The 247,772-nt window shown below is 52.8% G+C and overlaps 1 protein-coding gene across 17 annotated transcripts; it reads left to right on the top strand.

The window, feature by feature from the left end:
- The first annotated feature begins 34,230 nt into the window (after positions 1-34,230).
- Positions 34,231-228,768, top strand: CACNA1A (calcium voltage-gated channel subunit alpha1 A). Of its 17 annotated transcripts, none has more exons than XM_078849577.1 (49): positions 34,251-34,538; positions 47,757-48,062; positions 78,721-79,017; positions 111,873-111,978; positions 114,484-114,623; positions 136,823-136,914; positions 137,730-137,882; positions 139,735-139,922; positions 146,441-146,544; positions 147,286-147,401; positions 148,322-148,378; positions 148,767-148,865; positions 150,179-150,388; positions 151,027-151,139; positions 151,775-151,887; positions 153,190-153,321; positions 153,655-153,727; positions 154,337-154,454; positions 155,148-155,215; positions 157,475-157,581; positions 158,778-159,623; positions 160,391-160,848; positions 162,398-162,536; positions 163,012-163,141; positions 165,089-165,148; positions 167,537-167,643; positions 174,679-174,778; positions 175,287-175,447; positions 176,798-176,938; positions 177,613-177,814; positions 178,838-179,002; positions 179,391-179,501; positions 181,024-181,107; positions 188,182-188,298; positions 189,014-189,079; positions 189,338-189,438; positions 189,870-190,020; positions 191,050-191,177; positions 193,625-193,721; positions 202,582-202,687; positions 202,980-203,087; positions 203,793-203,893; positions 204,229-204,338; positions 204,664-204,802; positions 206,335-206,448; positions 212,766-212,801; positions 219,049-219,244; positions 220,412-220,659; positions 226,959-227,044. In XM_078849577.1, exons 1-49 carry the CDS (start codon positions 34,528-34,530, stop codon positions 226,959-226,961), a joined length of 7,128 nt encoding a protein of 2,375 aa, XP_078705703.1. In that variant the 5' UTR covers positions 34,251-34,527; the 3' UTR covers positions 226,962-227,044. The 17 variants fall into 17 exon arrangements, with proteins under 17 accessions (XP_078705707.1, XP_078705708.1, XP_078705704.1 ...); XM_078849570.1 differs by having other exon boundaries at positions 34,255-34,538; positions 148,325-148,378; positions 148,770-148,865; positions 226,954-228,768; XM_078849569.1 differs by having other exon boundaries at positions 34,255-34,538; positions 148,325-148,378; positions 226,954-228,768.
- The last annotated feature ends 19,004 nt before the right edge of the window (positions 228,769-247,772 follow it).

The following is a 247,772-nucleotide window of genomic DNA, read 5'->3' as shown; positions in this document are numbered from 1 at the left end:
CACAACAACCAGAGGTCACTCAATGAAATTAATAGTCATCAGGTTTAAAACAAACATACCGAAGTACTTCTTCACATAACACACAATCAATCTGTGGAACTCATTGCCAGGGGATGTTGTGAAGGCCAAAAGTATAACTGGGTTCAGAAAAGAATTAGATAAGTTCATGGAGGATAGATCCAACAATGGCTATTAGTGAAGATGGTCAGGAACGAAACCGCATGCTCTGGCTGTCCCTAAAACTCTGACTTCTAGAAGTAGGGACTGGACTGGTGCTAGATCACTTGATAAATCACCCTGTTCTGTTCATTCCCTCTGAAGCATCTGGCTCTGGCCACTGTTGGAAGACAGGATACTGGGCTAGATGGACCATTGGTCTGACTCACTGTGGCCATTCTTATGCTCTTATGAATGATGGCATCTGCTATACAATGCATTTGGTGTTGGTGTGGTAAAAGTTCCATCAAAACCTGGAAATGATAGCTCTGCCTCTAGCAGTGATGGTGGGGATGCTGTACCGGAACAGGACATGATAGGGTTTCCTGCCTCAAACAGCAATGGCATTGTCTCAAACACACTGTAAGCAATGGTATCGCCTGAACGGAGCCACGTCCATGGTCTCCATTTGGCCCATACTTTCTAAAATTGCACTCCTTTGCCTCTCCTTCCAGTCGCAGTCTCATTGCTGGTCACACGGTGGTGCCACAGACCAAAGAACCCGAGTGGCATCAAATGCAGAGGACCATTCCATTGGCTGTACTCCCAGCTCCTTTGCATTTACATTTAGTTCTAAGTTAATTCTGACGCTCTGGGGGTATGTCTACACTACGAAATTAGGTCGAATTTATAGAAGTCGGTTCTGTAGAAAGCGTTTTTATACAGTCGATTGTGTGTGTCCCCACACAAATGCTCGAAGTGCATGTAGTCGGCGGAGTGTGTTCACAGTACCGAGGCAACCGTCGACTTCTGGAGTGTGCACTGTGGGTAGCTATCCCACAGTTCCCGCAGTCTCTGCCGCCCATTTGAATTCTGGGTAGAAATCCCAGTGCCTGATGGGGCTAAAACATTGTCGCAGGTGGTTCTGGGTACATATCGTCAGGCTCCCCTTCCCTCCCTCCTTCCGGGAAAGCAAGGGCAGACAATCATTATGCACCTTTTTTCTTGAGTTACCTGTGCAGACGCCATACCACCCGCAAGCATGGAGCCCGCTCAGCTAACCGTCACCGTATGTCTCCTGGGTGCTGGCACACGTGGAACTGCATTGCTACACAGCAGCAGTTTATTGCCTTTTGGCAGCAGACAGTGCAGTATGACTGGTAGCCATCGTCGATGTAGTCCTGGGTGCTCTTTTAACCAACCTCAATGAGGTTAGGGGCGCCTGGGCAAGCATGGGAGTGACTCAGCCAGGTCATTTCCCTTTTAAGTTTCATCTCATGGCAATTGAGTCCTACCGGCAGTGCACTGTCTTTTAATCAGCACCCCGCAGAAGATGATGGCCAGCAGTCATAGAATCATAGAATATCAGGGTTGGAAGGGACCTCAGGAGGTCATCTAGTCCAACCCCCTGCTCAAAGCAGGACCGATCCCCAATTAAATCATCCCAGCCAGGGCTTTGTCAAGCCTGACCTTAAAAACTTCTAAGGAAGGAGATTCCACCACCTCTCTAAGTAACGCATTCCAGTGTTTCACCACCCTCCTAGTGAAAAAGTTTTTCCTAATATCCAACCTAAATCTCCCCCACTGCAACTTGAGACCATTACTCCTCGTTCTGTCATCTGCTATCACTGACAACAGTCTAGAGCCATCCTCTTTGGAACTCCCTTTCAGGAAGTTGAAAGCAGCTATCAAATCCCCCCTCATTCTTCTCTTCCGTAGACTAAACATCCCCAGTTCCCTCAGCCTCTCCTCATAACTTATGTGTTCCAGTCCCCTAATCATTTTTGTTGCCCTCCGCTGGACTCTTTCCAATTTTTCCACATCCTTCTTGTAGTGTGGGGCCCAAAACTGGACACAGTACTCCAGATGAGGCCTCACCAGTGTCGAATAGAGGGGAACGATCACGTCCCTCAATCTGCTGGCAATGCCCCTACTTATACATCCCAAAATGCCATTGGCCTTCTTGGCAACAAGGGCACACTGTTGACTCATATCCAGCTTCTCGTCCACTGTAACCCCTAGGTCCTTTTCTGCAGAACTGCTGCTGAGCCATTCGGTCCCTAGTCTGTAGCGGTGCATTGGATTCTTCCGTCCTAAGTGCAGGGCTCTGCACTTGTCCTTGTTGAACCTCATCAGATTTCTTTTGGCCCAATCCTCCAATTTGTCTACTGCACCATCTTCTGCCGAGCACCCAGGAGATGACGAGCACCCAGGAGATGACGATGGCTAGCAGTCGTACTACACAGTCTGCTACCAGCAAGATGTATAAAGATAGATGAAGTGGCTCAAAACAAGAAATAGACTAGATTTGTTTTGTATTCATTTTCTCCTCCATCCCTCCATGAAGTCAACGGCCTACTAAACCCAGTTTTGAGTTCTATCCTTGAGATTTTGAGTTCTATCCTTGAGGGAGCCATTCAGTTTCTCGCAAAGCCACCCCCTTTGTTGATTTTAATTCCCTGTAAGCCAGTCCTGTAAGCTATGTCATCAGTTGCCCCTCCCTCTGTCAGGGCAACGGCAGACAATTGTTCCGCGCCTTTTTTCTGTGCAGACGCCATACCACGGCAAGCATGGAGCCTGCTCAGATCACTTTGGCAATCAGGAGCACATTAAACACCACACGCATTATCCAGCAGTATATGCAGCACCAGAACCTGGCAAAGCGAAACCGGGCGAGTAGGCAACGTCAACGAGGTGACGAGAGTGATGAGGACATGGATACAGACTTATCTCAAAGCACGGGCCCTGGCAATGTGGGCATCATGGTGCTAATGGGGCAGGTTCATGCAGTGGAACGCCGATTCTGGGCTTGGGAAACAAGCAGAAACTGGTGGGACCGTATAGTGTTGCAGGTCTGGGACGATTCCCAGTGGCTGCGAAACTTTCGCATGCATAAGGGCACTTTCATGGAACTTTGTGACTTGCTTTCCCCTGCCCTGAGGCGCAATAATACCAAGATGAGAGCAGCCCTCACCGTTGAGAAGTGAGTGGCAATAGCCCTGTGGAAACTTGCAACACCAGACAGCTACCGGTCAGTCGGGAATCAATTTGGAGTGGGCAAATCTACTGTGGGGGCTGCTGTGATGCAAGTAGCCAACACAATCAAAGATCTGCTGATATCAAGGGTAGTGACCCTGGGAAATGTGCAGGTCATAGTGGATGGCTTTGCTGCAATGGGATTCCCTAACTGTGGTGGGGCCATAGACGGAACCCATATCCCTATCTTGGCACCAGAGCACCAAGCTGGCGAGTACATAAACCGCAAGGGGTACTTTTCAATAGTGCTGCAAGCACTGGTGGATCACAAGGGATGTTTCACCAACATCAACGTGGGATGGCCGGGAAAGGTACATGATGCTCTCATCTTCAGGAACTCTGGTCTATTTCAAAAGCTGCAGGAAGGGACTTTATTCCCAGACCAGAAAATAACCGTTGGGGATGTTGAAATGCCTATAGTTATCCTTGGGGACCCAGCCTATCCCTTAATGCCATGGCTCATGAAGCCATACACAGGCAGCCTGGACAGTAGTCAGGAGCTGTTCAACTACAGGCTGAGCAAGTGCGGAATGGTGGTAGAATGTGCATTTGGATGTTTAAAAGCGCGCTGGTGCAGTTTACTTACTCGGTTAGACCTCAGCGAAACCAATGTTCCCACTGTTATTACTGCTTGCTGTGCGCCCCACAATATCTGTGAGAGTAAGGGGGAGACGTTTATGGTGGGGTGGGAGGTTGAGGCAAATCGCCTGGCTGCTGGTTACGCACGGCCAGATACCAGGGTGGTTAGAAGAGCACTGGAAGGTTCGGTGCGCATCAGAGAAGCTTTGAAAACCAGTTTCATGACTGGCCAGGCTACGGTGTGAAAGTTCTGTTTGTTTCTCCTTGATGAAACCCCCCGCCCCTTGGTTCACTCTACTTCCCTGTAAGCTAACCACCCTCCCCTCCTCCCTTCGATCACCACTTGCAGAGGCAATAAAGTCATTGTTGCTTCACATTCATGCATTCTTTATTAATTCATCACACAAATAGGGGGATAATTACCAAGGTAGCCCAGGAGGGGTGGTGGAGGAGGGAAGGACAAGGCCACACAGCACTTTAAAAGTTTACAACTTTAAAACATATTGAATGCCAGCCTTCTGTTGCTTGGGCAATCCTCTGGGGTGGAGTGGCTGGGTGGCCGGAGGCCCCCACACCACATTCTTGGGCGTCTGGGTGAGGAGGCTATGGAACTTGGGGAGGAGGGCGGTTGGTTACACAGGGGCTGTAGCGGGGGTCTGTGCTCCTGCTGCCTATCCTGCAGCTCAACCATACGCTGGAGCATATTAGTTTGATCCTCCAGCAGCCTCAGCATTGAATCCTGCCTCCTCTCATCATGCTGCTGCCACCTTTCAGCTTCAGCCCTCTCTTCAGCCCTCCACTTACTCTCTTCAGCCCGCCACCTCTCCTCCCGGTCATTTTGTGCTTTCCTGCACTCTGACATTGTCTGCCTCCACGCATTCGTCTGTGCACTGTCAGTGTGGGAGGACAGCATGAGCTCAGAGAACATTTCATCTCGAGTGCGTTTTTTTCGCCTTCTAATCTTCGCTAGCCTCTGGGAAGGAGAAGATCCTGTGATCCTTGAAACACATGCAGTTGGTGGAGAAAAAAAAAGGGACAGTGGTATTTAAAAAGATACATTTTATAGAACAATGGATACACTCTTTCATGGTAAACCTTGCTGTTAACATTACATACATAGCACATGTGCTTTCATTCCAAGGTTGCATTTTGCCTCCCCCCAGTGCATGGCTAGCCCCTTCCCCTCCCCCCTCCCCGTGGCTAACTGCGGGGAACATTTCTGTTCTGCCACAGGCAAACAGCCCAGCAGGAATGGGCACCTCTGAATGTCCCCTTAAGAAAAGCACCCTATTTCAACCAGGTGACCATGAATGATATCACTCTCCTGAGGATAACACAGAGAGATAAAGAACGGATTTTGTTTGAACGCCAGCAAATGTACACTGCAATGTTTTGTTCTACAATGATTCCCGAGTGCGTGCTACTGGCCTGGAGTGGTAAAGTGTCCTACCATGGTGGATGGAATAAGGCTGCCCTCCCCAGAAACCTTTTGCAAAGGCTTTGGGAGTACATCCAGGAGAGCCGCGAATGCCAGGGCAAATTAATCATTAAACATGCTTGCTTTTAAACCATGTATAGTATTTTAAAAGGTACACTCACCAGAGGTCCTTTCTCCGCCCAGTGGGTCCGGGAGGCAGCCCTGGGTGGGTTCGGGGAGTACTGTCTCCAGGTCCAGGGTGAGAAACATTTCCTGGCTGCCAGGAAAACCGGTTTCTCCGCTTGCTTGCTGTGAGAGGCAAGATGAGCCCACCACCTTGAGTTCCCTCAGCGCCAGCTCTACTGCTGGGAAGGGCTGTATAACACCTGACCGAGAGTGTTTCATTTATGCTGAGCCAGCCCAAGAGGATCCCATGCATTTAGCAAAAACTCCCAAACCCTTAAATGCCAGTTGGCCTGTCAGCTCTTCTTTCCGCCAGCAGAACAGAGGCTTTGAGAAACAGATGCACTGGAGACCAGCATCCTTCAACCAAAGTTTCTACACACTTCTCTATAGCACCTCCTGCCAGGACAGTCTGGGACTGGGGCAGCTGGGAGTCTGCCCCCTGCACTCAGTGCACATGCCTCACTCCCTATAGCACCTTCTGCTGGGACAGTCGGACTGAAGTAGCTGGAAGCTCCTGTCACATCCACAGCCTGTGCTTATGTACCGTTCCTCACAGCTCTTTCTGCCATGAGGCCCTGGAACTGGATATCCTGGAGCTCCTGCCCTAAATTCCCTACCCATCCTCATCTAGCAGTGCCCAGAAACCCCCCCTGCTCCCTGCTACAGCACCTCCAAGTGATTAGCCAGTGCCAGCCCTGAGAATTAGCTATATTCCTAAGGGTTAAATACACATACAGACTTTGTGCTGCTCCAAATCCTGAGCTAGCCCCAGGTGGTACTCTGAATGGGGTGCAAAGGGTGGCTCCCAGGGGTGTCGAGAATGCTAGCTGGAGCTGCTCCAGTTATCACTACTCTGTGTAATCCAACCGAGGAGGAGAGAAACACAGTGTGAACCCAGCAGAGCTCTCACATGCATGCTGCCTCACCTCCCTGCACACACATACACCTCCCCACTGTCAGATACACAACCACGCACTCTCATGCATGCACACACACACACGTGCTTTCTCATCCCCCCCTTACACTAACAGCACAGGCTGCTGGAATAGCCCCGTGGTTAGGGCACTTCCCTGGGAATAAGGATGAACCCATTAAAGATTCTGAGGGCCTCAGATACTACAGCAATGGGGGTGAGATAAATATCATTGCACACAAACAGCTGTCACAGCTATACACCCAAATTGGCCCTTCTTATGTGCACTTGCAGATCATGCACTGTCACATCACACACCTGTTGCACGAAGCACACACACTTACTTTGTCTGATGCCCCCATGATTACCATCGTGTGCACATGCAGACAGGCTGCAAGCACAGCATCTCACACGTGCATTCATAAACTGCCTCTCTCAGACGCAGACATCCCCTCTCTTTTAGTCATATCCCAGAGGGTTTCTTTTCCGCATGTCGTTCTGTTTTCCTCAACACTCCCACGCTGTCCTTGTGTGAACCAACAATTAGAGGAAACGGCTGTGCCGCACACACACAGCTCCGTCATCCTGTGGGATGGAGGTGTTACACACTAGAGTGGAGGAGAATGGGGCTGGGAATTGCTGGAGAATCCCCCTTAAAGCAGGGACTCCTCCTCCTTAATCACACGCTGCACCCCAAAGACAAAGAAGTCCAGGCCTCTGCATGAACATCTTGGTGGAGTGGGGCCTCAGCACTAGCCATCACCACTGCTCTCTTTTGGCAGAGCGGGGGGCTTTCCTCCAGCTGCACTGAGATCCAAAAGCCTCTACCCAGTGGGAAATGGACCGCACAAATCCAGGGAACCAGGGAAATCTGAGGGGTTTCCTACTCCTGTGGGGCTCCTCGCTTGTCTTACTTGCCCATATACCTGCCACTGATTCTGACTTTTCCCTCACTGACACTTTCTCTGATTCCTCACTGGCCTCATTTGCTTTCACATCATTTGATCCCTCCTTTACTCATTTCCTCCCTCCGATTTCCCCTCATTACCTACTGTCCCCTAGGGTCTGGCCATCCTCACTTGTTCCCTCCCCCCTTTATCACCCCCCTTTGCTTCCCCGCTTATGTCTGTTGCCCTCCACAGCCTTTAGTTATCCTCTGCCTCCTTTTGCATCACTCATTATGAGTGCATTTCCTCTCTCTCCCATTACCCTAGGAAGCTCTGTTAATAGTAACATGACAAGCCTCAATTCCTTTGGCTAGGACTGGAGATTTTGCTGGGCTTGGCAAAACCCTGCCCCTGGCAGTTTGGCTCCCCAGGATCCCCAGGAAACTGCATTGAATTTTCACAGCTCAGCTGCACGCATTTAGCTTGGAGGAAATTCACTGTTAGAGAAAGATGCAAAGCCCCAGTTTGGCTGTTTTCTTTGCTCAGATAAACTCCCAAACAAATCATGAAAATTTCTTCTCTTTTATTTTTGAAACCTTAGCATATTTGCCAAACCCAGACTGGACTGGGAGGAAGCAGGGACCAAAGAGGCAGATAGAAGAACCTGCAACTGCCAGCACAAAGCAAGGGAAATGGAGACATCCGTTCTCTTTCAGCGATCTTAGAATGGGAAGATCAGGTCAGTCAAACTAGGTAGGTGCAAAAGGAGAGAACACAGGACTCTTGGGTTCTATTCTCAGCCCTGCCACTAACTTACTTTGGGCAAGTCACTTCCTGTCTCTTTGCCTTAATTAGCGTATCTGTAAAATGGGGCTAGGGAAACAGTTTGTGATATTTAATGGCTTGCCCCTGTTGCATTTTGAGATCACTGAACGCAAGTTGCTACAGACACACTCATAGACTTTAAGGCCAGAAGGGACCATCATGATCATCTAGTCTGACCTGCACATCCCAGGCCACAGAACCTTGCCCACCCACTCCTGCAGGAGGCCCATAACCTCTGGTTGTTACTGAAGTCCTCAAATCTTGATGTAAAAAACTTCACGTTACAGAGAATCCACCCTTTACTCTAGTTCAAACCAGCAGGTGACCCATGCATCATGCTGCAGAGGAAGGAAAACACCCCCGCCCCCCCGGGTCTCTGCTTATTCTCAATTGGAACATTTAGAATTGAATGGAGGCATCTTTGACCCCAGCTCTCTGCTGACTACTAGACAACACTCCCTCCCAGAGCTGCAAAGCAAACTGAGGAGTCCTGACTACCCAGCTCATTGCTCTAAACCTTAGACCTCTGTGATGCTTGTGTATGTCTCTTCCCCTGCTGAGGCTTGCTGTGACCTCTGAGCATAGTGACCTCTGAGCATTCACCATGTAGCAAAAAAGAAATTACATGGCAGTGGAACAGAAGAGGGAAGAAAACAACATATGCCCTAGAAAGTCAAGGACCGTACACAAGGTCATGGTACCCTAGAGACCCCATCAGAAGCAGGGCCAGCTGCTATGCAAATGAGACCACACCTTCTATTCAAATGAGACCACACTTTTAAAAGGGACACAGTCATTAAAAAAAAAATACACCTTTTTTAACTCAAATGTTCAACTTATTTTACTCCCAGCAGCTGAGATTGTTGAAAGTGAAAGAACTTTTCAATCTCGTCCTTTTCACTGCTGATGCTGTTTGTTTCACTCAGCTTGTGGGGAGAGATAAGTTCAGCCTTGGTCTCCTGAGTGTGAACTAAAGCCATAATGGAAAGTTCCATGCTATGCAGTGCATGGACTCAGGCCAAAGAGATCACTACCTCAAACTTCATGGGATTCAATCCGTCTCAGGAGGGTGATAAACTGGAAGTGAATGAAAGCCAGAGAGGGATTTATATACCTCCCTTTACTCCAGCCATTCAACCCATGATGGAGCCTTGAGCACATGGTTCCTTTCTCTCCTCCTCTTTCCTGTCTCCCTTCTCATTACAGCAATAGCCGCAGGGGGAAAGTTTGTCTTACATCTTCAGCCTATGTTCCTTCCCCTCAGGCAATCAAGTTAAGCTGCAGTGTCTCAGCAGTCAGCACTCAGTTAATTAGAGACGATGGACTGCGATCACTGCAAGCACCTGGCCGGCCAGCCTTCCTATTCAATGTAGGACTGCTGTGCCCACTTCAAGTGAACGAGCACCACTCCCCTGGGAGAGTAGCTCTCAGCTCCTCTTGTCTCTGCTGTGTGGCGGCAGTGGGCATCACTAATATATGACATAAGGAGCCTTTGGAATGCCATGCCCTGAAAAGAGGGTGGTGGGGAGGCTTATGGCGTCGGGATCCAGATGGCAGGGCCCAATACAGCAGCTGGGGAAGGACAGCAATGGGTATTTGATGACAGCTGCATCACTTTAATAATAGCTAGGTATTAGCTGGTGGTGTTCATCAGGAGCTCCCAAAGTGCTTTACAAAGGACATCAGTATCATTATCTTCATTTTACAGATGGGGAAACTGAGGCATGGGGTGATGATATGACTTGTCCAGCATCACCCAGATGGACTGTGGCAGGTCTCAAAATGGAACTCAGGTCTCCTGAGTCCCACTTCAGTTCTCTGTGTTCTCAGACACACTGCCTTCTTCTTTAGAGACCATGGGCCGGTCTAGCAGAAGACTAGGGGTCAAGAGTTCCTAAGATTTAGCCCTGGTGCTGTCACTGACTTATGCAGTAAGCTGGAATGAGTTTCTGCATCTCCTGTCTACAAGAGTGACAAATCCATGGCGAGCTGGAAACTTCATGAGCGTCACTTGACTGTATAGAGTAGCTATGTCCTGCAGCAGCAGGCATAGACCTCAACTCCTCCGGGACAGCACCATTTTGGCTTGAAACACTGACCTCCAGAGCTGAAACATGAGCATTTATTGCTTGAACTAAAGAGCCAGTCTCTACAGCTGAGAGCTGTAACAGATTCACGTTCTCTGTGGATTGGACACAGAGGGGAGACATAGCACACATTGAGCAGTGCATTCCCCCTTCAGCCTTCAAGGTAAAAGGAGAATCTCTGTGAGCACTATAGGGCTTGTGACACACAGCTGAGCAGTTCTGATTCCACCCAACAGGTGAGGCAGCAATGCCACTTTCATACATTAGCCACTTCATAGCAGCCAGAATCCAGGGTCTCAGCTCCCAAGAGCAGGGCAGGCTTTTCACAGATTCTCCTGCCTTCCTAGGCTCTATGTTCGGGGTGTTTCTCTAGCAGATCCTCTCCACTAGACCCTTTTGGCTACTTTAGTGCTGCAGCCAGACTCTAATTTAGCCACATCCAAAGTGACTAGTGTCTGGTGTTAGGGAAGGGAGAGGGCCACTGCTTGAGAAGGAGCCAGGCTTTGTGGGGACCAAGCTGGGGAGGGAAAACCACTAGGACCTCAGGGAAATAGCCCCTTAGCCTCATTGAGTAAGGAGGAGCAGTGACACTTGCAGGGCAGAAAAAGGGGACAAAGCCCCAAGTCCTTTAAGGGCTCTGAATTATAGCCACCACTGAGCAGCGGGCTCCTGCTTTTTTCTGGGAAAAGGCTGGATACAGAATCAATGTGGCAGAAACACGTGAAGAAGATATTTAAGTCCCATTCGTAACCAATGCTGGCACTATGCTGAGGCAGTGATTCATTACTGACTCAGAGCCCCTCTGCAGAATCACCAGCACCACTCCTGCAGCAACCTCCCTCCCTGCCCTCATCTTAGTAACCTGCTGGGCCACTGGGTTCAGCACTGACTGAGACAGAGAGAAAGGAGAGTCCCACCTGGGTGCCCTCCACTCTTCAGATCTGGATGTGTTTTGACAGTGACATGACAGATCAGCCACTTGCCAAGAAGGGGAAGAGCAGTGTAAACAGTGCAGTGTGTTCGAAACCATGGCACACCAAGACCTGGAATGTGTCAGCAGACTGGAAGTTTTCAGAGGGAGCCTCTGGGGAGGCAAGTCACTAGCAGAGACGATAAATGGTTTTGCTAGTAAATAAGGCGGCTGCTAAATGATTAAACGGGAGATGCCTTTAGGATCTTCCAGTCCCACTCCCCCTTCACCTTCTCTCCCCAACCTTCTCCTCATATCGCTCGCTGCTTCTGCTTGCAGGTTAAAGTGTTGGAGAATGACTAGTTTTCCACAGGTCCCCCAGTTCTCCCCTCACCTCACTGGAGATGTGAACTAAAGACTATTGTGAGTGTTGCCATGATGGCCAGAGAGAGCTTAATTAATCCCTTCCCTCCATTTAAAATCAGAGGTGTGGGAACATCATTCCTGCACATTCTCGCCCCACTACCTTACTGTACAAGAGCTAGGTGTTGCTACTATTATTTTGCAGATGGGAACACTGCAGCACGGACAGGCAGTGAGACGGGTCCCACAACAAGGTGGTGGTAGATCTGGGAATCAAATCCAGGAGCCCCAATTCCAAGTCCTGTGCTTTAACATAATCTCCTCGTCTTACGGCAGCAATAAGATACATAAACAGGGGTGAAAGGTGTGGTTTGAGCACAAGATTGGAAACCAGGAACTGAGTCCAGCTTAAACAATAACTCTGTGACTTGACATAAGTCCCTTCCTCTTCCTGTGCCTCAGTTTCTCTAAGTGACCTACCTGCTAAGAAGTGATCAGTTAGGTAATAAAACCCTTTGCAAATGAACAGCTCTGTGTAATGCTAAGTCATGGTATGATTGTCAGTAGTGAGGAATGGGCGCTGTGGCTCAAAATCTCAGTTTCCCCTAATAAGTGACAGCAAGGAATGCTATTATGCCATCGGTCTGTAAACAGGGGGTTCAGAGACCACAGTGCAGACACTCAGCTCCCTCACATCATACCACCACCACTGCTTAAAATCCATTTGGACCAAAATGAAGCTGAATCATCCCAGAGCTGGCATTTTCCAGACATTTACCATCCAGCAGGGCAGGGAGGCAGCCTTCCCACCCACGTGTTCTGTTCTCAGGTACACTGTTGAAGGGCTGGCGCTGCCTACGCAACCCATTTACAACACAGTTCCCTCTGTGCAGCCCTGTTCTGTATTCCAGTCAGGGCCTCCTATTCCAGGAACCTGTAGGAAGCAGCAAGCGTGGAACGTTATGGGATTGTTTTAGGTTTGATTTCTCTCTCAGGCTCAAAAGCCGCCAGGGCCCTGCGCAGGTTGTGGATACGGTGGTTATTATTATTCGTTGTATTACGGTCGTGCGTAGGAAGCCCAGTCATGGATCAGGTCCTCGTTGTGCTGGGTGCAGTACATTATTTGTTAGGTGTATTATGGTAGAATTTAGGAGCCCCAATTATGGACCAGAACCCCAGGGTGTTAGGTGTTGCACAGACACAGAACAAAAAGACGGACCCTGCCCCAAGGAACTCAAGCAGCGACGTACCTGGTCTCTTCAGTTCACCTATGTTGCAGGGAGAGCCTTGCAGCTCACCACTGATGCCCACTGTGGATGTTAGATTTTGACCAATGGGTCTCTTCAGATTTTGCAAGATAGGAAGGGCCAGGCGGGGTCACTACCTGGATGAGAGACCTCTATGGTCCACTTGGTCCTGAAGGAATCATGGTTCGTGACTCAGTGTGGGGGACGGGACTTCCTCCTCTGAGTCAGTACTTACCCCAGTGCACGATTAGGGGCCACTGTGCTGCAGGGAGCGGTGTGGGAGAATCTCCCCCTTCTAGTCAGCTCTGAATTCAGTGCCAGAGTGCTCCTGGAGGTACTGTCTTTTAGATGAGACACAAAATGAGAAGCCCTCATCTCTTGTGGCGGTTAAAGACCCCCTGGCACTTTTTGAGTGTCAAAAAAAATATCAACCCCCGCTCCTAATTCTATGAGATAAGGTCCACTAGGGCACTGAATTTCCTGCCTGTCGGTGAGCTGCAGTCCTGGTAGGTGCATTGGGCCTGATTTTCAAATCCCTTGAGCATCCACAACTCCCACTGACTTCAACCTGCAGCGGCATGTTCCAGCACCTCTGAAAATCAGGCCTGTTGTCAGTGCAGCTCTAGCAGGTGGGGCTGAGATTCCCTCAAAATCCTGCAATCTGAAATGGTTTCCTTCCTTGAACAGGATTTAGCAAGGGAAATGTATGGGACAGAACATCATGCAGGACATGCAAAGAGCAGCCCAAGATAGATAATGATGGTGGGGCCTTGTTCGTGCCCTAAGTGATAGCTGGCGGGGTGGGAAGAGTTCAGAAATTATTCTGAAACTTCCCAGCTGCAGTGAGGATTTGGAGGGGGACAGAATGTTTTCGCCAAAGCAGCAATTGGGCTAGGAACCAGAATCTTAGTGGACTGGTGCTGGGAAGAATAATCTGACTGGGACCTTGATTCTACAAATCATCATCCCCCAGTGCTGGAGAATCAGTGTTGATTCAGAAGAACAAGTGTCCCCCCGTGACTCACTAACACTGCTTTCCACAGCACAGCACAGCACCACTCTGGAGCCAGTACTGGTCACAGACTCTTCTCACTGCAGCTGGGCTTTTCTTGGAGGTCTCCCTATCTACCAACAGAACTGCCCGACCCTGCTTAGCTTAGGAGTGTGGCTAAACACACATCTTAAGAACTGCTTTAGGCCCTTGTTACAGAACCCATTTCTGGCCCCTGTGAAACTGCTCATTGAAGAGGAAACTGACCACTGTCACTTCCTTGTCATTAAAACCCCTGGGATTGTTTACCCAGCCCTTGGCCTTATGCCTGCTGGCAGGCAGTTCCTTTTGTTACGGGGCGGGAATATGAATCTATGGCCCAACAGGCCAAAGTGACATCCCTGGAGCCTGTTTAATTACCTGATCACAATAGACACTTGGCTGTTAGTTGTCGAGAGACAGTGAAGGTGACACGAGTTTCATGAGACGGTGTTGCTGGAGCACAGCTTAGTGTGTATGCAGGTGTTTAGCCAGCTCTCCTCGCTACGTGCATCTGCCTGGTAACTCCTGCCATGGGGAATGGCCATTCATGATTTCCCTGAGCCTGACCAAGGTAAACTGGGCTTGTTAGCAAAGCCTGAGCTTGGATCAACTGGGGCTGCTTGGTTCAGTAACGCTCTCAGGCGAGCGGCATTCACTGCTACGGGTTTGTGTTGGATGGGAAGGAGGGCTCCCTCTGCCTAAGATCCAGGGGCAGCTTGCTCCATCAGGAAGAGATTACCCTGCAAAACTCACAGGGCCTAGTTTTATAATAGGCACGCACCTGGAAATTGGCTTGTTGCCCCCCGACTCGCTCCATACAGGTTGCTGAGGAGCTGTTGGATGGAGGAGACCAGCTGGCATAGCTGAGAGAATCATGCCTATCCTCAGGGGGTGCTGCCGACTGGGTGAGTCTCTTTCCTTGTACAATATCTTCCTAGATCTGTAGAGCATGTCTCAATTGCCTCTGTAACACCCCCCCAAGCCCCAGGACCCACCTACCCCCAGAGAGGAGCTTTGTGAGCAGCAGCCCACATGCTGTGTATGTTCCCCCTCCTTGGGTGTTCCTGTTCCAGGGACCAATAATGCGCAAGCCTGTGAGTCACAGTGCAGGCGACTCCAGTCCAGTGCTCCCAAGGCTGGGAATCGCTGCAATATCCGTAGGTGCTGTCTTTCAAATGCAACTGCTATAATAAGGAACAAGCACAAAGCCACGCTCTTCCTCTCTCTGGAGTGACAGCACCTTGGGGAGAAGGAGGACCAGTGCCTGCCCTATTTGGAATCAGATACATGAAGAGCTTAACCTACTGCTGCTCTCTACAAATACATTGTGGGGAACACCTCAGGGACGGAGAAGAGCTATTGAAGTTAAAGGACAATGTTGGCAAAAGAACAAATGGGGAGAAATTGGTCATGCATAAGTATAGGCTGGAAATTAGAAGGTGGTTTCTAAACATCAGAGGATGTTCTGGAATAGCTTCCCAGTAAGAGCAAATAACCTAACTAGTGTGATGATGGAGCGTGATAAGTTTATGAACGGGATGATATGGCGGGGTAGCCTGAGAAAGGAGGGGACTGGATCTGATGACCCAGGAATCCTTTCAGTCCTATGTTCCTGAATGGCTCTCAATGGCACTTCTACTACCCATGTTCTGATCTTACTAGTCTCCACTGCTTCTTTGCATTGCTCCTCTCACTCGGAGCTAGGGCGTCCGGGTTCTAGTCTTGGCTCCAGGAGGGAGTGTTACCTAGTGGTGAGAACTGGGTGTCAGGACTCTTGGTTCTATTCCTGGCTCTGGGAGGGAATGTTGCCTAGTGGTTAGAACAGAGAAATGGGAGTCAGGACTCCTCGGTTTTATTCCTGGCTCTTCTACTGCCTTGCTGTGTGACCTTAGTCAAGGCTCTTCCCCTCTGGATGCTTGTTTCCCCCATCTGTAAAACAGAGCTAATATATTATCTATCTCATAGAGGAACTGAAGCTTAATTAATGAGGGGTGGTAGGCTCTGAGGATGCATGTAAAACACATCAAGATTCTCTGCGCTGCCTTATAATTGCAAGGTGCTGTTGCCACTGCTCTCGGTCACTGGAGGGAGGTTGACCCCCTTTGAGACGCTCCCAGTGGGGGGATATTTATAAGCAGTATGTCTCTCTTGCCATCCACCCACCCTCCACGATCCTTCCGTATCCATTATGGAACACCTCGACAGTTCCTGGGAACACTCTGTGGCTGAAAAAACATGCAGCCCATCTGCCTTAGAAGACAGACGCTGGTGTGTGTGTGTTCTCCTTGCAGTCTGTCTCTGGGGTATTTATTACTCTTAATGTGTTATAAAGTCAACAGATCTGGGAGACCTGCTTGTATATCATGCATGAAACAAACAGATCTCATGGGGGGTGTGGGTGTCTCTCTCTCTTTAACCCTCCTCTGTCCCTATGTCCAAGAGCCATGCAAGAAAAGGAGAACAATACAGAATTTTAACCATATTCCCTTTGGTTTGATTTTCCCTTTAAAGAAAGCGGCTCAATTTTGAATTTGAATCTGAAATCCAGCATGCATGGTGGCAAACCAGCGGCACTCCACCGTTGTCACTCACTGCACAGCTCAGCTCAGTTCAGCTCAGCTGTTCACAGCAAGGGCAGCAACAGAAATCAGACAGTCTGTGCTTTTTGCAGCAAGAGTGTGTCACTTGCACTAAGCAGGAATCTCTGTTAGTGATATAAAGCTTATGGCATATGGTGAAGCAGTCCTGATTCCATCCAGGGGAAGCAGAAGTGTGTACGTGTACACATGGATCAGTTCAAACTAGCATTGCTCTCTGTGCATGTGTGTGTACACGCTGCCCAACTCAATTCATCCCAGCATTGTGTAACGCCGACAAACCCCGGTCCCCAGAGGGCGGGATCGAACCAGGGACCCCTGGAGCTTGGTGCATGAGCCTCTACAGCATGAACTAAAAGCCAACTGGCTGTTAGCTAAGGCTGTAGAGCAGACTCATTTAACTCTCTCTAGTCTCGGTGCCACTAGATGGGACAGAACACCACACCCAGAAGGTGTGTGGGTTACAATTGCACACACTGACCAATTAATTTCAGCATTGCTGTCCTTCTCCATGACAGTCTCACATTAGCCTGGGATTTGCCAAAGCACCTTTGTGAATCAGGAGTACAAGTCCCGTTGACTTTTGATAGGACTCGCTTAGGTGCTTTTGAAAACTCTGTCTTATATGCTCTACCAGATACTAAAAAACCTGCCAGCCCAAACTCATGCTGGAGTTACGCAATCAGGGAGAGCACCTCCTTCAGGCATTTAGAAATGGATCCGTTCACCCATTCATTCCCCCATGGGAAACAAGTTTGGTGGCTCTCCGTCCAGTTCCTAGAGGGACAGGTATCCCCATCACAAAACCACCATTGCAGTAGTCACTGATTGCCCTGTCTCGCTGCAAGTCATAGTGAAGAGGTCAAGAATGTTGCAGCCTGAGGACCGAACTCCCTCTCCCTTGAGCACAGAACTAAGGGTAGGTCTACACTACAGACACTGCCGTGCCAGCAGAGCTCCATTGTACAGACGCAGCCCATACCTACAGAAGGAGTTTTTCTGTCAATGTAAGAACACCCCCCCGCAAACAAAGGGCTTGTCGAGAGGCCATGCTGTAGAAGACACTACCTATGCTGACGGACGGGGTTCTCCCATTGGCGTAGGTACTCCACCTCCCCGAGAGGCAGTAGCTAGGTTGACAGGAGAATTCTCCCATTGATCGAGTGCTGTCTACATGGGGTGGTTTAACTGCATTGCTCAGGGATGTGGATTTTTCACACTGCTGCATGACATAGCTATACTGACCTAATTTACGAGTGTAGATTAGGCCAAAGTTAACTACCTCCATTGACATAGCTGTGTCGAAACTGGGGGGTTTGTTTGCATTGCTATGTCGGTCAGGGGGTGTGATTTTTCACACCCCTGATCGATGTGCCTCTGCTGATATAATTTTTCAGCGTAGACCAAGCCTAGGGCCTCATCTACACTTAAAATTTAGATCAACCTAGCTGTCTCGCCCAGAGTGTGAAAAATTCACCCCCTGAGCGACGTAATTGAGCCATCCCCGACGCTGATGTGAGTAGGTCAAAGGAATTCTTCTGTCAATCGAGCTACTGCCTCTCGGCGAGGTGGTTTAACTACGGAGACAGAGAAAACCCTTCAGTCGCTGTAGGAAGCTTCTACACCATGACACTTCAACGCAGTAGCTGTGCCATGGTAGCACCTGCTATGTCTACAGCTAAAATGTAGGTCAACCCAGCCGCATCCTCCAGCGGTGGGAAAAACTGACACCCCTGCGAGGGTCTGACAGAAGAATTCTGATTTGGCTGCCACTTCTCGAGGATGTTGATTTACTACAGTGATGGAAAAACCCCTTCCATGCTAGAGCAAGTGTCCGAACAACAGCTCTCCAGCAGCATACCTGCAGCAAGCACTTGAAGTGTACACTTGGCCTAAGTGCCAGTGACGATGGGAAGCAAGCCCTGCCTGGGCACATGCTGCCCCCGTAATCAGGACTTGCTATCCAGCCCATCTCATGCCAATCCGCTGCAGGTTTCAAAAGTGGCTCAATTTAACCGTCCGGGCTACCAAGGACACTTCAGGGTGTGAACTGAATGTCTGTCCCATTAGGCTGTTCGGCTCAGACTTTGGGAGCCCACCCAAAGTCCTTGCACAGAAGGCCAAATGGAATGAGCCGTGAGGCACAAAACTCAAAGGAGGTGGGGGGCGGAAAGCGAAAGGAGAAGGCCCGGCGCATGCTAGGGCTCCACTTGCTGCTGCTGCTGATGCCTGTACCGCGAGGAGAAGATAGTCGGGGAGTGCAGCCTTCAAAGTGCTCTTGGATGCCGGGTGCTCAAAGCAGAGGTCTCCGGAGACAAGGCTTAGAAACAAAACGGAAGAAAGGAGAGAGTGAATCACAGCAAGCGGCAGACAGAAAAGAATAAATAAAAGGGACAAACGCTTCAGTAAGATGCTTTCCACCGGCTAGCGGGGCATGCTGCTCTTTTCTTTAATGTGGGTTCCAGGTGATGGATAGAACGAGCTGGAGCATGTATCTCACAGCAGGTCTCAACTGGGCAGGGCAAACCTCCAAACAATCCAAAATGCATCCATGCTGTCTGCGCACCACCTTGCCAAAGTGCCTGTGACCAGTCCTGGAGGGACCCCTTTCTAGCTAGCCTCAAACAATCCACCTCCCCGTTCCTGGGCTGGAGGCAAGAAATGTGTTGATGATGAAGGGCTGGGACTGGACCCTGTGGGGGCCACTCCCAGACCATTCTGTGCTCTTCAGGGAACACAGCCAGCGAGAGACACGCCCAGGGCTGGAGGAGGCCGATGAGGAGCATGCTAGTGGCAGTTGTGTGGAGTGGCCCCATTTTGACTCCTGAAGGCGATCAGGTTCCAGTACCCCCCCATGCTGTCTTGGCCCCACCAGTGGATAAAAGCCTGCGATTTGGGTACTACCATCACCGCCTCCTACCTCTCAGGTGGTTGCTAATCCCAGAGAAATTATGCAGCATCTCAAATGTTCACTCTGTGGCCAGGAGTCCTGAGCTGAAACTAGCTCTGGTTGTCAGCTCTATCAGCTCCGCACCAGGTAATCCCCTCTCTAATCCTTTTTTCACCAGTGGCTGCAGTTCTCCCTTTGAGCAGAGGCACTGTCCATCCTCCCAGAAATGCTCCCACATCACCCACAGGCCTTTGCCTCATAAATATCACAAATGAAATCCTCTGGCAGTAATAACACCCCTCTCTGGAAGCTCCTGTCCAAGGATTGCTAAGCACTTTACATATATAACTGTGCTGTTCATACATCCCCAAAAGGCGGCCATAGAATTCCAGTCCATGCATCTTTTATTGTAGATTAAGGAAAATGGCAAAACAACGGAACAGAAATAAAGTCTCCGTGAGGGAGAGAGTCCAGTGTGTGGGTCTCCCCTCTGGAGCATCCGCCCTCAGCTCTGCCTCACAACATGGCAGAAACTTTAAGGCGTAGCACATATAAGCATAAGTCACATAGCTATAATTACAGGGAAATTTATGGATGGGAAAGTCTTCTAACTCTTTCTAGTGTAATCATTGGTTTCAGAGTAACAGCCGTGTTAGTCTGTATTCGCAAAAAGAACAGGAGGACTTGTGGCATCGTAGAGACCAACCAATTTATTTGAGCATGAGCTTTCGTGAGCTACAGCTCACTTCATCGGATGCATACTGTGGAAAGTGTAGAAGATCTTTTCATACACACAATGCATGAAAAAATGGGTGTTTACCACTACAAAAGATTTTCTCTCCCCCCACCCCACTCTCCTGCTGGTAAGAAAACCTTTTGTAGTGGTGTCACGGAGTCCCTGGGCGATGCTCTGGAACTGCTCCCCATGAAGCCAGTCAGGACTCTGGGGCAGTCGCCTTTCTGTGAGCAGCCTGTCTTCAGGACACACAGCTCACACAGCTTCCACCTTCCTGGGTCTGACCTCGGAGCATTCAGCATCCTCTGCCCCTCCGTGCGCTTCCCCCCAGCGAGTCCACTCAGGTGGGGCTCCTGGGGAAGCCAGAGGGTCCTGCACCCCAACTCCGCAGTCAGACGTGACTCTCAGCCAGCCAGTAAAACAGAAGGTTTATTAGATGACAGGAACATGGTCTAAAACAGAGCTTGGAGGTGCAGAGAACGGGACCCCTCAGCTGGGTCCATTTTGGGGGGCAGTGAGCCAGACAACCACGTCTGCACTTCACTCCATGTCCCAGCCAGCCCCAAACTGAAACTCCCTCCAGCCCCTCCTCCTCTGGGCTTTGTTCCTTTCCCGGGCCAGGAGATCACCTGATTCCTTTGTTCTCCAACCCTTTAGCTCTCACCTTGCAAAGGGGAAGGGCCCAGGCCATCAGTGGCCAGGAAACAGGGTGTCGGCCATTGTCTGTGTCCAGACCCCTGCACACACCTGCCCTCTAGGGCTCTGCAATGATCATACACCCTTACCCCACCCCCTAGATACTTAAGAACTGCCTAGGGGAAACTGAGGCACCCCCACACTATTCAGAGGAAACATTAAGAACAGTCCCACTTCGTCACATCTCTCCCCCCTTCGAGATCGAACTGAGCGGGGTCACTTTACCCGGTGACCTGGGGAAGTTCGAAGCCACCAACGTTCTCATGGATGCCCCAGCATCTCTCCCATTCCTTGGTAGGAGTTACACCAGGCCCTTCCAGTTTCACGCCCTCCCTTAGGTCGGGGGTGGTCGATAGCACTCGCAGGCCGCATGTGGGAAGGTTTCTGCGGCCCGTGCCCTTTGGCCACCCCAAAACCCCAGGGGGTCAAACTGGGATTGGGTCTTCTCCCCAACAAGCTGGCCAAACACAGCCACTTGGTTAGAGGACTGTTTAACTTTCTTAACAGCTTTCACTTCATCTGAGACCTTCTCAAAGCTATCCACACTGGGTCTTTCGACAGGACAGGAGAGCTGGCTGTATTTCAAGGAATCCCTGTTGAGGTTACAGGGACAAACCATCCCGATGAGTCGAAAGAATAGTAAATATGGCAGGCGACCAACTTGGCTTAATGGTGAAATCCTAGCGGATCTTAAACATAAAAAAGAAGCTTACAAGAAGTGGAAGGTTGGACATATGACCAGGGAAGAGTATAAAAATATTGCTCGGGCATGTAGGAATGTTATCAGGAGGGCCAAATCGCACCTGGAGCTGCAGCTAGCCAGAGATGTCAAGAGTAACAAGAAGGGTTTCTTCAGGTATGTTGGCAACAAGAAGAAAGCCAAGGAATGTGTGGGCCCCTTACTGAATGAGGGAGGCAACCTAGTGACAGAGGATGTGGAAAAAGCTAATGTACTCAATGCTTTTTTTGCCTCTGTTTTCACTAACAAGGTCAGCTCCCAGACTGCTGCGCTGGGCATCACAAAATGCGGAAGAGATGGCCAGCCCTCTGTGGAGATAGAGGCGGTTAGGGACTATTTAGAAAAGCTGGACGTGCACAAGTCCCTGGGGCCGGACGAGTTGCATCCGAGAGTGCTGAAGGAATTGGCGGCTGTGATTGCAGAGCCACTGGCCATTATCTTTGAAAACTCGTGGCGAACCGGGGAAGTCCCGGATGACTGGAAAAAGGCTAATGTAGTGCCAATCTTTAAAAAAGGGAAGAAGGAAGATCCTGGGAACTACAGGCCAGTCAGCCTCACCTCAGTCCCTGGAAAAATCATGGAGCAGGTCCTCAAAGAATCAATCCTGAAGCACTTGCATGAGAGGAAAGTGATCAGGAACAGCCAGCATGGATTCACCAAGGGAAGGTCATGCCTGACTAATCTAATCGCCTTTTATGATGAGATTACTGGTTCTGTGGATGAAGGGAAAGCAGTGGATGTATTGTTTCTTGACTTTAGCAAAGCTTTTGACACGGTCTCCCATAGTATTCTTGTCAGCAAGTTAAGGAAGTATGGGCTGGATGAATGCACTATAAGGTGGGTAGAAAGCTGGCTAAATTGTCGGGCTCAACGGGTAGTGATCAATGGCTCCATGTCTAGTTGGCAGCCGGTATCAAGTGGAGTGCCCCAAGGGTCGGTCCTGGGGCCGGTTTTATTCAATATCTTCATAAATGATCTGGAAGATGGTGTGGATTGCACTCTCAGCAAATTTGCGGATGATACTAAACTGGGAGGAGTGGTAGATACGCTGGAGGGGAGGGATAGGATACAGAAGGACCTAGACCAATTGGAAGATTGGGCCAAAAGGAATCTGATGAGGTTCAATAAGGATAAGTGCAGGGTCCTGCACTTAGGACGGAAGAACCCAATGCACAGCTACAGACTAGGGACCGAATGGCTAGGCAGCAGTTCTGCAGAAAAGGACCTAGGGGTGACAGTGGACGAGAAGCTGGATATGAGTCAGCAGTGTGCCCTTGTTGCCAAGAAGGCCAATGGCATTTTGGGATGTATAAGTAGGGGCATAGCGAGCAGATCGAGGGACATGATCGTTCCCCTCTATTCGACATTGGTGAGGCCTCATCTGGAGTACTGTGTCCAGTTTTGGGCCCCACACTTCAAGAAGGATGTGGATAAATTGGAGAGAGTCCAGCGAAGGGCAACAAAAATGATTAGGGGACTGGAACACATGAGTTATGAGGAGAGGCTGAGGGAGCTGGGATTGTTTAGCCTGCAGAAGAGAAGAATGAGGGGGGATTTGATAGCTGCTTTCAACTACCTGAAAGGGGGTTCCAAAGAGGATGGCTCTAGACTGTTCTCAATGGTAGCAGATGACAGAACGAGGAGTAATGGTCTCAAGTTGCAGTGGGGGAGGTTTAGATTGGATATTAGGAAAAACTTTTTCACTAAGAGGGTGGTGAAACACTGGAATGCGTTACCTAGGGAGGTGGTAGAATCTCCTTCCTTAGAGGTTTTTAAGGTCAGGCTTGACAAAGCCCTGGCTGGGATGATTTAACTGGGAATTGGCCCTGCTTTGAGCAGGGGGTTGGACTAGATGACCTTCTGGGGTCCCTTCCAACCCTGATATTCTATGATTCTATGATTCTATGACAGTGAGTGGATCCATTCACAACAGAAAATGTCTGGCTGTTAGGAACTGAAACTTTCTTGATTAAATCACTTTCACACCCTTCAGTTGCAGTAAACTGCTGGCAAAGACTCCATGAGGATTCCTTTCCCTAGGGCTTTTCCAACAATTCACTCCTCACAGAAATTCTGCTCTTACTCTCTTCACCTAGGGCTTGCTCTAGGGGAACACTTTCCTGAGCAACAACAGACTCTTTCTGGGTCTCCCTTACATCCAGAATCACTTCTGGCCCATCCGGCGGATTCCTACACAATCCCCTTTCAGGCAAACTCACAGACTTCCTAGATAAAAGGTCAGAAGCATTCTCCTTCCCTTTGCCACACACAAGTTCAGGAATCTTTTCCTTCTTGCTACAGGTTTCCACACCCTCAATAGGTAACACAATCAAATCACCTTCATGCTCTCCTTGTGCCCTGGCTAGGATCTCACCCTGATTAGACAGAGTTGCTACACCCTTTCCAACAACACACTAGCAACAGGCAAAATACAAGCACCAGAATTGTCTGGGCTCTGGGATTTTACATAGACACTGACTGGATGCAACCTAGTTACAGGGCCATTCTCCCGCGCAGACCCAAACTTAGGACCGTTCCCTTCCTGGGCTTTAGCTGAATCCAGAACCAGCTCTGAGACAACTGCACGACCCTCAACCATCACAGGCTGAAAGGCCCCTTCTGTCTGCTTCCCAGACCAAGAAGAGCCGGACACACTTTCTCCTTTACCAGACACCCAGCTTGGGATCTCATTCCCCTTGTCCCAGCACACAAGGCTGGTCACAGACAACTGCTTGGAGATCAGGGTAGCTCCCTCCATAGGCAAGTCAATACCCCAGACACACACAGACACGTTTCCTTCACTGTCCCAATTCTCCACCCAGCTAACAGGTAAGGTCCAGGGACACTCATCTTCCACTCTCCTCGCCTTCCCACCCTGCTGCCTAGACACAGCCATCAGCTCACAAGGCTGCCTAGGCTCATCCAAACTTTCCTTACCAAGCACCTTGCCACTCCCCACAGATCCCCTGCCCTGCCTGTGTCTCCCCCGACTCGGCTGGGGTCTTATCTGCCCCCTTGCTCAGCACTGCCCTTGCTGTCCCACTGCGGGTAGGCAGGGAGCTCACTGCTTTCCTCACAGCATCAGAGCCAGCGTGAGCCCCCTCTCCAGTCTCTTCGGGGGCATGGGTTCGGATCCCACCTCTGCCACCAGTTGTCACGGAGTCCCTGGGCGATGCTCTGGAACTGCTCCCCATGAAGCCAGTCAGGACTCTGGGGCAGTCGCCTTTCTGTGAGCAGCCTGTCTTCAGGACACACAGCTCACACAGCTTCCACCTTCCTGGGTCTGACCTCGGAGCATTCAGCATCCTCTGCCCCTCCGTGCGCTTCCCCCCAGCGAGTCCACTCAGGTGGGGCTCCTGGGGAAGCCAGAGGGTCCTGCACCCCAACTCCGCAGTCAGACGTGACTCTCAGCCAGCCAGTAAAACAGAAGGTTTATTAGATGACAGGAACATGGTCTAAAACAGAGCTTGGAGGTGCAGAGAACGGGACCCCTCAGCTGGGTCCATTTTGGGGGGCAGTGAGCCAGACAACCACGTCTGCACTTCACTCCATGTCCCAGCCAGCCCCAAACTGAAACTCCCTCCAGCCCCTCCTCCTCTGGGCTTTGTTCCTTTCCCGGGCCAGGAGATCACCTGATTCCTTTGTTCTCCAACCCTTTAGCTCTCACCTTGCAAAGGGGAAGGGCCCAGGCCATCAGTGGCCAGGAAACAGGGTGTCGGCCATTGTCTGTGTCCAGACCCCTGCACACACCTGCCCTCTAGGGCTCTGCAATGATCATACACCCTTACCCCACCCCCTAGATACTTAAGAACTGCCTAGGGGAAACTGAGGCACCCCCACACTATTCAGAGGAAACATTAAGAACAGTCCCACTTCGTCACAAGTGGTAAACACCCATTTTTTCATGCTTTGTGTGTGTAAAAAGATCTTCTACACTTTCCACGGCATGCATCCGATGAAGTGAGCTGTAGCTCACGAAAGCTTCTGCTCAAATAAATTGGTTAGTCTCTAAGGTGCCACAAGTCCTCCTGTTCTTTTAGTGTAATCATTGGCTCCTGACTTCTGCAGCCAGAGTTTTTGTTCTGCTCTGTTATTTGGGGAGCTGAGACAGTTCCCAGTCCAGACCTTTTGCCTTTGTGGGGTTAAAGATTGGAGGAGATGCATGAGCTACAAGTGCCACAGCTATTCATAAAGAAACAGGCAGAAAAGAACCGGCAATGGAGACCCCATCAAAGTGCAACCGTGTTGAAGGAGCTGTCACTTCCCTTCCATGGGCTGGTTTGGAGGTGGAAATTGCCAGTTCCCTTTCTCAGTTTTGACCCAGCCAGTACAAAAAAGAGTTGTAATAACTCGGCTGAATCCTTAGCAGTAACATTCATCGTCTGGTGAAGTTTTCCTTCCTAATATGCTTATCAGCCTCTGCTGAGAACATGGTTAACTTCATGGCATAGGTGATGAGCAGACATGTATGAAACTCAGTAATCTGAATCCTTCAGGGCCTGCACCCTCCGTGTGTAAACAGACCCCAAACTCAAAGCAATTTAATCAAATCCACAGTTTTGGCCTTTACAGAGGAGCTGTGAGAAAATGCAAGTTTTGAATGTGATACACTGAGGTTAGTTTGAAACTAGACTCTGGGATGGAACAGGGCAGGATTGAGGGGTGGAGCTGTCTGAGTGGGGAGCCTGTGGCTGACATAGCAAGGGGCTGTGGATGAGGAATGGGGGGCATCAGCAGAGCTCTGCGTGTGGGGAGCCCAGTGCTGGAATAACAGAGGAAAGGAGCTGGTGGAGGCAATGAGATGGGATTGCTGCAGAGTGTGGGAGCAGGGCTAGCTGGAGTTGCCACAGGTCAGCTTTTGAGGGGCAAGGCCCTAAGACTGGACGTTGCTCTGGGTGCTGATGAATGGGATGGAGGTGCCTTGGCTGAGCAGTGCATGAAAGCTTGCATAGTCCCTGCCTCTACACCAAGGGGCTACAGACAGAGCTATGGCAGGGGCCCCGGGCCCCTGACTGGGAGCATGCTTTAACTCTGCCTTTATGGTTCATGTAGATGCAGCTGGACGAAAGCCACCAGCACAGGGATCTCCTCCTGCTTATCTTTCATTGTAACTCTGTTTAGGGGATGCTCACTGGGTGATTTAATTAAAGTAGTTAATTATTTTCTAGTCTGTTTAATTTTCTCCCTTTATTATTCTCAGACATGCCACATCTAGGATGCAGCATGTAAGCAGATGTGACTCTGGCATGCTGGGAACATTGATAAATCCAGCTCACCTGGAGCTGGGCATGTATCAGCCCTGCTGTGAGGGCTTTGCTCCCTGTGGGTCCTAAGCTGGGCCGGTACTTGGATGGTGAAATCACTAAGAAAGCAGAGGCATGCTGCTGGAAGTAGTGACTCAGCGGGAGGTGCTCTTCCCTTGGAGTCCCTAGTTTGCCAGCTCCTAGGGGCACTAACCTCTGTGCCATCCTTCCTCTTCTTACCTGCTAAAATCAGATGGAGCATGGGCGAGTGGTTTGTGCAGGGACAGAAAGTTAGGTTCTGTGCGACAAAATGAGGTCCCCTGGCTGCAGCAGAGTATTGGGGGTCAGGACTCCTGGGTTCTAATACAGGCTCTTCACCAATTCATTCTTTGGCCCAGGGCACGTCCCCTTGGTGTGCCTCAGTTTCCCAATCTGTAAAATGGAGATAATGGTTCTGACCCACCTCCCAGGGGACTTGTGAAACATAACTATCATAGAATATCAGGGTTAGAAGGGACCTCAGGAGACCACCTAGTCTAACCCCCTGCTCAAAGCCAATTTTTGCTCCAGATCCCTAAATGGCCCCCTCAAAGATTGAACTCATAACCCTGGGTTTAGCAGGGCAATGCTCAAACCACCGAGCTATCTCTCTCCACCCCATTAATGTCTGTAAAGTGCTTTGAACTTGGATGGAAGGCTTTGAAGAATTGTTATTCATGTCTCATGTGGCAAGGAGCTGAGCCTGCTCCAGAAGGCAACCTCTAGAAACTGGCTGGTTTGGGGCACCACAGCAGTGGCTCAATGTATCCCCATCCCCTCCACAGTGCTGAGTCACCACTGTGCTCCCTGCCCCATTGACACAGCATCTGCTGGGGCCTATTGGCCAGCACTGACAAAAGGGCAACTGGTCAGTTGTGATTAATTTCCTGCTTTTGTGCAGCTCCTTCTCTGCTTAATGAACTCCCTGATGCAACATCCACAGCAAAGATGGGAGCAAAGGCATGCCCCAAATTCAATCAGCCCCAGATAGCTGACCAGGGGTTGGGGGGACCTCAAGATTCAGTTCTAAGCTTTCCCTCTGCTGCTGCTATCACAGACGTAATCCCACTCCCCAATTCCAAACACCCACTGCATGCTGAGGAGCTTTGTATTCTGTCTGTGCGGTTCACACCCCTAGTGTGCAAACTCTTGCACAATCCTGGGTCAATTTATGGTGGTTTCAGCCGAGTTTTGGGGTTCAGTTGAACTGGAAGTGAATCCTCTCCACTTGGTTCTTACACCACGTTATCCAGCCACTGCCAGTTTCCCACCCTTAACCTGAAGCTGCCACCTTCATCTTAGCTGTAGCTGTGCAATCCGTGCCCCCAAAAGTCTCCATCTTAGGCACATCCATCAGCCCCAGTGCATCTTCCTGGCCCAGGCTACATGGGAGCATCCAGCTTGTTTTCTTCAAACCTCAACAACGTTAAATTGATCTGCTCCTTCCCAGTCTAAACATATTGACTAAAGAACTCCCCTAAACTAATCTGAGCTATGATACGTGCAGGTGCTGGCACTCCTGCTCTGCCTGGCTAACTCCACTAGACAAATGACTAGTGACAAGCCCGACACATCCCAGCCCTAACATTTAATTTACCTTTTTTTTTAGAGCAGTTATCAGTCTATTTGCAGACAGATTCTGGTCATTCCAGAGGCACTTTTTACCTTACCGCTCATTCTTGGTATTTGTAAAACACTGGGATTTGAACCCAGGACTTCCCACACAGACCTCTACCACTTGAGTAACTCCATTCACTGGTAGCAGTATTAGATTGTTAGGGACTATGTGGATCAGCCATTAGAGAGGGGACACAGCACATGTACAGCTGTAACAGGCTGGCTTTTTTATAGTGCTTGTGTATAGACCACTTTTTGTGTAAGATGTGGATCCACCCCCATCTTCCCTCCTTTTCTCTATCCCTCTCCAGTCCCTCTTCTATCCCCCTAGACTTCCTATCCACCCTTCTCCCAGTGCTCCTCCTTTCTTCCTGCCTGCTTTTATCCAGTATGAATCACCAGGGATGAGAATAAGAAGTCATTCAGAGATGCAGTTAACCTTCCCACTCTATGAATGAGTGCATCATCTATCAAAGAGCATCATCACAGTGCATCTAAAGTCTGACTAAGTACTTAGCTGTCGTTCATCACTGGGCTGTCCAGGCACCTTACCGACACTCATGAGTTTATCCTTGCAACAACCCAATCAGGTAGGGAAGTATTATCCCTATTTTCCTGGTGGGGAAACTGAAACACAGAAATTAAGGCCCAGATCCTCAAAGGTATTTAGGATCCTAACTTCCATTGAAATCAATGGAAATTAGGAGCCTAAATTTCTTTGAGGATCTGGTCCTAAGTGATTTGCCGAAGATCACACATGGCTAGGAATTGAATCCTGATCTCCTAAGGCCCAATCCAGCGCCTTTCCCACATGATCATTCCCCTGTATTTATGATTTGACTGGAGAATGGACTCCTAGAGTAAACATCTGGGTTATACTTTATTGCATCAACTCCCTTCCCCCCACACATTAAAAGCAAACTCAAAAGCTAGTAAATGCCAGAATTAAAGGTTGTTGTGTTTGTTGGTTCATGATCATGTAAAGACTGTCATAATGCACATGCACAAGGGGTCTCATAGGGTTTCTGGCCTGACCACCCAGCCCAGGAAGGACTAACACCAGGCCCAAAGTCGTTTCAAGTCCTTTGTTCAGGGCAGAGTTTGTTCTTCAAACACAATAAAGCAGTTCAACATAAATTCCACATATAAACCTGGCCTTTCCCTGCCCTGCCCCAGTGTCTCCCGCAGGGTCCTTTCCCCTTGCATCTTTCTCCCCCTTGCACTACAGCCTCCCATAGGCACCAGCCTCCCTTCTGCAGACCTCCATTAGGTGAGCTTTTTCCTCCAGGACCCCCAGCCCTTTAGGGGGCAGAGCACCCTGTTCCGGGGTTGAAACAACCTTAATTCTGGAATTCCCTAACTCTTGAGCGTGCTTGAATTTGCAATCATGTTTTGTAGGTTTTTAAAAAATTTTTATTTGTAGTGAAGTATCACCTAAATGTTTTATATGTAAATCAGTTCTGGAGTCCTTTTACACTCCTAAACACTGGAACTTCTGCAGCTGGTCCTGATGGAGATAATTGTACTGAGCTAGACTTGTGTACTGGATTTGCTTAACAAGATTTAGGCATTAACTGTAAATACAATGAAAAGAAACTTGACTCTAAAGCCCAGTCCTGCAGTGAGCCACCATTGATTCATATTAAGGACACAGAGATTTGGGGCTCGCAGTCAATCCAGGATGCTTTTGGCTTCAAACCCTTACCTGGTGGCAGTCAATACACGCTGAGCGCAGATCTGAGCAGCTGGGATCCATTTCTGAACAACAGATGGAGCTGTAGGTCATCTTTCTGGGGCTGAGATTGAGTCACTGCTGCCCCCCACTCCAGTGATGCCTTTCCACAGGCCACTGTCTCAAGGGACAGGATCTCCCTCCAAGCTGAATGCATCTGCAACAGGCTGATCTGGGTGGAAAATGCCTCCTAGTGTGTTTCAGAGTCTCTCCTTCTCTCTCTCTCTCGGATTAGTTTCTTTCCACCACTCCTGCCCCCCAGCTGAAGGGCTCAAGGACCTGGACTGGAACTGGTCAAACAAGGGGTGTTTGGAAATGGCTTATATGATGAAGACACGTGACCCTCTAGGGCCTGGCTGAGACCCACCAAACTCATTACATACCATCAATGGGAACAACCACCATGCTTAGGATGTGTTTGTATGGCACCGTGGCCCCTGATCTGCACTCTGGGGACTACAGTGGTACAAATAAATGCAAAGCAGCAAAAGGCCATGCCATTCCCACTTGCCTGAGGCAATTCGTCTGCAGTAGTGAGATCCAGACACACTCCCCCTACAAAGAAGAATCAAATCCACATGGTAAACAGACCCACTGGAAGACAGAATCCCTTTATCTCCCTCAGAAAGGCTCCAGTTTGGATGTTTACTGCTCCCAATAGAATTAGGTCAAGTTGGACGCAAAATGGAGGCAGCAGGAGGATTTTAAATGCAGATGTTAGAGAAGGTAGACATGGACGCAAAGAGAGGAAGAGAGAGGGATGACGGGGGAAACACCAAGAGAATGGATGGGAGACATCAGCTGCTGGAATTATGAACCACAATGTCACTGGATTTCTGTGACCTGAAAAGCCTGGGAGGGTCTTGGAGGAACCTGAAGAGCCCCTCACATTCTCCAGTCCTCCCTCTTGAGTCGCTCATACCACTCAGGGCAGCACAGCGCCTCCTAGTACCGCACTGGGGTGTTGGGCCAGCACCGACTCCTTTGGGGGAGGACCCCCTACTGAGTCACTCACACCTCTCCCTGCAGCTCATGCGCCGTGGTGTCACCCTGGAGCATTGGCGCTCAGATATTGTGGTGAGGAGCAGAGCATGGAAACCGGTATAGAAGAGAATGGCATCAGGGTCAGCTTCGATTCAGAGGGGAGAGCGCCCTCTGCTGAGTCACACTGCTTTTCGCAACGCCCCAAGTGTACCTTGAGGGTCTCCCAGACAAATTCTGACTCGGGGTGACTAAATGCAGTGTTATAGTTGTGTTGGTCCCAGGATACTTGAGAGACAAGGTGGCTGAGGTAATATCATTTATTGGATCGACTTCTGTTGGTGAGAGAGACAAACTTTCGAGCTACACAGAGCTCTTCTTGTCTCTCTCACCAACATAAATTGGTCCAATAAACGATATTCCCTCACCCACCTTGTCTCTCATGGTTATTATCGCTTTCCTATTTTTTTGCAGCTGTCTCTGGCTCCTTCCCCGCAAGTCTGGGAGGCAGACTGCTGGCAGTATAATGATGCACCATACATCTGGATGTAATTGCTTACCTACCTTTGCAATGATTATTTCTGTGGGATGTTCTAGGGTGCAGACACCTACATAATCTGTAAACCTGGCTATGAATTCATGAATCTGTTATTTCTAAGCTGAGAGGGGCTGAAGATTGTGCAAAAGTAGTAGGGAGTCTGGACTGAGTGAGAATTTCAGGTCCTATTCCTGCAAACACTTAAGCATCTGAGTAACTTTATGCAGCCATTGAAATCAACAGCAGTATTCATATGCCTTAGTGAGTATTTCTCTTTTAATAAATCTGATCTTCTAATTATTGGAAATTTAAATATGGGATAAAAGGTGATTTTTTTTTAAAAAAAATGCTCTTTTTTGTTTCTTTATAATGTGTTTAAAAGGCCACAATTTTTTTTCTAATTTCTTTTTCCTGCCTGTTTTATATCTCAGAACTTTGGGTCTTTTCTACCCCAAGCCCTATGGCTAACTGGAGCGCTACTAGGGTTATGAGCTCAAAGAAAAACACGTGGAGTGAAACACATTGAGAGAGAAGTGATTTTTATTATTATTCTATTTTTGTTAATTCCCATTTAAGTCAAACACTTGTGCACGGCCTAGTGGGTAAAGTACTGGATGTGGCCTCAACTGCCTCTACCATTCACCTGTGCATGACCCTGTGCAAGTCACTTCCTCCCTTGGTCTGTCTTGCCAATTTAGTCTGTAAACTCTTCAGTAGAGCTCCTGTGTCTCTCAACGTATTGTACAGCACCTTGCACAAGGGGCCCTGATCTCCGAAGTATCTAACGTGGGTTAAACAAAAGGTTAACATGTTTTAAAATGGCACGGCCCAAATCACCCCCAAAGCAACCAGCACTCTGTAAGAGATCTCATCAAAATTAGAACTCCCCCTACCGGCTCTGAGCCTAGGCCCCTCCAAAGAGATGCTGTGAGACACATACAACAAAGCATCATGGCCAGATTATTGAAAAGTGGCCACCGATTTGGGACGCTTCCATTTTTTGGATGCCTTGGGTCTGATTTTTGTGCGTTCAAAGCAGCTGCAGCAGGAATGGTGAGCCGTCAGCAGCTCTGAAGAATGGGGGTTTCAAAAGCCCCACAAGTGGCATCTGTTATTGGGCTCAGTGCAGGGAGTAACTGGGTGGAATTCTGTTCCCTGTGAAATACAGGAGATCAGACTAGATGATCTAATATCTCTCCTGGCCTTAAAAGCTCAGGGTATGTCTACACTTTGAGTGGGGTGTGTGATTCCTTGCTCCAGGAAACTTATTCACACTAGCGCTGCTCGAGTTAAAGTAGAGCAATAGTAAAGTAGTAAAGTAGAGTAAAGCGGCGCTTGCAGACAGAGGGACTAGCTCTCCGATGTATGGGTCTCTGGCCTCTGATGTGTGTGTGCTCAGGGAGGCTGGCCCTACCCACTGCTTGAACTGCCAAAGCTGCTCTCTATTTTTAGTGTGCCAGCTGAAGGCCTTGTTGTGCTGTACATACATCTAGTGAAAAGACGGTCCTTGCCCCAAAGAGCTTCCAATCCAGGTATAAAATGGGAGACGACAGCTGGGTAAAACAAACAGAAAACCGGAGGCCAAGCTAATAGCGAGGCAATGGTGATGAACATATAGCAGGAGCAGATCACAGCCTTATGGCAAGACTAGCATGCCCCTTAACATGCAGCATGTAATCTCTTTGGGCCAGGGATGGTCCTGTTCTTAAATGTGAATGCAGCTCCCTGGTTCTGGCCACTAGGCACTACTGCAATACAAGTGATATTAATAATTTAGCAGGGACTTTCTTTTGCAAAGCATAAGACAAACCCACATCAATCCTTTCGAGAGGTCGGTCAGTGTCGTCATCTCCCTTTTACAGATGGGGAAGTGACCTATCCAAGGTCATGCAGGGAGGCAGATTAGAGCTCTGGTCTCTCTTCGAGTGTGTCCTGTGACCCCATTAGGGATTGCAATCACAGAGACTTCCCCCATGCCACCTCTTGAGCCTCTGATCTTGGTGTCAGCCAGACTCTGCTGGAGCTGAAAAGAAACAGCTCCTGATGCTCTGAATCCTAAAGCAGGGGGGTTTCCCCAGATGCAACACTGTTCATTCACTACCCAGGAGAAAAACCCTTCGGTGTGGTGGTTTGTTTTGTTCAGCACAATCCCTCTCACTGATGATTTTAAAAAAGGCAGGAAAAGGCTGCCAGAGTCAACTCATTCTGTGTAACCAGAAGCAGCCTGAGGGGTTTAAGCAGCTGTAGTTTAATTACCGGTTTTTTTCGGTTAGCATAAATAATTTAAATTGGGTTCCTGTCATGAATTGTTTTATGTACTTAATAACCACACGGCCAAGCAAGGACAACAACTCAATAGAGGGGAATCAGGAAGGAAATCACATACTGTGCAGACAGTAGGCTGGAAAAGAAAAATAACAAATTCCCTCCCCTCCCCTTCTTCCCCAGAGAAAAAAGAATAGATGGTGTCAATCTTTTTATTGAGAGGTGTAATAAAGATGGGACTTACCTGGGAGAGGCAGAGCAGAGAGATGGTTTAACAGACTGATCGCCCAGAGAACTACATCCTTGTGTGGAGTCCAGTCCAAGACAGAGAGGGCTCTGTGGCCACATGCAAAGTGACTGGGGAGAGAGGAGCTGGGTACAAGCTCCCCCCCCAATTTAAAGCAGTGCTTTCCCCCCACCCCTTCTTGTTAGTACAGAACTGATGACAAGGCAAAGCAAGCTGATTAATTTCTCCTCCCTATCTCCGATCCCCTCCCTCTTACTCTTCCCTCATCATCAGGGAAATCTACCCTCCCCCTTCTCCCAGCGGCTGGGACTGTCAGCTGGCACTGGTTGTCTTCCAAGCTGGCTGTTCCGGAGTGGGGGGAAAGCACCATGCCCTGAGCTTGGCTGGGATCCGTACTTCACCCATCTACCCTCCCTCTTTTCCCCCACCTCATCCCACATCCTCTGGCTGCAGGCGTTCTGGGAGATGAATTATTTTTCTTCAGATGAAGAGATGGGATGCCGGGCACAGCTGGCTGCATTAACCCTTTGCTGGCTGCAGGCAGCTCTTGTTCTTTCCTGAGGATCCGATGAGATACAGGTGAGTAGCACATGCCGGATATCAGGGTGGGAGGAGAGGAGTCTCTGGGGATGACAATAGCCATCTCTCTCAGATTTGTGTCCCCTTTGCATGCTGCCAAACCCACTTTCACAGATACAAATATGAGACAGGGCAATGAAGCCACAAAATTTGGGTCCAGACACCAGACTCCCTCAAAGCTGGTGGCATTCATGGTTGTTTGGCATTGGGGCATTAGTTCAGCCTTTTATAAAGGCAGGGGCCACTTGTGAAAATTCATCATTGGGGCTCAAATTTCAAGCACCCCCCACTCCGCAAAGTTCTCAAGGTGGTGGTTCACGCTCATCCTAGAGTATAAGCGATTGAAAGGAAGGAGCAGCAAGATGTGATCAAGTCAATTTCAACTCCTCTGTTTGGTGGTCTTAACCAGAACCCCAGTACCCTCCTTCCACATTGAAGTCAGTGTCTATCTCACCACTCCTTTTAACTCCTTCACTTGAGCTTTGTCAGCATTCCCAATTCAGAGTTCTGAGAGTCTGACCCAGAGCTAGAATCTATCTGTCTAGGATATTTCTAGGTGCCTGAGATGTAGCACCCAAGCTCTGGGTCCATGGGACATCTCTCTCATCTCTGGTTTTCAGGAGCATTGTTTTTGATCCCCTGAGCCTTTGCTCTGTTTGGGGGTGGGGGAGGGGGGATTGAGGGAGTGAGAGAAAGAGTGCGCTGTTACAAAAAGAGAGGCAGATGGGAGTTGGAGTTGCTGAGGTGATGATAAGAACTCTGCAAACCCTTTCCTCTCCATTATATTTCATACGTTCACCTCTTCCCCTCTCCGTTTCCATTCCTGGCCTTTCTCCCCGCAGTTAAAGAGTAATTTGGAGTTTCCCCATCTTCTCTGCCCAAAATCTACCGGGGATTGTTCCCTGCCTGCTTTTGTCCTTCTCTGTATAACCCCTCAAAAGACTGAACGAGAGAGAGGGAGAGATTGATTCTGGAGACAACAGTATTATTTTTGTCTCCTCCTCCTCGTCTGCTCCACAGAACAGATGCTTCCGGCAGGCATGAAGTGTACAGTCTCAAACTGCCTCTTTCAGTCCCTTTCTGCTTTTCACGCAGTACCCTGGCTAGCATGACCGGAGCTATTGAGATCTCCAGAGCAGAGCTAAAGGCGAGGGAGCTGTCAGCTCAGAAGGGTCAAAAGGGTCAGCTCAGAGCCTCCAGCTTAGCACTTCTCAGCCATTGCTCAGCCTGTGTGGCTTGGAGACGAGTTGATGTCTGCTGTCTAGCCTTTGGGAGGCTGCAGCTGGAAGTGTCTTTAGCTGGACTAAGAACAGACATTGCTGGAGATGCAGAGGGACTTTGGAGGGAAGGGCTGGTGATTCAGTTGAGTGAGCACTGGAGCAGTTTTCTTGCAGGCCAAAATCAGCTTGGGTCAGCGGTGGCCAGAAGTTGTCCCCATCTGACAGCTGTGTAATGGCTTAAGCATGGAATGAGTCAGATGGGGCTCAGCCCAGCTTCTGGTAGGACGAGGTCCCCATCACAAAGACACCACCATGCCTGGTCTTCTTTTAGCCATGTGGCAGCTGTTTGGAGGCCCCTGTGTGAAAGAAGTTGGTGGATTCTCAGTGCAGTTCCCAGCCTGGCAAGGATTCAGCTTCGCAAAGTGGCTGTGATAATGAGCCCCTGTTGGCTGTCTCCACAGACAGGCCAAGGACAGAGCAAGCCAGGAGACCCTCCCTAGAGGAGGCCCCTCCATGGCAAGGTGAGGCATACTAGGGTGTGTGGGAAGGGGTGGAGAGTGCTGCCCTGACTGTACCTTTATGGAAGATTCAGTTTCTGGGTCTGTCAAGCCAGCCCTTGATAAAAGTCTTCAGATTCCACTGGTCTGGGCAAAAGGATTCTGCAAAGGGGGATCATTCCCCCTACGGAGATTAACTGGAAACCATTCAGTGCGGGTTTCTAATGATCAGAGAATGAGCCCTTCTGTCCTCCACACCTCACTCCCGTCACAGCCAGCTGTCTGTGCTATGCAGGGAAACGCCAATTTACCGTCTTGTGCCTCCATTTCTCCATTGGTGAAGTATAATACTACTGAGATTAGAAGCCCTTTGGGGGCAGAGGCTGACTCTTTGTTCTGTGTCTGTACAGCCCCGAGCCCAATGGGGGCCTGGACCATGGCTGGGGCTCCTAGGTGCTGCTGTAATATACCTAATAAATACTGTACAGTGCCCAGTATGATGGAGTCCTGGTCTGTTACTGGGGCTCCTAGGCGGTACTGTAATGCACCTAATAAACAGGGTACAGCAGCTAGCACAATGAGGTCCTCGGTCATGACTGGGGCTCCCGGGCACTACCGTGATACACCTAATAAATAATAATAACGTATTTCTTACAACAGTCCCTATATCCGACTATTACTAAGACTTACCTCAGTGGTGCTGTGCAGTGTAGAGTCCACCAGGTGCTTTGAGATCCAAGTGGTACAGCTGTGTAAAGCATTACAACTATCATTTGGTCATTATTATTAAGATTATTGATAGGTTTTTAGGGAGCACATGACCTGGGGAAAACCCCACCAGGAAGTGTGCTGCATAGGGAAGCAGCTTGTGCTGTAGCTGCTGGGAGACGCTCGCACGGCAGATCCATCTGTAGAGATGCAAAAACATTCTGTTTCCGGCAGAGAGCTGGATCTGGGTGACAGACAGGTGGGCAGTGAGAAGAAAATCCTTCAGGTCTGAAATCTCTGCCTGTTCTTGTTATCTGTCGTGCATCAGGGAAGACAATGTAGTTTAATGGTTAAAAGCAGACAGTCAGGTCTGAGTATGAGCTGTGGGGGTGAGGAAAGTATCTGAGAGACCTGGGTTCTATTCCTAGCTTTGGAAGGAATTATTGTAAGGTGGCTAGCGCAGATGATGGGGGCTCAGGACTTCTGTTTCTGTGGGGGGGAGAGAGAGTGTGGTCTAGTGGTTAAAGCAACAGAATTAGGTTTTGAGACTCCTGGGTCTAGTGGTTAGAACCAGGATGTACTATATTGATTGGCACTACAGAAAATCCATATATTGATAGATATTAAGGGAGTCAGGACTCCTGGGTTTTATTCCTGGCACTTGCCCTGCAAGTGGTAACTCTTTGCACTCTTTCAGGATGGGAGCAGGATTCTAGGGGCCACAGCCTGTGTCAGGAGAAACAGTAATGATCACTGCTTTTGGCTGTAGGTTTCTTGGCATGTGGCCTCTTCTGGCTGAATCCCTGCAAACACTCCTCCCTCCGTTTCTGATCTGTGTGGGGCTCCTCTGCTCACACTTCAGATGCTAAACTGGGTCAGGCTGAATCAGCACCTGGCTGGTCAGCTAAGGAAAATCCAGGTGTCGTGCGAAGTGGGGTTGATGATTCATTATTAGGGGGCATCCTTCCACTTAAGGCAGTACTAAATCAGCTTGGTGCTAGCAGGCACTGAACTGCAAGAAAAGTCACACGCAGACCTGGGGCCTGGCCATTTGTGCTCCTTAAAGGTCTCCTGGTAGTTTGCTCAAGAAATGGGAGATTAGCACTGATGCCTTGAGCAAATCCCAGTTTAGGTAATTTTATTCTTCATCCCTAAATCGCCCAGTGGTTTCAACTGGAAATGGCATTATCCTTCACTTCCTGTCTCAAACTGTTGGGCGGCGTTGCTGTTCACTCTTAAACAACTGGTGTGACCCCTGGTGGGTGAAATGACCTCTACGCAGATCCTGTACTCTGTACTTGGGGATGAAAGGTGCTAGACAGCTTTAAGCCATGAAAGGGTGACACACTTTAACTCTTTTTCTGCTGGTTCATCTTTCAGCATCTTCAGTGGTAGTGGTGTGAAGTGCCATCAGAAGAAGCCTGGGCAAAGGAGCTGGCTTGTTTGCACTGTGAATTTTAAGGAACTCTTGGCCTAGCATGGTCCACGTGACATATGTCAGTGGCTGCTCTATGATAACGGAGCTTCTTCAGTGCTAGCGGCTCCCTCAGCTCCTCAGTGATGACACAGCCAGCGTGGGGTGGGATTTTGGCCCCCACATGCTGGCTAGGTACATGGGACCAGGCATCTGAAGGGGATATTTGTGCTCTTATGTATCCAGCAGAGCTGGGCAAATTTGAATGGGTTAAGAGTACAGTCTTTATTTCCCCTCACCTCGTTGACTGCATATGAGGAGACTAAGGTTGGCTACCACGATCTGGGTCATCAGAGAATGAAATGTCAGCATGAGAGCACCTTATGTGGTGGTTACGGTACCACGCACAGCAGTCCAGCCGTCCCCTTTGCTGAGTCTCCACAGGCATTCGCTGTGCGCTTGTGCGTGTTTTAATCATGGAGACATTAACCTAATGGCTTCGGTGGGAAGTCACTGGCCCATTGCAGCAGAAAATTGTTAATGAGTGATGGGAATTGCTCACCCAGCTGTGCCCACGGCTATTCCATTCTCGCCACGGGTCCTGGGCAGTGATCACAAAGCCTTGGCAACAGCAGCAGTGTGAGAGGAGCTGGGGGAATGGCTAATGCTTTGCTGCTGCTATCCTATAGGCTAGGGCTGCCTAGCCCTTAGGTCTTTCTACTTAACTCTTTCTGCCCAAACAACTAAACCTCACAGCCTCGCTCCCCTGGGAGATAGGTATTAGCCCCATTGTATTAGGATTAGAGCTGAGCAAAAATTTCCAGATGAATAGTTTATTTGATGAAAAATGCCATTTTGGTCAACCTGAAATGATTGGAGAATTTGACACAAGGAGTTTTGGCCATTCACAAAATGGGCAGAGGAGGGGAGAAAGGGGAGGTGGAGAGGTACGGCTACTGCTGTAACCCCCTTTTTCTTCCCCCCGCACCTCCCCCCCCGCAAGCCCTTTAGCTCAGTGGCTCAGGCCCTCACCTGGGACATAAGCAACTCAGGTTGGAATCCCCACTCTAGAAAAAGGTCCAACATGGACTTTCTTGATTCACTGAAAATTCTCCCCCAAACCCCCCGCAGATTTACGTCAACCTGAGCTATTTTTTTTTTCAAATTTTTGGAACTGCCACCAACCCAAAAAATCAGCTGTTTGCCCACCTCTTTATGTTTGCAGCTCCGTTGCTGTGCACAGCACTGTACAGACATTGAGGAATCATAGAATCACAGAATATCAGGGTTGGAAGGGACCTCAGGAGGTATCTAGTCCATCCCCCTGCTCAAAGCAGGACCAACCCCAACTAAATCATCCCAGCCAGGGCTTTGTCAAGCCGGGCCTTAAAAACCTCTAAGGATGGAGAGTGCACCACCTCCCTAGGGAACCTGTTCCAGTGCTTCACCACCCTCCTCGTGAAAGTGTGTTTCTAATGTCCATCCTAGACCTCCCCCACTGCAACTTGAGACCATTGCTCCTCGTTCTGTCATCTGCCACCCCTGAGAACAGCTGAGCTTCATCCTCTTTGGAACCCCGCTTCAGGTAGGTGAAGGCAGCTATCAAATTCCCGTTCATTCTTCTCTTCTGCAGACTAAACAAGCCCAGTTTCCTCAGCCTCTCCTCGTAAGTCATGTAAGTCCCAGCCCCGATCCTGTTCGTTGCCCTCTGCTAGACTCTCTCCAATTTGTCCACAGCCTTTCTGTAGTGGGGGGCCCAAAACTGAACGCAATACTCCAGATGTGGCCTCACCAGTGACAAATAGAGGAGAATAATCACTTCCCTCAATCTGCTGGCAATGCTCCTACTAATGCAGCCCAATATGCCGTTAGCCTTCTTGGCAACAAGGGTACACTGCTGATTCATATCCAGCTTCTTATCCACTGTAATCCCAAGGTCCTTTCCTGCAGAACTGCTGCTTAGCCAGTTGGTCCCCAGCCTGTAGCAGCGCATGGGATTCTTCTGTCCTAAGTGCAGGACTCTGCACTTGTCCTTGTTGAACCTCATCAGATTTCATTTGGTCCAATCCTCCAATTTGTCTAGGTCACTCTGGACCCTATCCCTATCCTCCAGCGTATCTACCACTCCCCCCAGCTTAGTGTCATCTGTGAACTTGCTGGGGGTGCAATCCATCCCATCATCCACATCATTAATAAAGATGTTGAACAAAACCGGCCCCAGGACTGACCCCTTGGGTTCTCTGCTTGATGCCAGCTGCCAACTAGACATCAAGCCATTGATCACTACCTGTTGAGCCCGACAAGCTAGCCAGCTTTCTATCCACTTTATAGTCCAGTCATCCAATCCATACTTTTTTAACTTGCTGGCAATAATACTGTGGGAGACTGTCCCTGCTAGGAAGAGCTTACAGACTAAAGCTGTGATTTTCAAAGGTGCCCAAATCCCACTGAAATTTGACTCCCTCAGATCAGACTCCTTTGAAAATCTCAGACTGAATTTTAGGGAGGGGTAATCTGAGGCACGAGAGGTGACATGACTAGTTGGAAGTCTCGCAAGCTGTCTGTTCTCACCAATAGACCACAGTCCCTTCCCAGAACAAAGACTAGAACCAGAGAGGTGGAGATGAAAGGCTCTCGATCTCAATCCAGTATCCCCAACTCAGTGGGTTCTTGCCCATCCTTGATACCTCTGGTCCTACCTCTCAGCCGTCTATTAAATCTATTTGCTGTAAATTTGCAAACAGATCAGCATCCTCCCCACCTTACTCCTGTGTAAATATACCCCTCCCCCATGCTTTCTGCTAAGGTTTTTTTTAAACAATAGACACACATGTGCCACGGAAGCCATGGCAGGTTTGTTTTGTGTACATGCCAGGCGCTCATGCCTTCTGCTGCAGCTGGGGCTCCAGAGAGCAATGTTTGCTGAGTTCTCATCAAAGCTCACTCTGTCTCTCTTACCTCTTCTCTGCAGCCTGGCAGCAGCAGCTGTCCTGTTCTGCCTGTTTCTGGGCTGTGATAGGTGCCACCCCGACCATTCCCTGTCCCAGTTTGTACTGAGACAGGGAAGCTGGCCTCAGGTCAAGGGGACAGGCTGGCTCAGGGCTGAGGAATGGCACCCAGGGCCTTTCCCCTCTAGGGGTGACAGCTTCATTGTGGTCCCAGGTTGGTAGGACTGAGGGTGGGAATCAGTGATGGGCTAAGGGGCCTTTTACTTCTAGGGCACCGTTTCCAATTCAGCCTTAGGTTCATAGTGATCAGATATCTGCCCCACTCATGCTGGCTGAATGTGTTTGCACCAGTGCACTCTGGAGACTAGTGGCTCTGCTAGGGTTGCCAACTTTCTACTCGCACAAAACTGAATACCCATTCCCTGCCCCTCCTCTGACGCCTCGCCAATGTCTCATCCCTTTTTAAGCCCCCGCCCCCACTCACTCCATCCCCCCCTCCCTCTGTCGCTTGCTCTCCCCACCCTCACTCACTCACTCATTTTCACCGGGCTGGTTCAGGGGGCTGGGGTGCTGGAGGGAGTGAGGGCTCTGGCTGGGTGTACAGGTTCCGTGGTGGGGCCAGAAATGAGGGGTTCAGGTTGTGGGACGGGTTCCGGGCTGGGGCAGGAGGTTGGGGCATGGGTGGGGGGAAAGGGCTCCAGCTGGGTTTGTGGGCTCTGAGGTGGGGCTGGGGATGAGGGGTTTGGGGGTGCTCCAAGCTGGGACTGAGGGGTTCAGAGGATGGGAGGGGGATCAGGGCTGGGGCAGGGGGTTGGGGCCCAGGAAGGGGTCAGGGGTGCAGGCTCCAGGCGGCACTTACCTCAAGCAGCTCCTGGAAGCAACAGCATGTCCCCACTCCGGCTCTCTTACACAGAGGCGCAGCCAGGCAGCTCTGCACGCTGCCCTGTCTGCAGGCGCTGCCCCTGCACTCCTTTTGGCCATGGTTCCCAGCCACTGGCAGCTGTGGTGGTGGTGCTTGGGGCGGGGGCAGCGTGCGGAGCCCCCTGGCTACCTCTACACGTAGGAGCTGGAGGGGGGACATGCCGGCTGCTTCCCAGGAGCTGTGCGGTGCGGAGGCTAGCGGGGAGCCTGCCAGCCCCGCTGCGTGGCACTGCCAACTGGACAGTCAACAGTCCAGTCAGCAGTGCCGACCAGAGCTGCCAGGATCCCTTTTCGACCGGGTGTTCTGGTCGAAAACCGGACACACCTGGTCACCCTAGCTCGGCAGGCAATAGTTATTCAGAGAAACACATGAGGTGATTCACTGGAGTGTCCTACTAGAGCTCTGTGGAAGGAGGTGCAGTGCAGTCAGTTACACAGGCATGTTAGAGGAGATGCCCTAAAAAATACCTAACCCATGCACTGAGAGAAAGACTGTTAACTTCCCCAGTTACTAAGAGCGTATCGGCTGTGTGGTGTATGGACAGAATCCCTTTCCATGCCGCTAACTGGTGACAAACTCAGCTAACAACTGTATTGGAGACTGGGCCCTAAAGAAGTGGCAAACCCCAGCAGCCACCAATCTGCACTGAGTCAGGGCCGGAACTCCTTGCTGGGCGACAGGCTGAGCCTCAAGATATGTCTAGACCCCGGCAAAAGCGTGCTTGCAGCTCGGGTGGACATGCCCGTTCTAGCTGGTGTGGGGAGTGGGGGCAGCTTCAGTGCACACTCCTGCCCCACTACCGGCCTACCATGGACCCCGGCTATGTGCTTGGATTGCTGGCCCATGCCGGGGTCATCGAATCATAGAATATCGGGGTTGGAAGGGACCTCAGGAGACATCTGGTCCAACCCCCTGCTCAAAGCAGGACCGATCCCCAGTTTTTGCCCCAGATCCCTAAATGGCCCCCTCAAGGATTGAACTCACAACCCTGGGGTTTAGCAGGCCAATGCTCAAACCACTGAGCGATCCCTGCCCCGTGTCCATGCTGCTCTTCACTGCTCTTGTTACCTACGCCAGCTAGATTGAAGCTAGCATGGGCAGCCCTCCCTGCTTTGCAATCACTTCTCCATTTGCAGTGTAGATGTACCTTCAGCCTCTTTTTGTGCAAACTCACTTGGTCTCAGCTCATCTCTGCAGGAAGAGGAGGGCTAGTTTAGCCGAAATAGACAAGAAACTTTGTTGCAGAGAAATAGAGGAGAAGGGATGACAGGTTCCCATCTTGTTTGGAGTTTCCTGTGTGAAGGAGCCCCTGCCCCCCACATGCCTGAGGAGCTCATTCTGCTATAGGAGTACAGCTACAGGGCCACTGAAGTCCTTCAGCGTGGACACTACAGTGAGACAGGTGGGCTTCTCCACCTCCCCGAGAGGTGGTATCTCAGTTGACAGAAGAATTCTTCCGTCAGCATGGTGCTGTCTACACTGGGACTTAGGTTGGCTTAACTGTATCGCTAGGGATGTAGATTTTTCACACCCCTGAATGACGTATTTGGGTCGATCTAATTTTCTAGTGTAAACCAGCCCTCAGCTAATGTTTGTACAGCACTTTGAAGACTAAAAGCACCCTGTGCTAAGTATTACCAGGGAGAGAGAGCATGGTCTTGTGATCATTCAGAATCTAAATCCTCCCCATGTCATCAGATGTCACTTAGGGCATAAACAAGGCTCTGCCAGGCCTGCCTATCATGTTGTTTGCCAGAATGGCTGCAGCGTTGTGTTTCTATAACTCCACTTTTTCACGAGGATCAGTTGTTGGCCTATTATTCAACCCCCCATCTGGAGAGCCACTTGGCAGCTTTTCTTCTGGTTCCTAACTTTTGACCTGCCTGACTTGGGTGGCTATCCCAGGAGCTGAAACTCCCACCAGCATTGGAACACACAGGCCTTCCCACCACATCACGATTCAGGGAAAGCTCGTGTTGATTCTTATTTATATTGAAGCAGCATCAACATGAATCGATCAAGAGGCTTCAGCCAGGTCAGAGTCTCATGGGACTAAGTACAGTAGGAACATGTAGTGTATGACAGTCTCTACCCCAGAGAGCTTTCAGGCTTTAAGGGTGAGTTTTATGAGAGGGAAACAGGATTCCTGGCTTCTGTGCCAGCTCTGCCACTGACTTGTGTGACCTTGGGAAGTCGCTTCCTCTCTCTGTGCCTCAGCTTTTCCATCTGGAAAATGGACATAATACTGTAACGAACTGATGCGTGCATGTGTGAGAGCGTGAGACCACTGCCTCTACAGGACGGAATTGGTGTATTATAGGCCCTACACAGCTAATGGTGATCCCTTTCACTTGTACTGACTGCAGTTAGATTGTAGGTGCTGCAGGCTGCTTTTGAAAATGTGGGCCTTTGCCCCTCTAATTAGGGCTGGTTAGAAAACAGAGGAGGAAAAGTTCATGCTAAACCTTTTGAATTTTCGCCTTTGCTTTTTTGTGGATATTTGAAATTTTGGAATTCAGGAAACTTTGCCCAGCTCTGCTGGTAATCGCTTCTCTCAAGTCCCACAGCAAATTGCAGTGAGTGAGTCCAACTGTTAGGGAAATGCCTTTTCTTTCTGCAAGCCGGCAGTTTTAACCAGGCCACATGCTCCATATGATGATGCTTAATTGTTTCATGCATTTATAAATGCAAGATCTCATGCGTTTAGGTCAGGCTTGACTAATGACCTAGCTAGGCCTGCCCTGAACTCAAGTAGATGCAAGCTAACATTCTGGCTCTGTTTTAACAGGCCTAAATTAATTTAAGGCAGTTAACTTGCGTCTTCACAAGAGCGCAGATTATCCCTCTTGGACCTTCAGCTGAAGGATCTGACGCTGGCCATCGTCAGAGACAGGATACTGGGCTGCTGGGCTGACCCGATATGGCTATCCTTATGTTCCTAAGCATATTTTTCTTGATTTTTTAAAAAAATAGTTCCATTTTAACAAATTAATTCTCTGCCAGAATGTTTCCAGCATCTCTCAGGGTGCTCAGAGCTCCCCCTGGTGGCCAATTTAACACACGGACATTTTTAAATGATCCATTTGGTGCTCGCCGCGAGGGCTGTTTTTATTTTTGCTCCTCTGTACCAAGCTGTGGATTCAAAAACTCATGTTGGGCTGGTGTTTACGTTAGAAATCCTCAGAGGTGGCTCTTTATCTTTTATTTATATTTTTTAATGTCTGAAATGTGCCTAATTTGTAAAATCTCCAAGGTGCCAGAACAAAATTTGAAAGAGCAAGTGTATTTCTTAGAGCTTTAAACACCAGTTTGAAGTAAGATGGATTGATAGAGAAGGATTGGAATTGGACTCCCAGAGCCAAACCTCCCTGAAGCGCCGATCCAGCTTCAAAATGTGTCTAAGGAGACGCACATACATAGACACTGCTCTTGCTCTCTGTTTGTCCCTGAGACACGTAATTGTTGTTTTTCCTTACATCTAAAAGCCACCTGGATGGCAAGTCAGTGCTGGCTCCATGTGTATGGAAGAAGTAACCGCTTCTTCTACATCCATCTCCGCATCACTTTCCAGTTCACCCCCTCCGCATGGAGCGCCCTCCCTGTTCTGTTGCGCCCAGTCTTCATTGCAGCCTCGCCCGGAGACGTGCTCCTGAGGAGGGATTCAACTGTAATATTTATTCTTATAAAAGTAAAACTATTTCCCCATGTTTATTCCCCCCCTCCACACCCCACTGTTCCTCAGATGTTCTTGTCAGCTGCTGGAAATGCCCCACCTTGATTATCACTACAAAAGGTTCCCCCCCAACTCCTGCTGGTAATAGCTCACCTTAAGTGATCATTCTCTTGTTACAGTGTGTATGGTAACACCCATTGTTTCATGTTCTCTATGTATATAAATCTCCCCACTGTATTTTCCACTGAATGCATCCGATGAAGTGAGCTGTAGCTCACGAAAGCTTCTGCTCAAATAAATGTGTTAGTCTCTAAGGTGCCACAAGTCCTCCTGTTCTTTTTAAAAGAATTCCACTTGCTCTAGCAAGATGTGCCCAACCCCAGCCTCACTAATGGCATGATCCTGTCACCGTCCTCATCTGCTCCCTTCTGTTTGTCACCCCCATTCGTCACATCCTGTCTATGATTAGATTGGGAGCTCTTCAGGCAGCAAGCACATCTGATTCATACACCCCTTGCTCTAGCCACCTCACTTCCTCCCAAACCCAAGGACAAAACCCTGGTGTCCTAAATCTCAATACCTTGCTCCTACCACTAAGCCATGTTTTCCTCCCAGAATCAGGAAGTCAACTCAGCAGCCCTGACATCCAATCTTCTGCTCTAACTACTGGACCCAGTCCTATCCGAGAGTAATAGATAGAAGTCCTGGAGTCCTAACCTTACGATGCCCATTGTGCAAGGCAATATTGTCTCATTGTTTTCTTATACTCCCTTGTCTGTCTATATCCATCTGTTGTCTGATACTTAGATTATAAGCTCCTTGGGGAAGAGACTGTCTTTGCTCTTTGTACAGTGCCTAGCACAATGAGATCCTGGCATATAACTAGGGTCCCTAGAAGTGAAGGTAATACAAATAATAAATAATAATAATATCACGTCTTCCCATCCCACACCCATATAACTGCAGGGCAATATTTCACTGAATGACATCTGAAAGAATATCTGAAAAAAACTCTTAACCCTCCTCAAGATACCTCTCCAGCTCTTGCTAAATTCAACTCAGATGTGAACCTTGGAGAAAATGGAGGGTGTTAGAACCATGACATTTCCAATAATTCTCCATCGGACCCATTTACTGTACCCGGCCCTCCTCCTCCCGCACGTATCAAATCTGCATAGTGGGTGCTCTGCTTAATGATCATACCAGAAGGAGGGACAGCTAGGCCTGTGTGTTTCTTGAGACAGCAGAACGCAGTGCGAATTCAGGACGTGTGTGTGTGTGAGAGAGAGAGAGAGAAAAGGGGGACACTATGGTGGAGGCAGTGCTGTTCGCTCAGCAGAGGGGTGCAAGCCACTCTCAAACAACGGATGTGGACTGTTTTGGCAATGTGTGAAAGGATTCCTCCCTTTGCCTTTCCTCTATCTAAAAGGACCCCCCACACACACCTCCCGTGTTTTGCCTCCGTCAATATTAAAGGTTTTAAAAGCTCTAACACTAAACCACATAATTCTCTGTGGATGATGGTCTCAGAGCTGCAGTTAGAACCCAGGAGTCCCAGCGCTACCATTTGACCAACATTCTCTCTTAGAGGTGGGACTAGAACCCAGAAGTCCTGACCTACAGTTGCCAGCTATAATCACTGGACCCCTCTCTCCTCCTGTGTACAGGAATCTCTGTACTTCTCTCCTACTCCATCACGGCACTGGTTCTGTCTCTCCCCCTCTCAGTCCTGCCTCACACCAGGGAAGGAGGGGTGTGTTTCTGCCCTCTCCCCCATCCCATTCTTTTCACAGAATTGATCTCCTCCTGACCCCCTTATGTGTCCTGTCTCCACAGCTTTCCATTCACAGCCATCTGGAAAGACCCATGGATGGCGAAACATACCGTGGTCCACACTTCCATGCTGTCGCCTCCCAGCTACTATGACGCCGTGCACGAGGGCCGTGGGCCAGCCACCCCGGACTACCCCTTCCACGGTGGCTTCCCCAGCTTCCAGGACATGCAGTACCACCAGATGAGCCCCAGCCAGGAGGCCCCCTCATTCAAGAGGCGCGGTGGTGTGGTGGACCACCGTGATGTCATCATGGCACATCAAGCCCACAAGATCCACAGCACCCCCCAGGCACGGCGCAAGGAGTGGGAGTAAGTAGAAGGCCAGTTCCATGCAGTAGGGCTGGCAGTTCTGTCAACCAGGTCACAGGGGGTCAGATCAGTCACTGCGTGCCATTTTGTTTTCCATGAAAGACCATGCCCTGGGGAAACCAAGGCTTGCTTCTTGCTCTTTTGACTTCCCCATCACTGGAGGCCTCCATCTATGAGCTCCCACTCCTCTAGCTACTCCACAGTTCCAGGCAACTTAGAGGATACCTGAAAACATGGTACCGATATGGATTCCCCCAGGGGCCCCTACTACAGACCACTGATCCAGCACAGCGGGGCGGGGCGGGGCGGGGCGGGGGATACCAAGCTAGAGGAGCCATCAGTCTGATATATGGACCAGTGGTCTGTCCCAGTGTTCCAGGGTAGGAGGGGCTACTGCAGTGGTTCTCAAGCTGGGGTCTCCAGACCCCTGGGGGTTTGCAGACTATCTCTAAGATTTCCAGTGGGGTCCGCACCTCCATTTGAAATTTTTTCAGGGTCTGCAAATGGAAGAAGGTTGAGAACCACTGGGCTACCAGGCTACAGTGTGATCTCGTGTGGTAGGGAAGGGGAGGGTACCTACTTAGTGGGCCCCATTAGGCTGATCCAATGCAGCAGGAATGGAGGGGTAGGGATACTGGGGCTAGATGATCCCATTGGGCTCATCCAGTGCATCTGATATGGGAGGGTACTGAGATAGATAGGCCCATTGGTCCAATCCAGTCCAGCAGCGAGTTGGGGGACACTGGGCTAGATGGTCCCATTGGTCTGATCTGGAACTGCAAATCCTCTTGTATATTCAAATCCTTCCCTTCTGACGTCATTTTGCACCGTGCTTTGGATCTAATCCCTAGGTCCTGTGTCAGCAGTCTGCTGACATCTGGTGGCTGCTCAGGCCCCCAGACTTTGTGAATTAATCTCATTTCGGAAGAACTCCACATTTGCGTTAATGGTTAACACTGATTTTGATGTACCTGGCCACCTCCTTCCCCCTCCCTCCTGGTCCCTCAGACTCACTTCCCTCGCTTTCCAACCTGTTATCTTTCTTTCTGGTTTTAAGAAATCCCAGCTTGTTGCCTTGGAAATGCTGCTATATCCACCAGAGGATCATGGTGTTACTACAGGCTGAGGGAGGCCCCTGATGGGAGGGGTTGGGGTGAAGGGGATACCCTGATGCCAGGGAATAGCAGGGAGTGTGAAAAATAGTCCCGCTATAATGTGATTGCTAAATGCAGCTGACATGGGTAGTAGCTACGGGAGCTGCAGCTGAGCCATCCTGTGCTGTGGTACAGTAAGCTCTTACCAGCGAAGCAGGTGTAGGCTTGCTCAGTGTACAGAGAAGAAAACTGAGTGATGCTGGTGATCTAGTGTAGGGTGCTCTCCTCTGTGCCATGGATGGTGTCTTTGGGTGCTCTCGTCTCTGGCTCAGTGCTGACGCCAGCCTTGTAAAGGGTGTTATGCTGCTAGAGGCACCCATGTTCAAATTAGCTGTCATAACGAGACTTGTGGTCATTAAAGATCATGTGGCACTTTTTGCAGGAGTCCCAGTGTTAGCTCAAGATGATTGGCCTAATTCCAAGCTAGATAATTCTAGTCTGCGGCCCTGAATTCTCCTTGCAGTTTCAACTGGATACAGAATTCCCTTTCACTTCCGGTCCTAATGTGATAAGCAGCCTTGCTATGGGCTTTTAAATGCACAGTCCTATCCCAGAGGTGGCTGAGTTTCAGTGGGTGGGTGAGTGGTTTCTGTGTGCAAAGTTTGTACTGTTTGTTTGGAAAGCACAACAGGCCGATTTAGAAGAATGACGCTATAGATCTGATAGAGCTTTGAATGTGCCTATCACTTGGTATCAAGCTGCTGATGACTCATCTCCCCCGTCCCAACAATATTCCCTTTGGTAAAAAGAAAAGGAGTACTTGTGGCACCTTAGAGACTAGCCAATTTATTTGACAGGTTTCAGAGTAGCAGCCATGTTAGTCTGTATTCGCAAAAAGAAAAGGAGTACTTGTGGCACCTTAGAGACTAACCAATTTATTTGAGCATAAGCTTCCGGGAGCTACAGCTCACTTCATCGGATGCATACTGTGGAAAGTGTAGAAGATCTTTTTAAACACAAAAAGCATGAAAAAATACCTCCCCCCACCCCACTCTCCTGCTGGTAATAGCTTATCTAAAGTGATCACTCTCCTTACAATGTGTATGATAATCAAGTTGGGCCATTTCCAGCACAAATCCAGGTTTTCTCTCCCCCCACCCCCACAAACCCACTCCCCTGTTGGTAATAGCTTATCTAAAGTGACCACTTACATATACAACACACACTTTGCTTCTCTACAAAAGAAAAAGGACACTAAACTTTCTAAACTACTACATGCCACAAGGGGCCACAGCAATGGTTCCCTCAACCCACCCAGCAATATTATTAACCTATCCAACTATTCTCTTAGCCCAGCAGAAGCAGCTATCCTATCTCGGGGCCTCTCCTTCTGCCCCTCCACCCCCACGAACATGATACAGTTCTGTGGTGACCTAGAATCCTATTTTCAACGTCTCAGACTCAAGGAATATTTCCAACATACCTCTGAACAACATACTAATCCACAGAGACCTCCCTACCAACGCTACAAAAAGAAGGATTCTGGATGGACTCCTCCTGAAGGTCGAAACAACAGACTGGATTTCTACATAGAGTGCTTCCGCCGACGTGCACGGGCTGAAATTGTGGAAAAGCAGCATCACTTGCCCCATAACCTCAGCCGTGCAGAACACAATGCCATCCACAGCCTCAGAAACAATTCTGACATCATAATCAAAAAGGCTGACAGAGGAGGTGCTGTTGCCATCATGAATAGGTCAGAATATGAACAAGAGGCTGCTCGGCAGCTCTCCAACACCACTTTTTACAAGCCATTACCCTCTGATCCCACTGAGAGTTACCAAAAGAAACTCCACTATCTGCTTAAGAAACTCCCTGAAAAAGCACAAGATCAAATCCGCACAGACACACCCCTGGAACCCTGACCTGGAATATTCTATCTGCTACCCAAGATCCATAAACCTGGAAATCCTGGGCGCCCCATTATCTCAGGCATTGGCACCCTGACAGCAGGATTGTCTGGCTATGTAGACTCCCTCCTCAGGCCCTACGCGACCAGCACTCCCAACTACCTTCGAGACACCACTGACTTCCTGAGGAAACTACAATCCGTCGGTGATCTTCCTGATAACACCATCCTGGCCACTATGGATGTAGAAGCCCTCTACACCAACATTCCACACAAAGATGGACTACAAGCTGTCAGGAACACTATCCCCGATAACATCACGGCTAACCTGGTGGCTGAACTTTGTGACTTTGTCCTCACCCATAACTATTTTACATTTGGGGACAATGTATACCTTCAGATCAGCGGCACTGCTATGGGTACCCACATGGTCCCACAGTATGCCAACATTTTTATGGCTGACTTAGAACAACGCTTCCTCAGCTCTCGTCCCCTAACGCCCCTACTCTACTTGCGCTATATTGATGACATCTTCATCATCTGGACCCATGGAAAAGAAGCCCTTGAGGAATTCCACCATGATTTCAACAATTTCCATCCCACCATCAACCTCAGCCTGGTCCAGTCCACACAAAAGATCCACTTCCTGGACACTACAGTGCTAATAAACGATGGTCACATAAACACCACCCTATACTGGAAGCCTACTGACCGCTATTCCCACCTACATGCCTCCAGCTTTCACCCTGACCACACCACATGATCTATTGTCTACAGCCAAGCTCTGTGATACAACCACATTTGCTCCAACCCATCTGACAGAGACAAACACCTACAAGATCTCTATCAAGCATTCTTACAACTACAATACCCACCTGCAGAAGTGAAGAAACAGATTGATAGAGCCAGAAGAGTTCCCAGAAGTCACCTACTACAGGACAGGCCTGACAAAGAAAATAACAGAACGCCACTAGCCGTCACCTTCAGCCCCCAACTAAAACCCCTCTGTCAAGGTTCCTCCCCCACTCTGAACTCTAGGGTACAGATGTGGGGACCTGCATGAAAAACCTCCTAAGCTTATCTTTACCAGCTTAGGTAAAAACTTCCCCAAGGTACAAAATTTTCCACCCGTTGTCTTTGGACTGGCCGCTACCACCACCAAACTAATACTGGTTACTGGGGGAAGAGCTGTTTGGACGCGTCCTTCCCCCCAAAATACTTCCCAAAACCTTGCACCCCACTTCCTGGACAAGGTTTGGTAAAAAGCCTCACCAATTTGCCTAGGTGACTACAGACCCAGACCCTTGGATCTTAAGAACAATGAACAATCCTCCCAACACTTGCACCCCCCCTTTCCTGGGAAATGTTGGATAAAAAGCCTCACCAATTTGCATAGGTGACCACAGACCCAAACCCTTGGATCTGAGAACAATGAAAAAGCATTCAGTTTCTTACAAGAAGACTTTTAATAAAAATAGAAGTAAATAGAAATGAAGAAATCCCCCCTGTAAAATCAGGATGGTAGATATCTTACTGGGTAATTAGATTCAAAAACATAGAGAACCCCTCTAGGCAAAACCTTAAGTTACAAAAAAGATACACAGACAGAAATAGTTATTCTATTCAGCACAATTCTTTTCTCAGCCATTTAAAGAACTCATAATCTAACACATACCTAGATAGATTACTTACTAAAAGTTCTAAGACTCCATTCCTGGTCTATCCCCGACAAAGACAGACTATAGACAGACACACAGACCCTTTGTTTCTCTCCCTCCTCCCAGCTTTTGAAAGTATCTTGTCTCCTCATTGGTCATTTTGGTCAGGTGCCAGCGAGGTTACCTTTAGCTTCTTAACCCTTTACAGGTGAGAGGAGCTTTCCCCTGGCCAGGAGGGATTTCAAAGGGGTTTACCCTTCCCTTTATATTTATGACACCCTCCAACACATTATTAAGGATCTACAACCTATCATGAAGGATGACCCAACACTCTCACAAATCTTGGGAGACAGGCCAGTCCTTGCCTACAGACAGCCCCCCAACCTAAAGCGAATACTCACCAGCAACCACATACCACACAACAGAACCACTAACCCAGGAACCTATCCTTGCAACAAAGCCCGTTGCCAACTGTGCCCACATATCTATTCAGGGGACACCATCACAGGGCCTAAGAACATCAGCCACACTATCAGAGGCTCGTTCACCTGCACATCCACCAATGTGATATATGCCATCATGTGCCAGCAATGCCCCTCTGCCATTTACATTGGTCAAACTGGACAGTCTCTACGTAAAAGAATAAATGGACACAAATCAGATGTCAAGAATTATAACATTCATAAACCAGTCGGAGAACTCTTCAATCTCTCTGGTCACGTGATTACAGACATGAAAGTTGCGATATTATAACAAAAAAACTCCAAATCCAGACTCCAGCGAGAGACTGCTGAATTGGAATTCATTTGCAAATTGGATACAATAAATTTAGGCTTGAATAGAGACTGGGAGTGGCTAAGTCATTATGCAAGGTAACCTATTTCCCCTTGTTTTTTCTTACCTCCCCACCCCAGACGTTCTTGTTAAACCCTGGATTTGTGCTGGAAATGGCCCACCTTGATTATTATAAACATTGTAAGGAGAGTGGTCACTTTAGATAAGCTATTACCAACAGAAGAGTGGGTTTGTGGGGGGGGGTGGGTGGGAGAGAAAACCTGGATTTGTGCTGGAAATGGCCCAACTTGATTATCATACACATTGTAAGGAGAGTGATCACTTTAGATAAGCTATTACCAGCAGGAGAGTGGGGTGGGGGGGAGGTATTTTTTCATGCTTTTTGTGTATAAAAAGATCTTCTACACTTTCCAAAGTATGCATCCGATGAAGTGAGCTGTAGCTCACGAAAGCTTATGCTCAAATAAATTGGTTAGTCTCTAAGGTGCCACAAGTATTCCTTTTCTTTTTGCGAATACAGACTAACACGGCTGTTACTCTGAAACCATTCCCTTTGGTGTTTCCATTTCTGTGGGACCTTATTTCTTGCTCCTGCACAATCCCCTTCGAGCACACCAGGTGGCGATGTTGGACTCCCAAAGGCTGCCCAAGCTGGGAAGAGATTCCAGTGGCTGGGAATGAAGGGGAGGCAAATAAAATGTCCCATTTGAATCATTGCCAAGCATAGTCATTCTCTTCATGGCTCCTTCTTATCTCTGGTGCTGGGAATTGGGACTCCTGCATTCTATTCCTGGCTCCAGGATGGTGGAGTGTGATCTAGTCATTAGACTAGGGGGGATTGGGAGTCAGGACTCTCTCTCCCTAGTTCTGAGGGGGCAGCGGTGGGCTAAGAGTTAGAGGAGGTGACAGCATCTAGACTCCACTTGTCAGCTTTACCATGGACATGCTGAGTAAGCCTACGCAGGTCGCTTCTCTGTGCCTCCGTTTCCCCCCCATACAACGGGGATGATAGAAGCCTCCCTAGGTGCGAGGACCGCTCAGTTTGTTTAGCACACTGAGGTCCTTTGGATGAAAGTGCAGAATTGTGCAAAAACAGACCAGGGAAGCTCAGGCCTGGTGGGGTTTGACTGAGCTTTGATTTGGATTTAGGGGTTATCGGGCCCTGAACTTCCAGGACAGTGCGTATCCCTGGGAACTACAAGTGGAAAATGGGTTCATGCCAACCTCACTGAGGGCCCCCGCCTTTGCTCTGAGCCTTGATGTGAACCGCGGTCCTTTTCTGTGCTCCCAGAAACCCTTGCAATGCTTCATATAGCTCAGGAGTTACTCTTCCATCGTCATTTCTGTTTAACACTCATGTATGGCCTTAGGGGCACGCCCCTTGCTACATGCAGCTGCGTGATTCACAGGAGGGCTACACTTTCCCTATCCTCACCCCCTCCCAAAGCAAGGGCTAAGCCCCTCACCTCCTACTCCATCCAGGACAGGGCTCTTCTGAGGAGGAGCCCCTGGAGTTCCCTGCATCTGTTGGCCAAGTGGTGAGTGTCCAAGGAGTGTATGTGTGTGTGTGTGTGAGAGGGGGTGGCTCTGTGTGTGGGTTTCCCTGGTGAATGGAAATGTGTGGGCAAAGACCCATGTGTCTTACTCCTGCACCGCCTTGTAGCAGCAGAATCCGCAGTGTGCCCTCAAAAGCCTCCGCCCAGCCGCGGTGTGCATCTAGCTTTCTCCTGCTCAGCTTTAATTATAGCAACACATTGGTCATTCAAAGAGGGAGATTTATTACTGTCACAGGGGCCTGATTAATAGACCTCCTGCTTCTCATTTCCTAAAGCTCCTCTCTCTCTGGCCTTCTGCTTGTCTCCCCCTCACTGTTGTTCCATCTGTGTGACCAGAATGTAATGAGAGCTGCAGGTTTGACTGTAAAGGGAAGCTCCCTCAGCTCAGCATTTATCGCCCACAGGTGCCCGCAGATAGGGCACTCCTTGCCAGCTTGCACTGGGGTGATAAAGCTCTAATCCTTCTAAAGGAGCCCCTATATCAGACCTGCCAGTTACCTCCAACAAGGCCAGCTAGCTACACACTTCCGCCCTCACTCACTTCAGTTGCCTGTCTGAAATCCTGCAAGTCCTTTCTGAGCAGTACATCCAGTCCTCTCTGGAAAACCAGCAGCCGCCAGGCCAAGGCTCCGGGTGTTATTGTCATTATTCATTTCTATTTCGGTAGCGCCTAGGAGACCGTCATGGACCAAGACCTCATTGTGCTGGGTGCTGTACATTATCTATTTGGTGTATTACGGTAGCGCCTAGAAGCCCCCATCATGGACCAGAACCCCACTGTGCCAGGCACTGTACAAATGGAGAACAAAAAGACAGTCCCTGCACAAATGATTGCACAAGGTGCGAGGCTAGGGAGGTTCAGGCCCCCCGCCCAGGACTCTGTACTGGCCTGATGCAATGTCACCCTCTCGCACTAATGGGAGCAGTGGCAACATACACAGTTTGCCTGGGAAACCGAGAAAGGAGCTTTATTTAAATTAGCGAGGGAGAAGAGAAACAAAGCTGTAGAGTAAACAATCCAACCCCCGCAACCCAGCCTCCCCCGCACAACCTGCTAGTTCTGGTGTAGCTAAGAACTGCTGTAGGATGCAGTTCATATCCATTTGCTTGCTCCTAGGTAATTCTGAGGAGGGCAGGGTCAGGTAACACCTCTGTCCTGATAAGGGTCCTTCTTCTCTCCTCTCTGGCCTGAAGTTTTCCCTGACTCCCTCATTGGCAATTCAAAGGGGTCTTGGGTTCCACCTGTCAGCAGCAGAGTCTGCCTGACAGTGCCACGAGCAGCAGTTGACTTTAGGAGCTGCGACTGAGACCTCTGCCCCCCTGCAGCTCCCCTGACTGATTCCCTAACTTCTGAGCTGCCTCAGTTGCAAGCAGGGTCTGTATTTGCAGCGAAAGACCAGAGGGGCTCTTAAATAAACAAGAAACCGTGAAAGGGGGATACATGCATATATAGGACATTCACAGTTGCCTCTTGCAGGGATAGAAGCCAGATCCTTATCTCCTAAAGAACAGGCCTTGAGCTAAAAAGGATACTCTCCAGGATCTGTTACAGGGCCTATGACACACAACTGAGCTGTTCTGAGTCCATCCAGCAGAGGACAGTGGTGCTCATATACTGGCCAGATCAATATTATGCATGTGTGTTGGTTCACAGGGTCTGATGAATGCTGTGGAAGATCCCTCCTAAATCCCCCTTTAGTCTGGGTTAGATATTAGAGATGCATAAGAGGTGGCTGCCTGGCTCTTCATTATACCCTCTGTTGTGTGCTCTCTCTAGTTGTCTAAGGGTCTGTCTACAGTACAAGTAAAGACCCACTCGGGCTCCCAGGGTTCGGGCTAAGGGGCTGGTGAATTGCAGTGTAGACATTTGGGCTCAGACTGGAGTCGGGGTTCTGAGACCCTGCGAGACGGGATGCTCCCAGAGCTCATGCTCCAGCCCCAGCCGAAACATCTATACCGCAGTTAAACAGCCCCTTAATCCGAACCCCACAAGCCCAAGTCTGCTGGCTTGGACCGGCTGTGGATTTCTAACTGCGGTGTAGACATATCCTGAGTGTCCCTGTGCATCTAAAGACCCTGTTTTCCCTTCCTCTGCAGCAGGTGACCAGGACTGGGTAGATCTTCCCCGGGTTTTATACCAGGGCCTGAGTAATTGTGCAGGATCCCCAAGTCTCTGCTTCGTTTTTCCCTCTGTGGCTGCTCCCCTCCCCTGGCCAAGGGCCGGCAGCCAGCACTGCCTTCCCCCTCCCCCGGATCAGCTGCCTCCCAATGCCCTGAAATTTGAAAGTGCTGAGACCAGGAGTCTGTTAAGTGCAGCAGAGCGACCTGCTGGGAAATCCATTAACCCCTTCACGCTCTGGGAAGCAGGCGGCAGCAGGCCACAATAGGAGCTCTCAAGCAAAAGGCCCATTTCAGTTAAGTGCCTGAGAGGAAAGAGAATGGGCATCCCCCACCCTACAGTGCACACCAGAGACAGCAAGCCAGGGCCGGAGCAAACAGCAAGGCGGTGGAGGCTTCATTTTTGGTTATTACAGACCACATGGTGAGAATGGAAGTCATGGCTGCACTTTGGCCATGTGCTTTCTTGGAGAACTACCCCCTAAGAGTATCCACGATATAGAGAGGGGCATGGCATATTCCTGTTCCCCACTCTGGGAGGAGGAGGAGATGAATAGGAGGCAGTGTAGTCTAGAGGACAGAGCACTGGTTTGGACTGGGTTCTATTCCCAGCTCTGCTGCTGGGTGACCTTAGGCAAGTCATGTCCCCTCTCTGTGCCTCAGTTTCCCCATCTCAAAAATGGGGACGATGATGCTGACTTCTTGTGTAAAACACTTTGAGGCTACTGATGAAAAGCCCTAGATAACAGCTAGGTATCATTATTAATGAGGTCTAGTGTTTAGATGAGGGTAGTGGGAGTAAGATCACCTAGGTTCTTTTCTCAGATCTTGGAGAGAATGAGGTCAGTGAAAATCTACTGGTCAGAACCTGGGACTGGGAATTAGGAGTCTTGGGAGTGGAATTCAGGATCGCCATAGCTGGGAAAAGAACCAGGAGTCCTGACTTTCAGTCCTGTGCCTTAACCATCTCGTCATTCCCGCCCCGCCCTGTAATAATGAGTCAACGTTGGTGACAGAGGCACTTTGAAGTACCGGCATTTAGAGTTCAGAAAAGCACCAAAGACCGTCCGCAAAGCTGGTCTCAAAATCGCAGGCATCCAGGCTCTTTGGGGGTATTTCTGCTCCCAGCTGGTGAATGCAAGTAACTCATCCGAACTAGGGATCTTTGCATGTGGGATTGGGATCCACTTTGTGATTCACAGCAGGGCCTCCCAAGGGGGTGGGAGGGCATAAGGGATAGTTTTCCCCGCCCCCTTCAAGAGGGCCCCCAAACTGAATGGACTTGGGACTTGGCACACGGGGTCACGTGCCACTCATGTTTGGCCTGGCTGCCTCTCCATCATGATGCCAGGCCAAACCTGAGTGGCCTGCAACTCCATGTGCCAGATTGCAACACCTGGAGCAGGGAGCTGGAGCAGGGAGCTGGGCCCAGCCCCATAGGGCAGGAGCCGCCACTGCAGGGGTACTGGGGAGCAGGCTTGCTCTCCAATCCCTTGTCCCTGGGGCCTCCCTCTGGTAATTTTTTTGAAAGGTGGGTAGCCTTCCTTTCAGATTTTGCCCAGGGCCCTGAAAATCTCTGTTCAGCCCTGACTCACAGGTATCTTCCTACTGAGTTTCCTGCCTCCAAACCTTGGATGAGTTTGGCCAGCCTCTGCGCCTTCCAAAATATTTGGGCCTCGAGTTCTTCAGATGAAGCTTTGCCTGGGAGCAGGAAGAGGTGAGGTTTTTGCTTTTCTCCAAAGCGATTTGGCCACAGCCATGGCCATGTGACAGCAAAAGGAAGATAAAGTGACTTCCTGGTTGGAAGGACAGTTGGAAGAAATGGATTTCATCAGCAATGTGACCGTGACTTGTGACATGGATCAGAAGAGGAAAGTGGGTGAAGGTGGCATGAGAGAAGGGACCATGGGTAGTTTACAGGGAGAAAACCCTCTAGCCAGCAAAATGTTCCAACTGGACTCTATAGCCTAAGTGAAATGTAATGGACCCTACGTGCAGGCCTCAGCTTCATCAAACCTGCCTCTAATGCCCTCCCCACCGCTTTCTCCCACACAGCGGCCGCGGTAGGGTTGAATGTCAGCATGTAAAAAAGCCCCCAGGGTGGCAATGTGAATAATCAACAAGACAAGCATGTCAGATCCCTCTCGTCACTCTGTGAAGCACAGTCTCCTCTCTCCCCCTGTCAGTCGCTGCTTTGCAAGAGTGAAATTTCAGATGTTTGGGTACAGAAAGGAAATAGGAGACCTGAAAAAGCCACTTTTCTGTCCTTGTGTCTTGAAGTTCATTTCTTTTGCTTCCTCCTGGTCTTCCTCTCATTTTTCCTTTCCTGCCTTGTGATTTCCATGCCTCTAATCCCACCATCCACCAACGAGTCCCCAGCAGCCGGGATCAAGGTGGCTGATTATAAGCATTCACTACACAGTTTGAGTAAGCTGAAGCTGTGACCGAGGTGACAGTGGGTCAAACAGATCTTTCTACCCGAACAGATTACAGAACTGCAAGCAGTATTGTCTAGTGGCTAGAGCCAGGGGAACTGGGGGCCAGGTCTCAGGGGTTCTATTCCCAGTTCTTTCATTAACTCATTCTGTTGCCTCAAGGAAGGCATTTCTCCTCTATGTGTCTTACCCCACCCACCCTTTTCAAAGCCCTTTGAGATTCCTGTACACAGAGGCGCTACTCACATGAAGTAGTATAATGAACTGGCTGTCGTACCACTGTCCTGTGGGCTCAGAAGTACTCCACCGTATGTCCTAGGCCCTTTACTGCAAGAGGAGAGATTGTCCTCTGGCTCAGATGGCAGGGGCCTATGGTATTAGGGCAGGAGACTATGAAGCCCAGCGCTGCTGTGAGATTCTGAGGGGCCCTTGCGCACCATAGTGACACCTGGGAAGATATGCTGCTGTTGTCTTGGAGAGGTGAGCAGAAATTGGTTGTTGGTTGACCTCACCCAACACAAAAAGCCTCCAGTTGATCAGCTTAGTCCTTAGCCAGGGGCTGCTTTTGAGGACCCGCAGTTTGGCCTGTGGGGCACATTAGGACCCTAATGTTCTGGGGGCCTAATTTTCAGAGGCATCGAGCACCTGTAACCCTCACTGAAACCAATGGGAAGCTATGGATACTCAACGTCTCTGAAGATCAGTCCTGGAGGGGGGTACAGGGAAGAAGCATCTGTATGGAGTGAAGGGGGTGGGTGAGTCTGAGGGGGCAGTGTGGGAGTGACCCCACTTTGCCACTCTCCTTCAGGGTGGAAATTCTGTTGCTGCTGTGATTTTTTTTTCTGCTGGTTCAATTCTCTCTGTGATTTCCCTCTGCCGCCTGCTCCAGCAGCTGCTGTGACAATAAGGAATCAGATCAGAAAAGGAATTTAGCATGCCCAGGGCTTGGGGGGAGTATGCTAAGGAGTAGGTAGGGAGGAGGGTATGCATCCTTCTCTGTGTCTCTCCTCTGCCACCGTGGCATTGCAGGAGAAGGGCTGCACAGGCCGGGGGTGGGGGGCAGGAGCAATGGCTGGCCCAGCTCCGATGTACCAGACACAGACATGTGTCATGCAGGTTCCACCCACGCCCTTGTCCACCTCACCGCAGGGTCCCTGTGCTACCTTCCTGCTCACCTTGGCAGCAGAAGATGTGCCGAGTGCCTCCGCTCTCCTGCTAAATGCGCCTGTGGCTTTAAAGGAATCCAGCGCTGGGAAAAGTGGCTGCATCGCAGCCTTGCAGCCTGAATCTTCTGCGTATTCCCAAAGCAGGGCAAGCTTCCCCCACCACTGTCCCAGAGGGACGCACTTTCTCAGGGGAGACGGGAGTTCGGTCCCTGTGCCCATTCAATCCTCAGTCTCTTTGCTGGGGCTGCTGATTCTAGTAATACGCACACCTTTGTGAGACCCACCAAACTCATTTCACGTGGGCCAGTGTGCTCAGTGACGTGTGGTCGCTACAGACCTTGCAGGTCTGAAAGGTTCTGTAGTTTGTTACTGAGCCACCTAAGATGTCTAGGTTGCTGCTGCTCCTGGCGAGAGCTCGTGCTGCAGCTGGGATTTGCAGTCTGGTGCTGGGGTTTAGAGACATCCATGGGTGCAACAGAACTTGTTGTGTTACTTCTAAGAAACTTGTGAAGCTGCCAGCTACAAAGCGAGTCTGTCCATTAACCATTTCAGTGCTGCTTCGCCATGTAGACAGAATGCATCTGCTGCTGCCACTAAGGTGCCAGAGCGTCTTACAATGCCAGTGCTGTGAGAATCTGGCTGAAGTTACACCAGGTTGCCCCATGCTGGCACCTAGACACCGCAGTGATGGTGCCCTAGGCATACATGGATGGGTGTTCTGATGGCTAGGGACTGGGAGTGTCAGTAGTCCCCATGCCCTATAGTGGGGATGTGGGTACCAGAGATGCATCTCATTGGACAGTCTCTGAGTTAAACCCAGCCCAGAGCCTCAGCCAAAGGTCCCATGGACATTCGGTCGTGTTTTTCCCTTATACCAGTGTTGGAATCACCTTTATTGAAAGGAAATACTGCAGTGATATCCCACAAACGATGCAGCTCATGACAGGATACTGCAACAGGTGCGGCAATTACTGTAGAATACTGTGTTTTTGTGGGGTTTTTTTAAATAGAGGCCCTCACTGTTGGAGAAGGGGATGCAGAGAAAAGACATTGTGAGGCACAGAGTTACAGGATTCCCGGGTTCTACTCTTGGCTCTGGGAGTTGGGGTGTTCTCGTGATTGGAACAACGGGGTCTAAGAGTCAGGACTCCTGGCTCTGGGAGGGAGTGCGATCTAGAAGACACAGCAGGGGACTAGGAGCAAGGGCTTGTGGGGCCTGTTCCCAGCGCTGGGAGGGAGTGTGGTATATGTGGTTACTGCTGGGGGTTGAAGCTCTGCAGTTGCTGGACTGACTCCAAAATTGGCCTCTTTGCTTTGCTAGTGCAGCCTTGGGCACGCTCATCACCTTGGCACGTGCCAAGTACAGTCACTTCCGGCCCTGGCTCTCCTCCGGGAAAATGGACGGGAGTTTGAATACCGCAGACAGCAGTGCTGCTAGGTCTGCTACTCCATCCCCACTGCGCTCCTGAGTCACTTCCAGGCAAGGACTTCCTACTCTGACAGCAGCACTGACCTGTGGCCGGTGATCCTTGCCTTGGCTGTCTCTTCCATTCCCATTCTCACTGGCATGCTCTCAAAAGCTGGCACACTGGGGGAGGTAGTGCGGCATACACGTGCCTGTGCATGGAGAAGGAGCACCACTGTTTTCACAAGCATCACCGTGACCGACCTGATCACTAGTACCTGCTGGCACAGTCATTACTGACACGGTTAGTATTGCATGATCACTATTGGCACAATCACTTCTGACACTACTACAATTGCATAGATGCTGCTGAAACCACGCTTGATACATTTGCTGTCTACATTCTTCATGTCCCCTAGTCCCACTGCGACCTGAAAAATCTCACCTGCCACTGAAATGCAGCCACCTCTGGGGTGGAAAACACCAGTTGTTTAACAGTGCACAACAGAAATATGTAGTGGTTCAGGACAGGCTGTGAAGATGAATCCTGTGCCTGTCTGAAGTTTCAGAAGTGGAGAATTAGGGAGCCAGTTATGGTAAAGAGAGAAAGTATAGTCTCATTGTTAGCACACTTAGCTGGTACTCAGTAGCTTTGGGTTCAATTCCTGGCTCTGTCACTGACTCCCTGTGGAACCCTGTGCCTTGGTTTTCCCTTCTATAAAACGGGGATGAAAATACTTCCTTTCCCTCCATCCTTTGTCAATTTAGATGCAAGCTCTTAGGGGCAGGGACTGTCACTTACTATGTGTTTGTATAGCACCTTGCACAACAGGGATCTGATCTCCCCACAGATATGGTACAGAACTATTGCTATTTTATCCCATATATGACAATTCTACGGTGTGGCTTTCTCACAGGCCCAAAAAACAGTGCTCAAATTTATTATCAATATGCCATGACAAACAACTATCCGTCCCATACGGCTCTTTATTACTAATAATCTTCTAGGAAGTACTTTACAAGACTGTTTGTTTATACTTCTTCCATTTTGGAATCTTTTGTCTTCCAGAACAATACGCTGGAAGATTTAATGACAGCCCAATTGGATTAGTGTGTGTGATTTACAGTTTATTTGCATAGTTAAGTCCACATAGAAAAGGGCAAAACTCATGTGAAAGATCTAAGGGCTAAGAACATTTTATAAAAAAATTAGTGCATTGACTAATTAACTCTCATTAGCTATGTAAAATAGGAGAAACGGCAATAAATAAACAGAATCAGACAAATCAATTACAAGAATAAGGATTATAACCTTCACAAAGGCACTTGCTTTTTCAAACTCTTGTGATGCAGCACTGAGCAAGACGGGTTAATAGGGTAAGTAAAATAGCTTTATCTCTAGCTGTGTCTAATGCATTTGTCAGATTCAAACCCAGTTCAAGTCAAACTGGTTCACATCCCATCAGAGAAGGGCCATAAGGAGAAAGGGCCGTGCAGTAGTTAGGGAGTTTTCTAAAGTCTGGAGTTCACTTCCCGACTCTGCCTCAGGCTTCTTGTGTGATCTTGAGCAAATTGCTGCATCTCTGTGCCTCTGTCCCCACCTGTGAAAGGGAGATAATAACGCTGTCCTACCTCACACTGGTGTGTGAGACTACCTGTAACAAAGAGTATGGGTGATAAGTACCAAAGATGGATGAGAATTGCCACATTATATCAGATTAATGGTCCACATAGTCCAGTATCTTGTGGTCAGCACTCGCTGCTTCACAGATGGATAATTAGACCCCAAACACGTATTCACTTGTCTTCACCACGAGTCATCCCACTGACTTTGTTTGCAGAATTGGGGCCTTATGGGTTTCTTCTTAACCTCCTTCCATTAGAGTTTGGCTTATGCCCTGAAGCGTTGGAGTTTATAGGTTAGATTGTTGCACAAAATGCTTGAATTTTAAATTCTTAAATTGGGTCAGAGCATAACATTAAGTGCGGATTTAAAGGGAAACTGTCAGGTCAAATTTGGACCAAAATTTCGGTTTACTTAAAGAATGAAATAAAGCCTCCCAAAGCTAAAAACAGTGGAAATGTTTCAGTGAATTACGAGAACAAACACCAATCCAATGGAAATACACCTCCTCTTGCAGAGTTTGAATACATGGCCGCTATGGGTCAATGCATGAGAAAGGGAAGTTGATTAGAAACAAAAAGTGCATGTGATAAATCCCTTTACCTTGCAGAGAAAGGCAAGCAAGTGAAGGAGCAGTATAACTAGTCCAAAGTATTGTTTTCAGAAAGTCCTTTCAGTTTGAATAATCCAAGGCAGTATGTCTCATCCAGGGGATCACAACCCCCAGGGGGGGTCACCAAAGCCAATCGGGGGCCGTGAGGGCGTTGAAAAATGTTATTACAATCTCAAGCAAAGGAAATGTTGAACCCCATTTCCTGCACACCCTTGCTCTTCAAGATCCAGTATTCTCTGAGAACCATCACATACACGTACAACTTACATAGGCTTAACATTGATGTCGTGATGCATTTTTTACTTTTAATTTTATAACGTATGCAAGGGGTGTTGTGAACATTTTTGACTTTGAATCTAGGGTTGCCATCTTGAAAAAGGTTGAGGAAAACTAACCTAATGGTTTATTTCCTGTGTAGGGTTTTACACTTCGGGTTGTTATCCCCATAAAAAGATCGTGTATTACGTGCATTTAGCTCCTTTCATCCAAAGGCATTTTTACAAGCTTTTACAGTTTTATGTCATATACATACACACACTGTATGTCATATTGGACATACACACATGCATACTTTGTGACCTTGCCTTGAAGGTTGACCTTGTTTATGCCTGTAAGTAGTACAGTGGAGATCTGAGGGACTACTCGCTCGCATAAAGTTGCTCCTGTGCTTAAGGCTTTGCAGGACAGGGCTCTTGATGTGTAGTCATAGGGTCTGTTGCATGCTGGGAGTTGTAGTTTTTTGTGTGCAGCACATTTGCAATGAGGAGTAGGAGAGTTTTAATCTGCTCTTTATTATCTGCCATCTGTTCCCGGTAGATTAGATGTGGTCCTCCAGTTTCCACCTTGATTATCATACACATTGTGAAGAGAGTTGTCACTTTGGATGGGCTATTACCAGCAGGAGAGTGAGTTTGTGTGGGGGGGGTGGAGGGTGAGAAAACCTGGATTTGTGCTGGAAATGGCCCAACTTGATGATCACTTTAGATAAGCTATTACCAGCAGGACAGTGGGGTGGGAGGAGGTATTGTTTCATGATCTCTGTGTGTATATAATGTCTGCTGCAGTTTCCACGGTATGCATCCGATGAAGTGAGCTGTAGCTCACAAAAGCTCATGCTCAAATAAATTGGTTAGTCTCTAAGGTGCCACAAGTACTCCTTTTCAGTTTCCAGTGAGTTACTAATACAGCCCTCTGCTGGCTGATAAGATCCACCCAAGAAATTCTCTCCCTTTTTTGTGTAGTCTTTGTCACTAAATAATTATTTATGCACGGTGATACATTTGCAGCCAGCTAGGACTTCTTGGCTGTTGTGATGCAGAGCAATGTGGCCATTTGGAACTTCATAGTGGTGGCATGGATAGAATTTGAATGCTACTGCTCCAAATCCACAGGCTGAGCTAAGGAGAAGCTAAGGAGAAGTGCTTCTACCTGTTATCAGTATAGGGCCAATGACATATAGGTGAACTTTCTGATTCCAGCCAGAAGAGGACAGAGGTGTCACTGCCCAGTTCATTACAGCTCACCATGGGGAGTCCCATCTCCATGGCCCATTCAAGCCTTTGCCCCCAGGCCATTCTAGCAACAGGCAAGCTAGGCAGCTGCCTAGGGTGACAGATTTCCGGGCAGCTACCTAGTGTTGCCGATTCGTAGATTCCAAGGCCAGGAGCGACCATTCTGACCATCTAGTCTGACCTGCTGTATAACACAGGCCACAGAAGGTTCCAAAAATAATTCTTAGAGCAGCTCTTTTAGAAGAACATCCAACCTTGATTTAAAAAGCGTCTGTGATAGCGAATCCACCACACATTTTGGTGAATTGTTCCAAGGGGTAATTACTCTCACCCTTAAAAACGTACGCCTTATTTTCAATCTGAATTTGTCTAGCTTCAATTTCCAGCCATTGGACCATGTTACACTTTTCTTTGCTAGACTGAAGAGCCCATTATTAAATATTTGTTCCCCATGTAGATACTCCTAGACTGTGACCAAGTTACCCGTTAACCCTTTCTTTGTTAAGCTAAATAGGTTGAGTGCTTTGAGTCTGTCCCTGTAAGGAATGTCACGACAGAAGGGCAGCTGGGCCAAAGTTGAGTGGCGCTGCAGCCCTGTGGACCAGGTCACAGCCCCTCTGTCATATTTGGCCCAGCTGCCCCTCTGTCACGACGGAGCACATTTGAGTGGCAGCACGCAGAAGTGTTGCCTAGGGCAGTACAATGTGTTGAGGGGCTTCTGCCTTTGCCTCTTGTAGAAGGAACTAACAAGGGGCCCAGTTAGTGCCCAATATGAGAGTGGGTTTTGCAACAGTGATGCCTGCCGGCTAGGGGCTCACCAGGATCAAACGCATTTCACGTACGGTGGCTGCAGAACTGTCACCAGGCAGCAGGGACTCTCCGCCTCTGCCAACCTTGGCTGGCTATGAACCAGCATATTCGAGATGCAGAGCTCTGCAGCTGCTTTGCCCAATCTGTCCAGGCTCCTGCAGTGGTCCTAATTCTCTGCTGCACCCAGAGCAGCAGGGCAGGGTACAAAGGAGCCTGTTGCTTCCTGAATCTGGGGCCTGTTCTACACCGTTCCCAACTCCAGTGTAGTTTGGAGAAGCAAGTCCAATCAGTGCTAGCGACTGTGGGACCACAGCGTATTATGACCACCGTGCTCTGTGGGTACTTGCCCCTGTGCTGGAGTGTGCAGGGAGGAGGCGTAGGCCTGGGTGCACTGGCTGGCTGGGGGAAATCCTCAGCTAGGCAGATTCAACCAGCTTACAGCTCCTGTGTGCCCCTGGAGCAGCACGGCTCCCACCCACCTTCAGGACCCAAGCCGGTGGTACAGACCCCTTCCATCTGTCTCCATTACCCGCCTCTCAGCCTGATCAGGGATGCTACTGAACTCTGCGCTGCTGCCAGCATTTCATCCAACACTCAGAAAATAATTTTTTTTTTAAATAGCCGCTCCAAAGAAAAGAGAAAAAAAAAGGTGAATTTCACTAATGCTTTCTCCAATTTGTTTTTTTCCTCTACAAACCACCTTTTAGCCTAATTAAAAAACCCTCCTAGGAAGGGGGACTCAGCAGCCATCTCGGAAATTACAAATTGCTGTGCTTGTTTTCTCAATCCAGGATCCTATTAGACAGGCACTTTAGACCAGTTCTTAAGACAGTGCCTTAAGGACTATATTTAGGTGGTTACAGATCTGCTGGCATGGGACAAAAGCACTATCTTGAACAAAGGGTACTGGTGACGTCAGGGCAAGTCGGAATGAAAGAGAACAGAAAATAGGGTAGGTCCTCTATCAAATCAACCCATTATGCCTTGTACAGAGAATGGCAGCAGCTCTCTCTCTCTCTCTCTCTAGTTCTATGTACATATTTAAATTGATACACGCTTAAAAAAGGAGTTTCTGCCCTTTTACCATGTGTTGCTTTATTCTTTGGGCTATTTTCTCCCCTCAATCCTCAAAATGCGCCCCCCCCCCCCCACATCCACCATCATCCATTAATGTACATTTGGGATTAAAGGAATGTTAGGAAGTGTGGCTGGTGATGGGAGTACATGGTTTGTTTGACCATGAACATTCATAGATTTTTAGAATTCAAGGCCAGAAGGGACCACTGTGATCATCTAGTCTGCCCTTGTGTGTAACACAGGCCAGAGAACTGCCCCAAACTAATTCCAGAGCAGAGCTTTTTGGAAAACATCAAATCTTGATTTAAAAACCTTTGGTAAATTGTTCCAATGTATAATTACTCTCACCATTAAAAAATTATGCCTATTTCCAGTCTGAATTTTTCTAGCTTCAACTTCCAGCCATTGGATCATGTTAGACCTTTCTCTGCTAGACTGAAGATCCCATTATTAAATGTTTGTTCCCCATGTAGGTACTTATAGACTGTGATCATGTCACCTCTCAACCTTCTCTTTGTTAAGCTATATAGATTTGAGCTCTTTGAGTCTATCATTATCAGGCAGGTTTTCTCATTCTTTCATCGTTCTCGTGGCTCTTCTTTGACTCCTCCAATTTATCAACATCCTTCTTGAATTATGGGCACCAGAGCTGGACAAAGTATTCCAGGAGTGATCACATTAGTGCCAAATAGGTAAAATAACCTCTCTACTCTTAAGATTACCCTATTTATGCATCCCAGGATGGCATTATCTCTTTTGGCCCCAGCATCACACTGGGAGCTCATGTTCAGCTGATTATCCACCACAACCGCCAAATCTTTTCCTGAGTCACTCCTTCCCAGGATAGAATCCCCCATCCTATAAGTATGGCCTACATTTTTTGTTCCTAGATGGATACATTTACATGTAAGTGTATTAAAATGCATAGTGTTTTCTTGCACCCAGTTTACCAAGTGATCTGGATTGCTCTGTATCAGAGACCTGTCCTCTTCCTTATCTACCACTCCCCTGATTTTTGTGTCATCTGCAAACTTTAGCAGTGATCATTTTATGTTTTCTCCCAGGTCATTGATAGAAATGTTGAATAGCGAACAGCCAAGAACCAATTCCTGTGGAATCACTCTCCAGATGTCTCGATTCAATCATTCTCCAGATGTCTCCCTAGCAGGGATCACTCTTATCACTCTCTAGACATACTTCTGAAGAGTGATGTAAATAGTTAACTCTTTGGGAAGAACTAAGAAAATATTCATACATATGCAAACAGAGTTTGTGTGCAGGTGTGCGTATGCATGCATGGTGTGTATGGTGGGTACACACACACACATACAGTCATTCATGTGTATTTTATCGTGACATTTTGGCCTTCATCTATCTCTTCAATAATTGGAAAAGTTTTAACTCTCTCCATGCCGCTTCTTTTATTCATCTTCATCCTTCTTTCCCCCTTCTTCTTGCTTCACTCATCTTCTTGTTTCTGTCCATCACCACTAGGGTGCAGTAGCAGACACAGAGCATCTGCTAGGGAAGAAGGTCCCCTCCCCTCCACCAAGGAGTCCCCAGCCAAGTGATTTGGGCTATGTGCTGGGCGTGAGATTTTGGCCGAATTCTGGACTATATTGTCTACTTCTCTAGTATCTTTCAGCCACAAAGGTCTCAAGGTGCCTTGTAGATTCTCTGCAGAAAGATCACTTGACCCATTGCAGAAATGTGAGGGGGTGGGGCACAAAAGCTGGGGCATGTAGCAATGCCACACCATGGATTAGGACAGGAAATAAAAAAGACCCTATATCCAATGGAAATGGCAGACCAAATTTGGATGAATACTCCGACACTTGCCACAGTGCCATGGGACCTTTAATGTCCACAAGCGATCAGGACCTCAGTTCTTCCTCCCATTGAGAGAATGCCAACAGCAATCTAGCAGCCCTTAGCACTGTACTGGAACACTGAGGTCAGTGCCGGCTCCAAGGGGAAAGTACTAGTGAATCACCAGAATAGCACCCTGCAGTGCCTGGCTGCAGCATTTGGTTGCCATGGAATTAAATACTTCCCCTACTGACCCACACCGTTGCCTGCATGGCCTGGGTGCTCCTAGCAAGCCTCCCATCCAATGAGGGACCTAGCCTGATCAAGCTAGCCCCAAGGTGGCCCTTTCACTGGAGTACTAAAGCTAAAATATGGCAAGAAGACCTTAGGGCTGGCTTTGAGACAGGCCAGCTGCTTCCGAACCCATAAGAACTCACCTGATTCTTCTCTCCAGTCCCTGGAACTTCTGAGGTTCCCGTCTGTTATTAGTAGTTCAGGGTGAAAGTCTTCTTTGCGTCCCTTAACCCCCTTCCCCAAAACAGGGCTGTACTCCTGGAGAGGCAGCCCCTGTGCACAGTGGAGGGGACCCCACAGAAGCCAGAGAGGGACATGCCTAGTTATAGATTGTGGGGATCTGTGAATCCACTGATCCAAATGGCCTGTGCAAGAGGTGTGGAGTAGCACTGGCCGATTGGCTGAGGGCATGACTGGCTGAGCTGCAAGCTCACATTTCAGGCCTGGCTTAGGGGCTAAATTTGCCCCCTCAACCCCTTATCCAGTTTCACTCCCAAAAACGGAAATGCCCCAGGGCAGGATCTGGAAGGGGATTGGGGAGAAGGCTGACACAGTTTTACCCAGAGATGTCAGCCCGTACAGGTACGTTGTCAAGAAGCAGAGAAACCCAACATTAATCAGGGGTTTTGTCAAGACATCCACACAAGTGTCATTAGGGGCCTGGAGAGTACATGCCTGTACACTCCGCCTTCCCTCTCCTCACCCCTTATGTTTGTCTCAGCCGGGATCCCTTTGCTGCTGCCACTATCTTCTGCTCCCATTCACAGCTCTTGTCTTCCCCTTCCCGCACACTGACTCCTGCCCTTGTCTTTACTCAGCAGGTGCCCTGTCTTCTTCTTCTTCTAATCCCTCCCCTCCCTGAACTCTCACCTTGCACCTTGCCTTATGTTGGTCTTGTGTAGATGCAGGCTACACAGGGTAAAGCTACATGAGACCTGGCCGAGCTAGTGTGCATGGGAGGGGCTATCTGATCTGTCTGAGACCCTATGCAAGCACTCAGGTGGCTAGCCCCTCCTGTGCACTAGCTCGCTCAGAGTTAGTGTGGGTCTGTCTACTCGAGATGGAATTTATACCTCCAGCTCCCGTGTAGACAAACCCATCATTTCAGAGTTTAAGGCCAGAAGGGACCATTAGCTCCTCTAGTCCTACCTCCTAATGCAATACTTTTCACCCAGATACTCCTATGCTAAGCCCAAAGCATTTCACACCTATGAGCCTTGTCGCATGGGAGGTGGGGCGCTCAGTTCCTTGCAGGACTGAGCCTCCACTCCACTCCCTTTTAAACTGGGGGCAAAGCTCCTGCCAACTTCAACCAGAGCAGTAAAGAGCAGTGTAACTTTCCCAGGCTGTATAAATATTTTACAGTACAATAAAGGAGGCTGGGGGTGGGAGGCAAGATTCATCCCTGGTTTACACCAGACATGAATGCGGCTTGTTATTTTAAGGCATGGAGCAGGGTCTGTGGGTGGCGAGCGCCATGTGATAAATTGCATTTGTCACACACCTTTCGCCTTCACTCTGCCCACTGTTCCATCCCTGCTGGCACTTATTCTGATGTACCAAGCCCTATCATGGCTTCAAACAGCCACCCATAGTAAAATGAAATCCATGCATCTCCTAGTTGAATGTTTCCTTCTTCCACTCCTTCCCTCCATGCCAAAAGGTGGGATTTCTTCCCTGATCAGAACCAGGTTGAAAGTCCCTTCTCTTTAGGGTGACCAGATGTCCTGATTTTAGAGGGACAGTCCTGATTTTTGGGTATTTTCCTTATATAGGCTCCTATTACTCCCCACCCACTGTCCTGGTTTTTCACACTTGCTGTCTGGTCACCCAACTTCTCTTGCCACTTTACAGTGCTAGAAACAGGAGGTGAATCTTGGCCCCATTGAAGTCAATGGGAATTTTGTCATTGACTTCAAAGGGGCCAGGATTTCACACAGGAGCTTTATTGTCTCTTTGGAACAGAGTGATTCCCACCTTCACAATGGGACAGAACTTGGCAACTAGCCCTAAAAGGTCCCCAGCTGTCACATGACCACCTGTCGAGTAGGAACTGGGCTAACTCAACCAACATGTGTAACACACCGTTCAGCAGTTCGCCAGTGCTAACAACTGCTGGTCGCTGTGGCTTTGGATCTGGCCTACCCTGGACTCATCAATTGCAAGCCCATTTGGCCTCCCTATATTCTGAATATCTAACATATCTAGGGTGCTCTTCATGCCAGTAAGAACAGGAGGACTTGTGGCACCTTAGAGACTAACAAATGTTTTTGAGTGTCTCAGAGGACTTCACACAGACGGGTCAGTAGTGCTATTTCTGTTTTACTGAGGGGAATTTACGGAACAGAAAGGAGCTGCAACTTGTCCAGGGTCACCTAGCAGGCGAGTGGCAGAGCTAGGAATAGAACCCAAGTCTCCAGATTCCTCGTCCAGCAGTCTAGCCACTGGACCAGGCTAGAGGCCCCCTTTGTCAGTCTGATTGAATTACTTCTATAAATGTTTTAGGAGCAAAATATGATTGAGGGTTATTGTAGTCATCCCTTCTAATAAGGAGCTCTGGTAAATTAAATCAAACAATCTGAGAAGGATTGTAATGTTGTTGGGTTTTTTTCCCCTTTCTATATGCTAATCTTACTTGTGAAATCAGGGACTGGCTGGGAAATTAAATCCCCAGTTAACAGATTAGAACAAATATCACAATCCGTTTGCTGCAGGCTGGTTGGTGAGCTGGCTAGGAATGCCTGATTCCACCAGCCAGATTCCAATAGGAAACCAGATCTTGCTGCTTGATGACGAGAGAGGAAGCATGGTCCAAAGTATTAGCATGGGGCTCAGCAGACCCAAATTCAGTTTCCTGTATGACTTTGGGCAAGTCAGTCTCTCTTTGCCTCAGTTTCCCATCTGTACAATGGAGCTAATAGCACTGCCCTGCCTCGCAAAGGGGTTGTGAGGATGAGTACAAGAGGTGCTCCAGTGCTATGGTAATAGGAGGAAATATAAGTACCCTAGATAGTAGAACGACCTAGACCGGTGCCTGCTGAGTCGTCAATTCAGGAGACACTCAAGCTCGTTGTAAAGGTGCAGAGAAGTCTCTGAGCACCATCTTGCCACTCAGTGTGGCCCACCTGTGAATTCCCCAAGTCGGGCTGCAACAGACCCCAGTTTCACGGCCAGGGGCAAGGAGAAGCCACCATCCATTAACCAGAGGTGGTGTCCCTTTGAATTAGCCCAGAAATTGCAAGCAATCAGGTCAGGAGCTATTGTGACAGCCATTGTATCAGGGTTCCCAAACCTTACAGTCCACACCCAACTCTTGGAAACAGGTTAGGGTTGTGTCCAGGTACCTCAGGTACGTCTACACTTCAAAAAACACCACTACAGCAATGAGCCTCAGAGCCCAGGGCAACTGAGGTTAAAAATAGCACTGTAGACATTGTCTCTCACGCTGGAGCCCCAGCTCTGAGAACCACTCCCCCCTCAGGTGTCAGAGCCTGGGCTCCAGCCCAAGCAGGAACACCTACACTGCTATTTTTAGCCCCGTAGCACAAACCCCGTGAGCTCAAGTCAGTGGACCTGGACGCTGAGACTTGCTACCACCGGGTGTTTTTTTTCCCCACGGTAAATGTGGAACTGCCATCCACTGCCGCCTTCCCAGCTTCTCCACTGCACCCTCCTGTCTTCTACACCCTGCTCTCTGCTTCCCAGGGGAGCTGGAACAAGAGCCATTGAACCAAACTGTAAACCCAACAAGAGGGGGTGCTGAAAGCCATTGCACCAAACTGTAAACCCTGTATATAATGGAAACCGCTTCAAGCCAGGGGATGTGGTAGCACCCCCAGCACCCCTAGTTCCAGCGCCTAAGCTGCTTCCTGTTCCTGTTCCATATCCTCATATCCACCTTTCTGCGTGACCTTGGGCGGCTCCCTCACTTGCTGTGCCTCAGTTTCTCCATCTGTAGAACAGGGAGGGGAAGGGCCTTGTTGATTAAGCCTTGGTTATCCTTTTCTCATGTGCTCTTTGACACCCCTGCTTAAATCTGTCCGTGTTTAGGAAAGCAAAGTTGTAACCAGGTCAGATTTCTTAAGTCAAGTAGATCCTACTTAGTGGGAGACCTCAAGGGAAAAGCTGGGTGACACTGGAAATAGCACTGATGATTCAGTCAGTCAGTAATGTTCCAGTGTCTCATTGTGCTGGTGGGGGATGCCGTGCTGCTGAAGACATCTTTCAGGCGGTAGGTAGAACCAATGTCCTGGGCATTTGTCATTAAATATTCCCCCATCTTTTTCAGTACAGGTGTCCTGGTCAACTTCCATTTCGCCTAATTCTGTTCTGCCTCTCTAAATTCCCCCTGCAGTTTCAACTGGATAACAGATGCATCTGCACTTCCTGTCCTAAACTGTTGTGTGGTGCTGCTGAGTGCTGTGAAACAGCTGCCCCTTGTTCAGGCAGCAAACTGTGTCGAGGGCCTTAGGTTCCGAGAGCACTGCGTCAACAAAAGGTCCTTGGCCTTCACGCTAGGTGGAGTAGTGGTTAAAGCAGAAGGCTGGAAATCTGGTCTGCTAGGTTCTTTTGCTAACTCTATGATTCGTTTGTTATATGACCTTGAGCAGCTCATTTAGCTGCCCCGTGCCTCAGTGTCCCTCTCTGTAAAATGGGGATAATACTGACTTAGTGGACCACTGAGGGGAGTTAATGTGCTTTGAGATCCTTTGGGAATGTCTACAACACAATCAGAGGTGTGATCGCGGGACATGTAGCTCCAGCTAGCTCGAATAACAATAGTAGCGATCCTTTGACAGCGCAGGCCAGATGGCCAGAGTCTCAAGCGGGCTTGCAGAGCCCGTGCTGCAGCCCCACCTTCACCGCTATTGTTATTCGAGGCAGCCAGGTCAAAGCTCGCTCAGTACATCTTCACCTGTGCAGTCACATCTCCGATTGCAGTGTAGACAGAGCCTTTGGTGAAAGGTCTAAAGTATAAATCCTTTATGGTACACTCAGCACTGCTCATAATAATATTGTAATAAGCATATCACTGCCCCGCTATTGGATAGTCAGAACCACTCACTGCTGTGTCATGCGCCCTGTACTGCTCATAGCTGTCAGGGATTCCCCTTCAGCTAAAATGACATCCATCATCCTTCAGTCCCTTCTAACCACCCATGGCATCAAGACAGAAACCTGCAGTGTCCACTTACTCTGCAGACTGTGCAATCTGCTTTGCTTATAACAGTGTAGTTTGTCTTGTTAGTATAGTTAGGACAGTGTAGATAGTATAGATCCGTTTTTAATACCCACTGGCAAATATCTCTGTTGATATATAGCTATTAGGGCTTGTCTATATGGGGAGGTTAGTGAGCACTAAGCTAGGGTGTGAATGTAAAGCACCCTAGCTACTCACACTAACTCCCCGTGTGGACACTTCTACTGTGCACTAACAGGGCCTCCAGGTGGTTTAGCTTAGTGCACTTCCAAAATGTATCAAGCTAAGGTGTACAAAGGCATGTTATTGTGCAGTGTCTACATGGGGGGGTTAGTGAGGAGCACCTAGCGTGTACCAGCTACTGCAGGTTCTTCCCGCGTCTAGACAAGCCCTTTGGTAAATTTTAATCTAGACTCTCCACCCCTGCTGAGTGTAATTAACACTGAGGGTAATTAATCATTGGCACAATTTACCCAGGGTCATGGTGGACTCATCACTGGCAAATTTTAAATCAAGATGGGATGTGTTTCTGAAAGATCTGCTCTAGGAAGGATTTTGGGGAGACCTCCGGCCTGTGCCATACAGGTGTTAACAATGGTCCCTTCCGGCCTTGGAATCTGGAATCTGGGCGTATGCACCAAGAGTGGAATCTGTGAACAGGATGACATTATCTTGAAGAAGCGCAGTTGCTTTAGGGTCAATATCTGTTCTTTCTATCCCCGTTCGCCATGTGGCGCCATCTGCTTCTGCACATGGACACCTGCGGAGTTGGAAGCTCCCAGAAATTTGTTACTATCCCAATAACGATTCTCAGTGAGGAGAACACACTCCTCACTTGGCCAGAACTCCCATTGCCTTCAGTGGGAATTCCACTTCACTAAAGGAGGGCAGGGGAAGGCCCTCAGTGGGGCTGATTCATGTTCAGCGAAGTCTTTAATGCCAGAAAATAATCCACTGCCCCCCGGACCATGCAAATTTCATGGCAACTAAATGGCCCCTTGAGCAAGTCAAGGGAAGATCTGTTAACACAAGCCATGCCCCCAGCTTAACTTTCTCATTGCAGCTGGATAAATATTGCCACCTCTGTCTCAGGATTTAACCCCACAGGGCCCAATCCTGTGAGGTGCTCAGCACTCTCAACTCTTACGGGGGTCAGTGGGAGTTAAGAGTGCCCAGTCCTACGCAGGAAACAGCAAAATAACTGGAGATGAGATTCTGCTCTGCTCTGGAGTTTGTGTCTGGAGTGACTTTGTCTACTTCATTTTAGGAGTGACTATGGTCTGGTGTAGCTGGGAGCAGGATGTGACCCACTGGCTGTAGTAGGAGACTGCACAGTGGTAACTTGGAAAATTATATTAGAAATACCCCACCAAGCCATTTCATTTAAAATCTGAACAGAGGGGGGCACAACCTTACTCTGAGACAACTCACTTCTTACTCAGGCCAAGCACCCACTGAAGGGAGGGAAAGTGAATTTGCCCAAATAAAGATGGAAAAAGGCGAGTCAGAAACGCCTCAGGATCTGGCCAGTGGAGTTGCTCTGGATTTACACCAATGTAACTGAGATCACAGAATCCTCCCAGCTCTTTTTCTTTCAAGGAATGTGTCGGTTTCGTTTAGAGTTTGCACAGATTGCTTAGCTTCTCATTGCATTACATCCCACATACACACGCGCACTCTGGCTCTCCTCTCGCTCAGTACCCTTGTAAATCAGGAGTAATTCCTAGTTACACTGTCGTAAAACTGGTGTAAATTCAGAGGAGAATCAGGGCCAACTCACTCCTTTTCTCTGCTTGCCCCCCAAAGAAACATGAGACCTGCACTGAACTCAGAAGCTAGCCATGGAGCCCCAGGAAGAGACTCTGATCTCTATTACCCCAGTGTGAATCCTCAGTCACTCCAGCGAAATCATATGAGATTCACTTTGGATTTACACTAGCGTAACTGAGATCAGAATCCAGCTGGGGGAATACTTAGGGAAAACTGCAATTTGTTTCTAGGTTTTCCAAACTGGAGGTGGATGGGGAGGAGAAAAATCTGCCTCAACCTGCCTTTCCTCTCTCTCAATCTCTCTCTTTCTCCCAGAAACTCCACTGGGTTAGGCTGGGCAGTGGCAACTGATTGGTCCCAGGCCATCATGTGCTAAGCGTTGCTGAGGTTTTGGGATGGTCTGAGCTTGCATTAAATTGATCAGTTCCTGCACATTATAGCTCAACCTGCCCCTGAATCAGATCTTTTTTTTTTTCATTTTTTTCTCTCTCTCTCCCAGTCCCTCCCTCCCTAACACCAGTCTTATTTTAGCTATAACCCAGAAGGAGGAGGAGGAGGAGGAAGCCAGGGCAGAAAAAAAGACTAGCCATTGCAGCATCCAGGAAACCCTTATGAGTAGATGGTGGATGGGACCTGCTCCTTCTCTCTTCTTTTTCGTTTTTGGATTTTACAGGATTTCTTTGCTGCATTCAACTCCAAGATGATGCAAAATTGACATTCAGGCGCTCACACCAAAATCATAATAAGGCAGGAAGCAGAGACCGCCGGTGAACTTGCAACAGGAAAAAACCAACCAAACAAAAAATCCAGCCTACATCTTAAGACGCTTAGCAAGACCCCAATAGCCTTTTATTCCTCTCCAGATCTTGCAAGGTTTTGAAGACGGCAGGATGATGCACAAGTGAAAGCAGAGACCTTGGGGGGGGTCTTTTTTTTTTTTTTTTTGCTTTTTTAAACATTATTGTTATTTTCTTCCCTGATGCTAACATTTTGGGGGGCGAGGCTGAGGGGAACGCACTGATTTTAAAAACAAATGTTAGGGTACATTTGTTTTCAAGCGTGCAAAGCTGAACAGGACAGAGGAAGGGTTGCATTCTTTATTTTTTAATTTCTTTTTTTTTTTTTGCCAAAAATTGCATTGCAAATATATAGTTGCGGGCCCGTTTTATTTATTTGTAGCGCACTTCCCCACCCCCCGGGCTTGAAGTGAGGAGCTGGTGCATTCAGGGGTTTTAAATTGAATGTCGGGAGGGAGGGAGGGAGGGAGGAGGCGCTGCACTTGCTATATTTGATCGTAATTATTTGTATTTCGTTACTTTGCTGGGAGTGAGACATTTTTTTAAATTGCTTTTTTTTGGGGGGGGGGTTGGGCTGGCGGCGACTTGCGGTTTTTGGGTTGCCATTCTGTTTTGTGGGTGGCTCTTTAATTATTCTTTTTAGCGCTGGCAACCCTCGGGCGAGGTTGGCGCATCGATGAGTTGTTATTTTTAATTGCAGAGCACCATTTGTCGAGGGTGGTGCGTTCGTTTTTTTCATTGCAATTTTCTTTGGGGGGGGGGCTGTGCGCGCGCGCGCGTGTGGCTGTGCGCGGGGGTCGCATCGGTGCCTTCCCTGAGCGGGGCGGAGAGAGGCTTGAGGAAGGATGGCCAGGGTCTCTGGTGCTTTCGCCGGCCGTGCTCCTGCCTGAACGTCCCCCTCCGTCGGCTGCCAGCCCCCCGAGCAGCCGCCGCCGCAGCAGCCGATGGGATGTGACCAGCTTCTCTTCTCCGGCAGCGTCCTCAGCATCGTAACCCCCGGCCCTTTGCTCTTTGCAGGATGGCTCGCTTCGGAGACGAGGTGCCGGCCCGCTACGGGGCTGGCGGCTCCGGGGGCGCTGGCTCCGGGGGCGCGGCGGGCGGTGGAGGCGGCCGGGGTGCAGGGGGCAGCCGGCAGGGCGGACCGCCCGGGGCCCAGAGGATGTACAAGCAGTCGATGGCCCAGCGAGCCCGCACCATGGCTCTCTACAACCCCATCCCCGTCCGGCAGAACTGCCTGACTGTCAACCGGTCCCTGTTCCTCTTCAGCGAGGACAATGTGGTGAGGAAATACGCCAAAAAGATCACCGAATGGCCATATCCTTTCTGTTGGGGACCCCCGCACTCGAGCATCCCTCCCCAGCCAGGCAGCTGCACCCCCTAAGGCATGCACCCCCAGATCCAGGCATATGCACCCCCTAAGGCATGCACCCCCAGATCCAGGCATCTGCACCCCCTAAGGCATGCAACCCCCACCCAAGCAGCTGCCCCCCGGGATGCATCTAACCCCCACCGAAGCATCTGCCTCCTCCACATATGCATCCGCACCCCCTAACTCATTCATCTCCCGGCCATGAATCTTCCCCGACTGAGGCCCCTGCACCCTGTCATGTATGCGTCCCCCCCACTCACACATCTCCACCTCTTAATACATATACACCCCACCCATGCCTCTGCACCCCCTAACTCATGAATCTGCCTACCTGGTTTTCTGCACCCCAGTCCATTAATCCTCTTCAGCCTAGGCACCTGCACCCCATCATGCACGCTTCCCACCACTCACACATCTGCACAGCACCCATGCATAGGCACCCTTCTCCATGGATCCCCTTCTCCCAGGCATTTGCACCCCAACTTGTGCATGTGGGCCTCCCACCCTAACCCATGTACCTTCACCCCAGCCCATTCGTCTCCACCTCTCAACTCACCCGATCCCCTCCATCCGCACTTCACCTCCCCCCGCTGTACCTCTGCACCCCACTCCCCACCTTCCACTGCATGCCACGACCTCAGTCCAGTCACCTGCACCCCCAGCACAGGTAGCTAACGATCTTGCCCATGATATCTGCCTCCCTAGGGCGCAGCCTGCCTGGCACACCCTGGCCAGTCCCTACCCCTCGGGGAAGGGGTTTAGGGGCAGTTCATGGTCAGACAGCTTTTCCCCAGGTTGCGGGGTTCAGGGTGTGGATTACAGAACAGGCAGGACATGCAGAGGCCAGTCTGGGAGTGGGGCCTCCACCCGAGCCAGTTCGTGGGCAGGGGGTCTTGGGACTTCCCTTGCAACATGGGTCTGTCAGATGGGTAAATGCCCAGCATCCATCATGTCCATGGACCTTCCAGTGGGAGGCAGTGCAGGGGTTTGCGTGTTCCCCAACAACACTGCCCATCCATGTGGAATGGAAGGGGGAGCAGTGAGCCGGGGTCTTTGCCATCTTTGTGGGTGTCTGGAAGCCATTTCACGAGAAACAGAAACAGGGGTTCCCCAGCGAACCCCTTGTTGGTCCAGAGAAAGGAGATCAGTAATCTATGGTCTCTAACGCTGCTTCCTTGCTAGAAGAAGAGGAGCAAACAGCACAGAGTCCTCACTGCTGAAATGTGGCCCAAAGGGAGGGGCACGGAAAAGGGTGCGTGTGGAGGTCTCATTAGCAGTGGGGATATGAGACAGGATGTTGGGTAATTGGAGGGTAGGAAGCTTGGGTCCTCACTGCTACTGTCCAAAGTCTCGGGTGGATGGTGCATATTTGCATTACATAGAAATTAGACCTATCAATACACAGGGCCGAACTCTGCTCTCGCTTACACCAGTGTCAGTCCGGAGTCACACCATCAAAATCAGTGAGGTTACTCAGGCTTTAGACAGGTGTAACTGAGAGCAGAATTTGGCCCTCAGAGAGATAGCATTGCCCCGTGTTTATTATGCCTGGCTGCCCAGAGAGAGAAAAACTGTGTTTTATTTGTGCACCCTATGTGCAGAATTACAGGACAAGGGACGTCGGGGTCACTTCCCTCTGCTACATGGGCGGAGCTCCCATGGAAGCTGGCAGACAGATGCCCATGTATTTGGGTGCAGAATCAGGCCCTGGGACCACACATTGCATTGGCAGAATAGCACAGGAATTGCCCCAGCCACCTTTCATCTGCCCCTGGATGTATAATTAATTTCACAAGTGAGGAGGGGTTGGGGGTGAGAAGATAGATTTAGGAGCCACTTCTGGCCACATCTGCGGACTCTTTCCATTGAAAGTGGTTTCCCAAGCTGGGCGGAGAAACTGAGAAATTGCTGTCTCTGCATCTGATGCTTCAACTTTGGTATGTAAATACCTTATTCTCTATTGTGATTTTTTACTTATTTGCCGTTGTCTAGAGGGAAAGCCAGCAAACCACATAACCCCCTCCCCTTTCAAAATATGGCTGAGGAAAGCCACCCTGTGTATCTCAGAAAGTATGGTTTTAAAAGAAACATTTTCTATGCATAATATCGTTGATAAAGGTCTTGCATCTGTTGAAAGCTTGGTGTAGTTTTGGCAGTGAGCAAGATGCTTTGGTGCCTGGATGGGCGAAGGTAGTTCTATACAGCATTGCGAGTTATCTGGATGTTAAACCCATACTGGTGTATTCGCCTGAAATCTGATGCGCATGTTGTTATCTGATACCTTTATGTTAAAACTATGTCTTGAAAAATTATCTAAATGGGGCCGTCTTAAGGTTTTTTGGTAGTAAGTCTCTTTCTAGGAGCCGTTTCTAGCATGTGTTTCCCCTCAGCTTGGTTTCAAAACTGAAATACGGCACCCACATTTTAGCGCCAGGTTCTAATTTTGGTTACCCCGGTGTAAATCCGGAGCAGTTTCTTTCAAGCCTGTGGCATTATGCCTGTGCAACTCAGATCAGAATCTGCCCCTCAATTCCTGACACATACCCAAGCCTTGCAAATACTAATTTTAAATTAGAAACAGTTTCCAGTAGATATTCACCCCCCAGATAGCTGGCTAACTGAGCATGTGCACTGCAGGGCTTAGATACTCTGCTGATGAATGCTGTAGGAAACAGTAGGATGGATGGGCAGATAGATCTCTGCTAAGATCCTTTTTTCCATACTGTTTTGGGGGCACTGGGTTTGTGAGAGATGCAAATTATTCTAACCTATAATTGTCTGGTGCATAAATCTTCCTTTACCTCAGGGAGAATTTGGGGGACCAATCAAAAGACAGTTTTTTTGCTGTGTTGTGTCTGGACCCACAGAAGTTAGAGATTGCAAAGGTTGTTTGGTTCCATATAGGCCATATTACTGGTGATCAGTGCAGGATTGTTCCCGACAGTCTGTTTGCTAATGCTTACTCTTACTGCCCTACTATTCAGCAAACTGGTGTACGCATGCCAATAGCCTGCTTGGTATTTCAGCACATCTTCTGTATGATTAGATTATGTACTATCTACCGATATGATCCCTCCACTCCTCATTCCCCTAGAAGGGGAATCTGTGCACAGCATTGCAAAGTCCGAAAACCCCAGGGGAATGAAATGGGCAAGGTTGCTCACAGAATGTCTTGGAACTGCCTGAAATTGACAATAGGTGAGAAATTTGGAGGCTAACTCTGTCTTTCTCAACTCACCCTCTTTTGTGCCTACATTTTGCAGTTTAGATGTTATCTCAGAACAGATGACTAGACAAGGCTAAGCCTGCTTCCAAAGAGCAACAATACCTCATCATAGCTGGGTAAAACAAGGACAGAGGGAGAGATTCAGAACTCAGTTATGCTGGTGTGAATCTGCATTGCACTGAAAAAAGTGGAAGTAACTCCAGTTTCACCATGCAGTAAGTGAGATCAGGATCAGGTGTTGAGTGCCTAAGTGAGAATTTTTGTGGCATGGTGGAATTATGTTAGATGTTTAAGCTACTATTAACACTTCTTTGTTAATGTTCTGTGTAACAGGATTTGAGTGTATTTTGGAGCTGCCATTAAAGACAGAGGCATAAGAGGTGTGTAGTGGACAAATTATGCACTCTGTGCATGCAGTACAGACATCCAGAGTCACTGACCAGTACATGTTTAATCAGCAGAATAAGGTCTTTGTGTGGATGTCCGCACCCTGTTGTTATAAGCAATAACCCTGGTATGAATTAGGTGGCTATTGAAAATATTCATTTAGTGCATGCATTACTAAATTTGGGGGTTAAAAAATGTGTTTGCACTATGTGAATAGGGATCTTTCCCAGGTGAGTGCTCTCAGCTTCTAGAAATCTAAGTTTCCATGTAAGAAACAGTGCCCTGTCCTTCGGGTAGGGAAGAAGGCCTTGCAGTTTTGGACTAAGTGTAACCTGACAGACTGCTGTTTTCCTTAGCCTGCAGAGACTGAACCGGTGCCTCTGTTGCAGCTGCTCAGAGCTCTGCCATGTAGAAACTGGGTGAGAGTCTTGTGAGTTTCACTTCTGGTATTGTAAATCCTATGGGTAGAAATGAAACTCAAGGGAATCTGGTCATTTTCAATCTGCTGCTGCTGCTCCTTGGGAAGGCTCTGAGGAGCTGCTGGGGGAACGCTCTGGTGCCTTGGGAGGAGAACAAAAAAAGGTAGATGGTCTGATTCTCCTCTCACTTACACCATTGATTTTAGATGACAGTCATTCCTGATTTACACCCGGGCGAGAGGAAAATCAGGTCCAGAATTTGTGGAAGGGTAGAAGAGAGGAGACCGCCTACTATCCCTCTCCCTCATGCAGAAGGCAGGAGCATCTAGAGGTGGGAAAACAGAAAGAACCTCTCCTTTCTAGTAGCAGATGGGTTGTGAGGAGATGGAGGCAGACACCTGCTGGCCAGAGATTGATACCAAACATGGAGCCCCTGAGTAGGATCCCAGGAATGTACCCTGGTGGGAATCCCAGAAAACCTTTCCCTTTCATAGCAGTTCAGTAGGGAGGGTTGGCTTCTCACCTGGATACTGCCACTTTTAGATTGGTCTGTGACTAGTACATTTACTCCTCTGCTATCTGGTATCTAGTCAAATTTCCAACCCCTTCTTGGTGGGTCAGTGGGGGCCTGTGAGATTGGGTGGGTGAGAAAGTAGAAGAGATGAATGGGATAGGTGAGAAGAGAGAAGTGCAGTGTACGTAGATTGGAAGTACCAGCTTTAGTTCTGTGGCTGCACAACACCCAGCAAAGTTGGGTCCTGGTCTGTGCTACAATAATACACCTAATAAATAAGGTAAGTGCCCAGCACTGTGGGGTCATGGGCCATGGCTAGAGCGACTAGGTGCTATTGCAGTCCAAAGAATACTAATAAACAAGGTGTGAGTGAGAGTGTATGTGACCATGGGAAAGAGAGAAAGTATAAAAGGAGAAGAACAAAATGTAGAGAAAGAAAAATAGAGAGACACAGTAGGGGGAAGGAGTGAGAAGGAAAAGAGGACAGAGACACTGAAGACTACTCAGGAAGAGACACACTGCGATCTATGGTAGGAAAGAAGAAGTGGAGTGAAGGCAGGGAGGAAAAGATGGTAACAAAAGCCTGATGGAGCAGTGGTATCAGCGGGACTGGATGAAGAGTATTTGCCAGGGATATTGTTTGACGGATTTCACTAGGGTTGGTTTACAGATCCTTGTTTGGGTGGTCAGTAGCTGATCAAATACCCTTCAGTGACAAAACTATTCTGCCAATGCTGGTGAAATCTGTGGACTAACATAGTCAACAGATCGTGATTCCTGTAACTTGTCCTGCCGTAGCAATTAACTTACATTTTAAAATATGTATTAACACTCAACTGGAAGAGGGTGGCCTTATGGTTAAGGCGCTGGGCTAGGGCTCAGAAGTTGACCTTGGACAATTTACTTCATCTTTCCGTGCCTCAGTTTCACCAGCTGTGAAATGGGGGCGATGCTTTCCTTCCCCTACCTTTTGTCTGTCTAGACCCTGATGCTGCAGACACATGCATGCCTGACTTTACTACTGGGACTACCCCGGTAGTAAAGTTAAATGTGTGTTAATGTTTGCAGGATCAGGGCCTTTTTCATAAGTGTGTTGGACGCCATCTTAGCTGACACACCGGGGGCTGAGCCAGGGACTTCCAGAGCTAAACTGCTACAGCTCCCTGACTGGGGCAATGAGACACTCATCCCCCCTGGGGATTAGGCACCCTCTGGGGATTAGGCTGTAGCACACCCTTGCCCGTGGGTTACTTAACTTTTTCGGAGGAGGGGCTGGGTTGAACTCCTTCAGCATACAGTGCCTAGCTTGGGGAGGCTCAAGTCTGGGTGGAGGCCTTTAGACCGTGCTGTAGTACAAGTAAGATCAATAAGGAGAAAGTTGATTGTCGATATGGTACAATTAAATGAACTACAGTAAGTGCGTGCAGCTGATTTATTCCTTTGAATTGCAACGGGGGTTGCTCTGAGGGGCAGGGTGGGGGTTTGGCGACACAATTACTTTCACCCTGGCTAGTTGGCTTAGTTTTCGGGCTGGTAATTATTGGGCAGGTTTTTCAAATGAATTTGGAATGAGGTCTGAATTCAGAGCCCACTCAGGTCAGTGCAAAGTCTCTCTTGACTTCAACACGCTTTGAATTTAGGCCTTCAGTTTTGGAACGGCTTAGACAGTGAAAGATTGCAGACCAGGATCCATTGCAGTGTGTGTGTGTGCTGTGAGCATTTAATATGTCCATCACAGTAGCCCCCAAAGGCCCCAGTCAGAATTGGGGCCCTGTTACGCTAGGTACTGTACAAAACCATAGGAGTAAACAGTCACTGCCCAGAGGAACCAACAGGCTAAAGAAGACAGGATAAATAGGGACAGATAAAAGGTCAGGGAGAGAAATAGAATCACATTCAAATCTGTAAATGTTAGACACAGTGGAATGGTTAATTTTTTTAATACAAATAAAGTAGGAATCAGCTATGCCCATCTCCCCCTCCATCTAACCTCTGTCCATTGGCTCGCTTCATAGAGGCGATGCAACTGAGTTGAGTCTCAAGGAGAGATCGGGGTCGTATATGTGTCGCCTGGTAGCGTCTCCGCCTGGGAGCGCTTCCAATGAAGTTTTAGTCTGGATTTCCTGTTAGTACCTCGTTTTGCAAGGACTTAGAACTCTGCCATAAACAAATTTGCTCCTGGCTAAAATGCATCCGGGAAGATCTCAGCCCAGGAGCATATACCAGCTGAAGGATTAATGTCTAGCTATTCCACCTGGAAGCAGGCGGGGCACACCCTGACTGTTTCCTAGGAGCAATGCACACATTGCTCTATCCAAGGACAAGGGCTAGATATGAACCCTGAGAACTTGATTGTTTGGACAGCAACTGTGGGAGGTTTCTTTAGCCTGGGCTCAAGGCCTGAGAACCAGGATTGTAGTAGATAGAGGATGGTAACTAAGCATATGAATCAACGTCATACATTCCTTTGTGTAGCAGTGTGTAATGCTTAGGGGGAGAAATATAATAAAAGGAGAAGGTGGAAGGCAGGGGGGGCAGAACAGCCCATCTCCGCTGACCAGCCTGTTTGCTTGCATAAAGCTGTGTTCTGTCTCATCACTGAACCGCCACAACCAGCCATACAGTACACATCTGTATCTAGCTTTCCACTTCTGGTTCTAAAAGATACATTGGGCTAGTGAGATGGATCTGTTTCTCGTGTCATTCCATGGAAATCAGGGACGATTACCATGCCAGCCTAGTGACCACGATTAGCTAAGCTGAACTCTAGCAACACCTACAGGCCCTACCACTGATCTCCCACAAGAACTAGCCTGAGTAAAAAGGCCATGCCCTGAAGGTTGACAAACCTTGGTTTTGTTGGATCTACGGAGACGGGAGGAAGAGATCCATCTTCCAGTGAGAACTCCAGGCCTCCATTCCTGCAGCATTCAAACCAAGGGGCTCGCTCCTATTCCCCTTGCTCTTTGAAATCAGACGACTTGTATGAGTGAGGGTTGCAGTTCAGCAAAAACAACGAGCTGCTCTGCGAAAGGACAACCCAAATTCTTAGCCCTTGAGTACTGGTGTCTGTGAGACAGCTCTTACACATTACAAAATTCATCCCCCCTATTGCAGCTGTAAAATTTCCACTGTCTTTTGGTTCTTCTGTTTGCACAGTCAGCTGAGAAAAAATCACGGGCCTGATTCTCCCCTGTACCACAATGTGCATCATTTACATGCATGCAAACTGGGTGCAAAATTCTATCATATCAAAATGGTGTTTTACATCCTCTTTGCGCAAGTGTAAACATGAACGTAGCCTGATTCACCCTTGTCCTAGTGCAGTACCAGTGCAAAATGCTACCATACCAATGAGGTAGCTTTTAACGCCCATTTTGCACTCCCTTCACGTTTATGTACTTGATTACTGAAGGTGCAGGGCAACTAGGAATCAGGACACATATAATTAAAACAACAAAAATTGTCCTTCATCGTGTTACTAACGTCTGAGATTATTAAAATGCAAAGACTGATGAGAATCAGGTCCGGATCTTCAGCTCTTGCAAATACGTAGAAGTGTTGGAGCTAGCCTGATTTACAAGAGCTGAAGATCTGGCCCCCAATGTCCTTGTCACTATTTTTATACCAGATGCAAGTTTTTGTATATTTCACCGACTTTGGAAAAGAGTGAGCTCAGTTTTGATTTGGTTTATAGTCAATTTTCCTGGTTCACACTGCGCCCTAAAGTGTGCCCTGCTAAATGGGAATGTTTATTTTTAATAGCCATTTCTGTTGGAATTACAAAGAACTCGTTCTGATAGAATCTGTGTTCATGCCCAAATCTGAGCAGACAGTGTCCATGGCTGATATTTGTCCTTTTGGGGTATGCTTTTAACTAGCATGTACTGCCCAGGTGTTCCTGATTCTGATCTCATTTATGCTAGTGTGTAGCTGGAGGCATTCCTTTGAAGTCTGTGGGGTAGAAGTCAGATTTATCACCGGTAGCCCCAGGTAGATAAATAAATGTCCAAAATAAATATAGAAAGTCTAATTTTCATCTCGTGCATGCTGCTTTCACAGCATTAGCTCCCCCTGGCCTGACAGGAGTCTCTGGGGTTTATACCAGTGCTAGTGATGGGAGAATCAGGCCCATACAGAATGCGTCTGGCCAATGGAACTAGGCTGTTGGTGGCTAGCTGGAAATCCAGTGTTGCCAGCTCTCTTGTGATAGCTGGTGTTTTGGTTTGAGTTCCAGCTCCTGAAGTCCCAGGATTCCTGAAGTCAAGGAATCTATCCTGAAGCACTTACACGAGAGGAAAGTGATCAGGAACAGTCAGCATGGATTCACCAAGGGAAGGTCATCCCTGACTAATCTAATCGCCTTCTATGATGAGATTACTGGTTCTGTGGATGAAGGGAAAGCAGTGGATGTATTGTTTCTTGACTTTAGCAAAGCTTTTGACACGGTCTCCCACAGTATTCTTGTCAGCAAGTTAAAGAAGTATGGGCTGGATGAATGCACTGTAAGGTGGGCAGAAAGTTGGCTAGATTGTCGGGCTCAACGGGTAGTGATCAATGGCTCCATGTCTAGTTGGCAGCCGGTATTAAGTGGAGTGCCCCAAGGGTCGGTCCTGGGGCTGTTTTTGTTCAATATCTTTATAAATGATCTGGAGGATGGTGTGGATTGCACTCTCAGCAAATTTGCGGATGATACTAAACTAGGAGGAGTGGTAGATACGGTGGCAGGTAGGGATGCAATACAGAGGGACCTAGACAAATTGGAGGATTGGGCCAAAAGAAATCTGATGAGGTTCAACAAGGGTAAGTGCAGGGTCCTGCACTTAGGACGGAAGAATCCAATGCACCGCTACAGACTAGGGACCGAATGGCTAGGCAGCAGTTCTGCGGAAAAGGACCTAGGTTTGACAGTGGACGAGAAGCTGGATATGAGTCAACAGTGTGCCCTTGTTGCCAAGAAGGCCAATGGCATTTTGGGATGTATAAGTAGGGGCATAGCCAGCAGATCGAGGGACGTGATTGTTCCCCTCTATTTGACATTGGTGAGGCCTCATCTGGAGTACTGTGTCCAGTTTTGGGCCCCACACTACAAGAAGGATGTGGATAAATTGGAGAGAGTCCAGCGAAGGGCAACAAAAATGATTAGGGATCTGGAACACATGACTTATGAGGAGAGGCTGAGGGAACTAGGATTGTTTAGTCTGCACAAGAGAAGAATGAGGGGGGATTTGATAGCTGCTTTCAACTACCTGAGAGGTGGTTCCAAAGAGGATGGTTCTAGACTGTTCTCAGTGGTGGAAGATGATAGGACAAGGAGTAATGGTCTCAAGTTGCAGTGGGGGAGGTTTAGGTTGGATATTAGGAAAAACTTTTTCACTAGGAGGGTGGTGAAACACTGGAATGCGTTACCTAGGGAGGTGGTAGAATCTCCTTCCTTAGAAGTTTTTAAGGTCAGGCTTGACAAAGCCCTGGCTGGAATGATTTAATTGGGGATTGGTCCTGCTTTGAGCAGGGGGTTGGACTAGAACCTCCTGAGGTCCCTTCCAACCCTGATATTCTATAATTCTATGATTCTATGATTACATCAGCATCTCAGCTTTTAATTTTTAAACAAAGTACAGTTCTAGTTCTCCTGGTCATGGAGAAGAGCTTGGAAATGTGACTCCTACAGAACAAACACCAGAAGGCAAAGGAAAAGACCCCAAGGATTATTATTTTTAAAAGATCTCATGATTTTTGATGCCGAACTCATGGCCTTTGAACACTGGGTCTCAGGAACACTGTAAGTTGTTCTTGTGCGTTTTAATTCAAGTTGGGCAGTTCAACAGGATTACACCAGGGCATGGATTTGCCCCAGAGCTAGCATGAATGACTCTCACTAATGTCAGTTTATCCTAGCTCAGTGTTACCTGGGGTGACATATCCAGAGAGGGGAAATGACTGCTGAAGTGGAGGCCAGAGTATGATATACCTGAGCAGAAATACATCAAGCTGTGATGTGCCCTGTGTGAAAGGAGGGGAAATCCTTTGGTCAGTTTTGTTGGAAAGTGGGCCTGCAGGGAGATATTGTGTTTAACTGTCATTCCTCTTCTGAGCCCTTGGAACCTCTCTTCACATTTGGAGGTACGTGGGTGTAACCCACTCAACATTGTGTGCCGTGTGCCCAATCCACAGGAAATATGGGTGTGTTACAGCTCCAGCTAAGGAGCTTTAGCTCAAGCTATTGAAACTCATGCTTTTAGCACTGAAGATCCCTGACTCAGTCCCTGGCATGTTGGGTAAGATGGCGGCTGTCACATATGCAGAGCTAGGTGGCTGACTTAGCAAGTAGTATGCACTACTAGGTAAAGCCGTGGTTTTAGGACTCAGGAGAGCCTGGTTCTATTCCTAACTTGGCTGCTGGGTGACTTCAGACAAGTCACTTCCCCTTCCAGTGCCACAGTTTCCCCATCAGTAAAATGGGGATACTGATAGTAACCTTATTTGAGATGCATGGATAGTAAGAGCTAGAAATCATTACTAAAGACACTGTCTGTGGTGTTGTCTCTCTGCTCAAGCTCAATCTCTCCCTGTCACTTTATGCATACTCCCATACCTTCGTGCATACCCTAATAGGGAAGAGATTTGAGCCAGACCCCATAGCTCCCCAAGGAGTAATCGGGCCCCATAACTCTCAAGGGAGTAATTGGTCCCTAAGCCAATGACCCGTCCTTCTGCTGGCTTTTCCAGCAGCTCTTGGGATGTTGGCACATTTGGGTGGGCCACACGCCATTCCCGGTGAGGCAGCAGTGTCCTGCCAATGGGTTGAAATCACACCCCTGCGCCTGACTTCCTGTGAGAGGATGCAGCTTTGTCCTTACCAGCAGCCGCGGGAGGTGGAGCCTCAAAGACATGCAAAAGTGTCTGGATCTTGCTAGCTGCATACAGTCCTCTCAGAGGCTGCTTTCTGCTGAGGTAAACAGCGCCTAGAATTACCTGCCTCTGGAGTTTTCCCTGATTGCAAAAATTAAAACTCCCCTTCACCCCCTCCCCCGAATCCTGATCAGGAAGAGCCGCTGGGGACTGTCCCATCTGGGGTGGAAAGACAGCCGGTGGCAGCTTAGATTTAGTAGGGGCGACGTTTGTCAGGTCATGGGATCCATAGCACCTGCAGGCTATTGTTACCACTCTGAACGAGGGGCTCAGCTTTGCTATTACAAAAGCAGCGCTGGGTAGGACTCAGCAAGGGCAGGTCATCCATTCTAGCCGAAGCGAGGATCGCATCCTCTCGCCCCTGCTGCAGCTTTGCTCTGAGTCTTTGGCTTAAAAGGAGCCCGAAATCTCTGTTGAAAATTCAGTCAAAACAGCATGAAACTGCCCATTTCCAGCATGGTTCAGTGGTTGAAGCAGTGGGCAAGGAGGTGGGAGTCCTGAAGCTAAGCCCTGTGAGGAAGGCAGCGTGTTCTAGCTGTCAGGGGAGCAATCTAGGAGTCAGGATTCCCAGGTTCTCTTTTCTGCTCCAAGGGCGTGTTATTTAGGGGTTATTGTGAGGAACCGAGAGCTAGGTGTCCTGCATTGTATTCCTCCCTCTAGGAGGAAGTGTTACTTAGCAGTTAGAGCAGAGAACTGGGTGACAAGACTCATGGGTTCTGGGCCTACCACTTAAATTAGGGAATGGTGAACCACAGCTTCAGGGCCCTGTGGGCGATTGTTTATAGTGCTTAAGGCAGGGGTCTGAGAGCCAGGGCACCTGGGCTCCTTTAGCAGGCCTGTGAGCTGGTGTTGTCAGTGCTTAAAGCCAGGCATGCTAAGCCAGGACTCTTGGATTCTGTTCCCACCTCTCGGACTGTATCATTGCATGGCCCTAAGTAAGCTCTATCCCCCAGTTTCTCGACCTTTCAAGGTGGCTTAAATCTTTTGTATTTTCAAAGGGCTTTGAGATCCTCAGACTGCAGGTGCGAGGGAGGGCAAAGGATTGTTATTAGTGATGCAGAATGGTTCGCTGGGCCCAGGTTTGCTCAGATGGCCTCTGAGTCTTACAACAAGGCTGATCCAAGTGCTGGGGGTGCAGCTTTTCCTAGGAGTAGGGGAGGTTCATGGGGCCTCAGGTTCCATCAGGAACAACCTGCGCAGCTGTCCCTTTCTCCAAAGTAGAAGATATGGGGGTGGCGGGGGGGCGGATGTAGCTCCAGTGTTTAAAAGTTACCTGTCAAGAGGAGAGAACTCACCATCTCTAGCTACCCCTTTCCCCATCTTTTTCCAGGATGAGCAGGAGATGCAGCCAACTGCTCTAGCCACAGAGTGAGCAGCAGGGTGTGGGCTGGGGAGACGGATGCAACATTTTTGTCACTAGTCCCCCCACTCCCCTCCTTTCAGCCCCCACCCCCGAACGTCCGTACATGGGAGCAGGATTCCTTTACAAAATGGAGACTACGAACCAGCTTTCAGTGCCCCCATTAGCTTTGCTGCTCTAGGGGCTGCGTTGCAATGAAGCTAGCAGGGGTTGCGTCCCTTTTTCCGACACGCTTTTACTTCGGTGGCTTTCTCTCTCTTGCTCTCTTTGTTGTTGTTGGTTTGAAGGTAACAACTCACTCCGTGTCGTTGCATTTCACACGAGTCTCCAGGCATCGTGCATTGCCTTGCCGCAGCTGTTCCAGTCCCTGCAGTGCGAGTGAGGAGTGTCAGTCATGGTTAGTATATTGGCACAGCAAGCCCTGGTGTGGAAGAAGGTGCTTTTCTTCCGGAGGAACTGTGAGTTTGCCTGAGCGCACCCTGATGGGAAGCTGGCCGGAGGGCAGGCTCGCGAAAGGGCAGTACAGGATAGTAGTTTGGACCCTCTGGAAGATGGGCTGATTCCAGGGTGTGTGGATATTTCCCTGAATATTTGCATAGGAATAGAATTGGGGTGATTCTGGTTTGGATCTGGCAAAACCTGAGGGGCTGGTTCTGCAATGACCCAGCAGCACTGTGGCAAGAGGAAGGCTGGTGCTGTGGCTTGGGGCCCCACAGCAGGGTTTGTGAGAGTGGGGTTCAAGTCTCTGTGCTATCTCGGGCATTGTATGTGATCTTGGGCAAGTCACTTAGGTCCATACCCTCAAAGCCATTTTAAGCAGCCAGCTCCCATTTATTTCAGTGAAGCCTAAATATTTTTGAGGATCTGGGCCTTCACCTCTCTGCACCTGATTTCTCCATGGTGGGGGGAGGGGGGAGAGTACTGCCTTACCTCAGGGGGCACTGCGAGGATAAAGGCATTAGAGATTGGGAGGTGCTCGGATAGGATGGTAATAGGGGTTAGGTTCAGGCCTGGGCTCCTTTTTCTCAGATCCTCCAACAACTTGGGAGCTTGAGAAAAATTATTCCAGTTTAGCGCTCCCCCCCTCCCCACTTCCTATATGTTGCCAGCGCTGGCATTAAACCTGATGGGACCCAAGGCGGAAGCCCGAACCCCACCACATGGCCTCAAAGCCCGAGCCCCACTGCCCAGGGCCAAAGCCCAAGCCACATTGCCTGGGGCCAAAGCCAAAGCCTGAGGGCTTCAGCCCTGGATGGCGAGGCTCAGGCTTTGTTTTTAGCCACTCCACCTTGGCAGTGTGGCTTGGGCTTTGTCTCCCCTGCCTGGGGCAGTGGGGCTCGGGCGGGCTCAGGGTTTGGTCCCCGCTCCTGGGGTCATGTAATAATTTTTGTTGTCAGATGTGGGTCGTGGTGCAATGAAGTTTGAGTACTCCTGCTATAGACTGCTGTGGTCGAGTGGTCTGAGCATCTGATTAGAAGTCAGGACTTCTGGGTCCTAGATTTGAAAGAGAGCTTTGCTCCAACTTTTCAGAAGACTGTGGCATGTGAGCTCTCAGCTCGTTAGAAAAAGTAGCCCCTTATTTTGGTGCCGCAGTGGAAGAGGCAAATGTTTGAAATTCTGGCCCTTGATCAGTCTGTACCTCAGTTTCCCCATTTGTAAAATGGGGAAATAATTATACAGATCAGCCTCCCAGGAGCCTAGACAGGATTGATTGGTCAATGTTGGCAAAGCATAAAAATGCTACATAACGGCCAAGAGGCAAGTTGAGCAACCTCAATGTGTTAGCGAGGTCAGGATTAGTCCCTAGGTTCTGTCATGATGTGTCTCCTCCCTTAATTCACTTGTCACATACTGTAATAGAGTCTGTAATATGGACTGAAGGCTGATGAGGCAAGGTTAAGGACAAGCAGTGGTTATGGGGCTGGTGTGCCGTAACTGCTGCTTATTGTGCTAATAATAATTGTCTCATTGTATTACCATGATTATTATTACGGGAGCACCCAGGAGCCTCAGTCATGGGCCAGGACCCCAGGGGGCTGGTGCTGTACGTTATTTATTAGGTGTATTATGGTAGCACCCAGGAGCCTCAGTCATGGGCCAGGACCCCAGGGGGCTGGGCGCTGTATGTTATTTATTAGGTGTATTACGGTAGCACCAAGGAGCCTCAGTCCTGGGCCAGGACCCATTGGGCTGTGTGTTGAACAAACTCAGAACATAATAGTCCTCCCCCCATTGGTTTTCTGCATCCCGTTGCAGTCTCTTCTCTTGTACGTAGATTGCAAGTTCTTAGTGGCAGGGACCCTCTTTCCATTATGCATGTCCAACATCTAGCACAGCAGAGTCGTGATACTTGACTGGGGTCTGTAGTTGCTACTGCAGTATAAATTATCATAAGACCCTGGACGGTGATTCAGGAGATCTGGGTTTCATTCCTGATCCTGCCACTGACTTCCTATGTGACCTCGGTTCTCCCTGCCTCAGTTTCTCCATTTGTAAAATGGGGTTAAAATGTTCCTCTACTTCACAGGGGGTGGGGGTTGTGAGGATAAGTTCATTAAAGTCTGCAAGGTGTTCCGATAAAATGGTGAGCGAGGCCAGATAAGTACATAGCCGGCAGCCTGGCCACACGCCACTGTCCTGACTCCCAAGCCTGTCCCAAATATACTCCCCTCACACCAGTGTGGCTCTGCTTTTGGTAGCATTACTTGAGGTTGACAGGACCACATCTCCTGTGATTTCTGTCACCCTGCTGAGTGGTCGCTTGAGACAGGTTTTGTTGCTTTCTTCTCAAGGATATTTTGTTTCTAAAGTTCAGGGTATCAGTTCCATGAGGTGCTAATTTTGGCATAAAGGTCTTGCCTGCCAGCGGCCTTCAGGGGAGATCCTGGGTTCCATGTGCCATATCCCTTTGGGTCACTGACCTTTAGTCCCGATCCTGAAGTCAGCACAGAATCTATGGGATCAGACGGAGGGTGGTGAGGGCAGCGATTTAAACGGCTGGGTGGACAGCCCTGGTGCTGAATTATCCACAGAAGAGGTAGTGTGGGCATGACAATGCCACCTACACACACACACACACACACACACACACCCGCCCATGTGCGTCAGCTGCGCTCTGGAGTGAGAGGGGAGTTCAGTCGCAACAGCTCATTCACAACCTGGCCTCTTTACTAGGACACCAGACAGGAGCGTTGATGTGGTTACTTTTGTGACATGGAGCATCCCTGTCCCACTGAGAACCGTACTGAGACCCACCATGCTCATTTCACACAGGCTCCCCAGCCCATGTCAGACTCGTGGTCAGCTTCAGGCACTGCTGACCAGGGCTGGATTCACACTGGTACCCTTGTGGCGGAAAGCTCCATCTGCCATTCTCTTGAGCCAGCCAGGCCCTCAGGCTGGAAATCTTTTACGGTCTGTGGATATTGTAGACTAAGGAAAAAGCAAATGGGGCTGTCAGGGCAGAGAGAAGGGAGGTAATAGTAACGGAATGAGACAGTTCTGAGCGGAAGAGAATGGCTGTATGGGTTTGGGTGTTGTTCATTGCTGCACTTTACTCATTCATAATAATAATTAATAATCTCTCTCACATACACAAAGACCACGCAGATTCCCCCCAGGCTAAGTGCTCCGAGAGCAACAGTTCTCCTTTCTCTTCGGCCTCTCTCCCAGGGATCTCAAAGCACTTTCCTAATGAGCTGGTTACACACTCTGGTTAATTAGTGCCTGGCATCTCTTGATTGGCTATCCTGGGATGCTTGCACATGTTGACATGTAGCGCCAGGTATGGGAAGCTGAACTGCTGCCCAGTGTCCTGCACTGGGAAAAAACAGCTTCCCTGCCGCCCCTTTGTCTGCCTTTGGGGCAGGGTTACAACAGAAGGAGTTATGTGAAAGGGTCTGTGCAGTCTGTTTCCGTGTGCCGGTGTATGATGTGGATGTGTGTTATCCTGTGTACGCATATGAAATTTGTGTGTGTCTAGGTGTTTGAGGTGTCTCTGTGTGTAGGTGCATGGGATGCACATGTGTTTAGGATTTTGTGTTTCCATGTCTGGACGCCTAAGGCATATGTGTATCTCTTCTAGGTGCATTGGGGGGGTGTATCTATGGGTGTTTCCATGTCTACGTTTAGGAGGTGTTTCAGTGCCGAGGAATGTGTGCTTCTGGGTCTAGGTGTATGCGGTGGGGCTGGGGCTGGGGGGGGGGGTGTTCTGTCTGTAGCTGTACTGGGCATATGTATATGGGATTTTTCCATATCTAGTGTACGCAGTGTGTCTGGGGCTGTGTAAGTTTTCCTCTGTACGTATATGAGGGTTTTTTTCCAGGTACATATTTCATTTTTTGTTAGCAAAAAGGACACAGATTGGGAGTGTAACAAAATATAAGATACAACAATACCACAGGAACATCTGACCATCAAAGATACTGCATTGTGAAAAGAGCCATCGGGGTGGTGCAGTGGTGACTGTCTGGGAACAGGTCAGTCATAGACATCTGAAACTCAGATCTGCTGTCCCAGCTTGCTTCATTGTACGTGGCATCTATTGAATTCTGAAGGCTGTTTGTTTAGTGTCTACGTGTTTGTGTTTAGTGTCTAGGGGCTCAGTAACCACAACTGGGGCCATATTTTCACACAAGTCCAGCACCCAAGCAGCTCCTGTTGTTATTGTGTGTGTCTGTGTGTGTTCGTTCTCTATTCTCAATGGGAGCTGCTGGGTACTGAGCTCTTTAGAAAACTTGGCACTAGGTTGCATGGGGTTTGTGTGTGTATGTTGTGGTGTATGTTGGGGTATGCAAGAATCTGTGTCTAGAGGCACTTGTGTAAATGTGTACACATTTCCTGGTGTGTATGTGTGTGTGTGTCTATGTTTAGGTGGATTTTCTAGTATGTGCATGTATATATGTCCGTATGTGAGTGTGTGTTTGGGTGTATTTCTTGGTATGCATGTGTCTGTGCCATGTATTTTTTGGTTGGTGTTGACTCTGGGTATGTCTACACTGCAATTAAAAAATGCGGCGGGCCCATGCCAGCTGACTCGGGCTCTTGAGGCTTGGCCTAAGGGGCTGTTTAATTGTGATGTAGGCATTCCGGCTTGGAGTGGATCAACACCCTAAGGTCGGAGGGTCCCAGAGCTCAGGCTGCAGCCTGAGCCCAAACATCTGCACTGCAAGTAAACAGCACCTAAGCCTGGTCCCCGCAAGCCCAAGTCAAAACCCCAAGGCCAGCTGCAGGTATTTAGTTGCAGTGTAGACATACCCTCTGTGTCAAGGTGTAATCTCATGGTGCTCATGTGGTCTGTGTACACACCGCTCAGGTTCCATTTTATGTCAGGCCCACATTTACCCCAGCTGCCCACTAGCCCGGAGTTGTGTTCATCAGTTGTTCCTGACAGTGCGGTAGTTATAAAGATCTGTATTTCACATTTTCTTTAGCTCTGTTTAGGTGAGCCCCCAGGAGGCAGATTGAGAGCTCCCTGTGCATATGTCATAGGTGAACCCATTAGCCTACTTGTTGGCTGCGTAATTGTGAAGGACAGAATTTGTGTGCAGCCTCCTAGGTGTGTTACCGGGCCTGTTGTGTGACTGTGTGGCAGATGTTGAGTACACTGTGGTAACTGTGAGATGTGGGGGGTTGGTTTTGGGTGGAGTATGTTTCTGTCTATAGATTTCTCTAGTGAATGACCATAGTCTGTAGGGGGAAGTGTGTGTGTGTGTGTGTGAAATTCAGTAACACACCTTTGGAGAGGGTGAAGGGAAGAGGAACATGCATATGGATTTCAGTACCTCATTAGTGGTTGTAGGGGCTGATGCATTAGTAGGTGCCTTGGTGTTGTTTGCGCAGTGGATTATCTCCATACCTGTAGTGAGTGGGTGTAGGTTTCCATAGTACCCTCTGGTGTTTAAGGGTGATGGTAGCAAGGAGGGTGTACACAGGTAAGGATATGTATAGATTTCTGGTCACCTGAGGACATGGGAAGAAGAGGCTGCAGACGTCGGTCAGCCATTTTTTTGTGGACAATAAAATGGATTAAAAAGTGAAGCAAGAAGCATTCCACTTAATCCTAGTGCAAATTAACTAGCCAAGTTTGTGTCATGTAATCTTTTGAGGATAACAGCATACTGCTGCCACTAGCTAATGGTACTACTCCCTTGCTCAAGTGGCCTTTGCTACAAGTCTGATTGTTGTAAGTTCAAACGTTGCTGGTGACCCATGTGTCTGGTTAATGACTAGTGGAGCCATCTGTTCTTCTGAGTAAAATCTGGGTCTGAAATACAACCATAAAGATTGGTGCACAGAGCCAGGGCCTTGCCTTGGAAGTGGTTTCTGATTTTCTTAAAGGATTCACTGTTATTACATTTTACACTTTTGCGCAAATTGGTCTGTGGCATTTTTTGCCCTTTTTTTAAGCACTTTGATTTCCAAAGTGAAGTCGATTTGGGATTAGCTCACACTGCGGTCTGATTGGTATACTAGTTAAAATAAAATCCCATAATCTGTAGACTGAGGGCAAAAGTTTCAAAAGCACTTGAAGGATTTAGGAGCCTAAGGCTCACTTTCAAAAATGGTTTAGGCACTTAACAGCCTAAGTTTTTGAAAGTCAATGGGACGTAGGTGCTGAGTGCCTGTCCCTTCTGAAAATGGGACTTGGCCATCTGAATCACTTAGGCCTTGCAATGCTGAACAGAGCAAAAGCTGAATACTGTTTAAACCCTGGGCCTGAGACTCCTAACTGGAGGTAGTTGGGAATTCTTCAACGAAAAGCTTTTCTGCTGGAAAATGCCAGTTCATCAAAACCAAAACATTTTGTGAGAACATATTGGACACTCCAGAATGAAACCACCATCCCAGAATAGCCAGTAGCGAGGGGTTAGGGCACTGGGCAATCCAGCGTCAAATCACTGCTCTGAACCAGTCCCTTTCAGTCTCTCCTGTTGGAGCTGTTCTGCTTTATATAAGTAATTACGTTTTCATTGATAGAGACTGACTGTACAACCTTAGGGTGAGGGTATCATATGGGAGATCTAAGCTCTAGCCTCTGTTCTAAATCAGACAGACTAGGAACTTGAACCATTGTTTCCGTCCCATATAGGTGTTCTAACCACAGAGCTATTGGCTACTGAAGGAAGTGAGCCCCTTTCTCTATGGCTTTTCATGCAAAGTTCGGAAAAGTTCGGAAAGGTCTTGGTTTTGTCCTGACACAGAAGGAAGACAATTTCTGCAACTTGGACATTTTCTCTGAAAGGGAATTCCTGTTTTCTAGCCAGCCCTCTTCTGAAGTCACTTTGGTGCTTTTGTAAATGTTACTCTGTAACTTCTTTGGAACAGGGATTGTCTCATGATGTGTCTCTCACAGTGTGACACTGTGACTGGGGCTTGACACATCCCATAGGTAGACAATAAATAAAGTGCAAAATTGGAATTGATGAGAACCTCTCACACACACAGTCCAAACCCTTCACAGTGCAGTAGGGTTTCTCACGTCCTGTCTCAAACTTCAGTGTTCTGTATGGCTGTTAAACAGCTGCCGTGTCTCAACCCTGAGGTGGCTGAGTGGTCCCTGTGTGAGCACTTGGGGATCCAAGGTGCTAGAGAAACAGAAGGTGTTGTCTTAGCTTTTAAATAGGTAGCTATAGCCACCCTGCTCGGGGACAGTGGTTAGAAACATAACAGACCTGGCCTGTGCAAGTCTAACTCCCCTTGAAGCCAACACCAATGCTGGCCTGGCATTTTTACATATGACGTAATTGCCCTCTCATTTACACTGGTGTAAATCAGGAGAATCCCACTGAAGCCAGTGGGCTAACATGGGGTAAAACTGGGCATGAGGGGAGAATCAGGGTCACAGACCCCAGAGAGAGGCCCCTTCCTGTCTAGTCCAGCTGCTGTAGAATTGCTCCCGCTGGTATACTTGCTAGTGGTTGGTTGAATATTTCAGCCCTGATCTGTGTTTTTAATAAAAGGATCATGGCCCTGGCCGGCATATTCATCTTGCTCTCCAACAATCCCTCTGTGTGTGCTTCCAAGACAAGAGAGCTGGCGCGGTGACTTCTTATGGGAACGGAACAAAAGAACCACCCCCTCCGCAGGCATCGGGGATGCAGATAGCCTCCCTCTTTCTCTGTCCTGTTTGCAGGGTTTGTGTCGCTCTCTTGCTCACTGACGTGAAGGTGCTGTGCACAAATGACCCACCCGGCCTGTGTCCACGTGCCACATCCATGGGTGGATCAACTTCCCTGTAATAGCCATGAATAATTAATCCTTTGCACTTTTGTGGTGCCTTCCTTCTGCGGAGCTGTAGCCTGTTGACCTCAAAACAGGCCTATTTCCACAAACGGCAGCTGATCCTTCCTCCTCACCTGAGCCCAGTTCTACACTTTCTTCTCTCTTCCCGTGATCTCACTGTGATCAGCTGAAGCGGTGGAGCTATGCTTTAAACTGGAGTCAGTTGTGTGTGTGTGTGTGTGTGGGCGGGGGGGTGTTCTCACTGAGGGGTCCCCACTTTTGCAGTTAGTGTGAATTTACTCCCCCCTCACCCTGTCCAGTAGCACTGTTCCCCAATAGTTGAGTGGTAGGGCGGGTAGTTGAATAGGCTACTGTGTGTAGAGTTGGTTAGTTTGGACAGTGGCCCCCATTTTTAACCACCTTGTCTTGCTGTTTCAGTGGGAGAGCTTGTTTGTGGACCCAGGCTCCCGGCTGGACACATTTTAGGGAATCAGAATAAATGCAAAATAAATAAATAAACATGGTTCTAGCTAGAACATCTTGCTACCCCCTCCAGCAGTCCCAGCAGATGTGGTGAGAGTGTAGGCTAGTGGTTAGAGCTGGGCCTAGGGTGTCAGGACCCCTGGTTTATATTTCTGGTTATAAGAGAAGGCTTGGCCTAGTGTTTGGGGCAAGAGGGGATTGGAAATTGGGGGTCTCTCCCCAACTCTGAGAGAGGAGTGGGGGTCTAATGCAGAGACTAGGAGCCAGGATTCCTGGGTTCTGTTCCTGGCTTGTCATTCTATCCTTGTGAAATAATTTTAGGTTCTAGATGATAGAGTCTGTTAAGGTATGAGAGAAGGGAGGGCCTCTTCGAGGCCTTTCAGTTAATATCTTTTCTTAACATTTCAGTGACAAGCCTGATCCAAAGCCCACTGAAGTCAATGGAATGACTCACTTTGGCTTCGGCTGACTTTAGCTCACAACATGTCTTTCGTTCTGAACTCAAACCCCAGCCGCCTAGCATTAGCGCAGGAGAACCAGAGACTGAAATCCACTAAAGACACACACGGTGAAACTCGGCCCCTGAGCGGAGAGACTCGCAGACGCAGTGATAACCAAATGGGCTTGTGCAGATTCTCCTGATGCTAGCAGCCTAGCAGGGTGTTAGCCGCACAGAGAAAGATGTTTTATTTGTGAGTACGTGACTTTTCTCTTGAGAGGTTCTCTTTAGTTTAATCTGAGTAGGAGATGCTGTGATACACACACAAAAATCCAAGCCCAAACCAGCATACCTCTGCATGACAAAGGTCCATTTGTTCTGTGTGTGATCAGGGGTGAAGAATGAACAGCCCCTCAGGACCAGTGGTCTGGGGCACCATTTCCCTCCTTTATCCTCTTTTCAAGAGGCCATCAGGTTTATGTGTTTCCGCATGGGGTGCTTCTCATAAAAGGGGAAATGCTGGCAGCCGGAAGAGAGAGACACAGTGCAGAGGCAGGGGCGGGGGTGGCTCTCTTTGGATAGCTTGGAATCTCGGTTGCAAAGCGCACGGGAGGGCATCTCTGATCCTTTGGGGTTCAGGAGGAGGGTGTCAGCCCTGTGTGCCCAGGGAATAACAGATGTTCCTGAGGAAAAGCTGTGTGGTGATCCTGAGTTAACCTAGAGGGAAAAGGGAGCAGAAATTGGCTTTAATTGAAGCTGTGGGTTGTGTGACACAACTAGATTTTGTCTTGCACTGGGGGGGTGGGGGGTGGAGGGGCTGTCTCTGCCCTTCCCTCTGACTCCCGTGGGGAGGGGTTGTCTCTTGTCACTGTCCTGCTCTCTTTGCCTGTGCCCAGCACCAGTGGCCGGCTAGTCTTCTCTCGCTGTCCCTGATCCATACGTCTCCTTGTCTCTCTGTTGCAGACACATTGGAACATTCCCTGGGATCTAGGACCAGCTCTTACTCCTGAGGTTGCTTAATATGAGCCTGACCTGTCTAGCTAACTACGTGATGCCCATCCCCATGGTATCTAGGCCCCTTCCTATTGTACAGCAGCAGGCCCGTGAACCTTGGTGGCTCGGCCCCCGCCCCCTCCATATGTTACCCCCGTAGGAAAACAAGGCCAGGAATCTCCTGCCGTTGGCCCCTGACCCGCAGGGGACCTGATGACGTGGTTGGTTTCCTCTTTGCGTGGCAGAGGTGTGTGCCCTCGGTTAATCCCAGCAGCGGCTTCTGTGTAACTCTCCCCGGGGTCCCGCTGTAAACGAGGATCTTTGATCTCGGCTGGGTTCCTCCTAGTTAAATATTTCATCACGAAGGAATCCAGGCTGTGATACCGCGGCTTGTTTGATAGTGAAATTAATGAGAGGGAGACAGTTGTAGGCATCACACGTGATCTGGCAGGAGCTTTTTCTCTGCAGCCAGCAGCCATGGGGTGAGCCTTCTTCCTCTTTCCACTACTTTCCTCTCTTCTCCTTCTGCTGTCTCCTCCTCTTGCTTTCTCTCCCTCTCTTCCATCTCTGTTTCCATTCTCTCTCCTCCTCCCCCATTCCCTCTTTCCGTTATGTGCTCCCTCTCTCAATTCTTTTTTCTTTCTTCTATCTTCTCTCTCTCTCTCTCCTGCCTCTTTCTCTTCTCCAGCCCTTTCCCCCATTCTCTCATTTTCTCTCCCCTCACACACTTTTAGGCTGCTTTCGGGGATCTGGTGATTCTCCTACTACAGCCAGCAGCAGCCAAGTTTGCACCGCATCATCCTCTGCAGTCCGTACACCCCGATAAAAGCCACCCATGCAGGTTGATCCAGCCAGGCCTGGCCATTTCCTCACTCCTCCAGTGGGCAGATATTTCCCTCTGTCATTCCCTCTTCTCTCTGATTAAATCTCTTCCTGACCCCACTCCACCTGGAGCCTCAGGACAGCCTCCAAGAAGTTGGAACTAACTGTCCTCATAATAGGCAGCACGACAGCAGTCTTCCCAGCCTTGTGAACACCCAAAGGTGGGAATTAGGCCAACAGGCAGGGGTTGCTGCCTAATCCCATGTGGTCTGCAACCTAAGCAGAGTTGAGTCTACACAATATGTGGATGGGAAACCTCCAAGGTAAACCCAAGTGCTGATGTTTTTTATGTTTCATTAAGGCCTGGTGCTGGAATTCTGTCCGATCCCATGGCACTTACCCCCCTAGAAGAGACAAGGGTGTTATCTCTGGTGTCTTGGGCATTTTGGGTAGTTACCTTCTGCCTGAAATTTCCATGTTGTTTCAGTTGCACATGGGGGATTCTTTTTAATTTCCTGACCTAAATTATTACATAACATTGCTTTGTGACTGTTACAAAGCTGCCATGTCCCATTTCAGAGGTGGCTGCCTCTCAGTGCTGGGCAGATGATCTCTGTGCAGTATTGCTGTGCAGCTGTGAAAAAGGTGCAGCATCCCGGAAGTGGGTGCATGCCAGTGCTGGTTGAACTGCTATATAGGAACAGATCCCCGGCTGGTATAAATCAGTGTAGCTCCATTGACTTAAAAAAAGCTCTGCTGATTTACCCAGTCTGGGGATGTGGCCATAATCTGGAAAGTGCTTTCAGAAGCAAGACGTTATATAAATGTAAATTATTATCATTTATTTATTAATCTGAAGTAAGTGACCTAGCCATGGTGCAGAGACGTTGTATGGTGACTTAATCATAGCATTTGTAAGGCCAGAAACATAGAGAGTGGAATTATGAGGCACAGGCAAGAAAGGAAAGAGGTTTTTTTTCAGATGTCATTTGCACTTAGATGAAGAGCTGATGAGACATGGGTGGGGGGTGATGCTGAGAGCAGGAGCTGCAGAGGGGAAGGCTCTTGCACTGAGATTAGATGGACTGAACAGAGCCCAGTACAAGATAACTGGAGGAAGCGGGGAGGGGAGTAGAGGGAGATTGAAGCAGGCTGTACCAGGCTGTGGGAGCTGTAGAAGAGAAGGCACTGGGGAAGCTGGGTGGAGAAACAGGATAGAGGCTGGGAAGTGAGGGGAGGGTGAGGGTATGTCTTCACAGCAGAGTTAGCCAGGCCAGAGTTAGTCTGAGTGCCCAGGGTAGCCTAGTCTGTGAGTGGCGTTATTTGAGGACGGAGGTGCTGTGGTACCCTGGGGAAGGCAGGCTGAGGAGCTGGAACTAGGGGCATTTGCTTGATAAGCAGCCTGGGATGAGTTATCTGTCATCGGAATGGCACCAAATAATTGCTGAGCACACTGGTTAAAAAAGCCTTCTGCCTGAAAATGTGCAATTGCAGTAATGCCTTGGCTCGAGTGCGTGTTCCATGTTCTCCGCTCCTAGAGCTCATGTGCTGAGCGCTGCGTGATAGGACCTGGCTGCCTCTCTCCCTCCTCTTCGCTGGAGGAGGTTTGGATTCAGCTTCGACGAGCTCGGAAACTGCAGTGCCAGAGAAAAGCAACTGAAATTGTCTTGCCAATTAAAAGTGTGTATGCGGCCGGGGGGAGCATAGAGCCAAAGGACGAGCGCTTAGTGCCACTCAGACCAGCTGCCACGGCTGTCCTCGCAGCCGGGCTGCCCTTGCGAGCTCAGCTGCCCCTGACCACAAAGGGATAAGCAGGAAACAAACCTGCCACCACATCCCAAAGCACCAGGGTTTGGGGTGGCCTTTCCTGCCCCAAATCAGAACAGCCACTTCCAAGGCACCTAAGCTTCTCCATGGACACCCCCAGACCTCCCATGCAGCAGCCGTGAAAGGGAGTGTGATAGGGATGTGCTCTCCCGCTTCGGGAGCCCCCTTTAACACATCTGTCTGTCTATCAGTCTATGTGTCTATCCATCTGTCTTTCCCCATCTCCTCCCCCTCCCTCCCTTGCTCGATAAGAACCTTTCAGTGGAGTAATGGCACGAGCAGGCCTGTGCACAGCTCCTGGCTGTGACGTTAATAGACCTCTTCTCTGGGGATGCATTTGGCGCAAACCTGGACTCACTTCCCTTCCCTCACCCACCTTATTCACTCAGCACCATCCAGGAATCCTGTGACTAGCCCTGGGTCACTCCGCTTGTTCCCCATCTGATCACAGACCTTGTATTTTCCATTCCTTTATGAGGCCTAATAATGAGGCCACTTTCCCCCCCCCCCCCCAGACTGTAATGCTGAAGAAGGAGGCCTGGTTAGTCAGAGCCTGGAAATTCCTGTCCACCTGCAGGAAGGCAGTGGGTTCCAATGGTGAGAGCAGGGAGCTGGGAGGCAGGACCCCTGGGCTCATTTCCTGACTCTGGGAGGGGAGTGTGTTCTGGTGGTGAGAGCAGGGGGATTGGGAGGGAGGACTCCTGTCACTCGACCGGTCTAGTGATTGCAGGTGTGGAACTGGGAGCTGGGGCTTTGTTCTTAGTGATGCTTTGTGTGAAATTGGGGGTGAGTTTCTTCCCTTCTCTGTAGAATGGGGATAATGACGCTGACCCATGTGGCGGGGGGCAGCGATGCTGATGTTAGTAGCTCACTCTGAGATCTGCAGATCAGATTTGGGGTGTGTTTGAATCCTAAACAGCACAGGGCAGCTGATTGGCCACGCTGTGCTTTGGAGGTGGCTGTGGCTTTGATCACCAAAGCCTCCCCGTGAGCATGAGGAAGGAGATCGTCGCGGGGCAGTCTCGGGCCCATTTCCGGAGGCCTGTAGTTCAGGTCACGGAGCTGCTACACATTTGGCACCAGCGGCTGGTTCCATCTCCTCTCCAGGAGCCTGAGTGCCAGCCAGTGCTTGTGCAGGAACTTGGGTTCTTGCCAAATTATTGCTGTGGGGGTTGAAACATACATTTCAGCAGGATCTGTGCGGAGCGGAGAGACATGGTGCTAGACTGCACATTTCAGCACCAGGCAGGCACTCAGCCACAGGGAGGAGAGCAGGAGGGGCCCAGCCCCAGAGGAACAGCCCCTCAGGACCAGTGGTCTGGGGCACCATTTCCCTCCTTTATTCTCTTTTCAAGAGGCCATCAGGTTTATGTGTTTCCTCATGGGGTGCTTCTCATAAAAGGGGAAATGCTGGCAGCCGGAAGAGAGAGACACAGTGCAGAGGCAGGGGCGGGGGTGGCTCTCTTTGGATAGCTTGGAATCTTGGTTGCAAAGCGCACGGGAGGGCATCTCTGATCCTTTGGGGTTCAGGAGGAGGGTGTCAACCCCATGTGCCCAGGGAATAACAGATGTTCCTGAGGAAAAGCTGTGTGGTGATCCTGAGTTAACCTAGAGGAAAAAGGGAGCAGAAATTGGCTTTAATTGTGTGAATCCTAGGAGGGTTGGGAGTAAATGTAGCTACCCATTAACTTGTCTTCTCGTCTCTTCTCATTTTGGAGAACCACGCTCTTTTTGGGCCCAACCCAACCCTGTTGCCAGTGCGGTACTTAACTCAACACCAGGGATGAGGTTGACCCAATATCTCTGGGTCAGAGTAACATTCTCCAATGCAGAAAGACAGACCCAATGCCCCCTCTCCCTCCTACTTGTCTGCCCTCTCCCTCCTGCTCTCTCCTGAGAGACTTCCTGGTTCGGGACAGCTCAGCAGAGGAGGAGGAAGACATCACAGCTTCAGCCTTGCCCAAACTGATGTTAATTTCACCTCTGAGTTCTCTGGTTCCCAGGGGAACTTTGCAGGAAGGTTGGGGATCTCTGAGACAAGTTGCTGGTTCCCTGTCATCCCATCTCCTTGGCCCTATCAGAATCCAATCAAAACCTTGGAAGAGTGACAAATGGCTGTAATGGCAGAGAGCTCCAAGGGGTCACTGTAGCCCTGATCAGGCCACAGGGGCACTTTGATCAATGCAGTGAACCCTCTCATCCCCACAGACCTGGCTTCAAACTGGGGAGCAGCGTGAAATGATCAGCAGTTGCGGAAGACCTGGGTAGAAACTATGGATGGGGTTGTTTGAAGCTAGACTCTGCAGGGTGGTGCTGTCCTATTGATTAAACTCCTGGGACAGCTGCCAGTTGCCTCTAGGATTGAATCAATACCGTTTGCAAAAGTAAAAGCTTCTTGGTGGAGACATAAAATATTTGAGTTTATTTTTTAATGACAAAACTTACAGATGGATCTTCGCTGAGACAACTCTCTCTGCTGCGTGCCAAGGGGATAGGGGGAACAGGGTGGGGAGGGGGCTCCCAAAGCTGTCACCCATGGAACCCCAAAAGGCCTCAAAGAGTTAATTATCCTGACTTTGGAGCCGAAGAACAGCTGGGGAAAAGGAATTCAGAGTCACAAGTGGGGAAGGGGTGGGAGTGTCCAGCAGTGATTTTCAATGAGGCGGAGGTAGAATGATATGTGGGGAGGAGAGGGGGGCTGTTCGCTCTAGTGCTCACAGTGCGGGAGTGCGTTGCGGAGATACAAAATTTGTATCCCGCATCTAATCCGTGATCTGCAAACATGCTTCGTGGATATAAAGTGGATAGCTGCAGATTTCCAGGGCTCTAGAGATGGGTTGGCAGGACAGGGAGGAGGCTGGTGCTGGGTGAGTGGAGAGTGATGGGAAAGGAGGAGAGAGATGCTGTTCCAAATGGCTGGAGCTGCGGAGAAGAAGGTTCCTGCACCAGCAGTGTGCAGTTTGGCTGGAAGGACCCAGCAAAGGGCAGGTACCTGAAGAGGAGGATGGAGAGACTCAAGGTCAGGTGGATGGAGTAAGACCATAGGGTTTGGACTACAACCTTGGTGCTGAAATGAACTGGGACCTGTGGAGCCTCAGAAGGGCTGTATGCTAGGGTGACGCAGGGCGTGAGGCTGGAAGGCTGGGGGTCAGGGAGGCTGGAGAGCAGGGAGCTCAGTCCCAGTGCTTGGGGCGGTGGCAATGGGCACAGGGGGAGCAAGGACCCCAGGAGACATTGTGCAGTTACCAAGCCACGGGGCAATATTCAGCCCTCAGCAGTAGGGCTGGCAACTCTGGAACCTAACAGCACAGTTTGGTGGCAAGGGAGGCTGTGGCAGGCAGGGGCTCTCTGACCTGGGAGGCGAAGCCAGGGATGAAGTTCTGTTTTTCTCCTGATGTTGTAAATTTCTCCCTCTGCCCTCAGAATTAAGACCTTCAGGGTATGTCTATACTGTAATTAGCCACCCACGGCTGGCCCATTTCAGCTGACTCGGGCTCAGGGGCTGTTTAATTGCGGTGTAGATGTTCGGGCTCGGCCTGAAGCCCGGGCTCTAGGATCCAGCAAGGTGGGAGCCTGGCCTGAAAACACATCCAAAGCAAAGCAAAACTCTCCCTTGCAGGGTCACAGGGCCGAGCTGAGCAGAGCAGCTCAGTGAGGAGCTAGCCCTGGTGCTGAAATAGGTTCCTGCACAGAGGAGCTGCCCTCGTTGAATACTGTTACACTGCAGTTTCTCAGGCCGCTCTGCCTGTGGGAACGTTGGCTGCTTGCTCTGTGTTTGCTGTTACAGTTTGGTTTGTGTGTAACATCTCAGCTCTATATTGTCGCAGCAAAAGGAAGTGATTTTCCCAAGTCAGGATAACAGCAAGGAGTCCTGGTTCCAAGTTCCCTGCTCTAACCACGAGAGCCCACTTCGCTCCCAGCTGGGAATGCAGCCCAGGAGTCTTTGCTTCCAGATCCCTGCTCTAACCACTAGTCAAGTGGTTCTCTACTTTTTATATACAGTGGCTCTGTGTTTCAAGAGAAAAAGATTTCAGGGCTCTCCCCCGCAATCCTTTCTCCTAGCCAAAAAGACAGGGAGGATGGTCATGACCCCTCTGAACCTATTAGCAACCACCTGGCTGAAAACCCTAGACCTTGCTGCTGTCTTAACAAGCCACTTGCTGTGCTTGTCAGCTGTTGTACTCCTCATGTCTTCCAGTTAATGTGTCAAATACAATTCAGCGGCTTCATACAGCAGTTTCATTTCTTTTAAAGGCTAAGCTGCTTTGATTTTTTTAATTAAAAATAGAAAAGGAGCTTTGTTTGTGTGTGAGTGTGAGTGAGTGAGAAGACCTGTTCCCCTCACCCATGGGGTGCAACTGGGGTGAATATGTTTTTAAAAATGTATGTGTTTGATATCTGTCTAATGCAGACTTTTAAAAATATGTTGCAAGGGTGACTAGAAGTAACCCCAGAGAGCAATCAGAGCCAATACATGTTGCATGTGGCACAGTCACGTAGAGTGGTGTTGTCACGTGATTAGAATAGGGAGGCAGGACTGCTGGGTTCTAGTCCCAGCTTTAGGAGAGGAGGAGTGTATGAAAGGGGCTGACCAAAACAATCCCTCCAGGAAATGCTACTTAGAGAGGGAAAGCTTATGGGACTTAACAACAGAGAGGACTTGCAAAGTGCGGCCTGGGATAGTTTGTGCCCTAAGTGATGTCTAATGGCACAGGAAGGATTCATTTTGGGGAGTGGGATCTAGTGGTTAGGGTGGGGGGAGGGGGCTGGGAGTCAGGACTCCTGGGTTCTACCGCGGGATCTGGAAGGGAGTGGGTTCTCCTGGCTAGAGCAGAGGAGACTGGGACTTAGGAGTCTGGGGTTCTCTTCCTGGTTCTGCCACGTAGGCAGATCACATCCCTCTCTGTACAATGGTGATAACAACACCAACCCCCCTCTGGAAGGGTTTAGTTAATTCCTAGCTCAGTAAGGTGCATTACTAGACCATTGTGGGATTAACTTTGGTTGTTACTAGCATTCTTCCCACATACCTATCCCCCAGCACCCACCCTCAAAAGCGGACTCATTTTCCCCCAAGACACAGGCCTAATCTTACTTATCCCTCTCCATTGGCCAGTGCAAACCAAGCAATCTGGCTCCCTTTTCCCACGAGCTCCTCCGAACCCCTCCCTGGATGGGGTCCCTCTGCATCATAGACAATGAGGGGCGCGGGGTGTGAAGACTGAAGAGGAGAAGAAATCTGGTGGCACAATTGAGTGACTAACCCATTCTGGGAAGGAGCGTTGCGTGGGAGTGGGGGTGTGCTGTTGGGGAACAGAGCTCAGGGTGTTTGTTTAATGCAAAAGATTTAACTGATCCACAGAACTGGATGGCTCTGACTTTCACCTTCCTTCTCCCTCCCTCTGTCTCTCTTGCCCTGCATGTTCCTAGCCCTCTCTCCTCTGACTTCTCCGGTGTCGGATCTGCTCCCACAGGCCACTGATTCAGGCTTCTTTCCCCCACAAACCAATCGATGAACAGGAAGGGCCTGCAGCGAGCTCCAGTTCTCAGCAGCGGACAGTGCTAGTCCTGGGAGAAGGAGCACACGGAAGTCCAAGCTTCCAGGCCCCCGCCCCGCTGCAAACTGGGCCAGCCTCAGCTGTTCAGCATATTCCAACAGCTCTGCTTTCTTCCCAGTGTTTAGGTCAATTGCTGAGATCAGTTTAACCCCTTTTATGTGGAGCCGCAGCGTTGGATGGGGCTTGAAAGGGGACCTGAGACAGGGAACTAGAGACACATGCGTGCTGCATCCCAAGCATGCTCAGAAGCTTCCCTAGATAAGGTTCTGAACCCCACACCTACCCTCTTGCAGAGGGAGCAAAAATATGTGGGGAGGGGAAGTGGTTTGCTCATGGTCACACAGTGAGTCAGTGGCAGAGCCAGGAATGGAGTTCAGTTCCCTGCTCTGACCCCTAGATTACCCTCCCAGAGTCAGGTACAGACCCCGTCTCCCCTGGGCTTCAGCTGCGAGTTCATGCTTCCTTTAGCGAACATTTAGCCACCCCAGTCCACTCACTGGGCCAGATTCTGACCACACTCTGCCCATATAAATCCCGAATGACGTGGGGCTACTCCAGATTTATATTGGTATAAACTGAAAGCAGAATTTGGCTCATTGCCCATCATTAAGGTGAAGATTTAGTCACGGGTATTTTTAGTAAAAGTCATGGACAGGTCACGGGCGAGCAACAAAAATTCATAGCCCATGACCAGTCCATGACTTTTACTATAAATACCCCGACTAAAACTTAGCAGCGCCTGAGACCCCGGGGTGCCGCGGCTCTGGGGGACTCCAGGACATGCTGCCCTGGGGGACCCCGGGGACTGACAGCTAGCCTCAGTACTGGCAGTGGAGGCTGACTGCCCCCAGCCACCCTCTGCTCAGAGGCCCCAGGGACCGCTGCTCTGATGGCCTTCCAGGTGGCCGTGACCTCTGTGACAGACTCTCAGCCTTACCCATCATGTCTGAAAAGTACTCACCCCTGTCTGCTTTGGCAGCTGAGGCATTATGGGATAGCTGCCTGGTTTGTCCCAGAATGCACTGGTTGTAGGCATGGTTATGCAGTAGGGAAGGTGTGGTTGTGTCAGAAAAATAGGACTCTGGGTGGTGTTAGCAGCATACAACATGGTTGAACTGCATAATGGCTTATTAACAGTATCAGATGCTCTTAACTATGGTGCTTTGCTCTCACACGCACAAAGTTAAACTGACCAACAGCAGAGCTGGGCTTGCCTCCCCTTCCTGGGCTGTCAGCAGGGAGTGGGGGAGTTGTTCCCCCTGCCGCACAGAGTGAGGATCATCAATCAGGGTGAAGCAGGCTGAGTCTTAGGATTAGGACCCTGTGGAGTGGTCCAACAATCTGTCCGTGGGGAGAGTTCATTGGGTTGCATGGAACAGTGAGGTAGGCTAGGGAGAGGTCTGGGGCTGGGTGGATCAGGGCTCTGGAGACTCCATCTGCCCCTGCAGCTGATTCCGGGAATTGGGGAGACATGGGTATTTCTGACTGCAGACACCCTTGGACAGACATGATCCTGCACAGACAGCAGCGCCCTTGAGAGAGCGGGATTCCCGTCATCGAGGCATAGGGGTCCTCCTTGCTCCCAGCACTCACAGGGGGCCACCCCAAGAGCTGAGCTTTCCTTGACTCTGCTGCACTCCTTTTGAATACATGATTTTAGCTACTATCATAGCAAACTGCATTGTTCTTGCTCTGGAGCAGCACCTGCCTGATGAAGACAAGACCCCGATGTCAGAACGACTGGTGAGTGTGGGCCTCTCTTTCTTTCTTATCTGGATTTATCTAAGTTCTCCAATACTTAGTGTGATGTGTTCCCCCGGGATGCTACCTGAAACTGGAGTACCACCAAGCCCCCTGGCCTACCAGCCTGGGCTCCCTCTCACACTGCAGTGCTGTGACAAGCTGCAAAGCCGTCCAGCCTGCACTTTCACCAACATACATACAGGTGAGGACACACCCAGCTGCAATTACATGCAGGCTCTCTGACCACCCCCTGCATAGGAAGGCTACAGCTAAGGCAACTCCCAGCTCCCCAGGTGCGCACCCACTCTGGAGTATATAACCCAAAATTATGCCATCTTGTGCTGCACAGGGAACTGTACAGCATAAGTTCATAAAATTTGCCCCCTCTCTCAATGTGGAGAGGAATATTCAACCTTTGCCCCGATCTATGATTCCCATACACTTCACTCCAACTCACTAGTTTAGATAAAGCAAAAACTAGTTTATTAACTACAAAAGATAGATTTTAAGTGATTATAAGGGATATCAAACAGATGTAAGCAGATTACCTAGCAAATAAACAAAAACGCAAACTAAACTTAATATACTAGATAAATTGGATATGAATAGCAGATTCTCACCCTAAGAGATGATAGAAGCAGGTTGCAGATTCTTAAGGGGCCGGCTGCACTTGCTTTACAGCTTGGAATCCCCAGGTGTTTCATTCACATGCTAGAAATCCCTTTAGCCTGGGTCCAGCTCTTCCCCCAGTTCAGTCTTTGTTCCTCGGCTGTTTCCAGGAGTTTTCCTGTGTAGGGAGTGAAGGCCACCTGATGATGTCACTCCCTGCCTTACATAGCTTTTGCATATGGCAGGAGCCCTTTGTTTCAAAGCTTAGTTTCCAAACCAGTGTGTGGAAAAATACTGACATCCCAAGATGGAGTCCAGCGTTATGTAGTCTGATCACATGTCCTTGTAGAGTTATAGCAACCATTACTCACAGGCTGTTTGGAGTGTTCTCAGGAAGGCTCATCACCAGGTGGGACATAAGCTTCTCCTAAGGCAAGGGTTCTCAAACTGGGGGTCAGGACCCCTCAGGGGATCACGAGCTTATTACATGGGGGGTTGTGAGCTGTCAGCCCCCACCCCAAGCCCTGCTTTGCCTCCAGCATTTATAATGGTGTTAAATATATTAAAAAGTGTTTTTAATTTATAAGGGGGGTCGCACTCAGAGGCTGGCTATGTGAAAGGGGTCACCAGTACCACTGTCCGAAGGCCTATCGTTTTGCCTAATGGCCCATTGCCCTGAATAGGCCCTTCCCCACCCACTATCTAGGCTGAAAGCATCTTCTCTAGTGGGCGTTACCCAGATGTAACTACATTGGAAATACAGATACACAGTCAATATTCATAACTTCAGATACAAAAAAGATATATGCATACAAATAAGATAGTCATATTCAGAAAATCATAAATTTTCCAATGAAACCTCCCATGACCTATCTTGCGTAAAATGCATCATAATTATGTCATAATCATATCCCAACATCACTGTGAAGACTATGGGGTGCAGTGCCATGCGTAGCTCTTATGTATGTTGGGAAATTGACCAGAATAACTCCCCATCTGGACGCTTTTATTCCCGAGTATATTTGTCCACACATGGAGTTATTCCTGAATAGCTATTGCATTTTAAATTCACACCCTATGTTATTCTGGGATAATTTCCTCATGCAGCTGGGCCCTTGGACCGCTGCACCAGAGTGGGCTGCCTTTACATCCCCCTTTCTAGCTGTTCTCTTCATGTCCTGCTTTCTGCCTTTACGCTGGGAGCTGGGACAGTGGCACATGCCTCCCACACAACTGCTTCAGTTCCCTTGTCCCACCGGACCCTGGCTGTGTTATCTCTGCAGCAGCTTGTCCTAGATTCCTCCCTACTCAGGCCATGAAAATCTGAGCCAGCCTGGAATGCCTGGAAAGTGACAACAGTTTCCATTCCACTGGATTTGGGGCTTCTAGGAATCTTGGGGGTGGATTTTTGGTAATCTGTCTGTCTGTCTGTCTATCTCCATTCACCTCTTTCTCTCTCTTTGTACCCCAGACCATGTAGAGCTGAAACAAAACTGTTTTCTTGGAATTATTTTCACGTCCATTCTGACATTCACGCTACCCCCTCTCGGGCAGAACCTCTTCTCTGTGGGAAGAGAGTGTAGTCTAGTAGTCAGAGCACAGAGAACCAGGGACTTCTGGGCTCTGTTTCTGCTCTGGGAAGAAAATGTGATCTAGTGGTTAGAGCCAGGTTCTGAGAGCCAGGACCCCTCTGTTTCCTCCCTGCCACTTCACCATGGTGTGGCCTGAGTCAAGTCCCTTCCCTTCTCTGTGCTTCAGTTTCCCCACATCTCACAGTGGCTTGTGAGGTTTCATGAATGGCCCTCAAGTGCTTTGAGACCCTCTAGAAGCCCCATGGATTGTTACTGTTTTCATTATATTCACTGTCTGCATTTCCCTGCCCCTTCTCTCCCCCAGGATGACACAGAACCATATTTCATCGGAATCTTTTGTTTCGAGGCTGGAATTAAAATCATCGCCTTAGGGTTTGCTTTCCACAAAGGCTCCTATCTGAGGAATGGATGGAATGTGATGGACTTCGTGGTGGTTCTCACAGGGTGAGTAGCTGTTTTTTACCCTCTCCATCTTGCAGACCAGGGTACAAACTTTCTTGAACTGGGGGGAGGTAGCTTGGGCTAGTGGTTGTCTGGTGGCTAAAGCAGTCCGACCAGGAGTCAGGACACCTGGGTTCGATTCTCAGATTAGAAGGAAGTGATTAGAGTGGCCAACAGGCAGTTGGGACTCCTGGGTTCTGTTCTCATCTCTGCCTCCGTCCATATGGCCTTGGGCAGATCTGTGCGTCTCACTTTCCCCAAGCGGTTGTGAGGGTTAATGTGTGGATGGTGTTTTAGAAGCAGGAGAGTGGGACAGACGGGCTCAGTGGCTTTATTAAAGCCTGGGGCTTTGTGCGATGGGCGGAGCCGGCCTGGCTGCCATGCTGCAGATTCACGCTAGTCAGGTCCCCAGTGCTTCGTATCCCTGCTGCTTTGCAACCTGCTTTGGGAGTTCTAGGGCTGTGGAACAATAGCCTCTCTCTGCTGGTGCTGAGACGTTGTTACTGCTGGGGTGGCTGGAGCTAGAGACCTTCCATTCATCGGAGATCCCTGGTCCCTAATGAGTGCTGGGACCCCCTTTCAGCAGGCCTCGTTTGCCAAGAGAACCCCACTGAGAGTTTGCAGAAGTTCTCTGCAGTTTAACTTCCCCATAGCTTCCTGCTTCTGTCCCTCTGTCACTGCTCCTCCGCGGGGGCTGTGGAATTGAAGGCTGATGTGTGTTGGAGTTGTTTCTTCATCTTTGAACCTGTCGTACTTGTTCACTTAGTATTTCTCTGGGTTTATCTGCTGGGCAGGTCTTGTGTTTGGATAACTCCTGGAGAAATAACGTTGTGTTTCCATTGTGTTGGCTTGTGTCATTTTCACTCTCGAGTTCTGCATGATGGTCGCCTGCTGGGAATTTTTTCTTCTCTCCATTCTTGAATATATAAAGTTTCGTGGAGGAGCGGAATATGACAATGTTGCCTACTAGTCAGAGCAGCAGCCTGGGAAGCCACGACTCTTGGGTTCTGTTAGAATCAGGACTCCTGGGTTTTATCCCAGCACTGGGAGGATAGATCTAGTAGTTAAATCAGGATGAGGGCTGGGAGTCAAGACTCCTGGGTCCTGTCTTGCCATTGACTTGCTGTAGGAACTGGGGGTATGTTGCTCCTCCGTCTGTGCTTCCCCTTTCTCTTATCTACTTTGTGTCATGGGAGGAAATGTTGATCAAGCACTTGCAGACACTTGACAGTTGTGATCTGTCTGATGTTCCTGGTGTGGTTTTCTTCTACACGTTTCAGCTGGTGTTGCTCCAGTACGGATGTGCATGGGGTTGCTCTTTGCACAGGTTTGATTGTGTGCCCGGTGCGTCTCTTGTGATGGTCACCATAATTGCTGCCTCAGCAACGTTTGCAGTAACACTTGGAAAACCTTGCTGCCTCTGGCCTTTTGTTGTTACTGTGTGGGTTTTTGCACGTGGTCTGTTCCTTGGCTGTTTATGTTACTTTGGGGGACACAGCAGTCGCTTTCCAGGCAGCAGGAGTCACTTCCTTTATTACTTTATACCCTGGCTGTTGTCCATGCAATATATTTTTAAGCAATAAGTTGAGGCCACAGAGCGAGGGACTTAACTTGCCCAGGAAGCATGAGGTCCCTTACCGTGGCTCTGCCTGGGGTGTGCTGCTGAGGTGCAAAGGGGTTTGTGGAGGGAGATCAGTTAGTAGGAGTTGGATGGCTCAGGGCATCTAGAATGGGTGTCGCGCCTTCCTGCGAGATTGCCAGTTGAAATCCAGCCCTGGTTTGGAGGGGTGAAAGCTGTTACTCTCTGCTTGGTTGCATGACCTGATTTTGAGGGGGCTCTGTCCACAGCCCAGTGGGCAGGAGCTGCTGGCATTGACACTGGCAGCCTCAACAGAAAAGCCATGGAATGAATGAGTCACAGAGATCCCTCTCCCCTGCAAGGGGGGTCCCTCCAGGGCAGGACCCACAAACAGTCAGTGTCCCGGACCTCTCCCTAGCCACAGAATTCACCCAGTGGTCCCACTGCATCCAGCCATTGCATTTGGAATCGCTCCAGGGCTCCTCTTTACCTGGAACACCTGGTGCTTAGTTGCTCCAGCAACAGGGCAAAGAGTTATTACTGGTATGGACCTTATTTGTGCAGCTTTGAGACCCTCTCAAGGGTCCCTTGCTTCTGTGCTGTGCCTGGGGTCATAGGCCTATGCTGTGGACGTGTTATCATCCTTTCGCCATCCCACTGCAATTGTTCATACTGCGTGTCTCCCTGGGGACACATCCCGGTTGTGATGTTTGGGTCATTCCCCTCCCCTGGCATGCTGTGGGATTTTGTCCCTCACAAAGCAGCGAGAGGTAAGAGAGGACACAGAGGGCCAGTTCTTCACCTAGTGTAAACCAGCAGGTCTCCACTGAAGTAAGTGGTGTGATCATAGTTTACATCAGCTGGGGATCTGGCCCCAGATCTGGTCAAAAAGTTGTCCCTAGGAGCCAGCACTGGCCTGCAGACCCTGTCTACACTAGGCATTGCAACAAGATGTTGCTTGAAATGCTTTGATCTTCCAGTGCCTTGCGTCCACACACAACACCTGGACCAGATGTTGTATGGTTGCAGTGGTTGGGGGCAACGTGTGGGGTGGGGGCTGTTCCACTTAGGCCCTGTTGATATGTTCTCAGCAATGTTTCTTCTCAGCATGGACAGGAAGCCTCAAGTTCTGCGGCTGCTACAGGTCATACAGTCTTCCACAGCGCAGTGTGGAACTAACCCCAAGGCCTTGAATCCGCTGGGCACAGAGGTGTTTCAGGAGCTGCGGAGGGCAGTGGCATGACCATGGTGCTGGGCACGGGGGGCACTGCAGCTAGACACGTTCTTCTGTCCTAAGCAGTGTTGCTGGGCGAGGGCTGAACAAGGTCGAGGGCTGGGTGTGGAAACTGGGCTGGGGAAAAAGGCAACCACGTCTGAAGAAACTCACTACTCACTGACAGGCGGGGAGACGCGTCAGATAAACAACTGGCTCCGTCTGAGTCACCCAGCTCTGGGACAAATGCTCCTAGAACTGGGAGATCAGTCACCCGCTGCAGCACGGAGAGGAAGGGCTACCCAAGCCCTCTGGCTGGGCGGTGCTGGACAGCTGGGGCAGGGAGAGAGGGGAAGCTAAGGGCAGTCATCACCCCTCATAATGGGAGATTAGTTTGCGCAGCCAACAAGATGACCAAGGCTGCGCAGTCCCAACCAGAGGCACTTCCAGTTCAGTGGGAACATACCATCTGCCCCTCCTTATCTCTCCTGGGCTCCCACTCGTCCCCTCTCCTTGCTCCCCTCTTCCACTCGTCCCTGGCCTGTCGTTCCAGTGGCGGCCCTCGGGCAGTCGTTCACGCCCTGCTGGCCTGGTCAGCCGTGGTTCACAGCTGTGTGCAAATGGCTGCACAGCGTGCTCGGCAACACGGAATCAGGGCCTTTGTCTGTCTCACTTCCGTCCTCCCCCCGCCCCTGCACTCTCATGCTTTTCCTTGAGCTCCTCTGCACAGAGGCTGATCACTTATTAAACCAGCGGCTGTTTGAGAGCATCTGCATTGAAATGGGAGTGAGTCCCAAGCTGCCGCCCCTGCTTCCGTTTCCACCATCGCTTCTAGTCTAAACACTGGAGGCAGTGTCTGGGTTGAGGAGATCGGACACAGGGTCTTGTCTCTGTCCAGGCGTCATTAATGACCACATGGGAGCATGGTCGTTATGTGTCATCTGAAAGACAGCACGGCCAGCCGCACAGTGCCCCCTTCTGCCCTGCTGGGGCGTTGAAGTCAGCACTGGCTCCAAGGGAGAGCGCCCCCTACTGAGTCACCCATCCCACTCCCTGGGTTTCTCCGTGGGGCATTCACTTTGCCCCTAGTGTTCCTTTGAAGGGGGTGCTTGGAAAGTGAGCTGGGCTCTGGGCAGAATAATAGAGCCACCAGCCACATGCAGACCCTGCTTGAGAGGAACTGCACCCTCCAGGGGTGGGGCACTCGCTGATTATAACAAGCTGCAGCAAGCAGCCTCCTCTGCCTCTGCTTCCCTGGTCACTCGTGGAATGATGGCTGCACACTAGCTCCTGCAGGATGGGAAAACCGATTTCTGGGGTCCCCTTGGGCACGAGGCTCTGGGAAGAGGGGCTGCTCTGGCCCTCTCATTTCCCAGCCTTCCTCGGAGCTGCAGTGAGGGATCCCAGCCCATCTCCCGAGAGAGGCTCCAATTAGTGCTGCTGCAGTTTTGCTATGCTAATGGCTTCTTCCTCACCAGTGTGTGTGTGTGTGTGTGTGTGTAGGGGGGGAGCTGCAGGGGAGACTGGCAGGCAGGCTGAGGAAATCTCAACAGAAGAGAGATAGCTGCTGAGGGAAGCTAGCCTCTGGCTGACGGTCCTGGAGGCTGGAGATGCTGTCCTCAGCCCCAGGGAGTCAGAGAGCATGGGCTGTGGAGGGCTTGGGGTGGCAGAAGAAGGGAGCACATGGGATGGCTCCCAAATCCGAGCTTTCCTTGAGTCTGGGGATCAGAGTGCTGGGGAAGAGCCAACCCTCCAACCCCCTCTTGGTGTGTCTCATGCTCCTTTGTGTGGCTTCAGCTATAAAAGCCCAAACCCGCTAAGGAGTGTGAGAGCGCAGCAACTCATCCGAGTAAAACGTGGGTCCCAGAGCCCGGGGCACAGACTCGGGAGTCCGTCTGTGCGTGGGGCCAGCACGGTCAGGCTGCCATGGGCCAACTGGGGGCACAATTCCCAGTGCCAAGGGTTCCCCACGGCACACTCCCTGCCCCCCCATCCATCCCCAATGGAGCGACTCTAGGGACTGTTGGCAAGAGGTAATCTCAGGTATCGTGACTGAATCACGGGACCCCTATCTAGGCCTGGTGTGAAATGTGAGGAGCTGCCATGATTTGCTGTTCTGTGTGTGTGTGAGTGTGCAGAGGTATCTGTGCATTATGTGTGGGAGTGTACACATGTACATGTATGTTAGTGAGGCAGTTTGATGTATGTGTATGTCCACAGAGTAGTATTTATACAGCCCAAGGGATGCTGGCCCTGCTGGCTCCCCGCCCCAAGGAGTGCACAGTCTAAACATACATGTGTGGTACATGTTTGTACACGGGGTGCATTCAGGCACATGTACTCTCAAACGTGTAAGGTGGTGCGCTGCTCTACACACGTGTGCATGCCCGTAGTGTGCTTGCACGTGCACTGTGTGTGCCCAGGGGCTGGAAGTGCATAGGGAACGTATGTGCACATGTGTGATGTGCTGCCATGAGGGTGTACGCGAGTGTGCTGTGCATCACCCTCCCACACCTCCTGCCCTGACCTCACCAGCGTACGCTGCGCCCTCTTAGCGGGAGCTGTCAGCCAGCTCACATCCACAGCATTCTGCTCCTGCCCCGGCCTCCCCTCCTGCAGTTATGGCGCAGAGCAGGGAAAGCAGGGCCACTCACGAAATCTGCGCCTCTCTCCCCCCGTCCTCGGCAGAGCTGAGCTCATTAGTATGCCAGGCAGCTCGGGCCCTGATTAGGGAGTCTCCCTGTACTAGCTTTGGCTTCTTCTTCTTCACCTCCTTAGAGGTGCTTTCCAGACGTGCCTGGCATGCTGAGGGAGGCGTCTTTGCCTGAATGAAAGAAAGCAGAGCGAGCGGCATGGGAAGGAGGGAGCCAGGAGGATGCAGGGAGGCTCTGGCAGTGGAAGGAGTTATTGATCTTCTGTCTTGTCACTGGGGTCCTTGCCTGCCTTGCCTTCCAGTGGTTACGTGGGCAGCCGGGGGTGCTCAGGCCACAGCTGGAATATTCAGGACCAGGAAGATGCAAGATTTTGGCAGCAGAAGTGCAGTTCTTGGCAGTGTGGGTGCCAATGAGTGCATTTGCTTGTGAATGTATGTGCAGCTGTGTGCACATGATATGCGCGCGTCTGGGTTTGTGAGCCTAAATGGACGGTTATCATCTCCAGCGCGGGATCTGGGCAGTGTTGGAGGCGGCTTAGGGGAGACCTCTGCTCAACGTGCAGCTGCAATCGGAAAATCAAGCAAGATGTTTGGCTGTATGAGGAACAGGACGGAGGAGGATGCAGAGGGGATGTCTACACTGCATTCACAGGGTGTGTACATTAGCTAGCTTGGATACCAGAGCAGAGAATCTGCGGCTTCAGCTTTAGCATGGGCTGTAAAGCATGTCCCGGATACTGGGTAATTCCTTGTGTGGTTAGCTCAGGCTGAAGCTCATGCTGTGACGGCTCCACTCCTCCGCTCCCTGAGCTAGCTTGGCTGCCTCTCCACGGGCTGCCATCACCTCCCCACAAGTGCTGCGTAGACATAGCCGGATAATATTCTAATATCTTTCTATAAACAAATGGCATGGCCTCCTCTGGATTCTGTGTGCTGGCCTCGTCAGCCCCATCTCCAGCAAGACAGTGCAGAATTAGAGGGGTTCAGAGAAGACTGATTGGAAGCCTGGAAAAACTTCCATATGGAGAGAGAATGAAAAGTGTGGGATTGTTGCCTTAGAAACAAGGCTAATAAGAGGGGATGTGATAAACCTCTAAACAGTAGTGACTGGTCATCCCTGTCTCAGAACACAAGAAAAAGGGGACAGTCAATTACATTCAAAGGGACAAATTCAACACTGATTAAAGGAACTAGGTGTAGTTAGTCTGTGGAACTCACTGCCACATGATGTCATTGAGACCGATAATTTAGCAAGATTCAGAGAAGGATTGGATGTTTATATGGAGCCAGAGTCATTACAGTTAATGCTAAGAAAAATGGAAGAAGAGCTTGAAGACCTCTTGCTTCAGGGCTGAAGCTGATCTCTGGCTAGTAGAGACCAGAGTGAGACCCATGTGGGTTGCAGGTTGTCCCAGGCCTGCCTACTGTGCGGTTCTTACATCTGCCTCTGAAGCATCTGCTACAGGCAACTGTTGGGGACAGGAGACTTGGTTAGATGGACCTTCGGTCTGATCTAGTCTGGCAGCTCCTGGATTCCTATGTTGTCTATGTGTGCATATGTGTATGACTGCTATATCACTATGCTTATTTATTTGGTGTATTATGTTAGCGCCTAGGAGCCCTCATTGTGGGCCAGGACTGCGTCGTGTTAGGCCCTGTACATTATTTATTAGGTCTATTACAGTAGCTGTTTGGAGCCCCAGCCACGGGCCAGACCTCCGTCATTCTGGGCGCTGTACAAACACAGAAGAAAAAGATGGTCCCTGCTCGAAAGAACTCCCAGTGTAAGCCTGTTTCTGTAGCCTTGTGTGTGTGGGTCTTCGTCTTCTGAACACATGTAATCTACACTGATGGGTTTGGGCAGCGTGTGTGAGCGTGAGAGAGAGAATCCTTCCTTCAGGGCATATGTGTGCTGTCATTGACTGAACTGTATATAGTGCAAAAAGAAAAGGAGGACTTGTGGCACCTTAGAGACTAACCAATTTATTTGAGCATGAGCTTTCGTGAGCTACAGCTCACTGCATCGGATGCATGCCGTGGAAACTGCAGCAGACTTTATATACACACAGAGAATATGAACCAATACCTCCTCCCACCCCACTGTCCTGCTGGTAATAGCTTATCTAAAGTGATCATCAGGTGCCACAAGTCCTCCTTTTCTTTTTGCGAATACAGACTAACACGGCTGTTACTCTGAAACCTGTATATAGTGCGTGGCCAGGCTATATGAGCAGGGAGTGTATTGGAAAAGGTTGTACAGGGAAGGTTTGTGTGTACTGGGCAAGTGCTTGTGTGTAAGGAGCGGAGGAGCCTGGAGGGACTGCATGTGTGGAGGGAGAATATGTGGCATGTGTGCATGCATACGTGTGGGGAGCATGAGTGTGTGAGGAGTGTGCATATGTGCAGTGTGTGTCCATGCATGTATGTATATGTGAGGAGAGCGCGAGTGTCTAAGGAGCGTGTGTGTGTGTGGCATAGGGGCAGAGCTGAGCCTGTCTTTGATCCCTGGTATCATCAGTTCCTCTGGGAGTCGGGGAAGTCCCCTCCTGGGAAATGCTCTCAATGAGATGTTAATTACCGCCTCGGCCTTTGCTCCATTGTCCTACGTTCCCAGGGCTCTGCGTATGGGGAGCAAGTGCTGTTTAATGCTGTCACAATATTTTATTGCAAAGCTGCCTACTCACTTTCCCCGAAATTGTGTTTCTCCTGCCTCAGTGCTCAGGCCTGCTCATTGAAGACACTCCCTGCTCCAGGGGTGAGACCCAGTGCACTCTCTCTCTCTGCCTCTGGCAGTCCTGTAGCCTGATATCCCCTGCTGTCTGCTGCACCATGCCAGACCCTGCCCCATCAAGTTCATTATCCTGCCCTCAGCAGTGGCCAATACCTCATGCTTCGGAGGAAGGCAACCACTTCTTTTCCAGTGCAGTGGGGCAGGGAGGAGTCCTTCCTGACCCCTGTGGTGATCAGCCCAGGCCTTGTGCCATCAGAGTTGATTACCAAAAAGAACAGGAGGACTTGTGGCACCTTAGAGACTAACCAATTTATTTGAGCATGAGCTTTCGTGAGCTACAGCTCACTTCATCGGATGCTCCCTGCAGAGCCAAAGTTATTAATGGCCACAGAGTTGAATGGTCCTTTAATAGTTCACTCTCAGTGTCTGACCTGAGGATATCTGTCTATCTGATCTGTTTATCTGTTGCCATGTGTACCCACTTCTCTTACTCCATATACCCCACACTGTCTGCCTCTTCATCCATCTCATTGCCTCCCCCTCTCTCACTTGGGTTTCCTGAGGCTGACTACCTGCCATTGGCAAGAGAGTTTCCTTTTATTGGTTCTGTGCTCTAACGTCACCAATCGGTGGAGCAGCAACCACCTTTCCCCATGGTTCCCAGGTAGTGAGAAGGACCCATCAGCACATGTATCTCTTCCCTGTACGAGGTGACTGCTTTCCGTGTTTGCAGCCCCCTGCAGGCAGATCCTGAATCCTGACTACAGCCAAGGGCTAAATTCAGTCCTCGGCTTCAGTGAGGTGCAGCCTGGCTAGCATCGGGGTGTGATGCTGGTGGTCCTGCTTCCCAGGCCTGTCACCCGCTCATGCCTGTGGAGGCTGTAAGCTCTCGTGGTGGGGCAGAGCTAGCATCCCTCTGCTTCACCCCCTGTGAGCATTGGCTGCCCCCTACAATGCAGGCAAGCTGCTGCTGGGTCCCGGGCTAGTCTATCCAGCTAACCCATATCCCCCTGCTAGCTGACACTAAGGAATTAACATTCCCCTAGGAAAGTCATCATAACTGAAGGGGAAACTGAGGCATGGAGTGACTTGCTCACTGTCTGTGACAGAGCCATGAAATTGAACCCCTGCTTGTCTAAATCCCAGCCCAGCACCTTAGCCACAAGCCCACCCCTCCTCCCCAGCACTGAGGCTCTTTGGACTCTGTGAATTCGATTCTTTTCCAGACCAAGCCTTCCGAGGATCCCTGTTGTGTTTCACCCTAAATCCTTATCTGCTGACACAGCCCGTTCCCACGGCTGCTGCTTCCTGAGGGGTTGCCGGGTGCCATTTGTCCAGCATCCTAACCCTGCATTGTCCAGCTCCCAGAGCCCTCACCCCCTCTGCTCACCAGAGCCTTTGATTAGGCCCTGTCTAGATGCTCTAAATGTCAGTCCAGCCCGATCAAAGCTGAACAGAAACCCAGCTCTGGATTCTGCTGATGAATCAAAAGGCTGCTGCATCTAACGACCGTGCGGAAAGCCGCTGTGACCTTTCTCCCTCTCTCCACATTTCGCCTTTCTGTCTTCCCTCTTTTCTCATTGTGATTGCCCGCTCCCCCTTTCCCAGACACTCTTTTTTTTTAATGCATCTCCCTTCTCTCTCTCTCTCTCTCTCTCTCTCAATCTGTTGCAGTGTCTCATATCTTGGCTTCAGTAACGGCTTCATTCACTTAAGGCCCAGATTTGTCTCTGGGCTGCTGCAGTCTAGCCTGGGACCAATGGGAGCTGGCCCTGTGTCTCCCCGTTCTGGAGCTGCTGGGGCTGGTTCAGAGCTGTGTGGGCCTTGCCGCAGCCAGGAAATAGCCAGGGCAGAGGCACGCACCAGCATCACCTCCTCCTGTGCCTGATCCACCCCGATATGTGCCCTGCACTTGATGGTGGTGGTGGGGACCTTATGGCAAAGGGACTGCAAAGGGGGATCAGGCCCTGTCATCTCTCTCTCTCTCTCTCTGTGCCCCAGTCTGCATAGGGTACAGGCAGGCTGGTTGTGCCGTCGCCTGATGATCTGCGAGATCCTGTAGCCACCGCGGGTTGTAGGACTCCTGCCCTCCCCACAGTGTCTGTCCTAGTTCCTCTGTCTGTCTTGGGCTGTGGCTCTCACTTTCTGTCTCTTTGCGTCTCCAGCTGCCCGTCTGATGGTGTCGCTTCCATTCGTCTCTGCTCCTTCCCCTGTTCTGGGTACCCGAGCGGCGCTCACCAGACTCTCCCCACCCCAAAATGACTTTGATCGCCACTTGCCCAGAGCTCTGGACGGCAAGGACCAGGGGTGGGGGCAGTCGAGACCAGGGGGGCACAGGGAGCAGTGACTGTGGAGCAGATGTGCCCTGGGGATGTGCAGGAAGTACCAGGGGGTGTTGGGTGGGGAAGAGGAGTCGGCCAAGTGGGGTTTGAGGACGGTGTGAAGTCCAGAGCTGCAGGGGAGACAGGGACCCCACCAGAGTGCCTCTACCCTGTCCATGGGATCCAGTGGCCCCTGCTTGGGTAGCCTTCACAGAGGCTGAGAACTCCCCCCATAGCAGGGTGTCTCCAGGACACGGCTGGAGCACACTGACAGGGTTAGGGTTAGGGTAAGGGTTAATGGGGGGAATATCTGTCTGCCCAGACTGGGCTGCTCATGAGCGGTGGGTATAAGAGGCCAGGGGAGGCTAAACCTCTCCTAAGCCAAGCCCTGCCCCCCCCCCACACTGCACCCTTTCCCCCAAGCCGGTGCCAGCTCAGCTCCAGCCAGATGCCGGCAGGTGGCTGGGGCCGGCAAGTGGACCGGGGCTGTTTGGCTGGAGCTCCTCCAGCCCCGGGGCAGCTCGGGGCTTGGGCGGGCATTGGGGTGGGGCCCTCTGGTGGCTGGGGCTCGGGCAGAAGGGGTGGGGCCGCGTGGTTAGCCTCCCCGAGGAGGGGGCTCATGCACCACCCAGGGGGCCGTTCCTGCACTGTAGCTGAGAGGATTCTTTCTCCTCCGTAATAGGAGAACCTGACTGTCCCCCTACACCTGGGAGGAACGGGGCTTGGCCAAGTCCCCTTCGCTTTCATCAGCTCCTCTCTCTGCCTCTTCCGAGCCTTGGCAGCCTGCTCCCTTCAGGATCCTCTGCCCTGGGCTAGGGGTGGCAGAGCAGGGACCTGCCCCAGACCTGTCTGTGCCCATCACTCCAGGTGGCTCCCTGTGCCTGCTAACGCCTGGGGGGAGAGATCGTCCAGCAGCGCTGAGCTGCTGTCTGCTGCCATGGGGTTAAGAGGTGAAAGGAAGGGTCACAAAGGCAGTGCCTTTGGGAAATGTACAAGGCTGATGGATCGATTGATTGATCTATCTGTCCTTCCAGCTCCATACACACCCCTCTATCTGTCTTTCTCTCAGCCCTGCAATGGAGGGACCGCCCCTCCTCCCCCCGCCCCCCCAAATGGCAGAGGAAGCTCCATCTCTATGGCCTGTCTGCTGTGTCTGCTGAAGCTGCTGGCAAGGGGGCTGGTTTTCACCAGTGGTGCTGGGGGGTTTTGTGACATGGACATCTGGTCAGGAGCATCTGGGTTGAGACCTGCCCCTTCCCAAACCCCTGGCACACGGGGGCTGGTGGACAAAGCGCTGGGAAATGACTGTACGGATGATTGTCAGAGTCCGCTCCGGCTGTAGGAGTGAGAGAGTTCAAGGCCAGAAGGAACCATCAGCTCCTCTAGTGTGACCTCCTGTCTATCACAGGCCACCCCCAGCACCCGCACACCAAGCCCAACAACTGGGATTAGATGAAAGCATCCCAGCTCTCAAGAGACCAAGCTGCTGTGTGCCACAGGCAGAGAACTGAAGGCACCAAGATGCTGCCAGTGCCCAAGACTCAGCGATGGCAGGAAATGGATATAATGAGATATACTCAGTGCCTGCTCCATGGGGGAGAACTCTGCATCCGCCCAGGGGGTGGACTAGATGAGCACTGGGCAAGGGGGGGCCATGGTGTATGTGGAAGGACAGGCGGGTATGAGGGGCATGAGGCTGTGCTAATGGGATGTATTTGGGGGGAGGCTCCCTGATGGCATCCCCAATCTCGCTGCCCCAGGCGGCTTGCAGGGCTCATTGCTCAGAACTGGTACACCATGGTACATGCAGGTGGGGCCAGGGAGGAGCAGGGACAGCTGCTAGGGGGATTTGGCATCCCCAGCTGGGTGGATCTTGTCCCATTGCCATGCCATGGTTGGGTCGTTCGCCTCTGTCCAGAGCAACACCATTCAGTATGAAACGGCCTGCCTGGAGCTGCTAAGGAGGTCCCCAGGGAAGGGGGCTCTGCTGGAGTACGTGGGGGGTGTCAGGTTCGGGGAGGACATAGGCTGTGCCAGGTGCCCTGTGACTCAGTGCGTGAAGGAGAATAGGAGAGAGAGAGCACAAGGGAGTGAGAGAGAGAGAGAGAAAGGGGGAGTGTGAAAGGAAGGGGGAGGGAGGCCGCAGCTGCGTCTGTATCGTTCTGGTTCTGTTCTCGGCTGTGGATGGAGCTCTGCTGGGAGAAGCAAGAAAGAGGGAATGTGAAATTAGAGAGGGGGAAGGGAGACAGAACAAGGAGGAAAAGGACAGAGTGGATGAGGGAGGAAAGGAGCAATAACCTGCAGAAGGGAAAGGCAGTGCCAGGCAGCGCCCCAGGGCTAACTCCGCCCTTGGCTGCAGGACTCTGGCACAGGGCAGAACTGATCTCCTGCTTCTTACCCCAGCCTCTCACCTTCCTGCCTGCAACAAGGGCATGGAGCAAGGGCAGCCACTCACTCCAGCAGCCTGCACACACAGCTGTGGCCACATGTACAGGCGTACGGAGCTCTCACACGCACAATGGCCTACAGAGTTCCCGCCCGCGCACATTTACTTGTGCACCCCCACGCAGGCACACAGAGCACGTACGTACACACACTCACACGCACAGACACGTGGAGCTCACACATGTGCATACACACTTACACAGGCCCGCACACACGCAGGCAGACCCAGTGCCCGTGCTCATCAGTATTACTGCACGTTCAGTTTGCAGTGGAGCACGGGCTCGCTTACGCGGGGGCATTACGCCAGGTGCTGTCCGAACACACATGGAGCTACAGCTCCTGCCCTGAAGAGCATGCAGTGGGAGATGGTGCCCTGGCTCTGCTCCCATGGAGACAACTTATACGTGGCTCTATCGGGTCCCACCTTGTGCTGGACTGTTTGGCAAACGTAGCTGCATTGGAGCTGCTGGGAGCAGAGCTTTTGAAAATCTGGCAAACTCCCCACATCCAGTCACACCGAGCCCACGCACACAGGTCAGCATGCAGGCTTCCCTCCCCCCACGCTGCCCCTTCCCCAGCGCCCAACGCAGAGGACGACTCTATATGAAAACATGAAGCAACTCCTGGCAGTGACCCTTCATCGCGCTGGGTCCGCACATACCTTTGCGTGCCTGCCACACTGTATGCACACTGGGCACGACACCACCTGCCCTCGCACGCCTTCCACAGTGTGTTTGTACAAGGCACAGTGCCTTCATATTGGGCATGACGTCCCCGCTCCCACCGCATGCCCTACATTCATACGCAATCCCACGCCCACATAGCTTTCCACACCTGCCATCTCCACACTGGGCACAATTCCATGTGCCCTCACACTTGTGCTGCACTGTATTCACATTGGGCACATTGCCCAAATACGCCTGCACACCTGCCTCACTGTATGTACACACCTACACTCCCTTTCATGCCTGCCACTCCACACATTTCTACCTGCATTGGTGCTGTGCACACCTGACATGCGGGGTCACACACACGGGCCAACTTCTGTTCCCCTTTTCGCCCATGAAGGCACCTCAACATCGCAAAGCTGTAACTTGTTTGGTTTCACACAAGGTCCATCCAACAAACCTGTCCTGGATCACATGGACCTGGGGGCTCTGCTCCATGGAGAACATATCCCCCTGACACCAGGCTGAGGGGCTGTCACAGGCCCCCACCCTTACAGAGAGCTGTGCTTCTGAAATGACATCCATGCTGCTCACATGCCCCACCATCCCTCTTAGATAGCTCCAGCAAGACTCCGGTAAGAGCAACCAGGACAGAGCTGGGAGCCTAGACACCCTGACGACATGTGCTATATAAAAATGTAAACTGCAGCGGATTAGAGAGAGAGATTACTACTGCGGGGGGTTGGATGGGTAGGGATGGACAGATAGATAGAGGGGATTTGGGTATGTTGCCTAGAGTCGTATGCAGACTCTAAAGAAGGGACCACTGCTCTGCAGTTGGCCTCTGAACTGCTGTTGCTTTGGGACAGGAAGTGAGGGAGGACCCTGTGCGAAGTAGCACACGGACTTGCGGAGAGACAGAGGGGAACTAGCCAGCCAGGTCCACAGCCAGACACTTGGGAAGCATCTCTAATGACCACAGCTGGTCAGGACTTTGGCGTAGCAGCTTGAGAACACAGAGCTGCCAGCAGCACTGCACCCCTGCGTTGGGAGCGCCCGCGCCCACTACAGAGGGTCCCCTGTGACTCGCTGACCAAAGTAGCAGATCCTTCGTGGCCTCCCCGCCAAGACGTGGCGGCCCTGCCCTGTCCTTAGCTGGGCAGAGGTAGCAGGGGAGTGGCAGCATTGAACTATACCGGCCGTGCTCGCTCTCTCCTCTCCCCCTTCACTCCACCATCTGCCCCTGGGTTCCAGGGAAGCCACATTTTCTGCCACCCATCACACACACAGGCTGCTGATTGTATCAATGAGATGGGGCTTGTCACCAAGGCAACAAGCATGAATGAGCAGGAAGGTAACCCTGGAGACTGTGTGAATGGGAAATGGCCAGTTGCTATGGAGATCTGGTAAATGGGAAGAGACCCTCTGGCGTAACAGTGACAGGATAAGCAGCAGGCAGCATGGCTACTCCCAGCTACCTAAATGAGGGTGCGGGAGAGAATGGGCTCTTGTGGTTAGAGCAGGGACTAGGTGTCGGGACTCCTGGGTTCAGAACTTCTATTTCCAGCTCTGGGAGGAAGTAGGGTATAGAGGTTGGAGATGGGGGGGACTAGGTGTCAGGACTCCTGGGTTCTATTCCCAACTCTGGAAGGGGATAGTGGTTAGAGTAGAGGACAGTGGGTCAAGACTCTTGGGTTCTATTTCTTCCTATGAGAAATCCTGAAGATGCTTATAATGCTTATAATGCTTAGATGCTTAGATGCTTATATATTCTCAGGGCCTCCTCACCCCTCCAGTCAGGCTCTGGGCTTTCACCTGACCTTCTAAGATGCACTGGTTCCCACCCCCCTCGGCTCAGCACGCCTAGCGAGCCCTTGGATCCCTTTGGCCAGAGAGGATCGGGGACAGTGGTGTGTGTGTGGTTAACTTCTGATGGCCCTAAGTGAGAGGAGAATCAGGCTGTGAAGATTTTGGCACCATTCAATCAGCCCAATTGACAAGAACAGACCAAAGTAGCAAAATGGCCACTGTCAGGCTGAAAATCCTTCCCCACCCCCCACCCCCACCCCGCTGCTACAGACACCTTGGATTATAATACATATGATGTTAAGGATCAGATTTACTTCACCCTGGGGTTGGATGTGAATCAGAGAAATGTAGGGATGGAAGGGACCCCAAGAGGTCATGGAGTCCCTCCCCCTGCACTGGCTCAGGTTTAAGAATATCTCGACCATCTCTGACTTGTGCTGGTCTAACCTGTTCTTAAAACCCACACCCCAGATCTAGACCCCACAGCAGGATCCTGCTATGGTGGCTTGAGCCCCATTTCATACATTTGAGGGCCAGAAGGGACCATTCTGATTATCTAGTCTGATTTTCTGCAGAACACAGGCCAGAGAACCCACCCTATGATTCCTGTTTGAACTCGGGGGTATGTTTTAGAAAGACATCCAGTCTTGATTAAAGGTGCTGAGTGATGGAGAACTTGCTGTTTCTAGCCGCTTTTGCATGATGCTGTCTTGTTTGGGTTCCAAAACGGGCAGGACAATGTTTCAGTCGATCCCCTACACCTGTTTTCACTTTTTTTGAATAATAACGCTGTGATACCCCTTTGTGCTGTGACCCTAGCATTGCCTGTGAGCAAAAGAGCATCATGCAGGGTCTGTGGGGTGGATGGGAGACAGCGAAGGGTGAGGCAGGGAGTGATGTGCTCCAGGGGGTTTGACCGCAGTGCTCCGGTGTGTTGCTATCCGTAGAATGAAATGTACCAACCAAGGTCTTGACTATGTGTGTCTATTAAAGCTCCTGATGGAGGTGCTAAATGTGAAGTCCTAGCCAGATCTTGACTCACCAGTAGTTCCACTGTGTCCCACTCCTGCAGTTAGATGTGGTAATCCCATTCATTTCGCAGCCCGATTCGTGATGATGGTCCAATTAGAAATGCTTAGGCAGATTGACAAAACCATTGCGTAACCCAGTTAAATTGTCATGTCGCCTCCCATCCCAGAAGTGGCTGCACTTCATCGTTTGATGAGCAAATCCTTTGTAGTGTTGCTGTGCATTGTCAAACAGCTGTTGTGCCCCACCCCAGAGGTGGCTGCATTTCGGCACTGATATTCCAGTAGCTCATTATTGTGCAGCTTTTAGACAGCTGCTGTGCCCCACCCCAGAGGAGGCTGCATTTCGGCACTGATATTCCCGTAGCTCATTATTGCGCAGCTTTTAAACAGCTGCTGTGCCCCACCCCAGAGGTGGCTACATTTCGGCACTATATTCCAGTAGCTCATTATTGCGCAGCTTTTAGACAGCTGCTGTGCCCCACCCCAGAGGAGGCTGCATTTCGGCACTGATATTCCAGTAGATCATTATTGCACAGCTTTTAAACAGCTGCTGTGCCCCACCCCAGAGGAGGCTGCATTTTGGTGATCCTGGCATATCATTTTTATATCCGATTATGTTCTTTGGGTTGAAAGGATGGTGAGCTAGGATTACCCTGGATCCCTTCTGCAGGGAAGATTTTCATACTTCCCCAGGGTGCCATCAATTTGCTGTCCCCTTTTTTAATGCATCCTGCCACCTTTCCCTTCCCAGCTCCAGGGACGTGAGAGGAGTTTCACCCCCGATGCTTTTATGGGAGAGGCTGTTAACATCAACGTTCAATTCTTCTATAAATACACTCCTGACGATCGTATATAAAGGCATCAAAGGCCATGGTGGCCTTGCTAATTCTGTAATTAAAAATAGCAAAATGCAGAAGCCCGTGGGACGCGCCTGTCAGTTCCTGAATCTAACCCGCCTCTGTCTCCTACTGGCTTGCAGGGCTGAGCCCCTATGGGCAGGCGCCACCGCTTGGTTGGCCAGCCACACAGCAGGCAGCATCTTGCTATTAGAGTTGAAGCTGCAGGGACTGTTGGGTCTGACTCAGCTCGGGTGTAAATCAGGAGCGAGACCATTGAGCTCAGTGGAGTTGCTGCAGAGTCAGAGCCTGGTTAGGGCAGCGCTGGAGTTTCACTGAACTGGGACCCGTGGAAACAAGCGGAACAGAGCTGCCCAAGGCAGGCACACCCACCCCTCAGGCTGCAAGCATCACCCAACAGCACAGCCACCCAAATACGGGGTCCTAGAGCGCGAGCCCCACCCACGCCACCGCCCAAATATGACGTCCTAGAGCGCGAGCGCCACCCACGCCACCGCCCAAATACGGCGTCCTAGAGCCGAGCGCCCGCCACGCCACTGCCCAAATACGGCGTCCTAGAGCGCGAGCCCCACCCACCCCACTGCCCAAATATGGCGTCCTAGAGCGCGAGCCCCACCCACGCCACCGCCCAAACACGGCGTCCTAGAGCCAAGCACCCGCCACGCCACCGCCCAAATACGGCGTCCTAGAGCGCGAGCGCCCGCCACGCCACCGCCCAAATACGGCGTCCTAGAGCGCGAGCGCCCGCCACGCCACCACCCAAATACGGCGTCCTAGAGCACGAGCGCCGGCCACGCCACCGCCCAAATACGGCGTCCTAGAGCGCGAGCGCCCGCCACCCCACCGCCCAAATACGGCGTCCTAGAGCACGAGCGCCCGCCACCCCACCGCCCAAATACGGCGTCCTAGAGCGCGAGCGCCCGCCACACCACCGCCCAAATACGGCGTCCTAGAGCACGAGCGCCCGCCACCCCACCGCCCAAATACGGCGTCCTAGAGCGCGAGCGCCCGCCACCCCACCGCCCAAATACGGCGTCCTAGAGCGCGAGCGCCCGCCACCCCACCGCCCAAATACGGCGTCCTAGAGCCCGAGCGCCCGCCACCCCACCGCCCAAATACGGCGTCGTAGAGCGCGAGCGCCCGCCACACCACCGCCCAAATACGGCGTCCTAGAGCGCGAGCACCCACCACGCCACCGCCCAAATATGGCGTCCTACAGCGCGAGCGCCCGCCACCCCACCGCCCAAATACGGCGTCCTAGAGCGCGAGCCCCACCCACGCCACCGCCCAAATACGGCGTCCTAGAGCGCGAGCGCCCGCCACACCACCGCCCAAATACGGCGTCCTAGAGCGCGAGCACCCACCACGCCACCGCCCAAATACGGCGTCCTAGAGCGCGAGCGCCCGCCACGCCGCCACCCAAATACGGCGTCCTAGAGCGCGAGCACCCGCCACCCCACCGCCCAAATACGGCGTCCTAGAGCGCGAGCGCCCGCCACGCCACCGCCCAAATATGGCATCCTAGAGCCGAGCGCCCGCCACGCCACCACCCAAATACGGCGTCCTAGAGTGCGAGCGCTCGCCACCCCACCGCCCAAATACGGCGTCCTAGAGCACGAGCGCCCGCCACCCCACCGCCCAAATACGGCGTCGTAGAGCGCGAGCGCCCGCCACACCACCGCCCAAATACGGCGTCCTAGAGCGCGAGCACCCACCACGCCACCGCCCAAATATGGCGTCCTACAGCGCGAGCGCCCGCCACCCCACCGCCCAAATATGGCGTCCTAGAGCGCGAGCCCCACCCACGCCACCGCCCAAATACGGCGTCCTAGAGCACGAGCCCCACCCACGCCACCACCCAAATACGGCGTCCTAGAGCGCGAGCGCCGGCCACGCCACCACCCAAATACGGCGTCCTAGAGCGCAAGCCCCGCCCACGCCACCGCCCAAATACGGCGTCCTAGAGCGCGAGCCCCACCCACGCCACCGCCCAAATACGGCGTCCTAGAGCGCGAGTGCCAGCCACCCCACCGCCCAAATACGGCGTCCTAGAGCGCGAGCCCCACCCACGCCACCACCCAAATACGGCGTCCTAGAGCACGAGCGCCGGCCACGCCACCGCCCAAATACGGCGTCCTAGAGCGCGAGCGCCCGCCACCCCACCGCCCAAATACGGCATCCTAGAGCACGAGCGCCCGCCACGCCACCGCCCAAATACGGCGTCCTAGAGCGCGAGCACCCACCACGCCACCGCCCAAATATGGCGTCCTACAGCGCGAGCGCCCGCCACCCCACCGCCCAAATATGGCGTCCTAGAGCGCGAGCCCCACCCACGCCACCGCCCAAATACGGCGTCCTAGAGCACGAGCCCCACCCACGCCACCGCCCAAATACGGCGTCCTAGAGCGCGAGCGCCGGCCACCCCACTGCCCAAATACGGCGTCCTAGAGCGCAAGCCCCGCCCACGCCACCGCCCAAATACGGCGTCCTAGAGCGCGAGCCCCACCCATGCCACCGCCCAAATACGGCGTCCTAGAGCGCGAGCGCCAACCACCCCACCGCCCAAATACGGCGTCCTAGAGCGCGAGCGCCGGCCACGCCACCACCCAAATACGGCATCCTAGAGCGCGAGCCCCACCCACGCCGCCACCCAAATACGGCGTCCTAGAGTGCGAGCACCGGCCACCCCACCGCCCAAATACGGCGTCCTAGACGAGTGATTTTCTCATCTGTGAACCAAATCGTGGACCACACTGCCACTGGAGGCTTGTGACAAAGTTTTAACCTCTCAGGGATATGTTTAAAAGAGGCCAGATTCTAGACATGCGCAAACCTAGAGCTGATCATGATCTGCCTCCCTGAGTATCTGGACCCCAAAGCTTTGCTGGGGAGATATTGGGGGGAACGTCCCCAGTTTAGCCCGCTGGTGTTCCAAACCCTTGGTGAGTGGCAAGGACAGCAAATGTTTCATATCCGGGCAGGTGTTTTCAGGAGCGGCACTAAGGCCCATGAATGATTGATGGACCTCCAGCGACCCCTACAACTGGCGAAGGAGTTGCTGGATTATTGGTTTCCTGGCGATGCTCTGGAGGGGTGAACGTAACCGCAGGAAGGAAGAGACAGGCAGGCAGGGTTTGGATCAGAGGCACTGGGGTGTGACAGGGCAGCAGAGGTGTGTGCTGGGTGTGTAAGAATACAGGGGCATCTGGGACAGGAGCTTGCACCTTGGCAGCAGAGAAGTGTCTGAAATGAGGGCATAACCCCCCAAATGTGCCCCCAAATCCTTTGTAACCCTCATGCCGGGGGTCCCTATCCCAGCATCCCCTTCCCTTCCTACATCCACCAAGGTCTAAAGCTGACAATGGGAGCCCAGGCCGCAGCATCTCTGAGCTATGGTCCTTTGGGGAGAGTGTGTGGATCTATCTGTTTATCACACACGCCCCTCTCACTGGAGTTGTGCCTTTTGCTGATTCATGTCTCGTAGCCAGGAAGAATAAAAGCTTTGTAACCAGAGTTACTTATTGAACCCCTGTGATTCAGCTTTTAATTATCATAAGAAAGAGACAAACACAGGGCTAGATTAACTCCCATTTCCAGAGCCATTTTCATCCCAAGAGATCTAAATATGGAACAATTCACTTTCCTTCGAAGTGCAGCCACTTCTGGGTGGGGTGAAAGTGGCAGCTGTTTAACAGCCTCACAACAACACTGTACTGGGATGGCTCCCCCAGCACGGAAATGCAGAGACTTCTAGGGTAGAAGGTGGCTGCTGATAACACCCACACAGCCACGCTACCCGAGAGTTTAGGTCAGAAGATAATGGAGAATCCTGTATCCCACTGAAAACTGCAGGGAAGCATTTTAAGGAAGCTCTAGATACTGGGCTGATGAAACCAGTTATGAGTCTGATCTGAAATGCTCAGTGCTACAATCTGAACAGGTTTGTGTGTTATAACCGGGCTGGTTATAACCACTGAGGCCATCCACGCTATGATCCTGTCTGAATTCACAGGCTAGGTATATGCAGGCCTGGAAAACCTCCAAGGAAAACCCAGGGGCTGAGATGGGTTCCATAGGGAACGCTCTTCCCAGTCAGCCAGGGCTGCCCCCACTGCCTCAGCATGGTGCCAGGGTTCGCTTTGCTGCAGGCAGTAGAGTGACATTCCCAGTGTGACTGAGGTGACGTTGGATTGGCCCCTTCTTGGATGCCATGAAACCAGGCTCTTGTCAGCTTTTGCTCATGGGATCCTGTGGCACTTTTCCTAAGAGTCGGGATATTAGCTCCAATATCCTGGCCAAATGTCAAGACAGATAATTGAATTCTGCCTCCTTCCACTCCCCCTGGGTTTGCACATGAAGATTGGATCATGCACTTCCAGAACAGCTGTGCGGTATTGCCATGCGCCGTTAACCAGCTGCTGCACCCTCAGTGCTGAGCAAGTTATTCCTGCGTGTTCCTCTGTTGGAGAGCACTGTGGGATCCATGGAAGGAAGTGCGAAAGAAATAAGTAAATGATGATTTTATTTTTCATGAAGCAGGCCCCCTTCACTTTAGCCGGTAACAGCAGGACTCCTGGGTTCTCTCCCTGGCTCGGGGAGAGGAGTGAAAGCTTGCGGTCTGATCAAAGGGAGTTGGGAGTCAGGTCTCCTGGGCTCTGTTCCCAGCTCTGTTGCGGGTAGAATTTGACCCTGAGAGTCTTGGCTGCCCAGTTGCAGTGAGACCCCTTCTTTCCACCAGTTCCTACTGTAGCCCCATCCACACATGCCTTTCTCCCCCCCCTCCCGTGGCAAAATTACAGTGTTCCTCTCAGAGGGGAGCTTTCCCCACGCAGGGCAGGCAGCCTCACTTCCCAGCATGCCCCTTATTTTGTCTCTCTCCCCTTCGTCTCTTGCAGCATCTTGGCAAAAGTCGGCTCTGACTTCGACCTGCGAACGCTGCGGGCAGTTCGTGTGCTCCGGCCACTAAAGCTGGTGTCGGGGATTCCAAGTAAGTGAGTTAGTCCTTGTGCTCCCCATGGGACCTAGGATCCAGCCACAGGTCCCTGCCACCTCCTCACGGGGCCCAGCACCCAACCCTGGGCTTGTTATCCCCCAATGAGACCCGGCACCCAACCCCAGGCCCTGTTACCTCCCTATGGGATCCGGCACCCAGCCCTGGGCTTTGTCATCCCCCAGTGGGACTCAGCTCCCAACAGCTGCCCTGCTACTCTCATACTGAAGCTGGGAACTGGCAGGAGCTGCTGCAGAGAGAGGTTTTAGAAGAGCTTGTCTGACCTTGTGTGTTCAGAGAGTGACTGCTGCTGGTCTCTGAAGCACTTCTCCGTTTGCAAACATTACTCAGGGACCTAGGAGTCCAGAACCAAATGGTCTCACTTGCGGGGGGCGGGAGGTGTCTCCCCAGTGCTGCCTAGAAGAGGATGACCCCTTCTGTGATGCTTGATTATGACAGTGTGTAGGAGCCCTGGTCATGGAGAGGACCCCATTGTGCTGGGTGCTGTACATTTATTAGGTGTATTACGGTAGCACCTAGATGCCCCAGTCAGGGACCAGGCCCCCATTGTGCTGTACAAACACAGAACGCAAAGATAAGCCTGGCCCCCAGAGTTTCTAGTCTAACTAACTGATCTACTGCCCTCCTGGTGTGGAGTCTCATTGCTGAGCACAGGATCCTTGGTGGGGTCCCCACACAGCTGTAAAGTGAGGGACTCTCCCCTCACTGCTCCGGGGCCCCAGAATTCCATGGCCCCGCCTTTGCCGTGGGAGCAGCCGTCTGACACCCTGTCTCCCTCTCTCCCGCCCCAGGTTTACAAGTTGTTCTGAAGTCCATCATGAAGGCTATGATACCTCTGCTACAAATTGGCCTACTCTTGTTTTTTGCAATCCTTATTTTTGCAATCATAGGATTAGAATTTTATATGGGAAAATTTCACACCACCTGCTTTGACTTGGTGACAGGTAGGTCCAGTGCCCGCATCGCCTGTCCCCTGCGTTCGGATCGGGGTCCCGTAGGTGAGTGACGCAGGGAATTGCCAGTCAAGTGGCAGAAAGGAGCCAGCACAAGCTCCCTTTACTTGCCTGCTGGTTCCACATAGGGAGGAATGTTTGTCTAGCAGGGGTCTGGGAGCTAGGACACCTGGGTTCTAATCCCCACTCTTGGAGGGGTTGGGCATAGAGCAGGATGCTTGAGACTTGGAGGTTCTACTCCGAGCTCTTAGAGGAAAAATGGTCTAAGGAGTAGAGCAGCAAACAGGGAGTCAGGACATCTGGGTTCTAGTCCAAGCATTGGCACTGACCTGGTATGTGGCCTCAGGCAAGTCACTTCCCCTCTCTGTGCCTCGGTTTCCCCCCCTACCATGTGGAGGGCATGTTGACATGGATCAAGGCTAGATGAAGGAACATCTGTAAAGGGCTTGAAGAGCCTCAGCTGGAAAATCCCAGTCCTTGTTGTGTGTGAGAGAGGGTGGTATGAACCCAGCTGGCACCGGCCCTGTGAGCAGCAGCCCAGCCAACGAGTGACAGCACCTTCCCTGGCCAAGTGTCCCAGGGTGCGGTGCTGGAATCTGCCTGTCATCCCCACTAGTCTCTTTCCTTCTCTCTCTCCCACTCCTCCCTGGGCCCCTGGCCTGCGCTCAATATGGAATGGCCTAATTATTTCTCTCCCCTGATGGAGATGGTGTTAATTGAGGGAGAGCTATTTCTGCAACGCGGCCATGTCATCGAGAAGGGGGTTGGGGAGGGAAGGAGAGGGGGATGGAGGAAGCACCTGCAGTGTTCCAGGCAATCTGACTCTCCCAGCAGACACGAGAGAAGTGGCTCGAATTAGTATTTGCAAATCCCGGCTACCAATCTGGAGGGAACCAGCACTCAGTGCAGGGCCCCTCCCTGCACCAGGACAGGGTGTCTGGGAGTCAGGGGCTGGAGCTCAGCTCAGGGTCCCAGGAGGGGTCTCCATAAGGCACTGTAGAGAGGAACCATCCCTTCCCTGCTTTGGGAGTAGAAGAAGAGATGCTGGACCAGGACCCAGGAGATGCGGGTCCAGTTCCTGGCTTAACCATGGCCTCCCTGTGTAACTGGGCAAGTCATTTGTGTCTCTGCTCCCCATCTGTGCAATGGGGTAATACCCCAGGGTGGTGGCTGGTAGGTCAAGGAGTGACTTTGAGATGTTCAGATGCTGTGGTGCTGAGGGTCAGAGAAATAGGAGGGGAAGGGTCTGGAACTCAGTGTGGGGATCCCAGTCCCCTTTAGAGAGGGAGTATGTCTGGGATCATGGAGGGCGAAGGGGGGAGGACTTGCCAGTGCTGTACACAGGAGGGCTGCATGGCATGGCATGTGTGGGGATGACCAGGTGCCCCAACGCTTCCTTCCCCAAGGCTCCCATCCCCGAAGAGCACAGGGCCCAGCCCTGCTGCCACTGACTCCAACAGGAGCAGGTTCAGGGCTCCTTCCTGATACCCTCAGACACAGGTTCTGTCCATTCCCCCTCCCTTTGTAGAGACCAGGCTGGCTCTTTGGATGCCAGGCTCCTGAACGTCAACTGCTTTCTCTCTGCACACAATTCCTGTGCCCCGCACTGGGGTCTTCCAGCAAAAGGATCCGGGAAGGGCTTGGTATCGTTACTACCTCAGCTCTCTGACAAGCGGAAGGGGCCATGTAGGGAGAAGCCCTTGGCTTCTGTGGGGTAACCCACCAGTCCTCAGATTAGCTGTCAGATGTAAGGTTACCCGCCAGCCATGGGGGTTACCTGACTTTTGCAGGGCTGCCCACCTGCCATCGGGATATCAGTCCTTTTTCTTTTCCCACCCTGCAGGCGAAATCAAGGTCGATGTTCCATGTGGGACAGAAGAACCAGCCCGCATGTGCCCCAATGGGACAGAATGCCGTGAGTACTGGGAAGGCCCGAATTACGGGATCACGCAGTTCGATAACATCCTGTTTGCTGTGCTGACTGTCTTCCAGTGTATCACCATGGAAGGGTGGACCGAACTCCTTTATTATGTGAGTCCCTGCCTGCAGCAGCCCTGGGCTCTAAGGCCTTCACTGCCTGGCATCTGGGGGGCAGGGCAGGAAACTCATGAGGGGTAGGGGGTTCCCTGCACATATTGCTTTTCATTACTTGGATAAAGAAGCTGTGCTTAGCGGTCTGAGCATAACGCTGAGAATCAGGACTGTTGTGTTCTCTTCCTGAGTCTGCAGCTGATTTATGGTTTGGCCATGGGGGAGTCACTGCTCTGCTGTGCCTCAGTTTTCCCATCTGTAAAATGGGGGTGATGATCTCACAGGGTGAGTTTGTTAATTAATGGTTGTAAAGCATTTTGACCTGCCTGCTACCTGCACTGATTCTGTACTGCAGGGTCACTGCACCCACCTGGCACGGGTGCCGTCTCTGTACTGCAGGGTCACCGCACTCACTTGGCACGGCTGTCATTTCTGTACTGCAGGTCCATTGAATCCACCAAATATGGACATTGGCTCTACTGTGCCTTCCTGGCCCTGGTCCTGCCCTATAGAATCACTGCAGCCCCTAGAGAGAGGCACAAATCTTCTTGGCCAAAACAACCCGTTTCTCAGCTCTGAGTTACATGAGTGAGACCAGAACAGACCTGGCTGTTCACAAGTCCTGAATCTACTGGGGCATATTCTCAGCTGGGCCAATAACCATCAGCCCGAGGCAGCCAGCCCCCTCACAACCCTGACACTGGACCCAAGAGGCATCCTGTGGCTGACATGTGTCCAGACTCCAGAGGGAGGCTCGTGGCTTCCCCTGGACTGCAGTTAAGAAGCTGCCAGGCAGCAGTGCCCAGCCTAAGGGGAGCCTGCTTCCAGGATGCTGACAGCCTGCTTCTCTCTCAGCATTTTGTCCCTGATCCAAAGTGCAATGGGGTCCTCACAACCAAGAGGCCAGGCACGCGGCTGGCCATGCGTGCAGAATTAATGAGCTGGGGCGTTCTGCTGAGCCAGGGAAAAGGATAAAGTGCTCCACAGAGATGTGGGGTGGGGGAGAAGGGGAGAGAGAAGAAGAGAAAAAGAGAGAGGGCGGTGCCTGGCCTGGAGCCCGTAGGCCTCGTGGCAGGCTGGAGAATGGGGGATGAAGCTGGGCCTGCCTGGTGGTGGCATATAGGGGAAAGGTGCGAGAGGGGGCCTTTCAGACAGCTCCCATGCACAGCCAGGGGTCTCTGGATTGCTGGGGAAGGTGACAGGGATGTGTGTGCGAGTGAGAGAGAGACGGTCACTGGCCCTTACAGGGCAAATGGGACCAGCCCTACCTGTGCCATAATTAGTTGCCTTGTAGCCTGAGGGGGTGGAGCTAAGGCGATGGGTTACCTGAGAACACCTGGGTCTCCTAAAAAGGGCTGAGCAAACTGTGTTCCAGGGAATTCTTTTTCAGGGAGACAGGTTAGCCCCAGGAGAAAGCAGGGAGTTCCTTGGTAGGGGAGACAGTAGGAACTTGCGAGGATAAAGGGCCTCCAGGGAGAAAGTCCTGGGAGGTAGGGCTCAGCTAAAAGCACCAGTTTCTCTGTGGGGCAGGGACCGGGGAATGCCAGGACCTGTAGACTGGGAGAGGAGTTCCAGGGGAAGCAGCTGGGGAGTTAGTGCTCTGTGACAGGGTGGGGAATGGTTTCATGGTAGCCCAGAAGGGGCAGAGAAACTGAATCCAGAAAGTGGGCTCCAGAGGGGGAGAAGAACCTGTTGTTTGTTAGGATTTTTAGTTGGACCCTTGTTATCCTGGAAGCATTCAAGTTTATTTAGTGACTAGCTGGAGGGCTGTCATGTGACCAGTGTGGGGAAGGCTGAGGGGACCCACCCTGGAAGGGGAAACTGAGGTAGGGATGCTGCAGAGCTGTCCCATGTCATGAGAGATGCTCTGGAGGGGGTGACCCTGTTCCACTGTGGCTGAGTGTGTTAGCTTGCAAGAGGGGAGTTCATTAGTGAGCATGGCACTGTAGTGTGTGAGTGGCAGGGCAGGACCTTGTGAGAGAACCTGTGAAGGGAGCAGTGTGGAAAAGTAGGTGTGTTAATTTGCAACTGTGTAAGTGCCAGGTTATGGTAGCATGGTTGTAATATGTCTGTGTGTGTTAACACTAAAGTGTGTAGGTGTCTGAGTATGTCTGGTGTGTGCAAGGACAGCCCTGTGGTGCATTAGCATGTAGCTGGGCTGGGGGAGCTTGAGTTTAGCTGTCTGGGTATGAGACTGAATAGGACGAGAGGTGCTTTGAACGGTGACCTGGCCAGTTAGTTCTGGGTGGAGACCAGGAAGGAAAGCCCAGGGTGCAGCAGGAAATTGCCTTGATGATCCAGAAGGGGGCACTTCTCCTATCCCTTAAGGGCTGTTGAGCTCAATGCTTTGCTTGGAAGGGAAGCTGCACGCCCACAGCATCTGCCTTTTGGATAAAACACAACAGTGAGATCACTGGAATCCCGTGGCTCTGTCCCCAAGAGTAGCAGCCTTAGCTCCAGGCTCCTGCTCAAATTCCATTCGGCCTCCCCAACCCCTCCCTTGAAATCTGTGTGTGACACAGGATTCTTCTCGCTTTCTGCCAAAAGCTGCTACGCAGTGTGGGTGTGGGCCGTTACACAGCTGCCGTGCTCCCCCGCAGAGGTAGCTGCATTCTGGTGGTGGGTGGCAGATCCTTCTCTAGAGACCATGAAGCACTTGGGGACGGAAAGCGCAATGTAAACATAAATTATTCCTAGTTCCATGAGCTAATCACACTAATGCAGGAGAGAGACCTCGTGTCCCAGGCCCACCGCAGCGGGAGCAGCACCGCCTGCATCTCTCTCTAGTCCCCAAAGGCTTCCAAGTGGATTAGTAGCAGCCAGCATTGCTCCGTGAGTCAGCTGTTGTCAGCCCCTCCAAACTGGTGGTGGTTTAGGATCTGCTTTGCGCCAGTCCTCTTGGCGAGAGCTGACCTTCCAGAAGCAATGGCAGTCTGCTGCAGGTGGGAGCAGGAGGAGCTCCAGAATGGAGCCCTGCAATAGAACTGGGATCCTGCAGGACCCACTGCCACGATAGCGGGAGCAGGATTGAAGACTAGTCCCATGCAGGGCTCTGCTCCAGCACCTATGCGGGCCTGTGGACAAGGGCTTTGCAAGACACTTCTGCGTGGGTGGGCGTGGGCAACTGTGGAGGAGGGCAGGTGCACAGGGGGTGGGATGCACATCCAGGGCATAGGTTCTACTCAGGTTCCACTTCAGGGGCACTATGGAGCCTTTCCCCTCTTGGAGTCACTGGCTCCAAGCTGGCCCTGGGGCAGGGGCACTGGCTGGCTCAGGAAGGCAGGGAATGTCTCTGGGCCTTTCTCTTCTAGCAGGGTGCACCTCCAAACTGGCCCCATGGCAGTGAGACTGGCTGGCTTGGGGGACTAGGGAATGCTTCACAGGGCCTTACCCAGGTAGATGGTGCCGCTCCAATCTAGTGCCCAGCATGGCTGGCTCAAGAGGCTGGGAGATGGGCTGTTGTGGCCTTTCCCTTCTAGGGCCTTGGTTTGAATTCAGCTCCATTCACTTGTGACTGAGGTGTGCTACCATTGGTCCCTATGTGAAATTAGTTAAGTGGGTCTCAGCCAAGTTCCTAGCAGCTGCGTGCCTATGTCCTCTCTTGCCCCCAAAGCTGGGTTTCCCCAGGAGAGGGCTGAGGCACGTTGATAGGGGCCATGAGCATGGGAGGGAAGATGCTGACCGTGCTCGCCACGCTGTGGATAAACGCAGCAGGCCATCCCCTGGGGCTGCCAGCCTGGTGCTCCCATCCTCCAATGAAATTCACTTTGAGAATGAAAATATTCTCCGGAGGGGAGAGTTAATGAGTTACTGCTCCAGCGAGCTCTCCTGGGTTCTATCCTGAGCACAGACTTCCCCTTGGGGACTGGGAAAATCACACTGCTGCTCTTTGTGCCTCAGTTTCCCCATATTGGTTATGGTCTCCACTTACCTCCCCTGGAGGTGTGTTCATTAATTACTTTACAATTCAAGGCCCTTGGGTGATGATGTACCTTAATTACAATCTCACAAGCCTCCAGCCCACCTTCTGCTTCATGGCAATGACCCAGATGTCCGCAAGCCAGCTCATATGCCTGATAGAGCAACAGTCAGAGGAGTATATGCAACTTCCCCATCAGCTCTGCGCCAATGTGTTTGCCCCTGTGACTAGGGGATAAAACCACCCATTGGGGGGGCCTGAGACCCAGAACCCCCCATGATGCAGCAGTGCAGTTCAGTTGAGCCAATCCATCGGTGGAACAAGCCCTTATGACGCATTCTGTCATCGACAACCCAATTGCTCTGGACCATCCCACGAACTCCCAGCCTTGTGGGTAATTGCTTCCTCTGAACCCTGCTCCCTTTTGTCTTCGTCATGTGCCTTTTCTGCTAGATTTGAAAGGAGCCCTGGATAATTAACCAGCGAGTCATTTCTTTCCAGCCTCTCGCAGAGGAGGAGAGCAGAAAACATGTGTATCGCATACAGTTGTCTTACCACCATCCAGTGCTTGCTGCCCTGTCCAGACTCTACCATGGGGCTGACGTTGGCTGCGAAGCAGCTGTTGCACCCCCCACCCCTCCAGAGACAGCTGCATTTCAGCACAGAGGATTCTGTTGTTGTTTTACAGTGTGAAAAGGGGGGCGGGGACCAGACACTGAACCAGCCGAACCATTGGCAAGAGGCAATGGCAATCTGCCTCTGAGTGGGACCTAAATTGCCAGCCGAATTGGGAAGCAGTGCCTGGGGGCAGGATGGCTCAGAGGGCTTGGGGTGTGACGTGGGGGGTTGTTGCACCTTCTGCTGAGCCTACGTCTACACTGTAAGTCAGGGGTGTGATCCCCAGCTCGTACAGATGCACTCCTGCCACCCCGTGTGCAGATAGCGCATTAGAAGCAGCAGCCACGGACTTGCTGCCCCGAGGATGTTCCCATGGGCCCCAAGTAAGTTTGTGCTCGGGGCAGCTAGCTCATGCTGCCGCTGCCCTGGTGGCTCTACTCAATAACAGCTAGCCCAAGTATGTCTGCGCAAGCTGGGAGTCACCCTCCCCCCCCAGCTCCTAGTGCAGATCCTGAGGCACCCTGGCCATGCCACAGGCCAAGCTGTTGACCAGGCATCTGGCAGGACACAAGCACCTTGCAGAATTCAGGTCCCTTCAGGACGGGAGTGGAGCAGCTGCCCTAACAAGGCTGCCACAGCAGGGGAGCCTGGACCCAGTCTGCCCCTTGCAGTTATGGGGAGATGGTGGGCATGGCAGAGTCTGTAGAGGCCCTGAGGCCCCTTGACATGCTCCCCACTCCCCAGGCACCACTGTCACCAGACCCCTCTGCTGCACTCTGGGCTCTCATTAGGCTGAGCAGCCGGGAGACTGCCGCTCACTTTGTTCCTTGGCCTATATTTAGCAGCGAGAAATGGGGACAAGGAATCTTTAGCAGCTCATGGAGCAGAGGCTCACAAAGCGCCCCATCCCCGCTCCTGCCCCTCCAGCCCCTGGCACTACAAAGGGGAGGACAAAGAAGCCAGTCAGGAGAAGAGTCCATTAGCACCTTCCCTGGAGCAAACCCATGACCTGCTGCTAATGTCTGCTTTCAAGGCACAAAGTGGGGAGCGGCTGGGTTCACTCTGAGCACCTCAGGGCAGTGGCTGTGGGAGGGAACCGGCAGAGTGGCCTATGGTTTGTTTGCAAGCAGCAGTTAGTGCCAGGGTGTTGGCGGGAGGCGTGTAACCTAGCAGGCAGAGCAGGGCTTTGAGAGTCGGGACCCCAGGTTCTAGCCCTGGCTCTGGGAGGAGCGTAGGGACATCAGCTGGGCATGTTCTCCCCATCCCCTGCCAAGGCGCCCCAACCTGAGCAGCAGGACAGGTAATCAGTCCCCGTGGCCTAGTCCGTCTGTGGCTGCCGGGGGCTGTTTGTGCTGACCCCACTGGTGCCAGGGCCCATCCTATGTAGGGTGACCAGACGTCCCGTTTTGGCCGAGACAGCCCCTTTTTTTAAGCCTTGTCCCAGCTGTCCCAAATTTTTTTGGCAAAACTTGGCATTTGTCCCATTTGCACTTGCCAACTGATGCCCAGTTTTGCCCAAAAAATGGCATGCGACGCCTAGCAGGAGATGGAGGAACGTGCAGGGGGTGACGGCTCGGGTGAGTGGTTCTGGCCAGGCCAGCCCTGCATGGGCAAGAGGCGGGGGGTAGCAGCTTGGTTGAGTGGCACAAGCCAAGGGGGGGGGTGAGCATTGCGGGATGGCCCCATGTGGGCCTGGGGGCTGAGCAGCATGGGTGGGTGGTTCAGGCCAGCCCTGCATGGGGGAGGAGTTTGGGCCAGTGGCTGATGCCAGCTTGGCAGGGTTTTCCCTTTTGGGAAATATGGTCACCCTAAGCCTAATGGGGGCTGGGCAGCAGACTCAGCTCTCTTGGAAGTAGGCTAGGAGTGGGCCTGCTGAGCTGGCCGGCTGCTTGGGGTCCGTGGTCACCAGCCCCTCCTTGGAGGGAAGGAACAGCCTGGCCCTGGCAGCCCGCACTGGCTGAGTCACTCCCTTCTCTCCCAGAGCAACGATGCCTCAGGGAACACTTGGAACTGGGTGTACTTCATCCCCCTCATCATCATTGGCTCCTTTTTTATGCTGAACCTTGTGCTGGGGGTGCTGTCTGGGTAAGTGTGTGGCCCCTGCCCTGGATTGCATTCTCGACTGACTTCCAGGGTCCCAGGATGTTCTGTAGGGAATAGGGCATGGGACTGGAAGCCAGGGCACCTGGCTGCTCTTCCCAGCTCTGGGAGGGGAGTGGTCTCTGGTAGTTTGAGCGGGGAAACCTGGAAGTCAGGATTCCTAGGTTCTGCCACTGACTTGCTGCATTAGCTTGGACAAGTCACTTCTGTGCTCTGTGCCTCAGTTACCCCACCTGTAAAGCGGGGAGAGTGACACTGACCCACCTTGTAAAGAGCTGGGAGATCTGCAGAGGAGAAGTCCTAGGTGCGATCCTCCGGGAAGGGGTCAGAGCAAACCCAATGGGCTTTTGCCATGGCTGCTATTGGATTCCCTGGCATACGCCCTGCACCCACAGCCATGCTGCTCACCCACAGACGTGGGCACACGTATATCCGGACACACGTGTAGGTGCACGTCTTACACACTATGTGTACACCCCTGACAGTCCATGTAGATACATGGGCGCACACATACCGCATAGACGGACATGGTCACACATACCAGGCACATGGACACACTTACCCTTCTCACACAGGTAAACACACACACACTCCGCATGCACAGGGTGCCCCAAATAGCACCTTCTCGGGGGAGGAGGTGCATTCTGCCCCCTCCTTGTGATACCCACCTGCTCAGACATGTGCAGGGCAGCCTGGCAGACAGTTTGACTGTTTTGATGCCTGCAGGGAGTTTGCCAAGGAAAGAGAGCGGGTGGAGAACCGGCGGGCGTTTCTCAAGTTGAGACGGCAGCAGCAGATTGAGAGGGAGCTCAACGGCTACATGGAGTGGATCTCCAAAGCGGGTGAGGACTCCTTTCTACCACAATGCCAGCCGGGGATGGGGGGAGCATACTCTTCTCAGTTCTAATGCACTAGGTCCCTGCCCCTCTCTGGGCCTCTGCCCAGCAATGGCAGATGCTATTTCCCTGCCTCTGGGAAGTATGTGTCGGGTCGGTTCGCATCCCCTGCCCTGGCTTTCAGTTTGAGTTGCCAACCCACCCAAAGGCTCAAAGGCCCAGATCACCAAAGGTACTGCGGCACCTTTGAAATCAGTGGGAGTTAGGCACCTAAACACATCTCTGGGGCTGGGCCCAAAGGTGGCATCTGGAACACCAAGATCTCCCCGAAAACTTGGGCCCCTTTCGATGAACCCAGCCTGTCAGTCCACTCAGCAAGGAGCCCCGGAATCTGAGTGAGCTCCATGCAGGCTCCCAAGTGAACATTCCCCCTGGCTCTGATCTTTGGTGCAACATCGTCTGCTCTTCCCCTCTCACCCCTCCAGGGCAGGGTTATGGAGTCACTGACCAGCTGCTAGGACAAGAGATGGGTGTCCTGGTGGGAGTGAAGTGAATGATGCGGACCCCACACCTCTTTCCATATTCCCAGTCACTCCTTTCCACCTGAGCCCTCCTCCCTCCCAGGGCATTCCAGCCTGCCTTCCCCTTGCTAGGGCCCTCCAGCCAGCACGCCACCTCCTGCGTGCCCTGGGGAGGGGTGCCCTGTGGTAGGGGCCCTTTGGCCATGTGGCTTCTTTCTGCATTGGACCTCGATGTGGCACCATGGGGCCCCTCCCCCCTGAAATGTGGTAGCGTAGATGCCCTTCGCTCTGGCCCTTGACTGGAGCGGACTCAACTTGGCCCCATCCCAGCACAGCTTAAGAAGTTTCCCCAGAATTCCAGGGGCGTGTTGTTGCCTAGATTAATTCCCGGTTCTTTTCCCTCAGAAGAAGTGATCCTAGCAGAGGATGAGACGGAGGAAGAGCAGAGGCTCCCGTTTGATGGTAAGCTGTGTGCCCCTGAATGCCGAGTGGCTCCCCGGGGGCTTCCGAACACAGTTGCACTAATGGTGGGCAGTCCAGGGGGCTGGCTTGAGGGCTCAGTATAAACAGGTGCTGTTCATCTGCCCATGTTCCAAAAAGTTCTGGAGATAGGAAAAACAGCAGAGAAATTCTGGTGCAGCCTCGTCTAGCGGGGGGCACTGTAGGGAGTGGGGCAGGAGCACTGGCTGTGTGGGGAGCACCTGGCTTCTCTAGCTCCTCTCAGAAGGGGGCAGGGCAGGGTCACCAAGGGGGTGCTCCTGGCTATTCCAGCCCCTTCCAGCCAGGGCACTGTACAGAGTCTGACTGGGAAACCCAAAGGATAATGTCTGTTTCTCTTGCCATGTTCCTGTTGTTGGAGCTCTGCGGAGAGCCACCATCAAGAAAAGCAAGACAGACCTGCTGAACCCGGAGGAGGCAGATGATCAGCTGGCCGACATCTCCTCAGTGGGTAGGTCCGCAGCCTTGTGTGCAGCCACGGTGGGCACCGTGTGATGCGGGAAAGGACAAACCTGTCTGCCGCTGTGACGCTTCCCAGGGCTGTGAGTCACCTGACCACCCTTGCCCTTAGTGTTAGGGAATTGTATCTGTCCCTGCTGTGGACCAGCTCCCTGAAACCACCAGCCTCTGGCACCGCTCCCCAGGTCCCTGCAGGCCTTGCTCTGTCTGTACAGGCTAGTGATAGGCATTTGCTGAACCCCAGGTCCTCCAAGCGCTCCTGTTCCACTGAACACTCACACAACTCTGAAATTGGCTGTTCCCAAAGGAGTTAGACACACCAGCTTGGTGGATTCTATGCAGGATCACCACTTAGCTTAACACGCTTTGAGATATACAGTGAAAACAAGAAGAGATGGAAGTGATAGCAAGTAAGAATATCGGAAACAAATGGTTATTATATATAAAGCAAAATCGTAACACACTTTCTAGAGACTAACCTTAATGGGCAGGGCACTCCCCTATCTCCTACAAGATACCCCAAGTTCTGTCCCCAGAGTTTTCAACCAGTTTGGTTGAGACCCATTCTCATAAGATCAAGCCCACTCTCCAATTTTCTTCACCAATTAAAGGAATAACTGGGGGTTCACCTAGTTTCAGAAGTTCATTGTCTTACCCATAAACTCCTGCTGGTTTTGTGTTTTCCTCCAGCCCCCGCAATCTGTTAATTTGCATTTTGCTCAGACTGTAAATGGGCGTCTATTGTGTACCAGACAATTTGCAGTTTGCATGTTCCTGGCTAGAGAGAGAAGCATCTCCTTCCCCTGCCTGGCAGGAGTATGTGGGCCACCTTTTGGTGACCTGCCTTAACTCCCAGACCAAGGGAAGATCAGTTTTAGCATATACTCATCGCTCCTCGCATATTCTCCATATGTACCTCTTGCAAAGATTATGAGGATGAGCGTGACACAGGCTTTCAGTAGCCACCTTACATAACCCCTTTTAGTGCACCCAGGGATCCCTGTTCCCCTGTATACTCCTGGGCCCTCTGCCAGTTGGCATCCGGAGGTCCTTGGGTCACACTGCCACACACACTGCAGTTTATTGGATGCAGGATCCTTCTCTTTCTGTCCTACAGGCTGACCCCAGTAAGTGCACTGAGATCCTCGGCCCAGGTGCCATGTTACTCAACTGAGAAGCGGGTGGAGAGTTAGCTATTTCGGGGAATGGGGAAACCCAATAAACTGCCCCCTCTAACACCTGTTCCAGCCATGTTGGGGCCTTTGCCCAGGGGCTGCTCCTAACCTTCCTCTCTTCCCTCTGCAGGTTCACCCTTTGCTCGAGCCAGCATCAAAAGTGCCAAGCTGGAAAACTCCACCTTTTTTCACAAAAGGGAGAGGAGGATGCGTTTCTATATCCGCCGAATGGTCAAAACTCAGGCCTTTTACTGGACAGTCCTCAGTCTGGTAGCACTCAACACCTTGTGTGTTGCTATAGTACACTACAGCCAGCCAGATTGGCTATCCGACTTCCTCTGTGAGTATGGCCGGCGGCCTGAGCACACGCTCCTTTCTTTCTCACATCCCCTCAGATGGTTCACTTGGATTGAGGAGTCCTCCTTTCCTCTCCTCGATGGCATGGCTGTTTAACTTCTGGTGCACCCCAGCCCTACAGGTGGCTGCATTTCACCACTGAGGGCGGTGTCCCTACTATGGACGGTTAAACAGCCGCTGTGCCCCACCCCAGAGCGGGTGACTGCTGTCTGCGCGGCACTGTTCTGTGCTGTTAACCAGCTGCCACACCCCCTGCACCAGAGGATTTTGGTGGGAACGGACAGTCTCCCTATGTGAGTGTCTATCAGATGGCAAAGCACTCCGTGATCCTTTGGGGTGAGGGCGCTCTAGGAATGGAAGGTTTCAGAGTAGCAGCCGTGTTAGTCTGTATTCGCCAAAAGAAAAGGAGGACTTGTGGCACGTAACAAATTTGTTAGTCTCTAAGGTACCACAAGTACTCCTTTTCTTCTAGGAATGGAAGAGATTATTAGTGGGTCATTCAATGGGCAGTTTAATTTCTGGGTTTCTCTTAGTGGAGAGAGCAGCAGGGTGGGAGGGAGCTGGCAGGGAGATCTGGGCAGGTCTGAGTCATCTCTCTCTCTCTCTCTCTCTCTCACACAGACTATGCAGAATTCATTTTCTTAGGACTCTTTATGTCCGAAATGTTTATAAAAATGTACGGGCTCGGAACGCGGCCTTACTTCCACTCCTCCTTCAACTGCTTCGACTGCGCCGTAAGTCCGCACCTCCTTGCCCGCCACGGGGCCTGCAAGGGGTGGCTGGGCTCGCTTGCACCCGTTAAACCAGGAGCAGTTCCGTTGGGCCATATTCTGGTTTCAGTTACACCGGTGTAAATCTGGAGTATCTCCATTGAGCCCAATTTTGGTTTCAGTTACAACTGTGTAAATCTGGAATAGCTCCATTGGATTCTGTGATTTGTTACACCAGTGTAAATTCACAGTAGCTCCCTTGAAGTTGACTTCACTGAAGTTAATCGGGATTTACAGCAGTGCAGCTGTGATCAGAATCTGGCCTTGTGGAGTTCGTGCGGATTTACAGCTGCATGGGGTTGGAGGCAGGATTGTGTCTGTGCGCATTTGTACATGCTAATGGGTAGGTACGGGGGGCAGGGTGGGAGTGCATGCACAGAGGTGAGCATTGGCAGGTGGGTGCGCACATGTGCCTGTGATCATGTGTGTGCCCTTGGGTACAGGTGTTGGAGTCATGTGTGTGAATACACAGCCTGTCCTGAGCATGCTGCCAGCCCCTAGGTGGGAGAGGCTGGGAGGTGTCCGCTCCAAGGGTCCCTGCACAGCCAAGGCCCAGGGTGTTTTCTAGGCCACTAATATGCTTCTTTGCTCTCGGGCAGGTTATCATAGGGAGCATCTTTGAGGTGATCTGGGCTGTCATGAAGCCTGGAACATCCTTTGGAATCAGCGTGTTACGAGCTCTCAGGTTATTGCGTATTTTCAAAATCACAAAGTAAGTTCTCTTGCTTCCAGTGTGTGTATGGGGGGGTGGGGGGGTACGCTTAGGGTTGCCAACAGTCCCTTATTACAAGGGGCGTCCGTTGCTTTTTTATTTCTGTACAACAAGATTGGGAGTTGCTGAGTGATGCAAAAAGCAGCAAGAAATACCCCCCAGAGTACTGCTTATTATTAACAGTAATTATTAATTATAATAACAGTGGGAAGAGGGGTAGGGCAGGGGTGCTAAGAAAACAGTCTCTTATTTTTTCAATGCAATGTTGGCAACCCTAAGTTACAATGTGTGTGTGCTTGAGTGCATGTGTGTGTCCACATGCTCGTGTGTGTGTCCGTTTGTTGGTGTTCACCTTTAACTGTGAGCCCTAGGCTGTGCCATGACCGTATAAACATCTAAAGCAGGGGTGCGCAAACTTTTTTGCCTGAAGGCCACGTCGGGGTTCCGAAACTATATGGAGGGCCGGGTAGGGAAGGGTGTGCCTCCCCAAACAGCCTGGCCCCTGCCCCCTATCCACCCCCTCCCACTTCTCACCCCCGACTGCCCCCCTCAGAATCCCCACCTCATCAAACCCCCCCTGCTCCTTATCCCCTGACCGCCCTCTCCCGGGACCCCCCACCCCAAACCAGCCCCCCCCCAGGACGCCACCCCCTATCCAACCTCCCCCCCCCGCTCCCTGTCCCCTGACTGCCCCAACTCCTATCCACACTTCCGCCCCCTGACAGGTCCCCCAGGACTCCCATGCCTATCCAACCCCCCAATTCCTCATCCCCTGACCGCCCCCACCCCCAGAACCTCCTCCCCATCCAACCACCCCCTGTCCCCTGACTGCCACCCGGGACCCCCTGCCCCTTATCCAATCCCCCCACTACCCGCCCCCTTACTATGCCGCTCAGAGCACCAGGAGCCAGCCACGCTGCCGCGCAGTCTAGAGCACCAGGGCAGGCCGGCGGCTCTCGCAACCACGGTGCCCGGCAGGAGCTTGCAGCCCCGCCGCCCAGAGTGCTGGCGGCAGGGTGAGCTGAGGCTGCGGGGGGACAGCAGGGGAGGGGCCAGTGGCGAGCCTCCCTGGCCAGGAGCTCAAGGCCCGGGCAAGAGTGTCCCATGGGCCACAGTTTGCCCACCTCCGATCTAAAGGCACATTTGAGTTTGTCTCATGCAGCCGGCAAATAACACGGCCACAGACACAAACACCCAATCACACGTGTACATCTGCCCATCGATATGTGTGCACTTGTCTGCCATCACCCGATCACACGCTGCCAGGGGCTCACCTGTGGTTCCTTTGGTCGCTCTCCACAGGTACTGGGCTTCCCTACGGAACCTGGTGGTGTCTCTCCTGAACTCCATGAAGTCCATCATCAGCTTGCTGTTCCTTCTCTTCCTCTTCATCGTCGTCTTTGCCCTTTTGGGGATGCAGCTCTTTGGGGGCCAGTGAGTAATTGGGGGGACCCTCTGAGCCAAGCCCTCAGCCAACCTGTTGCCTTTCCAAGATCCCACCAAGCTCTGGGACCGGACTAATAGTGAGCTGGTCCCAGCCAGTGCCCCTGTATCGCCTCCTGCAGAGAGAGGCTGGGACTGCAGTAGCTGGGAGTGCCTCCCGCAGCCAGCAGTCCTGCCCCGCTCCCCGACAGTGCCATCTGCTGGGAAAGGCTGGGACTGGATCAGACACTCCTGGCTAACTCTTTTCCCTCTGACATGGCAGGCAGGTAAGGGGGGTGTGAGTAATATGCCTGTGTGTGTTGGTTTGGTGTTTCCCCTGTGCAGGTTCAATTTTGACGACGGGACCCCTTCCACCAACTTCGATACTTTCCCAGCAGCAATAATGACAGTATTTCAGGTACGCGCTCCACCACTCGGTCGCTGTCGCAGGCGGTTAGAGCTGGGCAGGGAAACAGGAAGAGACATCACGGCGTGAACTTAGGGGAAAGGCCCACAAAGGGGAAGCGATTGTCATTCACTGTGTTCATAGACTCATAGAATATCAGGGTAGGAAGGGACCTCAGGAGGTCGTCTAGTCCAACCCCCTGCTCAAAGCAGGACCAATCCCCAATTTTTGCCCTGGATCCCTAAATGGCCCCCTCGAGGATTGAACTCACAACCTTGGGTTTAGCAGGCCAATGTTGTGGGCACCCATTGAACTCAAATGCCTGCTGAACCCTTTGGGAGGAAACACACTGGGTTAAAAGATGCCCCACTATTTCCATGATGGGCCAAGAAAGTTCCCAGGCCCCATTTCCAAGATTTCCAGTAAGCCATCCAGCAAAAACAGACTGCACCCACTCCCTCACCCGCCCCCATTTTGATGGTGCGATGTTCACCATGGCTCAAAGAGGGTTGGAGACCTGTCTTCCCATCTCAGGGTTGGTCATGGGGGTGGCGTGGGCCCCTGCGCACTGTCTGAAAGGATTCTCTGCCTCCTGTGGTGCCTTGTTCTTTTCCCTTTCAGATCTTGACTGGCGAAGACTGGAACATGGTAATGTACGATGGTATCAAATCTCAGGGCGGAGTCCATCAGGGGATGGTGTACTCGGTCTATTTCATTGTTCTGACCTTGTTTGGTAACTGTATCCTTTGCTCGGTGGCCCCAGGAGAGAAAGAAAGCAGGCTCTAGAGGGAATCCAACTCCTAGGTTCTAACCCCAGCTCTGGGCGGGGAGTGGGGTCTAGTGCTTAGAGCAGGAGGGGCTGGGAGCCAGGATTCCTAGGTTCTGTTCCCAGTTCTGCCTCTGGCTTATTGTGCAACCACGGACTAGTCAGTTCCTCTCTCTGTGCCTCTGCGTCCCCATCTGTTATATTAGGATAATGGCGACCTTTCCCTCAGTGGCGGGACGTTCCAGGGTTGTGAGGATTAGTGGACACCTGTGTGAAGGAGTGCTTTGGGCTCGTCAGTGAAGGGTGAAGTGGTGTTCTTTGTGGGGCTCAGACGCCCCAGTGATGGGTGCATTAGAAATAGCTAGCTGTCTCGGTAGGCAAAGGGAAGAGAGCGATTCTCTGGATCAGGCCTGGAGCAGCTGGAGCTTGGGGCTGTGAAACTAGTCCTTGGTACACTGGGCCAGTCCTTGGATGGGAGACCTGCAAGGAAACCCCAGGTGCTGCGGGCGCAAGCGAGCTCTGCATGTGCATCACAGACCACGCCCCCTATGCTGAGAGAGCCCTGGGAATATGCTGAAAGCCAGGCGTGGCTTGAGCTGGGGCAAGGATGGTTGCCCTTGGCCTCAGAGGTGTTTGGAGCTGGCTCTGCCTTGACTGGGTGACCAGATACCCTGCTGAACGTGTTTTTGGCTATCGCCGTGGATAACCTGGCTAACGCACAGGAGCTCACCAAGGTGGGAGCAACTTCCCTGGCTTGCCTGGCAGGGCCAGGGCAGGATGATCGGGGAGTGGGGGGTTCAGGAGCCCTGAGATCTCAGAGCAGCCCTAGGGGCCCCTTTGGAAGTCGAACTTCCTTAGGGAGCGTCCTGAGGGCTGAACCGCGAGCAGTGTCCTCGCAGGGGTCGGCAACGTGTCCGTACACAGACACAAGTGTCCATGGTAAAAATGTTGAGGTCCGTGGGGGGTGCTCACGGGCAGCTCCCCACAAGCAGCTCCCCGTCCCTGCTGTTGCAAGTGGAGGCGCAGCCAGGCAGCTCTGCACACTGCCTCTTCCTCCCTCCCCAAGCACTGACTCCGCGGCTCCCAGCCCATTGGCCGGGAACCATGGCCAATGGGAGCTGCAGGGGCGGCACCTGCGGACGGGGCAGTGGACAGAGCCGCCTGGCCACACCTCTGCATAGGAGCTGGACCGGGGACATGCTGCTGCTTCTGGGAGCTGCTTGAGGTAAGCACTGCATCGAGCCTGCACACACAGACCCCTGCGCTCCACTCCCCTTTCCCAGTCCTGATCCCCCTCCCACCCGCTGAACCCCTTGGTCCCAGCCCGGAGCACCCTCCTGCACCCCACCCCCTCATCCCCAGCCCCACCCCAGAGCCTGCACCCCCAGCTGGAGCCCTCACACACACCCGCCCACCAACCCTCTGTCTCAACCCAGAGTCCCCTCCCTCACCCTGAACCCCTCATTTCTGGTCCCACCCCAGAACCCGCACCCCCAGCCCAGAGTCCGTACCCCCTCCCACACCCCAACCCCCTGCCTCAGCCCGGAGCCCCCTCCTGCCCCCCGCCAATGTCCATCACTACGTCCAGTAATTTTGTCAAGTGTCCATTGCGCAACATGGTGGTGCTGCCCCCTTGTTCTAGGTGAGGAGTGGGCTCGTGGCTGAGCTGCTAACACTGCTCTTTCCAGCGCAGGAGTTGCCCCAGCCCCTGGGCTTTCTGGCTAATCTTCCGTCACCTGTTTCCTACCTCTCGCCCCCGGGAGCTTGTTGGACTCCTGGCTTCCTTATGCAATAAGAGAAACACACTCCCTTGTCCGCCCCTCAGCCCCAGCCTCTCCTTTGCCCCAGAGAGACGCAGATCACACACTCCTCCCTGGAGTCCATGGGAGCGGTGGCATCAGGATTCCTCAGCTGTGTGTCCTAGGGCCTACACAGCTAGCAGCTAGGGATGATGTATTCTGAGAGGTTTTCACCTTCCTCTGAAGCAAACGAGACCAGCTACAGCTGGAGACAGGACACTGGTTGGGGTGGGCCCAGTCCTCCGAGGTGGTACAGAGAATCCTGTGTCTAAATGCCAGGCTGGTGAGCCTGGCTCATGTTCTTGGGGTCTACAGATCTGGGGTGGGGAAGGAACTTCCGTTCCAGGTCAGATTGGTAGGACTCTTGTGGTTTTTTCGATTTCCTCTGCAGCGCGGGGTGCCCGCTGGGATCACTTGGGCTCATCTCACCTAATCCGTTCCCTGCCATTGCTGAGGCTCGAGCATTGGCAGAATTTGTTCCTGCCTGTTCTCCGTCCACAGCACACACCAGTTCAGGCTCTTGCGGGCTGGGATACTGCGGTCGAATCCCAGTTGCTGGGCTGGCTGTGCGGGTGCTGGTGGTGCCCTGTGCTAGCCAGGAGCTTACACCAGAGGAGCTGATGGTCCCGTGGTCTGACCTGGGGCTCCTGAATTCTCCCTTAGCTCATGGAGCGGGAGGATGGGCATCCTCGCCTTGCGGCCACACCCGGCTGGGGAGCTGCAAGTATCGCCCTGGATCTTGAAGCAGGAGTCTCCTGGGCTCACAGGCGCCAACTTGGTCCTTTCCCTGGGGGGGCTAGACCCCTATTGCGCCCCAGGTCCCACCCCTGCTCCACCCCTTCCCCCAAGCCCAACCCTGCCTCTTCGCGCCCCCTTCCCCACCCTGACTGCTCCCCCTCCCCTACAGAGCCTCCTGCATGCCAGCTGATCCGCGGCAGGAGGTGTGGGGAGGGAGGGGGAGGTGCTGACAGAGGGGGACCATTTTTTCCCCGGGGGTGCTCCATCCGCGGAGTCAGCACCTATGCCCGAGCGGTTTGCCAAGGCTGCAGCAGGCTTGTCACCCTTTGTGTGGTCTCACACACCAACCCCCCCGAAAGGGGGGGCTGAGTTACACACCAATGGTTCTGTCGCCAAAGGGACAGGGTTGATGGGGATCAAACGCCGCTAAAGCTCACCCGTGTCTGTGCCTATCAGGATGAACAAGAAGAGGAGGAGGTGGCCAACCAAAAACTTGCACTACAGAAAGCCAAGGAGGTGGCGGAAGTGAGCCCCCTGTCTGCAGCCAGCATGTCTATAGCGGTGTAAGTGCCGTAGGTAGCGACACCGGCGGCCAGGGCACATACCGGAGCCCTCAAGCTCTCTTGTTCCGTGACGCTGTGTCTGACCGTGGGCTGCTGAGCCTCGGCACTGGCTCATGTTGCAGGGTCTGTTCTCAGGACAGCTAGAGACAAGGGGAGCAGGGCAGGGCGCTGGCTGTGGGAGGAGCTCCCGGCTACTCCAGTCCCAGCTCCTCCCAGCAGGGGACGCCGTGGGGAGCGGGGCAGGGCACTGGCTATGGGAGGAGCTCCTGGCTACTCCAGTCCCAGCTCCTCGCAGCAGGGGGCGCCTTGGGGAGCGGGGCAGGGCGCTGGCTATGGGAGGAGCTCCCGGCTACTCCAGTCCCAGCTCCTCGCAGCAGGGGGCGCCGTGGGGAGCAGGGCAGGAGCACTGGCTGTGGGAGGAGCTCCCGGCTACTCCAGTCCCAGCTCCTCGCAGCAGAGGGCGCCGTGGGGAGCAGGGCAGAAGCACTAGCTATGGGAGGAGCTCCCGGCTACTCCAGTCCCAGCTCCTCGCAGCAGGGGGCGCCGTGGGGAGCGGGGCAGGGCGCTGGCTATGGGAGGAGCTCCCGGCTACTCCAGTCCCAGCTCCTCGCAGCAGAGGGCGCCGTGGGGAGCAGGGCAGAAGCACTAGCTATGGGAGGAGCTCCCGGCTACTCCAGTCCCAGCTCCTCGCAGCAGGGGGCGCCGTGGGGAGCGGGGCAGGGCGCTGGCTATGGGAGGAGCTCCCGGCTACTCCAGTCCCAGCTCCTCGCAGCAGGGGGCGCCGTGGGGAGCAGGGCAGGAGCACTGGCTGTGGGAGGAGCTCCCGGCTACTCCAGTCCCAGCTCCTCGCAGCAGAGGGCGCCGTGGGGAGCAGGGCAGAAGCACTAGCTATGGGAGGAGCTCCCGGCTACTCCAGTCCCAGCTCCTCGCAGCAGGGGGCGCCGTGGGGAGCGGGGCAGGGCGCTGGCTATGGGAGGAGCTCCCGGCTACTCCAGTCCCAGCTCCTCGCAGCAGGGGGCGCCGTGGGGAGCAGGGCAGGGCGCTGGCTATGGGAGGAGCTCCCGGCTACTCCAGTCCCAGCTCCTCGCAGCAGGGGGCGCCGTGGGGAGCGGGGCAGGAGTGCTGGCTGTGGTGGGGGACGAAAAGCAGCTCAATTCTAATGGTGTTTCAAGAATCTGTCCCTGTTTCGGCTTCAGGAAAGAGCAGCAGAAGAACCAAAAATCCTCCAAGTCTGTCTGGGAACAGAGAACGAGCGAGATGCGGAAGCACAATCTGCTGGCGAGCCGGGAAGCCCTGTACAATGAGATGGACCCCGAGGACCAGTGGAAGGTGACCTATGCCCGAGCCATGCGGCCTGACATCAAGACCCACCTGGACCGGCCGCTGGTGGTTGACCCCCAGGAGAATCGCAACAACAACACCAACAAGACCCGGCCCAGCGAGCCCTCCATGGAGCAGCGCTTCAGCCAGCAGCGGGCCGAGGATTTCCTGCGCAAGCAGGCCCGTTACCACGAGCGCTCGCGGGAGTTTAGCAGCTCCCGCAGCTACGAGCAGCCTGATGCAGAGGGTCTTGAGGCCCGACGGCAGCGCGGCGGGAGCAAGGAGGCTGATCTGAACCAGGACGGCACCTACCGGGACCTGGACTATCCCAGCCAGGCTCACGAGAGCAGCCAGGAGCAGGGTTACCGCGACAGCGCCTCGGAGCGGATCAGAGCTGTCGACCCCCACCGCAGGCACCAGCGCTGTCAAGGGGGCAGCAAAGAGGGCCGCAGCGGGTCGCCCCGGCTGGCCGAGGGCGAGCGGGATCATCGGCGGCACCGGGCTCACCGCCGGATTGGAGAGGAGGGCGGCGGGGGCAGGGACGAGGGCAGCAAGGTGGAGCGGCGACTGCGGCACCGGGAAGGGAGCCGGCCCTCCTGCGGGAACGTGGAGGGTGAGCAGCCCGACGGGGAGAGACGCCGGCGTCACCGGCATGCCGCGCAGTCCACCTACGACACCGGCGGCAAGAGGGACGACAGGGAGAGGCGGCACCGGCGCAGGAAGTGAGTGGGGGCGCCTGGGGGTGGGGTGGGAGGGTCCCCGGGCACGACAGCCGCCAGGGATCGATGAGGCGGGGGGGGGAATGGAGCTGGGGGGAATTGGGAACTCTGCCCCCCGATCTCCTCGCTTCTGTCCAGAGGATTGGAGGTGTACCATGGGGGAGGGGTGCTGTGGTGATCGGAAGCCAGATCAGAGTTATTTCAGAGACAGGACCCCCCATTTTCAGAGTGCAGGGCCCTCGCTCAGCCAGCAGTGGGCACAGGGCTGGGGCTGGAGAAAGGGGCCAAGGAAGGACCAAGGGGCTGGGAAAAGGGAAGCAAGGGGTAGAGCCAGCTGGCTCCCCGCTCAACAGGGGATGTATCAACTATCAAGCCCAGGGCCCTTCGCCTCCCCCTCTCTGCTGGGAGCATTTCAGACAGGCACCAACTTCTTCTTGGCCACATCCTCCTGACGCTTGTCCCTCTGGGAACTGGGCTGAGATCCAAGAACTGGTTCCATACAGGCCAGTGAACGGCCATCACAGATGGAGGTGATTGTCAGTCATTGACCAGCACTGCCCCAGCAGTCAGCCAGTCCCACACCACCACCCTGGGGCCAAATTGGAGCTGGTGCCCCTAGAAGGGAAGGTCCCATGACCCATTCCCTGATCACCTGAGCCAGCAGTTCAGTGGGGTCATAGCAGCAGGCTGTTTAGATTGTTCAGAAGGGAGACAAGGCCTCCTACTCCCTGGCTCTGATCTGGGTCTTTTCCTTTGGGTTGCTGCCGTAGAGAGAACCAAGGCCCCAGCCCAGTGCCCGGCCCGAACCTCTCCACCACGCGGCCGATCCAGCAGGACATGGGGCGCCACGAGCCACAGGTGGCGGAGGACATAGACAACATGAAGAACAACAAACTAGCCACCACGGAGCCCTCGATCCCCCACAATACCAGCCACCTCCAGAGCCCAGCCAAGGTGGGCCACCATGCCAACTGCATGGCCATCCGGGCATCCCACAACCTTCCTGGCACCCTGGGCCAGCCGCCCCCCAGCTCCCAGAATGCTGCCAACCGCCAGGCACCCAGCAACCTGCCCCAGCCAGGGCCCCCGAAAACCCCCGAGAACAGCCTTATAGTCACCAACCCCAGCACCCAGAACAACCCAGCCAAGGCTGCCAAGAAGCCCGAGCACACCACAGTGGATATCCCAGCCACCTTCACACCACCCATCAACAACACCGTCGTGCAAGGTAGGCACTGGGTAGGGGGTAACTCAGGGCAGCACTCGATCCACCCCCAGCATATTCGCCACGGGGCAGCGCTCGATCCGCCCCCAGCGTAGGCCCTAGGGGAAGTGGGACTGCTTAGTGCAGTGGTTTTCAAACATTTTCAAACTTTTTGACCACATCTTGAATACTGCAGGCAGATGTGGTCACCCCAATTCAAAAAAGATCTATTGGACTTGGAAATGGTTCAGAAAAGGGCAACAAAAATTATTAGGGTTATGGAGCGGCTTCCGTATGAGGATAGATTAATAAAACGGGGACTCTTCAGCCTGGAAAAGAGACGACTAAGGAGGGATGTGACGTAGGTCTATAAAATCATTGCTGGTGTGGAGAAAGTAAATAAGGGAGTGTTATTTACTCCTTCTCATAACACAAGAACTAGGGGCCACCAAATGAAATTAATAGGCAGCAGGTTTAAAACAAACAAAAGGAAGTATTTTTTCACACAACGCACAGTCAACCTGTGGAACTCCTTGCCAGAGGATGTTGTGAAGGCCAAGACTATAACAGGGTTCAGAAAAGAACTGGATAAATTCATGGAGGATAGGTCCATCAATGGCTATTAGCCAGGATGGGCAGGGATGGTGTCCGTAGCCTTCTGTTTGCCAGAAGCTGGAAGTGAGTGACAGGGGATGGATCACTTGATAATTGCCCTGTTCTGTTAATTCCCTTTGAAGCACCTGGCACTGGCCACTGTCAGAAGACAGGATACTGGGATAGATGGACCTTTGGTCTGACCCAGTATGGCCGCTCTTATGTTCTTACGTGTGGGAGTGAGATCCGTGGGGGCATCTCTCTTGAGATTCAGGGCTGGTCCCAATTTAGAGGGAGTAGCCCATGCCCATTAGATGGGACCTCTTGAAGACAAATCAGCCCTAAGGGATCAGAGCTCAACCATAGACAGAAACAGGCACCGGTTTGGTGGGTCAGTGCTCCAAGAGGGTACAGAGAATTCTCTGGTTAGATGCCTGGCTGTGGGTCTGGCTCACATGCTCAGGGTTGCCCGATCTGGGGTGGAGAGGAATTTCCCCCAGGTCAGATTGGCAGGGACTTTTGGGGGTGGGGGGTTCACCTACTCTGCTGCATGGGGCGTGGGGCACCTGCTGGGTCCCTCTGGGCAGGTCTCTCCTAATCAGTTCCCTGCCATTGCTGAGGCTTCACACACTGGGAGTGCTTGTGTGTGTGTCTCCCCTGAGCTCCCCTTCCTAAGGAGGGTCAGGGAGCTCTCTGGCCTTAACCCTAGCACCACGCGTGGGGAGGCAGCATGCTGTTAGCGTTAAAGAGCCAGGCAGCACAGGGCCCAAGGGGCGCCCCCAGAGCCATCTCCCCATCGGCAGCACTAGTCTCAGGTGACCCTGCCAGGCCTTGGTCTCCCTGCCCGTGCCTGCAGGGATGACACTCGCTCCCCTGTAAGCTGGCAGGAAGGCAGCAGCTGTGCCGTGTCTGGTTCCAGGGTCCCAGGTCAGTGCTGACCACTTCACTTCACTTCACTTCACCCTTCTTTCCTGTGCAGTGAATAAAAATGCCAATCCAGACCCACTGCCAAAGAAGGAGGAAGAGAAGAAAGAGGAGGAGGATGGCGAGCAGGAGGAGAATGGGCCCAAGCCCATGGTTCCCTACAGCTCCATGTTCATCCTCTCCACCACCAATCCGTGAGTACAGCTCTCGTCGGGGCGGGGAACTGAGCCAACCAGTGCCCGCGGGCAGACGGTGGGCACATGCCAGGAATGTCCTGGCTATTAGTACCCCTCACCCCTAAGTGAGGGAAGCCAGCCAATGGGCATCCAACCCTCCTGTGTTTGAATTCCCTGCTTCAGACTTAGGAGTGAGCATCTGGCCTGCGGGGGTGGGGGACCCCGGCAGCATGCGTAGCTGGCCAGGTGCATTGTGGGGGTTTGCGCCTTACTCTGAAACATCAAGCATTGGCCATGACTGGGGGTCAGCTATTGGCTTTGTGAATTGTGATCCTGATCTGGTGTGGCAAGGACGGGGGACTGCTGGCCCAGAGGGGCCCATTGGTCTGCTCCAGGGTGGGGAGGTTACCAGGCCAGAGGGGCGCATTGGTCTGCCCCAGGGTGGGGGGACACAGTGAGTCTGGGTGCCATGTGCCGTCTTTGCCTGGCCCAGGTTCCGCAGGCTCTGCCATTACATCGTGAACCTGCGCTACTTTGAGATGTGCATCCTGATGGTGATCGCCATGAGCAGCATCGCGCTGGCCGCTGAGGACCCCGTGCAGCCCAACGCTACCCGGAACAATGTATGTCCCACCGCTGAGCTGAGCCCGCCCTACCCCAGGGGGGCTGAAGGCTTCTGCCCTTCTAGGCAATCCAGTCTAAACCTATCCCCCAGATGTCATCACTGCCTGGTGGCCTGTGAACCGTGGGTTCAGGCTTCTCAGACCATTTTCTAGGCACTCACACCACAGCTGACACTTCCTGGGCTCCTTATTGGCAGTCTCAGGAGAGAGGCCAAGGACTCCACAGGACACAGAGACTATAACAGGGTTCAAAAAAGAGCTAGAGAAGTTCCTGGAGGCTAGGTCCATCAATGACTATTAGCCAGAATGGGCAGGGATGGTGTCCCTAGCCTCTGTTTGCCAGAAGCTGGGAATGGGCAACAGGGGATGGATCTCTGGATGATTCCCTGCTCTGTTCGTTCCCTCTGGGGCACCTGGATTTGGCCACTGTCGGTAGACAGGATACTGGGCTAGATGGACCTTTGGTCTGACCTATTGTGGCCGTTCTTATGTTCTTAACACCCCTAACAAGGGATCTCTGCATCATGGCTGAGGCATATTGGTGGGGGGTGGCATATGGGGGGAGCTTGCCCCCGCCACACCGGCTGTGCCCTCCAGTCTCTAGGGGTGCCAAACTGGCAACTTTCCTCAGGTCTAAACTGACGCTGAAAGCTAGAGAGGCAATGCCTGGGGAGTGAACAGAAAGCAGGCTGCCCCAGTGCCAGTCTTCTGGCAATGGAGCCCAGCACGTGAGGTGCAACTGTTAGCACCTACCCCTTCCCAAAGTAAAACCAAAGGCCTCTCCCCTTCCTCTTGCTTTTCTGCAGCACTGCAGCTGTGCTAAAGTAGGTTAGGAGGGAGGCAGCCGGGAGTGAGAGCTCCATAAATCACCACCCAGCTCTCCCGCCAGCTGACACTGCAGTTTCCTCTCTGAGAGCCACGCTGGCCAACTCCCGCATGCATGGGCCTGCTGGAGAGAGCAGAGTGAAAGAATTAGAGCAGCATCCCCAAAGGGGAGGGGAAGCAGATCTCAGCCAAGTCCCGTGCCTCCTCCGCTTTCCCCTTCCCTGCACGCAACTTCTGCAGACCCTGATGAGCCTGATAACAAGCTGGTGCGTCTCCAAAGGAGGGCTCCTAAAGCCTTGTGTTAACTGAACACAAAGCGTGGCTCTGCCTGGCGCTACTATGCAGCCCCCTCTGGGGTGGGGCACAGGAGCTGTTCAACAGCCATGCAGCAGCACCTCGCAGGGATCACTCACGCACCATGGAAGTTCACCCCTTTCTAAGGTGGGGCACAGCAGCTGTTTAACAGCCAGGTGCCAAACTAGCAGAGCATGACGGGTCAGGAAGTGAAGAAGAATCCTTTATCTGCCTGGAACTGCTGCAGGAGGAGTTTGAGGGAGACGGAACAGAAAGGACCCATGCTGCAGTCTGAGTAGGACACCTGGGTTCCCACCTGGCCACTCGCTGGGAGTGCCCGGGGTATCTATGACCACAGGTTGCACCCACCGTAAATTTTTGAGTGGGGACCCTAAGGCCACTGGGGGGGGGGGTGTGAAAACCCCATCCAAAGGCCATCCCCATGGAAGAGTGATGGGGGAAATGGGGATCACCCACCAGAGACCCGTGGGGAGATGCAACGCCTGCATCCATAGGCCCTGCTTTGGTCCTGGAGGCCAAGCACTAGGCAGCACAGGGGTTGGGAATGGGCTATCGCTGGTCTGAATCTGGGCCGTTCCCCTTGGAACACTTACTTAGTGGCTTCTGCGCGCTGTGACCCTGGTGGGTCTCAGACAGCCTCCCCAAATCACTCCTGGCCCCCTTGTGCCAGCATCAGCTGGGGCTCCTGGACTGGCTCGGCCGGACCCTGGCTGCAGTGTGATTAAGGCAGCGTCTCCTCCTGCCCTGGGGTGCTAGCTAGAGGAGCCAGAGGGGCATTTGAGATCCTCCCTCTCTTCTCCCCCAAAGGTTCTGCGCTATTTTGACTATGTCTTCACGGGCGTCTTCACCTTTGAGATGGTCATTAAGGTGAGTCTGGCAGGGACCGGGGCCTGGGCCATATTGCAGGGTGGGGTGGATTTACCCATAGCAGCTGGGGCAGGAGAGATCTCCACGGTGTCTGACCCAGCCGCCAGCCCTGTGGGTTCCCCCGGTGTTGCTGCAGAGAAAGGATGAGCTCATCCTCCCACGTTACCACCCTAGGTGGGGATCAGTGTCACGGGGCGGACGCTGCCCTGGAATCCCCTGTGTTAGCAGCTCCTCTAATTCCTAACAGCTTGTTTCTCATCCCACCCCTGGCCAGGATGGCCAAGGCATCCTTCTGCCATTAGCCACAGAAGGCACCAGGCCAACAGCCCATCAGTCCATTAAATACAGCCCTTGCCCCCTCCCCCCCCAACTCTCTGCATGTATGGACCACCTGTCAGTTGTTCCCTGGGGGGCCTCCAGCCTGGGAGGAGGGGATGGAGTGGCCCAATAGGTCTGGAGCCCCACCTTGGAGCTTGTCCATTCCCCGTCACCAGGACAGGGAAGGAGTGACTTGGAGAGGGAGAAGCTGAGAGAGGAGACTGGTCCCTCCCAGTGGCTCTGCCGGCATTTCCTTACTGCGCAGCTGTTGGGGGATGAGGCGTGCAGAGCTGGAAGGGTAGAACTTGCCGTGAAAAAAGCTAATGTGGTCTTGGGATGCATCAGGAGAGGTATTTCCACTAGGGATAAGGAGGTGTTAGTATCATTATACAAGGCCCTGGTGAGACCTCACCTGGAATCCTGGGTGCAGTTCTGGTCTCCCATGTTTAAGAAGGATGAATTCAAACTGGAACAGGTACAGAGAAGGGCTACTAGGATGATCCGAGGAATGGAAAACCTGTCTTATGAAAAGAGACTCAAGGAGCTTGGCTTGTTTAGCCTAACCAAAAGAGGGATGAGAGGAGATATGATTGCTCTCTATAAATATATCAGAGGGATAAATACCAGAGTGGGAGAGGAATTATTTAAGGTCAGTACCAATGTGGACACAAGAACAAATGGATATAAACTGGCCACCAAGAAGTTTAGACTTGAAATTAGACGAAGGTTTCTAACCATCAGAGGAGTGAAGTTTTGGAATAGCCTTCCAAGGGAAGCAGTGGGGGCAAAAGATCTATCTGGCTTTAAGATTAAACTCGATAAGTTTATGGAGGAGATAGTATGATGGGATAAGATGGTTTTGGTAATTAAATATTCATGGTAAATAGGCCCAATGGCCTGTGATGGGATGTTAGATGGGGTGGGATCTGAGTTACCCAGGAAAGAATTTTCTGTAGTATCTGGTTGGTGAATCTTGCCCATATGCTCAGGGTTCAGCTGATCGCCATATTTGGGGTCGGGAAGGAATTTTCCTCCAGGGCAGATTGGAACAGGCCCTGGAGGTTTTTCGCCTTCCTCTGTAGCATGAGACACAGGTCACTTGCTGGAGGATTCTCTGCTCCTTGAAGCCTTTAAACCACACATTTGAGGCCTTCAATAGCTCAGACATAGGTGAGAGGTTTTTTGCAGGAGTGGGTGGGTGAGATTCTGTGACCTGCGTTGTGCAGGAGGTCAGACTAGATGATCATAATGGTCCCTTCTGACCTAAATATCTATGAATCTATGACACTTGTGAGGGGAGGGCAGGTGTGGGGCAAACCCATAACGGAGGGGTGGAGGTCTGGAATCCAGCCCAGGAAGGGCTAGGCAGGGTAGCGGCAGAGGGATGCCTGAGGCTGTGCAAAGGGGCACGTTGAACACCGGATTGAGCCCTGGAGAACTCAGGGGTGGGGGGATCCTGTGTGCAAAGGCGGGACTGTCTGCTGAGGTGGAGGCAGGGATGGAAGGAGCCAGGGGCAGGCCACCAGGGCCCCATCTCCTTCATGTGACAGCAGGGCTGACTTACGAAACGAAGCACCCCAGGAAGCAGCAGCAGAGAGCCACAGAGAGCGCTGAGGAGATGGGGGCCCTGGACAACGAGCAGGGAGCTGGAGACCAAGTTCCCCCTCTCAGTCACTGGGGGCTCTCAGCAGTGACAGGGTTTGCCTCTGGGTTAGTTTGAATTAAGCTTGGGAAGAGCAAATTGTCCCTTAAAGCCCAGATGATGCCAGCTGCTGGGTAGCTCTTGTCCCTCCATCTGGCTAGCAGAACAGGCCCAACTCCTTCTAGACTCAGGAGACTTGGTCCCAGCCCTCCCCTGAGTAAGTCACATCCCCACACCGTGCCTCAGTTTCCCTCTCTGTGAAAGGAAGAAAGTGGGATGGCCCCTGCTCTGCTGAGCGCACTGGGACATGGGGCTGAGCAGAGCGAGGTGCGGTTGGAAAGGGGAGCAGCCTTTTCACCCTCAGCAGCAGCCTGCACAGAGCGAGCCGCCTTGCGGACCCTCTGCCTGAGCTTTGCTCCCTGCCACAGATGGTCGACCTGGGGCTGGTCCTTCACCAAGGCGCCTATTTCCGGGACCTGTGGAACATCCTGGATTTCATCGTGGTCAGCGGAGCACTGGTGGCCTTTGCCTTCACGTGAGTTACTTGCTGGAGCTCTCTCACTTGCACTCCTCCCCAGACCCGGCTCCTGGCTCGTTGCATGACAGGGCACCCCCATTCGCTGCCAACCCCCCCAGCCAATCACAGAGCATGCATGGAATCGGAGCGACCTCCCCACCAGCTTGGGATGCCCCTAGCATGTGGAGCTGCTCCCAAGGTCCAGATAATGTCTGTCCATCCTAGCCATGCAGTGCCCACAACCGAGGCCTCGTCCGCAGGACAAAGAAGCGTGGTCCCGAGCAGGAGCTCCCCGAAAGGGAGGCTGGTGCACGCAGCCCCAGTCAGGCCCAGCGCCGTTGGCTTCGGGAGCAGGATTCTCAGGGCCTTGCACTATGATGCCACCCAAGCCATTAGCACAGTGATATTCCGCTGCCACCCGAGGACTGGCCCAGCAGATCCCTTACTGAACAAAAGCCATGGGGCAGCGAGGCCCAGTTTGGAGAAAGGGTTTCTCTCTGCTAGTCCGAGCCCAGCAGGAGCGGCTCAGTAAATCTGGAGTGCCAACTCCTGGGTGAGCCTCAAGTGCAGGACTGGGGTCTCGTAGTTAGAGCAGGGTGGCTCCTGTTACTTTCCTCAGCTCCGGGAGGGGAGTGCGGTCCGGGGTTAGAGCGGAGGGGAGCGGGTGTCTGGGAGTCAGGACTCCTGGATTCTAGCCCTGGCTCTGGAAAGGAGTGTGCTGGGGTCATTAGAGCACTTCTGGGTTCTCCTTCCCAGCTCTGTGACTGACATGGCGGGTAACGCTGGGCCCCGCTGCTTGTCCATCTCTCACGTGCTGAGAGGATGCTGGGCCCAGTCGCTCCAGGCAGGTTGTGAGAGCCAGCCCATCCGGGCGTGTACAGCTAGAGAAGGCGAGCACGGCACCAGTTCCGGGGATTACAAACTGAGTTTCCAGTGTTGATTTGCTCAGCCCATGAGCAGCTTCTGTGCCCTGGTGAAGCAATGCACAGGGGTCAGCAGACGGTGGGGTCAGTGGTTATTTCAGGAGGATGGATGTAAACAGACACATGAGCCAGCAGAGCCCTCGGGGTCCTGGTGGGTCATCTCCAGCCCCTCTGTGCCACCCCCAGTGGCGAGCTCCCCTGCTGCAGGGAAACAGCATGCTGAGCAACCTCTCTCATGCCTGCCTGCTGGGACCCCTGAGAGTCGCTGCTAGTGGGCATTGCCAAAGGGTCCAGCTCCCAGCGCCCCCTGCACCCCCCGAATGTGCATCTCCCCCGCGCATGCCTGGCGCTGTCCCACCGATTGATCCTCCCCCCGCATGGTCTGTGCTGGGAGGCACGGGGGCTTCCCCCACCATTCCTGACCCTCTGTGTGGAGCTGGGCAAACTGCTGGGGCTGTTGGACAAGCTGTCCCTCTTCAGGGCCTGCCGTGCCCGAGGACTGGCCATGTCAGGGCATTTGATGCTGCCTTCTCACTTAGAGGTCACGAGAGCAATCGAGGCTGGGTTGGTAATGGCCATCTGATGGCCTGTGTGTGAGATGAGTCTGAGGGGTCTCAGCCCTTTCCCCAGTGGGACCAGACACCCACTTCGCATCCATGAAACACCATTGCCGGCGGCCTTAATTGGATGCCTCATTGGCAGAGAAGCCAAAATGGGCCACAGAACCTGAGCTCCCTGGAGAGGTTGGTCCTTTGGGTTAAGACTGTGAGCATGTTAGCCCGGCAGGGCATGGAGAGGGCATGCCCGGTGCTGAATGGGAGATCAGGAGACAGCAGTCTCCAGGGCTGTTCATCATCAGTGAATCAGAGACACCTTCCCAGCTGGTACCACTGGGCACGGCCAGGGTTCGGACCAGAGCCCAGTGGTCTCGATGCATCCCCCAGGCTTCAGGGTCTGTCCATTCCCTGGGGAAACCGAGGGTTTGTAGGGTTGGTGTGCCCTGGCCTGTGCAGGAGCAGGGAGGGGAATGGAAAGTTCAGGTTGTGAATGCTGTGTCCCCATCCAGGACTAGCAGCCGAGGCTGGAGGCAGCTGCCACTGCAGTGAGGTGAGGCAGAGAGTGGGGCCCCCGCTCGTTAAATATCCTGACTCTAGAGAGAGTTTGTTCTGAACTGGGCTGAAGCAGAGCTCTGGCACCTGGTTCCCCTTTCCCCCACCCCGGAGTCATGCCTCTGGAGTGACACTGATGTAGATGAGAGTCAGGGCCATCCGTAGCCTTGCACCCTGGTCCCTGGGGGCTAGCTTGGCTGGTGCGAAGGGGCCTTGGGGCAGGCACAGCCATTCCCTTCCTCCCAAAGAGCACCCTCCACTGCAGGGAGCCCGAGACTGGCTCTGCCGTCTTCACCAGAGGCCCATGTCCACGGTTCAGGGAGATGTAGAGGAAGAGGGAGGGGCAGAAGAGAAGAATGGGTGGCTAGGGCAAACCTGTGCCCCAGTGGTTCTGTACCCCTGCAGTAGCCCATGGTAGTTGTAACGGCAGGGATGTGGGCTGGGCTAGCCCAGAGGCCTGTAGTAGTGGCTACTTCAGGGTGACCCTCCAAAGCATGCCGACCAGGGAGATCTCCCCAGACCTGCCTTTTTCCCCTTGAACTTGAGGCCGGGTGGTATGACCAGCATGCCTCTAGGAGTGTTTGGTGAAATCATGGGTGGAATCCATCGTCAGGGGGGGGGGCATGAACTGGGCAGCAGCTGGGCTGTGTAATTTCGGGGAGTGGAATGTGTTGGTGGAGCCAAGACCCATTTTGCATTTAATCCATCAAGCAGCAATGCAGATATAGGGAAGAATGGGTTTTAAAGGGTTAACTGAACATTTCAGACCCATCCGAAAGGGCTCTGGGGTGGGAGTCGCGTGGGAATCTTTTCCAGCCAGTTTGCTCACCCCTGCCGGAGAGGCTTTTCCCCCATGGGTTGAATCCACCCGCCTCTCCCCCTAAAGAGAGCTTTCAGCTTTCCCCCTCCCCACCTTGCTCCCCACTGTTAGCCTTGTTTATGTCACACTGTTTTGTGTCAGTTTCATAAGATTCCATCACTAGCCTAGAACCAGTTTGAGCCAATGTTTGAGCCATTTTGGTAACACAAGCGAAGTATCTCTATTGATGTTCTGCTGTGCTGCATTACGGTCTCACCTGGTTGTGTATTCTGGTCTATGCTGCTGCATCAGTACCAGCCGTCCCAGGGTCTCGACAGCTGGATTCTAGCTCTGCCACAAGCTACTCTGACCACGGTTATTCTGAGCTGGGCTGGTGACAAGAGGCCTGAGGAGCTGATTGCTACACTTGGGCTTGCTTTTGTATGTGATGCCTGGCCCGATTCTCCTTCCACACGGGCAGAAATCCAGGGTACCTTCACTGAAGTCAGCGGAGTTACACCAATGTAACTGAGAGCCGAGGCTGTGTCCCCAGGGGGCCAAGAGCTGGTGTCAGTAACACAGCTGTATTGAAGTCAATGCAGCTCTGCCGATTTACACCACCCTCAATTTATTTGACTTCACTGGGAGCTTTTCCCAAGTAAGGCGTGAGTAAACCTGGAGTAGGGAGTGAGTAAACCTGGAGTAATGAATTCACAATTTGGTTAGTTATCCTCAGTTTATTTTATTTCACTAGTAGTTTTGTTGGAGTAAGGAAAGGCCAAACCCAGAGTAAGGGAGGAGTGAATGCTGGGTAAGGGAGGAGTAAACCCTGAGGATTTGTCCTCTCTTCATGATTTTAAAGCTCATCCACATGCAGGGAATCCTCCAGCTGTTGGAAAATGCCCTGTTTGGTACCAGAGTTTGGATCCAGTTGTCAAGCCTTGACCTGGCTTTCAGGTTCTCCTGACACCAGCATCCTGACCTTGCTCAGCACAGCTTGGTCCATCAGCTCAGTCCATCTCCTGGCCAGGAGGTGAAAGAGGAGGAGCTTGAGTGAAGCTCTGAGCAGGGCGCTGGGGGTTCCAAGAGCAGTGCCGGTGTGGGGACAACCCATTTGGTGGTTTTTGTTGGGGTGCGTCTCGTGTGTTTTCTTTGTGATTGTCACTCACCTCTCCTTGTCTTTCCCCTTTCACTGCCACCTGACACAGGAGCAGCTCACGGTAAAGTCTCTCTCTCTCTCTCTCGTACACATTCTGCCTATGTTCTCTTTATTTCCCTGTGTTCATGATCATGCGTTGCTTTGAATGGGAGGATCTGTCCATCACTCGTTTAGGTCGGTTCTTGTCATTGGCCCCTCTGCTGGACACCCACCCAGATTTCTCTGTCCCCCAGGCATAAGGCACCTTGTTGCCTCTGTCTCGGTCCTGTGCTGGAATGGGGTCTCCCAAAATGGGACAGTGGGTCCCCTCTAAGGAAATGATTTCCTTGTACAGAATACTTCGTTGCCTTTCGCAGCATTGTTCCTGTGAAACTCAAACCTGGTGACCTTATACAGAGAAGAGGGAGTGGGGTCCAGTGCTAAGGGCGGGGAACTGGGAGTCAGGGTGCCTGGGTTCTTTTCCCAGGAGAGAGACTTGCCAAGTGTCTGATAGTTATCTGGGGAAGCTGGGAGGCAGAATGCCTGTGTTCTGTTCCCAGTTCTGGTAGGGGAGTGCGGTCTAGTGATTAGAACATGGGGAACTGGGGCTAAGACTCCTGGGTTCTATCCCCAGCTCTGCCACTGATGTGCTGTGTGATCTAGGTCAAATCAGTTTCTCTCTCTGTGCTTCACTTTTCCCTTCTCTGAAATGGGGATAATACTGATTGACACCCCCCCCCCCCGCCCAGTGGATGGTGTGAGGGTGAAGAATGAACGTTTGCAAAGTCCCTTACAGGGGCTAGTGTTGTTCTGAGCAGCAGGGCAGCTCACAGTGAGTAGCAGCAGTGAGAAGCCCTGTGGGAAAATCACCTGTTCCCCGTCAGCTTGGCATGAAGCAGTTCCACTCCAGCCCTCCGGGCTGGGGCTGGCTTTGGGTGAGATTGTGGCCCAGCTCTCCGCCGTCCCATATACCGGAGGCACCCATGATCATCGTGTAGCCCCTGTCCCAGGCTGGGACCCAGGCCCGGTGTTATTGGATTATACTACATCCAGCACCTTCTGGACTGGATCTGCCCATATGGCCCAATCAGTGCTGGGGAGAAGAGCAACTGAGAGTGCCCAGCAGTCTGTGCTGAGATCTGGGGCTGGAAGGAGCTCCCGTCCTGCCCCTTCTAGGGACCGAGCCATTAGTACACGGGTTCTTAGTGTGCAGCTAATAATAAATAGGGACTTTTCCTATCACCAGACATCGGTCCCATCTGCCAGCCACAGCACTCCTAGGTTCTGTTTGGCCTGTGCTGTTAACTCCCGAAGTAGCCTTAGGTAAGTTGCATAGCCACTCTGTGCCTCAGTTTCCCTGTCTATAAAATGTGGATAATGAGGCCTCTGTGAGGAATGAATTTGCTGGGTCTCAGCCTTGTTCCTAGTGGGACAGATGTCTATGGCCCCAAACCACTCCCCTCACAATCAGCGATCCCTGTCCCTTTTCATTGGCAGCCTCGCCAACAAAGCCAGGATTGAATGGGCCATGAAGGCTTCACTCCCTGCTCCCCACAACAGGGATCACAATTGGCAGGGTGTGCATGGGGAAGCTGCCTGGCTTGTACCCGTAGACAGGATATGTTCAGGCTCCAGGGCCCATGCTGAAGCCCCTTCCACTAGTGGTATAAAAAAAAATTGTGTGTGTGCAGCGAGGGGCGGGTGATTAAAGAAATTTCACAATGGGGAAAACTACTGAATAGATCAGACTGAATTCCCCCTCTCCCTGGATGTGACCCACACCATTGCTCTTACGGTGGTTGCCGTTTACCACAGCTGCTTGTAAGAAGTGGGGACTATGTAGTTTAGTGGTTAGTGCAGGGAACTGGGAGCCAGGGGCGTGGGGGTGTGTTCTGGTGGTTAGAGCAGAGGATCAGAAGCCAGGACTCCTGCGTTCAGTTTGCGCCTGTGCCACTAATTCCTGAAGTAGCCATAGGTAAGTCCTTTCCCCACTCAGTGCCTCAGTTTCCCCATGTGTCAAATGCGGATAATGATACCGACCTTGGTAAAGAGCTTTGAGGTCCCTGGATGAAAGCTGCTGTAGAAGAGCAAACACCTGGTGAAGGGCCCCTCCCCGCTCCCTAGCGGAGGAGTTCCTTCTTCCTTGCCTTTTCTCTTTGTGGAAGTGTCTGCAAAGCACGGTTTGGTAAGTTCTGCTGGCTCTGTGGAAATGACTTCTAAGACAAAGAACGAGGTGGTTGTTCAGACTGCGGCGTTTCATCATTGAATGACGACGTCCCCGTGAGGAGAATGAACTGGGTTTTTCTAGTAGGAGTCAGAATTTTCTTTCTGGTGGGGTGCTGGAGTGGAGGTGTTCCCCAGTCCTGGATGCCACCCAACAGTTGGGCAAACTAAATCACCCTACACTCCCCTCAACTGTGGGATTTGTGTGGTCAAGACTGCTCACTGTGGACCAGCACATAGGGTGACGCCAGCCAGGACAGACTGGGAGCTAGGCAACCAGAGAGAAACACAGGGTCTGTCTATGGATGGATGGAAAGACATCATAGGTAGGTAGGTAGAGTGGATAGATAGATAGGTAGAGTGGATGGATGGATGGATGGATCCATGGATGGAAAGACACGATAGGTAGGTAAGTAGCGTGGATGGATGGAAAGACACCATAGGTAAGTAAGTAGAGTGTATGGATGGATCCATGGATGCATGGCTAGTTAGAAACTGCGGATACATAGGTAGAGAGACAGAATACATTAAAAAAATAGATTAGGGTTTTGAACTTCACCTTCTCTGGGATAGTGAGGAAAGGGCCAGCTTGGTGGTGTGTGATAACAGCACCTCCAAATGGCAGCTGATGAGTGCAAGAGGTGAGAAGGAGACAAAAGGGCTAGGGATGGCCCAGGCTTGTAGATGAGTCACTTGGGAGTGACCCAGTAACCCAGAGTCTCCCACCAACAGATGGGTGCCCCGCGCCCAAGGGAATGGACCTCCGTGAAGAACCCTGTGTCTAGAATGGCACAAGGGGCCTGGGCCTCATCGTCCTTCTCTCTCCCCATTCTCCCACCCCCACCCAACGTGTCTCTACAGAGGCAGCAGCAAAGGGAAGGATATTAACACCATCAAATCACTGCGTGTCCTCCGTGTCCTCAGGCCCCTGAAAACCATCAAGCGATTGCCAAAGCTCAAGGTAGGTGCAGGGATGGTTGAGAGCAAATAAAGGAGTTGTGGCTGCCTGAGGGGAGTGGCAGGGGTTTGCAGGAGCAGGTGGGGGGGTCAGAAAAGGGGGCTGGGAGACAGGAGATTAGGTTCTAGTCCCAGCTATGGGAAGGAGTGGTGTCTAGTTGTTAGTGCAGAGTCAGAACTCCTGGGTTCTGTTCTTGTTTCTGGGAGGTCTCGTGGGGTAGAGCAGGGGACCTGAGGACCAGGACTCCTGGATTCTATCCCCAGCTCTGGCACGGCCTTGCTCTGAGACCTAAGTGAGGCTAATCTCTGCACATTTAACCCCTCAAAAATAGGCAGCCAGTTCCTAATGGGCCAGGTGGACCTGACTGCAGAGCGCCATGCTTGGGAAAGGGGCTGTTTTCTGGTTATGTTGAGATGGGACCAGGCCAAGTGGGACTCGAGGGTGGACCAAGTTTAGTCTGGACTCTGCAGTCCTCATGCAGTCCTGACTGGGGCCCCCCTGTCCTTTCCAGGCTGTCTTTGACTGCGTGGTGAACTCTCTCAAAAACGTCCTCAACATCCTCATCGTCTACATGCTCTTCATGTTCATCTTCGCTGTGGTGGCCGTCCAGCTCTTCAAGGGCAAGTTCTTCTACTGCACAGATGAGTCCAAGGAGTTTGAGAAGGACTGTAGGTACGGAGCCACCTTCCTCTGTCTCTCAGCACCTGGCCATGGCCCAACCCATCCCTGGGCTCCTCACACTTCCGCTTCCCCAGCCACCTTCTCAGCAGGTGGCCTCACTGTTCCCCATAGTCCCGTTTGGCCTCCAGGAATAGAGCAAAGCTCCTCTGCTTGCTTGGCAGGAAGCCTAGCAACACAGTGGTGGTGGCCAATGCAGAGGCAGTGCCTGACCTCACCTCTGCTCACTTAGCATTGAGTTTGCACTGGCCCAGTGGCGCTGATTTCAGTGGAGTTACTCCTGATTTACAGCCCGGCTCGTTCCTACGCTCCCTTCGTGTCTCCCACCTACTTACTGGTATCATGACCCTCCTCTTGGCAGCTTTCCTTGCCCCGTGGCGGAGCAAGGCAGAGCTTAAGGACAGAGCCACAGTGGGCATGTAAGGAATGGGGTAGAAATTACAATGGCCCGCTTCTCTCACATACGCCAGGGTGACACCCGGGTGACTCCCCACCTGGAGTAAATTGGCATCACTGTGCTGGAGTCAGTGGGGTCAGAATCCCAGTTGGTGTAAAGGGACATTGCTCCGTTGGAGTCAGTGGGGTCAGAATCCCAGCTGGTGTAAAGGGACATTGCTCCGTTGGAGTCAGTGGGGTCAGAATCCCAGCTGGTGTAAAGGGACATTGCTCCGTTGGAGTCAGAGGGGCTATTTCAGATTTACATCAGGAAGAGAGGCCCCAAGTGGGTCAGCAGGTCTGACTCTAGTGGCCTGATTCTCCACTCACACTGGGGTAGCCCCCAGGATTCAGTAAAGTGACGCTTATTGACACCGGAGAAAATTAGGTCAGAATCAGGCTCTAAAGTCCGTGGGGTGGATTATGAGGCATATAGAGCGATCTGAAAACAGCCAGAGAGTGCCCCTTCAGAGTTCCCTCCGGCCCAGCTGACATAGCGGAGGGAAGGGGCTGTGGTGGAGTGAGGGGCCCTCCGCCTTTTAAGACCTGGTACCAGTGAGCTACCTGCGGGTTCAGTTACACTGGGCCAGGGGGCGGGGGGTCAGACTGCTGCGATCGGGTCCTTGCCAGCCCTCCCACACCCAACTGCACCCAAGCTCTGCTCAGGCCGGGTGGAGAACTGAGCCCGCGACAAAGGCTCCGAGTCCCTACTCGCTGACGGGGGTGTCGATCAGGAGTTGCTGCAGTGCCATGACACAAATGAGAGCAGAACTGAGCCCCCTAGCCTGTGTGAAGCCAGTCACTCAGGATCTGCTCCCAAGTGAGTGAGATCAGGAGCTGGCCTTAGGGGCCCAGTGCTATGCCCCAGCCCTCCTGGCTGTCCAGCTGACGGTGTCTGTTCGTCCCCAGGGGCGAGTACCTGGTCTACGAGAAGGACAACGAAGTGAAAGCCCAGAAGCGGGAGTGGAGGAAATACGAGTTCCACTATGATAACGTGCTGTGGGCACTCCTGACTCTCTTCACTGTGTCCACGGGGGAAGGCTGGCCACAGTAAGGAGCTGCCACAGGGGGCGGGCCAGTGCGTACTGGAGAGGGCTGGGGTTAACCCTTTTCTCTCTGAGATATGGGGTGAAGCATCACTTAGATCGCAGCTGAATGTAGCTGCTTCAGCCTGGAGCAGTGAGACGTAATGACTAGAGCACCAGACTGTGACTCAGCAGACCTGGGTTCTCTTCCCAGCTCTCCCGCTGGCCTGCTGGGTGATCCTGAGCATGTCATGTCCCCCTCCATGCCTCAGTTTCCCCATCTGTAAAATGGGGAGAATGGTAGCCCCTCACCTTTGTAAAGTTTTCCCAAGGCATAGGTGAAAAGGAAAGACAGGCGTGTGCATGAGCTTCAGGACTTTTGAGTTCTGTTCCCAGTTCTGCCACTCGTCTGCTGCGTGAGCGTAGGGCCAACTCCTTAGCTATTGTAGATGCATAGCTTCATTGAAGCTGTGCTGAGTTACACCAGATGAAGATCTGGCCCTTGGACCTTCTAGGCTGCTTTTTCCTCATCCATATGACCAGGGTATTACCACAGCATGAGCCTAGCTGGGGACAGGAATTTTTATTGGGCCTGAACTGACTCCCCCTTGCTGCTATTTGTCTCTCTCCTACCCTTTCTTATTTCCATTTTCTCGCTTTCTTCCTTCCCTTTCCACCTTCCTTCCTTCCCCACTGCAGAGTCCTCAAACACTCGGTGGATGCCACCTATGAGAACCAGGGCCCCAGCCCCGGCTATCGTATGGAGATGTCCATCTTCTACGTTGTCTACTTCGTGGTCTTCCCATTTTTCTTTGTGAACATTTTTGTGGCCTTGATCATCATCACGTTCCAGGAACAGGGAGATAAGATGATGGAGGAATACAGCCTGGAGAAGAACGAGGTGCAGTCCAAGTCAGGGGGACCATGCCACTCTGTCCCTGCTTCCCCAACAGCAGCCCCTACACCAGCTCCCAGTGGCCATGCCCCAGCCACCATGCATCTCGCCATTAGCACCGTGGCATGCCCTGGATCAGCTGTTGCAGGGCCTGTGTCCATCATGGAAGAAGGAATTCAGGCTGTTTCCCCGGTGCTGATGTGCTGCCTGGAAGGGCGCAAGGCCAGATTACACCACTGAGCCACTGGGGAGAGCTCCCCCATTGCCCCCCTGCAAGCTCGCTAATGAGCAAGCTCTATTCCCAGCGTTCTGGGTGACCCTGGGCAAGTCTCTTCCCCTCTCCATGCCTCAGTTTTCCAGTTTAGATGGCCTGGTGGGACAGGGGTCTGGCTGCTGCTTCAGGTGCTAGAGATTGTCGGTTCAAATCCACAGCAAGTGGAGGGGAGAGAGAACTGCAGCAGCTGCATATGGATAGCCCACGTTAGACAGGAAGGTCACAGCAGGGTCCCTTCTGGCTGTAGCATCTGTGAATCAGGGCATGGAGCAGTTGTGAGCTTTAGAAAAGAGCACTGGAGAAAGGCCAGTGGTTTGCAAGGAGCTTCCCTAAAGGGCCACAGGAAACCAGGGGCTTCTGAGCTCTTTCAGGTGGCATGAAGAACCTGTGGGGGCTTCAGTTGAGAGAGCTGGGACGGTCCCCATGATGACCAGTGCGTAGGGTCATGTCGCCAGCTGGTGTAAATCTCCATTCACTTCATGGGAGAAATGCTGATTTACGCCGGCCCTGTTACGATCATCTGCACTGATCTCCTGCTTCACACGGGCCAGAGAGCGTCCTCTGACCCACCACAAAGGGGTCGGAGAAGCATTAGACCAGGGCAGCCGGTCGAGCTGTCCTTCGCGGATGGGGTTAAGCCAGTTCAGAGTCTCTCGGCCTGGACTGCCCCTGTATCCTCTTCCCCCTGCGCCCATCCTGACGCCGGTGGCCAGGAGCCCTTCCCACCCTAGCGGCTGTGTCTGTCCTCTCCGCAGAGAGCCTGCATCGACTTTGCCATCAGTGCCAAGCCCCTGACCCGGCACATGCCTCAGAACAAGCAGAGCTTTCAGTACCGCATGTGGCAGTTCGTGGTGTCGCCGCCCTTTGAGTACACCATCATGGCCATGATCGCCCTCAACACCATTGTCTTAATGATGAAGGTGAGCGACCCCCTTGTGGGACTGGGGCAGTATTGACCAGGGTGTGAGATGCTATGCTGTACCGAGCCTGGCGGAGCAAACACAGGCCCCTCCTGCATAGCCGGCATGTCCCCCATCCCCCCGATCCCGTGGGGCTGATCTGGGGACCCGGCCCATCCCGTGGGGCTGATCTGTGGCCTGGGGACCCGGCCCATCCCGTGGGGCTGATCTGTGGCCTGGGGACCCGGCCCATCCCGTGGGGCTGATCTGTGGCCTGGGGACACAGCCCATCCCGTGGGGCTGATCTGTGGCCTGGGGACCTGGCCCGTCCCGTGGGGCTGATCTGTGGCCTGGGGACCTGTCCTGTCCTGTGGGGCTGATTTTTTGCTCTCTCTTCTCTTGCCTTTAGTTCGATAAGGCCTCAACTGCTTATGAGGACGTGCTAAAGATGTTCAACCACGTCTTCACTTCATTATTTTCCCTGGAGTGTCTGCTGAAGATCATGGCCTTTGGAGTGCTGGTAAGTATCTCCACAGCCAATTCCGCTAGGGAGCATGGGGTGTTACCGTGGAAATAAAAGACAGAACCCAGCTCCTTCAGCAGGAGGGGATTCCCCACATGTTCTTCCAACCCCATGCCCCGCCCTCACCCCTTTACCAGACGGGGATTTAACAGTCTTCCCCCGCCCCCCACATCCTGTAGGCAAGTGTCAGAACACCTTTCCACCAAGTGATTGGGGATGGTGGCAACTGGCAACTAAGAGGAGATTGTTGAAGGCATCTCCAAGCACTTTGTAAGCTGACCCCAGCTCAGGGAATGGGGTAGGTTGTTCTGGGTGGTTCAGGGAACTATAATGAGGATTAAGGGGAGCAAAATAAAGAGGGGCTACAAGAGAAATGTCCCACCAGTAAGGTCCATTAGCATCGTCTCCCCAAGAAACATGAAGGAGTCCAAACTCCATTCATGGCTCGCTGAAGCTCCCTGGGGGTTTGAGGCTCCCACCATTGGTGCAGGTGCTCAGGGCAAGGAACCTACTCCATCCTGCACGAGGGATCTGGGCTTCCGTTCAGGAAGGAGCCAAGCCAGTAAGAGGGGCGCTCAGGGAGGTTAAGAGGCTGGATTTGAGGAGCAGCACAGGCTGGTCTGGCAGGGAGAGCAGACGCTGACAGATGGAGAAAGGAAGAGAGAGAATGAATCTCCCGCAGAAAATGTGGCTGATTTTTGATCCTGCCCCATTCCCTTATTTTAACTGGGCTGTTTTCTCATGATTCCTTGTGTTTGCCGTGCTGGGTTCATTTCTCAATTGGTGGCTTGCTCCACAGAGCTATGGACAGCTCGGGAACTGGTGGCTCTGGTGGGGTGGGAGAGGGCTGTGATTTCTTCTCCTGCTCGGGGAATTCAGCCAAGGACACATTTCTGTCCCTTGGATGGGAAGATCCCAGCAACAGTAACATATTCTGGTCCTGTGTGTTTTATTCTTTCATTTTAAATGTCCATCTAACTGTCCATTCCTATTGGGCCGAGGGTGGGGGCACCTTTCCAAAGTTTTGGAGGGGAAGGGGGGGCCCTCTTGGTTTAGCTGGTTGATGCTGGGGGCCAGAGATCCTGGGTTTGATTTTCCTCATGGGTGGGGTCCTGATCCAGAGCCCCTTTAAATCAGTGGAGAGGTTCCCAATGATCTCAGTGGAGTTTTGGTCTGGCCCTTACACCAATGACACAGCAGGGTAACTGAGATCAGCATCAGGCCCCAGTCACACCAGCCACCCCAGGATCATTTCAAGGTGCCAAGAAATACCCCCACCACTCCTTTAAATTAACCCTTTCGACCCCCTCCCCTCTTGCCTGCCAGATCCATTGGAGCTCACCGAAAAGGTAACCTGGGCTCTCCCGGCGTCAGGGCACTGGGGGCAGGGAGGAAATGGGGCTGGGGTTGGGGGGTGACTCTCTGTTCTCGTTGCTGTTGCTTCCGTCGTGAATGTCGTTGAATGTTTGCTGCCGTGTTGCTGTTCCTTTTCGTCCTTTGTTTTTGTTTTTCTTTATAGAATTATTTCCGTGATGCCTGGAATATCTTTGATTTTGTCACAGTTCTGGGTAGCATCACAGACATCTTAGTGACAGAGTTTGGGGTAAGTTCGAAACACCGTCTCCTCTCTTATGGCCTTAGCTTAAGCAGAGGGGGACGCTCGCCAGAGGGGGGCACCACAGGGAGCAAGACATGAGAACTACAGTATGAGCTTTTACCCCATTGTGCCTGACCCCAAGGAAGGACAGATGCCGGGCAAGGGAGACAGCTGGGTTGCAGCCACATTCAATGTCATCCGAGATAGCCAGAGGAGAAGAGAGCCATGCAGTTTCTATATGAGGAGGCCCAAGAATTCTTGTTCTGGGGACAACCCCAAGTGCTGAGGGACCAAGCCAAGGCAGATGGAGTCAAAACCAAACCCAGCTGGGCATTCCTACCCACCTGAAAGGGATTCAGTGAGGGCCAGGTTCTGATCTCACACGCCATATCCCCAGTCACTCCACTGGGGGTGGGCATACCGGCATAAATCCGGAGTCACTCCACTAGGGGTGGGCATGCCGACATAAATCCGGAGTCACTTAACTGGGCGTCAGTATGCCGGCATAAATCCAGAGTCACTTTTCAGTGTTCATTGGAGTGATGCCAAATTTGCACAGGTGAAGCTGAGAGCAGAGCCTGGCCCCTGGAAGGCAGAGACAGAGAAAACTGAAAGCAGCCCTGGGATGTTCCCCAGGAGGCAGGGGAACAGTCCCTGAAACACACACACAGGCGCGCACACATTACTGACAGTTGGATTTGAACTGGGCCATCGCCCTCTGCAGAAAGCCTGCTACTCAGGCCCTCACCCCTTGGTAGCCGCCAATGGTGGAGTTCAAATCCCACCTGGAGAGAATTCAGCCAGCCCAAACTCAGGGCAGTGGGCAAGGGAACCTCTCCCGGCGTGACTGGGGATCATCCTGTTTGTGGAGTGAACGTCATGGAGAAAATACCTTGGGCAAACTTGAGGGAAATCTGCAATTCAGTGCAGTGTAGCGGGTGGGTGGCAGCAGGGTACAGGAGCAGGGGCAATGCCTGTGATCTAACTGGCACTAGCCCTGGTATAGAGCTGCAGGAAGCAGCCCTGGGTGGATTGAGGAGACGAACTGAATGATCTAGCAGGTCTCCTCCATCTCTGCCACCAACTAGCGCCTGGAGAGCCCTTCCCCCAGTGTTAATTAATCCTCCAGGATGGGGTCTGTATAATTATCCCTCATTTTACAGATGAGGAAACTGAGGCACAGAGCAGGGCAGTGAGTCACCCAAGGTCACAGAGAGAGCCAATGGCAGAGCTGGGAATAATACCCAGAAGACCTCCCTCCCAGTCTCCTCCTGTAACCACTATGACACACTCCCACCCAGTGGCTGGGAACCCAGGTGTCCTAAACCTCTCTTCCTTCCTGCTGTAAACACTAGGCCACACCCCCAGCACTGGGAATAGAACTCAGGTGTCCTGACTCCGACCCCAGGCAAGGCCTATCCCTCCTGGGATCCCCTGGTGACAGAGACCCAGATACTGATCTCAGTGAAGCTGCTCTAAAGGGTCTTACTATCTTCCGAGAGCTGCCTTCCAACCCCGAGTTTGCAAAACACACTAGTCAGTGGGTGTGCAAAAGGAGTGTAAGCCACTCCCCTTGGCGTTTCACACACCTGTCTGCCCACCCATATCCAACCGCCACATAGCCTGCCCTCGCACTCGTCTCTACCAAAATGGGGTCTTTGCTTCCTGGCACTTGTGAGGTTTAGGTTCTCCTGGTCTGTGGGTCTGGGGATAGGCGGGGGCTGGCATTGCTCAAGGCATCCAATGGGATCCCAGAGGCAGGCAGAACGAGGGGCCAGCACCTGGCAGCAAGGTGTGGGGTTTGCTGGTGGGTGGACCTTTGCCAATCCAGCTCAGCACACAAGTTCCTTTCGAAGGCCCCTCCTTGCCCTGCCAGGCCATTGCATGCCAGGGGTGATGCCTATGTCAGGGGCTGGCCCGTTGCACAACTTTGCCTTCTCTACCTGCTCTTGCCCTCGATGGCTCGTACCATGCAAACGCAATAGACCTGAACTGGCAGGAGAGCTCTGCGGCAGGGCAAACTCTGGAGGGCTGGGGGAGACAGGGAACATGACCCACGGGCCCTTCCTTCAGAAATAACCTAGAACCTGTTGGCCTCTGGAAACCCTCCAGCCCAGTGGAACCGTACACAGAGGGCTGATAGCCCCAGAGAAGGCAGAAGAGGCTAGTACCTGCAGCACAGGGCTGGGAACTAGGACTCCTGGGTTCTCGTCCCAGCTCTGCCACTGACTTGCTGTTTGATCTTGGGGGCATCTCTTCCCCTCTCTGTGCCTCAGTTTCCTGACCCATCTCCCAGAGTCGAGGGAGGGAGGAGCCGTGAGGATGAAGACCTCGGCCTGAGGTGGCAAAGCCATGGAGACTGGATGCTTGGGCCTGCGCCAGAGGGCATGGTCCCAAGCACCGGGGGGAGCCCCTGCCCTTCGCTCCCCTGCATCAGAGCGGCCCCTCAGCAGGCAGAGGAGTGGGGTTGGGTGCTGGCACTGCCCTGTGCGGGTGGGCTGGGAGTCTCCTGCCTCATGCTGTGTGCTCTCTATAATGCCTGTCTCTCTTGTCTTACCTTCCTTCCATGCTGTCTCTTTATACTGTGCTATTTTGGGGTGACACCCTCTGAAAATGTCATCCAATCAAAATGCACTATGAAAAATCCATGTGTCCATCTATGAATCGGTCTGTGTATCCATGCCAACTAATATTTCTGAACTTCTTCCGCCTCCCACCCCCACCCCCACGACAAAACACCCCGTCCCCAATCTGTCGCTCCATCTCTGTGTATTACGCTGGTTGCCAATCAACCTGTGACACTAAACAACCCCCTCAAATCTCTCCCTCTGCCCCCAACTCCTCTCCTCCTATTCATCTCAACATCTACATCTAGAATCCGGTTGGTTTAATATCTTTCTGAAGCCTAAACGCATTGCCTAAGAGCGCTCTCTCATCTCTGCATTGCATAAGTTACTGCACGGGAGCTGCCTGCAGCTAGCTGGCTACCTGCTCTCTTTTCTTCCTTCCTCTCTCTCTCGCTCTCTCTCCCTTCTTTCCTCCAGATGTACGTCCCTTTGAAACAAAGCAGCAAAAAAGAAAAAGTCTCTGCACTTGTGCCTTTCTCTTCAAAGGGCCTAGTGTAGGCTGAGTGATACAGTGTTACAAACTGGGGGCTGGCTCTGAGTCGGAGGGCGAGAGATTCCCCAGATCCAGGGGTTGATCTCCTGAGAAAGGGTTGGCTGGATTCTCAGGGAGACGGAGAGATCCTTAGGTAGAGATGTGGGTGGACCAAGGGATAGACCCCAGGTGGACGGGTGGATGTCCAGATAGAGGGATCCAGTGGGTGCACAGAGTGGGGACAGCAGGTCCCCAGGCTTATAACCTCTCCCTCTGCACAAGGTATTGGCTCAGATCTACAGCTAGCTGAGGACTCTCAGGGACCCGGCGCTGACCCTCTGAGGGTTGGGGGCTGGGATCACGAGCACACTGGAGGGAAGAAGGAACCAAGAGGGCAAGGCTGCCTCACTGGAGAGCAGCTGACACCTGCAGGGACCACTCCCCGCCTCGCTGTTGGTTGAGAGGCAATGCAGGATCGGCAGGGGAGATGGAAACCAGAAAGGAGCAAAGAAGGGCATATACCTGTCTGGGCCCCACATGTGCACAGGAAATGGCCTCCTATACACACATCCATCGCACGTGGACACCTCCCCCAGGCGTGTACACACATCCCACACACACTTATTCCCCCGACCCATCCCCGTTCAGGCCCTGCTGCCTGTCCACGCACCTCGCACACATTCACAGGCAGATCCGTGCGCGCACACGCTGCCCGCTTCCCTTGTTAGGTGTTTCCCTCCCCAGCCTCCAGACCCCTCATGCTCTCCCTCCCTCCATGCCCTTCTGCTGCTGTTCCCCACTGCTCTCTCCTCCCCAGGCCCCTCTCTGCCGAGGGGACTGCATGGGGCTGCCATCTTTGCCATGGGTGACACAGATCCCTCCCCCCATCCCAGCAGGACCTGGACTGAGCCCTACCAGAGGGAAGCATCCAGGGCAAGCTTGAAACCAGGTCAGCAACTCTGCCTTGCGTCCTCTGGGATTAACCAAAGGGGGTAGGGCACAAGGGCTGAAGTGGAGGGACCCTGTAGCTTCATTCAGACATAAGATCCAAGAGAGGGGAGAACGGGGCAAAGGCATGGAGAGGAGGGCAGAAAGGAGCTGAGAATACTGGAAGAGCTGCCTGGGTGGGACGATGGAAGATCCCCTCCCTACTCCATTCCCCCCGACCCCGTTTCTCTCTCTCTCTCTCTCTCTCTGCAGAGGTGGGGGGCCTTTTTCTTCCGTGCTCCCGCATGAGCCTCACTGTTTGATTTCTCAGTTGGTTTGGGAGGCTGTTAAATCGGAGCCGCCGCCCCCAGAGGGTGCTGACGCATGCTCTCCCCGTCCCCAGAGTCCGTATGTTACACTCACTCCTTGGAGGGATGGCTCACAGCTTCTGGGAACACACACCAGGGCAGCTTCTCTAGGGAAGGGAGCAGGCAGACCTCCCCATGTCCAGGGGTGGGGGGAACGGACTGGAGAGAAATTCCCACATACAGGGAACCATGGATTGGTGCATTGGCCTATGTTGTATATTGTGTAGTTACACAACAGCTCCACGGTATCTGTTGTGTAATTATACAGCCAGGCCCTTGGACCTGGTGTTAATTACACAGAAGTTCCCTGCTGTGCATTGTGTAACTACTCAAGGGTCTCTGGGCTATGTTCTGTATGAGTCACGTGGCCTGTTCTGTGCAATGGTGAGAGTCACGTGGGGTGTTTGTTGGGTACGGAGCCCTGGTCGTGCATGTTATGTGGCGGCACAAGCCTTGTGGCTCACGTTGTGCGATTGCACAAGCTTTTTCTGGCACGTTTGGCTGTTGCACAAGGATCACACAGCCTGGGTCCTGAGATGACACAAGGGTCCCGTGGCATGTGTTGTGCGACTGTACATGAGTCATGGTGCATGTTGTGTGGCCACATACGTCTTGTGATGTCTGCTGTGCGGTTGCACATGTCCTGTGGTGAGTGTTGTGCAGCTACACAGCTGCTCCCTGGAAACAAAGGGGTTTCTTCTTGCCCGGCAGGGCTTCCCACAGACCGCAGCGAGGGAGTCCACCCGCGCTCTTGGCTGCTGGGGAGAATTCCCCATTAGGCAGCACCAAGGCAAGGCCCCTGGACACTTCGTGTATCTGAGTACCTTCCCCTTCCACTGAAGCCAGGGGGTCACCCAGTACAGCCCCACTGCTCCATTTGTCCCTCCCCCCCTCTGAATGTGGAGAGAAGGGATCAGACTGATCCAGGCTGGAAACACAGCAATGGGTGTAGGAGCCAAGGCCTTTAATTTCCAGGGTGGGATTAGAACCCTGGATCGGTGCTGTGCCTGAGGAGCTGGGATCCTAGCCGCACTGCTGACTTGTGCATTGATTGGCAGAGGGAAGGGGAGTCCTTGGGCTCGAGGTCAGAACTTCACAGCTGACTCCTGGTCTGCAATGGATCTGCCAGACCAGACCCCAGATCTCAGCCAGAACAGAGTCCACGTACCATGAGCGAGTTTGTCTCTTAGAAAAGACGGGGTGACCTCAAGGGTGCAAAGGTTGTTGGTCTGAGGTTAACCTAGGAGCTGCGTCATGCAGCCTATGCCACCGGTTAACTGGAATTCCAGCCCAACGAGCCAGGCCGCATTGCCCAGCTCCAGCAGCCAGTGCACTATGGGAACTCCAGAGCCTACCACAGGCTTCGCACTGCTCGGCCCAGTCCCAGAAGCCACGTGCCATCCCCTCCCGGGGGAGAGGGGTCCAAAATGCATCTTCGTGAAACCAACAGGACGAGTGGCGCCTCCCAGCCTCTTGGCCCTCCCCTCCCCATCCCTTGGAGCAAAACCCCACTGAATGTCGTCCGTGCTTGTAGGCTGAGCCCCCGCAGCCAGCCTCAAGAAGTCATTCCAGGGAGCATCCCGGCGTGGCTGTTGGGTGCACAGAGACAGATGCATTTGAGGTCCCAATCATCACATACGATCTGTAACATGTTGCAAGTCCCCAGACACCTTCCCCTCCCCCGGCACTTATCCTGCTTCAATTCTCTCTGGTTGTGTGTGCACAGTACACGTGCGATGTGACCCCACAATGCTCTGCCTGCTTGTGTCAGAAAATATCAGTGCATTTGGTTGTTGGGATAGTTACAGTATAACCCTGATATTAACGAACAGCCATTGAGTTCCCCATTGGATGAGCCCAGCTTGTTAGTTTCCTTTATGTTCCTTTCCCCTTTTTCAGGGATGGCTGGTGGATGGAGATTGCTGGGTGGCTTTCATGCTGTGATTTGTTAATGGTGTTATCATTCATTGTCCTGGTTGATTATCATTATTTGTATTCATATTATTTATCATCTATTTTTATTAAATTATTAACAGCACTATTAATTCATTAATATTCATTTTATTCTTAATAGTATCCAATGCATTATAATCATTCTATTTATTTTATTTATTATGTATTATAATGATCACTATTGGGTATTGTTTATATTAATAGTACGGTGTGTTCTGTTACTATTCTTTATCAATATGCATTGCAATATCATTTATTATTTATCAATAGTATTATTGGTTATATCATTGGTTTAATAATACTATTCATTATTTATTTCTCTTATAGCAGTTATTAATAGCATTATGTATTATAATCATTTATTATCTATTGTTTATTAATATTATTGTGCATTGCTGCTATTTATCATTAGGTATTAATTAATAGCATTGTGAATAATAATAATTATTATTGGTTGTTATCAACAGTTGCTGTTGATTGCTAATAATGATCACAATTGATGGTGTTGTTATTATTTTATTACTACTTTATTGAGTTCTCCGTGGATTTCGTTTTAGTCGTGAGTTGGTGGGTTAATCATCTGCATTGAGATGATGTTTCCCTGGGTTATTGCCCTGCCCTGCGGTGCTGCGTGGATGCAGGCACACGTCCAGGGCAGTCTCCCCTGGGGGTGGGGATCTCCCCTCTTGCGCCCGCAGGTAGCGCTCACCTCTCCTTCCTTTCATCCCCTCAGAACAACTTCATCAACCTGAGCTTCCTGCGGCTCTTCCGTGCTACCCGCCTCATCAAGCTCCTTCGCCAGGGCTACACCATCCGCATCCTGCTGTGGACCTTCGTCCAGTCCTTCAAGGTGACTGGGGACGGGGAGGGAGGGGACGGGGGGAGGGGTTGGGCCAGGGGGCCAGGAACCCAGCGACTGACTCTTAGAATGACTGATCCAAGGTTTAGCGTATGCGGGCTGGACCTTGGCTCTGAAGATGTATTGATTCCATATCTGTCTGTTTGTCCCTATACAGACCCCTCTAGCTATCTCTTTCTGTCTGTCCCCACATAGACCCATCCATCCACTTGTACTCTGTCTATCCAGCCGTCCCATACACACCCTTCCATCTGTCCGTCCCCATACACATCTATCTACCCCCATACACCCTCTCTCTCTCTCTCCCTCTCTCTCTCTATCTCAGAGTGTCTCAGCAGGGTGGCATCCAGGTGCTATGCCCACCTCAGTCACTGACTCCCCTGGCCCTGAGCGGGTGCCTGGTGAAGCAATGGCAGCCTTTGCTCTGGGTTCAGTTGGCTGTGGATTGGGTTGGTGTTGTAGTGGCATTCCCCGTCGGTGCCTTTGAGGTGCTGAGTGCTGGAGGAGACACGGGCGAGGAGAGAAGCTCCCAGCGTGCTCTCCCTGCGAGCCAGCCAATGGTACAGATGTGGGGTGTGAGCTGGATTTTGCTGCATTGAATGGAGAAGCTGCCGTGGCCCAGTACAGGGGGACGCTATTTGCCTGGCAGGGCGCAAGGTTTAAAGCCCCCTGCGAGTGACGTGCCCTGCTCTGCTTCTCTCCCTAGGCCCTTCCCTATGTCTGTCTGCTGATTGCCATGCTCTTCTTCATCTACGCCATCATCGGCATGCAGGTGAGTGTCAGGCAGGCCAGCTCGGGGGGACGGGACACACTGTCACAGGCCGTTTTGCAGTGCGGAGACCGGGCGTGGGAATCTGAGCACTAGTGCCTTGGATTGGGAGTGACTCCTCCGCACACACATGGGGGTTAGGACTGTGCCGGGCTCCAGGCCCGGCATGTCATGCTGTACCTGGGTGCTGGAGCTGGCTGTCTGCAGGAGAGAGATGAGGCCCCATCCCCATTGCTGTCTGAGGGCCCTCTGCCTTTGCAGGTGTTCGGTAACATTGGCATCGAAGACGAAGAGGAGGACTCGGCTATCACAGAGCACAACAACTTCCGCACTTTCTTCCAGGCCCTCATGCTTCTGTTCAGGTGAGACCCTGCCCCGGGCAGAAGCTGGACTGAGCAGAGATCCGTGTCCCATCCCCACTGCAACTGCAAGGAAACTGACCTCCTTGTATACCTTGCTCTAATGCAGTGGGTTGTCCGGCTGTTAATCAGCCCCCCCAAGCCCCACCCCAGAGCTGGCTGCACCTCAGCGCCAGGCAAGGAATCCCAGTATAAACAGCCCCCGCACTTCGCCCCAGAGGTGGCTGCATCTCAGTGCCAGGTGAGGGATCCGAGTATAAACTGTGAGCCCCATCCCTGTAAGTGCTCGGGGCTGAATGATGCTGTAGAAGTGCAAAGCATCATTAATGGCACCCAGGTGCCTGAGGGGACTGGGACAGAGCTGCCTGGTTTGCTCCCCCAGCCCTGCCCTGCCTTCCCAATGCACTTCCCCTCTCCCCTCTGTGCGGCTGCAGGAGTGCCACCGGCGAGGCGTGGCACGAGATCATGCTGTCGTGTCTGAGCGGGAAGCCCTGCGACGAGAACTCGGGGATCAAGGAGCATGAGTGTGGCAACGAGTTCGCCTATTTTTATTTTGTCTCCTTCATTTTCTTCTGCTCCTTCCTGGTGAGTCTGCGGGGAGCCGGGCCGGCAGCAGCCACAGGGGTGCGCGTGCGCTGCGTGAGTTGGGAGTGTGCTGACGTGTGTGGGGCCAGGCGTGCGGCGTACGTGCGGCATGTGTGAGCTGGGTGTGCGTTGACAGGTGTGTATGTGCGTGCGGGTTGGCAAGTGTGAAAGCCGCGTGTCGGAGCTATTCATAGGTATGTGCACCTTGGCGAGAATCTGTGCTCTGTGTGCACCAGAGTCAGTTGTGTTGACAAGTGTATCTGTGCGTGCACGAGTTGTGTGTGGTGACTTGTATAGGGGGGTTTGCATGTTAGCAGATGTGTGAGTATGTGTACGCACATTGGTATGTGTGTACACGTGTGTGTGATGGGTGGGTACCTGTGGGTACACATTGGCGTGTGTACACGTGTGTGTGATCTGTGGGTACCTGTGGGTACACATTGGCGTGTGTACACGTGTGTGTGATCTGTGGGTACCTGTGGGTACACATTGGCGTGTGTACACGTGTGTGTGATGGGTGGGTACCTGTGGGTACACATTGGCGTGTGTACACGTGTGTGTGATGTGTGGGTACCTGTGGGTACACATTGGCGAGTGTACACGTGTGCGTGTGCTGTGTGAGTACACACATGTGCACATTGGCCTGTGATGGTTTGTGAGTTGCATGTATGCAATGCACGGATGTGGTGTGTGTATGTGGGAAGTGTGTGTGTGTTGCACGTTTATGCCGGTTGTGCATTCATTTTGGTATGTGTTGATGCATGTGTACATGGATGCACTTGTTGGCGTGCCTCTGTGTGTCTTGGCGTGTGTATGATGACGGGTGTGTGCATCGCGGAATGCGTAAAGGGAAGTTGGGGAGTGGGAGAAGGACCAAAAACATGAGCGAGAGACACATGGACAGAGGAGGCGCTGGAGTGCCCAGAGCCCAGCCCATGGCAAGGACTGCGGGATTTGACCCCTGGGGTCTTGTCTGCACTAGACTACTTGTCCAATACGCCTCTGTCTCCGCGCCCCAACCCACTGCAGATGCTGAACCTGTTTGTGGCCGTCATCATGGACAACTTTGAGTACCTGACCCGAGACTCCTCCATCCTGGGGCCCCACCATCTGGACGAGTACGTGCGTGTGTGGGCAGAGTACGACCCCGCTGCTTGGTAAGGACCTCACCCTCATCCCGCACCTCCTGCCCCCGCCCAGCAGCCAGGGCTCCCCTCCCTCCTTCGAGGGGAATATTGGAGGGCTCGGATTTGTCCATGTCTCCGGGGGAGCCGAGATGAGCCTCCTTGATCAGCAGAGAACTGACTGTCGAGGGCTGGGGAAAGGGGGGTGAGGAGCAGAAAGAACCAGGGCAAGGAGGAGTGGGGTCTAGCTGTCAGAGCCTGGCTGGGGCTGGGTGTCAGGACTCCTGGATTCCATGCCCATCTTGGGACGAGGAGTGGATACTGGACCTAGATGCCCTTGCTCTAATCCACTATTCCAGGGATGAGCAGTTACTTGGCTTGGTGGGCCTTGGATCTGATTCAGTGCCATGGGGATACTGAGCTAGATGGCCTGCTCTGGACAATCCAGTGCAGACATCGGCTCGGATTCCTGGGTTCTTGTAGGGTCTGAAGTTTCCAGGCCCACCTGGAAGTTTCCAGGGCTTTGGGAAGGGGGTGCAGGGCACCCTGGGGTCCAAGCACCATGGGAAGGAGCCATTAGCCAGGGTCTCCTGAGCCGAGACCCCTTTGCACTGTAGGGGGGAAGGGGTTGGATCCTAGTCAATACCCTGGTTTGCTGGGCAGCTGCTGCCTTTGGTTAGTTCCTGGACAAAGATGGACAAAGCTCCTAGAAGCAGCCCTTGTTAGTCACACACAACAGTAAGTTATCTGCCCGGCTGCCTCCTTCCATCCCCTGACAGATCATCATGTCCTCTGGCCTGCAGGCAGGGGGCTGTGTTCCTCCGGTTGCCAGGAGGGGCGACACATGGAGGCCTCTCTCATCGCTGAATGCCAACTCTCCGGGGCAGGTGCTGCTCCGGTGTGCTGGCAGGGCTTCCACAGCTCAGCTGGTGCAGAGATTAGAGCAAATCCCTCCCACGTAGTCTCTCCAGGATTCGGGGAAGACAGGACCAGTTCCCACTGAGCACTAACCCAGCTGTACGCTAGTGAGAGCGGACCCCAAAGCCCGTCCAACCCTCCTGGGCTGGGTCTGTGTCCCCCACGGGGCCCTGCAAACGCAGGCTCTTGGATCTTGTTGCTGTTTAATGTTTCCTTTTTCAATTTTAGGTTTTTGCAGCTGGATTCTCTCCAACCCTCCCCCTTTCCCAAGCCAATCGAAGGGCCCTGGGGGTGTCCCTGCCACGTCCTGGGGATGTCCCGTGGTGCCCCGGGCTGTCCCATTATTAATGCACATTGTGAAGTGGGTAACAGCTTGCAGAAGAGAGGCTGGATGGAAAACACAGGGCTGTTTTCCTCCCACGCCCTGATGAGTCCCCATATGCTATTCAGAGACACCACGCACTCAGGGCTAGATGACACAATCAGCGCCGCCAGGGAGACGCCACTAGCTAGACACAGGCCGCTAGGGGACGTAGTCCCACCCCGGCTCTGTGACATTATGACTCCTCTGCCCCTGTGTATCCTCTGGAGCCGGGAACTGTGTTGGGGCTGGGCTGGTGCTGCACCATTGAGGCACTGGAGCGGGGCCAGCCTGCTCCCGCGGAGGATTCCTGGCGCGTTGTGTTTGGTTCTGTGCTGGGGGGCCGCCACCCCAGGCATCGTGCTGTCCCACGTCGTCCCTGTGCCCTGTTCCGTTTCTAGTAAACTCCCGTTGTTTCCAGGTTTAACGTGTTTGTCTACGCTGCCAACCCTACCTGGCAGACCCTGCCAAGCCCAGCAGGAGGAGCTCCCAACCGGCCCCCCGAGTCCTATCTCGTGCCACTGGGGGGTAGACACAACCCTGCCCCCGCCTTGGCACGAGGTTCCTTTGCATATGAGTGACACCCCTCCCCCAGTAAAAAGAAAGCAAAATGTCGGGTCCTGATCCCAATCCCACTGGAGTCAATGGCAGCCTTTGTATTGACTTCACTGGGCTTTGCATCAGGCCCTGGGAGAGGCCTATGGATCTGAAAACAGAGCTGGGAGTCTGGAGCCCTGGTTCTGTCCCCAGCTCGGGATGGGATGTGGGGTCTAGTGGATTAGAGCAGAGGGGGCTGGGAGCCAGGACTCTTGGGTTCTGTCGCCAATTCTGCTGAGGGCTCCCTGTGTGACCTTGAAAAAGTCACTCTCCCCCACCCTGTAGCTCTATGCCTCAGTTTCCCCAATAACAGATGCACCTCCCAGGACATCGTAGCCAGCTGTGGTCTGCCAGCTGCTCAGTAGTAGCAATTTTAACACCAGGCCTCTACTCTGCAAAGGCCAAGCACTTTCAGCTCCTGCTGGAGCCCCCAGGAACGCGTGTCCAAACCCCCAGCCCTAAGGTAAAACCAGGCACTATTGTTGTAGCTGGCCTAGGCGCCCATTCCCGGCAGCCTTGCTGTGATCTATGTGTACATGACAGTTTGTGTGTTTCTCTCACCCTGTAGTAGCATCTGCACTAACCCCCTGTATTCTTCTTGCAGTGGCCGAATTCATTATAAGGATATGTACAGTTTATTACGTGTTATATCTCCCCCACTGGGCTTAGGCAAGAAATGCCCTCATAGGGTTGCTTGCAAGGTTTGACTTACACTAAAACCTGCTAGCATCAACGGAATGAATGTTGCTTATGGTTTCTTTAATATATATATTTCATATATATATATATATGTATACACACACATCTCGGTATCCTGCACTTTTCAAGAAGTAATCCAGTCACCTACTTAGCAAACAGAATGCATACGAGGATGCCGTCCGCCCAGTACCGCATGGAGCATATCGGTGATTTTGAACCCTTTCTGCTTGCTGTCAGCTGAAGCTAGGCCCTGAGGATTTGTACCACTGTGTCTCTACACACACACCCCCACCACCCTTCGCACATTGAGTTTTTTCATCTGGGGAGGACGGAAACTGCATTGACACCTCTGCCATTTATCCCTTCCCTTCCCCTCCCCCCGTCCACCACCTTACCCCCCCCTCCAGCATTGGCAAAGAGGCGTGCTCTAAGCTAAATCTCTCTCTCTCTCTTTCCTGTTCTTCGCTACAAAGGTGGCCCCGATCCTGCAGTCCTCCCTCCCAGAACACCAGGAGGAATTTTGCCTAAAGGACTCCAGGACCCCAGCAAATCACTTAAGCATGTGCCTACTCCAGTTTCTCTTAAGCAAGGGCAGAACGCAGTGCCCCCTGAAGGCAATGGACAAACTGCCATTGATTTCATTGGGCAGTGGATCGATGGGGAGCTTAAGTGCTTTGCTGAATCAACTGTTGCCTTCCCCCCACCCCGGAAGCTGTCTAGTTACACATAGGAATGAAAGATGTGTGAGCTCTCACTCTGTCTGCTGAGAAGCAGCGAAGTAATCTTTGCATTTTTTCTTCCATTTTTTTCCCGTCCTTTTTAAATTGATTTAAAATATTTTTTTTCTTCTTTGCATCTCCCTCTTGTCTATTTTTTCGTGCCTTTTTTTTTTCTTTCCGCTACCAGGGGCCGGATGACTTTCACGGATATGTATGAGATGCTGAGGCATATGTCTCCACCCCTTGGGTTAGGGAAGAAATGCCCACCCCGGGTTGCTTATAAGGTAGAATAAATTAAAAAGACAAAAACATGCAAATCAAATTCACTTAATTTTTTTTATTTTTTTTTTAACCAAAACATTTTTTTTAAAAAATCAGCCTATACAATATCTTTTTATACATTTCTTTGTGTTTTTTTTTCCTTGATCAAATCTCTTAAATAGTACGGTGTGTCCGTTTGAGTCCGTTAGCATTTCATGTTTCAGAGACTCCATTATGGCAAGTCAGCTGGGGTGGGTAAGAACTGAAGTGCAAGGTGCATGTTAATTCTCTACAAGCCCCTTTTTAAGGATTCCTTCTTCCCTACCTTTTTTTATTCAGTGGAAGAAACATTGCTTTAAAACGTTGAATTCCCCCACCCCACCCGTCGAACCTTTCTCTGTAGGATGAGCCATACAGCTCTGATCGACCTGTCACTTTTCAGTCATTAAAGATTTCCTCAATGGGTGGGAGACAGGTGGATGGAAACTGAAAGGTTCCAGTTCAAAGCTGGACAGTGGGAAGATGTCAGGGGTCAGAAATCCCTTGTGGGCCTGATCTAGAACCCATTGAAGTCAGTGGGAGCCTTTCTACTGAGTTTGTCGTGCTTTAGGTCAGGCCTGGGATGAGAATCTCATAGGAGGCCAGGGAAGGAAAGGCGATTCAGGTGAGATAGCGGCACCATGGCTCAGAGTATCTGGTCCATTCCTTTCATGGAATGATCAGAGAGGACTGATTGCAAGTCCTAGGGTAGGAGGGAACAGTAAAGGCAGTGAATTTTAAAGGGTTGCTCTCATTAGCATCAGAGGATCTCATTGACAGCACAGTCAAGATCGGGGACCATTGTGCTTGGTGCTGTATAAACATACAGGCCAGACTTTTCAAAAGAGCTCAGCACCAATTTAGAGTCTGTTCACACAGAGACATTTACTGGCATAGCCACAGTGGTATAACACCCCTTGTGGAACCTCGAATTCCAACATTAGAGTGCCATTCTCTGGGTTATTTTGAACAAGCAACAGAAACCAGACAAAGGCACTCTGATTAAGGAATAAGAGTTGGGAGTTCCACTGGTGTGTTGCTCGCGGTATAGATATACCAGTGTAGTTACGCGGGTAAATCGCCCCAGGTAGACGAGCGCTCAGGCACGGAAGTAAGTAGCCAGATTTTCAAACAATTCTGATGCCTACCCAGGAGTGAGCTGCTGAGTTCGGGCCTCGTTGGACAAGCTGGGTCCAGTGTGAGTGCTGAGAACTGGGAAATCTGGCCAATGCTTAGGTTTCACCCAGTCTACCCATCTGTAGGCATTCCCCATCATTTCTCTGGGATCCAGTGGAAGCTGTTTGCTTGGATGCAAAGATCCCACTGCAGAGTTTCCAACATTGCTGCTGAGGGTTAGATCCTGGGAGTGAAATTGACTCTTGGAGGCAGCTGTGCCTAGTGATTCAGGCAACATGGTGGGGTACAGCAGAACTTGGTTCAGTTCCTTGCAGTGTCTTAGATTCGCTGGGTGAACATAAGCTAGTCTTGGCTCTGTGCCTCGGTTTCCTCCCCTTTCAAAGTATGAGAAGCTAAACATCCTCTGTGGTAGAAAGGAAATTAGATGCTTCGTTTCTTTCCAGTTTTGATCATCTTAATTGTGATTTGTAAGCTAGATGGGCAATTTGTTTGCAAAATATCAGATTTGTTTGGCTTTTTTTGCCTGACAATATCTCTTTAAACCAGTGACACCGTATTTCTGACCACAGTGCATTGTGGGAGATCCAGCACGCTCCTGCAGTGCAATGGTGGAAGCTGAGGAGAGGGTGCACCAGGTCTTAGCTGCTAAGTGAACTCGAGTTATAACTCAAGCGTTGCCCCATCCACACGTACAAACCCTACATTCAAATGCAGTGGTGCATCGGTGGCTATAGGCTAAAACTCAAGTGAGCACAACTTGTCAGCTGCTAACATGACCCTTCTGTAATGTGGATGCAGGCTAGCGCTGCTAATCCATTCCCTTCTCATAACTCCCCCTGATGTGCCCAGAAGGGACAGACCAGTTCTCCCTCCGTTCGCTGGAAAAGAATCCTTAAAGTGGCTCAGCTTATTGCTGTACAAAGAACCATGGCAAGTGCCCCAGAAGTCCTAGTGACACCCACAGATGTGTGGGTGCTGCAATTCGACTGTTATGGTCACTCTCAGTCAAGCTGGGTTGACTCAAGAGGAGTCACTTGAGTGTGGATAACTCGAGCTAACTGCAGTGAAGACCTGCCCAAGGCCTAAAGGTGTGATTTGAAACATGTAGCTAAAGATGTAACAAGATCCTATTGCTGGAATTTGAAGCTGGACAAGTGTAGATTTAGGCACAAATTTTTAACAGGATAATTAACTGTTGGCATGACTTACCAGGGGTTGGGATGGATTCTCCAGCATTGGCCCTGTTTAAATCAAGATTGGATGTTTTTTCTACAATAGTGGCTTGAGTTCAAACAGGAATTAATTCAGGGAAGTCCCATGGCCTGAGTTCTAAAGGAGGGTCAAACTGGATGATTGAAAAGGGCCCCTCTGGCTGCAGGATCTAGGATTGAAATTCTATGAAAAACCAATGGGAAAGGCTGTGTGGACTTGAAACTAGGCTGGTTTTTGTTTAGCTCAAGTCAGTGGTCTGGAACGCTAGGCTCAGGGCTTGGCTGCAGAGGGAAGTTCTTGTGGAATCTGGTAGAGTTTGAATTTGGCAGTGTGGCCTAGAGGTAAGAGCCACTGGAGTGGGACTCAGGAGAGCTGGGTTCCAGCTCTGTAACTAGCCTGCTGGGTGATTGTGGGCCAGTCACTTCCCCTCTCTGTGCCTCAGTGATAATGAGAGCAACCTCCTTGGTTACGTGCTTTGAGATCTGATGGAGAAGAGCTAGGTGTTCTTGATCTAGCTGTTCTGGACTAGCTGCAGCGGAATAGTGATTCTGCCATAGCTGTGCCGCTCAATCTCCCTACAGAGACAAGCTCTAAGGCCCCAGTTTTGCAATTGGATGCACACGGGCAGACACTGAAGCAGAGAAATCAGTGGGCTTCCACAAAGGTGCAGAGTTCTACCCACGTGATCAGCTTGGCAGGAGCTAAATTCATCCTGGGATTAAGCAGGTGAAACTGCAGCAGCTTTAATTGCAGATGAGTCTGTTCAGGCCAGGGGTGAACATGGTCCCTGTGTCAGAGACCAAGCGCTTGTGATCTCCAGCTTCATTTACAAGGCCTGGGGTATAAGATAGGTCTTCTCAGAATGGCTCACCCAGCAAGTGTCTTAGCTCTAGTGAGTCACCTCCTTCGAAAAGCCCCAGTTCTCTGCCCAGGAAGCTGGTCCCCATCTTTAATCAGCCCTATGGGGAACTCCCTTTTGCTGCTTTCAAAAATATCCTCCACCAGAGACAATATTAACAGCTACTAACCTTTCTTTCTCACCCCCTTTTCCTCCCCGTCCCCAGACCCCCTTCTCTGTCAATGCAGTTCTAACCTGGCTAGCAGCTTCTCTCCTCTTCCCGTCACATTCAGTCTTTCCCATCTCTGGTTCTCACCTCACCTCCATTCTCTCTCCCTGCCCCACTCCTGCCTTTCCCCCGGCTTCAAAGCTAGAACTGCCCTACAGAGCGGTTTTGGAGGGTTCCCATTTATGACTGAGGATCCATAACCCACTGCTTCCCTCTCTCTTTTTTCTTCCGCTGTCACAGGCCCCCTCATTGCTCCTTCAGACACCCAGAGCTCGCCTTATCTATCCCCCATGCGTGGTGTCCCTGTGCGTCTGTCTGGTCCTTGCCCAATAGGGCTCAGCCCATTGGCAAAGTGCACTGTCCCTACACCGGGCTGCTGCTGTCTGGGAGAGACGCGGGGGTGGGAAGGCTGGTCCCAGGGTGCGTTCTCAGAAGCAGAGCGTTTGTTTGCTCCTGCCCCTATCCCAGGCTGCCAGCCAGAATAGAACCCGAGTCTTTCCAGCACCCGACCCACAGGCCTCTCCCATCTGAGCTAAAGGGACAACTCCACCTGCTGCCAGGCCAGCCAGGATCACACACTGCCGACTGGCCAGGCGGCAGGGGCTTCTAAGGAGCAAGTTGTGTCAGGCCCTGACTCTCGCATCCACTTTAGGCCGGGTCTAAGAGCTATACTGGCAAACCTGCCTACTGGAGATGCAGCGCCTGCCAAGACAGCTTAGACCAGTTTCCCAAACGAAATCAGCTATATTCTCTGCCGGTGTAACCGTGTCTAGACTAGGGCTTTTGCCAGTATAGAAATAGCGTTAAAAAAATCACATCCCCAAGTGTCGTTACTGGAGAAGCAACAGTTTCTGTGTAGGCCTGAGCCTGGCTCCCCACGCTGATGCCTGTTCAACTACGTCGGGGGGTGGTTTTGTTATGAGGTGCCAGCATGATTCCTAGCAGGGACACTGCTACATGGATGTGAAGGTGCCTTGTAGCTATCCCCCTACGGGAAAGGAAATAAGCCATATTGACACAAGGTGCCTTTATATTGGTAGAATTGCATCGTACTGGGGGGCGTACCGGGGTAGCGCTATCGGTAAAAGTCACCCCCCTACAGGATGTGCTGTCACTAGGACAAACGCTGTGTCAACCGGGCCTAAATGGGAATCAGGCCCCTAGTGCCTTAGCTCCCGCAGTGGTGGGCACTACAGAGAAACTGAAGAGAGCCCAGTGAGGTATGGGCGAAGGAAAGGAGGTGTAGGTCTGAGTTCCGTGGGGCAAACAGGATCACTTGAGGAGGCTGGCACAGCTCTGTCAGGTTCCCACCTCTTCACATCCCTGACTGACAGAACTATGCCAACAAAAGCCTTTAACATTGACCTGGCCTTGTCTTTGCCTCCTACTTTCTGAGCCTTTAGAGTTATGCCCAGGTCCACATTTTCCTCCAGCACCACAAGGGTTGGGAACTTCCTTTTTTCTTTTGCATGAAAGCTGAGGTTGTCCCATGACTCCAGGAGCTGGGGCTTTAAGAGAGATGGCAGCACGGAGCAGCTCAGGGCAGGCAAGGGTTCTACCCTGAGACTTCACACTGGAAATTGACTGAGGTGTTTGTCCTGGTGCAACCACATCGGTTACGGGAGTGGGTTTTAACGACTGTAGCTATAACAGTAGAACTCCTAGTGTGGACACAGCTATACTGAGATAAAAGCATCTTAAAGCAGTATAACTTACTGCCTTTCCCTTATGTGAATAGCTTTACTGGTATAAGCAGCTGTATATGGTGTGTCCACACTAGGGGATTGTACTGTATTACCGGGACCCAGCAGAAAAGGAGAAGGCTGATGTATCAGACGCTAGTGGAGCTATGGGACTAAGGGCTCATCTCTCTTCCTGCATCTGAGAGGGGGGTGATGTCTAGTGGTCAGAGCAGGGAATCAGGACTCCCAGGTTTTGTTCTTGGCTTGAGGTGGGAGTGTGGTTAGAGGATTGAATTGAGTGTGAGGATTCCCAGGTTCTATTTCCAGCTCTTCCATTTGCTCCCTGGGTAAGTCACGTCCCCTGGTTGTGCCTCAGTTTCCCCATTTTACAGAGCTCCTCAGACGGCAGGTGCAAAAGTTTTTCACCATGTTGCTTTTACTCCTCAGTAGCCTCTCCTCAGCCTGCCCATCAGTCCTTGCTCCTCCGCTCCCCTCACTCTGTCTAAAACCCGCTGGGCTCTCCATTCAGTCCTCCTGGGTATCTCATACCCGCTGAGTCTTTTCTGTGCCCTCCCGTTCACCCCCTTTTCTCTTGGCTCACTCCTCCATGACAGCTGCTGTCCAGAAAACCATTGCGAGAGGAGCACTGGTGCCATGTGGAACAGCGCCCGCCGCAGAGGGGTCATGGCTGATTGCGTTCCCCTCACCCAGGCAGCTCCATCCCAAACCCAGCCTGGTCCCTTCTCCCTCAAGAGAACTGTGTTATGGGCCAATCCTGCCTGATGAGTGCACCATGCTGCCCCCAGCCTTGCGGGTGACCTGGCTCTTCCAGGGTCACTCGACAAGGTTACCGGATAACCTGGTTTGGCCTGTCCATGTCGCCCTCCCTGCTGAGCCATGCATGTGCCAGGGCATTCTGGGAAAATCCGGGGAACTATCCTATCATGCTTTGCCATGGAGGATTGTGGGTGCTTTTCACACAGCGCAATGCATTTTGGGAAGGTCTGGCAGAGTCCTGGGAGGCTGGGTATGTCCAACTACCCTGACCTGCGTGGAGCATGGACACACCTGGATAATCATGCAGGGTCCTGTTTGCAACTGTATCGGGGGGACCAGCCCAAGTCAGATTTGAACCTAAATCAGGGATGTGGCAAATGTCCTATTATCCGAACCATGGAGCAGCGATCGGGACCACATAACACTATTGCTGGGGCCTCGGGTGCCCGATTGCTGACAGGTTGAGAACGCAGCACGGGTGGAAGTGTCCTGAGCCTGGAGGGTGAAGATGGGGGCTACTTCCACAAACCATGGGGCAGTGTGGAGCTGCACTCCCCCTCTGTGCTTCAGGCCAATCTCTGTAGGGCCCAGTTTTCTGGACATCATGCTCAGATGGACCTTCATACTAATTTTCTCTTCATCCTCCCTGTCAGTCCTACTCCCCGCTCTCTGTCTTTTTCCCTTCTTGTTTTGCTGTCCCTCCCCCGCCTTCGTCAGTTACATCCCTTTAAAGACCAGAAGAGACCCCCCCACTAACCCCATCTCCATATGGTCCACAGCCTTATCGTAGCTAATGCACTAACTGGTCGGCCAGTGTCCAATCCAACCCTGAGCATCTTGTTGCCCAACAGCCTGAACTCTGAGGAATGCCGAGTTTCTGTCGATTTTTTCATTTCTTCCCTTCGCACCTTGAGGACGCACCCATTCTTTGCACCGAGAGCACAAAAACTGCGGGCCTCTCTAGAGCAGTCTATACCAGAGCTATGAATGAGTCTCAATGTGTCCTCTGGGAATGCTTTCTGCCGCATGCTGCATGCCCGCTGCATGAGCCCTGGCGTGGCGCTGTCTTGCCTTGGCACTGGGAGGAACGCGCTTTGTTGGATGGTACTGGTTGCATCCTGTGCAGTGAGCATTAACTACGCCTCCCCTGTTTCCCTTTGCTGATGCCGAGTGCACTGCTGCCTTGCAACATGGAGTTTGTGTTTCTTTCTTTGTTGATTTCTTTATCTTAATTTAAATTTTTTTAAAAAGTCAGTGAGCTCTTTGGAAAGAACTCTGGGGAAGGCAGGGAGGGATGCAACCCAGAGAGGAGAGGTGGGGTCTAGAGGTTGGAACAGGACTTCTGGTTTCTCTGCCCAGCTGTTGGAGGGGAGTGCGTCTACTGGTTAGAGAAGGGAGCTAGACGTCAGGGCTCCTAGGTTCTACTCCTGGCTTTAGGAGTGAATGTGGTCTAGTGGGTAGAGTTGGGAGTCAGGTCTCCTGGGTTCTAATCTTGGCTCTGGGATGGAACTGTTGAATAGTGGTTAAAGCAGGAGCCTGAGCCAGGACTCCTGGGTCCTATTCCCAGTTCTGCCACTGACACTGTGTATAACAGGGAGACAGTTGCCTCAGTTTCCCCACCTCTAAATTGGGGACAATTCTGGCCTGCCCACCACCAGTGGCTGAGGTTTAATCCCTAAATGCCAGCAACACACTCTGAGATCCTCAGCTGGACAGAGACAGGTATAGGCCAGGGATGATTGTTGTAAAGGGAGTGCCTCATTCATTGGCACTGGGCACCTTCATAGGCCCATCAGCATCCAGAGGGGATGTGGGGAGGGGTGTTGGTTAGCAAGAGCTGGGGATCCCCCAAGTACTGAACCCGGTGACACCTCAGAGTTCTCCCCAGGGCTCCCCTGTTTTGAAAGTCACGCCGGTCTCAGGTGCGGGGACCGTGAGGATGACGCGCTTCTGCTTGCCTCTCTGCAGAGGCTGCTCCGCATGGACCTGCCCGTGGCTGACGACAACACCGTCCACTTCAACTCAACCCTCATGGCTCTGATCAGGACCGCACTGGACATCAAGATTGCCAAAGGCAAGTGCAAGGCTCTGGGGCAGTGGTGGTGGAGAGCTGGCTCCTCTGTGCAGGATGGGGGCTTACCAGCAGGGCACCGCTCTGCACCCCACCTTCAAAAGGAAATCCACAACTGCTCCAGTCCTGCTCTCTCCCAGCAGGGGGCACTGCAGGGAGCAGGGCAGGAGCGCTGGCTGTGGGGGGAGCTTCTGGCTGCTCCAGGGAGCAGGATAGTAACACTTTCACTGGGGATCTGATATTTCGGGGCTCCGATGCCCAGCCACTGATCTTCCCCCCGGCTTGTGCCTTCCAGGAGGAGCCGACAAGCAGCAGATGGATGCCGAGCTCCGGAAGGAGATGATGGCCATCTGGCCCAACCTCTCCCACAAGAACCTGGATCTCCTTGTCACCCCTCACAAATGTGAGCATCCCTGCTTGTTCCCCGCACTGTCCCCAAGCTTGGCAGACTGCCTGGCTTCTGCTGTAGGGGCAGCCAGCCCCAGCCCTGGCATGGGAACTTCCCCGGGATGGGCATAGCACCCATGTCCAGACAGCATGCCCGCCCCCCATTAACCAGGTCACTGCTGCCCAGCAGGGTGAGCTGTGCAGGGCTAAGCATCCCGTTCGCACCACGGGGGCTCGCGCTGTCCCGTGCCCATTCTGTGCCTTGGGGGAGAGATGTGTGTGCTGGGGGGGCTGGGAGTCAGGACTCCTGGGGTGTGGGAAGGGAGTGGTGTCTAGTGGTTAGAGCATCAGGACTCCTGGGTTCTATCCCAATGTGCCACTGACTTTCTGGGTGACTTTTGGCAAGCTGAGCCCTGGAGACTCCCAGCCACTCAGCACAGAGGTCCGTCTATCTGTCCATCCATCCCCAGGGATCTGTCTGGTCTGTAAAGCCCCTTATCTCTCTGGCATCTCTACGCCTTGTTGTGCCCAGGGCCAAGACCTGTGTGGGCCCAGAGTCTGTGTCCCCATCTTCCCCACCATCAATGGGGGCACTCAGCTTTGGGGACCAGAGGCTGAGAGGGTTGAAATTCTGGGGGGAGTTGGGCTGCTTCGTGCTGGGCCAGGGCAGGGGTGGGGCTGCTGATAATGCTCAGCCTCTCTCCCTTCCTGCCTCCCCCAGCCACGGACCTGACAGTTGGGAAGATCTACGCCGCTATGATGATCATGGAGTACTACCGGCAAAGCAAGGCCAAGAAGCTCCAGGCCATGAGGGAGGAGCAGGTACATCCCCTGGGGTTTTCAATTCCTGGCTCTCCCACTGACTCACTGGAGTAAGCCCCTTTGCCACTCTGTGCCTCAGTTTCCCCCGCACATGGGGCTGGTCAGGCAGACTCACCTCCGCGAGCGGGTAGGGTGGAGCTGCCTGAGAAGTGCATTGAGACCCTCAGGTGAAAGCCGCTACCACAGTGAAATGCTCCTGCCCTGGGCGGGAGGTTTGAGCCCAGGTTCCCAGCCAGGGGGAAGGAGGGTGCCCGGCCCAGGCTGGCTTGGGGGCCTGCTCACAGCTTTTGTTCCCTTCCCATAAGCTGGTCTGATGCCTCCTGTCTTCCCTGCAGAATCGAACGCCGCTCATGTTCCAGCGTATGGAGCCACCGTCGCCCACCCAGGAGGGGGTCCCGGGGCCGAACGCTCTCCCGTCCTCCCATCTGGACCAAGGGGGTGGCCTGTAAGTCCTGAGCATTCGCTATCTGGTTGTCCTGCCCTTGCTGGAGAGCCCAGGACTGGCATAGCCGGGAGCTCCTCCCACAGCCAGCTCTCCTGCCCCACTCCCCACAGCGCCCCCTGCTGGGAGAGGCAAGGACTGGAGATCACCATACCCTGCAGAGCCTCCCTGTGGGAGAGCCCAGGACTGGAGCAGCTTTCTAGCTGCCAGAGAAGCTGGGCGATGCTGGCGTGGCTCCGTTAACGGCAGATGCGCTGCCTGCATTGCTGATTAGCCCCTCTAGGCCAGCACGGGTGGCTATGGCCTGACGTCCTGTCTGCTCTGGCAGGAGTGCGCCTGAAGGGGGCATCAAGGAGAGCCAGTCCTGGGTCACCGAGCGGGCACAGGAGATGTTCCAGAAGACAGGCACCTGGAGTCCAGAGCGAGGTCGCCCTGAAGACATGCCCAACAGCCGTCCCAATTCCCAGGTGATCGATTGATCGATGTCCATATGCACATAATCTGTCAATCCCTATACACCCCCTCTATCTATCTATCTATCTATCTATCCCCATACACCCCCTCTATCTATCTATCCATCTGTCTATCCCCATACACCCCCTCTATCTATCTATCCATCCGTCTATCCCCATACACCCCCGCTATCTATCTATCTGTCTGTCTGTCTATCCCAGAGGTGGGCAAACTTTCTGACCCGAGGGCCACATCTGAGTATGGAAATTGTACAGTGGGCTCACAAATGCTCACAAAATTGGGGGTTGGGGTGCAGGAGCGAGTGAGGGCTTCGTCTGGGGGTACGGGCTCTGAGGTGGGGCCAGAAATGAGTTCAGGGTGTGGGAGGGGGCTCCAGACTGGGGCAGGGGGTGGGGGGGGAGTTGGGGGGTGAGGGCTCCAGCTGGGGATGCAGGCTCTGGGGTGCAGAAGGGTGGAAGGGGGATCAAGGCAGGGGGTTGGGGCTCAGGAGGGGGTCAGGCGTGCAGGCTCTGGACAGCACTTACCTCAAGCAGCTCCCGGAAGCAGCGATATGTCCCCTCTCCAGCTCCTATGCAGAGGTGCACCCAGGCGACTCTACGCACTGCCCTGTCCACAGGCACTGCCCCTCCCCCTGCAGCTCCCATTGGCCCCATTTGCAAGCTCCCGACCCCGCTCCCCAGCAGGAGCTCAAGAGCCAGATTAAAATGTCTGAAGGGCTGGATGAGGCCCCAGGCCGTAGTTTGCCCAGCCCGATCACACGCATCTCTCTGTCTGTCCCCATTCACACCTATCTCTCTCTCTATCCGAATACACACCCATCTCTCTCTCTATCCCCGTACACACCCATCTCTCTGTCTGTCCCCGTACACGCCCATCTCTCTCTCTATCCGAGTACACACCCATCTATCTGTCTGTCCCCATACACACCCATCTATCTCTCTCTCTCTCTCTCCTGTTCAGGAGCTGGGGGCAGGTCTGACCCCTTAGGGCTGGGTTATGTGGAGAAACCCAGTCTGAGGGCTAGTCAGGCATGGAGCTGGCCTGGTCTCCCAGCTGACCACTTAGCCATTCTCCAGGGGGAATGAGGATGACAGATTTCCCACCACAGGCAGCTCTGGAGGCTCAGGTCCAGGGTGTCTCTGGTGGTTTCAGACTGGTAGGGAATCCAGGACACCGGGAGGAAGAACTGAGCCAGGGATCATGATTTTCAGCAGCAGTGTGTACTGAACAGAGCCAGGGACTGGGAGTCAGGACTCCTGGGATCTATCCCCAGCTCCGGGAGGAGAGTGGGGTCTAGTAGTTAGAGCCCGGGGAGCTGGGTTATGTTCCCTAGTCTGAGAGAGGAGTGGATTAGAGTGGAGGAGGGCTGGGAGTCAGGACTCCTGCGTTCTATTCCCAGGGTACCCCTGACTTGTGAAGGACTTCTGACAAGTCCCTGCCTCTGTCTGTGCCTCAGTTTCCCCACTTGTAAAATGGGGGTGACACTACTTACCAGGTGACCCTCTTTTTGCCTTGCCCTCTGCAGTCTGTGGAGATGAGAGAGATTGGGAAGGACGGCTACTCAGACAGTGACCACTACCTCCCCATGGAAGGGCACGGCCGGGCTGCCTCCATGCCACGACTCCCTGCTGAAAACCAGGTGAGGGGCTTTTTTTCGGAACCATCCAGGGATTCCACTGCCAAACATAATGACACCCCTGCTGGGAGCTCGGGTCGTCCCCCGAAAACGGGGAATTTCTCATTCAAGTGCATTTTGAATGGGGAGTCGCTCCTGGACTGATACAAAGTGAACCAATCCCTTGCCAGGACTCAGGATTGGGCCCAGATTGCAAGAGATGCCTTTTGAAATTCATAGCACCCTAGAGTGTCAGACCAGAAGATACCATTAGATCATCTAGGCTGATCGCCCGCCCATCACAGGGGAGAGAATCTTGCCCAGTTACCCCTGCACTGAGCCCAAGAACTTGTGTTTGGCCAAAGCATTTTGTTGCCCCTTTGGCCCGTGTGGCAGCTTTGCAGGGCTGTCTCCATTCAGAGAAGAAATTGATGGTACGAGCCAGGGCTGTTCTTTGGTGTGATCTGGTTTTAGTTACAAAACATATTTACACCAAGTCCTGTTTCTCTGAACAATGGCAGGCGGTTTCCTTGTTCAGGAATCCCCAGTCTGCCGCTTCAGCGGGCTCTGTCTCTCTGCTTCACTGCTAGTGACTTTCTGTCTCTTTGCGTATGTCTTCACTGCCCATTTAACCCTGGTTCTAACCTGGGTTTTAGCCCAAACCGTCCTACCATCCACACAGAAAAGCCTCGGACCTGGGTTTGGAAGTGCTTTAAGTCCTGGCTATTTGACTCAGTTGGGGATGTGAGTTAGAACCCAGGCTCTGCTTTAACTCAGTCTGGAACATGCTAGTTCTTCGGTGCCCTTCCCACAGTTCCTCCTAAAGGACAGATTGACTGGGAAAGAATCCTACAGCATGTCAGCAGACAGAGCCAGGACACACCTGGATGAGAGCAGAACCAGTGAGGACACAGTAATTCAGGTCAAGCTTTTCAGTGGGGATGCTCACACATGAATTGACCATGCAGAGAAGACAGACCAGTCCACACAGGTTAGCTCTGATCTGCCTTTTGTCTTGGGCAGACTCTCCATTGTCTGTACCTCTCTCTACTCCACAAAGGGGCTTAATTGCTCCTTCCCTTGAGTTTGAAGGAGCTCAGCACACCCATTGCATGACCATTTTAAGGTGGTCTATGATTGCCTTTGGTGCAGAAATTCAGCTGCTGGCAGCCAGGAGCACCTGTCAACATGTCAGTATCTTCCAGAAAGGCTGTCCAGTCTTGATCTGAAGACTTCAATGGATAGAAAAGGAGTACTTGTGGCACCTTAGAGACTAACCAATTTATTTGAGCATGAGCTTTCGTGAGCTACAGCTCACTTCATCGGATGCATACCGTGGAAACTGCAGCAGACTTTATATACACACAGAGAATATGAAACAATACCTCCTCACACCCCACTGTCCTGCTGGTAATAGCTTATCTAAAGTGATCATCAAGTTGGGCCATTTCCAGCACAAATCCAGAAACCTGGATTTGTGCTGGAAATGGCCCAACTTGATGATCACTTTAGATAAGCTATTACCCCAGCAGGACAGTGGGGTGGAAGGAGGTATTGTTTCATATTCTCTGTGTGTATATAAAGTCTGCTGCAGTTTCCACGGTATGCATCCGATGAAGTGAGCTGTAGCTCACGAAAGCTCATGCTCAAATAAATTGGTTAGTCTCTAAGGTGCCACAAGTACTCCTTTTCTTTTTGTGAATACAGACTAACACGGCTGTTACTCTGAAACCTGTCAATGGATAGAGAATCCTGAGCTTCCCTTGGGAGCTGGTTACAAATGTGGGACTGTCTGGCTTTCTCTTCCAGCCAGTGGTTGCTCTTCTGCCTTTCTCTGCTAGCGTAAAGAACCCTTCAGTGCCCTGGATTCTTTCCCCGGGCCCCATAATCAAATCACCTCCGACTTCTCGATCTTCTTGTTGATAAGCTCCTTACCTCTCCCTGCCAGGAATTTTCTGCAGCCCTCAAATTATTTTCATAACTCTCCTCTGCACCTTTTCCAGTTTTTCAGCATCGTTTTTATAGTGTGGACGCGCCAGACCTGGACCCACTATTCCAGTATCAGTCTCACCAAGGCCTTAGACAGGGGAAAAATCACCTCCCAGCTCCTACTCAGGAAAAGTGACTTTGGACATTTGCTTTCGTTGTCTCCAGCAGCTCTGCCACCCTGTGCTGAGAGGTGATGGCAATTCACTTGCTAAGCATTGGTGGGCCGGGTCACCACTTGGGAGACCTCACGGGAAAGTTCCAGCATGAAAAAACGCAGCACGTGTTGTTGACTCAGCAGGAGATGGTGGGGGACGGGGACGGGGGGAGGAGTGCTAGAAGGTGCTGTGCTGCTGGAAATGGAGGGGCTCAGTCACTAGGGGGGGCTCTCCTCTCTGAGTCAGTATAGTCACCAGGGTCTCTGCATAACACTAGGGGGTGCTACGCTGCATGAGGTGATGCTTAAAGTCGCCATCCATTGAAATGAGGCTGTTAAAATCCCATTGTCCTATTCGTAGGAGTTGGGACATTTGTCCCAGCCAGATTTCAATTTCAGCTGCTTCTCTAAATTCCTCCTGTGATTCCAGCTGGATGCAGAATTCTTTCTTCATGTCTTTCCCTAAACTGCTGTGTAGCTTTGCTCTGCACTAAACAGCTGCTGTGCTCCACCCCAGAGGTGGCTGCATTTTACCAATGGGTGAAATTGACCGTTCCTTTGGGAAAAGCTAGATTCTGTGTTGCATCTCCCAACGATTGCATGGAAGGTGCAAGCCCACTTTAACCCATGTAACCATGACAACAGCATCTCCAGAACCATATAATTATGGTCTCCATAATTGTGAGATCAAAGCCGTGGTCCATGTTACCGTGACACTGCAGTCTCTGTTACCATGACGTCGCAGTCTGTTGCTGGGACAACAACTCAGTAACCCTGACACTGCAGTTTCCCCTCCAGAATATCGATGAGTCGCAAGAGTCATTGTCTCACTTTGTATCAGTAACCAAAGCTTGCTAATAATATTATGATGTCACTTTTCTAGCGCCCCCCTCTGGTGACCAAAGGAGCATCACTGGCAGGCCCCAGAGAGAGCCTTGTTCAACAGCCTGGGCCAGAGGGGAGGTCACCGTAACCAAGGGGCAGCTGAGGGAAATTAAGGGGGGAATGGAGCTATTTCTCCCAGGGAAGATGAAAGGGTTAAAGGCTCCAAAAAAAAAAAAAAAGGAATCTTGTAAAGATGCAGAATCCTTCCTTGAGAGCAACAGCAAAATGGGAGGAGGATTTTGTGGTCAGGAGGCCAGAGCCAAGGCCTGGGTTTCAGAGCTGATCCAAGCATTGGAGGCTCTTGGATAGCATGAAATGTTAAGAGGCAGCATAATCTAATAGACTCAGCGTGAGATTTTTTGAGCCATGCACTCCTGGCCTCTTTCCTTGGCTATGGGAGAGATCATCTCTAATGGTCAGAGCAGAGGACTGGGAGTCAGGACTCCTGGGTTCTCATCCCAGCTCTGCCGCTGCCTCCCCGTGTGACCTGGGGCAAGTCACCTCCCCTGTCTGTGCCTCAGTTTCCTCCAAGTTCAAAACAGGGGGTGATCTGGCTTACCATTGTGAGGTATAACGTGTTAACATTCATCAGTTTCTTTGGAGCTGTTGGGTGGGATTCACCTCTCGGTTCCACACAGGGCTGAGAGCCAATCCTGGCCCGTCCATGCTCGCGTGTTACGTGCACGTCACTGACTCACGTGACCCTGTCCCTCCGCTGAAGGCGAACTCATACTGTCGCGATTCATCCGAGCGCAGCCACCATCTGAGCAAAGACCATTTGCCGCTGCTGGTTCCATCAAGCTTATAACATGAGCTTCCCATGTTGGCATGAAGCATGCTTCAGAGCAACAGAACCCCCCTCCAGACCCCCGAGGTGCGGTGCCCCCGGCCATCTTGGGCGCCTTCCTAGTGCCGCAACCCTGAGAGTGGCTGGGGGGACGGGGTGTTGTTAAGCATGCCCAGAGCATGTCAGATGCCACCCTTAGCGTGCTGAGGAGCATAGGAGCATTTACCGGGGCAATCTCCGTAGCGATGAGCTAAGTATACATGTGTGGGATGGTGGGTGGCGTGTGTCTGAGAAGGACAGCAGCCACATATCGCAGCTTCAAGACTGAAAACTCCCATCACCTACAATACTTCTTTAGCCTGAAAAGTTTGGGTCTAACCTGCCAAATTCTCCATCGGTTTATGCCCCTGTAAACGGAGGTAGAACGTGACCCAGAGGGCGCGAATCCACATCCCAGCCCTTGACTGGCAGGTGTTTCTACCCGGATGGTGGCAAATCTGAGCTACCAGGAGCGAGTCCCCAAAAAATGGCCTTACCTTTAAGGGAATCAGGGGTGGGTCCCACTACCAGATAACAGGGTTGGGCTTGGTTGCTGTGGAGTTAGAGGGACACCTAGTGGCCACTCTGAGGCAGGATCTGTCAAACCAGCACTAGGGCCCAGATCCTCATGGGCGTTGGATGTGGGCCTCGCTGAGCTGCCCGGTGGGCGCCTGGCACGGCTCCCAGCTGTACGCTGACGCGGCTGGGGCCGTGAGTGACTTACGTGCTGGAGGAGATCTGCTCTGATTTTCATTTCCTTTTTGCATGAGCTTTCTAGCGAGCTTTGTGGGTAACCATTGACCTTTGGGCCAGGGCGGGACACCTGCTAAAGGCTGCACTGTTCCTTAGGGGCCGAAGGAAGGAGGGGAAGGGTCTTCGGTCCACCTCCACCCCTCAAACTGTCCCTTGGGCCCTGCACCCTTGAGTCTCCCCTCCTGGCTGGGCTAGGAGAGTGGGGCGCACAGTGCGGCCCAGGCCAGGCACCATCCCATACAGCGAGGGGATGGGGGGTCAGGGAGGCTGCTCCTGGAGCAGGAGCAGGAGGCCTGATTCCCACATTGCTGGTCCAGCTCCATCCTGCCCCCATGGCAACCCAGGGGCCCAGCCAAGAGATGCTGAACTGATCAGTGTTCCTTACCCATCATGTGGCCTAAAGGTTAGAGCAGAGGGGACTGGCAGTCCAGATTCCTGGATTCAATATCCAGCTCTGGGAGGGGAGCGGGGTGTAGTGGTTAGAGCAGGGACTGGGAGACAGGACTCCTGGGTTTTTTTCCTGTCTCTGTCTCAGTGTGTGACCTTGGGTGAGTCTCTTCCCCTCTCTGTCTCCATCTCCCCATCACTAAAATCCTTCCATACCCCCAGGGGAGCTCTGGCGGCCGGAGCTTGTGACCCCAGCAGGCATCACTCTGAGACGAGCCAGGAGCAGAAGTGGTGAATGAGCAAGGGCCACTTCTACTGTTGTTCCTCTGCCCTGAATGGTTTTAAGGACAGTTAGCAATAGTGACTGGACATGTAGTCCTTAGCCTTCAGAGCCAACGGGGAGATGAACAGGGACTTGGCAGCCAGCTCCGTTTCCCTCAGGCCCAGGTGCTGGATCCCACTAATCACCAGTGGGGGGCAGGGGGGGGGATAAGGGATTCTCCCAAAGCCAACAGCATGGCTGCGTAGCTGCTACTATGTAGCAACCAAGATCCTCCTACTTCCCCCCCACGCAGCGGGTCGGGGCTGGAGCTCTGTGAATTTGAGGCTCTTCTGCCATGCTCTGCCCTCCCGCCCCCCGGCATTATTTAATGCCCCTTGGGCCAGCTGAGGGGGGTCATCAAATCCCGCCTGTCTGCAGGCTCAGCCAGTTCTCCCTGCTGCTTCCCCCGCAGCTGAGCCTGTTGGGTGCTCTCCTTTGGGTGCTCTGACTTCGGCACTCCCCAGCGGCGGGGGGGCTAGGCCAGAGGTACAGCATGCCAGCCCCGGGGCTGCGGAGGGAGGGCCCATCCCAAAGCATCTCCCTGGCGATCAGCAGGCTTTGGATCAGGCCCCAGAGGGGCAGGGGGGACTAGGTAGATCCGAACAGTGACACTGCAGCTTTTAACAGCGGCCCAAGGCACGGCTGGGACACAGGGGGGCTGGAGCCTGCTCTGTTGCAGCATGCACAGGAGTGGGGGCTGGGGAGGGGGGGCTGCTCCTGCCCACACTGCTTTCATCCTCCGCTGCTCACTCCATGCGTCCCGCTCCCCCTCCGTCCTCTGGGGCCGCTGCCTGCCCCTGCTTGGCTTGGGTGCTGGGAGCACACACGGCTGCAGGATGGAAGAAGCCCCCATCCGTAACTGACTGATAACCGAGTCTCTTCTCCCCTCCCCTGCCCACCCCTCACTCCCTGCCCTTCCTGGTGTCCTCCCGCCCCCCTCCCAAGCCCCCTTCTTTGCCTTTATATTTATTTTCTTCTCTCTCTCTTTCCCTTTCTGTGTGCACCGTCTTGTCTGGCTCTGGCAGAGGAGGAAGGTGCGACCCCGAGGAAATAATCTCAGTGTATGTACCGTGGTGGGGGCTTTCCAGTGCCACTCACTCCACGCCCACAATCCCCCGCTCGCCTCTAGCCGGTCTCCCTCCCTTCCTTGATCTGTCCCCACACACATCTAGCTAGCCTGTCTGTCTCTCCATCCATCCCTTTCCCTTCTCCACGTCTCTCGCTCTGATCTCCATCCTCTTCTGTCTGCCACGTCCGTTTCATTGCATACCACCTAGATTAGTGGCCCTGGCAGTGGGCTGCATTCCTCTCTCTTTCATCACAGCCAACGACAGCTACGTAGGCAGCCCCAAGGCTCCAGGAGGGGGCAGCCTTTCGGGAACTGCTCTGTGTTGATTTCACCTCCTCTCTAGCTGCCTCTGTCCCTGGCTTTTGCTCCATCCCCCTCTGAGGGCTCCCTTGTCATCTCTCCCCTGCTGGGGTCCAGCTCCTCTCATCACAGGTCGGAAGGGGATGGCGAAGGAGTGGTCTGCGAGACCTGACCCTGCTGGATGCTGGTCGCCATCAGCTCCCATTGTCTGATCTACGCTGCCCTTCTCCACCCTGCTCTCTGCTACTGTCCTGCTGGGAGCCAGGCCCCTTTCCCGTCAGGGGTCTCCTCCCCTCCCTCCATCCTGGGCTTCTTCCACAGCTGTCACCTCCTCTCTTCCCTCCGCCTTATCCTGGGGCCAGGTGACTCCATGACCTCCCTTGGGGATCCTTCCAAACTGCCCTTGGCCCCATGTGCTCGGGGGGAGGAAGCGCAGTCGAATGGCAAGAGGAGCAGGCACCCGGAACCTGGGTCTACTCCCAGCTCTGGAGGAAAGCACGTGCTGGGCTAGAGAACAGATGGTGTCAGCTCCCGGCTGGTCTGCACCCGGAGTTACTCCACAATCGCTCTCGCTCACCCCCTGCCTTAATCCAAATGAACTTTCCAGTGTAGCTAATGTGTTTGAAGCCTCATCCGTCCACCCTTTCCCTCAGCTGGTCTCCCTACAGAAATTGACTGGCATCCCTAGCTGGGCGCTCTCTTGGAAAGTCACTTCCATTTCAGACGGGAATATCCACACCGGGGGCGGGGGGTGCTGTGGTATTCCAGGATACGTCGTGGCAGAAATGGCTGCTTTAGTCTGCTCTAGCTGTGCCAGGAAATCTCCCCCCCTGAAGACAAGGCTGAAAGATGTGAAGTCAAACACATTGTATTAAACCACAGCAACCTCTAGCAAGCTGCCAGAGACTGGTGTGGACAGAAGAGAACACTCCTGGAACCACATTAGCTGGCTGAACTGTCGCTAAGGGGACGTCTACACTGCAGCCACGGGCTGCGACTGTGGATCCTGGAGCCATGAAGCTGCAATTGCCCAGGTCTCAGTGCAGGCTGGAGCTCTGGGTAATTACTTGGGCAGCCAGCCTGCGCTGGAGCGACCCCTGGAGTACCCAGGCGAGCTAGATTACCGCTAGCTCAGGTCTGGCCATGTGAGCTGCGGCATGCCCCAGGATTGCAGGGTAGACATGTCCGTAGCCAGCTCTCCACGCAGTGTTTGTCCTGTGGTACCCATCTCCACTAGGGAGGGGTTTTTTACCAATATACTGATACAACTCCTAGTGTGGATGCAGGTTTACGGGCATAAAGGTGCCTTAAACCTGTATAAAGGTGTCGTAACCCAGTAGAGCGAATTCCTCTTCCTGAAAGGGAATAGCTGTACGAGTAAGCGGGGCTGGTAGTAAGCTATACCCCTACATCACTGCGTCCACACTCGGGTTTTATGGCTTTAACCAACCCAGTGTAGCTAAACCAGGACAACTAGTGTAGGCTATGGCGAAGGCTACAGTACAGATTTCTGCCTGCCGGGGGTGCGAAGAGGGGGGTTCCCAGATCAACACAGCTGTGCTGGCAGAATCCCCTTGCACAAATATTGGCAAATCTGCTTTCACTGGGCTAGCTTGTTTCGCTCGCTGGGGCTGGGATAAGCCACAGTGGGGAAGGCACAGGGTTGCGTGTATAAGGGGCGCTTTGCGGGTACAGGGTCCTGGTCTAGCTACACCCGTACATACTTGGTCTCAACACCCCATGCCCCCAGGCTGACCGTGACCAGCTGGCGCATTTGGCAGGTCAGCCTGCCCTGCTGTTTCCAACCACGTCAGTTTAAAGGGGTTTGCTAACACCCTGAGTCTACACAGTGTGTTCTCATTCACAGTTCCTCTCGGGGTGTCACGTATCCCAGGGCAAAGGGGCTGAGAGTCTGTGTTATTCTGTGGATTGTGGTGGGGCCTGTGAGCCCCAGGCATGGTCCACACCCCCACAGCGCCAGGCACTGTACATTATTTATTAGGTGTATTACGGTAGCGCCCACAAGCCCTAGTCATGAACCAAGACCTAATTGTGCTGGGCCTGTATGTTTCTTAGTAGGTGTATTATGGTAGTGGTCAGAAGCCCCCGTTATGGCCGAGGTCCCCACTGTCCCTGGGCTGTACAGACACAGAACAGAAAGACGGGCCCTGCCCCAAGGCTCTTGCAATCTCTTGTGGCTCCAGGGAGGTGCAGCCTAGGGGGGAGGAGGCAAAACTGGCTTCCACCATCTCTGTGTCCTCCCAACCAGGGGTGGAAAGCCCCCCCCCGCGGGGCATGTGGTGGGGGAGTTCTCCCCGGGGGGCTGTGGGGCTTTGCCAGCTGCCGGAGCAGTGCGTGCAAGGCAGGCGTGAAATGCTCCGGAGTGGGAGTGTTCTCTACCCAGAGGTCAATAACACACAAAGTGCAGGCGACAGGGAGACAGGCAGCTAGTGTTTAAAAGAGAGGGGGTGGGAGCCAGGACACCTGGGGTCTGTGCCTGGTGCTGGGAGGAGAGGAGAGTCCAGTGGTTAGGGCAGGGGCTGAGCGCCAGGACTCCTGGGTTCTGTTCCTGTCTCTAAGAGGTGAGTGGGGTCTTGTGGTTAGAGCAGGGGGCTGGGAGTCAGGACTCCTGGGTTCCATTCCAGCTCTGGAAGAAGGAGTGGGGTTTCTTGGCTAGATCAGGGGGACTAGAACTCATGACTCCTGGATTCTACTCCTAGCTCACTCACTGTGCCTCAGTTTACCCTCCAGTAACTGTGATCTCTCTCCCAGGGGGTGTTTGTGAGGCTTAATTAGTGCTAGGAAGGGGCCTCCCAGTCTGCTGTATATGCTTCTGCACCACAGCAGGGAGAGGCAGCCAGAGCTCCTCCATGGGGCAGTCCGGTTTGTGGTCCCATAGCTCTTTTGAATGGAAATAGCCATCCTGGTTGTGTGTGGGAAGAGGGGAAGGGGCAGCGGGGACTGGGCAGGGGAGGCGTCAGTGCTGGGATTCTCCTTCCCATGCTGTAGCACTGATCCCCCCCTACTCTCCCCCAGGTTTGAACAGATCGACCCTGGGATTGCTGTACAATGTGCCTGATTCTCAGCTCCCTGCTCTAAGGACATGGTTCTTCCCCATCGTATCCCTGAGCTGCAGGGGCCCATCACCTGACCAGCTCCATCTAGCATTGCTGGAGGGTCTTTGGGTGTAGATGATAAGGCCTCCTGGGTGTCTCTGGAGGCACTTCGCCTGTAGACGCCACTGGCGATGGTGTCTCCTGGGTGTACCTGGAAGCTCTTCGCCTGTAGATGCCACTGGCGATGGTGTCTCCTGGGTGTACCTGGAAGCTCTTCGCCTGTAGATGCCACTGGCGATGGTGTCTCCTGGGTGTACCTGGAAGCTCTTCGCCTGTAGATGCCACTGGCGATGGTGTGTCTCTGGAGGCACTTCACCCATAGATCCTGCTGCTGTGGGGAGGGGCACAGCTGATACTCCCAGGAGGGTTGTGGTCGAGGTCAGTTCAACATCCCCTCTGGGTGGTGGAGCCCCCCGGACATACTGGAGGCCACCGAGTCCCTTGATGCTACCTCTGCTTGGGCCCCTCAGCTGGACGGCCATGGTGGCCTCACCAGGGGAGAGGAACAGGATGGCTCCCGGTTGGTGGGAATGTGGTATTTTTGTGGGCTGTGCTTCCCAGGCTCTCCAGGTGGCCACAAACCATCTCACCGGCCTGAGCCATTGCAGACAGCAAAGGCCTTTGACTGGGCTCCCTGCGGGCCTGCCCATGGCATTTACAGCAACCTCCATCCCAGCCATAGACAGGACAGGATCGTCCCACGGGAAGGAACCCAAGTAGCAGGAGACACAATCCCTCAGTTCGCCTGGCTATGGAGAGTGGCACCTAGACTGGGAAACCTAATGAGCCATAGCAGGCTGAGAAGAACAGAATATCTAATGGTTAAAGCTTAATTGGGAGCCAGGCTTCCTGGGTTCTCTGTCTGACTTAAGTGTGGTGTAGTGGTTAGATCACAGGATTCCTGGGTTCCATTTCCAGCTCTACCACAGATTTGCTGTTGGTTTTTGGGTGAGTCATCGCTTTTCCCTGTGCCTCAGTTTCCCCCTCCATACAATGAGGAAAACAGTCCTTACCAACAGGGCGGGTTGGGGGCGTGTCTGTGAGGTTTAATTCACGAGTGGTAATTTGAGATCTTCAACGTAAGAGAAAACCAAACTCTTATCTCACCCAGCCCCGCAATGCTGATCAGATCACCCCCCTGCCAGGCCCTGCTGCTGGGGGCAGCATAGACTCCAGGGAGCTGTGCTGCATTGGTTCCCCAACCCCCCAAATAACCTCATGCAGGAGAGGATTCACAGAGGTAATGAGCCCATAGCACCAGTATGACAGGATCCTAGAACTGAGAGCTGCTAGCTCCCCAGCTGAGGTCCCCAATACCAAGCGGCGAAGAGCCCCAGGAATTGGGACCCTGGGGTCATAGGTCCCTCTCTGAGATCCACAACTAGCACCAGAACCCAGAAGGCTCATGGGTGGGTCCATCCTGCAGGAAGGGACAACCCACTGATCCACCTGGGAGAGGAGCCAAGTCGAGCCCCGCACAGTACATGACACTGAGGGGTGGGTGTGGCCATCACAGGCCAGGGGCCCAGGGAGGGGGCATTCCTGAGCCTGGCAAAGCAGCCCCTCAATCTCCAGGGCCCCATGGCGGTGAGGCCCCCTCACTTCCCGCAGCCCATCCATCCCACCTATGAGGACTTTCGAAGATGTGTTCATAGAGTCGTAGATGCCAAGGCCAGAAGGGACCATTGTGATCATCCAGTCGGACCCCCAGGATAACTCAGGCTGAAGAATTCATAGAGCGGTGCTTTTAGAAACACATCCAGTTCTAATTTCAAAAATTCTCAGGGATGGAGAAGCCACCATGACCCTTGGTGAATTCTTCCAGTGAGTAATTACTCTCACCATGACAAATGAATGCCTTGTTGCCAGTCTGAATTTTCCTAGCTTCAACTTCCAGCCATTGGATCGTGTTAGACCTTCCTCGACTAGGTCTGGGGGCCTGGATTAGGGCCCAGTCCTGCAAGGTGCTGAGCTCAGTGGGAACGGAGGGTACTCTTCTGGAGTACTGTGTCCAGTTTTGGGCCCCACACTACAAGAAGGATGTGGAAAAATTGGAAAGCGTCCAGCGGAGGGCAACAAAAATGGTTAGGGGTCTGGAACACATGATTTACTAGGAGAGGCTGAGGGAACTGGGATTGTTTCGTCTGCGGAAGAGAAGAATGAGGGGGGATTTGATAGCTGCTTCCAACTACCTGAAAGGGGGTTCCAAAGAGGATGGATCTAGACTGTTCCCAGTGGTAGCAGATGACAGAACGAGGAGCAATGGTCTCAAGTTGCAGTGGGGGAGGTTTAGGTTGGATATTAGGAAAAACTTTTTCACTAGGAGGGTGGTGAAACACTGGAATGCGTTACCTAGGGAGATGGTGGAATCTCCATCCTTAGAAGTTTTTAAGGTCAGGCTTGACAAAGCCCTGGCTGGGATGATTTAGTTGGGGATCGGTCCTGCTTTGAGCAGGGGGTTGGACTAGATGGCCTCCTGACGTCCCTTCCAACCCTGATATTCTGTGATTCAGCCTCCCTTAGGATGAGGGAGAACCAGTGGTGCAATGTCATAGGTCCACGGGTGGACAGATGGCTCCATAGACCTTTGAGTGGAAGGATAGATCTCTGCAGGTCTCTGTGGTTCCTTAGCTCCAGGGATGGAGAGAGAGTGACGAAGACATGAGGGTGGAGGGACAGACAGATGCATAGATAGTTTCAATAGGATTAGTCGGCATTTGTTTGTAACGCCATCCCTGTACCCCTCCCCCTTCCCGCAGGCTTCCCCGTCCCCCTGCAGTGCCGCATAAATCTATGGGTCTGGGTCTGTCGTTTCCTTTGCAGACGATCACGGACACCAGCCCCATGAAGCGCTCGGCTTCCATGCTGGGCCACTCGCGCTCCAAAGGCATCCGGCTGGACGACTACTCCTTGGAGAGGGTCGTTCCCGAGGAGAACCAGCGGCATCATGAGCGGCGGAGGGAATGGAGCCACCGGGCCTCGGAGCGCTCGCTCAGCCGCTACGCGGACGGGGGCACAGGTGGTGCGGCTGTTGGGGGGGATGCCCGGTCTGTAGGCTGTGTTAGTCCCACTCTGCTCTTGCCATGGAGGGAGTCAGACTAGCCCGAGCATGTGAGCTGGTGCCCTCGAGTGGCCGTGGACTGCAGAAGCAAAGTCCATGGAGTTACCCAGTGCAACCTGGGTGTGAGTGAGATCAGGAGCCATATCCGCAGCCAGTGTAAATCAGCTGGTGCTGCTGAAACGGGAAAAGCTCCATATCTCATTTCCCAACACACACACACCCCCCCGAGCCAGCCAGTCCTGCTCTATATCCGCTTCGCCAGCTGCCCTGAGGTTGGGGTTAGGGGAGTCTGGCTTGGAGCTCACTGGCTGGTTGAGAGGCCCAGTTCATTGAAGCACATGGAGACCCTTGGATAAAGAAGGGCTGGTTAATTGGGGTGACTATACGGGTTCTTATTTCTGGCCAGACCAGCACTAGGGAACAGCAGAAATCTCCCAAGACACCTGGGCCCCTGGCCATTCCTGACCAGTTCAGCGCACACAAGTGCTTCCGCTACCTTCTGAATAGTCATCGAGGTCCCAAGGGCTTGTCTACACCTAAAACACTGCCCTTGAGCACCCCACTGCGTGCTGCCCCCTCCTGTTAACTGCCTGTCCTACTACGCCCCCCACCCTCCCGCCTCTTTCAGTGGGCAAGTGGCAAACCTTTTTGCAGTCGTTTTACCGGGGTCAGAGTCTGTGATCTCTGTTACTTTGATGTAAATCCAGAGTAAGCTCCGTTGGGCCTGATCTCTGTTACACTGGTGTAAATCTGGAGTAAATGCCATTGGGTCTGCTATCTGCTACGCTGATGTAAATCCAGAGTAAACACGACTGAAATCAGATTTTGTTTATATGGGCTGATTCTCCTCTCACTTACACCAGTTATATACCAGGGTCAGCCCATTGACCTCCCTGGAGTCACTTCTGATTTACACCAGTATGAGTAAGCCCTAGGTACTGAGATATCATACCATTGCGCATGGTGCGAATGTCCAGGTAGTAACAGGCCACCGGACTCTAGTGCGATTGCACGCCACGTGCCACAGGACTGTTGTGTTTCCTGTCCACAGATGCTAACTGGATTGATGGCAAACTGTCTTCCGGAACGTAATAATCTCTGCCTCCCCCTCTCCCTCCACGGCAGGGCTGGGCACGGACCTGAGCATGACCACGCCATCGGGCGACCTACCTCCCAAAGAAAGAGACCAGGAGCGAGGACGGCCCAAGGACCGGAAGCATCACCACCATCACCACCATCACCGGCATCCCCACCCCTCCTCCGACAAGGAGCGCTATTCGCAGGAGAGACACGAGCACAGCCGGCCCCGCTCCAGAGACAGGCGCTGGTCCAGATCCCCCAGCGAGGGCCGTGAGCACATGCCCCACAGGCAGGTGGGTCTGGCTTTCCACTCCCCCCTTCACCTCTAGGGATGGGCACAGGGGTGGGGAGTGGGGGTGAAGCAAAGCCAGCCTGGAGCTCCCCGCTCCTTGGGGAGCAAGTTCCAGTTGTCCAGCAGGCTGAGCAAACATTGCTGGATCTCAGCAAGGGTGGAGCAGAGCAGGTTGGAGGCCCGAACCGACCCAGACATCTGTCACAGGTGCTGATCCCAACCCAAGCTCTGGAGCTTGGGGCAGATCCAGCAAGGGCTGGTTCTCTGGGATCTGGGAGCCAGAGTGGAGGAGCTGCTCTATCTCACTTGGCCTCTGGATCTAAAAGCCCAAACCTCCCAGGCAGCCACAGACTCATAGGGCCTAATTCTCAGCTACACAAATGCCCCTTCACACTAACCACTAGAGGGGGGCAATGAGCCAGAATTAGCCACACCCCCTGGATGGGGAAGCTCCGCCCACACATCAAAGGGCTGCACAGATTCCGTTTCCCTGTACAGGCCACCACTTTGTAACCCCGCCTGTGGCGGGGCCGTCAGGGGGGATCAGACCAGTGGCCTCTTCATCTAGAAAGCAGGAGTCCCTGCTGCCTGGTCTAAAGGACCAGAGACTGTGGTGGGGACAAAGAGTGCGGGGAAGTTATGGGTCCGTCCTGTGGATGAGGGCGTCGTCATGAGCATTTACTGGGGGAACAGGAGCCCAGCCAGACACTGCATCCCCTTGTCCCCGACTGGAGGGGAATCCCACAATATCAGCCCCACTGAAATAACGCCCCAGCCAGCCAATCCCTGAGTGGCAGTCCTGGAGGGGGGGGGCTGTCCCCAGTCACAGACAGACTGAGTGACTCCCAGATCCAGAGCGCCAGAGGAAGGCATGGCCCAGAAGGGCTTTCCCCCTTATTCGCCCCCAGCAGCTGATGGACCCAAAGATCCCGTCCCCTCTCCGCCACCTGCTTCCTTAGAGCCAGGGGAAGAGCAGTGAGTCTAACAAACTGCCCCGGGGAGCTCCTTAGGCTGGAGTGAGATCGACAGGAGCACCAGGGGTCCATGTGTCATTGGAGTGGTGTGGGAAATGGGGAAAGGGCCCAGGGGATGCTAGGAGGATCAGAGCCAGAGTAAGCTTCACTCCTGTCCACACACACACCCCTCCCCAACTCTCCAAAGGAAGTGGGGGAGACTGCTGGAGGTGGAAAAGCTCCTCCTGGCAGCTGGAGTACCCAGTTTTCAGATTTAGGGCCCGGCACTGGGGCACTCAGCGCAGTTGGGGCAGTTCAGCCACCAGAGGGTGCTCTGAAAAACGCGGGCAATAACCCAGGGTAAAACCATGGGCTGCCCATCGCAGCTCTGGGCAAGAGTCACAGCTGGGGATTTAAAGGGACCATCAGGTAAAACTGCCAAGAGTCGGAAGTCAGTGGGCCCCATTCTGAGCTCACTTACACACCAGGGTAAATCCACTGAAGTGGGTGGAGTGACTCCAGATTTACACTGGCATAGCCAAGAGCAAAACCTAGCCTCCCGCGGCCTCCTGCTTGTGCACCATGGGGTGAAACACTGCAATCCCGAGTGGGGGCATTTTCCCTTCCCCTCACCCTTGCTGCGACGCCGACATGAGGATCAGAACTGGGCCCCGCTCATTTACATCCATCTAACTGCACCCCCTCACCTGATTGACACCGGGATGAGCGAAAGAGGGATAGGACGATGTAGCTGAGCCATGTGCCCCCCACACCCCTGTGTTCTTGGCTGTGACTCATGCTGCCACCACCAGCTGGGCGGGGGGTTGGGAGGCTGCTCAGGGTGGGGGGGCCTTGAGGAGGGGCTGCCTGTCACTTGGACAATGACAACTGCTTTGAACTCTCTTCAAGCCCTTTATTTCGGTTATTTTCACCCCTCACTCCCCTCTCCCCAAGCCATTGGTCTTCCCCGCTTGTTTCTCGGGAGCACCATGCTGACAGGCCTTGAGTCCCATCTTTATTTCTGTGTCCATTGTGTTTGGCTTGGCTGTCACGGCAAGGGGCAGGCACAGGTAAGATGGTTGGTGAGCAGAGACCCAAAAACCACCGGCCATCCAGTGTCTGTGGTGTGAACCCTTTGTTGCTAATGCTGGTGGCCACTGGTGCCTCTGGGGTTTGTGACTCTGGAAAGTTTGGAATGAAGCTGCTCCTAAACCAGATCCACATGCCTGGCCCACGCACACGGAGCTCCAGGCCATGCCGGGCCCACACGCACGGAGCTACGGGCCCATGCGTGACACACCCAGGGCTATGGACAGAGATGTCACACACACGGAGCTCCAGGCCCATGCCTGGCATACGCACACGGAGCTACGGGCCCATGTCTGGCCCACGCACACGGAGCTACGGGCCCATGCGTGACACACCCAGGGCTATGGACAGAGATGTCACACACACGGAGCTCCAGGCCCATGCCGGGCCCACACACACGGAGCTACGGGCCCATGCCTGGCCCACGCACACGGAGCTCCAGGCCCATGCCGGGCCCACACGCACGGAGCTCCGGGCCCATGCCGGGCACACACACACAGAGCTCCAGGCCCATGCCGGGCCCACACGCACGGAGCTCCGGGCCCATGTCTGGCCCACGCACACAGAGCTCCGGGCCCATGCCTGGCCCACGCACACGGAGCTCCAGGCCCATGCCGGGCCCACGCACACGGAGCTCCAGGCCCATGCCGGGCCCACGCACACGGAGCTCCAGGCCATGGCTGGCCCACGCACACGGAGCTCCAGGCCCATGCGTGACACACCCAGGGCTATGGACAGAGATGTCACACACAGGGAGCTCCAGGAACACACGTGGCACATGCATAGCTATGGGCACCTGTGTGGCACATGACCAGAGTCACAGGCACACACAGGATACCTGCTCACAGGCACACACCTGACACCCCCCTAGATGTGGGAACACAGGTAGTGCACCTGCACCCACACGCATGGCATATATGTACAGCTGGGCACATACATAGCATATGCAGATATGGGTACGGCACATGTGTGTCATCCATCCATCCAGTGGGCACGCTCAGGGCACACTCATGCAGACGCATAGCCATGCGGGACACACACCTGGCAGACACTGACACGTGCATGGCACGGCAGAGAGCACACGGATATTCAGGCACATGTGTGGGACACGCAAGTGCAAACACGGGCACAGACGGCATCCGCATAGACCTGGGAACATACATGGCATGTGTAAGTGCGGGTGGATACGCAGCACACAGACAGTTCAGCCCCATCACATTATCTCTGCTGAGAGCTAACACAGGGCCCCCAGGCTCTGTCTGTTCCCCAGGCCCCTGTGAGAGCCCTCGAGCACTGTGGAGCTGCAGTGGGCCGAGGAGAATCAGACCCCAGGCGCCTTGCTGGATCAAGGCATCCGGCCTGCTTCTTTTTTCCGATCCAGGGCACTTGTATAGAGGCATCTGACCATAGGGGCTAGCCAGAGAGAGCCAGATACAGCACTTCCCCAGGGGCTAGCCTGCGTATGAACCCTTGCCCCCTAGCGGATTATTGGAGCAGCTGAGCTGTGTGTCACCTCCCCTATATGGTTGAGGGGGGAGTCTCCTTTAGGAGCCTGGCTTTTGGAGCAGGAGGACCCGTGCTCTGCCCTCCTTAGAGCTGAAAAATGTGGAACAACCTCAGAGGAAATCCTGGATCTGCTCAGAGCTGCCTGTCTCTACTCACACACGGAACATCACAAAGGAGCTTCGCCACCATTGCTTACGCCCACTCTCCTGGGTCAACGCCTACTGACCTGCTGTAGCGTTTCCAGGTAACCTCTCATTCTGAGCGGAGTGGAGGCAGTGGGGTTCAGGCTAACTCACTGCTTTCCTGTCCCATCCCCTTGGTTTGGGGATCCTCTCCAGAGAAATCCTGCTGGAAGCTGTTTCCATCTGTCAAAGGTGCCCTGGCAGATCTGGTGGCCATTGATGCAGGACTCGTGGGTCGTCAGGGTTCTGATAGGTGTAAACCCAGACTGACTCCAGGGGAGTGAGATGGGTGTGAGTCCACCCTGGTCACACTGAGAATGGACCTGGTCCTGAGGAGGCCAGTGTGAAGCAGACAGAGGTTCTCGTTGGGGAGACATTCCTACCCACTTCCTAGGATGAGAACTAGCCAGGGATCAAATCTTTTAAGAACCAGAGCAGCCCGGAAGTCACATTTTGCCAGAGCTGGAGGGACCACGAACGTCCAGAGTCTGTCGAGCTTGGAGCTAAACCTAGAGCCTGTGTTTTTCATGTGGTTCTCTGACTTTGTTGACCACAGCTAGACCTGGGACAACCAACCAAGGGCTTCCCATCAATCTTCAACAGCTTCCCACGTGTTTGCCCTGCATTGCTTTGGCCACGACCTCTGCACGTGTCAGGCTTTTGTGTCCAATCCACTGTTGCAGACAAGCTAATTCTACAGCCTGTTGCCAGATTCCTTTCCCCAGCTGAGCTGGATTTCCAGCTGTTTCTCCTGCTCTTCGCACTTCCCCCAAATACATGCTCAGTCCGGCAAGGCCTGTCAGGCACAGGACCGCTCCTCTTTTCCCCAGTGCAGACGAGGGCAGCCCATTCCTAAACCAGGATGGAGCTTGCCCCACTAGTCTGAGACAGTTGGAGAGACACAAACCGGATTTGAGCAGGAGAGGACTCACCCTGAATGAGTCACTCTGCCTGGTGGAGCAGCAAGACTGTGGTGGCCTGAGCAGAGCCTGTAAGAGGGCACCAGTGTCTCGTCCACTGGACTGTCCTTCTCTCTCGCCTTCTAGAGGGTGTCAGAGAGGCCCAAGCATTGGCAACGTGGCAGGTCCGGATCCCAGCTTCCCCAAAGGCTGGCAGGATCCGCCCGTGCGAGAGCGGGAGAGGATCTGTGTGGGAAGCACGAAGAGTGGAGAAATTCAGGACAACTCGGAGCCGCCCCTTTGCCCTTTCTTCTTTGCTGTTGCTCAGCCAAACCCCTCACCCACACGCCTTTGCCTTGCGGAAGCCAGTCGAGCCAGGCCAGTGGGGCACGAACAGGTGATAACAACATCCGCACCGAGGCCACGTCTACACGCGCAGCGGCCTGGGTGGAGCTGCATTTCTGCAGCACGTCTGGTGACGACGCACTGTGCCGACAGGAGAGCACACAAAACCCACCTCTACGTGTGGCAGAAACGATGCCCCCTTCCCCCCGCCGACAGAGCACGCTCGGGGGGTAGAATAGTCACACCCCTGAGCAAGCGAAGCTGTGCCGACCTAGGCTGTAGTGTAGACATAGCTTCAGGTTCCAGAGGGTGAAGGATGTATAAAAGATAAAGGCCCTTCTGCTTCAGGGCATGAGCCAATCACCGCCTGACTGCTGGGGCCAGCAAAGGATGTCCTCCTGGGCAGGTGATTCCATTGTCGGCTACTGGCCCTCCTCCCGCGGCTCCGATTCTGGGGACGTCACCTCACTCTGCAGCGGGTAAGTACCCTGGTCCGTGGACCTTCCAGCCAACAGCAGACACCCACCAGCAAGCAGCTCTCACTCGCGAAGCCCTGCGGCTGTAGGCAAGCCGCACACACTGGCTCTCCCAATGGGGTCCGCTCTGTTCCAAACTTCTCCAGACCCAGTGCTCTCCCCTCCTCTTTCCTTGCCGGACGCCCCCTCGCCCTTTCCACCCCAGTTTCCCCACCCCACCCTCCCTCACCCCTATTTTTTTTCAACTCCAGCTGTTTATTTTCTTTTGAGTTCCTTTTGGAATCACCTTTGGTAACGCACAGAACAATTCATGCTCTGCAGGCCCTGCGGGTTTTCTCTCTCTCTCTCTCTCTCTCTCTCTCTCTCTCTCTCTCTCTCTCTCTCTCTCTCTCTCTCTCTCTCTCTCTCTCTCTCTCTCTCTCTCGCTTGCTTTTAACCCTTTCCTCTCTTGCTTTCGAAGCGTGTGAGTAATTTTTAGAAGTTTTCTGCTACTTTTTAAAAACCCCAAAACTTACAAAAACTCCATTTCTCATTTCTCTTCTCACTTTTTTTCCCCCTTCTTTTGTTTGTTTTCTCTTTTGGTTTCTTTTCTTCTCCTCCGTTGGTCTCTCGATCCCCCTCTTCCCGTCCTCCCTTCCGTGGCTGTTGCTTTTTCTTCTCCCCCCTCCATTATTTCCCCCCCTTCTTTGGTTCCTTCACCCCCAAATCCCCTACCTTCTTTTCTCGTCCTCGTTTCTGTGTCACCTTCCCTGCCCCTCCCAACCCCCCTTCCCTTTCTGTCTCTTCTTGGTTAATTTTCCTTGTATATTTTCTTTTTGATTTCCTTTGTTTCAATTTTCATGTAGGGCAGTAGTCCCGTAAGTGGCAGTCCAGTCCTTTCAACATCCGGCACCAGTACCCCAAGGCGAGGACGCCGCCAGCTCCCACAGACCCCTCCGACACCCCGGCCACACGTGTCCTATTCCCCTGTGGTCCGTAAGGTCATCAGTGCAGGCCCCCAGCAGCAGCCGCAGTCAGTGCATCACCCCAGCAGGATATCCACCCCTGCGCCGAGACGATACCCCTCGCTCCCCGCCGACCCCCAGGTGGCGGAGCGGCCCGGCAGATCGCCCGCCATGGAGAGACACACGGTCCCGCCGCGGAACGATTCGCCCCGAGCCTACCGCCACGCCAGCAGCCGGTGGTCGGTACCCCACGTCTCCGAGCCGCACCCGGGACCCCGTCGTGGCGGTTATTACCGGAGTCCGGACTCCGCCGCACCCCCCAGCAAGGAAGCCTTCTCCTACGAGACCACGCACGTCAGCAGCTCAGGGCGTTTGCCCAGGACTTCCCGGGCGGGAGGCGGCTCTTCACCCTCCAGGCCTGGGCGGCGACTTCCTAACGGATATTACCACTCCCATGGAGCAGCCAAGCCACGCTCCCGCCAAGGACTGCATGAACCCTCTAGCGAAACTGACGAAGATGACTGCTGCTAACCTGGAAGCGGTTTGACACACACACGCACACTTGCAACACACACACACACTGGACAGAGACGACATTACCAGATGGGTGGGGGGGCGGGGGGAGGAAAAGAACATGGAAATCACAACAATCTGCCCTATGGGGAGGTGTCTGAGAGAGAGTGCTCAAATTGCAGAGAGGGAAGTAACTTTGGTTGGAGGGGTTTTCTCGGGGTGGGGTGGGGGACAGGGTTTTGGGATGGGGGAGGACAAGGGATCTAGGGACCAGAGCATGTTTATCTTTTACAGATCAAGTTGTGTGTGGTGGTTCGGGGGGGGGGGGGGGAAACCACCCAGTTCTTCAGAATCTAAAGAGGATTTTAAAAAAATGGGAGAAGAGACTACAATCCATGCAAAATGCCCTCAGGTAGCCTCTCCCACATGCAGCATCTGTCTGTGGCCCTGAGACAGCAGACCAGTTTTCCTCGGGTGCTTGGCATGGCAGGGTGGGGAGGGGGGGGATGTGCTTGGATGTGACCCTCCACCCTCAACAAAGAAGTTTTGACAAAAATTCCACACCAGAAATAACAACAGCAACAAATCTCGACAAAAAAAAAATGTATCAGTAAAAAGGAGGGGGGAAAAAGACAAAAGTATTTTTTTCTGAACTTCTATTGATGAGTTTTATCATCTCGACTTACCTGGTTAACTTCAAAACAAGTAAAGTTTGTGGCCTGCCATTTTGAAGGACACGCACGTGCACAACCCCGACACACACACACACACACACACACAAAGGAGTGCTTGCTGGTTATACCAAACCCTAATTATTACTGCCTGCAGAGATAAACAAACAGAAACCCCCCCACACACAAAAATGAGAAATAAACAAATACAACTAAACAGAAAGAAAAAAGACAAAAATAATAATTGGGGGGTGGAGGGGAAAGCATTTTTCTTCCGACATTTTGGTCCTGCTTGAAACTAACAAAACAAAAAACCCGAAAACGAAAAAAGAAAAAAAAAGTCCTTGGCTTCTTTTCCTTTTTCCTACTTTGTTTGAGAAAAAAAATTAAAAGAAAAACACCCCCGTGGGATTGGGACTGTGAAATATTGCATGAGAAAACTACAAAAAAAAAAAAACGTTAAAAGAAACAAATGAGAAAAAACACACACAAAAACCCTAAAAAAATTAAAAAAAGGAATTTTTGATTGAAATGTTCTCAGTTCTTGGTGTGAAATGCTCTGAGAGTTTGCTCTCTCCCTAGAACATGCAGTGACATAGCTCTTCCTCCCCCCGGCTGAAGGGTCCAACCTGGGGGGGTCTCACCTCCAGATTGTTCAGCCACATCTCATCTTTCAATCTAGCAAGAAAGGCTGCAGCTGTTACAGTGAAGAAAATCTTGAAAATCTGACCCCTACTGTGAGCCTGAGTCTGCTGAGAGCCTGAACCGACGGCCCAGAGCGGGGAACTGTCCTGCTTATGTCATAGGTGGTTGACTCAGATACCAACAATGATAACTTGAAATGTCAGTAGTGTTAACTCTTCCGCTGCCCATCAAATCCCTGAGTAAAAGTGCAGGAGGATCGCGCTGGGACGATCAACACAATATGTTCTTACTGGTATTGCAGGACCCCAGCGTGCTGAGGGCTGTACGTTGCTGGGTAGGTGAATTGGTAGCACTTAGCAGCCCCCGGCCTGGCCCAAAACACCACTGTGCTTGGCCCTGTACAAACAGAACAAACCGTTCCTGGTTCCAGTCTTAACTAAGCTACCATTACTTGCCCTGCATGGCTTCTGGTTTGGGCAAGGCCTTCAGCGGCACGTTGGGTTCCCCTTCCCACAGGCGGGGCTTGGCGTCATAAGGTTTCGGAACAGCTGTTTAAAGGAGAACAGGAATGCTGTGCACAATGACGCTGCAAACCGAGCCCCCAAGGCCTGGCTTGTTACCTCACAGCAATAGCAAAGTGGACAGAAGCTTTTCAAGTACAAACTAACAGATGGGAGTCCTTGGGCTCGGTCCTTCTTTGGTTACTAACAAACCCTCCATCTATCCATCCCTCTGTACATCCACCTCCATGGGGGAGCTCTCCACCCATCTCTGTCTATCGACCCCCTACAGATCTCAGCCCCCATATCTATCTGTCCATCCCTATACAGAACTCTCCACCCATCTCTATCTATCGACCCCCTACAGATCTCTGTCCCATCTCTGTCTATCCATCCCCTACAGATCTCTCCATCCCTCCATCCCTCTCTATGTCTGCATCCCCTAAAGATCTCTCCACCCAGCTCCATCTATCCATCCCCTATAGATCTCTCCACCCATCTCTATCTATTCACCCCATATAGATGTCTCTACCCATCTCCATCTATCCATCCCCTAGAGATCTCTCCATCCCTCTCTATCTATCCATCCCCTATAGATCTCTCCATCCCTCTCCATCTTTCAATCCCCTACAGATCTCTCCACCCATCTATACCTATGCATCCTCATACAAACCTATCTACCCATGTCCGTCTTTCCATCCCTATACAGATCTCTCCATCCACCTCCATCTGTCCATTCCCATATAGATCTATCTACCCTTCTCCATCCATCCATCTCCTTTAGGTCTATCCATCCCTCTCTATCTATCCATCCCCTACAGACCTCTCCACCCATCTCTATCTATCCATCCCCTACAGACCTCTCCACCCATCTCCATCTATCCATCCCCTACAGATCTCTCCACCCATCTCCATCTATCCATCCCCTACAGTTCGTCTTCGAGTGATGGCTCGTGTCCATTCCACAGTAGGTGTTCACATTCACCACCTGTACCAGTGCCGGAAGTTTTTCCCTTAGCAGTACCTGTAGGGGAGCGCCCCGCGCAACCCTTGGAATGGCGCCGCCATGGCGCAATATAAGGGGCACTGGGCGCTCTCCCCACCCCCAGTTCCTCCTTTCCACCAGGGACGGTGCTTCGGAACTGCTCTGTTCCAGCTCTCTGCGGTAGCTTCCCTGTGTGCAGGGTTGTTTAGTTCTGTAGATAGTTAGTACCTGTAGTTTAAAAGTAAAAAGAATAATAGCAGAGTAGAAGAACCGCACCCGGGTCAGGGCGTGCCCCGTGCCCCGGGCTTTAAGTCGGGTGACACTTGTAAACAACCTTCGCCCATAAGTGGCCCGCACACGAGTCACTTATGCTGTCTTGGGGAAACCCACGTCAGCAACCGCTGGGAAGTCTGAAGATCATTTAAGCCCCGGACTAAGAAGGAGCAGGATATACGGCTCCGGGCCATATTGATGGAGTCGGCCCTGACCCCGACACTGCTGCACTGCTCCAAGTCAGCACCGATCAGTGCATGGCGACCCATCGGTGCCTCCCACCAGCCGGCACCACTCCCCATCCATGGGACACTCCAAGAAGGCGAAGAAGCGATCTTCCCCGTCAAGGCACCGGGACAAGGCTGGGGGTGAGGCTAGACCCATGCTGGGCAGCTCTCGATCCCCCTCAGGCTTGCAGCCTCTGACTCAGATTGAGCGGAGTAGCCCGGCCCACTCTGAGCTGACTTCTCCGGATGCCAGTGGCCACATATGAGTGCCCTCCACGCTGGAGGCCCTGCAGGCGGCTCGAGACGTAATGTCTCTTCCGATACCGGCTGTACCGACCCCAGCAGCCCCCCGGTCCAGAAGTAAACCGACTCTCGGACCACCGCAGTCACCACCCGGACGGTACCACTCATAGTCACGGAGTGGTCGCTGCTGACCTCAGACTGCTGGGTCCTTAACCCCCTCTCCCGGGGCTATATCCGCCAATTTCTCTCTACCCCACCTACCCACCCTCCTTCCCCGTCCCCTCTCAGGAGGGCCGACTTGGGCAAGAGGTGAAGCGGCTCCTTCACCTGGGTGGTGCCTGCAGAGTTCAGGTACAAAGGCTTCTTCTCCTGCTACTTCCTTATCCCGAAGGCCGAAGGGGGCCTCAGGCCCATCCTGGACCTGCGAGGTCCGAACTAGTACATGGTAAAACTCAAGTTCCGCGTGGTCTCCCTGGCTTCCATCATTCCCTCCCTGGATCCCGGGGACTGGTACGCCACCCTCGATCTCCAGGACGCGTACTTCCTACATCCACATATTCGAGGACCACAGGCGTTTCCTCCACTTCACGGTTGGGCAGGAGCACGGCCAAGTCACCGTCCTCCCGTTTGGCCTCTCCACGGCACCCAGAGTCTTCACAAAGCGTATGTCTGTGGTGGCGGCCTACCTCAGGCATCAGGCGGGGGGGTCCAGATCTCCCCCTACCTCGACGACTGGTCAAAGGCAGCTCCAGGTCACAGGTACAGGACCACGGAACGCTCCTCCTGTCCACGTGCACCACACTGGGGCTGTTGGTAAACAACCTAAAACCCACGTTGATACTGGTACAACTAATAGAGTTCATTGGCGCGATTCTCGACGCGACTTCGGCCAGAGCTTCCCTCCCGCCGGAAAGGTTCAAAACCTTGAGGGATCTCACCAAGGCGCTCACGAGGGTTCCCATGACAACGGCAGGGCATGCCTCCGACTCCTGGGGCATATGTCGGCATGCATGTATGTGGTACGCCACGCCAGACTCAGGATGCGGCCCCTTCAGCTCTGGTTGGCCTCGATGTTCTCCCAGTCCAAAGACAGGTTGGACAAGGTCCTCACCATACCTGAGTCTGTACTAGCCTCCCACCTTTGGTGGGCCACCCCGGAGAACGTGCTCCAAGGGGTCCTGCTCAGGAGCTGCTCCCCAACCTAGAATTGGTGTCTGATGGGTCTGACCAGTGATGAGCTGCCAAAATCTTAACAACTGGTTCCCTCCTCACCCCACGAGGGGGTTGTGGCCCACCCCCGCCCCCCGGGACTCCTTCCTCATCCAACCCCCCGTGTTCCTTGATGCCCCCCCCAGGACCCCTGCCCCATCCTCCCCTGTCCCCTGACTGCCCCCAGAACCAGGCAGGAGGGTCTCGTGAGCCACCGTAGTGGGTGCCCACCCCACCCCTAAGAGCCAGAGGCACCTGACGGGGGGCGAGGTGGGGAGTCCCAGCGGTGTTTACCTGGGGCATCTCCCAGGAAGCATCTGACAGGTCCCTCTGGCTCCTAGGGACGCGGTAACTTAGCTGTGGGGGAGCAGGGGGAGCGGCCGCTCCCCCCACTGATCACATCAAAAGTGGCACCTTAGGCTGGAGCACCCACGGGGAAAATTTGGTGGGTGCAGAGCACCCACTGGCAGCTCCCTGGCCCCACCTCCGCTCCGCCTCCTCCCCTAAATGTGCCGCCCCCGCTCTGCTTCTCTGAACCTCCCCCCCCGCCCCGGCTTCCTGCAAATCAGCTGTTCGCATGGGAAGCCGGGGAGGGCTGAGAAGCAGGCAGTGGCTTCCTGCTCAGGCTGAGGGTGGCGGAGGTGAGCTGGGGCGGGGAGCTGTTCCCCTGCACGGCCCCCCTGGGTTACCTACTGCGGTGCGGACGGCCCTCCTGGCACCCCACCCCACCCCAGCTCACCTCCGCCTCCCTGGGCCTGAGCAGGAAGCCACCGCCTGCTTCTCAGCCCGCCCCGGCTTCCCGCGTGAACAGCTGATTCGCGGGAAGCCGGGGGGGAGGGGGGGCGGAGAAGCCAGGGGAGGCGCATTCAGGGAAGGAGCCGGAGGCAGAGCGGAGGTGAGCTGGGGGTGGGGCGGGGAACTGCCGGTGGGTGCTCTGCACCCTCCATATTTTCCCCTTGGGTGCTCCAGCCCTGGAGCACCCATGGAGTTGGCACCTAAGGCGCCACTATTGCCCGGTTAAATTTAGAAGCCCTGTTAGAGCCGGATCTCCCTCGCGGAACAATCAGTTCTGAAAGGGCTTCTAAATTTAACTACTGGCTCTAGCAAACCGGTGGGAACTGGCTCCAGCTCACCACTGGGTCTGACTTGGGGTGGAGATCCCATGTGGGGGACCTCCAGACCCAAGGCCCATGGTCTGCACAGGAACTAGGCCTGCACATAAACACCAAGGAGCTCCGGGGGGGTCCGTCTGGCCTGCGTGGCCTTTCGCTTGTGCCTTGCAGGCCGGGTAGTCAGAGTTCTCACAGGCAACACGGCCTCAATGTTCTACATCAACAGGAAAGGCGGGGCCCGCTCCTCAGCCCTCTGCTAGGAAGCCTTCCGGCTGTGGGATTTCTGCATCGCCCGCGATGTCGACTCGGATGTCCACCACTTACCGGGCATCCAGAACACTTGGGCGGATCGCCTGAGCTGGGCCTTCTCCTCGCAGCACGAGTGGTCGCTACATCCGGAGGTGGCTTACATGATCTTCCAAACGTGGGGAATCCCCAAGTGGACCTCTTCGTGACCAGGCAGAACTGCCGGTGCCCCCCAGTTCTGCTCCAGGAGGGGCCTGGGCAAGGGCATGATCTCTGATGCCTGCCTTCTGTCCTGGTCAGGTCAGTTGCTATATTACTTTCCCCCAATTCCGCTGATCAGCAAGGTCCTGGAAAAAGTCAAGACAGACAAGACTTACGTCCTTCTGATTGCCCCAGCATGACCCAGACAGCCCTGGGATGGGACCTCTCTCGAGCCTGTCCGTTGCCCACCCCCATGGCCGCTGCTGACCCGCCCAGACCTCCTCTCTCAGGACCAAGGTCACCTCCTCCACCCCAACCTTGCAGCCCTTCACCTCACGGCGTGGTTGCTCAATGGTTAGACCAAGAGGAAAGGACCTGCTTGAAGGGCATCCAGCGAGTCCTCCTGGAAAGCAGGAGGCCCTCCACATGTCAAGCCTACCTGGCAAAATGGTCAAGGTTCTCTCGGTGGGCCGCTGATCGCGGCATCTCACGAGTGGCTGCTCCGCTCCAGTTTATTCTGGATTACCTTCTTCATCTCAGAGTCCAAGGCCTAGCGCCCTCGTCCGTCAAGGTGCATCTGGCCACCATATTGGCCTTCCAGCCGCCAGTACTGGGCCACACGGTATTTTCTCACACCATGACCGGTTGATTCCTTAAGGGCTTGGATCGCCTTTTTCCTTATGTTAGGCCCCCTGTTCCACAGTGGGACCTGAACTTGGTTCTGGCCAGGCTGACAGGGCCTCCATTTGAGCCGCTTGCCACATGCTCCTGGTCCCACCTTTCATGGAAAGTAGCCTTTCTTGTGGCGATCACGTCGGCTAGACAGGTCTCTGAGCTCCGGGCCCTGACCTCCGAACACGGTGTTCCATAAAGTTAAGGTCCAGCTCCACCCACGCCCCTCGTTCCTCCCTAAGGTGGTCTCAGCCTATCATATGAGCCAGGACATTTTCCTTCCGGGGCTCTGTCCCTAGCCCCACGTGTCTAGTGAGGAGCATCACCTTCACATGCTGGATGTGAGAGGCGCCCTGGCTTTTTACCTGGAACAGACAAAACCGTTCAGGAAGTCTACTCAGCTGTTTATTGCCACAGCCACGCGCATGAAGGGTCGGCTGATCTCCACTCAGCGGCTCTCCCGCTGGATCACTTAATGTCTCCACACTTGTTACGATCAGGCAGGAGTGCCCCCGTCACCTATTGCAAGAGCGCACTCCACAAGGGCGCAAGCCTGGTCGGCCCCCTTTCTAGCTCATGTCCCTGTTCAGGACATTTGCAGGGCTGCCACATGGTCATCGGTCCACACGTTCACCTTGCATTATGCGATCGTCTCCCAGACCAGGGAGGACGCCGGGTTCGGCAGGGCCGTGCTCCGTCCCGAGTGTCTGTGAACTCCTCCCACCTCCAACCGATATTGCTTGGAATCACCTACTGTGGAATGCACATGAGCAATCTCTCGAAGAACCGCTACAGACTAGGGACCGAATGGCTCGGCAGCAGTTCTGCAGAAAAGGACCTAGGGGTGACAGACGACGAGAAGCTGGATATGAGTCAGCAGTGTGCCCTTGTTGCCAAGAAGGCCAATGGCATTTTGGGATGTATAAGTAGGGGCATAGCGAGCAGATCGAGGGATGTGATCGTTCCCCTCTATTCGACATTGGTGAGGCCTCATCTGGAGTACTGTGTCCAGTTTTGGGCCCCACACTACAAGAAGGATGTGGATAAATTGGAGAGAGTCCAGCGAAGGGCAACAAAAATGATTAGGGGTCTAGAACACATGACTTATGAGGAGAGGCTGAGGGAGCTGGGATTGTTTAGTCTGCAGAAGAGAAGAATGAGTGGGGATTTGATAGCTGCTTTCAACTACCTGAAAGGGGGTTCCAAAGAGGATGGCTCCAGACTGTTCTCAATGGTAGCAGATGACAGAACGAGGAGTAATGGTCTCAAGTTGCAGTGGGGGAGGTTTAGATTGGATATTAGGAAAAACTTTTTCACTAAGAGGGTGGTGAAACACTGGAATGCGTTATCTAGGGAGGTGGTAGAATCTCCTTCCTTAGAGGTTTTTAAGGTCAGGCTTGACAAAGCCCTGGCTGGGATGATTTAACTGGGAATTGGTCCTGCTTCGAGCAGGGGGTTGGACTAGATGACCTTCTGGGGTCCCTTCCAACCCTGATATTCTATGATTCTAAGAAAAGACGATTACCTTTTCTGTAACTGGTGTTCTTCGCAATGTCTTGCTCACGTCTATTCCACATCCCGCCCTCCTTCCCCACTGTCGGAGTCATCTGGCAAGAAGGAACTGAGGGTGGGGGGAGCGCGCAGTGCCCCTTCTTCCGCACCACGGTGGCACCACTCCAAGGGTCGCTGGGGCGCTCCCCAATGGGCAGTGCTAGAGGAAAAACTTCTAACACCAGTGCACGTGGCAAGCACATACCCCTATTGTGGAATGGCCACATCTTGAAGAACACCAGTTACAGGAAAAAGTAACTGTCTGTCTCTCCACCTGTCTCCATCTATCCATCCCTATATAGCTCTCTCCACCCGTCTCCATCTATCCATCCCCTACAGATCTCTCCACCCATCTCCATCTATCCATCCCCTACAGATCTCTCCACCCGTCTCCATCTATCCATCCCCTACAGATCTCTCCACCCATCTCCATCTATCCATCCCCTACAGATCTCTCCACCCATCTCCATCTATCCATCCCTTTACAGATCTCTCCATCCCTCTCTATCTATCCATCCCTATACAGATCTCTCCACCCATCTATATCTATCCACCCCTGTACAGATCTCTCCACCCATCTATATCTATCCATCCCCTATATAGCTCTCTCCACCCGTCTATATCTATCCATCCCTATACAGATCTCTCCATCCCTCTCTATCTATCCATCCCCTACAGATCTCTCCATCCCTCTCTATCTATCCATCCCTTTACAGATCTCTCCACCCGTCTCCATCTATCCATCCCTCTCTATCTATCCATCCCTATACAGCTCTCTCCACCCATCTCCATCTATCCATCCCCTACAGATCTCTCCATCCCTATCTATCCATCCCCTACAGCTCTATCCACCCATCTCCATCTATCCATCCCTTTAAAGATCTCTCCATCCCTCTCTATCTATCCATCCCTATACAGATCTCTCCATCCTTCTCTATCTATCCATCCCTTTACAGATCTCTCCATCCCTCTCTATCTATCCATCCCTGTACAGATCTCTCCACCCATCTATATCTATCCATCCCCTACAGATCTCTCAATCCCTCTCTATCTATCCATCCCTTTACAGATCTCTCCATCCCTCTCTATCTATCCATCCCTTTACAGATCTCTCCTTCCCTCTCTATCTATCCATCCCTATACAGCCCTCTCCACCTGTCTCCATCTATCCATCCCTCTCTATCTATCCATCCCTATACAGATCTCTCCATCCCTCTCTATCTATCCATCCCTATACAGATCTCTCCACCCATCTCCATCTATCCATCCCCTACAGATCTCTCCATCCCTCTCTATCTATCCATCCCTTTACAGATCTCTCCATCCCTCTCTATCTATCCATCCCTTTACAGATTTATCCACCCGTCTCCATCTATCCATCCCCTACAGATCTCTCCATCCCTCTCTATCTATCCATCCCTATACAGATCTCTACACCCATCTCCATCTATCCATCCCTTTACAGATCTCTCCATCCCTCTCTATCTATCCATCCCTATACAGATCTCTCCACCCATCTATATCTATCCATCCCTATACAGATCTCTCCATCCCTCTCTATCTATCCATCCCTACAGATCTATCCACCCATCTCCATCTATCCATCCCCTACAGATCTCTCCACCCATCTCCATCTATCCATCCCTTTACATATCTCTCCATCCCTCTCTATCTATCCATCCCTACAGATGTGTCCACTGATCTCCATCTATCCATCCCTATATAGCTCTCTCCACCTGTCTCCATCTATCCATCCCCTACAAATCTCTCCATCCCTCTCTATCTCTCCATCCCCTACAGATCTATCCACCCATCTCCATCTATCCATCCATATACAGCTCTCTCCGTCCCTCTCTATCTATCCGTCCCGTTACAGATCTCTCCTTCCCTCTCTATCTATCCATCCCTATACAGATCTCTCCACCCGTCTCCATCTCTCCACCCGTCTCCATCTATCCATCCCTATGCAGATCTCTCCACCCGTCTCCACCTATCCATCCCCTACAGATCTCTCCATCCCTCTCTATCTATCCATCCCTACAGATCTATCCACCCATCTCCATCTATCCATCCCCTACAGATCTATCCACCCATCTCCATCTATCCATCCCTATACAGATCTCTCCATCCCTCTCTATCTATCCATCCCCTACAGATCTCTCCACCCATCTCCATCTATCCATCCCTTTACATATCTCTCCATCCCTCTCTATCTATCCATCCCTACAGATCTGTCCACTGATCTCCATCTATCCATCCCTATATAGCTCTCTCCACCTGTCTCCATCTATCCATCCCCTACAAATCTCTCCATCCCTCTCTATCTATCCATCCCCTACAGATCTATCCACCCATCTCCATCTATCCATCCATATACAGCTCTCTCCGTCCCTCTCTATCTATCCGTCCCTTTACAGATCTCTCCTTCCCTCTCTATCTATCCATCCCTATACAGATCTCTCCACCCGTCTCCATCTCTCCATCCCTCTCTATCTATCCATCCCCTACAGATTTATCCACCCGTCTCCATCTATCCATCCCCTACAGATCTCTCCATCCCTTTCTATCTATCCATCCCTATACAGATCTCTCCACCTATCTCCATCTATCCATCCCTTTACAGATCTCTCCATCCCTCTCTATCTATCCATCCCTATACAGATCTCTCCATCCCTCTCTATCTCTCCATCCCTACAGATCTATCCACCCATCTCCATCTATCCATCCCTATATAGCTCTCTCCACCCGTCTCCATCTATCCATCCCCTACAGATCTCTCCATCCCTCTCTATCTATCCATCCCCTACAGATCTATCCACCCATCTCCATCTATCCATCCCTTTAAAGATCTCTCCATCCCTCTCTATCTATCCATCCCTATACAGATCTCTCCACCCATCTCCATCTATCAATCCCTTTACAGATCTCTGCACCCATCTATATCTATCCATCCCTATATAGATCTCTCCACCCGTCTCCATTTATCCATCCCTATGCAGATCTCTCCACCCATCTCCATCTCTCCATTCCTTTACAGATCTCTCCATCCCTCTCTATCTATCCATCCCTATACAGATCTCTCCATCCCTCTCTATCTATCCATCCCTATACAGATCTCTCCACCCATCTCCATCTATCCATCCCTTTACAGATCTCTCCATCCCTCTCTATCTATCCATCCCTATACAGATCTCTCCACCCATCTATATCTATCCATCCCTGTACAGATCTCTCCACCCATCTATATCTATCCATCCCTATACAGATCTCTCCACCCATCTCCATCTATCCATCCCCTACAGATCTCTCCATCCCTCTCTATCTATCCATCCCTTTACAGATCTCTCCACCCATCTCCATCTATCCATCCCTATACAGATCTCTCCATCCCTCTCTATCTATCCATCCCTATACAGATCTCTCCACCCATCTCAATCTATCCATCCCTATACAGATCTCTCCACCCATGTCCATCTATCCATCCCCTACAGATCTGTCCATCCGGCTCTATGCAGCTCTATCCTTTCCCTCCCCACACAGATCTATCTGTCTGTGGATCTGTCTATCCGTATCCATCCATCCCTGTTCACACCCCTCTGGTGCTTAAATCCCCAGTTTAGCAAACCACTCAAGCAGATGCTGAACTGCTTTGCCAAGGAGGACCTGACCCTGGGGTCTCGATTTCTCTGGCTCTCAGAGTTCTGCTCCTGCTCCACCAGGTGTTCTCGGACGCTGTGCAGGACTTTCTGGCTGGGTTCTCTGACTTGTGTTCTGCAGCAGGTCAGATTGATCCCATCTAGCTTTAATCTTGAGGTGTTCGGCTGGTGTAAATCAGCAGTGACCCCATTTGAGTCCGTTCACATCGATCTAAACATCAAGGCTAGGGGAGGAAGCACCCCTGAGATTATGCCCTGGTGGTGGCAGACCTGGCGCTTGGAACAAAACAACCTCAGGAGTCACATCCGGAGCTGGACCCTGACCCACCCACCGTGGCAACACCCCTACGAAACTACGAGTCCACTCCGTCCCGCCTCTCTGGATGGGGTTAAGGGAGAAAGCCCTACAAGGGCCCATCCTGGAGGGCAGCAAGGAGAGACAGCACCAACCCATCAGCCGGTGGAAATGGACGGAGCTCCACCGAAGAAGCCGACCGAATGACGCCCATTTCCAGCAGTGAGTGGGCCAGCATAAGGAGCATTGGCCGGTGGCTGGGGTGTAGTTAAGACAGAGCATGAGGTGCACACCATTGATTTAATGTCTCCTGACATGATGATCGCTGGATAGCTGCTTAGTCCCCTTCCACGTCCCTTCCCTGGCAGAGCTAACTGTGCAGCTGGTTCGCTCAACCCCAGGGGCAGCGTCTGGCAGTTCCCGGCACGCCAGGTGCTTCCTTGATCTGGCTCATTGACCCCTGCAGCCTGTAATCTCCAAGGCAGGTGGGTGTCCCCCCAAAACTACAGAGCCCAACATGCCCTCTCCAGGCACAGCATTGCTCCAGGCTGCCATGCTAAGGCTAAGGGCAGCTGCAACCTGCTCAGTGTCGTGCTGGATTTTCAACTGGGTATCTGCTCTGAGCCGTCAAATTCATCCGTGGTGCTGATGGCTGTGGGGCGGATCTTTATGGAGCTGTTCAGAGGAAGGCAGCCAGCCCACCGAGCCAGATTCATTGGCATAAAGCTGGACTCACCTCTGACTCTATGGACATGGCTTTGACCCAGTTACCTTGGTCCATACCCCTCAAGAGCCATGCTCTGTTGTCCCTGACACGTGTAAAGGCAGCCAGCCTGACTGCAGTCTCACATCACTGTCCCACCAACCTCACTGGGTTTGCACCGGTTTACATGAGGGGAGAATCTGGCTCAGTGGCTTTGAAGGCTCTGCTCCAGTGTAAGCTACCATCTGCTGCTCATTGCCCCCGTGAACCAGCCTTGAAACCATTGTCAAGTACCAGAAAGTGGGGGGGTGAGCAGCACTGCTGCTTAGCTCCACAGATTTTATGCCACGCGTCTCAGTGGTGATTTGGACCGACAAACTCCAAAGGGCTCAGCAAACTTAGCAACAGAGCCCTGAAGGGCAGTCTTAGCTCATTGCAGGCATGGCTGGGGCATGGGGACGAAGAGCCCAGGCATGTGTTACGTCAGCTCAGAATTACCAACCTTTCACAGCGCTCAGGAATCTACCGGATTCCAGTCCTGGGTTCACTGTCACCCCAGCGCGGGGTCCCTTCACCGCCGTGGCTTTAAACTCGGCCTCCTCGCGGGCGGGCCGATGACCGGGACACTCACGCCACTTTCATGCTGCTGGCGTAAAACACAAAGCGGGGACGGGGTGGGAGCGCCGTGAAGAGCAGCTCCTGCCGCCACTGAGGTAAAGGGCAAGTCTCCCGCTGCCTTCAAAGGGCCACAGGCTGGGCTCTGGGCCACGAGCCACACCACCGCAGCCACGGGTGCTTGACTCCTGTATGAGATGAGAGCTGAGCCAGTAGCTAACCATCAGCCCAGTGTGGACAGGCCATGAGGCACCGAGCAGGGTCACACAGGCGCCTGGGGCTCACCTCGACCAGCGAGCCAGGGCTCATGTGGCAGCTTGCGTGGCCTGCACTAGGGGGCTAACATGGGTGTCGCTAAGGGGTTAACACAGGGCTGGCTTTTCCGGCCCACACAGCCTGGGTGGTGTTTGGGGGTTAGAGCAAGGTCAGGGGCGGGGGTTGGAGTCAGGACTTCTGGATCCTACACCCAGGTAGTGGGATCCAGTGGTTAGAGTGGAGCTGGGGGGCCAGGAGCTGGGGCTTGTGGGCCATCTCTCCCCAGCTCTAGGAGGGGAGTGATGGCGAGTGGTTGGCGCAGGGGGGCGGTTGTTGGAAGCCAGGACTCCTGGATGGCGTCACTGGACAGCGTTAACCCTTGCCTTCCTGCCAACTTTTTAACTCTGCAGCTCAGTGTATGGGGGGCAGGGGGCCCCAATTCCAGCACTGCCATGCCAGCAGCTAGCCCGACACCCCCCCCCCCCCGCACACACACACACATGCAGATTCTGGCCTCGTTTGATGGGATGGCACCCCTCTGGCGAAGCAGCGTGCTACCGTTGTGCACTCAGGCCATGGCTGATGGAAGGGCAGCGTCACCGCCCATGTGTGACTCCAGGTGCTGCCGCAGGACGTGCTGTTCAATCTTCCTTCAGCTGCAGACCCCCTCAAACATGTCAAATGGAGGTGAGCCCCCTGTGGAAATCTGAGCCACGGGCTGCAGATCACTAGGGTTGAAAACCACTGGCCAAGGTACGTATACAGGCCCCCATGGCCGGAGTGTCATAGCCCCTCGCAGTCGTTACGCTATTTATCGTCACAACCCTGCCCCATGTAAGGCAGAGCAGGGCTACTATCCCCACTGTACAGATGGGGAAACCGAGGCACAGAGAGGCTAAGTGAGTGCCCCAAGGTCACACAGTGAGTCTGTGGCAGAGAAGGGCATTGAACCCGAGTCCCTTGCTAGTGACCCAACCCCTGCGCCATCCCTCCACAGCCATTGGCACAGCGGGGCTGGCAGGGCGCAGGCTGCAGGCCAGGGTCCTTCCGCTGGCGTGCGGCCAGGGGTCATGCCCAAGGGGCACACACGTGGCTCTGTAGGAGCTGGTCACGGTGGCCACAGGCAGGCGAGCACGAGCCGCTGGTACCTGCGTCTCACCCCGACGGGTGAGTGGGAGGCAGACGGTGCTGGGGGGGAGCTGGCAGGTGACTTGCTAGTGGGGAATTTGGGCCTCGCTACGGTAGGAGCCATGGCGATGGGGATGCCCCCCACCCCCCCCGGGCAACCTTTCCTCCAGGCCACTGACAGCTGAGGTCATGCAGCATGGCAGGGTGGGTCGACTGCATAAGTGGGGGAGGGGACTAGAACCCAGGAGTCCTGAGGCCCCCCTCCCCCACTCCGCACCCAGCGCTGGGAAGAGAACCCAGGCGTCCTAGCTCCGAGGTCATGGGTCTGGGTCTTACCCCCCCACCACCATGGGTCCCACGCTTCATGGGGGGTGCTAGGCACGTTACCGCCGCTAGGTGGCGCTGTCGGCCTAGGTTCGCTCCAGCGAACAGCTGCGAGCTCATCCGGTCCCCGCCCCCCCCGGGGCTGGCGGGACTCGGGACAATGACCCGCCCCCCCCGCCCCCGCCCCCGCCCCCGGCGTCACTTCCAGTAAAATCCCGCCTCCTGCCCCTGCAAGAGCAACAGAGCTGGGGGGGGCAGGGCCGGGCTGGCGGGGGGCTGCGGGTCCGGAGTGAGGGGCGCCGGCGGAGCTGGGGGGGGGCCAGGCCGGGCTGGCGGGGGGCTGCGGGTCGGGGGCGAGGGGAGCCCGCGGAGCTGTGGGGGGGGCCAGGCCGGGCTGCCGGGGGGCTGCGGGTCGGGGGCGAGGGCGAGGGGAGCTGGGGCCGGGCTGCCGGGGGGCTGCGGAGGCGAGGGGAGCGGGGCCGGACTGGCGGGGGGCTGCGGGTTCGGAGTGAGGGGAGCCGGCGGAGCTGGGGGGGGCGGCTGGGCTGGCGGGGGGCTGCGGGTCGGGGGCGAGGGGCGCCGGCGGAGCTGGGGGGGGCGGCCGGGCTAGCGGGGGGCTGTGGGGGCGAGAGGAGCTGGGGCGGGGGGGGCAGGGCCGGGCTAGCGGGGGGCTGCGGGTCGGGGGCGAGGGCGAGGGGAGCCCGCGGAGCTGGGGGGGGGGCCAGGCCGGGCTGCCGGGGGGCTGCGGGTCGGGGGCGAGGGCGAGGGGAGCCCGCGGAGCTGGGGGGGGCCAGGCCGGGCTGCCGGGGGGGCTGCGGGGGCGAGAGGAGCCGGCGGAGCTGGGGGGGGTAGGGCCGGACTGGCGGGGGGCTGTGGGGGCGAGAGGAGCTGGGGCGGGGGGGCAGGGCCGGGCTAGCGGGGGGGCTGCGGGTCGAGGGCGAGGGGAGCCCGCGGAGCTGGGGGGGGCCAGGCCGGACTGGCGGGGGGCTGCGGGTCGGGGGAGAGAGGAGCCGGCGGAGCTGGGGGGGGGCAGGGCCGGACTGGCGGGGGGGCTGCGGGTCGGGGGCGAGGGGAGCCGGCGGAGCTGGGGGGGGGGGCGCGGGGGGCTGCGGGTCGGGAGTGAGGGGCCATGGTCAGGCCATCACCAGGGACGCCCCGTTTTTAGGGCGGCGCGGGAATGCTGCGTGTTTGCCCGCAGCATTTGGCACTGGAGGGGCTCGAAGCACTTTTTAAAGGGGTGGGGGAGGGGGCTGAAGCCACCCACCGAAGGTTACGCAGACAAGCCGTGTCAGAGTCGGGGACAGAACCCAGGCGTCCTGGCTCCGAGCCGCCCCCGCCCTCCCCCGCTCTAACCACTACACCCCACTCCCCTCCCAGAGCCAGTGGGCAGAAGCACCCAAGTGTCCTGGCCCCAGCCCTGTTCTCCTCACAGCTCAGCCCCACTCCCGCCAAGCCCCCGGGGTTCACGCGCAAAACCCCGGGGGCAGCGGGACTGGTGGCTCAGCCTTTCCCCCTACCTGGAGTGGGGATCATCCCCCCTCCCCAGGCAGGTGTATGGCCTGGCCATTGTGTTACTAGGCGGAAACATCAGTTCCCTGCCCCCCAGCCCAGCACTGGGGACCCCCCCCCCACCAGAGAAACCAGCCCCCTTGGCAGACACACCCTGGTACAAGCTGCATCGGGGTCAATGTCCCCACAGTGACCTGGGTGTGAGGCGGGTTGGGGACACAGGATGTGAGGGGGGGGCACATCAGAGCCAGGATCTTGGGGGGAGCATGTAGAGTACCAAGGCCCCCACTGCCCATGCCAAAAGTGGCTCACAGCCCAGCACCCTTACTACGGAGCCCCCCCCATGTCCCCATGTCTGTCCTGGGGCCTGCTTGGTGAGGTGCCAAGATTCCCCCCCGAAGCTCTGTGGAGAACTCAGGGGGGGGCACTGTGGGGGGAACTGTGTATTTAAGAGGGAGAGTAACCCCCCCACACACACACACACATCAGAGTCTATTTTAACCATGGAAACTTCTTGCTTCTTCTTGGCTGTCCCTCCCGCCCGGGGAGCCAGGGACCTCCCTCCCCCACACACCTTCTGGGGAGCTCGGCTGGGGGGGCAGGGCCGAGGCTCTGTCACTAGGTTGGCATGTGGGGTGCAGGGGAGAACAGCCAGGCACCAACACGTCCACCCCTCCCAGTCTTGCTCCATCTCGGCTCCCAGGTCCCAACGAGCTGTGGGGCAGGGCCCCGCCAGCTCCATGCTGACCTAGATTCGCCTGCTGCCACACGTCGCTGCCTAGTGGTTGGAGCAGGGGACGCTGGGAGTCAGGACGCCTGGGTTCTGGCCCCGCTGCTCGGCTCTGAGGCCGGCGCCCGGCACTCCCGCTTCCCACGCAGAGCCAGGGCGCAGACCGGAGCGGCCGGTTCAGTCACTGACAGTTTCAGCCTGTGGCCCCGGGGCGGGGCGGCTTCATCTGGGGCGCGTGGGCGTGTTCCCCCATTCCAGGGAGGGGAGCGCCCAGCCCTGCCAAGCCAGCCCCTGACCCCACCAGCCCAGCCACACGGACCTAGCTGGGCACCGCACGGCCAACCCGGGGATGGAGCCCAGCACTGGACAGAGTGGGGGGGGGGGGGCAGACCCAGAGCTTTGGGCTGGCAGTACTAGGGAGGTAAATAGCCCCCCCCCCACAGACACACATAGCCGGAATCCAGGAGTTCTGACTCCCAGCCTACCCATCCCCCTGCAGCACTAACCTGCTCTAACCCCTAGACACCACTCCCCTCAGAGAACCAGGAGGCCTGTCTCCCATTCCCCTGCCCCACATCAGTTTAGCTCTACTAGAGGGTTGTGTGGATCCTGTGTTTGGTCTAGTGCCCCCCCCAGACTGTCCTGCTTTGGGACAGGCCCCAGCTCGCTGGGCAATGACCCATGGAGCAAACCCCTCTGCACCCACCCCGCTGGCTCCAAAGGTCGGATGCTGGGCCAGGGCCCCATAGGCAGCTGCCCATGGGGCCGTGAGAGTGACCGGCCTAGGGAAGACACAGGGTGGGGGTGTCATCAGCAGACATCTCCCTCCACACACACACCTCCCCGGGCTGATGGCTGCACCCAGAAATGCAGCTCTGCTCCCAGTCCCCTCCCTCTATCCCCCTGACTTGCCTCCCAGAGCTGGGGAGGGAGCCCTGGCTCCCAACTCCCCCCTCCCTCCCCGCTCTAACCACTCCACCCCACTCCCCTCCCAGAGCTGGGCTAGAACCCAGGAGTCCTGGCTCCCTCCCAGCCCCTTCCCCTGCTGTAACCACGAGCCTGCCTGTAGGTGCCAGCCGATAACAGATGCCCTAGCAGCCCCCACAGGGGTGTGCCCCCCTCTCTACCTGCCACGCCCTCCCCCCATAGCTCTGCAATGGCCTGGGCCCCTTCCCCTGCGGGAGCTGGAGAGCAGGAGGGAAGGGGTTACTACAGAGCAGGGGGGGCTACCCCACCCCCCATTGTTCAAGGCTCCCCCCCCAAGTTTCACCCCCCCCACAGGCTTGGAGCCCTTCCTGTCTGTACAGGCTGCGCTTGGAGGGGTTGGCTGGGCCTCAAGAGGAAGAGGAAGCAGGCGCGGCCTTGGGGGTGGAGGAGGCAGCTGCTGCCTCAGAGAGATTGGAAGCTCCTTTCCCCTCGCAACATCCACTCCTCCCAAGGAGAGAACCCAGGAGTCCTGGCTCCTAGTCCCCCCCCCCCCCCCAACCACTAGACACCACTCTCCCCGAGCCAGGCATAGAACCCAGGAGTCCTAGCTCCTAACCCCCCCCCCGCAACCACTAGACACCACTCCCCTTCCGGAGCCAGGCATAGAACCCAGGAGTCCTGGCTCCCAGCCCCCCCCAACCACTAGACACCACTCCCCTTCCAGAGCCAGGCATAGAACCCAGGAGTCCTGGCTCCTAGCCCCACCCCCCCAACCACTAGACACCACTCCCCTTCCAGAGCCAGGCATAGAACCCAGGAGACCTGGCTCCTAGCCCCACCCCCCCAACCACTAGACACCACTCCCCTTCCAGAGCCAGGCATAGAACCCAGGAGTCCTGGCTCCTAGCCCCCCCCCCCCAACCACTAGACACCACTCCCCTTCCAGAGCCAGGCATAGAACCCAGGAGTCCTGGCTCCCAGCCCCTCTGCCCTCAAAAAATAGTACCTGCCTTCCCCCAAACAGGCTCTGCCTTATATACAACTGTCCCACCTCCCCACACGTGCCCCTGCCTGCCCCCCATCACTACATCATGTACCCTCCATATCCCCCCCCATAAAATACCCTTCAAACCTCTGCACGGGGAAGACTCGCCTGGAGCCCCCTGTGCCCCTCCAGGAAATCCTTACAAAGTCCTTTGGGGCACATGCCAGCGGCCCCCACGCCCCAGCCTGGCGCCGCACCCAGCGTTGGAGCCACCGCCCTGGGCGGGGGACATGAGTGGCCGGGAGCGGCTTGCCATTTTCCCAGGCCACCTCCCTGAGCCGCGGGCATGTCAGCCCATGTGCAGCCAGGGCTGAGCTGGGGGGGGGGAGCCTGCATGGGGGCCAGCCCCCCCCGTAATGCACCCCTCCCTGTGCCCCCCAGGAGAGGACTCATCTCCCTTCCCCTCGCCAGGGAGGAGAATCCCCCACCTGGCCTGGGACAGAATCCCTCACCTGGGAGAGGCAACACAGCCCCCCTCCCCCCGA

The sequence above is a fragment of the Lepidochelys kempii genome, chromosome 20, assembly GCF_965140285.1.
Source record: "Lepidochelys kempii isolate rLepKem1 chromosome 20, rLepKem1.hap1, whole genome shotgun sequence".
Lineage (NCBI taxonomy): Eukaryota > Metazoa > Chordata > Testudines > Cheloniidae > Lepidochelys > Lepidochelys kempii.
This window is presented reverse-complemented; position numbering and strand designations above follow the sequence as displayed.

Coding starts and splice junctions, on each gene's coding strand:
- CACNA1A (XM_073319217.2), top strand. Junction 48,063..78,720: donor GCACGGCGCAAGGAGTGGGA/GTAAGTAGAAGG, acceptor TGCTCTTTGCAG/GATGGCTCGCTTCGGAGACG. Junction 219,245..220,411: donor CTACGCGGACGGGGGCACAG/GTGGTGCGGCTG, acceptor CCTCCACGGCAG/GGCTGGGCACGGACCTGAGC.